Source organism: Mugil cephalus, chromosome 1, assembly GCF_022458985.1.
Source record: "Mugil cephalus isolate CIBA_MC_2020 chromosome 1, CIBA_Mcephalus_1.1, whole genome shotgun sequence".
Lineage (NCBI taxonomy): Eukaryota > Metazoa > Chordata > Actinopteri > Mugiliformes > Mugilidae > Mugil > Mugil cephalus.
The window spans coordinates 42,878,739-43,167,096 of NC_061770.1; the positions used below are offsets into that span (position 1 = coordinate 42,878,739).

The 288,358-nt window shown below is 41.8% G+C and overlaps 2 protein-coding genes across 3 annotated transcripts; both read left to right on the plus strand.

The window, feature by feature from the left end:
* The first annotated feature begins 517 nt into the window (after positions 1–517).
* Positions 518–172,564, plus strand: LOC125012690 (phospholipid-transporting ATPase ABCA1-like). 2 transcript variants are annotated; one of them, XM_047592784.1, is made up of 50 exons: positions 518–2,037; positions 10,179–10,308; positions 14,611–14,704; positions 14,832–14,973; positions 15,106–15,227; positions 17,102–17,226; positions 18,579–18,776; positions 23,854–23,940; positions 24,040–24,235; positions 35,352–35,491; positions 36,163–36,279; positions 39,954–40,151; positions 43,505–43,710; positions 44,853–45,029; positions 53,105–53,327; positions 58,938–59,159; positions 63,046–63,250; positions 63,413–63,529; positions 63,994–64,165; positions 66,233–66,364; positions 66,888–67,027; positions 67,634–67,771; positions 73,834–74,057; positions 75,970–76,045; positions 79,578–79,783; positions 81,294–81,342; positions 83,483–83,587; positions 83,751–83,783; positions 85,316–85,455; positions 89,401–89,528; positions 94,712–94,810; positions 95,213–95,402; positions 103,615–103,709; positions 109,194–109,299; positions 114,286–114,360; positions 118,206–118,375; positions 123,409–123,586; positions 126,050–126,165; positions 127,885–128,029; positions 133,259–133,382; positions 136,271–136,400; positions 136,803–136,926; positions 143,481–143,543; positions 144,918–145,024; positions 148,939–149,080; positions 150,007–150,141; positions 152,068–152,171; positions 153,289–153,381; positions 163,222–163,465; positions 169,959–172,564. In XM_047592784.1, the coding sequence occupies exons 2-50, from the start codon at positions 10,243–10,245 to the stop codon at positions 170,085–170,087; spliced, it is 6,747 nt and encodes a 2,248-aa protein (XP_047448740.1). In that variant the 5' UTR covers positions 518–2,037; positions 10,179–10,242; the 3' UTR covers positions 170,088–172,564. The 2 variants fall into 2 exon arrangements, with proteins under 2 accessions (XP_047448740.1, XP_047448746.1); XM_047592790.1 differs by having other exon boundaries at positions 79,581–79,783.
* A 36,894-nt stretch (positions 172,565–209,458) lies between these two features.
* Positions 209,459–212,656, plus strand: LOC125015473 (caspase activity and apoptosis inhibitor 1). The gene is given in 7 exon segments (XM_047597388.1): positions 209,459–209,686; positions 210,855–210,870; positions 210,916–211,074; positions 211,497–211,581; positions 211,680–211,731; positions 211,824–211,891; positions 211,996–212,656. Coding segments are annotated over 7 exon segments (957 nt in total). The 5' UTR covers positions 209,459–209,576; the 3' UTR covers positions 212,463–212,656.
* The last annotated feature ends 75,702 nt before the right edge of the window (positions 212,657–288,358 follow it).

The following is a 288,358-nucleotide window of genomic DNA, read 5'->3' on the forward strand; positions in this document are numbered from 1 at the left end:
TTCATTAGTCGAAGCAATTACTTTTGGGCAGTCAGTGTTTCACCTGTGTTAGATGAGCGTGAATGCGTGCGACTAATTGGGAGTATGGACCTGCGCCGCATGGACGAGCCACTGCCACCCTTGAGTGATTGGGAGGGATGGAAAAGTTTTCTGTAGTTTGAATGACCTTCGAGGAACAGAGAATTTGATCGCAATTACGAGCGATAACCCACAAGGAATAGTTTTTGACATTTTTGTTGACATATTGTACTGTTGTTTGAAGAAGTTACAATATGTCTGTGAATGGTAATCGGGTTTTGGTGCGAGTTTCCTTGAAGACGTTTCACCTCTGGTCCAAGTGTTCTTCAGTTCTAAATGACTGGTGGGGAGATTAGGGTTTTATTTGGAGCATCTGTGGGTGGTGCCCACCTGAAACTCAAAATTAACATTAATAGACAGAAACTGTGAACAGGGGTGAATGTTTTGGAGGAGGGATGTTAAGACTGTAGGTGATAAGTGGTGTCTCAAACCACTTCCACTGATCAGAGGTGTTGGTTATTACAAGTTTAATTTAGTACATGAAACATGGAATGGAGAGGCCAACCTGCCTCTAAAAGGAGATGTAGTCAACCACAATGTTTTCAAACTCAGTACCACAGCTCTTTATTCTCCTGAAATACACAATTGTGAGGATTCTTTTTCATTGACACTCAAGCATAGGTCTTCAACCGGGGGTGGACCCCTAGGGGGTTTCCGAGGTACTGCAGGGTGGTCGCAAAATCTTTGGTTGATGGTTGAAGAGGAGGAATGTTTGTCTGGAGTTGTTCCGTTGGTACTTGATTGTGGCCGGCAAAGGTTTGCAGACCAACTGAAATCATTCGAATGGGCCTAATATGCTGATGGGTAGTCATCTGAGTGCCGTGGAGTTTAATGTGTTTACGGCAAAATGGCTCCAATCGGTTGCATCCAGTGAAGAGTTTAGTCTGAATCTGTTGAAACACACCTCATAATGAAATACAAATGGTGCGTTACCAGACGGAGAACTCTGGCTACAACAGGCTAGCTGAAATACAGATGGAAGCCATCTAGTGGTTAGTGGTGGTATTACTACCCGACTTGAAAAGCAGAAAATTGTTAACAATAGGCAAATGTTAACGTAGGCAGTTAGAATTTTATGTATTAAAGTTCTTGGTGACATGTTTCCCAACGAACACAGTAATATCACCCAGCGAGAGGCTTCTCTGTTTATTTCTTAGTAAACTCACATCTCATCTGCATAATTATATCCTCCCAGTGCAACGTGGGTATTATTCTTTATCACCTCGAATAATAAACTCTTAGCCCCCTTGTTACCAAATTATATAGTTGCTATAAAACCCTACAGTCAGTGCACTTTGCTGCACCCCCTTGTGTGACACATTCAGTTGATGATCAACAACAGCGTCAACATTTCCAGCTTGGCTCTGTTTCTCAGTAGATAAATGCACTCTCCCCAGGATCCCATCCAGTCTCTAACCTCTTCAACACTTGCCTTACTTTCTTAAAAAAAAACATTAATTTTAGGACTAATTAGATCCTGAATATTTCGTGCTATGTCGACAGGTGAGTAAGGTTCAAAGTTTACCGCGAGACACCCCGCGAGACAAAGCCACACAGTCCACGAATGCAACAACAAGGCCGGAGTAATGTAGAGCAGTGCTCCCGTTCACCCTCCTCGCCTCCTCAGGTGACTCAAACAACACCACCAGAAGCAGACATATGTGCTCTGCTGCAGGGCTCAGCTTCACAGAACATGTTGTGTAACGCACACCACCTGCGTGGTTCCTGTATTACTGTGGCTACAGTCTCTAGGACAGGCTCAGCAGAGGTCATTTGCATATTATATCACTCTAGGTAAAAGGGCATAGCGACGATGACAGAGAGTAACAGAGAGAGCGGAAGAGAGGCAGTAAAAAGCAGTGTTTTTATTTGAGTCATTATTACCAGCAGTTCAAAACTGGTCGGATTCATCTTCAGGACTTGAGATGCGCTGATGGGTGAAAGGCACGAAGCTCCGAGGTAGGTTGTTTTTTGACAGTTCGCTCCCTCTAACAGGACACGTGTTTTGTAGCCAAACCTCTTGTGATGCTGTCTCGTTCGCTCTCCTTCTCGTGTTGTTGTTATTGAAGCGCGATCCCCGCTCCCGAGGCTAGCTCGGCTCTCCGGCCTCGGCGGCTACACACTTGTCTCTGCTTTCCTCCCGCTGTCTCGTCTGTGGCGGATCAAACGGAGCGTCCTGACAGCTGCTTATCTTATTTGAAATCATTTAGCGAGCCGGTCTCCGGGCTGACTGCTGTGCTGAGAAAGAAGGAGAGGTTTACATTTCAACCCTTTTTATTTAAACAGTAACCGAAGAAACTCTACTTTGGTTCTAATTTTGACCAAATATGAGGAAATATTAACATAGTCACACTCGAGCAGTTTATCTGTTGAGTCAACATGGTCAGGCTGTGAACTTTAACCCGCGCCCCGCGATATTCCTCCCATGCTAATGATTTACACTTAAGCTGCTTTAAAGAGGAGCAAAATGTGAGTATGTATCTTCCTACTGTATGTTCAAAACAGCCTGTTCTTGAATGACATGTCTTAATGATTCATTAAGTGCTAACATTTATCCTATCATTTTTTTTTTTATCAGTGCCATTTATTTGTAATGAATGATTAATTAGCGGCTAAAAGTGATTGACAGGTTTCCCCAAGTAGCACCGAGCTTCTCCAAAACAAATTACCTGGAAAAGCTGTCTTGATTTCAGTGACGGCATTTAGAGTATCGCAGCCTCAACTCCCGTTTAAGTGTAAGTACACTTTATCCCCGCAACATCGAGATGGAGCGTCGTGTTCACAAATAATCAAATTGTTGAAGAGGTTGTTCAAAAAAAAGAAAAATTAAAAAAAAAAAAAAAATGCTTTTTGGATGCGAATTACAAAACAGCTGTTTGCCTTCAGCAAGGCCCAGTTATTCCACTCATTAGAATTAAAGAAGTCTGTGTTAAAAAATACATTTAATAAGCAGGTAATTAAACAGTCGCAGCACAATCACTTTTCACCCACACTCTGAGAAAATAAAGATGAATAAAGATTCTGTGCGCTGCAGGTGAGTGACTGGATTCCCCAGACTGAATAATTTACTTGTTACTCTCCAAACTAACGTCGGTGCAACGATTGCCGAGCTCGCTAACACACCAGAGTGCGGCAACAGCACGCTGCCATATTGTCCTCTCAAGTGTGGCATCGCTTGTCAACTCAAATCAGTAATTATGGGTGTCTGCACTTATCTTTCAAGAAAGTACAGTAAAATGGATAACTAATCATTTTCCAATTTTCAGTGTTCATTCAATTACTTGTTGTGGATCTAATAACGGAGGGGATGCGTTTACGTCACTGCCCCCCTGAGTGGAAAAAAACATGGTGACATGTAGCTGTTAATATGGTGGGACCAGGAAAATGTTGATTATCAGCTCGACAATGATCCATATGAACTAGTATGGATTTGGAAAAGTGGAATAGAGGTCATTTCAGTGATGATTATTGTAGCTAAATAAAGAATAGGGAGGACGAGTGATCACAAATATTGCGTTTATTGTTTTATTGTCTTTTTTATTGCTGGAACCGAAATAGTTACTGTCGTCTGGAACTACGCCAAAACAACAACATCCATAAATGTATGACTTCATCAGACAATACAACATAAATTAGTAGTACCTGACACTAACTATGAACCACAACACCAGGTTTCTGTGCATGGATTCCAGCTATTTCTTACTAATGTAGCAATCCATTCACTTCTCTTTTCTTTGGCGGTAGGAGATATCTGTAAAAATATATCTCTGACTGCTTTTCAAATTTGTTGGTACAGTTTGTACAGCAAAACAGCTTTTAGTGCAATAATGTTAAGAAATATACTTTATCATAGGGTTTACGGTATGAGTGCACATGTCTGCGCTTACTTTTTATTGACACATAAAGGTCATTGGATCATTTATACCGTGGAATATTGTCATCAATAGCACTGTCGTCTCCAGCTTGGTTCATACGCGCTTGTTCCGCCGCATTCTCATTGGTTGGACCATCTCTTGTGGTATTTCCATAAAGAGAAAAGTGCTGTGTCACTGCACACCAATTGAACACACCAATTTTGATCGCAGCCAAACAAAATGCAGACTATATGGTCGTTCACTCAGAGTCGGCTTCAAATTGAAACCATGTGGCTTAAACTTTGCAAACAGCAATTTACATCTCACAGCTGAACAGCCAAAAGTCGCCTGAAAATGTGAGACTGGTTGGCTGTGTTTTTACATGTCATTTAAACATCATATTGTTATGTTAAAATGACTTAATATGCAGCTAATTCTCACTCAGGTTTGGCTGATAACTCTACTAGATATTTTACTCTTTATTAATCTACTAACATTCCCATTTCCTTCCCCTGTAAGAAGTTGAATAAGTACAATTTTAGCCAACAAAGATGCTCTTTAGTTGACTTCAGCCCTAGTAAGCCGACTTGCCATTTTCAAAGCTTATATTGGCTCTTGGCAAAGCTGGCACAGAGACAGGCATGAAACTCGCCTGCGGGGAAAGCAAGGTGCTGACAGCTAATACGGTGCAGTAATACAGAGATACAAAGGAGACTCTTGCAGCTACCTCAGACGGATGATTTCGCCGTAGAAACATCGAGCCTCATCTTGTCCGTGGCGTGGGGTGAAGGCCATCAGAAGTCCATTGGTCAAGGCCAGATGTGTCATCATCCTCAAATCTAGATGTTGTTCCCTTTGCACCGACCGAGTGATTGCAGCAGGCAGGGCCGAGATTACGTCTGAAATTGGTGTAAAATATATATAAAGAAAAGTAATAAAGTGTAGTTTTCGTGAAAGCACGTCAATGCGACGAAGCGATATGAGAAAGGAAGGAAAGCAATGTTAATATACGCTTAGTCGTCGGTTTATAGCTCTCACTAAAACTAATGTTGTCTGAAAGAGTTGTTGAGAAGTTAATGCAGCAGCCCTGAAATAATTCCAACCATTGTGAAGGCTGTGAGATTGAAACCGTTTTAGAGAGGCGTTAAGTCAGTGTTTCAAGAGTTTGTTTTTGGTGTTAAACTGTTGTGGTATAAATGGTGTGGAAATAATGCTAAAAACACTTGTCAGAATCACAATAACATTATACTGTTAAACTGCTCGACAATCTACAGTCCTTATCCAAACTCAGAGAACATAGGTCTTCAACAGGGGATCCACCACCCCCAGGAGGTCAACTGAGGTACTGCAGGGGAGGCCACAACATCTTTGGTTGATTTGACATTTCTTATATATATATATATATATACATATTAATTTCCCACCACAAATTTAAATTTCTTTAAATACACATTAACATGAATCCAACATATTTTAGCAAAGGTTGATATGGGCTGTAAAAATTGTAATAGTAACGCATATTTATAAATGGCACTAGGCTGCGATTAACATAGAACACATATAGTAGGTAGGGGGTTAATCTTTCCATCAGTTCAGGGTCCTTGGCCTAAAAAACGTTAAAGATTGTTATAGAAGCTTTATTTAGTTTGTGTTTGCTGCAGGGCTGCATTACACTAATGCACCTAATAAACTGTCAAATGGGTGTTAGATTCACAACCAACAACGTTAGATTCACAACCCAGGGACACCGGCCTCTCGTGCTCCCAACACAACAAATGGAACCTGGGCATTTTGCCACATTTAAGGAAAAATAAAAAAGGTTTCGGAACAAACCGGGGGTATGAATGGACCAAGGAGAAGTGTATTACGGTGTGTTTTGAGAAGTTTCAATGGCCATTTTAATGCTTTCTTTCTTCGTGGAACTGGGTCAGACTTGGAGTTCATTGAAACACCACTGATTCACGCGGTCTCCTGTGAAGGAGAAAGCCGGTAGCTCGACACTCTCAAAGCCCGTTGGTTTGGGGTTGTGATATTTAAAAGGAATGTTTTCAGTGTCATTGTGCTGTTGAGACAGCTTGTGTTCAACAACCTTTCAGTGTGTAAAATCCAAATGATTTTCATCACGATGTAATAGATATACTTGGGTATGGATAATGCTACCACATTTACATGTCTATTATTTTAACGTGTCTCTTTGAACAAGTATGTTTAGAATGAGACGTTTAAATCACCAGCAGAAACAAACCAGTCATTGGTAAATGTAAATATGAGATCTAATGAAGAAAAGTTTATCCTAAAGTAGCGCCTGTGTTCTGTTTCTTTTTGAGTCTTTTTTTTTTTTTTTTGTAAATGCCTTCTAAAAGAATGTGCAAAATATTTTTGGTGTTGTGGTTATTAAAATTAATGTAGAACTAGGCAAGGCCCCCCCCCGCTGTGCTCCCATTGTGTTTTCCAGCCAGTGAGTTTCAGCTACAATCATCTGCAGACATCATCTAAACAAAAAAAGTCAGGTGGAAATAAAAGCCTTCAATTTCAGTCTGTTCAAACTTTCATTTTTCTCTGTAATAATTCTGACTGTCTGAACACAACTCAAAGTAACACCTGCAAAAAGTGACCTGCACCATGCCTGTACTCCATATGGTTCAAGAACATCTACAGTTTACTTTCATATCCCTGTTAACTTTTGTTCAACAGTAATACAAATAATATATACTGTATAATTATCTCCTTGTACATTCTCACAGATATTAATTTCCAGTGTGGGTAGAAGGAATTTGTTCTACTTTCGCAGACTTTTTTGAAATAAAAATTCAAATAATATCTTCATAATTCTTAGTCTAACAGCATAATTGTTATTTTTATTGATATTAAGTGAGTCAAAACCTGATATTGGAAATTATTCTATTAGGCTAACTAAATAAGACCTACGTTTAACTTTTGCACAAATTGTAAATATCTTCTTGAACATTAATTTGTATATAATTTTTTTGTGTTAGTAGCAGCAGTTCTTACAGTGGGGGGTGAAATTCAAAATAATAAGTTTTAAAAGACACCTGCACACCAAACTAAACTAAAACTAAAATATGTTGGATTCATGTTAATGTGTATTTAAAGAAATTTAAATTTGTGGGGGAAAATTGAAAAAAATATACATAAAAATGTCTAACCAACCAAAGGTCCCTGCAGTACCTGCGCTGACCCCCTAGGGGTCGCAGACCCCTTTTTTCAAGACCTATGGTTTAAGTAAGCAAGTTTTCCAAGATTGGTCTGGGGTCCATTTAAAATAATGTAGGTATCCTGATAATTATAATTTCTAACAGATGCTAATTTACAGTAATTCTGACAGTTGGAGACAAAATTCATAGTAATGCCTTTCAAATGAGATCTGCACCCTCACTGTACGTCAAAAGGTTCAAGAGAATTTTACTCTAATTTGGCACGTGTTGCAAGAATGGTTAGGTGTTAATACAAATTCTTCTTCTCTAAACTGTACAGCATGATTTCCTGCTGCAGTAGAGAGCTTCTGATGGAGACAGAGGTAGACAGAGAGAAAAGACAGATTGAATGAAGGAGCGCAGGGACCATTCTCCCCTTCAGAGGGCTGAGGCGACCCCCCTTGTAACTGATGTTGCAGTCATTCTCCACTGTCCTCTGCTCTCATGCGCTAAGACAAATATCTGTTTTCTCTTTCGATCATCCTAGGGGCAGAAATAATGCACTTTGCCGTCCCTACTCCCCAAATGCCAGGCATGCATCAGCACTTATGTCCTCTCCAATAGTCTGCTCTCTCCCTTTTTTTCCTCCACTACATTCTCTTCCTTTCTCCCCCCGCCTCGCTCTCTTCTCTCATGTCTTTCTTTGGAACTAATGACACCGTGAAAAGCTGGTGCCAGCGTCTGATGGCCACAGTCCTGTGAAAAGCTCGTCCACAAAGTGGCAAAAAGACCTCATTTCAATTATTCTCTGTGCTCCTAGTGGTAGATTAAAAATGATGGCGTGGAAAACACTTCACACTGTATGTTTTTTTTTTTTGTTTTTTTTTCTGTGTGTGTTTTTTTTTCCTCAAGAGAACCGCGTTCATTGTGTTTGGAAACGTTGCGGCCACAATGCAAATCACAATCACGGCCCCTCTCTTGTTCCTTGTTATCTCTTCTTTAGATGCCGAATCGGAAAAGAGTCCTTGAGCTCGGGCTTCTCCTCAGTACTCCCCCACACTCTTGCCATCTTTTTCAGACATCTTTTTTTTTTCTCTGATACCAAAACAACTCTCTCACACACAGATTTTTTTTTTTTTTTGACATATGGCTTGAGTATATTCTTGGAGATGTTGTTTACCCTTCATGCTTGACGTGCTTTCAGAGTGGAGGTGGTGCCAAACTGTCCTTCTCTTGTGCATTACACGTTTGAAAAGAACGGGGCTTGAAAGCCGCGCCAGTGAACGCAGCACATACTCAATTATACCAGCATTTGATGGAATAGAGTGTCCATGCATAGACTAAACCTCAGTGTAACTAGTCAGGTCAGTCGCCCCTCGCTGTATTCTACAGAAGGTGTAAAATCAATGCACTGAAGGCTGAGGCAAATAATGAATAGCTCACTACGAGAAAAACTACAGTGGATGAGGAGAATATAGTTGTAGTACACTGAAGACAGCCTCCGGTAAATGTCAGAAGCATGGAATGCATTTGATAGCTTGACAACAGAAAGCAGTAATGACATGATTCAGTGCAACTGCCCTCTCCGGTAACACAATGCATATCCTGTATCACACCATGCTACCGAGCACTCAAACTCATCGTACCATTAGAGCACTTATTTTGGGAAAGCATCAGTTTTTTCCCCGTGACAGTAAATAAAACATCCACGAAGTAGCATTAAATAATGTAAACACGCCGAAAAGAAGATGGGACCTGCGCTCGAAAGAGGAAATGGAGCGTTAAAAGGCAGCGCATTTGTCAGGTCTGCCCCCGGGCTGAAAATCCCATCCCAATTCCCACCTGCCTCACCTAATGTACATACTCTAATCTTAAAAGTCTCCACAGGACATCGGATGAAGCGTTCCGCAGCGCGTTTCGGACGCAGACAAATGGCACCCCTTTGGTGCTGAATATTAATTAATTTCTAGCAATAAAATACATACAGAGCCATCGTGGCGTGTTGTATGTTTTTTATTTATTTATTCTGTTTGCTTTTATGAGCAATGTTCTGAGGATGAGCTTGCAGTGAGAATTTATTCTCCTTGTGTTGCTTTTTTAAGAATGTGTTTTCATTTTGTCGGATAATTATAAGCTTGTTATTTCTTGAACAACAACAACAACAAAAAAAAACTCCATTGTTGTGCTCCCTTGCACTCAGATATATCTTTAAAAAAACTCATTTATTTATTTTAATAAATTATACCCAGAGCGCCAAAGTGTGGGCGTTGCGTGGGCGTGCGATGGATTGGCTCCAACTACTACTATTATACGCGTAACAAAAAAAAAAAAAAAAAATGACACTCCCAATAGCAGCTTTCCCAGTTGTTTGAAAATGTCATTCAGCCAAGTTTGTACCGAACGCATGACATTAACGGAGCGCGCGCGGTTAGTCTTGGAGCGAAAGGATTCCTGTTCCGCCGAATGGAAGCTCGCGCTTAGGCGATATATTCACAGTAGTCAGCGGACTGTCAGTCGGGGAGTTTTTAATAAAGGTCATATTTGATGTAGCGGCGTAAAAAATGGCACGGCAAACCTATTTGTTTATTATCTGTGTAATCATAGTTGAGTAGCTAGTAAAACATGTAATATATATTTTACAGCTGCATTCGGTCTGTGCAGAAAGCCATGCAGTGGACTCCGTTTTTTTTTTTTTTTTTTTTTTTATTATTGTTCTCCGCTACAAGACAGATTAATGGACTGATTTTGTTGGTCAGTGAGACAATGTGTGGAATACATTACCTATTTTTCTTTTTAAAAAAAAGGAAAGAAAGAAGACTGGTTTTGAACTAACAGTTTAAACAATATATAAGAAAAGAATCACATGACCCCTTAACAAAGTTTGTCATACTGTGCATCCAAATTGAGTAATCTCCGCGTGCTGAGACACTGCCCCGTCCTCAGAGTTGCTGAGTGGAGGTGATAATAATTCTTAGAACAGGTGCTGCACCATAAGCCCCAAGGCCTGGGGAAGTGAATGATTAGTGGCACTCCCCCAAGATGCATTGCTCTTCTGTATTAAAAACCAAACTCTGCCTTTTATTCCCTCCAGGGTTTATTAAGTGGGCCAGTTGCCATAGCGACGCTTTGGCAGGATATTGCCGGGATAAGCCGTAATGGGTCTCCTGACGCAGTTCACTCTGCTCCTGTGGAAGAACTTCACTCTCCGGAAGAGACAAAAGGTACACATGCGCTCGCCGACACCCCTTCACAGATCAACACATCTGCTAAAAATTTGTCACTGATGGGTGTAGGGGGGGGGGTGTTTGGTGGATGTGGTCCTAGGGTTACGTTATCAAGGGCAACTAAGTTATTCATGGGAGGCAGAGGTAATAGGGGGGGATTTACTACGAAGATTGTCTCCTATAGAAGTAAGCCGCCTTTAACTCTCCCACTAGAGAACGAGAACAATCTTACCTTAATGCCGACCAATTCAAAGTGTCACCTTCAATTTTTGGTGATCTATCTCTTGCGCATGTTATGCCACAGCTCTGGTATTTTACCTCTAACAAAGCCAGTCATCGGCCTCACCCAGTGCCAGCGGATGGGGAATGTTAAAAGCTTTGTTTGAAGGGCGAATGCCCTTTCTGTCCCTTCTCACGGCCTGAGCTCCTGCACGTTACCCAACAGGACGAGCCTCCTTCCTAAAAGAGTCAAGTCGCTGCTAACATAAGACGTTACCAGACAATTAAAGGTTATTCATTTTTACTTTTACGCTAATATCCCAAATACTACATCTGCTCTGCTGTCGCTTCTTTCTGAAACATCAACTATTTATAGTTCGCTTAAATAATCTGCGGTCCTCCAGCTGAAATGTCAACTGCTTTCAGTGCTTCACTTCAGACGTTAGTTCAACTACGCTAAGTGCTCGCCGAGGAAGAACTCGGGGTATCGGATGCTTTCAGGGATGACACTTTAACTGATTTTTACCTGCTTTTACACCTGCCGCATTTAGTCGGCTTGATTTGAACTGCAGCGCGTTGGAGCGCCGCTTCTCTAGAGGAGGCGTGCACGCGCTAATTGCACTCAGGTCCGCCCACACCAAGGTCCTCGAGGGGAAGTGGCCTCGTCCGGTACCGAAGAAACTCTGAAGAAACGGTTCTTTGACTGTAGGAACATGATCCGACCTTTGTCCAAGCCATATGCACGGTGTACTGCTTATTTTCACTACACTGGCGCCCTTGCTCTGCTCAGACATTGACAGAGTTAACGAGCTCATGTGATTTGTAATAAAGCAGTTTAGTTCGTAGGATTCTTGGAAGGACCAAGGTGTCAGGCCGGAACAAACAACCTGTATGAGCCTAAAAAGACAACATAAACCTCTTTCTAGGTTCAGCTGAAACTGCAACTCCTGGTACAACATTTCTGACCGACCACTTTAAGACATTGTATCTGAATCGTTCCTGTATCACGGAACGTCTTCTGATTCGTGTAGACGAGACAAACTGTTAATTCAAATGGAGAATGAATAAATAAATAAAAAATAACGTTGGCATTGCGTTTACACGAGTGCAGAACTTTGTAGAATTCCCTGAAAACTTTTTTTTTTTTTTCCTACCGCAATAATCCTCCCTTTGTCACAGACTAATTAGCCCACACATGACCAGCCAATAATACAGTATATAATTGCCTGTGAGAGTTCACATGCTGCAGGAAGATAACAGCCAACACCCATGTGTTGCGACGGCGTTCCTCCGGTCCAAAGAAGTTGTCAAGGAATCTAGCGAGCCCTGTGAGTCATTATTGAGGCAGATATTGCTGGTACAGAGAGCTGCACTGTGCTCTTTGATTTATACTCTCACAGTGACGATCGGAGTCACATCCACCCACTTGTTTTGTTGGGGGTTCGAGCGCAGCAGTGCGCCTGTTGCCTGAGCGGAACAAAAGACACCACCCCAAAAAAAAAAAAAAGAAATCAGCTTTTATCGGAGTTCATACTTTCTTGGAATAACTCAAGGCGAAGTCATTTGCAATTTTGCAACTTTAGTATCTGGGAAACATTCCCCCTTGTTAATTTTATCAGCCAGCAGAAAGAACAGGCTGCTATCTTTTTTTTTGTATCTGGGAGAAATATTCAAATGCGGGAGGACAGTGGCGGTTCTGTTCGTGGAATGTAGGATATTTGGCCAATGTCAACATGAAATATTGTTATTAGACAAAACCAGTGGGAGATAGCAAGGACAATGGTGCTTCTGGAGGGCTTGTGGAGGTTAATGACCAATTATATGAATGCCTCACCAAGCATTTTAAGATTTTATAACAGGCATGAAACTGATTTTATGGTCCACTATTTCACATAATTTCATAGGAGGAGATTATCTGTTCACAAAGACTCCGGTGTCCGATGGCAAATGCCTAGGGAGCCAGACATTGAGAAAGTCCCAGCGATCTCTGTGTTCCCTCTCTGCTCCTTTTCTTTGGAATACATTATGATAATTCACCCTCTCAGCAGAACTACATCCTCGCTGGCACATAGACGAGATGGAATTAAAAAAAAAAAGAATTTGAAATTCCATCTCGTTTATTTGAAATGCATGCGATGCGCTCCTCTCGTCGGTGTTCGCCGACAAACTCTACAACTGAAGATTCCACGTGCGCCTTAACAGCAGCTCAGCCGAGCTGCTCAGCTCAGTTCAGCCGAGCTCAACCAGCGCTTTAATTATTAAGGTTTCCATGGTGCTGTGGCATAACAGGCAACGTATATTGTTGTATTCTCTGCAGCTTTGTGCGCAGTCCGGCGCAATTAAGAAGAACCGATGTCTCCTTTTATTATACACTAATGTGCGCCATCAGATACGTTGTCCAGACATATTAGGGGAGCTGGAGCAGCGCTTTAGCTGAGTAGGAGCTTTGCAGCTGATTTCTCTTAGCAGGTCAGTCCACTGGAGATGATAGGCGAGACTCAAAGAGACCAGGTTGTCTGAGGTTACTGCAGAGAACTGAGTGGGTGAGGCAGGGCTGGGGGGGGTGGGAATTGCTGAGAGATGATGTGACAAGGGGCGCATCAAAGCTAAAGGGCAGAGGGCGCTAGTGGCTGACTGGTGTATATCATTTGTAAAACTCTTCTGAAAGCGCCACAGCCTAGGTCCTCAACAGGGGGTTCGCCACCCCTAGGGGGTCCACGGAGGCACTGCAGGGGGGTCGCAAAATCTTTGGTTGATTAGACGGTTTTTGTATTTATTTTTTTTTAATTACTCCCGCAGATTTAAATTTGGTTAAATACACATTAACATGAATCCAAGAGATAAGGGATAGCTTTATTATATATATATATATATATATATATTATATTTTTAAATAGCATTTAATATAGAACACGTACCCCTGCACTACAGGGATGATTTAACCTTTTGAAGGAGTGCATATCACTTACTATGTAAAGAAACGTTTGCCCATGGTTCGGAAACAACCTGTTGAACACATAAAGCCTTTAGCACTTTGTTGATTTCTCTCCTTTGGGTTGAAATATATAAAAACATGGCCGTGCCACACGGGGCCCTGCCTGCTCGGATACACGAAGTGGTTGAATTAAAGCAAGCGAGCGGTCGACACTTTTCATCCAGGAGAGGATGGAGTGCGGCAAGGAGATGATAAGGAGCGTGTGATAGCTTCAGCTTAGGGAGTCATAAGCAGAGACTGCTCTCTCAATCTTGTGCTTAGAGTAATAGCAAGAGCCAAATCAAAACATATGGACTGTGGCATTTGGGCCTACACAGTGTATTTGCCCCATTTGACAGGGATTGAACACATAAACAGCAGATTATGTGATCAGTCGTTATTAGAAATTGTAGTCAGATTGTCATAACTACTTTCAATCGTCATTTCAATTTGTAGATAATTTTGGAGCTTTGTACTTTTAATTACTGCGCATGGGTGTTTGCAAGAAACACTTCCTCCGCCTGCCAATCAATAGAACAGAATGCTTAGTAGCCTGTAAAACTCATTAGCTAGTTAGCTTAGCTCGACACCTGGGGAGGGAGAAACTACGACTCTGACTTTTTCCCGAGGTGATAAAATTCATGTACCATGACCCCTGAAGCTTGCTTATTTACAATTTACCTCATATCTTATTTATTTAATCCATACAAAGCAGAAGTGTAAGAAGAACATTTTGCTGTTTTAAGCAGGGTTATGTGCTGGACTTTTTCTTGGCTGGCATTTCTTGGCATTTGTCAGTTTATGGTCTCGCTAAGCAAAGCTATCTGCCTGCTGGCCCTTATGCTGAACTAACAGATATGAGAGCGACCTCAATCTTCCCATCAAATGGCCGGGAAGTGAATAAGCATATTTCCCAAAATGTCAAATTTATTAAGAGGAAAAAAACACCCTACTCAGTTTCAGTTTACCTTTCTGGCCTCACACTTTCCAACTCCATCGTATCTTTGGACAGATTTGCTTTGACCACATGTGAGAAGCCATATGTTCCAGTGATGTAATTCATAAGCAAATTATTCAAATAAAACGTGTGTTTTCCTTTCGTGCAGGTGCGTCTGGTCATTGAAGTACTGTGGCCCTTGTTTCTCTTCTTCATACTGGTGGGGGTGCGGTCGACCAATCAACCAATTTACAAAGACCAATGTGAGTACAAGCTAAGTCGTAATGGCTCTCGACAGTCCCCAGCTTGCAGCCAATGCAAATCTCAAAAGCGCCGAGGAAAATCTAATAATCGAGGTGGAAGATTAAGTGTTCGTTTCTATTCCTTTAGGTCACTACCCAAATAAAGCCATGCCTTCGGCCGGCATGCTGCCGTGGCTTCAAGGCATGATCTGTAACATCGAAAACCCCTGTTTAGCCCATCCGACACCAGGGGAGGCACCGGGACAAGTCAATAACTTCAACAACTCCATGTATGTGCTGGCACAGTCCATTTTCCTTCTTTCGCATATTACAGTATATTAGCATGTAACGCAATGTTTCTGGATGTGACTTTCAAAAATGTATTGACAAATTGACCGAGCATGACTCTTTCTTTTTGGTAGAATTGCTGGAATATTGATAGAGCTGCAAACCCTCCTCGTGAACAAATCTATTCTCAGCAAGACACGGTTGCTGGCAGATGATATCGACCAGTGGGCTTCTGTCCTGTCACGGTCTGACCCAGGTAACAGTCGTGGTAATTTTATTATAGTAATCTTTTTGCATCGACGGTTAAAACAATGATGCTATATATATAAAACGATCTTATTCTGAGGGTTATTATCTGAAAGCGGAAACTGGTGAAGAGTGGCAAAGTGTACACTCCTTTTTCCCTTTGTGTAAAGATTTAATTGCCACTGAGTATTGTTTCAAAAAATAATTGATATAGTAAATACGCAGCCTCAGCAACAATCACTCTGTTATGTCTTTGTTAAGTACGCTCCATCAAGGAAAGTATCCCCTTCATGCGGATGACAAGTTGGAGGATTTGTTATTCCCCTTTATCCCTCAAAAACAATGGCGTGTGATTATTTATGATGCAATTTGCCATGCAGACTGACAGATCGTTTGTCTTGATAAGTTGCTACTTTGCATTAGGCTCATTTAGCCTGATGATATTCAGATTTTCATACGGCACCTAATTTGCAAAAAGGCAAAGAGTGGGGGCCGCCGTTCAACAAGGAGCTCGCGGGCCATTTGCATTTCGAGGTCGCTGGCTTGTAATATACAAGATTAAATCCATCAAAGATCTAAGCCTGGGCATAATTAATGGGACTGGCTGTCTGGAGCCAGAGCACAAAAGGTCATTAACAAGAATTGAGGATGGAGTACTATCAAAAGACTACCACGGCAAAGGGGATTGTGTTGTCCTATTTTTTTTTTTTTTCTTTTTCTTTTTTTAACCCCGGGCTGATTAAAAAGATTCAGGTGGTCACTTCAATCAGAAAAGCAACAATGTTCAGGAAGGGCTCGGAGCATGTACCACTTCGCTGTAATCTAACCCCGCCGGTCCGCCCTGAATGCCCCCTAGACACGAGGAACATAATAACATTCGGTAACAAGGTATTATATAAGGTGAGAGTAATTAATTACAGCTGCTTTCACCAAACATTTTTCTTAACTGAACCATGAATAGGCCCAGCATAAGTCACTTCCTCCCCTCGTTTACAATGACTGACTTGCTCATATTACACATTTAATTAATGTAAATCTATTGGAGTCCCAAGTAGAAAGCACCTATTGAATGGATATCGTATGGGAATGGATGTGTGACCACGCTGTAGCGAGAGCCATGCTGAGCCTCCGTCGGCATGGAGAATAGTTGGGAAGCTTTTAACATCTGACTATCTGTTGGCAGCTAATCAGGAGAAAATGTCTGGTTAATAGTCTAGTACATGTTTAGCAACAGATTTCCTCCTCTCACACACTCGTGCAACTCGAGTGTTCATCCCCTACTTGCACCACTGAAGGATTTAATTGCAACTATCGTCTAGATTAGAAAGCATCTGTAATTCTACTCGAAAACCACGCGCGTAACATGACCAAATCTGCATTCTTGAATATCCATTTTCTGTGACCTGCGCGCAGCACACAACTTCCATCAGTTAGGATTATATTATCCCCGGCAGCTGCACTGCAGTGATTTTGAAGACGGAGACGTAAGCTTTAACCTTGTCCCTTCAGCAACAGAATAAATCCTCCAGTGCTTTGTTTAGACTGACCTTCCATGGTGGAATGGCTGCTGTCCTATTAGCTCTGGCTCTCCTCCCTGTTAAGGCACTTGGGCAAATGACACAAGTTCCATGCACACTTCTCCATGCGTTCAATCAGAATGCTGGAAAAAACGAACAAAACTAGAATAGATGCTGAGACAAACAGACTGTAGCTGCAGAATGTTCGCGCTGCACGTAATGATCGAGCAGGATCCGTAGCCTAAAGTATGAACATAAAACTAGTTAAAAACAAGACTGTAAATATCATGTTAACATTTAGTTCAGTCCTGCTTAAATGCTGATGTTAAACTTGAAATCGTAATGGTGGTTCGTCTTCATGTTTAAGCTCAACCAGTCATCCTGAGGAATGTTCTAAGGAACAATGAGACTTTATCTACACATCTGGAGGATTTGTCAGTGCCGCCAACAGTCATTCAGAGCCTCATGAATGCAGAGATTCAGCCCAATCAAGTAAGTACCCGTTCACCTTGTTTCAAATGAAAGAATTAAAATGCTAACAAAGTGTTCAAATAACCGACTGCGCCGAGTGCCAACTGCCCCTGGGAGTCTTTGTCTTGACATTCAGAGTCAAAGTGTCCTCACGTATTTGCTTGACAAAAACGTTATTTTAAGCTTTCCACAGTAGGTAACAGAGAATAACATGGATTGTACTTAGACTAACAACAGCCTCTGCTGTAAACTTCAACATGTGCCTAGAAAGTCCCCCTGGTGGAATTCACCAGCTTTTCTCTTTCTCTACACGCTCTTCAAATGAACACAGTACATTGATATGTATACATTCACATGTATGTTTTCCTTACGTCATCATTATTTAAGTGCTGGCTTTAAATGTCTTTGTGAGGCGCAGAAAATGTGTACGGATGGTTTCTACGTGTGAGGTTCCCACCGTAAAGTGTGGAACATGGGATGTGATTGTGTGGTGGGTGCTTTGCTGGTGACGCTATTCAAAATTCAAGGCACGCCTAACCAGCGTGGCTACCACAGCCCCGTACAGGGACATCCGCACGGTTATTTGGCCAAGGAGGAGTGTGAGATGCCTCTACAATCACCTTACCTAAACAAACCTTGAACTGCAATCCTGAAGGAGTCTTGCAGGAGTTCCTCTGTTTCCTCTGGTCTTGAAAGAGTTCCCAGAGGATCTCCTTTGTCTGGGAACTGTTTCAAGACTGTTGGAAAACCATTCCAGGTGATGAAGCTGATTGAGAGAATGCCAGTGGTTTACAAGGCTGTCATCAAAGCAAACAGAGGCTACACTGAAGAATCTAATATCTAAAAAAATATATTCTGGATTTTATTTACTACTACTACTATTTATGTGTCACTGCACAGTTTTCACGTCTTTAGTATTAATGTGGCCTTTTAGCAGATTTTGTATTGTATTTGGGGACGGTTGGAAGTCCCGACTATTTACATATGTAGGCAAATGTATGTAGGTCCAAGCTATGTGAGTAGGTGGGTAGGCCTGCGTGTGAGTCCCCACTATCCATACTGCCGCATAAGTCCTCACTATGTATGTTGGTAAGTTGTGGTGTGTATGTAAGTCCCCACTATGTCACTACTTAAATTAAAGCAAACACTCGTGCACCTTAAACCTACACTCATGATACTACTGGAACTTGATTATGTTCTGGGAAATAGCTAAACTGACACATCTCGCATACATCTGTGTGCATACAATGTGGTTTAGCATGCTGGCCAACAGCACCCCAGAGGCTTCAACACACAATGATTATATAAAACGAGCGCCGATGCAAAGTTCTGTTGTTTGTCAGCTTCTACTAAAGTTGGTGTTTACTTTCCAGATGATGGGCATCCCGGGGCCAGGCAACCTGAGGAGCACCCTGTGCGAAGGGACAGGTCTGGACGAGTACGTCCAATTTAGCAGCCAAGCTGAAAAGGAGGCTTTTCAAAATGTCAGCTGCTCCCTCACACCACAGCAGCTGATTAACACCCAGCAAGTGCTGCTGCAGAACCTGGACGCCAGGAAAGTGCTTTCCGAGGTGAGCTCCCCTCGTCGTCCCCCGAAGTCTAATTTGAGTTTGATGAATCTTGATGAATCTTGAAGGAACTTTTGCATAGACCCAATTAGCATGATTCTGACAAATCTAGGAGAACTGTGTTTACACTGATTGGTCTTGTGGGGACAATGCGGTAATAATAACGTCTGCTTTTAAAACCGCCTAATTCATCCTCGGCAAGGTCACCTACATCCAGCATCGCTACAAACGACACGGTCTGGTCTAATAAAGGTGACATCGAGGATGCAGATCCAAGCGTTTGTAATGTCTCAAACACTGCTGGTACAGTTGAATCATCTTCTTTTAAAATCAAACTAAAATGATTTATTTTACTTTGTGTGAAAATTAATGAAAAAAAAGCCTTTCCCATTTAAAGAGACGGCACACGGGGGGAAACATCGTGTTAATCTTCCTGTCACACAAACTATATTTTTTTCATCTTATAGCTATAGCTGCAGATAGCTCACAATGACTCATTGAAGTTATTGATGCAGCCGACTCCCTAAATGTGTGGCATTGTGTGGAAAACAATGACTTGTGTTTATGTCCACGTCCAATTTTTGTGGTTTCCAATGTTGGGGGTGCAAAAAATTATCCAAAAAAAAATGTGAGAACAATAGTCAAGTAAGATGAACCCTTACGAAAAATAAAACAACCTTAGCATTTGGAGTAATTATTTAATACTTAACCAAACCAATCAGCTGCTCAGAAAAGTAATCGGCTGCTCAGTGTTTCTCAGGAACATTTTCACAGTCTGGTCTATGTCCTCCTCATGCTGCGAGCTAATCTAGCAACGCCACATAATGATAACCTGTAGTAAATGAATGCTGTATTATGAATGATGCATTATAGATGATATAAATGATCTGCTCATTATTAATTCTAATATATGCATTCCCCTGCTTGCCAACCCTTTTTATTTCCCTTAGTCCCCCCCCCCCCGCCCCCCCCCTTCACCCTTCCTATACAGTTTGTAAAGGCACTCCAGAGAAGTAGTCATACATGTTCACATAAAAAAGCTTTACATTATAAATTTATGAGTGTATTATGAGCTGTGAAAATCGCTTGTTGACTGGCGCGGAGAAATGCAAATGTGGAAGCTTCTGACATATCACAGCTCTTCACAGTGTCTCCTATGAATGGCATCTAAATAAAAATGGCCGCCTCAGTCTGTGGTAGATAAATAGTCCGTGATATATCCTTACGCTGTTGGTTTAAGATCAGAGCAACAACATTTTAATCCACTAAACTTATCCCGTCCTCTGAGAGTAGCTGAAACTGGTGGTAATGGTCGAGTTATTGCCTGTAATGCCAAAGTGCTATTTGTGTGGCAAAATATCCAGTTGAGTCTCTTTATTTGACATTTTCTGGATGCTAGTTCAAGACTGCTTCTCCCGAGACAAAAAAAATAAAAAAAATAAAGTAAAAGCGGCCGCACTCTCCGCAAAGTATTCTGAGCACATTGTCTGCCCCAGCTATAATTCTCGCTTGGCTTGCAGTAAATTGAATATAAAGACAATGATATTCTGTGCCAGCCAATTGGTTAACCAATTTAAAAGTTAAATGTTATGCTTGTCTGGCTCGGTCTTTGACTTAGAGGGATGAACAAAACTTAAATCTTATTAATGAGTCTTTCAAGGCCAGGCCTACCAGTGGGTTATTACTGCAACATTATCTTGATGTATTTTTATTTCGCACATTTTGCATCGGGATCATTTTCTGCCCCATATAATCTAAGCTTTCAAAAATTGCCGTTGTGTTCCTCTGCGTCTTCCAGTGATTTTACTCAAACGCAACGCAATCAGGTGGGAATTATTTATTAGAACCCGTGTTTTCTCTGAATTCTTTTAAACCTCCCCCCGTTCCCAACGGAATGATGAAAGCTCGCACTTCTCCCCGACTTTATCTTTGAGAGGAAATATATGGGACGGGAAATCCAATAAATAAGTGATAAAACAGGAAGTTTCGTAGGAAAGAGCATCAGAACAATTTAAGCCTGCAGGCCTTTTCAGACACAGCAAAAAAAAAAAAAAAAAAAAAAAAAAAGCTCAGACAAGATGACAAGATAGGGTGGAAAAGCTCTTCGGTGCCTCAAGCAGATGGGAAGAAAAGAACAGCGAGTCTTCACTGTTAAGTTCAACATGTTCAACATCGCTGAGCGGTTGCGATATCGACACACGACAACATCAGGAAAAGGACAAGGGAGGGAGTTATTACTATATTATGATATATATTATTATCAGTGAAGCAGTGGGCGGCAGAGGGTGATGGAAGATGGTAAACAAACAGCAACTAACCGCTAATCAAAACTGAGTTTTTCTTGTGTCAGAATTATGTTTTTCAAATATGCATATAGTCATGATTTATTTCTGTTTTATTATGTGTTTGGGCGTTAGACAAACCCTAAAAGCCTGTTACATAAGATCAATCATACCGAGCAGACAGATTAAAGCAAAGCCCTAGTGTTTCCTGCTATCGCAAATATCCGTGTAGGTGACGAAAATTAGTATACGGTGCAGTCAGCTGTGAAAGGTGCAGAGAATATGACTGCGTGTGCCCATCCAGGAACAGACACCTGGGGCACAGTTGGCGCCGCGGCCAGAGTTGGAGACCGGGTTTGATTAGGAATACATTACGGCATGACTGTGTCATTGTCTGGCACCGGTCACGGCCAATCCAACCAGCTCTTCTCAATCCATTTGATGATGTTGTTTTGATGGAAAAGAAAGATCAGAGCAGCTTTTCAGAAGTAGGTGAAGAATGAACATGAACACTCATGGTGAGAGTTTGGTGCTTATGCTTATACGTTGAGCTGAATCTCTGATAATGAAGGTAGATAGGGAGTCTACACACTGGTGGGAGTGAATAGGAATAAGGTTGCACAATGGACAGCCTGTGGACAGAGAATGACAATGACTTTAAAACGCATGGACAAGAGGAATAACCAGGAACGAACTGATTTTTACAGCGTGGGAAAAATGGAAGCGATGAAGTAATACGGCGACAGCCCACATTCACCAGAGGGGAACAGATCGCGAGGGAAAAGATCTTATTGAACTTACGCGTAAGCTTCATTATGACTATTTAAAGTGAACAGATGGCGAAGAATCCTTCTCGCTTAGAACAGAAGACGTTATGGTGTTTTTAAACAGTGTTTTTTTTTTTTTTTTTTTTTTTTTTGTCTGTGTAGAAAGGGAATACGAGCATATTGTCAGTATTTGTAATTCCATTTTCCCACCGCCTTTGGGTTTCCCTGAAGCCGGCTAGATTTTTGGTAATAATTTCAGAACACAATGGGGAGATTAAGCAAATCTAAAAACAAAGTTAACTTGACTTGTTGGGTTTTCTTGAACACTTTTTGCTGCTCACCAAGTAGCTAGAAAGGAGTTAGCTAAATAGTTAAAAATATCTTGAAAAACACCCAACCCCAAAGTCTAATTGCCTTTATTTAAGCTTTAATTTTGGATGTACCTTGGTGACTGAGAACCTTTTACAGATGGCCTGTAAATAAATGACGTTTGAATATACGTGCAGCTTAACAGGAGTCGGTCAAATGGCTTGACTGCATCATCTTTTTGTTCTTCAGACCATCAAGTCTTTCATTTGGAATATGTATGATTATGTAATTCTTCTAAAATGAATTTTCCACCCAGCTTAGCTGGCCTTTAAATCCGTTGCTTCCTGGAGTGGTGGAAATTGAGTTTAACAGCTGCTCTTCAGAAAAGCGTCTGGCGCTATGGTTCACTTTATCCATCTCCTAATGTAACATTGCTGAAATCTCTCATTCCATCCATCACTTACTGGTGATTTTCAGCTGTTTTTGTTCAAAATTGTCAGACGGTCCTGCTCTGTATCAGTCCGTATCTTCTCTTTGTCTGGCCTCCGCTGCATAACGCAAGAAATGATTCTAAATGAACACGCTTGAGACTCAATCAGCGGCCAGGCTATTGCTGAAACTTTGCATGATAGGGCTTTTATTTGCGAATTGGGTTTTATCTAAAAATTCTAATGGGGCATTACGCATTCCGCTCCCGTTTATTTATTCAGCCTTCTGATCTTCCCTTGTCTACCCTCTCCAGACCTTTGTCCCGCATATTCTTCTACGCTTTGTAAATTCATACACTGAAAGACAATACGGGGTCTCCGGAAACAGCCTGCACTTGACACTTGATGCATGAAAATGACGGTGGTTGAAAGGGCACGTCATTTAGTTCTTCTAATTGGGCTCATACTGTGTACCTCCAGAATGTCACTGTAACACACGGTAACACTTGTCATTCTAATGCAGCTTTAATTAACCGGCGCTGGAGAATGATGATGTTAGGATGCAATTTACAGGTCAAGATGCGCAAATGAGTGTGTGTGTCGTCGCTATATAGGAGTTTGAATTGAAGGGTTGGTATGGAGCTGGTATTCTTAGCCAAGGTGCGAACACCTCAGGGATGCGGCTGGACGGACTCTTCCTTTCTTTGGTTTCTCACATATAAATCGAGCCATATTATAACATTGATCTCGTTACAATCCAGTGTTCTTCCTGGAGACCTGGCATTTATGTGGATGATGCATACCAAGCGCGCCTTTATGGCAATAGCAAAGGAGTGTTCCTTACATCCTGGTGTATGCAGTATCCAGTTCTGATGCACCCACTAGAGGCAATATTGACCGTGGACCAGGGTCACCATTGGCACCCTGACTAGTCTGCAGTTACTCAACTCCACAGTGTTCTCTGTCACCTTTCTATTAGTCCAGCATTCCCTTTTTTTTTTGCATTAATCTGTTATCACATGTACTGTACTTTGTTGGACCACTTTTGATAGGAGATACCCATTTCTCTAGCCTTGTCAATTTGGGCTGTTCCAAAGTTGCTCAAATCCTTCAACTTAACCATTTTTCAACCCAAAAAACAGAAACCTAACCTATCCCCACGCAGTGACCGGTGCCACGATGCCAGTGACCAATGATAATGACATCATATTAGAACTGATCCATGTGTTTTTAACAAGAGAAGACTTAAAGGATATTTCTAACAGTCCTTTTTACTGTTTGCGTCCTCCTTTAGGTGCCTTCAGCTTTGAACCTGAATGCAGCAGACACAGCAGCACTGATGAGGAAAACCACTGTGGACGCGTTACCAGTCATTCAGGAGGTCAGTGTTAGCATCACACGAGAGGAATCCGTGTTTATTACCCCGCCGAATAATGTGGCCACTTGTTTTACCTTTTTTTTTTTTTTTTTTCGTCTCCAGTTCACCAGGTTGCAGAACTCCATGAGCTTTAAGGCGGCGAGTTCGCTGGATTTCCAACAGGACGTGATTGGCAGTATCAATATGCTATTGTGTGGAAGGCAGGCCGACTTGGATTCTACCAATGTGACCGTCAGTTTTCCCTCTTCAGGACAGATGGCTAACAACAACTCGGCTTCCATTATGGGCAACAGTTCCGGTAAGTGCTGCGAGCGTCCTTATAAAGCGACGCTTTCGCACAGGACATGAATATGTGGCCGTGGTGAACACAAGTCTGAGGAAATTCTGAATCCTGTGGTGCATAATGTGCTGCATGACAGGTGGTGAATATGCCGCCGAAGGCAAAGAGCATGTTGCATTAAAAAAAAAAAGTAAATAAGTAAATGCTGGGAATTGAATTTGACCAATATATGGTCATTAGTTTATGAATAGTCCTTTCCGAGTTTCTTCTTGCCTTTGGTTTTATGGACTGTCAGTGTTTTTCTACCCTACTTACACGGCAGCGCTTTATACCTTGAATAAGTTTTCATTAACTTGAGCCGAACTTGCTGATTTCATCCTGCCTCGCTTCCTCGTGTCCACGTCCTGCGTTTGGATCCTGCCACATCGTAACGAACACGTGCGTGCAGGTGAGGAAAAATAAGAAGAGTGTTGTGTGCTATGCAGCGGGTTGCACGGCGTGTGGTTGCTTTTGCACATTCAAGAATAGCCACTTGCAGCCCAGTTGGCACCTGGGCCTGTGTTGGAAACGAGGAAACTGCGCTTTCACAGATTATGTCGTAGCCAATGAAACCATCTGTAAATTTAAGCAGGCTTTCACTGAACCTTTTTAGATCTGCCAGCCTCCAGTATAGTGATGTATTTGAAAGACTATAGAGTTTAGTGCGTGTGTGTGTTTGTGGGGGGAGTGCGGTAAGTTCACTCGCTAGAGGCAGAAGCATTGTAGTTCCGTCTTTTAATCTCTTTTGTTTTCTGGCTAATCTTCCCAGTCTGACCGTTGTAGGTCAAATTCTGCTACAATTGACTAATTTCCTTCCTCAGTAACTGTGGAAAGAGGTGACCTTACATCCCCAGACAGTGTTATTGGCGAGCATCAGTCACAGTCGATCAAAGCGGCTTCTTTAATTACATCTAAAATTCGTCCCTGACATGATGATATTTGCTTTAAAAGAAGAGTGGAAACTGGAGTTATTGTTTGGGCCATAAGATGCAAATATGCGGTATATCATATGGTAGTGCTGAGTGGTATGTACCAGTTCATACCAAATACCAGTATTGTTTTCATTTTGATATGAATTCTTAATATACCAGCATATGTGTGTATTTGATTACACAGGATTCGCAACGCTGTGCAACGAGAAACCGTTTCAGACCGAACCGTTTTCATGTAGCGCTTCTAAACTGTCCCCGAAAATGTCCCCTATTTTAGCTCTTTTTGAATGAGAAAATAAAATGCTGCACATAAATGTTGTCTCTATGTCATTACAGACATAGCAGTTTAAATAAGTTTAGACTGTTTATACTATCCAGTGTCCAAGTGTGGCATTTCAATAAGTTGCGGCGAAAAATGACAAAAACTTGCCGCACATAGACTTTAAAAGAGAATCTGGGAATAGATTAAGCGAAGGCAGGCTGCTCTTGCTTAATCGTTGACCAATCAGCCAATCAGAAAATAGTATTTGTCGTTGCTAGGCAAAATAGGAGCGCCTTCGTCAAAGAGGAACTGGAAGTGGAAGTGCTTGATCTGGTAATTACTTCATCACTTAATTTATCATTATTATGATTATTAAAAATCTCATTCCAAGTTGAATTCAAAACCTGAGTGCACTGGATTAAATATAAATAAATATGTCCAAATAAATGAAACTGTAGTTGCTCCCGTCTCTCCGAGATGCAAACGTCCCCTGATTTAATTTCAGAACACGTGAACATGTCATTTTGCCAACCATGACTCCCACTGAGGACAGGACACACTGTGGACTTTCTGTATCATTTTCTTTTTGTGCTGACTCTGCCCTTAAAGAAACCTTCCAAGTCCGAGCGGCCAACACATCTAAGTAAAAAAAGTTGCCACGCTCTGCTTTTCTATAACTGCCTGTCCAAAACAATGCAGTTGGTCTATTTTGATTATATAATAAAAGCCAAGAAAAAGTTGAGGTTTCTCTCGGTGAGTTTTCCTGCTGCGGGTCAGCCTCGATAGCCTTCAGTGACGCGGCGTTGGGAGAGAAATTCAAATCCTGCGTCCGGTCTGTCTTGGGATGTCATTGTCTCTCATACTCCCGATAATGTGCAGAGAATAAACATGGTTCTATGGTACATAAGTTCCTCCACAGCCAGAGCCGGGTGCTCTGCTTCGCTGCTTATGAAAGATTTATTCCAAGTAGCCACATTTGAAATAAGGACGGTATATTCACACTGCTTTAAAAAGCAGGGACTCCGGCTCCCACACTGAGTGTGTTACAGCAGGTGGATGAGTGCTCTGATGCCTGTCTTGATTTAAGCAACCAAAGAGGAAGGCTAGATTGTACAAGCACTTGTGGATCAGCCTTTGATCTGACGTAGTACACTTTGCTCTCTTGACATTAAAGTGTGTTTTTGATGCGTAAATCTGTCTAGTGCTTGAGGACTTTATATCACTGGGAGATGGGCGCACTCTGCATGCGGAGGAGACGTTTGCAGTTGAAGTGACTCTCTGGTTATTTGTTGACCTTGCTGCTTATATTATGAACCCGTGGTAACAGTGAATTAAAGTTTAATGCGTGACTGCACGATTTACAGTTTTCCGCAATCCCACAAAAAAATTTATTATTTTTTTTAAAAATGCAACTCCACTCAGATAGGGCTGGGGCGATACTGCAGGGATGTAGACGGATGAGACCAGAAGACTTTATGAGAGATGTGGCGCAATAAGGCCTGGGGCATTAAGGCATATCCAGGCTTGCATAAGGCTTCACAGATGATTAAAGTCCAATTCAGGGTTTCTACTTGAGGGATTATCTGCACAATTTCGTGGTGATGCTGCCCAACACTTTTTTCCATCACTTTTTTTTTCTCTCAGATTTCTCTGGTATTTCACTTCAATCTCCTGGCCCTCAGGTTCTGTCGTTTTTTTTTTTTTTTTTTCCCCCGGAGACTACTAGAATCTACCTAGCCCTCTGTTCCGATTGATCACCTCATCCAAAAGCAAAAGTTGACTGTGTTTGTCTGATGTTGCCCTTGTTGGCAGATCTTCTAAAAATGACAAGCCACACGTGTACAGTTGCAACCCATGCATCGCCGCAGCCTGGCAATCCGCAACACGATTGAAGGCAGAGCTGCCCTCTGCGCTGTCAGACGAGCCACGTGAACGCCGAATGAATCGGGGAGCAAAGCTGTTGTAGAAAGGTCAGGGCAGGGCACAAATACACCTGTAAATGTAAGGAGACTTGGATTGGACACGGTTAGATTTTCATCGGTGTAGTGGCCTTTTGGAGAGTCTATGCAATTGATTCTAGGGTGGAACGTGCGACACGAGCCAACATATCAACGCTCACTCACAGAGGAGACGGAAAACAGTGTAACCTTAAAAAAAAACAAGATGATCATTGCTCCTATTGGCTGTGCTTTCATGGCTTTTCAACGGCTAAATGTTGGCAGTGAGCGCCGCGACCACCTGGACAGGCACTCAGAAAGTTTTTCTCCAACTTGTTGAAACATTTTCAGGTCAGCGAACCGTCTTCAGCCTGGCAAGCGTCCGAGAATCTTATTTGTTGAAGATGTGTTTTTATTTTTCTCCGCGAGTCTTGAAGAACCCACAGGGGGGAAAAGGCTTTATGGATTATTACACACCTGAATGTTTAAAACAAGACCTGACCTGTCTGATCTTGATCTATGTGTGGACCCTCGAAGACTAACAAACTTTTAATCATTTGCACCTACTTAAGTGCACCTGAATCTATTTTTAGCCCTTTTAAAGGATGGTAACGTTTTCCTCACGGGGAGAAAACTGATTTGGGGCTAATTCTGCAAATATAACAATATTTCATAATTTAAAAAGGTGTCTTTCTTCTTTTATTATTTAATTTAATATGAGTTATAAGAAATGCAACAAAGAATTCCCTTTTATACATCACAAAATATACATAATGTATATATTTTTCATGCAGCTTTGAAACTCCCTGCATGTGCCTGTTCCTTTAGAATGAGCTCTTCAGAGCAACTTCTTGCAACCTCGCGCTCATTAAAGACCATGCAGTCCTGCTTTATTAAATGCCTATTCTTTGGAGAAAACCACACAAAATTAGATTTTAATAAGAAGCCGCGTCCTCCCTGGGAATGAAGCTGCAGTGTAAAGTGGAATTGCATGCTGGTGCCAGGGCAAATTAGCAAAAACGCCGCACCCTCGTTTCGCAATAGGCGGCAACATCTCTGTTAGCATGATAATGGGCGTTTTGGATTTGCCTTGGCATTTCGTTGTGTTGCTCTATGTACAGCCTAAACGGATGAGGAATATGCAATGTGTCTGCGTAATGGCCAATTACAACTCCTTTGTAAGTGTACAAGTACACTCCAAGGAACAGTGGGGTAGCAATAATAAAGGCCAGCAGTGAGATTTGCTTCATAATGTTCCTTTCTTGGTAAACTGTTGACAGCAACTTCTGAGTCATTATCCGGAATAGTTGGGGTGTTCCTGTGTACCAGTGGACCGTAATTTTAAGCTCCTTCAGAATCAGCCCATTAGATTAGCTATAATAGGAAGTAAGTGATTATTATACTTATTGTGCATATTGTGGAGAAATTTGCCTTAAGCTCCAAGAACATTATGACTGCCTTCCTAACATGGTGTTGGTCTCCCTTGTGCTGTCCATTTATATGGACAATATTTCTTCAGCCCAACTGAAATCTTTAAGAGTTTACATAGATTCTACATAAATCGATCGGACAGGATGTGGACCAATCAGCCATAACATTATGACCACCTTCTTAATATTGTGTAGGTCTCCCTTGTGCCTTCAAAACAACTGTGACTCATGACAGAATGGACGTGGGTCTTCTGAGGGCGTCCTGTGGTGTCTGGTAACAGGATGTTTTTAGTGGGGGGCCTTTGGGTCCTATGGGTTGAGGGGAAAGGCCTCAGAGGATCATCCCACAGAAACTTGATCAGGCTGCCATCAAGGAGTGTTATTGCTAATGGGTTGGGGTGCCTGGTCTAGTCCAGGTGGGTGCTACATGTTCATCTACATGAATGTCAGATCCAACATTGCGATGTCACAACATGAAAATGTTATGCACTTCTCCTGTCAGCGGTTTTAATGTTGAGGCTGAGGTGTACACATATTGGTGTCTCTAGAAATATTTAGTAACTGGCAGCCTTTATATGTAGTCGTGCGCTCGGCCCTTTCATGCGGGGCGAACGGATAATGCGTCGTGGCAGTCGCGGGGAGCGAGACTGGCTCACCTTGTAGTCGTGAATGTCAAAGAGTCCTCTCTGCGTCTCCTGTGAGGGAGCGACTTCAGTGACATTTATTCGAGCTTATTTGACTTTCCGCCGAAATTCTGCACGACAGCGCTGGATTTGTACTGCTCGTAGGAAATAAGTGCCCCTTGATTGATGCACGGGGCGGTTCGCTCGGACTGGCGTGTCCTGCTCGGTGTACATGTGCGCCTGTCCATCCGGGCGGCCTCACGCTTGTCTGCTTCTGATTGTCCGTCGAATAAAAGCCTGAAATATGAGTAATGCAGAGTAATAACCCTTGCATGTGCGAGACCTGTGCCAGACTGTGTGTGTGTGTGTGTAGCTCCAGCATTTGTAGTCCACGGCGCCGTCTCACTGTAGTGCTGAGCTGAGCCCATCTCCAGGGTGCAACTCACATTGATTAAATTTGCCAGGTAAGTTGAGGGGCTGACTTGAGGCTCCAAGCAATTATTTGACTGTGGCTAAACCCGGTGCAAAGAACGGATTTTCTTGTTCTTTCAGGCCGTCGCGTCGTAATAAAGTTTTTGTTGTCAGAAAGAAGTGCGCCGCTCTGGAGAATGCGCAGCCTCTTGTAATCTGATGCTCCCTTTAGCATACGGAATATCAAAAACAGACGCATCTTTCACACAACACAAAGTTATCCGATATTAGATCTGCATCCGTGCCTCATTGTTGAGTGGAGCTGTCTGTCCTCATAATCACGTTTATAATCGGAACACGTTTATGAAATAAGGAACGGTGCTTTATGCACGGCAGAAGTGTCCAGACATGGATTCAAATAAACACTGATACGCCCTTTAGGCCTGGCACTGGGATGCAGATGTATATGTATTCTGTTTATTTCCTCCTGGTACAAAGAGTGAGCAGGACATTCTGCATCAGGTCACCACACTGAATGCAGTGAGAACTTGTATGGCGATATTTCTTGGCTTTTTGTTTGGCGTTGTGCCCTTTTAGGCTTCATGGGAAGGCTTTCTCGAGCCTGGAGTGGCCTAGTGTCCTGCATTTGAAAAGATTAACCTTAAATTAATAAATACACACTGACATAAATTACATTATTATTATAACATTCTAACATACATTATTGAACCCTACTGTATTTGTAACTACCAGACTGGTAAAATACTGGTTTAAAATACAAATTAAACTGTACTTTTTGACTTCTGCAACATTTGTCCCTAAACATAGTTAATTTTTTGATTTTGTTTTTTTATAATTTACATCATAGGTGCTGCTGGGTGTTCGCAAAATCTTTGGTTGATTAGACATTTTCATATATATTTTTTTAAATTTTTCCCAACAAATTAAAATTTTGTTAAATACACATTAATATAAATCCAACATATTATAGTAAAGGGATAAAAGGAGGCAAAAGACGTTATCGTTCAGTCAGTGCTTCACTCATTCAGCGATACAGGAGCTGTCTCACGGCAGTTGCGCCGCCACCCTGCTGTTACGCATTTGAAATTTGAATAGCTTAATACTGAATGCAAAATGATGATAATAATGTATAATTATAAATACCACTCAGTCGAGCCATACAGTAGGTAGGGGGTCTCTATTTAATCTCTCGACAGTTTGGGGGCATTTAAATCAGACCTATGATGATTTTACGTTGCATTTAAATGCTGCTTTAATTCTACACGTTCTTGCCATTCAGCGAGTGAAAACATAAAGACGTCATGTGTGTTTTATCATAAGGACAGAGGAGACACAGAACAAAAACCCCACGTTAGCTCTCCAGCTAATCTAATCTCCAAACAGAAACACATGTCCTGTTGCGCACTGTTGAGCTGCGTTGCTGATTAGCCGCAACCCGATACATAGCATGCAAATCAACCTGCAGATGTGATTAGGGTCCAGTAAGAGGCTTCTGTGCTTTTAAATATTCAGCCCCGATGACATTTTGTGCCGCTGACATGGAACCATAGCTCAAGTTGAACTGAATTCAAGGCTGAAAACTGCCTTAAGGGCCACTGACACAAAAATTCCCAAAACTGCAGTTCCTCTAAGGACCACTTGAGGCAGACTCTGCAGACTTGGTTGTTAAATTTCCCATTTTCATCCAATCTTTAAACATTTCACCTTTTTAATGAGGCTTAAATGCATTAAATGACGGTGCTGCCTCAGATTGCTAGGTGCCTCAGCTCTCCTCTCACTCTTTACATCTTTTCCCACATGTAAATTAATTAAGAGGAGTGAAGCATTGCCAAGTCGGTGATGGCTGGTGACACCAACACTGAGCATAACAACTGCTCGCCAGGAATCCTTGTCCATCTTTATATACAGTTAATGGGTGTAACAGCGGCACACTGGGAGCCTGCCATCTGCTGAAAGGAGCGTCTACCCCCATATATGGTTTCCTTTATTTCCAAAAAAAAAAAAAAGATTAACTATGCATTTAAAACAGTCATTATTTCATACTAAGTGATGGCTGCATGTGGTGCTATGCGGACTAAGATAATTCTGCCCTCTCCTTCTCAGGGCATCTCGCTCGCTTTATCAGTCCGTGTTATCTGCAGATGCCGGCGCCGTCTCCGTCTTTAAAGAATCCACTACAAGCCCTTTCATCTCACTGATACGGAGCTGCATATTTTCCTTGAACACAGAAAGTCTCCCAATTTGGAGTCACTTTTTTTTTTTTTTTTTTTTCCTAGAGACATCTAACAGTCTGTTGAACAGAGAGCTGCCGAGGTGTGTGTCACACACATTTCCTTCCTTTCAAGTGTTATGATTGCAGGAGGTGGCATCTGTGCGGTCTGTGGAGGGAACAGCTGGCCAGACCCAGACTAAGGGCCGGCCATTAGCTCTCCGCATGCTGACCTCCCAGGAGCACCTGGGAAAGATGGCCAGCAGGCAGAAAGGCTAACATTTAATTGCGCCGAAAATGGCCGCTAAAATCTCCCTGATGTGGGGTGGGGGGGAGTGGGGGGGGGAACGGTTGCCCTGGTGAGATGAGACGAGGGAGGAGGTTTTTGAGGTTCTGTCGCCGTCTTGACTGGGGAAAAAAAAAAATGAAAAGGGGGCTGGGGAAAGCTCTGATGTAATGACAGGTGTCGGAACAAAAGGGACAGTTTGCGACGGATCAAAAAGCCAGGCGGCCGTAATGGACGGCGGACTTCACGCCTAATTGATCAGTCCTTTGATAAAGCACCTCACTACGCGAGTCGCACATTTTCATTCAGAACAAGCTGGACAGAGTCGAGAGCGAGCTTTTTTAACCACTCCAGGTGCCCCACTGCTTGCAGCGCGGGTCCTTATGTAACTTATTCAGCACTCTCGCAACCCAGCAATATTCACATTGGCAGATAAGTTAAATTAATAATGATCCTGCTGCTGCAGAGTGTATTGACTTTAGTCCTCTGTTCATGAAGCCTTTTCTCATGTGCTCAGCTCTGAACTCTTGGTTTGTGTTTTCCTCTGTCTGCGTGCGATTTTAAGTAATAATTGACAACATCCACCTTGAAAGTCTGTAGTTGTTCTAATGAGGAAGCTGTGACTGAATCAATCGGTGTTTTATTAAAGTGTTTCATCTGATAAACGAATAGAAAGATGTTTCGCGATGAAACGAGCCTTGCTGCCGTCTGTGGAAGCACCAGGCACGTAAACTTTTTAGCTTGTGTTTTTAACTGCGAGCTAAATACAGAGATTCATCAATAGGCGCTTTCCTCCAGTGGTGTAATAATGTCCAGTGCGCAAAACTGTTTTTTATCCACTTTTTGTTCAAGCTGCTCTTTTAAATATTGATGGCAAGGAGATCAATGAATGAAGCTGAGTTGACCTCCGACAGATGGAAAGTGTGAGTAAATAGACAAAAAGAACGGGCGCCGCAGTAAAACAAGCTTTACACATTTAGAAAGGCGTTCTTTGAGCGATGTTAAGAAGGTTAAGATGATGCGGTTGTATTCACCTTTGTCCAAAATCCTAAGTCCACATGACTCCTATAAAGCTAGTAATTACATGCCTCCGCCGACAATATCCTCTAATGAATGGTCTGCACTCCCAGCGCTTTTCTAACCTCGGCACTACAAAGCACTTAATAAAGGCCTTTTAACCAGGAGCGGAAGACTTGCAGTACAAGGCGTTGGTCTCTCTTGCGGCATTTGAAATTAGACCAGTGGACAAAATTCAAAGTGTGGCTGAACACTGGGAAGGTGCGCTTTCTGGGGGAAAATAAAAAGCTGCCATTACGGTAACGACGACGCAGCGCTGCTGGTGGCTACAGGTTGAGGAGCCCCAAGAAGAGAGAGTCGTTTGGAGGAATTTGTTGGTAAAAACGACGTTAGTTACACACTTGAGATGTCATGAAAGCACAGCTTCCCAGTGTTCAGCCACACTTTGAATTTCGTCAATAGATCAAACCGCTGTGATTTACAGTAATTCAAGTACTGCGTCCTTTAACGTGTCACCAGCGATGCGTTCAGGCTGTAAAGCAGGGTTATTCAGTTACAAATTGAATTGGAGCAAATATTAAAATCAAAAATTGTAGAGACACGTTAGGTGCTAGTAAGCAGCTGTTAATAGCAAGTCAATAAAGATAAATGATAATAGAAATATGCAATTAAATTAAATTAAGCACTCAGGTTTGGCGACCTAACCATGTTTCGACTGTTCAGTCAAGCTCCTAAGGAGCTTGACTGAACGGTTTTCATTATTAATTCTACATTCCAGAGTTTATAATTACATATTTTTCATTCTGCATTTTTGGCACTACTGTGTGCTTCATTGTGGACAGACTGTTGCTACTGGGGTTTCATTCCTGGTCTGAAACACTGTAGGAATATCTGAAATCTTGTGAAACACGTTGCACTCTGCATCAGTTAGGTTTAGTTCACAGGCGGGGCCACTTGGAGACTGGTTCTGGGCCGAATGTGGCCCACGGGCCGCTAATTGAATAGCCCTGCTGTAAAGGGTTAAGAATTTGCGGAGGGGTGGAAATGCAACCGCAAACCTTTTGGGTAGCAGTTGAACAAGCCCTTCAAAACTTCTGCTCTTTGATATTGTCTTTAAACGGCGGAAGCCGCCGTCAGTGCTTTTGGGTCAAAGTACTTGTGAAAGTGTTCGGAAGTAATCGATACGCAGAAACAACACGGCAACACTTTGTTAAGTCTGCTCCTCATGATTGCTCCCGAGAAATGGACAAACAAGAATCCTTAATCAAGACTCTACAAGAAAGAGTCATTAACAGCGGCAGCTCTGGTCTGAAGTGCGGTGATTGCATCGATACTGTCCCCGTGGTGTAAATCTGTTCACTTGACGTGCTGCTTAGAGTAATGTAACGTCTCTCAGACTCGGTGGCTCAAGTCTTATAATCAGCCCCTTTTTTTGCATATGTTCTTAATATGACTTTGAAAATAGATTTCGCTCTCCTCTGGACATGGTCGGCCATGCACAATTTAAAATGAAAAGCGTTACTCAAAACATTATTGAACATTCTGTATCGGTGATGCAACGCGACGTGTCTACATGTTTCTAAATTATTAACTACCGTAATCCGCGCGCTTCGGTGAGAAACGTGAAGCCGAAAAGGTCAAAAGGTTTTTTTTTTCACAAAACTCGTAGCGTGTTCGTGTTTGCTCGCTTTACGCTGAGAAAAAGCACGGAGGAGGTTGTTGTAGGAGCCACATACGATTTCAAGCTCCTGTGCAATATTTATCATGTTTGCTTCTCGGGCTCCTCTGTGATTTTTATTCATTTATTTATTTATTTTTTTTGGACAGATCAAACACCTTGTTTCTCCTCTTTCCTCCCGACCTGTGAAACAGCGTACATGCAAGCATGCACACTGGAGCGGCCGGTGTTCCTTTGGTCTCTGCGCTGACTTTCCCTGTCGTCTCTCCTCACCTCTCCTCTCCTGTAGATGCTTTTTGTCAGACTCTTGTCGACACCCTGGAGGGCACACCTGGCCTGCGCTACATTTGGAGCACCTTCAAGCCTTTATTGCAGGGGAAAGTCCTCTTCGCACCTGATACACCTGCTGCGCGCCTCCTGGTGAAAGAAGTAGGTTTGGAGGAAAAATGCAACATATTTATGTGGGCGCTGACTTTTCGTGAACTGGAAAAGAAGCTGAACATGTTTGTTTGAACTTTGTACGAATTCAACAGATCAGGCTCATTACAGTGGATTGATGCCACCAATGTGGGGATATAAAATCGGCATGTCACACATTACACCTTAGAGTAGATAATGAAAATAAATCAGAAGGCCTGTTTATAGAACAAATGTCATGACATGACGTTTCTTCAATAGATTTGCATCATTTTGATAACTGCGTAAGCAAAACAAACAACAGACACGCAGCGAGGGTTTTGCATCGCGAATGCATAATGAGCGCAGGCAAAAACCTGCTGACTTCACAGCGAGCGGCCCGGTGTTGGCACAGGAGGCCCTCTTCACACCAGACACATTCAGATTGTTTACAAGTCAGTGTTCAGGGGTAAATAACCCCATTTACATTCATCGCTGTGGGGGGGGTTGGGGGGTGGGGTGGCAGTGTTACAATGTGATGAGTTCCTTAAGGGATTATCCGAATTTGCAGATGTGGAGCACTTTCATGTCTGTTGGCTCAGCACGAATAGAAGGCTCAGTGGGTATGCTTTCAGGCATGGTAAGGTGAGATGAATGTGCTGTTAAATAATGTGTCTCTCTCTTTTTTTTTTTTTTTGTTTCAGGCAAATAGCACGTTCAGAGCCTTAGCTTCGTTGAAAGAGCTCGCTGATTCTTGGGACGAGCTTGGGCCGCGTGTCTGGGATTTCCTACAAAACAGCCCTCAAGTCAATGCACTAAGGGTAAGAGATCTCTAACGGTGTATTAGCACTTTTTTTATTTTATTGTTTTAAAAGAAAGGGTATTAACTAGTCTCTAGGTGCAAACTTTACACTCAGTTTCTGTTTTACATTTACCCGTTCAAACGTGAATCTACACTCTTGTGCAAACAGTCTGCAGTCTCTCATATTTTTCCACTGCTCTCCAAGGAAAAACCATCTCCAATCCACATTTTGTCTTCGCGGCTTTCAGACTTTTAGACTGTGATAATATCTCCAAACACTGAGTTTCCTTTTTATGTGGAGCATCAGAGGCGTTCCTTGATTCTACAGCACATTTCCTGACCATGAGAGAAGATGAACTCGTAGAACCGAGGTTACATTTTGTTACTTGTTTTGCCATACTGCTAATTTCCGTTGTAGTCTTTCTGTTTTGCTCCTCTCTTCAGCTCTGGCAACATAAATAAATAATATATTGCTGGTTGACATGAAACTCATCACTACTAATGGACCAGTGTGGAAATGTCATCAGTCGGACAACAGATTTGTAACTATCGCATACTGAGAAACACGGAGAGATTTATCTGGCAGCGATTAGCTTAATAGTGTTCGGTGAACTCGTTTGGCAGCGGCTCGAATTTAACAGACGTTCATTTATGTGTCCCGCGCTGTTACTTCAATAGAGAAGTCCTCTGTCTTATGCTTCACTTTGTTGTCCAGAGTTAACACAGACAGCACAGCTATCTGTGCTGGACTTAAACACTTTTATGACTATCTTTTACGACGTTCAAATGTAACATAAATGTCATAAATTAGGTATGCCTATATTAAAGAGTGTCGCTCTTAACTATGACTATATAACTGTAACTATCTATAACTACATACATAGTTGTTAAGTCTTAGCACATAAATCTTCAACATAGGTCCTGACCATAAGAGAAGATGAACTCGTAGAACCGTGGTTACATTTATTACTTTGGGGAGGGGGGGGTCACCAAATCCTTGGTTGAGTAGACATTTTTTTTATATATTTTTTAAATTTTTCCCCCAAATTAAATGTCTTTAAATACACATAAACATGAATCCAAAATATTTTAGAGGCAGAAGACGGAGCTGTGTCAACAACTCACTGTTTCACACACACACAGAGCATCACACTAACTGAGACCTGTCAATCTAAGCCTCCTGTACACATTTGGCCCCGCCCCTATCGCGGCTGAACCAGTCACAAGGCCGCATATTATACGCTGACTCTGTTAGGTTTCCCACAACTGGCCGAGAGCCCATTAAGTCCTCAGGTGAAATCCCAGACGCACAATGCTATGTTAGCAGAAGAGAAGCTAACAGTGCAGCTCGCTCCCATCAGCCAACTATTGAGGCTAAAATGTGTTGCTTTGTCACTAGAAGAAAAAAAGTCCACAAACACAGGAGCTCAAAAAACCCTTCAGCTAAGAAAGCACTGGCTAATTTGTAAATATAGATCACATGTCGTAGGTGATCCTACTTGATCTCGCCATCAGTTTGGAGACCCCTGACTTAGCGGATACCTAGCTACAGTATTTGTAGCAACACAAAACTCTTCCATCCCATATATTCTTAAACAAATACAGGAATAAGGAAGCATTTTAGTGGCTGAACTTTACATATGCTGCAGGTGAGAATAAACATGCTGTGTACATCAATTTGTCCCACCCTCAATTAGATACGGAGACTGAGGGAGGAAAGTAATTATGGATAAGTGCAGGATAATTTTCGTCCTGGCAGAAAGGATTATCTGCAGAAGTAAAGGACATGGACTCTTTGCCCACCGCGCCTCCATCGCCCTCCTCCTCCTCCTCCTCCTCTCTCTCGTCGCCTCTCGCCGTATTTCCTTGACACTGACATTACTCCAGTGTCACTCCAAATGAGCTTACAGGCAGCTGGAGGGACGCAGGCGTTGGTGGTGGTGGTGGTGGTGGGGGGGCTCCATATAGCTAGGGTATTCATTACCCTAGCCCTAACCTTTACACAAATGGACCGGCAGTCCTCCTTTGTCTTCATTTTCTCCCGGCTCGCCTCTCCTCTCCTTCTCCCCTTCTCCCCACCTCTTTCCGCGAGGCTGGTGGCTTCTGAGGTTTGTCATCTTCGGAGGGCCTCCAAGGTCACGGAGGCGTTTTACGTTGATGGGCCAATTACCATCACCACCACCACCACCACCACCACAACCACAACCATGCTGGAGATGGAAGAGCGTTGAGACGAACAGAAGGACATACAGTGCTGCGGCGCGCTCTCTGAAATGGCTGGGGATTGAAAGTGACTGAGAGTAGGTTCGATTTTTTAAAATCCTTAAGATGTCAGCGGCGGTTCATTGTGCAGCACCTGTGGTTACTGTGGCAACAAGTTAACGCCGCGTGTGCGAATGGCTCCTTTATCGGGAGTGCGACAGGAGAGCAGCTGATTTCATGAGATTCTTAAAGACTATAGCTTTAATTTCCATAAACAGTGCACCTGCTCTTTGAGGAAAACACCGTCATCATTTCATTTAACAAATAAGCAACAACTGCACCACTGTTTACTTCAAATGCCACTGAACATTAAGCGGTTGGAAGTCGCCGGATGAGGATTTGAACCACTGAGACGCTTTAACGGTTGTGGTCGATTCACCAGCGTGACTGCGCTGACATCTTCAATGACCTGCTTTTTTTTCTTTTTTAAACGTACACATCTTCAGTGGGTCACGTCCTGAACGTAGCACCCGCTGAAGACAGATGCACTGATTTTTTAAAAAGGTCGCGCGCGGCGCGGAGATTACTTAATGTGACACTTTGTCCTCAGGTTAAGCAGAATACCGTCGGAAGCCCCGACACCAAAATGCCACTGAGCACGCCGGCCGGAACGCGTCTGAATCTCAACTCGGGAGTTGGACGCCGCCGAGGCCCAGGGCTCATTTGCCAAAAAGTCCACTCCAGACAGTTTAAATGATTCAGTTGGTTCATTTGCACCTTTCCACTGCGTACGTGATGGGCAAATTATAAGTGTTCTGTTTAATTCTGCGATTACAGGAACCGTGTCGTGTTATTACTTGGGCGTTAGTTTCAAAGCAAAAAGGAAACTAATTAGAAATAGACGGTTGGAAGGAGGGGACAGTAAATAAAGGGGGACATATTTAAACCAACAGGTGGGTTTTGCATGAGGAGATCGTTTTCATATATCAATAAAAAGAGACGCACACGTGCATGTGTTGTGCACATTCCCGCAGAGGGAGGGTGAAGTAGTATCTGTTTTATTAACTGAGGAAAAGGTTACGGTAAACGCCGTTTGATCCATGACCCGAGATGACAGGAAGAGAGTAGACATGTGTTTCTTATCAGGAGACGTGGACCTTTGTCTCTGTTCTGTGCATGTGCATGGGTATGTCGCAAGTGTGTTCTTATTTGTGTGTTAGTTTATAGGAGGCATATTCATTTTCTCTTTGTGTCACACACAGACACACTGAATGATGTAATGTGCATCCTAGAGCCAACACTGCCATCTATCTTAACACTCTTAATACATTCTCCACAAAAAAACAGGCAAAGCTGGCGTGCTTTTTCTCCTGAAGTAACACACGGTGGTTTTAAAATGGTTCTCACTGATACACATTTGCAGCCGCACCAGATTAATTTTAAAGTTCTCGTTTGTGACCATGAATCCATCTTCCTTCCCTTCACAATCAGGCCCTGCTGGCAAACCCCGTGTTTGCCGCTCTCCTCGACCAGCGCCTCGAGGGCACGGGACTGTCGGCCGAGCTCCTGGCCAACTTCCTGTACAACGGCCCCCCCGAAGACCGTCCGGCCGGCATGCCACCCTACGACTGGAGGAACGTTTACAACGCCACCACCCAAATGCTGAAACTCCTGTCCAACTTCCTCGGCGTATGTAATCCGTTTGCTTTTACTAAACCTGGCTCATACCTCATTCTTGCACAAGAGGATTGTGTGACCTCTGTAAAGTGGTGAATATATATATATATATATATATATATATATATATATATATATTTTATATTTTATATTTATATATATATTTATATTTATATATAATATATATATATATATATATATATATATATATATATATATATTTATATATTTATATATATATATATATATATATTTATATATAAAAAGTTCTGGCATTTGATTTTTTTTTTTAAGTATAATCCTGATTCTCACTGCTATTGAGAAATTGGCAAACACACATTTTTTTTTTGCCCTTGCACCTCTCCTCTTTTTCCGCCTGTCCCTCCGTGTTATTCGTTCAGTTTACCTGATATTACCCATGTGATTTCTGTGGTTGGAGCTGCCATTAAAAACAAGTGCTGCGTGACCTTTAAAGTGCTCAAACAAAACTGTCTGTTGGTAAAAATGAACTGGCTTTCTTTTCTGGGTTGCCGCACCTCACACGTTAAATATAGATGGCCCGTTTATCATGTTGCGTCAGTTGTAATTTCCAATCCAAGATAAGTATTAAATGACCTTATATTTTTTTACTGACAAGACTTTGGGAAGAGTTTTTGGCGTTTTACTTAATTCCTGTGTTACTTTAACGTCCTCCTCTGAACATCGGGGAGGTGTACGGCACGTACGCGGTTGTGCTTTCCATCGAAGGCACAGTGTGTCCACGTTTGGCGCGGCGCTTTTTTGGCTCTTTTGTTGCGGTGCCTGTGCTCCGCTATTGTTCAAATCAAAAATCAAAAGGCTGCAGTTTTTTTTTTCTTTTTTTATCTTGCTCACTCAGCTTTTGTGCTTTTGGAAGAAACGGGGAGAAGTGGCTTTGGTGTTTTGCTCATTAAACTTTAATATTCTCAACGTAACAAGCTGTCAAATACACAGGAAGATCTTTAACTACATGATGACAACCCCCCCTCCCTCCCCCTCAAAAAAAAGTTTGGATTGATTGTGGTGCAGTTTTCTGCAAAACCTTTTTGTTGTGCGCTCAAACCCATTGCCTCACATTATGTCACAGGCAGGTAGGAGGGCAGGTTAGGCCCTTGGGATTATCTAGTACACAGCCAATAAAATTCTAACATAACACATTCAGTTATTTCCTCTAATCAGAATAGGTATCGGGGCGGGTGTGAACCTTTGCTCTGTTATTCTCTTCATTGTGTTTATACGTGTTGAGGGAAACGGCTTCTTTCAGTCCAGCACTGAGCAATCCGCGCTTTGACAAAAGCAAACCAAAATGCCTCAGCCATAAGGTTAATAATCCAGTATAGTCATTCAAATTACATCCGCAGCGAGCAGAAATAGAAAATTAATCTTAAAGACAAAGACCTACTTCATCTGAGGAATAACATAATTAGTTTGATTTAATTACTTTTTGTTGTTTTGCACAGTCCCCTCTGCCTGGTGAATAACCAACAGCGGTCCCTTGTTAGAGCCACAGCTGATCGCTGCAGCACGCGTGGAGGAAAAACGGTGTCAAACGTGCAGCTATTCAGGGCGGCCACGGAAGGGGGGGGGGACACACATCGCAAATGAGTCATGTGCCTCCTTGAAATAATAATCAGCGAGAGCAAATTATTAACCAAAGATCAAAGTCCAACAATTTGTAGGCATTTTATAATTGCCGTGGCCTCTCTCCGCGGTGCCACCGCCGGCATACACATTTAGAGAGTCTGTAGGGGCCGTGTCTTTTTAACAGCACAAACACTAATAAGGAGCTGCATTCCAGTCATAAACTGTCCCATAATTTAGCCGGTTAATTGATTACGTGAAAAAGATGGCACGCGTGTGAGTCGTGTGAAAGGTGTTCGTGTGAACGTCAATGCACGTTCTGCATTATTCTGGGAATAAAACAGGTCTGGTGCTCATGGGGGATGCAATATGTCTCTACTGGAATGTTTTTTTTTCCAGCGTTAGGCATCCTCCAGGGTGCTTATAGATGAGCTTCAATAACTTGTCAAGACTCATCCAATGCCATTAAGTTCATTTGTATGTGATATCTTCAACCGAAGCGATAAGTAGCACCTGTGTGGCCACTTGACTTCCACATAGGCGTCATTACTAGCCGTACTCTGCGTTTATGAAGCCCATGGGGGGGGTGTTAATGCTATCACTTACTGTGCGGCATATCATTCAGCAGCACAAGCTCGGCCGCTGCAAGCATGACGCAACCGCGACTGCAGAACTGCATGTCTTGTCTCAGTGAATTAGGCCAAGATGGGATTGGCAAGCTATCAGCGGGGCTGCTCTCTCAGTGGAGAGCTCGAGTCAGATTGTTGATACGAGACAGACGAAATCCAAAATGCATAAATGCCACGTTCCTGTCTCTGCTTGGAGCGTATTGGCTGGTTAGTGTTGTCGTGACGAGGAGTGGCGCTGACGTTCGAAGATGGTTCACCAAGCGGATTAAACACATTAGAAAGACTTCAAAGCAGCTTCAACAGGGGGTTTGCCACCCCTAGGGGGTCGCGGAGGTACTGCAGGGAGGGTTGTAAAATATTTGGTTGACTAGACATTTTTGTATATATTTTTTAATTTTCCCCACAAATTCTTTCAATGTACATTAACATTAATCCAACTTATTTTAGTAAAGGGATAAGGGACAATGCATATTTATAAATAGCACTAGGCTCGGTTCAGTTAATTGAATATCTGTGTTTAATTCTAACCAGATAAAGGAGTGGTTAGGACACAGCCTCTGTATCTGTACTACTAAGAGCATTTTCCTCCCCATCTTTCACTTCCAAACATAGGGCTCATGTAACTCTCTGCCACTCTTCACTAGTATGCACTGAACAAATGGAGTTTCTGTGATATTTGTTTCCCACCATAGTTTGATATAGAATACAGACTCCTGGGGGAGGAATGATAAAACTATTGCAGCACGGAGATGTGTGGACAGCTGTCAGGTGTGCCTGCCTCCCAGGATGGCTTGCTCATTATCGTCTCATGAAACAGGGGGACAAGGCTACAGAACAGGGGAGTGCAAGCAAGGCTGTATCTCATTTGCTTGTCTCTGCCGAAGCCCAAAACATTCCCCACCCCCTGGCAGCTCCAGATAATTTGGAACTGCACTCTGCGTGGTTTAGTCAATAGCTGGGTGATACTTTTTTTTCTTTTTTTTTTTCTGCAAAATATCCATCTGCCAGTGTGTTCATGCCTCTCCCAGCTTCATTCCATTATTTGTAGATAGTAAAGGTTTTTGTAAAATAAAAAAAGGGATGATATACTGTAAGACTATTATGCTTATATAACAGCTTGTCTCTGTTTGTCGACAGTGTTTAGACCTGAATAAGTTTGAGGCGGCACCAACAGAAGGCCATCTGGTGAGCAGGGCCTTGGAACTTCTGAGAAATGAAACGTTTTGGGCAGGTGTTGTCTTTGAAAACCTCCAGCCGGAGTCCAGCGATCCTCCTCCTTATGTAAAGTACAAAATCCGCATGGACATCGATGAGGTGGAGCGCACCAACAAAATAAAAGAAAGGTACGTAAGACAACTCAGCCTGTTGAATACTTACGGCATTAAGGAGTGTTAAACGTGAAGCATGTAACAATTCTAACCTCAGCTTTTTTGTAATCTTAAGCTTTTATTCTGATACTAATCAAGAAATAATTTCACATTTTGGGAAATATGTTTATTTGTTTTCTTTCCGAGAGCTAGGATTAGGAAGATTAATTACATATCTGCACAATAGATATACAGATAATCCAGGAGATAGTTTTAAAAATGAAAAATAAAAAGGGGGGTAGATAATCTGGTCCTACCCAGCCTTTAAACTTTTTGATACATCTGGGCTATTTGTTCCCCCTGCCCTACCCTAGCCTGAACAATAACCCTAACCCTAGCCTGAACAATAACCCTAGCCTGGACACTAACCCTAACTTCATATATAACTTGATGACTACAAGAAAAATTAAAATCCCCTCTAAATTTTGTTCATTTATTCTCTGTACCAACCTTTGTTTTTGGACGTAGTTCCCCAGTTTAAAGTCATTATACTAAGCTAAGCTGATTGCTTACTGATTTTAGCTCAAAGCCACTATTTCGTTTTCCTCCTGTCTCCACTTGCGGATGACGTAGGCCAGCAGTCTACTCTCTCAGTGCTCTACAATGAGTATAAGCCGTATTCATCCTTGATGTAAATCCCTTCTTTTTCAGACTGTAATCCTTCCTCCAAACGCAGACATTTGTTTTTGTCTGGACCAACAGAAAGTTTTTCTGGACATTTCCTTGATTTAATTCATTCCTCCTGACTGCCAGAAATGGTTTCACTTGTCGCTCTCCACCCTCTTCAGCTCTGGCAGTCATCACTGGTTGACACAAAATGCATCGCTAGCAGAGTACAAGGAACACGTTTGTTCATTTACATGTGACAGTCCAACACCGTAGCTTTTCTAACCTTAAACTTCTGCCAGAATTATTCCTGTAAGCCTAGATCATAAAGAAAATGCTGCTTTGTAATATTCTTTCTGTTTACATAAGGATCGTGTACTTTTTAGTCTTTAAACATTTACTGTCAGTCTATACAACCTCTAAAATACACCCTGGCAGTATTTCTGACCATTCCCGTTGTAGTTTACTTGCCCTTTACTAAGACACATCATGGTGTGTCTTCTTTTAATAAGGTCATGGTCTCCCGGAGCCAGAGACAACTCCTTTAACGACCTGCGCTATATATGGGGAGGCTTCGCCTACCTGCAGGATATGATGGACCATGGCATTATACGAGTGCAGACATCAAAGACCCAACCACTCGGTGTTTTTGCCCAGCAAATGCCATATCCTTGCTTCGTGGATGACGCGTGAGTACAAAACATTTTTTCTGATTAGAGGAAGAGGAAGGAGGTATTACAGCAATACATTTCATCTCACTCTAGGGAGTTGCCACTCACTGCCACCACATGGTTGAGTTATGAGTCTAATCAGTCACCCAGGCCCTGCAGAGAGATGCTTCCTCTTGTTTGTCGAACTTGAAGTTTCTTTCATATCTGTGTTGTACTTCTGCTAGCGCCCTGTTCTCTCTGATTTTTGACGAACCAAGGTACGGAACTCCCTTAATAATGTATATTTTAAAAATAAATAATCTTAAATCATTTAGAGCTCTTTATCGGCAAGAGGGAAGACATGGCTGAAGGCATTGAGGGGGAAAGAGTAGGCTAAAACTATTGATTTTAGTCAAACCACAGGAAATTCCTGAATACTTGGTGGATTTTGAATTATTCAGGCAACCACTTTGAATCCCTTCCCTCCTTGTATTTCAATCTCAACAAACACACGGAAGCAGTATCACGCACAAAGACTGATAGCCCTCCATCTGTGTTTCAATTGTGTCTATTGATGGCACCGGCTTCCATCATGTTAGATCCTTCACCTAGGGACAAAAATGATGCGACATCACACTGAATCTTCCACGGCCAAGATTTCCTCAGAGTCTGGGAAATTACTCCCATCCACACACCATTATGATCTCCATTAATAAAGGAAAAGCCCAGTGATGCCATCAAGAGAAAAGATAATTACCTGGGAGATTTAGGTCCAACAACACAATACCCTCTCTTTTCAGCAGACGCGAAATACCCACAACCTGTGGGAAAACGTAGTTCCAGAGATTAGCAATCTAATTTTAAAATATTCTTTGCTTTGGATCGCACTGCATTCACAGTGAGTCACCGTTCAGGGGGGAGTTTAGAGAAATACGACTCGAAGCGTTTGGGCTATAAACATCAACAAGCGTGCTCCTGTTGAAATGCCGGTTTTGAACAATAAGGCCTTGTATTCTGTTTTTGTATTAGAGAGATAAGACAAAAAAAAAATGCAGCTGTGTTGTGAAAAATATAAACAGATGTAGATGATTTAGTGTCCGAAGCTTAAAGGCGTGAACACACCAAACCAGTATCGAAAGAACTACCTTCATGGAACGCTGACTGTGATGTCGCCCATGTCTTCGACCAAAAAGTTGCACTTAAACACACCGCAGAGGCCGGTGTCCAACTGGCAGGTACATTCTGCATGACGGGGGATAAGTCTTCATGCTTGCAGGTGGAAGTAGTCGTTGTTTTTTATTATACAAGAGTAAACCAGTAGAAGAGAGAACCTTCGTACAGATCTGGGCTTTCCTGAATCATGTTGATTAGATGGTCTAGAGTTCTGAAAGGCTAAACCAATCAGCCAATCAGAGTGATGTCTCTCACCTGGACCCTCTGTTGCACATTCAACATGCAAACTGCTGACAGGCAGTCAAAGCCTAGGGTCTGAGGTTTGGCTTTGCAGATGGTGGACGGGCAGCCTGGTGTGTTATGGCCTTAAAACACATACATTACTGTTGTTTTAACTGCACGACTGGGTGCACTTGATTTAACATGCAAGAGCACAGGGTAGTTTTTTAAAGTGCTGCTAGGAGGATGGCTGATCCAGATACTGCGCCCAGTCGAGATATTCATCTCAGAGAAGTATTGCTACTTCAAACTAAAACACAAAGTCATCCATTGTATACATGTCAAAATACACTCTCTGCAGATGGACCAGATTCCTCCATGTGCTAGTGAGGCACGGTTTCGTGGGCCCAATTTCATTTTTATTGTCACTTTACGACTCATTGTTGGGATAATGATCTGGAATTCGCGGTACGGCTTATTTGCTCCAACCTCATCGCCTCGGTGCCCATCTTTCTAAAACAAAGGATTAATAATTACAGAAGATAAATAGGAGCCATAAAGCACTGCAGTAACCCCCAATCCTACCACCATTTACTCTTTTGCCTGGAGAGACATTTGGGCAGATCTATAAATTATTAACACTTGAAAAATGCTTTTCCATTCATAAATAATTGAGGGTGAAATCACACAATGTAAGATGCTCTAAAACGCAGAGAGCCACGACGGGGTGGTGATTATTTTCACCTGGAGCGCTTTGTTACCAGGCAAAATGAAGGGCACGGTCCGTTCATGTTTGTCTTCTCTGCTTTCAGAAATAATAGAAGAAAATACAGCTTGAGAGTATAATGACTAATTAACACAACGGAAAGTATTTTGACAGAAGCCAAGGAAATACAACCATCAGACACTTCCTTTTATCTTAAATCCAGCCTTCTGAATCTCGCATAAACAATATTCCTGCTTCACTGATAGACTTCACTATTATCTGCGCCGACCCCAACTCTCATCATCAGACCTGCCTGAGAAATAATTTCCTTTTCGTGTCCTTGATTTCCTCCTCAAAGCTTTCGGCAGCCACGCACCCGATGAACTGCCAGCAATCTGGGCTACTTCAACCACGGCTGACCCCGTTGGCATTTTGAACCTGAGATAACCAAACTGTATTAGCCCCCACTGTCTTTGTATTCACACTGTGCACAGTCCCGCGATGACAGTGCGAGATAAAGCCAGAACCCTGCAGGGCCTGATAGCACATAAACTAGTCCTTTATCAGCGGCCCCGGCGCCAACGCACGGCCCTGAATCAGAAGCATGTCTTGTTTGGACCCTCAGGCTGTGCTCCCCCATCAACGCGTCTTTCACGTTGGCTTGCATGTTAGATAATACGAGCCCGTCCATCTTTTTGTCCATCTACAGACAGTATCTAATTAACTTGATGCGTTCACTGTCAATGGCAAATAAAATAAAAAAAAACACTCATAACGAGCAAAACTCAACAGTTGAGGATTTATTTTAAGTTTATAGCGTTTGGCGCAATAATAAGCATCTGAAAATAGTCCCTCTACACTGCGAGAACCACTTATAGCCACAACAACAAATGAGCTTTGATACTATAAACTGTTATCCCGTCTTTCTAAAAACAAATTGTAACTCCCTGCTTACAGAATTAAAAAGTGGACCAAAGACGCATATATTTATTCAGTCTACTTAGTACCACGCTATTTATTCTCCTGCAATGGGTCATTATTATCATTCCCCAATTGTAAGAATGCAGAGCCACGGCGTGTAGCCAACGTCGTGCTGATTAATGATGGATCTGAGTCTGCAATAAGAGATGTGCTTAATAGGTTTGTTTATACGTTCTGCCCTGTGTGACACTTTTTAAAGACCTGGCATTTTTAACCATCAGATGGAGGCTCATTGGCAAATGCAGGACCGTTCTGACTATCTGAGCAGCTAAAGTGCGCTTTTTTTGGACGTTTCTGTGCAACTGTGTGAGATAAAGCTGCTACTGTGTTGGCTTCAAGTGAAGCACATGCAGAATGTGGATAGTCACGTGTCACCAGTGTTAAGGGAGAACGTGTTTATAGGATGCGACAGGGAGCGGGCTCTCCATTGGGCTCATCTGCAAAAACAGAAACAGGATGCATGAACAACAACAAAAGTCCATGTGAGTCGAGCTAAACTCGTGCAGTTTAAAACCTAAATTAAAGTGACGAATGCCTCTGCAAAAATATTTCGAAAATCTGGCGAACCATCTTTTCTTTAGATCTCTTTTATTAAAAGCATTCTTCTAAACTTGAACAGCGCGAAAAGGTTTAGCTTTAATAATGTTTGTAGAAAACGCAATTACTTCGAACAACCTCTGAAATATGAGATTCAGTCTCAGGCTCATATGAAAAACATAATTCAGACATATTTGTGAAATGCCAAAAAATTACAAATAGAGTTGATTCATAAAGTATTCGAACACCAAATTTAAGACAAATACTTAAAAATATTTCCAAATTTATAGAAAAATAAGGGCTTTCAAACCTACATATTAGAGGAAAAAAACCAAGCCATGATGCCTGAGGAGTTCTTTGTACAGTAGCCCTGACTGATTAAACTGTGTTGAGGGATGGATCACGAAACAAATAAAACCAGTTCTAATCCTTTCAGTGTTCCCATGCCTCCTCCTCGAGTTAACCGTATGGCCGTGGTGAGTGATCATGCAAGACGAGCCTTGGTCAATAATGGTCACTCTAATAGAGCTTCAGAAGTCCTCTGCAGAGATGGGAGGCCTGTGGGAATCACTAACAGCTAGATGGAAGCCGCTCATGAGTTACGGACGTACGACAGTTTGCCAACATTTAAAGGACTCTGAGAGCAGAGTCCTTTAAATGAGGATAAAGATCTCTGGTCTGATGAGACCACAATTGAACTCTTGGGGGCAGAAATCTCCGTCTGGAAGTTCTCGTTGCCTAACTAATAGTATATGCTGCACTGTGGTGGTGGAAGTGCCACTTTGTGTCTGTGGTTCCCAGTGGACACTTGTCAGGACACAGTGACGCATGTAGAAAACCTGACAGTGTGGTAGTATACTTCAAATTAAAAGTGCCAAAACAGGACGAGGGCAGTGTGTAACTCCCTGAATACTCACGGTCTGACCTCTAGCTCTACATGCCAGGTACCTTAGCCCTTTAAAACCGAATGGGTCACCGGCGATCCGTTGAAGCTCAGGGTTCTTGAATTACCGTAACTCACAGCGGTTTGCGCTATTGACAAAATTGACAAGAGTGTGGCTGAACACTGGGAACTTGTGCCTCTCTCTGGAAGACCTTCGTGACATCTCAAAGGTATAATTAACTTTATTTTTGCTAACAAATTCATGGGTCTCCCCGTTTTTTGCATTGCCCCCAAACCTGCGGCCAACAGCAGCGGTGCGTCATAATTACCGTAATGGCAGAAAGCACAACTTCCCAGTGTTCAGCCACAGCTTTTTTAGGTCTTAAATGGTTAATATTACTTCAGGAACAATTGGAGGTCTACCTGATCAAGACTTTAATTATTTCATTTATTTTTCTTACCCTAAATGTGATGAATTTAAAACTTAATAGCATTAAAAAAAATCTATAAACTTTATGAAACACTCAGTATTGTGCATAAAATATACAGGTAAGTGGAGTCTAAAGAGCCTTTTTTGCCAGAACCGAACTAAAATTTCTCCTTGATTTAAAAAAAGAAAAAAAATGTTGTACTAGCAATAAAATAATCCAAATTTGAAAAGTGGAGCCTGCTCCCTTCAATGAATTGCTCATTTCTTAACAGCCTAAGAGCTCATTGGTATATTTGCTCAAAATGAGAGAGGAAGCTTCTTTCTTCCCTTTTTTTTTTTTTTTTTTTTCCACAGTATGCCAACCTCTAGGGAGGCTGCGCTCTACTATCTCTTGATTTACTGAGAAATCAGTCTTCCAGCCTTCCTAAATTTAGGTCAGCCTGCCAATGTAACTGGAGCCCGGTAACACAGACCAGCCTGGAGTTCTATTACTTAAGCATCTTTGATCGATCAGCGAATGTATAATTCAAGAGCATCTGGTGGCAAGGTTGTCAGTGTCAGACACGGTGTGCATGACTGATCTCTTCCCCTCCGGTGCTCCAAGTCACAGAAGGAGTTAACTCACACAGGCTGTCAGCTGTTGTAGAGAACGAGGAGCTCATCATAACACAATTGGTATTCAACTCGCGTAGCTCCCCAGAAAAAGGTGCTAATGTATCAATTAGCTTTTATTTGACGAGTATTGATTCCCGTTTTAGTTTGAATTTCCGGGTTCAAAGAGCTGCTTTTATTTGTGTAATCTTGCGAGGGATTTTGGTTTTAGTTCCTCTGGGGCTGAACTTTTAGAAACTCGGTGTCAGGCGATCCTCCCCTGCGGCTCTCAAGACCTCGTTTGAAAAGTGATCTGTCCCGCGAGGGCAGCGCGAGTGTCCTCGAAAACCGGTGGTGTCTCTGCCTCATTCAAGTTCTCGTGTAACTTAACTTCCTCTGTGGTGCAAACTAATACCGGGCTCAGGCTGCAGAAGTTTGAGAAATCCTGCCTGAGTCTGAAACCAGGTTGAATCACACACTTAAAGAGAAACTTCCCAGATATTCTTATTCCTGATCCCCAACTTACCCACACTACAAGATCTGGAACAGACTCTACAGGATACTATTTCGATTATGAGGGAGCACTAATGTACCACTTCACATAATCTCACAGCTAAATATATATGTCAACAAAATAATCTGGGAAGGTTCTCAGTCATCCAGGTCATTGTAATCTTTACCTCAAGAAGCTGCTCTGATCAAGGAAACTCTACAAGTCCATTTGCCTTTTCGGGTTAACAAAATAGAGTTGTGAAACTTTCTTTTTAGTCAATTTATTTATTCCTTTCATGATAGTGAACAACAGAAAAGTACATAACTGCCCACTACATTTTGAAATCAACACCTACATGATTGGAGAGGAGCAGCAGGAAGAAAATGTTCCTTATATTTGTTTCTGCCCCTTACTTGAACAATTAAAAAAAAAAGAAAAGAAAAGATGCTAGCACAAATTTACAAGCTCCAAACAATTAGTCATTAACATCCAGTGTAAGTTTCGCATATTGACAATTTTTTTGCATTTACACATTTTTTTGCAACCTTTTAAATCCTGTAGTTGGGAACTCAATATTCTTACACCAAACACATGCACATTTGTTTTAAAGTAGTCCGAGCAACGTGGTGCTTGAAATCAAATCTTCTTCTATGATTTTCATCTTCTGAAGTAAACATAATTATCTCTGTAAGTTTCTATAACGCAGATGTAATAAATAAAGTATTGGTACGTTCTTTAAATTGACAATTCGGATTGCTCCATTCTGCAGTAAGAACAAAGGCATTATATTGCACACTTCTACACAATAACTCAAGTGAGGCAATATAAGAGCAATACATCATTCTCTTTGTTTCGCAATCTAATCACACTTGACTTTGTTCAAATTAAAAATATTCTTTTACAGCTTTTTTAAACATATGGTGCGTGTGACTTTCATGTCATTTAACTATTAACATCAATGGGTAATGAAACTTCTTCTTTACTTCTTTTAGCAAAAACCATAAACTTATTATTTATTATTATTATTATTTTTTATCATATTTAACCACATTTTAAGTTTCACCATTTCACTTTCAATGTTTGCAGATAATGTTTTGTTTGAAGACTATTGTGCCATCTTCAAACAAAACAAACTGTGGCAAGTCTGTTTCTGATCATTTGCAGCCATCAGTGGGGGGAGGACTCCACATTGACCAAGTCTCCTCTGTTTATACGTCATATATAAACAGTAGCTAACGTTAGCCTGGAGGTCTCGAGTATTTACTGTTGCTTGACAACACCTTCACCTGCAGACTCGTCTCTATTAGATAGATAGATAGATAGATAGATAGATAGATAGATAGATAGATAGATAGATAGATAGATAGATGGATGTTGATAAAGTAATTGATGCAAAAACATCCAGTAAATAAAACACTAACACTACATTATCTAGTTATTAAGGAAAGTAGATGTTTGCGTGAACAGTTTCCTTGTGGGAGCGATTCATAGAGGCTTTACAAGAATAAGTCACTAGAAAATTCCCTGCAGGTGTACTGGAGGTTAACTTTGATCCATCGCTGATGTGAGATTTCTTGAAAGAAGAGCCGCAGTCTACCAATTACCCCGCGTTCACTTCACCTATTCATTTGTGCTGATGAGCACTTTGCTTGCATTATAAGCCCACTATTTATGGAATGCAAGCGTAAGTGATGCATGGAATCCATACTTTGTCAAAATGTATTTGATATCCCCGCTTCGCCGCCTAGTAAAGCACAGGAAGCACTTTATTATATTGGCAACGGACGAGATATTGACATGGCATTTTGGTGGCATTATGAAGCCGGTTTAATATCGCCTTATTGTGTTGTAACAGCATCAAATCATACATCATCGCTGGCATGAGGGGAAGCACTAAATGCTCGATTGAGCTGATGCACCGAGTTTACAAAGGTTAGCTCGGCGTTTAAAAAAAAAAAAAAAAAAAAAACATCTCCCAGGAGTCTATGAAGTTTTTCTTTTCTTAAGTTTCAACAAATGTCAGAATATTTCCAAGAGAGCTCCATCATCTATTTTGTGACCATGCTGATGCTTTTTTTGGATTGCTTTCCACTATAACCAGCTTCGTACAGAGCATTGGAAGCATCCTCCCCATGTTCCTGGTACTGGCCTTCATGTACACCGTGTGCATGACCATCAAAAGCCTGGTGCTGGAGAAGGAACTCCGGCTCAAGGAAGTGCTGCGTGCTGTTGGCGTTCAGAACTCTGCCCTTTGGTGGGCGACGTTCACAGAGAACATTGTTCTGCTCATGGTTCCCTGTGTGCTCTTAAGTGTCATTGTTAAGGTCAGTGGACGAGGACAACGAGTCGCTCAGTGAAAAGAACCAAAACACAACGCAGAGAGTCTGAGGCTGGAGCATACAGTCCTTTTTTGTTTTTTTTTTTGAACCACAGTATTTAAATGTTGAGATATTCAATTAATTTCACTATTTGGACTTTTATTTTTGCATTCTGTTATATGCAAAATTATTGTTGTGTTACTGTATTATACATTTAAATGCTTATTTATGCTGATTTGATGCTTAAATCGAGTTCTGATTTCACCTAAAAACAAATTTGAAATTCAGAGCTAAAGTTATTAAAATGCAGCAGGAACAAGAAAACAAACCGAAATGCATCCAGCTCTCAGCTCTCACGGGTCCTCCAGGTCGGAGAAATGTTTTTGCTTTGCGTTTTGGTATTTTTGCCGGTGTTAATCATCATAACCTATCACTGAGCGCAGGATCAAATCATTCTCCTCCAATCAGATTTTTTTTTTTTTTTGGGCTAATTAATTGAGCGTGGGACCAAAGCTGCTGCAAAATCACAGCAGCTGCATTTTCTGCGATTTCCTTTAATTGCGGCGTGTAATTGTCATCAATTACAGTTTGTAATTGTGTGAATATCACCTATGTGCATAATGCATGTGTGCATATTTGCTTGTACTCTCATTTTTTACCTGCTTAGTTTCCTCCCCACGTATGTAGATTCAGACAAAGGCTGCAAGCTCCCTCCAAAAGGGCTGAAAATTTGGATGTGTGTGTGTGCATGTGTAACTAGCTATTTTTAAATGGACACTAGCATTACAACAACTGGAATAATAGCCAGAAAAGGCCTCACGTAACCACGGCAACTGGAACATACGAGCCCGATGTTGAGGAACTTGGAGAGGCGGCGGTGTAAAACTTTGATGCAAGGTTTTAAAGGAAGTCTTGATTTAATCGTTTGTCTCTGAGTGCGATGTTCTTTCTGCCCGGGGATAAAACACGGTAGTGGCAAAAGGAGTTGTTTTAAATCTATATGGGCGGTACGGGGGAAACTTTCCCGGTCGTCTCTCTCGATATCGATGCAAAACTAGTGAATAGTCATTATTTTTCGCTTTATGTTTAGCACAGGCGATAAATCTCTTACAGACAAACAGCACAGTTAAAAACTACGATAAAAACTATGTATTTTTTTTTCTTCGCTTTATTTTTTAGGCACAGAACCCCAAACTGATGAGAGTAGGGACCCTCCACCTACTATATTAACCTTGACCTAGTGCTATATATAAATATATACATTATTACAATTATTATTTTGTATTCAGTATTAAGTTTTTCAAACAATACAGAACTTCAAGTATTCCATCTTTGTAATTTCAAACGTGCCACATTAGGGTGGCTGCGCAACTTCCGGAAACCTAAACATATCTGACAGAGTCAATGTGTAATATGTGGCCTCCTGATTGGCTTCCCAGTGATAGGGGCGGGGCCTACTGTGTAGGAATCTTGGATAAAAAACACTATTTACTAAAATATGTTGATATATGTTAATGTGTATTTAGAGTAATTTAAAATTGTGGAATATACAATAGAATTTATAAAGAATATAACACACACACACACACACCTATGCTTTAGGCCTCTGTTTTCCCTGGACCAAATTGTACCGCTGAAAATATTGTTTTCTAGTTAAATTATTTAACAGTATGCATTTTGCTCCATCTAATATTTCACCAGCTGTCAAACACATTAGAAAAACAATTTTATTATGGGTCTAACACATTTAATCATTGGAGTACGTTTTAAAAACGGTGCTGTTCGCTGAATTGAGGTCATATAAATTCTAACAGCTGTTACGGTCACATTGTGCATCATCATTTCTCTTGTTCAGCACATGTGGAAATATAAGCCGTTGTTTCTGTATCGATCTCTCGCTGGGATATGGTGACCTTGCATATCTGTTTGATTGATCCTCTGCCGAAAAATCGATTAGGGAATAAACAAAAGCCACTGTTGTCATAAAGACCTTTGGTGACACACAACAATGCGGCGGCATCTTTCATGGTCTCCTTCAACAACTCCTGGTTTTGTAGTTGCAGTTAATGAAATAAAAAAAAAGGGATGGTTGTTTCAGATCGGCCTAATCAATTTTTGCGGTATAATTGGAAAACGGGGCTGCTAAATAAAAACTGATATTTGAACAGCTGGGTGAAATGTAATTTCCCATCAGCCTAATGTGTTTGCAAGCCATCAACAATTTGCAAACATTAATAACAATAAATTGAGTTAGTCGAGTGCCTTGGAGGAGCAACTGGGAGCGGGATGTGTATTCAGATCACAGGCCCATTCTAAATGATAATTTCACAGCCATTTTTCAGCACATTAATAATAATAGCAAATCAAATGGTAATTATCATAAGGCTGTATCTGGATTAGGTGTGACAACAACCAGTTTTGTCACCTGCACCTGAGCCCTCTGTCATTTTACACTTGTTTCCTCTTCCATTACGGAGGAGGTAATGCATTTACTGTTTGGCGTCCAGACTGATGTATTTACACTGTTCCCTCTTCCTGGCTCACGGCTCCAGTCAGCTGGAGAAAAGCGTTTGTTTGACAAGGTTTTCTTCTACAAAAAACTAACACTGATCGGCGACGATCAATAAACCCGAGCCGAAACAGCACGGCCTTGTTTTGACAACGTGAAACCGGCTTCCAAATGTTTGCGTGTGGTCATTAAAATTTGATTAACTGAGGGGAAGGAAAAAAAAAAAAAAAACAGAATGACAAAAGTCCACCTTCACAGTTGGAAGAAAAAGACACTGGCATCTATTAATCACTCAACCACACAGGATGAAAAATAATAAGACATAGATGACAGAATATTATCTGTACTGAAGCACTTTATAACAGCACGGAAGTATTCGTGTATGCGAATACCTACATTTTATGTTGTATTACAATTACGAAACATATGTAATTGTAGTTGGAACCAGAATTGGCAAATAACAAAGTAAAATAACAATAAAATACCAAAAAAGGTGTTTTTACAGATGAATACACATTTAAATCACATATCATTCTGTCTGCAAAATATACTTTAAATACCTTAAGTCATAGGTCTTCAAAAGGGGGTCCACAGAGCCACTGCAAAATATTTGGTTGATAAGACATTTTTATACGCTTTTTTTTTCCCCACACAAATTTAAATTTCTTGAAATACACATTAATACAACATATTTTAATAAAGGAATAGGGATAGCTTAATACTGAATGCAAAAAGATAATAATGTATATTCATAAATAGCACTAGGCAGAATTTAATATAGAATACATATAATACAAAGACTTAATCTCTTCAGTTTGGGGGTGCTTGGCCTAAAAAACACTGAAGATCTTAAATCAATACAGTACCCCAACTTGAAAGTAACAGTAGTAAATATCAAATTGCAGGTAATTTTAAATGTACAGGATGTACAGTAGGAGCACTTAACCATTAACATGGTTTGAGAGGAAACAAAACATTTTTATTGACACCAGATTCCTTCCATAGAAGAACACGACCAGAACGGACTGAGGTCCCCGCATCAACTCTGCCTTTGTTCTTCTTTTCAAACACTTGTTTGAAGAACTTGTTGTTCTGCTGCCTCCGCCCTTTATCGCACGTGGTGCAAACGCTCAGAAGGAACACATTTAATCCAACCAGAGAGATCAAATCAAGCGATTACATGGACATTAGGCACTGATTTTCTTACTGAAGACATTATCAAAGGTTTAGCTCAGACTATTTAAATTATTAACGTAACACTAGTGTCCGGTTAAAAGTAGCCAGTGAAGGAACATAAAAAAAGAAATGTTGTGTTTTAGCATCTTGGAGCTCATAGCTCATAGTTTTTCTCAGTGCTGTCATACCACCATCTCTAGGTTAACCCTAACCCTAACTCTAACCCAAACCCTAACCCTAACCCTAACTCTAACCCAAACCTACCCAGTACCAAACACCAGACAGAACATTTTAGCAAGCAGCAAGTGAACATGATGTGTTGAGTAACTATTAGATTGTAGCCAAAAAAAATCTATTTTAAATGATTGCACTGTAAGCTACTGTTTGCCACCGAGATTTGCCATTTTAAGTTAAAAGTTCTTTTCAGCTCGTTCCCAATGAATAACTGATAAGTTCAAGAAAAAGAAGGCACCCTACAAGCTGAAAAGTCATCCAATTTTCCCTCTCCTCCGTGGTCAGTCAGGTCCGACAAAAAGCCTCACATGACCCCTTCGCCGGCGGAGGGAAATGACAAGAGCCTCCAATCTTCAAAACACTTTTATTACATGCAGCCTGGGAGCCGGTACAGTCAAAGCAAAGCTTCAAAGAATAAACGCGTGAAAGGGAACTTACATGCTTGTGTGACATTTGTTGGACGGACCGTGGCGTGACCTCCGCAAACACACACACACACACACACAGGCACACGCATCTCACAACTTATCAGTCTCCAGCACTGACCTTTCAATACCAGTCACTTTTTTAGAATTTGGGTCCCATGGTGACAAGATGGACTTTCCTTTTTCCTAGAAATAGACTTAACAAATGAAGGGCAAAGCAGATGTTGCTCCTGCGGGATAACATGATACGTTCTGTCAATTATAGTGTAGAAGGTCAAACCGATAGCTGACGATTAAATTGATTGCTTCAATTACACCCATGGTTGTTTGATAAGCTTCTATTGACAGATGATTATGAGCCCCCACATGCTTTACTATACCAGCCCAAGTAAAGAGATAATCATCCAGATACAGGTTCCATGTTAAGACCCGGCGTAAATGGGTCTCGTCTGGTTTGACTCCTTCGATTTTCAGGTTCCTCCGCTCGCTAGCACGCTCCATCCCCTTATACATGACTTTAGCCTGGATCTACTCGGTGGCCATGATCGTTAAGAGTATCGTGGCGGAGAAGGAGGCGAGGCTTAAGGAGACAGTGAGGATCATGGGCCTGAGGGGGTCCATCTATTGGCTGAGCTGGGCGGTGTCCAGCGTGCTGCCGCTGGCTGTCAGCGCCGTCCTCCTTAGCCTTATACTCAAGGTGATTTCAGAATGATTGAACAGCGACTCGAGGAGGACCCGACGCTAGTTTCGGAGGGCTTTACCCCAGTCGAGGCTCATCAAATCGAAGGCTTTAAATTTGGCCTTAAAATAATCAAATGAGCGATTTGCTTTATGCTAACACAGTTGTACTTGAGAGTTCAAAATTTCTATAATGAACGTTCATACGTCTCCATCTAACGGTGTCCTCTATAATCATAATTGCATCCATTACGGTGGCGCCATTACCCTAACAGTCCAAGTGCCTCTTTGAATTAAACTCTGGGAAGACGTCAGCATCAGGCCGATGCACGGCATGTAGCTCTCTGAAATTACCAAAGGGTCCTCCTTCAAACTAGCAGATTAAAGAGTGGCATATCTGCTTCATACTTTAAGACTGAACATCAGTCAACTGGAAAATTGTCCAGCTGTTTCAGACACCCTTTACTCTGCCTGGTTTGCTTAAAAAAAAAAAAAATCAACCATCATAATCACATTTTCTGAATCTTCCTTTTTGCTTGATAACGCCTCTCAATGAACTTTCTCACATTAAACTCCTTCTTTGTTTTGAGACAGTACGGCAAAGTCCTCCAGTACAGCGACCCCACGGTCATCTTCGTCTTCCTGCTGGTGTTCTGCCTGGCCACCATCACCCAGTGCTTCTTCATTAGCGTCTTCTTCTCTAAGGCCAACTTAGCAGCGGCGTGCGGTGGCCTCATCTTCTTCGTCCTCTACCTGCCGCACGTTCTCTGCCAGGCCTGGGGCGACGTCATGGGTTTCGGGGCCAAGGTCGCCGTGGTACGTCCTTTCTTCAACTCTTCTGGTTTTTAATGTCCCTGCTGTTACCGTGCACGACCAGCACTGAGTTATGTTCCTAGGACATGTGTTTTGACGCTGTAATGACCTAACCTTGCCAGTCACAGCTGCTTGTTCCTCGTCCATTTCCTATTCCTTTTAAATGCAGTCTCATTTCATTTCTGCTGCTTTTTTTTTCTGAAAGGAAGCCAATTCACTTCCACTGGCAATAATATCTGTCTTAGATTTGTTGAAATCGTTTGCTCAAGTATCCTGCTGCTGAAAAAAAAAAAAAAAAGGGAAAGTAAAGGAAAGGACAAGACCTGAGCCTTCAAGATGAATTAAGAGGTCCACTGACATTAAAATTACAACACAGTTGCTCACAGGAACTGTTTTAAACATTTATGCTGTCACCGAGAGTCGACATTCATTTGTTCTGTCATATTTTGCCACAAACCCAAAGTCTTCTGCTAAAACTGGACATGCTCAAGTGAAACAACCGTATAACATTTGCATAAAAGAAGAGGCTAGACGGGCGCACGCACACACACCAAGCGAGGGAGTCAGGGGGGATTTTTTTCTTCCATCCTCTTAAGGGATAAAGATAAATTGCGCACCATTGCTCAACTTTCAGCGTAGCCTTTCCGCGTGACCTTTATTGCCGCGCCGCTATCATTCGTCCTCAAGCTGTCTTTGTCGAGCTGCAGACAAAAGACACGCGAAATCTGGAATCTTCGTTTTCCCCGTGTTTGCAAATGCATCTTCACGGAATTTTAATCAGGGCGTGTGTTTTTATTTATTTTTTTTTCTTCCTACGTCAACATTGTGGCATCCGATGTCGGTGGCCGGAGTAAACAGCCTCGTGTTTGTCAGTTAGTCAGTATGAAATTTTACTTCACTTCTGCCTTCTGCTGTCATCTTCAGACACCCTTTGTTGACTTTGTTTTCGCCGGCAAGCAGCGCCGACATGTCCTTTAAGTAGGCCCTTCAAACCGATGCATATCCTTTCTAAAGAAGTCCTTTTTCAGACTGCATGCTGGCCATGTGTGCGTGTGTCACATAAAGCACAGAAAACCTTATTTAATCTCAACACAAAGTGCTGTTGCGAGGTCCTCCCCTGGTGCTGAGGTTTTTTTTTTTCCCCTCTCCCTTTTTCCATCTAGATGGATAGCCCTCCAGCTCTCTAATTAGCATGAGCAATGTTCCTCTGACCAAACCACTATCCAGTTCATCCCCGCACTTTATCAGATGTGTGCCTATGTGCAGTTTCGTCTTTCTCCCGGCTCAGATGAAACTGCACCGTGCCGAGGCATACAAATTCTCCCCCCGCGCTGCCCTTGATAATGAAGCCTTTAATCGGAATAGAAATTCGGAAGATCACCTGAATTTATACGAACAAATTTTGAGTGCAGCTGTGTGTGCCGGAGGAGGGGTACAGACCATACTTCAACAAAACTGGAAAACTACCTACTGTACTTTGACCATTTTCTTTTTTTCTCTTAGTTCCAGTTTTAATGATGTAGATACGAGAGAGGGCCTTCTTTTGTGCCGTGGAAAACCAGAGATATTTTCAATTAATCATTCATTCCCAGAAAAATCTTGAAAAATGTAATTTCCTGAAAAAATCATTCAAAGCATGTCAAGTTTTCCTTTAGTTAAATCAGGTGGTTGATTCATGCTTTTACAATGTCTGGCATTTTTTAGAGTAATGTGACTAATCTGACATTCATCTTAATGTACAGTATGGTGTATGGCCTCCTCCAGCTGCAAGGAAAGGTTATTTTTATAATTAATTAAGTGAGGCAGTGGGTTATTTTTACATTTACTCAGAAGCAGACGGTATAGAGGCAGAAAAGGAGAGGAATGAGGAATCTGCCTTAAACATTCACTTATAACAAATCGTTCAAATATCCCGTTCTATGCCAACAATTGCCAAACTCTTTAATTTAAGCTGCTAATCTTCGAATTTGAAGAAACAAGGCTTACACAACTGCTCCGTTATCAAAATACTTGCCATTTTCTTTAAGCTCACGAATGGATTAGTTAGTGCACTTCTAGCCTCTTAGTTTTTTCAAATCTCAGTCCGTTCTGAGAAGCGCTTCACAGACACGGAGGCGCTGTCATTTCCATGTAAAGCTCGAAATTGTTGGCGATTGCAGCTTTTCAAAGTAACTTCACCGGATTGAATCATCCTCGTCTCCGCTGTGATCTTTATCTGTCGTTCCAGCTGCACTTGCCAAAAAAAAAAAACGTCCCGGACAAAGGCTTCTTTTTAAAGGCCGTGAACCTTGATTACTCTGCTACTTAACAATGCTCTTTGTCTGCAGCCGGCTGAAGGGTGGTTGAATCTGCAGTTTGACGCTGCGCTCAACAGTGGCTGCTTGTTTCGTCTGCCTCCCAACTCATGCCCTTTGCTCAAAAGCCAAAGGAGTGGCTCCTGTCATTTTGTTAGCTGTTCATACAGAGGTCAAGGATGGGTGCCCACTAGCCCCGCTGTCAACCCTCATCTACTGACTGATGGGCAGATGGGCAGTGAAGGACAGGGCACGGAGTTGCCAGCAGCGTTATCAGCCAGGCTCTAGGTTTTGGCATCACTGCAGAGCTTTTCAGATTCTCTGACTGGTAGTGGAACGTCGGGGCCGACTGTATCGACGATGATTCGTCTTTAAAGCTTCAGCAAACACTTCTGCCGCAGAATAAACGCTACGAGCAAATGAGGCGTGATAAAACAGCTGGCAGGCAACATGGCAGTGCCGAGCGAGAGGCCGTGGCAGATGATGTCTTACGGGCAAAGCATCATTTGCGGTTTCCCACTGTATGAAAGATTCAACAAATCTTTGTTTGCAGCAGACACATTCGGTGTCCCCCGTGCCTCAATTTGAAGTCCCTACTGTCTGTTAGACACTTCATAATTTATAGGTAGCCTGAGTTATCGCCCAAAGTTAGTCACCCAAGCCTACTAATGTTTGCCAGTTTGCTGAAAGTGTAATGAAATAATCTCTGAGGCTATCAATTTTAAACAACATGTTGGGAAAAAAACACATATTCACGTTTCTACTGAAAGTGGCTGTGGCTTCCATTTACCTCAGAGTGGCAGTGGGGTTTGTTCACTGGTCTGATAAGCCATTGTTAACAAAACTATTACACAGTATTCTGAGCATGCAAACACTGCAGCGAGTACCGCAGGACTGATAAAAAAAAGTATACTGTTACTGCTGTTGAAGCGTGAAAAAGCTTTTTTGGGATTTTGAAGGTAAGGGTTTGGGGCCCGTGAAGTCTTTAAACTTTAAACTTTCCAACTTGGAATTGTTGCAATTTAAAGTCCTTTTCTGGGAAAATCTGACCTTCCAGTTCAAATGGAAAGCGGCATTAGACCTAAACATTCATACTAGTCTCATGTCAGCATGTGAAATGTGTAGCGGGTTAGTATAAAGGCTAGGAAATCGAGGAAGCAGCTGTTTTGAATCTCTCCAAAAGTACAAAACTTGCTTAACTTAACTCATAATAAAGACATTATACCTTATTAATACACTCTTCATGTTACAAAGCTGGTGCTAGCAACAAATTGGTAGCTAGCTATTTAGCATACAGTCATGAAAGTAAAAATCAGGGGAAACCATTCGATTGGCTCTGTCCAAAGCTAATTACACTTGTCCAATAGCTATTTCCAAAGAACCAATAAAGACTTAAGACCAAAGTCCAGCTTTTTATCCAAATTCCTGTCCTTATTGTTAGCAAAGCTGCTAACTCCATAGTTAGCAGCTTTGCTAAACTAGTGAGACGTCCAAACCAGTTTGGTTTGGACGTCTCATCTGACCTTGAGCATGAACAGTTCTAATATTGCAACCAAACCACTGAACGGTTTCACATGCTCGTCTTTCATTCCCAGAGTTTGTTGTCATGTGTGGCCTTTGGGTACGGCTGTGAGAACTTTTCCAAGTACGAGGAGCAAGGCATCGGCATCCAGTGGCACAACATTGCCGAGAGTCCGGTGGAGGGGGAGCGCTACACGTTCATCGTATCCATCCTCATGATGCTGTTTGATGCTGCATTTTACTGGTTGCTCACCTGGTACATTGAGAACGTCTTTCCAGGTATGCGTGTTAAAACAAATCTCCCCGAAGCTAATCTCATTGACTTTAATTAAAGGGATTTGTGTCAGGCTGTCTGGAGGAAACCTACTTTGTTAAGTAGTTCTATTCCCTCAAGCCAAACAATATTGAAATGTGAATAATGTTCTTCTCGATTGATCCAAGGCCAATATGGGATCCCTAAGCCATGGTACTTCCCATTCACTGCTTCTTATTGGTGTGGGACGGCCTCAGCTGCTGAAGATAACCCCGAGTTGCTAAAAGACTCCAATGCACACAACGGTAAACTGCTTCAAAATCTTCTTTTCTCACTTCTGGCTTGTAACTGTGGTGCAGTCCAATCAGTTATTATGCATTGTCAGATTCACAACAGCTTGTTCGTGGACTAGAGGGAACATATCTCTGATAAGAAGCTAATTGGGATGGGTCGCAAACATGCATTAGCACCTTATTTGTCACATGGTGGTGATAATAGAGTTTGGAGCTCTGAGATCTGGGGGGAAAAAAGATTCTCAAGTCAGGAACTTTCTAAAAAGAACAATTACTAATCAGTGCGGTGAGCTTGGATATTTTTGTCTTTTATTTTCATTGCATTAATTTTCATCTCGAGAAGACGTGTACAAATAGTAAAGATGTAAACCTTACTTCTGCAGCGTCTGTCAATACTACTTTTTGAAAGTGTTATAATATAATCATCACAAGTTGGTTCTCACTTCTTTTTTTTTTTTTTTTTTTTTTTTTTGCAGAATATCTGGAGAAACCACCACCCAATATAAAAGCAGGGGTCTCGGTACGCAATCTCGTCAAAATCTACAAGACCGGAAAGAAGCTTGCCGTGGATGGGCTGAGTGTGGACTTCTACGAGAATCAGATCACATCTTTCCTTGGCCACAACGGAGCTGGAAAAACAACCACGATGTGAGCTGCATTATCTTTTTCTCTCATGTTTGGCCACTTGGCTCAGTGTTGGAGTAATTTACCACGGTGCAACTAATCTAAATTGTACACTATGCTGACTGTACTGTAGCTACATTAATTCAGCGGCGCTGCTTTCACAGAGTGACATCTTCTGAGAGGACATTTATCACATAGAGTCAGCTGTTGTGTTGATAGTGGGAGTTATCTAATTGCTGTTTTTAGAAAAAAACAAAACTAGTGGGAAGGTTGGAATGGGTTTAGGATGACAGGAAATAAATGAAACCCAGTGGCCAGGAAAGTATGAGCGGCAGAGGGAGAGAGTGATGCTCGACTAAAGGCTGGAGGGAACACGTCCGCACTGACAACTGGAACGAAGCGTAAGCACAATGAGAAAAAGGACAAAAGGACACACACTGAAGCTCACAGATATATTTATCTGTGACGTGATCTGTTAGTATTGAGCTGAATCTGCTTTCTGGGATCTGCACAGAAATTATATTTCAAAGATCTAATTATATGTCGTGTTCTTTGGTAATTCTGCCACCGTGGTGGAAAAATAACATAATGACAAACAAAACAAATGTACAGAGAAAATACTCGTCTTATGTCAGCATGTGAAATGTGTGACTTTGGCCAGCTTAGCTTAGCTTCAATAAATTCTAGGAAACTGAGGAAACAGCTGGTTTGGTTTTCTCCAAAAAATTAAACTTGCTTAACTTAACCTAAAATAAACATATACCTTATTAATGCATACTATTTTGTCACAGACTTCGTGTCATATAGCTGGTGCTAGCAACAAATCAGTAGCTAGCTATTTAACATACAGCCATGAATGTAGTAAAAATTGGGCGAAAAAGCTCGATTAGCTCTGTCCAAGGCTAATTACACTTGCTCCTATAAAAGTCATATAAAACTCATCAACACTTTATATGTTACTATGGCAATGCCAGTTAGAGATCAAAACACAGTAATTATAAGTATTTCCTGGCTAAAACCAATTTGCCAAGCAACCATTAAAGACTAAAGCCAGTCCATCTGTTTATCCAAATTCCTGTCCTTATTGTTAGCAAAGCTTCTGACTGTTGCAACTGAGTCGGTGGTTTGAATCTGCTCTCTGGGTCGTGCACAGAAATTATATTTTAAAGATCTAGTAATGTGCCGAGTTTGGTAGTTCTGCCATTACGGTGGAAAAATCTTGTGAGCCAGTCTATGTGGAAACAGTTTTAAATGACTGAACTTGCCGAAATGAACTCCTCAGAACCAATTTAATTTCATCACGGGATGAAATACCAATGAGACTTTCAGCTAAATGCTAAAAGCCACATAAAACCCATCTGATTGACGGATCGGTTTGGCAGATTTTTTCCAGGTGTATAATCAGTTCCCAGTGGAGTGATTCCAACTTCACCCCACTGTCATGTTGCGGGCAGCTCAAGTTCAGTCTTGCTTCCAGGCTAATAGTTAGACTTATGACAGAATTTCTCTCAACATCTCAGCTGTCTCAAACTATTTTTCTGTATCTCAAATAAATGGCGACGATTATTGATTCTTCTATCGATGAATGAAATAAAAAATAAAAACAAGCAAACAAAACATAGTATGTTAAATGAATGACCTGAAAATAATGAGAAAAGGGCATGCTTAATTTAAAATAAGAATTTAGTATTTCAAAATAATGAGCGTCTCTCTCATAATATTGACTTTGTATCTCAAATTAACCACTTAGTATTTCTAATTTAGTATTTTGTAGTTTCCAAAATGTGTAAAGTAATGAGTTACCATCTTCGAATTTGAAATGAGGCACTCTCTTGAAACGATCCCGTTCGTGCCCATCGCTTCAAGGACAACTTCTCTGCCGGAGTCTTGTTATTTTGAGATGCTTTGTGATTATTCGGAGGAGGACTCTCCTTGTTATTCCTTGTGTTGTGCAAACGAAATAGGCCATAATACGAAACAGTGGAAGAGGGAAGAAGTTGAAGCACCGTTCAAATCGCTTCCTCTGAGTCACAGCTGTTTGTTGTGTAGTTTTCTGAGTCGTTGTTTCCTTCGTTTTTTTTTTTTCTGTAGGTCAATTCTCACCGGACTGTTCCCGCCCACATCGGGAACGGCCCTCATCAACGGATATGACATCCGCACTGACATGGACGACATCCGCAAGTACCTGGGAATGTGTCCCCAACACAACGTCTTATTCAATGAGTGAGTGAATTAAATCGATCGTTTTCCATTCATGTTCGCAGCTGGCCTTTGGTGTGACCATGTTTCTCTTCAGCTGAATTGAAATTAAATATCACTCCGTGGTTTTAATCACGTGTATCACGAGGGCTCGGCTTTGGTTTTTGTTTCCCCATCAACACGCCATTATCTCTTCTGTTATTTCAAAACTGAACCGAACCCGTTCAGTCCCTCACATCCTTCCCAGCCATTAGTCCGTCTTTTGTTGCACCCTTTATTCCTCTGTCTCCACAAACTGATTACCGGGAACCCGGCGAGAGTCTTACATCATAATTATGTTCGAGCACCTGCAAATTACTTCCATTAATATTAATTCCAGACAGTGAAAGCATCTATATTAAGTAGGGTTCAAATATTAATGCAAATACTGACGCTGGCATTACGACGTACCATGATCTCATCTGTGAAGCACATTCAATTTATATTAGTTCACAAAAGTTTCATCAGGATCACAACAGGTGTTTTAATATTATTTTCACCTTTCCAGCCTGACGGTGGAGGAGCACATTTACTTCTACGGCCGGCTGAAAGGACTCAGTCGCAGTGAGGTTAAAATTGAGATGGACCAGATGATTAAGGATGTTGGCTTACCACACAAGCGGAAGGATCTGGCCAAGAACCTGTCAGGTGCGTCTGTATGTATGTCGACATTGTTTTCTGATGATTTTTGATCTCCCCCATGAAGGAGCATCATCTGCAGATCATCCTTTTTATTCAGGATGTGGCGCTCCTCTGCCAGCGCTCGCGCATGCAGCTGCCTCGACGCACACATGTGCTGTACCCGTGTGTCACAGGTTGTAATTCATTGTCTGGGCGCATGAGCAAGTCCTACTTGATGAATTGTCCCCGGTCTTGGATTGCTTGTGAGCAAAATATCTGAAATATGACTTTCAGGGTTGATCTATGCTGACATTTCCAGTACATTAGCAATACATTGGATGCGTTTTGAAGTGCTTGCTTAGAGAGTGAAGACTTGAATTATCCTAGGAAGGTGTGTCCACCTGGCGCCATCAATCATTGCATGGCTTCCCGGAGACAATAAAACATGAAAAGGCACATCTTGACATATTTATTTCGTAATCGCTTCTCGATAGTGGGCCTTGTGTAATTTTTCCACAGATTACAACTGTTTATTATCCAAGACTTACATTGTGGTTTGCACATTGTCCAAATGTCTCTGCCGTGATGTGCTGCTAAGATATTGCCGCTGATGTGGACTGTTGTGTCTTTCAGGTGGCATGCAGAGAAAGCTGTCTGTGGCCATAGCGTTTGTCGGCGGTTCAAAAATCGTCATCTTGGACGAGCCGACGGCAGGAGTGGACCCCTACGCCCGAAGGGGTATCTGGGAACTGCTGTTAAAGTATAAACAAGGTATGGGGTCAGTCATAAGAACCGATGCTCCTCTGAAGGCTTTGAAGCCCCTTATGTTTGCGGAGTCCACTGGAATGCACAGAGCGCATGTTTGATCTCTTTCAAACCCCAGGAACTGTCTCAAACTTAAGCTCAAGGTAAACTTTAGACTGACAAGACTCAAACGTATACGGCATGAGAGCTGTGAAGGTAATGAACCAACTAGAAGAGTGACCTGCAGAGTCATTTTTTTAGCTTTGCTGTCTTTGTCTAGTGAAATAGATTGTAATGGGAGTGAAGACAAGTGAATCCAAGAAGCTTTAACTGACATCGCTATTTAACAGGGTCTGTAATTGTCTGCCAGAGTCGGTCAGCTTGTCACTCTCCGGCCTTATATACTTTGGGCTCGCTCGTGGCTGTAAGCAGGACATGGACATTACGGTGACATATTCTCTGAGCAGATGTCTAAATGTTTAATGTGCATTGAATGACGTTCCGCCCTCGCTGTGTCATTAGCCTCTCTCTCTAATCAAGCCCTTTCACTCCAATTGGGAGCCTGAGATAACTCTGTTATAATGAGAACCCCCACATTCTGGCTGCTTGAATGAGTCATGTTTTGTGCCTCTGCGGTGTTATTTGCACCACAGTGTTACTGAGGTTTGTCATTAAGCACAAAAAAGATCTACAGGGAGCCTTATTTGTATGAAAAAGCTTAAGGCTGAAATTGGACTTAATGCGGTGCTTCTTCGTAGCTAATTAAGTGTGCCGGTCTTTCACGCCGACAGGTTGACCACACGGCCCCGAGTGGATGTTGCGTTGATTAAATTCAGAAGGGGCTTATTTGGTTGGTGCCACTTCGAACTCTGTCTTAAAACTGCTCACGATAAAAAAGGGAGCGTAGTGCCCATGCATTTCTTGCTTAAATATGACCTTCAGTGCTTGTTTAATATTTGATCTCTCTTCTAATTAGCAGGTGATGCTAATGGTGAAATTATTTTTTGAAAAAATATATCAGTGTTGATATTGGTATTTTTATTTATTTTTTTTTTTTCATTTAATGTAGGTGTTAATGCCCCGTATTTCATCAGGAAATTACTGTGGGAGGTGAAAATTTACAGTTAAAATTTGCAAATTATAAATTTTTGATTGTTATCCATTACAGGAAGTTGATTACTATTAAATTACCCCACTCGTTATGGTATAAAATGGGCCTTGAGGATGATATTAATATAATGGTTTTTAACATTTAGCCTTGTGTGAGTTTTGCTTTGCTTTGTACCTTTGATTTATTGATTAGAACTGTTTTTATCACCAGTTTGAACCCTGAAAGGCTTGGTCCTCTGTTCCCTTTTACCTTAAATGGCTCCTTACTTCTACAGGTTATTATATATACATATCCCCATCCGCATAAGTAATGACATATTGTTACACGCAATGATTTCTATTCTTGAGTTACAAAGTTGTTAATTTTAACAGCTCGCATCAGATGTCATGTAGTTGTTCAAAATGAAAACATTAACAGCTTTCAAGTCAATTTTTAAGATTTAATTACTTGTTGAAGTTTATTGAACGTCTTCCCTCCCAAACTGCCGTAAACAGTATGTGATAAAGCTGGGGTATAATATAATAAAATCAGATCACACCTTGAATTTTGACACCACGAATGCCTTGAAGATCCAATCTGTCACTTGAAGACAGGTGATTTGGTTTGCGCGAAAAGGGATGGCATAAATATGCGAGATTATTTTTAGAGGTAATATTTAATCACTTATGAAAGACATGAAAGTAACAGTCGTGCTGATTTTAGTAGGAGTGTAATTGTAATAAAGGAATTGGCAGAATGATCTCTCCTCCGGTACTTAAGGGTTGTGCATACCAAGAGACCAGCAGTGATGACAGCTTAAAGCAGTAGCGTTGAGGAGACTACCAATTAGAGTGACGGTTGCTGTGCAGCTTATTAGCATATGAGTTGCCCAAACCATCCACGGCTTTGGTTCCTACCTCCAAATTCACCATCTTCCAATGGAGCGGGCGCATTGTTGATGACGTTTTCTTCTCAAATTGAGCATGATGATGGCACATTAAGCTGCCGTTGTCCATTGCGGTATTTTAATCTGTGGCTGGTTTCCTTTGGAGCCATTTGAAGTGGTACTGCTACAAGAAGGTTACCAAGGCAACCAGAGCTTGGAACGTCCACTAGTGATTGGTGAGGAGTTAATGGCTTTATATGTGGATGGGGACAACCTTGAATACAAATTTTTTTTAAAATCTGGTTGGATGTTTGGAACAATCCCATTCATCATAGAGTCTAAGTGCAGAAGTGTGCTATGCATAATGCATTTTTTTTCTTTTTTTCCTCGGAATACAATTTAATATGGGGTTGAAGCCAATGTTGCAGTACAAATGGCATGAGGATGTTTCACCATTTGTTGTTGTTGTTTTATAAAAAAGCAAAAAACAACAAAAAAAAATGAAAACAGCTTTCTTTTAATGCTAATGTGTTCAAAAGTATAAGGAAGACACGACAACAACTTTGACCACCACAACAAAGATTCTCCTTTCAACTCTACCAATAGACAGACTACATTTAAGTGTGATCAAACAAACCCAGGACCATCTGTTGTTATAATTTAATGGACGGGCTATAATGTAACTTTAAAACTTATTCATTTGAATTGATTGTCACAAGCAGCAGTTTTTACCCAGCTTTGCCCAGTCATTCATTTTACTGCTGATGTACATAATATCTGTCCGGCCTTTCTCAACCACTGTGAAATCCATTTCTATCAACTTGATTTAGAGGAAAGGAAGCCAAATAACATGAACCAGATTTCCAGCTCCACTCTGCTGCGCGCAGTGCGAGTTCTAGCAATTTACCTGAGCACACCCAACTCTATTTGATATATCACTTTGCGCTGTAATGCATCGCATCACACTATAAATCAGAATACCTTTGTGGGCTATCTGCAATCCAAACACATTTATTTTTCTCCCAACTCACAGATGATGTAGTGAGTTTTGATTTTTTTTCCCCTGTTGTAAACCAACACAAATCCCCAAGAAAATTGTCCATAAGTTTGAGAATCCCATGCAAAATGAGCTGGCGCAGTCAGACTAAACCTCCAGCAATCTCGTCAGCCATCCCCCTTCTAAGCATCGCGTTTTCCCGCATATGTTAAATTGACTGGGTTGTGGGCATTCATTCAGCTTGGGCATTTTGTTGGAGTTTGTACAAAGAGGGATCCAGACTTGCTTGGCATAGCAAGGGCTGCAATACTTAACCGAGAAGGGATGGATTTAGCAGCTCGGCTGGTGGCAGGACGCAGAAAGTGGAGGGAGGGGGTGGATGTGGGTGATGGGAGGAGGAGGAGGAGGAGGAGGAGGAGGAGGAGGAGGAGGAGGAGATACAGCAGAAATAGTTGGCCAAGCAAAACAGCTACACTGGGCTGCAGTTAATGACCTCTGAGTGTGTCCTTGTCCTGGGGATAATGTGACCTGCGAGGATACAGATTTTACCGAGCTCGGTGCAAAAACAGCCACACTCAGCAACTGACCCTTTTGTAATAAACACCTGCAAATTCAATGAAGGGAAGGTGGAAACGCAAAATCTATGTACAAAATTTATCACATTGCTCTCTACCATAGTAGATTTTGAGTTAGGTTTCTGGATGCAGTGAATACTGGAGGTGCTTCAAGAAAGGTCTGGAGACCACTAGGTTTCATCCTGGGACCACAGAGGACGTCAAAACGTACAGCAGTTTATTTAGTGTGGTGGAAATATGTAAAAGACCACTGAGTAGGATTCCATGGTATCTAGCAGTGAGGTTGTAAATCGCAGCCAGAACCTGAATAGTACGACTGTGAAGGGATACCTGTGGTCCTTCTGAATTCAACCTGTAGCTATAAATACCAGATTTGCTCTGGTGCCATCCAAATCCATGGACCCAGGACCCACCCAAACTAAACATATGACAAATTGGAACGTAACTTGACATAACCCACAGCCTATCCGCTACCATTTGGACAGTACATGTTTATGCGCAGATCTGTGGGAAATGATAAATGGTCCGTACTTCAGTGGTTTCCATTGACACCAATGGTGACAGATGGTGCCGTGCAAGGTGCTCGTCCGACATTGGAGGCACTTTGGGTTCATGGTCTGGCTCAAGGACACTTCAGCATGTGGAGGGGCTTTGATGGAACTGCCAACCCTGTGATTAGTGGACAACCCGCTCTACCACCTGGGCTGCGTTCGCCCACGGTGCCGTGGGTCATTGCCTGAACATGGTGAGCTTCATGGACGAGGGCCCAGTCCCTACGTAGGGATGAAGCGGCTCATTCTAAGCTAACGAAGATTTGTAGTTACAGTATGTGTGTGATTGCACACTCAGGAAAACACAATAATGGATACTATATTATGTTTGTACTGACCTGAGCCCCCTAAATCCTACACACTGCACCTTTAACTCTGACTATGGTTTGGATTGACCCCCCAACAACAGAGAAGACTAGAAATCTGTTATAAGCGTTAATTGACTCTTTTGTCCTTTTTTATTTCAAACTAAATAATAAAGCACAGTTCTTTCAAAGTGACTCTAGATTATTTATTATTTCACAATAGTAAGTCAGGTTAAACGTTTCCTGCTTTAGAACATGACTGGATCAAAAGTTTCCCAGTACTCTGTGATAGCGCTTTCATGCAGACTGCAGAGACATGGCCATGCTGTGACTTCATTACAGATCTCGTCATTTCTCTGATTTCTGGGGTATGTGATAATTAATATGTGTTATCTGATACAGCGTGATATGAAAGGATTAGAACACCTGTGAATAATCTTGCGACGCATGCTGTAGTTGTCATTGCAATTGTGTTCAGTTTGATGCCTCTTGAATCAAAGGACTCGCCGAACAAAAGGGAGCGAGCTGGAATAAAAAGGTGGTCTCGTAGAAACGCTGGAAAGTAGGCTCGGGGTGGCCTTTATCGTCATTTTAATTTTGTCCCAGATAAACGCCCACGCTCTCTTCTGGAGTTCACTTTGTTGCCATGCGGATACGCACGAGTAAGAAACACAGTGGAGTCGGCAATAAGGAGATAAGTGACTAGGCAGCAGAGGCAGATCGTGGTGTTGGCTTGATTTGAGCTGTTTTGAACTGTGCCATCTTTTCTTGTGCAGCTTCCGTTTAACAATGACAACTTTTTTTATTTATTTTTTTTGCATAAACTGCATGACAGCTGTGTGCTGCAGTCCTCTGACCTCACCCTACCCTTCCTCTACCCTACATTAAGGGTCACAGGCTCATGGTGCTTCCTGAAATAGAGGCCCTTCTCGCTGTTCATAATCCCTTGGTACGGCTCTGGGGGGCCTGGTCCTCCGTGGTTGGGCCGGCGGTCTGGTCGGGCAGATACCTGGGTTCACTCATAGCTGGGCTTTGCCTCCTGGCGCTGCATGGTGATGGGTCTGTGGCGGCTCCCTACCTCTGTTGGTGGGTTCCCTCTTCCCGTGGTATCCCTAGCCCGGGTGCATCAGGGGCATAGGCCTGTCAATCCTTAGGCATTTCGCTGGTGGCCATCTGCAGGGGCGTTGCTGGGCTCCCGGGTGGGTCTCCTTGGTCGGTGGGGTGTCTCCGGCCTGCCCGGAAGTCGGAGAACAGGGTTCGGTGTGTTGGATCTCATGGCGTGGGGGGGTTGACGATATGTTGGGGCTTGCTGGCCTGCTCCGGTTTGCTCTCGGACGGTCTGGTGGTGCTCGTCACCCATCATGTGCGCCAGGTCTGTAGTGTGTCCTATGGCTGTGGTGGTTCTCTGGGCTTGGTACCCATGTGCTCCTGCACTGAGGTGGTGGTTATTGAGGGCTGGATTTCTTGGCCCTGGGGATGGTCTCACTCATATTTAGGGAATGCCCACATACAGTAAAATATTCAGCTGCAAATGTATAACTGCATCAGTGTCGTAGAGCATTGACAACCTGTGGTGTTTAGCTATGCAGACAAATGCAGACGTATTTGTAATCCAGTCAATCTCATCTGTACATGAGGCACACTGTTTATGACATTGATCCACCCCTCCTTCTGTCTCTCTTCAGGTCGCACCATCATTCTGTCCACACACCACATGGACGAGGCAGACATCTTGGGCGATCGCATTGCCATCATCTCCCAAGGCAAGATGCGCTGCTGTGGCTCTTCCCTCTTCCTCAAGAAGCGTTTTGGCAGCGGCTACTACCTCACTCTGGTCAGAGACGGGGCTGAGAAGATGACAGCTCAGCGTAATGGCATGATACGGGGCCAGGCCAAAGAGGAAACAGCAGTAAGTGGTTAGCAATTGATTGCGTGTGGATGCTTTTTCATATTCGAGTCTTTGAGCAATGAGCAGCGTAGAAGCATTTGCTTGCATTTGCATATATCGCAATTAAACCAAGAATTTTCTTAAGAGGCTTTATTACTACACTGGCCTTGGGGAGCCAGCAACTTTAGTTTCAGATGAAACACATATAAACTCATTCAGATTGAGTTTTTAAAGCTGCACTTATCAACAAGAACTGATTTCAAAACATAGGTTAAATATTAATGGATTTTTTTTCTTTGAAGGTTCCCTTGAGCTATAAAGAACATTTTAGCTTCTTTCAGCTGCTTGTTTTGGTTTTAGGATCCACAACCTCTTATTGTTCTCATCATAATGTTACCTTTTTCCAAACATTACTTCTTTTTTTAATGAAGTTGTGACATATCAAATGTCAGTGTTCTGTTCTGTAGCCTCCTTGTTCCAAGTGACAAAAACACAGCACTAGTTACACTATAAAGATTAGCCACTATTGTCTACTTTCACCACAGTTCACTGCATGAGACGCTTCAACTTTAATTCAAGAGACGCATCTTTTGTTTTGTTTGAGAATGAAAAGAGTCTAAATATGCTTTGGTTTCATAGATTTTTAAATAATGTTGAAAAGCTCTTTAGCACTTTTAATTGTGTAAGATTGAGGTCAGTCTGTGTGGAAGTTAGTTACTAAATTATGAAACTAATAAAACTGCAGTTGGCCGTTGGTGGCCTGTTGAGATTTGTAGTTTTCTTTTCCAAATTCGAACTGAGATATTTAGATATTTGAAGTTATAGTTTTTCTCATAGTGGACTATTATTTCAAAGGTAACAGCAAAGACGTGCGATACAGGTGAGTGATGTTAGTGTCTTATTATATGTTTTCCAACATTCAGGGGGAAAAAGGAGTCTTCAGTATCAATATCTAAATATATTCCATGAATAAGGATTAAACCTTTCAATATTTGTGATCTCAAGTCTAATCTGGCAACTAGAAATATGCAGTATGTATGTATGCAGTCAAACACAATGTTGTATCGGTAGTAAAATGACTTCACATTCATCTGCTGCGGTTTGAAGAGAGTAATTCTTTTTGACTTCGCATATCAAAAAAGAATCTCCAGCCGAAACCCCTTTGACGTGACAGGACCCTCCTTTCAGTCTGCTATTGAACACTGCTCCCGTCCGACTTTCCAGAGGAGACTCTTTCTCTCCTGCTGCCCTCCCCCTGTAATGATCTGTGTTTAGTCTCTCCCAGCATGAGAATTGGCAAACGCCTACGTGCTGGATGAAACTAATTGTCACCTGGGAGAGGGGTGATTCTCGCTTTCGCTCGCCAATGGTGCCTTGCACACTTAGTTTTAATCAATTGGAGCAAATGAACAAGATGCACTGATGCCAGCAGGGCTGGAGCAATTATCATTTGTCTGCAGGCAGTTTGAGGTGAGCGCAGTCATTTGTTAGAAATAAATAAATAAACATGCAAACACCTTTTTATGTGCGAGGTAGAGTAGTAACCCGCCTTTCCCGCCTGACACTTTTGTGATTAATTGGAACACAGCCAGCGTAGCTGGGAAACAGACCTGGACCGCGTACGATTACGCTGATCTTCTTTCATTGCGATTAAAATCCTTTTAATAAATGACATAAAGTTCTTTAATTATTCAAACTTTGCCGAAATTAAAACGTGATCTTCGCTGTCTTAGACTGAAAGATTGGGGCTTTGTATTCCATTACGGCTCGACAGCATTACCTGTTGACGCAGCTTTATTTAGAGCACCGATATAGAAACTGGTGGATGCCCATTATATGATTAATGTAAGACAGGAGTTGTCAAGGAGGCTCTGTTCATCACTCTAAGTGGTACAGCATGATAAAGCCTTTCTAATCCAATTCTGATTAACAGGAGACGGGCTGCCCTTCGAGAACGAGCCCAGATGAAGGCATCGATAGCCAGAGCTGGAGCAACTCCGATCCTTCAGGTACCAACTTTTGTCTCACTTGCTGCCACTCGTGTTTCACAGATACTAGCATTTAAGGCAGCTCCCGACGCGTGGATTCAAACGACAAGCTGGCGCTGCTGCAGTCGGGTTGGTAATACACCGTACCACGCTCCGTGTCATCCTTCCTCAAAACAAGACGGCGAACGGTTCCAGAACAGACAAACACTAACTAAATAATTCTCGAAATAGCAAACGGCCTGAAAGCCCATTAACTCTTTTCTTTTTCATCTTTTCATTACCACAACAGCAAACAACATTAGCACTGCTGCTTTAATATGCTTTTGAAAATGCTGTAACTGCTGGTGGAGTGCACTTTAATGTTCAAAATAAGTGGTAAATACAGTAAAAGTAGTTTTTTTTAGCAATACAAGAATTTTCTTCTTCTTTTTTTATTTTTTATTACAATATCTTGGAAATGATGACACTTACCTGGCAAATGAACTCCGATCTCAATCCCGGCAGAAAGTTATAGTGGAGTGGGTTATTCCATCCTGTTAGTCGAAGAAGGTCATCAGCTGTTTTGATGACTGTTATCCGCTCCTTCAGACTGCAGGAGCTCAGGGCCCGAGCATTCAATCTCACATTAAAGCAGAGAGGCTCATTTCTGCAATTAATAAATGTAACAATCTCCAGACGCTGGATGTGAAATGATAAAATTATCCTGCAGCTGTAATCAGTGTTTTAATGAAACTGCGGGATCAGATGCAACATTGCAAAATATCGTAAAGAGCTCGCCCTCATTCTAAAACCAGAAGAGAATTATCACCTGAATCAACAGTTCCTCTCAGCCTCATAAGACGTATGAGGGATTAATACCACGCTCCACAAACCGAGTGAAGCCTGTCCCCTTTCTCTCACCCATAAATTCCTGTCTCCCTCTGCTAAAGCTATCAGATTACAACGCAAAAGACCAAAAACTAAACTGTGAAATACCAACAAATGCATATTTATAGACATGACGCCCACGATACAGAATTTTAAAAACCCTGACATTATATTTACTGTTATACAATATGATGCTTGGAAGTGGGCCGTCTGTTTCACTAAAATAATAATGTCCCAACACTGAAAACAAAGGCACAGCTGTTCAACAAGCTAAAGGCTATAATAGCAAACTAAAGCACCAGGAGATGTTGCTGCTTCAGCCTGTAAATGGGAATTAATTAACATGCTTACCATGCCATCATCACAAGCGCTATCGGCTGGAAAGATGACGCATGAGGGGAGATGCATGATAGGAGATATACACCGGTCAGACATGACATTGAAACCACTGACGTTAGAAGTGAATAACATCGACCGTCTTGTGACTGTTTAATGTTCTGCTGGTAAACTTTTGGACCTGGCATTCATTCACATGGATGTTACTACTAGACATATACCACCCACCTAGACCAGACCAGGAACCAACACCCCATAGCCATGACACTCCATGATGGCAGCAGCCATCCCCAGCAGGATACATTTACATGGCGCCGTGTTAGTGCTGCCTGCTGATGTGGAAATATTTACAGCTCGAAGGTTAAAAAACAAAAAAGAAGAAGAAATTGGGACATTTATGGTTTAATTCATTTTGATATATTTAAACATATTTAAACTGTCTGTAAAGTCAATAGCAGCGTGACCAGCTACTGTAATAATTTTAGTCTGCATGCAACATTTTTTTTCTCATTATAAAAAGCTAAATTTGGGGACACTTTCAGGGACAGCTATAGACAGAGGACAGGTCATCCAAAACAAGTCCTCTCATTCTGGCACTTCATTTTTCAGACCTTTCCATCTTCACCACTCCTCACGGTGACACAGTCTCACCATGCGTGTTTAGAAATGGTCTGGTCTGAAACAGTGTCATGCAGGGCATCGTTGTGAACGGTGTGTAATCAAATACACCGTAATGCTGTTATATTAAAAATTCAAATTGTAACGAAAAACAATACCAGTATTCAGTTTGAACCAGTATACCGCCCAGAACTAATGCCAAGTAAACAAACTTCTGACTTGCGTAATTCAGACTACATCAGTTTGACTCTGGAGTATAGATGAGACGATCCAGTCATAGTCATTGTGTAATTGGAACAACAGCGTACTTGATGTCACCCCTGAAACGCACTCTATTGTGCTCCAGTATGCGTTACTGTCTTTACTTTTCCTGCAATGAACTTCAAAGTATGCATCGACAGTCCAAAAGCCTGGATGTGTCTTTGCCCCACCTGTTGCATCAAGAAGACACTGGGATGTAGTTTGAGCGGACGTTGGATGGCCAGGTATCCCAGAATGCATTTGGTCCAGGGTTTGTCACCAAGTATGCTGCTGTTTTAATTACACAAGAACATCACTGTATCCTCCTGTCCTCCAGAGGAATAACCTATGACATGACCGATGGTACAGAATACAGAGAGAAAAAACAAAACAAAATCCTAATTATCGCACATCTGTAAACGCTTTGTTGTGACCAGTTTCCATTCTATATTTGAAAGTCTTGCCAGACAGTTTCATGGTTTTAATTTAGTTATTGCAGGTTTAAGGTGCGATTTAATCACAGCTTGGAATACTTTTTCTCACGTGCTGTAATATTCTTTTCCCCAATTAACAGTCCTTTGTGCATTCAGTGTGTACATTCACATTAAAAATACATCGCTTAAAGGTCAATTAATCCACTTCTCCACTTTTATACACTTTATTATCACCTCGTCATATTTGATGCGCTCTCATTTATTTCATTCTTTGACTGCTGAGGAGGTTGCACACCTCTCAAAAATGCGCTCGTGCCCAAGTCATAACCCGAATAATCTGACTTTTTGTTTAGTTAAATACAGTGAAGCAGCGCAAATGGTGCAGACATTGCCCAACTAAATGATATGCTGTTTTTTTTTTTTGTTTGTTTTGATCATTCTTAGCTTGAATCACGTAAACAGATGTAATCATGCACGACGCGATCAGAAGGAAACTCTCAGGTACGCTTCGGGCTGTTATGCATGGAAAAATCTGAATTCTGAGTTCAAAGCCATTATGCATGCGCTGGTTAACTATGAGGCAGAAAGTGCCGTAAAAAGTAATCATATTTCCACAGGTGACAGCACATTTCTCTTTATTAATACACGCCGGCGAGCACGCCGAAGCGCGCGCAAACACCTCGGCCCCGATGTGTGCAGCAGATCCATTTACCTCTTCATAAAGCACCGAGCCGCGGTGGCTGTTAAGATGCAGTAATTATGTATGAGAGGTTCTGGATCAATAATGGATGCGGTGCGTTCTGCAACACTGTCTGGATTGATTCTCGCTAAGACCCGGCTTCAGAATGGATGAGGCCTGGGATTGAGCCCACTGATCTGTTACAGTGTTTTGAAATGTCACCTCATCAGGTACGTTAGGATCACTGCATGTCACCGAGTGGTTTTTAACTCATTTCTCTGGATTCTGTGCTATCAGATCAGATTATATCAGTTTTAGGTGCTTTTCGTTCTTTGTTTGTTTTTTGTTTTTTGTGGGTAATTCTGTGGCTCCCTTCCAGCAGATTTGACAGCCGTGGGTCAGCTCGTGCGGTGCCACGTCCCTGAGGCCGTCTTCTTGGAGAGCATCGGTCAGGAGATCACCTACGTCCTGCCTTACGGGGGGGCGAGAGACGGGACCTTTGCCAATCTCTTCCGAGAGCTCGACCTAGCCATGGCTAACCTCGGCCTGACCAGCTATGGCATCTCTGACACCACGCTGGAGGAGGTAAACTGACCGTGGGATCGTCTGTCCTGCTGGAGATAAAATCATGAAGGCATAAAGAGGCATAAAATCTGCTCAGTAACATAAACTTCCATCTCTATGTGAACTCTTAGTGTAAGTTTCATTTGTTTTGCTACCGCCATAAACCCCCCTTTCACAAACCGTTGCTTGTTTTTCAGAATCCCCTATCTAGTCTTGCTTAAACAAATACGTTTTCTCTTAAAGTCCTCGACCTTCTGCTTCTCGAGGGCTGTGAGAAAATGAGAAATCAAACTTCTTTGTCTCTCCCACGCCACGTCGACGGGCTCCAAAAACACCTTCGTAATTTCGTCAATAACTTTTAACCGCGGGGTCTTGAATCCGCAATTTTTCCTCAGATTCAGGCATCGACCCTCACTTCTGCCACGCTCATGATCAAAGCCGCTCCTGGCTCCAGAGCAAACTCGTGATTTAGCGGCGAATGAATTTTGAATGACCGCTTGTGGTCGGGTTTCAGTGCAGCCGCCCCGACTTTCGCAGCGAATGCGTTGCGTGTACAAATTCTTTCCACGAAAGCGCCTTTAATCTCCACCAGGTTTTGCACAATGCAGATTTCGGCCGCTTGCATCATGTTTATGTCTCAGATATTTTTTTAATCTGCCGCGATGCGGCGGCATGATGACACATTTTTATCAAGGCGTTGGTCAAGGGCCATTTGACTCAGATTCCTGTTCATACGTAACCCTTAAATTTAAATTTCCTCCAAAAGCAATGACCAATTTGTGTGTTAGTAATTGAAAAGAATAAGCAGACATACAGTTCATACTGTATTCCTCCCTAAAGAAATGACTCATGCTTAATAGTTGCTATTACAGTCTTGGATCATAAAGCCTAGTGAGTGTTGGCTAATGCGCTTCTTGTATCTCAGACATGCATCAGACACTCGAGGCCTTCGGGCAGTGTAAATAATTCCTTTTGAGTCTCTAAAATTTAGCCACAACATGGTTATTTCATCAATTCCTGTTGTCTTTTGAAGTCCAGATACTTTCCAGTTGAAGGATGCAGCGATCCTGTGGCATTCAGATCTAATAAACAGGAGCTGATAGACTGGAAGTTACTCTTTCCTCAATATCTGTATTTTGAGCGCAGTGTTTTCTAATGCCAAATATTTTATCATGAGCTGTTCTGAATTGGGATTGAACTCGTAGTGGTGGAGATTCACTGAGGCCGGATGTGAAAACTGAGCGAAGTAGGGGGTAGTCGCAAGAAAAATGTTCACAAATAGGCAGATTTATTAATTTTGACATATGGCCTGAATTAATCAATGAAGTCAAGGAGGGCGCGTCTCTTAGAGGAGCCACTTGGCAGGTGTTCAAGTGAAGGTTAGGAGCTCCAGATGAACAAACCTGATCTGACTCTGAACACAAACACAATCTGCAACCAGGTTTAGTTTACTCTGAGTTAGGCTTTGTTAACACTTACTGGCTAATGTTGTTGTACATAAATGCTTATCATGTCTAATTTCATTTTACAGATATTTCTTAAAGTGGCTGAAGATACTGGAGTGGATGCAGAAATACCAAGTAAGATGGCAACATGTATGCATGATAATTCATACAGGGCTCAGAGTCTGGGTCCGTCAAGGCATTTCTGATATCATCATTTTGGATGGAATACATTACATTTGAAGAACATTAAAGAACAAGACTGAAAGTATCTGCTTTGTGGAGGTACTCCACAGGAGGGAAAAGAGATTTAGTATTTTATAAGATATTTCTTTAGTCATCCCACAATGGGGGAAATTCTTGTTGTTAACAGCAGCAAGACATTCAGCATCACAAACAGTGTACACAGTGCACATATGGGTGGACTGAAGAATAAAATATAAGAATATCAAAATATATATTTTTTAATAATAATTTAATAATTTAATAATAATAATAATAATTTTATATACATATTATATTACATATTTTTTAATTATCTTATCTTATCTCATTAGTTGTGATTCTTCAAGCTAAGCTCTAGGATACTATTTATGAAGATATTTAAATTATTTTGCACAGTTTTGCAGTACACACATGATCTAGTACATAAGTCTTCAACAGGGGGTCCGCAACCCCTAGGGGGTCTACGGAGGCTTTGCAGGGGGGTCGCAAAATCTTTGGTTGATTAGACTTTTAATTTAAAAGTTTTCCCCCACAAATTTAAAATTCTTTAAATACACATTAATATTAATCCAACTTATTTTACTAAAGGGGTAATGGAAAACTTAATATAGAATGCACAAATTTTAAAATTTATAAATAGCACTAGTTTAATAGATAACACATGTAGTAGGTAGGAGGTTCCTACTTAATCTCTCCATCGCTTTAGGGGTCATTGACCTGAAAAACATTGAAGACCCCTGATATAGTAGAACAAAAAGAATATAGTCATTTATGAGTCACCAGGCTGGATTTTATAAATTCAGAAAAAATACAAAGAAATAATAACTAAAAATATATATAAATAAATCAGCCAGGAGTCAATATTGCATCAAGAGCTCTTGATCAGGACTTGGTCTTATTCACGTTCGTGAAATAAATGGCGCACTGTTTGCCACCCAGCCTTTTAAAACCGTCTTGACGGAGAAAAAAGTCATCGCTCCCAGCTATTGACACACACCATAGACCAAAATAAAAGAGTAGCCTTTCTCAGCCTCACTAATGCCGCTGAGATTTCTTTGAAGCCAGGATCTGGCTGCCACATTAGCCACTTCTGAATTGCCAACAGCTAAAGGTTTTCAGCATTTACCGCTGACACTGATTACTCACGCTGCATTTGGTTGACTAAGTGGAGCCACTCGGTAGCTGTAAATAAGTGTGTGTCAGAGACCGGCTCCCGAAAGGCCGTTGGATTTGTGAATTGTTCAACATTTTGTAAGCTGCCCGTCCAAGGTACGGCACACTCAAAGTAAAACTGAAAGACGTGGTCTCTTCTGAAACATGAATAACAGATGGTTGAACACGGTGAAATTGAAGTTTTTTTTTTTATCATTATTATAAACAGACACCTGCAGAAGATTGTAGCCGGGACTTATCAGCTGGAAAACACAACGGGAGCACAGCATGGAGCCTTATCGAGTCCCAGTTCAAATTTGATAACAATGCTTTTTTTACATGTGCTTTCTGAAGATACGTGACGGCATTTCCCAAAAGGAACCCTTGGTGACTCTGGTCACTCTTGATTGCTGCTTTGTGCAGCCACATTCTTAACTTAATTTAAAGCCAACACAAGCTGCATTATTGAGGAGCGCACACTGAAACGAATCCGTTGATGTGTGACTGGTACATGAGACAATACGAGTTTAGTTTGCACCAGTGACTTAAAGGTAGAAGTCATATTCCTTCTGTTTGTGTTTGCCTGCCTCTATCGAGCCAGAGTGCGTACTCTATATATATTCATGCGAAGTGACACTTATACCTGTCATTGATTGACCTCGGCGGATAAACCTTCCCATTCCCATATTCCCACAGTTTATTTCCACCCGGCGCGAAACAACATCACTTTTCAGTTTAATCTCGAAATCGGATTTGTTCACGCTGCCGAAACACCTGGGCTTGTGCTTTTACAGGGAATAATACGGCGTCACGCGGGGCAGGTAGCTGTTCTTATTGTTATTTATAACCCTAAATTGGGTCAGGCCTAAAACAACATATCTTATTTGTATTCCCACTGCAGCAAAGGAGCCATTGGTGAGAGACTGCAAGAGGAGCTCCCGCGAATTCAAGAGGAACAGCGTCGCCAGCCTCCACGCGAAACCAGAGCAGGTCTCAGGAATGACTGGCAAGTTCCTGCACATTTATCAGCGTTATTTTTTAATGAAGGGAGCTCGGTTAAATATTTGCGAATGTAATTAATGCAGAACATACACCGATCGCTGATGGGCCGTGTTTTAAAAGTCAAATGAACTTGAATTCCTGCTTGTTCGTTTCTGTCTCTCCTGCAGAATTCAAGGAAAAGTTCACAAATAAAGTTGAAGGTAGGTTCTTTTTTTTTCAGTCAAACCAGTAGATGTAACTTTTTTGTTCTTCAGTTTTTTCTCTTTTTGTTTCACCTCAGCGCCCTTTTTGAAAAGGAGGGCTCTGCTCTCAGAATAACTGAATTACGGTCCAATACGTGCATTATCTCAACCGTCTTTTCACCTTTTCAATTTAGCCCTTATGAGAAAAGAAGAATCACTTCTGTACGTCTCATCATGAAAATGGTTTTCAGGCTTCATTATCATAATGACTACTCTGAGAAAAAAACGGCTGCTTCTCTTCTTTGTTGTTTGCCAGTAACAGCATTCATTACATACAAAGTGCTTTGTTTATCACTCTTTTCTTCCTTAATCACATCCAAGTACCCATTCATGAGATGTTAAAAGAATATGTAGTTGCCACTAGGGTTGCCAGGAATTTGGAAACTTTCCATGGGAGCAGGAATTTAACAGGAAATAACGGGAATAAACTGGGAATTATCAAAGTTGAAGGCTAGGAGCTTAAATATAGTTGGTAGAAAAACATACTGGAGCATAATCTTGGCTAAATCACTCAGATCTGATATGAGTACATTTGAGTTTAATATGTTATTCCTCCTCCGTGGCAGCAGGGACATAGCACGCTACTTCCTGCAGAGCTATTGAGGCCACGCCCCTTACATGCATTACGCATTCCTCCATCACATGCACAATGATTTCTATAAACTACTAAAACAACTTTTCTGAGCCAAAGGACTGCATACAGTCAAGAGGGTTTCAATAATGATATGAGGGAGATGATATTTGATCTATGATGTTAAAGTTGAATCTGTTGCTAGCTTACTGGTGAACCAGATATGCTAAATGTAAGCTAGCACCATTTCATTAAAGAGGTTAGCTTATCATGGTGCTAGCTACCGCAAAATGTGATGCTGTTTCTTCTGCTAGATGGTTTTCTGTAACCGCACAAGATTTCATACATCACTTTTAAATGCTTTGACCTTTCTATATTAGTTCAGCTTACTATCTACATATTTGCTTATTTTTGTCACCTTATTTAACAGAAAAATGCCACATGCTCCATCCAGCGCGTGGAGGCATTTCACACCAGCTAAAGATGATGGAAAGTCTTTTTTTTATGTGCAAATAATGTGTGAAGACATGTGAAGTTCTACACTTAGATATACTTTTTCATGTCAACATGTCTGCTTATGGCAAAATGAAATGTTTATATTTATGTTGGTATATGACTCATATATGTTTCTCTAAATTATCCCAAATTTCCAGTTAATTCCATTAGGCTTTAAATTCACAAAAAAACCCTAAATTCCCTCACTGAAGTTTCCATGGAAAGTTTACATAAATTTTCCGGAAATCTTCCGCCCCTTTGCAACCCTAGTTGCTAGTCTGAGCTATGAGCTGGTGCCGCTGACAGGTTCTACGCTTAAGTCATATGTGATCAGGCGATCAGCGGCGCCGAGGAGCTGGCTCAGCGGCTGTTTTACATATGCACAGATGATAAATAGCGCCACGTGTTAATGTCCACTCTCCAGACCTCAGGAAAAACGCCTGTGTCAGTGGGAGGGGGTCCATGGTCATCACCGGATGGAAGCTGATCAGAAGGCAGTTCCTGGCGCTCTTTATCAAGCGCTTCCACCACGCCCGGAGGAGCCGCAAGGGACTCATTGCCCAGGTAATGGCCTCGGTCTGTCATATTGATGAATTGACGGGTTACACTAGTCGGGTTGCTCGGGAGGATCAAGGTAGGATCGGGAGAAATACATGTTGGCTTTCAAAATCAGTTAATGACATAGGTGATAGAGTGGGCTAATTTAAAACCTGGAGGGAGAAGTCATCCGTCTTGGTGGAGTCAATAGAATTTAAGTTGTTGAAAACGAAATCTACACTGAAGGCAGTGTGCAAGTGTTCAGGATGATGTAGCATCGTGTCAGTAAACTGCATGTGCAATAATCATCTTTATCCCCCCGAAGCACGCGCGATACCAGCAGACACCCACGAGGCAGGAGTCGGGGTTTGTTGTTGTTGCTGTTTTCTCGCGAGGCTGTGCACCGATGAAAAGCGTTAGGGCCATCAGTTTCTCTTGAACGCTCTTGATTGTAACCGGAAAGTCAAAGTGACACCCATGATTTGTTTTTCCTTCATTTTGCTGTGTGCTAATCATGTGTTTTCATTAGCCGGGTATTAAATGTGATCGCGGAACAATTACAGAGCTGACAGACTGCTATTAGCTTATTAAGTGTATGTCTATATTATTTTGTCCCTCGTAAACATAATCCGAGAAGTCAAAACCAATAAACAAATGTAATGTAAACGAGTCAAAATCAATTCTGTTTAGCAGCAGTTTAGAACTTTAATGACTTTTTTTCCCCCAGGTTATGAATGTGCACTTACGCCACCGGACCACCTCACACCGACACTCTCGGCGTCCATGTGAATATCGTGTAATGGTATCAGTCATGACAGGGGCCATTAAGCTGAAATAATCATAACTGAATACGAACAGTAAAGCACACCCATCCCTGTGGGGCTTAGTGAGAGCTACAGAGAGAACAGCGTTTCACCTTTGTGAGGTGTATGAGTTCCTCTTGTAATTTGCTGCAGTACCAGTCTCCCATTAGTCACTGTCAATCTTGGACGTCCCTCTTTAGTGGGGGACGCAGAGCAGGATAGAGGGATAAGTGTGTGATTGTGTATGTACAAGGGTGCACATTGTCTGCAAGGGCACACCTCCTACCTCTTCCTCTTTATTCATTTGGCTAAAGGTTTTTTTTTTCTTTCTTTCTTTTTTTTTTTTTTTCCCCGTCATGTCAACAGCTCCCATTGTCAGCAGATATGATTGTGTAGTGAGGTAATCTCCTCGAATACAAGCGGTTATGGGAATATAAAAGAGATGATGGCATGGAACACAAAAGGAGTGATTTATGGGGCTGGAAGTTGGGGACAGGCGAGCCTTGGCACTGTCAGAACCAGGGAGAAGGAGTTATTGGTTATGTTAGGGTGGGATGAGGCTGAAGGGTTCTGGGCTTTGGAGCTCACGCTGAACTGACTGCGCCGGCCCATTCAAGATGTGCATTAGGGGAGCAGAAAGAATGAATACAGCGTAGTATTATGATAATTCACATTTGAATTGAACTTTTTTTTTGTAATAGATAAAAAATGTATTGAATTTCCAGTCTACGTGGAGCTTTTGAGTTCTTTTCTCATGAAGTCAGCGCGTGCTAGGAAGTTAGTAAAGTTAAGGTGAAGGCGTTGAATAAAGAAATCAGAAAAGTCCCGTTTATTGTTTAATCAGATACATGGACTTATCTTGGACGTGGATGTAGCACATGGGGTTGCACACATGAAAAAGCAAATCGCAATATGCTGTATCTTATAATAAAATTTTTTACAGTTGTGATGATGTGATAATATCTGATCATTAATTCAACACTGATATCACTATTGTGATATCATTGTATTATCCCTCCCTTAAGTATCATGATAATACTTTTTTTCAAGCAAGTATCATGGTATCATTGTTATACCCCTTAAGTATCATGATAATACCATTTGTTTGACTTGAGTATCATGATATCATTGTATTATCCCTTAAGTATCACGATAATACTCTTTGTTTGAGTTAAGTATAGTGATATCATTATTTTATCCCTTAAGTATCGTGATAATAGTTTATTTTGACCCAAGTATTGTGATAATCGTTTGTTTTGATGCAAGTATCGTGATATCATTGTATTATCCCTTAAGTATCATGATAATACCCTTTGTTTGAGTTAAGTACCATGATATCATTGTTTTATCCCTTAAGTATCACGATAATAGTTTATTTTGACTCAAGTATCATCATATCATTGTAAGTGAGTATGTCACTTACACTAAGTATTGATAATACTTTATTTTGAATAAAATGCTGTGAGGGCGAGCCTGATGATTCTTTAGTACATTATGTATTAGAGAATATTTTTACACTGATTTTCATGTGTTGTATTTACATCTCTTTATTCTCAGGATAGCAGTAACATTTTGTCTGAAAAGCAAAGACGGAGTTAAGACGTAGTCGCTGCTATTATCCACTTTGACACAAGGCACAGCAACAAAAGCTATTATTCACAAATGAAAGTGGATAGACAGAAATGATCGCTGAGGAAATAACCTCGGCCTAATGAGACTTGTGACTTTGCAGGAAATAAAGCACGTCTTAACGATGCTGTGTGTTTTTACCCATTCTGCATAGTATAATCCTTCCCTCTTCTTTAAATCCCCACTAAACCTGAGAATGTGATAAACTCATGCATTGTTCATGGGAGCGCTTTGGCTTTGTGAGCATAATGACTTCTCCCTGTTTTTTGCCGATTTCTCTCAATGGAAGAAGTACCAGCTGTCGCCTACAATTACTGCTGAGGAAGCGACAGAAAGAGAGAGCAATAAAACAAGGATGCTTCTGTCTCTGCCATTAAGCTTTTTCGTCTCATTGCTGTTCTTTATCCTTCTTTCACGACCATAGCTCCACGCGTTAAATTTGGGAATTCCAGTTGTAGCGTCCTGGCCTGGCCAGACAGACCAAACCATCACGCCCTGCAATTAATCAAGTGTACGCAAACCTCCCCTGTGCTGCAGAGCGCGCCCCAACCTACCAATGATTAAACAGTAAAGATATCTTGCATTTCTCCCCACTGACCTTTTTGTCAGCTCTAACAAAGTAATGAAAGGAGAATTACATGGTGATGAAAAGACAAGTGCGGGGAGAGAAAGAGTGGAGGGGTTTGGGATGCGTGCCAGCATCTGTTTCTGAAAAAAAAATAATAATAAAAAAAAAAAACACAAAAAAGACAAGAGAATGGCGAGAAACTAATTATGTCTGAGTGGCCAGATGATGGTTGCCGGTGTTGGGAGTGTTTAATCAAACTCATAAGATGGCGAGGAGCATATTAATGCTCAGACGTTATTGCGCTGGTCCCACGCCATTGTTGATTGCATCAGTCGCATTGCATTTTGTTGCATGTAATGACAGTGGGGGGGTGGGGGGTTGTGCTGTGCTCAGACAGGGGAGTGATGAAATTGATCTCTCATTGGCTGAATGCTGGAATGCTCACACTCATAAACATGCATCAGTATCAGCTGTGCAGACTGCGTAATGTTGCCTATAGAAGACCAGCTGTGATTTTACCACTCAGAATTATTCCACTGAGTTTTGTTACATTACATTGGTCATAAAATTAATACAGATAGAATTACTATTAATTACTACCTTACTATATATATGCTATCAGTCAAAGCCTTCTCATTGAATTGAATGAGAAGGTGTCATTTGTCATGTATGTATACAGTATTTTTCTACATTTGAGCAGCGTGCAATAACTCCACGACCAAATGAAACTTCAAGGCAGATTATTTGAAAGATTTGCTCCAGAAAACCACTCAAACAGTCATTTCAGGTTTAATACAGTTTAATTTTGATGGGATCCGGCAATTTAGTAATTTGGCGGCAGCTTCTGATGACTTTATTGGAATGTCTTTTTAATTGTTTCAGATGCTGCTGCATAAATGTCTCAAGCGGTGTAGTGACAGTTTAATGACTTTTCTTTTTTTCCTTCTTTTAAATTTCTCCATTTCCTCCTAGGTGGTCTTGCCTGCTGTTTTCGTGTGCCTGTCTTTGATCTTCTCCCTCATCGTCCCGCCGTTCGCTGAGTATCCGAGTCTGGAGCTGCAGCCCTGGATGTATGGTCTGCCTCAAACCACCTTTTACAGGTAGTTACATGACCACGTAGCCTCTGTATCATCGGGGCTGGGCAAAAGCACTAAAAATCTATAAGAATTTTAATAGTTTTTTTTATCTGTCTTTGTAAATTCAAGCTAAAATGTGATTCAAAAGGGTTCCCCTTCTTAAAACTATATGATATAAGTTATATTCAGTATCAACAATCTACAAGAAATATTAGAAAGAGGCAACAATTAAAATCAGCTCAGTCTTCTCTCAGGTTTCGTTGTACCACTTGGGCTTCTAAATATTTGCAGATCGATAACTTAAACGTGCAATTTACCGTGTTTGACATTTTTACAATCCCACGCTTTCCCCACACATTACTCCCATCGAAGTGCGCGCTTCAGTTCGAGGTGCAGCGATGTGTTCGTCTTGCTATTTAAAAAAACCTTTACACAGCGCTGCACTTTGTTCCACGTGTAAATTTGCAAAACTGTTTCTATAGCGCCGAAGCAACGTGACTGCTTTTATTTGGTGTTACTTTGTCATCTTGCCTTTAGATGCCTTTAGATGACTGTAGCTTGTTGTGTACCGTCCAAACTCAGACCTGTCAATGGCTCAAAGGAAACAGAGACGACCTACATCAGTAGAGAGACAGAGGGAGAAATAATCTAGATGTATTCATTGAATAATTCAGAATGTCACCGTCTGTTATCAGTTTTGTTTTAGTAGCTATTGTTGCATTTTAACCAGCAAAGCACAGTTGTTAATTCAAACTGGAGTTCATCTGTGACTTTACTACAGTACTACTAAATTATATTATATACTGGTAGCATGTAGTGGGCTTTTAGTGTCACCAATATAACAAACCTGTAAGAAAACTGCACATCAATGACAGAAATTTAATTATTGGCAAGAACTTTATCATGCTGTAAAAGTTCCATCTGAGTTCTGATATTCATCGGTCCTGATCCTGACACTGCTTCATGACACCAAGCTGTTGTTTCTCATCCACTCTTGCTGCTATTTCATTTCCCCTGCAAGCACTTTGTAGAATTTCACGTCAAAACACAACAAGCACAGCCTTTTGTGATGCAGGTTTATTGAAGAAAGAATCTAAACTCTTGGTCACAATGAGATGCTGTTCACTTTGTTTGTGTATACTTTGTTTTGCTCCAAATATAAAGCCTGCATTCTAGTCATGACTAAGACATCATAGACCTCAGATTCTTTTAAAGTTTGATCATTCTTCAGTGCTACATATTTCAAAGAATTACTTAGTTTTACAACAGAACTGCATATAATATTCAGTATTATTACAAAGGGCAAACCCGTTTACTTTGTTTTACCTTCCTAGGTAGTAACATAGAAGTAGTTAGAGATTGACCGATGTGGATATTTTAGGGCCAATGCCGTCAAAGAATATTTAATGCTCGTATGCAAAAATAAATAAATAAACCTGTAAAAAGAGGAAGAGCACAAGCAGGGGCGATTCTAGGGTCAGAGCTATGTCTGTATCTGCAAACGCACCTGCAAATCAACCAATACCACTAAGAACGCAAATATCGGTCCGATATATTGGTATATTAGTGGTGGTAGTAGCAGTAAGAACATTCTAAGTCTATGACCTAAAGCTTTAGAGTGGCCTTTCAAAAGATCCAGAAATGGAGACCCACCAGAATTTATTGCACTTATTATAAGCTAATATGTGTGTCAAGTATTTAAACGACAGTAGATTTCATCCCAAACCCACACACTTGGGCAAATGTAACGGCATGAACATTATACAATATGAATATAAAAAATGAATATTTATTCAGTCTTTTGTTGCTATGAAGCATTTAAATTCAACTCTGTCCCTCTCCATGGTGCTGAAACACTTTAATATTGTGCTTCCTCACTGAAACAAGCAGAGCATCTGACTGGTGCATGGACGGGACTTGGTCTTCCATTATCTGAAAGGAAAATACCGTAAACAATGCCATTGCTCTGTCTGAGTTTACCAAACTCTCCAAAGCCCCTTGCAGCACGGTCCATTTATTTTGCAGCATGAACTAAAGGAACAGTGTTTGTGGTAAATGTTTTGGGAACTCTCAAAGTTGAGATTAACTCGGCACCAGCATTTTCATTCACTTGAGTCCATGCCTATGTCTGAGTCAACAGCCATCTAGTGACACGCACTGACGTGGTCCGCCACATACCACAACAATAAGATGTTATCCAGAAATCTACACTAGAAGCTGATCAATACACACTGTATAATCCCATTTTCTTATACTACAGCTGACAGTACAGTACATGATACTGTGGACTGTCACAACACCAAAACCAAAAGATTGATTAGCTTGGCTCAACAGCAAGGCATCCGGATTAATTGATGATATTTAAAGTTAGAACTGAAGGGAGTTGATTATGATTATCATGTAGTCGCTGTCAAAGTGTCAAAACCTGAAATCCACGCATAGTTTTCCTGGGGATCTTTACAAAGCCCTAATTTGTCTTGCATTTGAAACCTTAAGTGTCTTATTCTGCGTTTTCCATTCACTTTATTAGCTGGTTAATTTAATCTTTTCTTTTCTGAGATTTTAAACACTCCTCGTTATGACTGTATGATTAAATGTGGTGCTAATAGTCCATAAAAGAAGCTTACACTATGTACCTCAGACTGTAGATGCAAGCGATTGATGTTATAGTTTGCATTGACCTAAGTTACAAGTTCAAGGTTTAAACCCTGCTATTAGTTCATAATGTGTAACTGTGACAGTAACATAGATAAATCAAGCCTCTGCATTTTAGTGCTGCTTAGTTTAATTGACTTTGTCTTCATTCTGAATGAGATGTCACAGTACAGAAGTCACTCTGCGGGATTGTTTTTGTAATATCATGAAGCCTTCTCTTGGCTTTCCTCTTATATTCTCTCAGCCCTCGCTTCTCTGTGATGTTTCATTTACACTGGATGAACTATTCATTAGTTCCACTCTTTCTCTGTATATGCACAAATCTTCATTTTGAAACTGTCCAATAGTTTTATTATCTTGAATAGCACCGTAACCCAACCATTGTTAATTGCAAAACAGATGGCTGCACATAATCCATTTTTACAATCGGACCACTTCAATTGCACACGCTGGTGGCCGAGAAAATGACCGTGTGACCTTCATGACGACGCCTCTAAATGAGACAGTGAACACTGTATTAATCCAAACGGTTGGCTGAGCTGTGGTCACTGCTGGCACCGAGCCATCACCATGGTCTTTATGAAACACTGTGTTTTAACTCCCACACTACCCTTAAGATAAAGGGCAGAGTGTGTGTGGTTAGTAATGAAAAGGAAATTGGAATGGGAAGATTGTTTAACTGAGACTCGGGGCTTAGATATGTACAGGACACTCAGCTGATAATGAAAGGTTGTGAAGAGCCTATACAATACACTGAATCTTGAACAGGCTCCTATCAGTACGTGCTTGTGCATGAATACGCATTAGGACAGAGCTGGACTGTAGCTGTAGAGAACATCTCTGTACAGCCAGTACTGCTTTGGGAATTCACGTGATTTATTAGGAGTGTTCAAAACGTGCTACATCTGACCCTCTGGTGTCTCATTTTCTTTTTAGCCGTTCTTTTGTGTCAAGTTTGGTTTAAGATTAATCATCGTCAACACTCCTGAGCTTTGCCAGTTAGGGAACAGATCAGACGACAGATTCACATATCTTGGATGCTTGATCGCGCTGGTCGTTCAGCTTCTATTCTGGTGGGGGAGCTGGTGGTTAGAGTTCAGCCTTGGGTCACAGGTCCCCCTCCTCCCTTGCCCATAGCCGAGGACGCTTGAGCAACCTAGCCCTCAATGAAGGATCAATAAAGGATTAATTATTCACACGGCTACATGAAACAGCAGCATTAAAGCCCTCATTCAGCTTCCACTGAAGTAATGGAGAGTTGTCTGTTTAAATCCCATCACAGTCACTCTTTGTGACTTGCCTGAGTTGAATGCAGGGTATGAAATCATCCATTGCTGGTTAGGTAGAACTGCTAATCAAAGTGACTGCTATTAACCCATGATTACGATTCTGAATCGCAATATATCACTGACTGAGAACATGCTAATATTCTCATATGGAAAGTATTAACTTTCATGCGTGATACCACCTATAGGCTCAGACTTAGCTTGCAGTAATCACCGTTCACACTTTCTTCCTCGTGAATCTCTGATCTCAGCGTGAGGCCTTAAAGACATCTGATTGAAAATATCTAGCGCAGACCCTTTTGTGCATTGATTCAACTGATGGTGAGAAAATAACACTACTCCACCACCCAGTGGGATTAAAATGGAACGAGGGAGGCCATTCTCTTCTGGTGGACTACCATGAGGTATGGTTGTACTGTATGTACGGTAGTTACTGGCAATGCAGACTGAATACTGAATTAGGTAGGTAGGTATGGATGGATTGTGGATAGATGGATGGTTGCTACGTAGGCAGGGATGGATGGATGGATGGATGGATGGATGGATGGATGGATGGATGGATGGATGGATGGATGGATGGATGGATGGATGGATGGATGGACGGATGCTAGGTAGGTAGGGATGGATGGTTGTATGGATGGATGGATGGTTGGTTGGTAGGTAGGTAGGTAGATAGGTAGGTAGGTGGATAGGTAGGTATGGATGGATGGTGGATAGATGGATGGTTGGTAAGTAGGTAGGGATGGATGGATGGGGATAGATGGATGGTTGCTAGGTAGACAAGTAGGTATAGATGGTTGCTAGGTAGGTAGGTAGGGATGGTGGATAGATGGATGATTGTCCAGAGTCCACATCCACCAGAAGATCTTTTACATCTAGTCTGGTACTGGTCAGGACCATCAGGCTCTGGTAATGTAACTCTTAAAACTAAATCAGGCTGTTTCTTAAATCAGCCACATCATATCTAAAACATTAGTTAGGGCACTGAGCATTTCAGTCAGTAATTTAAGTCAGTGAATTGTTTTTATAATTCAGTTTTTCTGGCGAGGTGGGGAGGGGTAGCTCTGCCAAAAAGTCCGAGCTCTTTCTCTCACTTTTTGTATCTGTTTCTGCACTTCTTGGTCTGTTATATTGACTTTGTTACAAGTCAGCTGAGGCACGTCGATTACAGCTGACATGAGCACCTTCTGTAAGAAACGAAATGTGAAACCTAATTGCATCCTGACATGTTAAAATAAGACATTATTATATCCTCAACATTTACAGCAACGACATGCCGGAAAATGCAGAAGTGTCAAAGGTGGTGGAAACGTTGCTGAATAACCCTGGCTTCGGCACGCGCTGCATGAATGGAGACCCGATACCGTAAGTATTCAACAATTCCTTCAGCAGACGCGGAATAAAACTCAAGTAACCCGGAGCAGCGGGAAGAAGTGCTCTGCATGATTTTGAAAACCAATTTGCCAGAACAAATTTGATCAATAAATAATTAGCTTTTCACACATTCTCTAGATAATCCTGATCAGAATGGGCTGAATAATGAAAACCTTTTGAATCGGAGAAATGAAATGGAAAAAATTACACAGCTAGGAGACCAAATAGTTCAGGCTTTTAGTGGCAAACGCAAACTTTCTTCTTCACATGTATTATCCAGCCGTCTTAAAAATGTATCATTTGGGATGTGGGATGTTTGGGATATTTTGCTGTTGCCTTCATTTGTCTTGAAACACTCATCATTCTGATAAGTCTGTTATTGCTTTCCTGCAGGAATTTACCCTGCTCTCCTAGCGGTTCTGATTGGTTCACTCCTCCCGTGGATCCGGCCGTCACCGACATATTCCTCAACGGGAACTGGAGCATGTCTAACCCCTCCCCGTCCTGTCAGTGCAGCACGCCTCAACGAACCATCATGTTACCCGACTGTCCGCTTGGTGCAGGGGGTCTCCCCCCGCCACAGGTGAGCCTCTTACTTAGTTTATGGCCGTCACCGTAAGACCGATCATCTACAGTGAACGTGTCTGTCTGAGGCCCATTGAGTGAGACGTTTCTGATCCAGAGCCACTGGTCTTTGGTGACATAAGTACACGACGTTCCACAGAAGGATAAACCGCAACGAGAGGGCAGAACTGTCGACGTGTAAAAAGTAAAAAAAATAAATCAGTGACACGGCGCTACAATAAAAATGCTTATCACGGAAGCTTTTGGCTCGCCGTCTGAAAGTCCCAGTCAGCATCATTTTGATTTGGAAATGTAAAGGTACTTACTAACAAGGAATTTGCATCGCATTGCAAAATGTAAATCAGCCTTTTGTGCTGCCTCTCTTTTGTGAAACGGCACGCATGCATGAAAGTGGGACCAAAGCTGCATCCACTGAAAACACGTGGAATTCGCCCGTCGCCCGGTCATTCAGCTAGTTCCTCGCACCCGCTAAAAAAAAATACACAAAATATACACACACGGCGTGTTTTGAACCTTTCTCAGGTAACTTTTAACCTCTGGATGTTCCACTGCGTGCGGTGCCAGCTCAGACCTGCTCTGCTCCCATCGTGAGTCCTGGGAGCTTTGCATGTCTCATCCTCTAGAAGTCAATACCAATCCTTTACAGGCCATTACTTTAACAATATACATGGGTGAATGCAGCTAGGGCGAATGTTGCAGGGTCTGACCTGAAGAGGTTTGATCCCGGGCTGAGATCGATGGGCAAGTTAGAGACCGCACATCACTGCCTGCCATCAGCCACCTGCTGACTGAACCAGTCACATCTCAGAGAGTCTCATTTGGAGCTAAATGGTTTGCACTGCTGTCTGCCAATGATAATGAGAAATCTAAAGCTGGAGAGAGAATAGATGGAGAAGCTGTCACCGTCCCTCCAATGTCATTTTATTAGAGACGGCTTTGTCTGTTTACTCAGGCTTCGTGGCATGTGCCTGCATTTTAAGAGATTTTGAATTTGAATGTCTCACAGCTAACCCCACCTTAATCTGCCAATTCTTTGGTCCTGTTGGAGACTCAACAACGTGGTGATTGAGAATTTGTTTCTACCCGAGATGGAGGGAGGACATGTCTGATTTCCTGAGATTCAACTGCAATAAAAAAATAAATAAATTTTACAAAATACAGTCACTAGGTAACATTTTTACACTTCACATCAAGTGCCGTTTAAGACATCTAGCTGTTGCTTTTATCACTATTCAGTGCCGCGTGTGCCGATTAGCGTCGTCATTCTCAAGCTGTGGGTTGGATAGCTCACCGCTAGCATGCAACAGCATTCCCAAATACCTTATTGTTCTTTATCCTACTAAAGCGGTATTTATCCAGATTTATTTTTCAGAAACCTTTCAGAACCGTTCAGGGAAACGAGGTGATACCTCACACGGACCGCGCAGACCTTGTCACAGTAGGGAAGACTCAGGTGTATTAATTACGGCCTCTTTCCGGTTGGCTGTCACGGCTTACTGCGGGATACTTAATGGAACCGCGCCGTCATTAATACACCGGTGTCCTCCCTGCTGTGACAAGTCAACACGTCTGCCGTGAAGTAGACTAATTGTGGGTCGGCGGGCTGCGTTGCTATAACCGGACACGGCACGTGGGAGGGTGTGGTGGTATATAATGTGTGCAGGTTGGTGTTAAAAAAAAAAAAAAAGTATGGCAATTAGTGTGTGATCAAATCTAGGTTGTGTTTTAGGCAGGTGATTCCTACACACCATTTACAGTCAAACAGTTTAAATAGGAACCCTCTTGCCCCTCACACAAATGTCCATTCAGATACAGAAGTCAGAACGTTTCATATAGAGCGCAAAAACTAAAATACTGCTATAAAACTAGTTACTGTACATACACTAAAACTAGTCACAGCAAATGGACTCTTATGTATTATGGGTCATTATTACATATTTTACAGTTTTTATTAAAAATGACTGCACTGACATTGTTTTAAGAGGATATATGGATGGATATACTGAGAGATTTTTTGTATGGTAGTCAAAACCGCCGTTTTCATCATCTGTGTTTTATTTGGGAATCTGACTGTCTCTCCGTTGCACATCAAGATTGTGTAGCCTTATTAGTGATTTCCATTCCATTACCCCTTACTCGCGCTGCTCAATATATTTATGCCACGGAAAACACTAAAATATAATGACTGGATCGCATTTATTTTGCAGCCCTTATGTATGAGTTGCATCGTGTCGAGTGAAATACTAATAGTGTTTGCATCAGTTTTCACGTGCACTTGAACGCACACTTGCAAAAACTCTCTCCAACACTCCCGTGTTTTAAATTTCAAACAATGAAACCTAATGGTTGCAGCTTTGCAGTAATATTTACCCTTCTATTACTTTATTTACTGTAATGAAACAATGATTTCACATTTAAGCACAGCGATATAACCACGCATATTTTTCTGAATACACTTTTAGAGTGAAGCAATTTACAGTTAAAGAATGAACTATTATAAAAATGCCATTAATTGGTCACACTGGGGGGAAAATGATCTTGTAGGGAGAATCTAATTACACAACAGACAATTATAAAGTTGCTTCTCTGTGGTTTAAAGGGCCTTACAGGTCTTGCACTTGTCAACTCATTTGTGTCTCAGGTATAAGTCACACAGGCGTTGTAAGTTCCATTTAAAAAGCTGTTATAAAGTAACAAGTCTCCTTCCACCCTCTCTTCATTAGGGGAGGGAGATAACTTTAGAAGAAAATACTCATACAATAATGTGAAATTAAAGGATTTGGTCTGATAACTATTATATTTTCCACTCTTTTTGATGTACTTGGAGATTTCATTTGTTAAGGACAAATGAGGAAATTGCCCTTATCTCAGGGTCCCACTATTCACACACACACACACACACACACACACACACACACACACACACACACACACACACACACACACACACACATATATATATATAGTAGCACGGGTACCATATTACACTCTGCATCGATCTGTAACTTTTTGTTGAACTTGTGTGGGTCTTGATGTGTGCTCCCGTCAGTGACAAGGCCATCCAAGGCCATTTAAAAGGAGCAACTGTCCAGGTATGATGTTAAAGGATGATTGTTGAGACAGTCAAACAAGAGAAGTGGCCTTTGTGTAACCTTTTCCGATCCCTGACGTTCAGTCCTGGCTTATGACAGTGCTGTCAAAGATTCCCTCATTTATTGAGGCTCTGCTTGTATCTTTGTATCTTCCTTATACTCTGCTGGGCCATCAGTGTCATTCTCTCTAACCCTATGTAATATTTTGCTCTTTTCCTCCCTCCATATTTCCCTAATTTTTTTTTTTTTTTTCCCCCAAATCTTCGTGTCTGCTTTGCTACTTTACCAGACCTTGTGGCTGCTAGCGTCTTTATCCCTGGTAAAAGAAAGAGCATTCATGATGGACAATTCTTACCTACATCTTGTTACATATACGTGCACCATTGCTCCTTTGTTTACAACTTATTTTGTTGCAATCCAGATCCTGTAAAAAGGTATCAAAAAGCAGCTCTCAAACTGGATGAAAAGCCAAAGAATAAAAATGGGTTTAAAAAGAAATGTAATCATCCCACTATGCTGTGCTCAGATCATTCAGTGATTTGTATGGAAACACTAAAACCTTAAAATATCAATTACTGGGGTCCAGTGCAGGGCCCATGTGTTTTCACATATAGGTTTGTGTTAAATAAGAAGCTGCAGCATACTCAGGGTCCCCACACGTCCTGGAAAACCTGGAAAATAATTGGCCAATTGTGCACATGGAAAATGAGAAGAAAAAAAATGTCCTGGAAAAGCTGGAATTATCCTGGACAATTACTTGTCCTCCCCTTGCTTCTCTCTACCTTGTTAGTAAACGCTAACGGGTTAAAGATTTGCTCATGCATGTCTCAGCTGTCAAAAAGAGTTTGCCTCTAGTCGGCCAACCGTTGCAACGCCCCATGTGATGCTACCAGCCAATCAAATATGCATGTTCCCCCAAACAGTCCCGCTACCTAGTGTTTGCATAACCACTTTGTCGCTAGATTTAGCAACTTTTCAGACCCCACTAAGGACTTACTTTCTCCCAAAGAAGCGCCCAAAACTAGCAACCTTCAGTTCAAGAATGTTGCTATATTGAGAGTGAGGCTTTTTATCTCCTCGCTGCTGTCTGTTCAGTTTCCAGTTTGAAAGCACCGTCCACACATGGAGCCCAGCAGGCACCTCTAGATCAAATATCAACACCTCAGTTTTACTCTAAGAAAGTTTAGACCCATCCAATGTTTGACATCCTTGAAAAAGTCCAACAGTATTTTTTAAAAAGTTAGCATCTTTTAATAGCCGGTAAGCTGGTGCATGATCTGCATAACAATGGGATGAGATGTCGAACTTCTTCAGAATGGGCCCATAGGGGAGCATGTAAGGGAGAATAGAACTGGCCCGAGAATAGTGCCTTGAGGGACTCCCCAATGTATATGCAGTCTAGAGGATGCACTCACCAGGGCAGATGGAGAATGCCAGTGAATGCAAGTTTGTACTGCTGCCATAAACCACAGTCCTCCACTCTTCATTCTCTGACCTTTGTTGCCTCCCTGCTGTTAACTGCAACTCACCAGTTGGTCATAAAGTACAGTTTGAAAAATAGTGTAGTGTATAAGGTCAGGAGATAGAAACATTATATATTGTCATGTATACGGTATGGTTTTACATTTAAACATCGTGACAGATATAAATTGATTATCTGTAGATCATGTCCGTCGTAGGGGGTCATAAATTAATGCAAGTGCAGGCCAGAGACCACCCACAGAAGCCAAGCACACTGAGGGGATGTATTCCCTTTGACCTGAAAGCCTCACTCAGTGAATAAATCATGACAAAGTGTACCAGCTTCAGACCAGTTTTCTTTTTTATCTTTTATCCTCCCGGTCCTCCGAATATGCCCTTGAGAAACTACAGAAAAATGAGCGAGAGAAAAACATGGACACATCTCCGCAGGAGGTGGTGTGAAATCATTGTTTCCATGGTAATGGCAGGCAACACTAAGCCCACTATCAATTCTGAGGTATTGACTCTCATTCACTGCTGATATTTAACCTTCATAGATGAATAGGCCATCATGCGTGCAGAGGAATTGATAAAGCCGCCACGTTCGCCATATTACGATTGATGTCTTTATCATTTGGAGAACGGCCTAACTACAGCTTGGTTGAAAACTATTCTCCTTGGCCTCATCTATCAGGCTATTGAAGTTGGACATTGGTTTACCTTTTGTGCAGAAAAAAGAGACAGTCTGTACAGGAAATAAAATAACCATTTCCTACATTGGCTTGTTAGAGGAAAAAAAAAATACTTCAGTATTTCAGTAAGGGTGATATTATTTCTATTTCACCACTTATTCGTGGTGTTCAATGAACTCTGCAAACCTTACATCTGTGGACAGATTTTGTCTCCACAACAACAGCTTTTGAAAGCGCAAACTTCCGATCAGCCACCTTCCCGCCGGTCCTGGTGAACGCAAGGCACTGGCACATCCTTTCTCTGCCTGGCTTGTAGATTTGTCACTTTGACTCCCAACACGGGCCGATTTGTTTTAAAGTAAAACGACCTGTCCAAAGCAACTCTCTCAACAGAAAGCCAGGGGTGCTCCAAAACAAAGACAGAAAGGTCACTGACTTGTGAGGTGAGGCAAATGGAGGATGAGATAGCAGTGTCCCTTTGTTGTGGCTAAACAAAACAGAACGGGGCCTGGGCGACAATCCGTCATCAGACACGGACTTGTGCAGCTCATTCTCTTTGTCGCAGAGCATGTCTGTAACCCAGAAAGTGCTCAAACACACAATGCCCCTGCTATCATCTAATAGTACTGTTCGCTCGGCTTACAATGATTGTTGGGATGCGATCATATTGGATACAATCACAAAACACAATGACTTGCGCTGAACCGAAGGGCGTCTCTTGTAATACGCCGGGACACACACGCACTAAATTACACAATAGGCCGCTTCCAACACACCATGTTATGACAACTTCACGCAGGCAGAAGCATATCCCTGTGCACAAAAAGACAATTAACCTGTTCATCACTTGCGCCATAACAGGTTTAATCAAAGGAGATTCTGCTTTCCCAACACGGCTCTTCTTTCACTAGATAAAACTTGAATTTTACCTCAGAGGTACAGCACAGTAAAACCGGTGCCAAGACTAATATGAACACAGCACAGTCTCTTATCTCCCCGGTGCTTGAGTATGCCAGCTCATTCAACAGATTTGATTACTCCTTAGTTTACATTTCCCTCACCCCGCTTGCTTCTCCAGCTTGATAGCTGCAGAACTCGTGTCATGCACAGAATGCCAAGCACACCGAATCTGTTTCCAGGTAATGAACAAGAGATGCAGGCCCAGGTAGTACACAATCTCATAATGCTTCCATTTTAGTCTTTTTGATGGGGGATATGGACCAAGGCCAATATAATTAGACCCACACTGACTGTATGCCCAGGTATAAACTCATTGTACACACCGCGTCGTGGAAAGACTCTTATTTTTGGTTTTGTTTGTTTCTCAGTTCCTGTGGCTTTTCGAAGGGGAAGCATGTTTGTTCAGAGATAAGCCAAGGTTGCTGTGCCGTTCCTCCTCCTTATCTCTGATTCATAAGCCAGATGGGTCCTCTCCTTCCTCTGCTTTCTCCGTCTGTTTGTTCTTTGCCTTGCGATTTGAGTTCTCCTCCTCCTTTTCCTTTCTCGCGGTCTCGTCTCTAATTTTGAACTTATGTTTTTAATCCTCCGTACAGTCCCCATTCCTTCGTTTCCTCCCGTTGGTTTTTTTAAAACTTCTTTAGATTCATTTCTAATCTCCCCCTCCTTGTTCCGCCCGCACTGCACTGCCGCCTGCGTACCCCACGGTGCAAGATCGCCATGTAATACAAATGGTAATTTTGGAGGAAAATTGAAAAAGCAAATACTAATACTATGAATATGTAAGGAAGGAGGAATGGCCAACAACACAGATGTAATTGACACACAAACTAATTAAACAAGCTCACACATCAAGCTGTTTGTACACAAGGGCAGATAATGGGTGTAACTGGGGGGTATGTTGGTAAATTACGTTGCAGTCGGGGGCTTCAATCACACTTTATCAAGGATAACTCTGCTAATTAGCATACTGTAACCTCTCTAAATAATCAGGGCTAAAGCAGCTAGGGGTCGTGTGTGAGTGTGTGTGTGCTTGTTGAGTATCACTCTACAAAAGGTGGAGTGTATTCATAGCAGTGTGTCGCACCCTCTCTTAATTGGATGTTTGAATGTACCCATTTATCCACAGAAGGGCATCTAATTAGGGTCCTTTGACACTAGTCACAGCTTCCCCAGCTTCGCCAGGGGTCTAGATTTCAGCCAGGCTTCCCATAGTCGAGCTTAATTGACTATTATGACGAGGGCTGAGAGATTGTGTTCCACAACGGGGGGAACAGACACCACCTGCGAACGAGTCTTGCTCTCGAGCTTTGTTGATTTGGCATCGGGTGGGTGACTTTTTATGGGTGGGTGAGCAGTCGGGCCTGCTTGAGTCAGCCCTTTCGGCTCGGGATGATGTACTGCTCAGAGACTACGGCTGCAATTTTTATATCCTCCTGCAAGTAAATTAAAAAAAAACACTGCTCCTGTTTTACATTAAAGTCCAGCCGCGCCGAGCATTGTCTGCAGTTTGACCTTGTGCAAAACTACATAAACTGTTTTCTGCATCTTCAACCTTAAAGCTACAATTTCTGTATCATCTTCCTGCTACCTCGCTGAGTGTAAGGCTGGAAGCTTCATGTGTACTGACACACCAACACTGATCGAAACTGACAGACACTCATTTCCACGTATTCGGGGGCTTATGGCTTTGGGTTTTACAGTCAGTAGCTTTCATGCATTTGTGTGGTAAATCTCATGTTTTTTAACTGCAGGAAGTGGTTGTTTTCAATTAAAAAAAATCTTGAATACCAACCGAGCTGTCCAGCGTAGACCATTGGTGAAAACCATTAGCTGATTGATAGATCACCTCAAAAGCTAAAACGTAAGCAGAGCTAAAAGAACAGTTACAGAAGTTTAATTCATCACATGACCTGAAACTCCAAATGAGACTATTTGCTAACACATTCCCCATATCACACCATTAGTGTGTACTTATTTAACCAGTGCTATCATTTCTTTTTAACAGAGGATACAGAACACAACGGACACCTTGCTGGACTTGACTGGACGGAACGTGACAGACTTCCTGCTCAAGACTTTTGAGAACTCAGGCAAAACAAGGTAACGTCGGCATTCTTTATTTTTTGTATCCAGACACAAATGCCGCTGTCTAACTGAAAACGGCGCGCTCGACCCGCCTCGGGTTCACGGGTCTTACCTCCCCCTGTGAGAGCTGCGTCGATCCGAATGTTGCCGTTATTGTTTCGTGCATTGCAACTTCATCCCTTTTGCAAATTATACACACTCAGACAGATCTGGCGGTCTTGCCAGTGCGCTGCCATGATTGATAAAAAAAAAGGTGTGTCATATCTCTATACAAGCCGTGTATAAACACAGTCGCAGCAACTATTTACCACTGCCGAAAAAACCCAGGACAACGCAGGATTTTCACGCGGTGTGAAACGGGCTAAAGAGAGCCAGATCACGACCTGTGCTGATGTTGTGATGTTGGTGTATCCCTCTGCAGAAGACCAGCTGTGTGTGCCGTGAATGAAAGGAGAAAGTCTTGCAGACCGAGCTACTGTTTCCATCCCTCCGCATTACGCAGTTGTCATGTCTTGACAAATCCTGCTGTGCCGCTGTTTTGTTCGCTTCCCTTAACCTGTCAGTTCGCTCTATGAAAACATTTAGAGCAAACCCTCACTGAGAGAAATGATTAATTGTTAGCATTCGGTTGATGTGTTTGTTCAGCCCTGCGAATGTTAGGTCATGATCCCAGAACATATGGTACACGTCTATATTTTCCAGGGTACAAAGTAGGATCTGCTCATGCAGTATATTTGTAGGTCATGTGTGTGGGAATAGCAACGCAGGACAGGTTTAAAAAAAAAAAATGTATGTGTGTGTGTGACCGGGATGCCTTGGTGACGGGAATACCTGAGGTAAGTTATAGCTCCAACGTGAAAAGCCCTCTAGAAAAGAATTTAATTTAAACATTGCCTTTTTTCTGTAGGTGAAGCATTTGGTTAAATAAGTAGCTTCAAGTGAAGTTTGAAGCAAGTTCAAAAACTCTAAAAAGAGAGCAAAGAAGACCATCTATCAAGGAGAAAGCCTTCAAACTAAAGTTCTTATAAACACAGCTCACAGTGTTTCAGGATGATTTAATGTTGCTGCATAACATGCTAACCACCTTGTCAATGCCGTAACAGCTTATTGATACACTGCCTGGCCAACTACCACCAACTTCAGTAAGAAGCTTCTGCAGTGTCACAAGATTTATTTCCATTCAGTGTTGCATTCATTTTTCACCACAAGCTTGTATTGATGGTGGGAGAGTCTGACCACTGTGCAAAGCTTTCTCCAGAACATCCCAAAGAGTCTCAGTGGGGTTCAGGTCTGGACTCTGTGCTAAACAACCCATGTGTGGAGATGTCTCATGCTCCCTGAACCACTGTTTCACTATTTGAACCCAATGAATCCGGTCATTGTCATCAGGGAAGAAAAAAATTCAGCTTCCTCCCCTGACGGAATCACGTGTTGTAAAGTCACTTTACCATAGGTCGAGGGAGGAGTCAGCGGCAGTGTTGCCTTTAGGGGAGCTTGAAAAAATCCGGGAAGAAAATGGGATAATTTGTTAGTGACGCTCCTCCTGAAATAAAATGCTTAAGAATCGTTGTGTTTTGAAATGAAATCACGTGTATGTGTGAATCGCGATTGTGACTTTTTTTTTAACGATTTATCGTGCAGCCCTAATTAATATGTCAGCCTGTTAAGCGTTTAAGAAGGGACAACAACATGGAATTTGTATAGCCACAGAGGTCGATCTGTCACTAGAGTTGGTGGAATAACTTCCATCAGTCGTGGTGTGGGAGCTCAGATGAAGTGCTCAGCAGCACAGTGCAGCCCGACTGTCGGAAGCAGAAGTGATTCAAAAGCCAGATGGTTTGGAGACGACCTCTGCCAGAGGCAAGAGGAATTTCAGTCAACAAATGTTAGTGCGACACACACAACTGTCTCAACTCCTGTCTGCTAATCCCATTATCTACAGTAACACATACTGAAGTGAGTAGAGCAACTAATCCTCCATTCTCTAGACAACTTTGTCGTCCTTCTGTGGACATGAAGTGATGATTCTTAGACTGATGATCTGTTATTTTCCAGACAGACTTCCAGACTTTCGATCTTGTGGTTTAGACGAACACACATTGTACACAGGTGTTTATACACTGTTTTTTTCATAATAGCTCCTAATAGTTCCATCAAACTGCTCCAAGCTCCCGTGATGCTTCCAACAGCTGATTAATTAATGTCTCAGCAAAGCACAGAGGAACTGCTCCTCAAAAAGCAAGCAAGCAGAGCTCCCCCTGGTGACTGCCTGCAGTATAGGCCATAAGCTCCGCCTCCTCTGTGTTAGTGGATGGGGTTTGGGCCAAACTAAAACACTATCAAGTGAATTTGTTTCAAGGATAGCTTCAGCCATTTTAGGTAGTTTATTTAATGTTGAAGCATTTCCAAGTGTAAATTTGGATAGGTTTTGTTTTAGTTGACAATTTGATGCTGTAGAAACAGGACGTGACATAGTGGCGACCACCAGTTGTCATGCCAACCTGTAAAGTGCTTCCATGGGGCCGTGAGAGTTGTAAAAACAAACTTTAAAATTTTAAAATGAAGTACAGTGTATAATCCAACATTTTCTTGTAACTGGTGGAGGTCGATCAGAGCGTAGTATTAATTAAAGGAAAACATGAGTGAGTCTATAGGAGGTAGCTCTTTGTGACTCCACCCCCGGACTGTATGGTCAGACTCTGGCTCCAAAGTCTTCTCTGCAACAATACAGCTCTTTGGAGGCATCACACTATCAGCAGATTTTTTTCTGTGTATGGTTCAAAATTGGAGCCCACATTCATAATAGCCAAATGCTAATTTAAAAAAGAACTCAAAACGGATAAACAGACAAATACAAGCTTTGTAGTTGTTAAACTCGGTCAGTCAAATGCCACGTTTATGGTTCCCTGGCTGCAGCCATCGACTCTGTTGACACAAGCTGTGAGTGTTAATGTTTTCCGTGACAGTACATCTAAAGGTCTGACGGGCTGTATACAACATATTTCCATTCTGATGCTTTAACCAGATGATGCCATGGGAAAAGTGGTAAATTTGTGGCTAATGTGTGGAATATGTAGCTAAATATGGCCACGCTCAGGAATGTCGACGTGGTTGTGTTTCAGATGTGCTACGACAGCTGTACAATTTACAAGTGGCACTCAAATTTACAACAGTTTAAACATCGATAGCCAGCTACTGCTCACATTTGTAATGCTAATCTTTGCGTCAGTTTCCCTGCACTGAATGAAGAAAACTTTTTTCATTTTAGCGTTTAGATTATTAAATGGCTGTGGTAGAGTAATATTTAAAGGCGGCATCACTAATTGAGACTGTTGGTATTGGCCAAATAAACCCTCCACTACCTGCAGAAGCTCAGCAGTCTAACTTCACGTAAGCCCATCGTCAAGGCAATGACAACACAACGTGTGATGTGACTAATGATGCCTTAAGGTCAAACTTTGTGGTCACAAAGTACGAGGCATTCAAGATGACATGAACCATCTTGAGTTTTTGCTAGGCAGTTGTTGGTTTACAGAATCTGTTTGTATCTCTGTATTTGTGTTTTATGTCAACAACTTAATAATAAGTATATACAGTACATTCTAGGGCTGCGCAATTCTGGAAAAAATGGGATTTTTTTGCTTGAGATCACGATTCTTTGGCAGGATTTTTTTTACAAAATGTTTAATGCACTGATAAACTTTAACAACACAAAAACATTCAAATGGTCATTCAAGTAATCAAACATTGAGTCAGCGGCAGTGCTGCCTTTACAGGAGCTTGAAAAACTCTGGGAAGAAATGGGAGCATTTCTTATTGATGGCGCTCATGAAATAAAATGCTTATGAATCGTTGTTTCAAAATGAGATCACGTGTATGTGTGAATCGAGATCGCGATTTTTTAACGATTTATCATGCAGACCTACTAGGTACAACCGGTACATCGCTTCATCTGCCTCTCTTCTTACCCTGATGCCCCATCAAATCTGGACTCATCAGACCACATAACTTTCTTCCATTGCTCCAGAGTCCAATCGTTACGCTCTCTTGCAAACTGAAGCCTTTTTTTCTGGTTAGCCTCACTTATTAGTGGTTTTCTTAAGACTACACAGCTGTTCGCTGTTCCCTTTGTATTGTATGTGTGGAAATGCTCTTACTTTCACTATTAATCATAACCTTGAGTTCTGCTGTTGTTTTCCCTCAATTTGATTTCACCAAACGCTTAAGTGACCACCAATCACAAGCAATCAGGATTTTTTCCTTGAACACGATGGTTCCCCACTGTCGTTCCAGTTTTTAATAGTGCGTTGGACAGTTCTTAACCCAGTTTTAGTACTTAATGCAAGAAATGCAGAGCTGGGACGCCTAATGCCGCCAGCTAATTCCTCTGCTTGGTGCATACCAATGATTTGACCCTTCTCAAACAGACTAATATCTTTTCCACGACCACAGGATATGTCCTTCGACATGGTTGTTTAAGAAATGAGAAGCTGCTCATTGTATTAGTTGGGGTCAAATAACTTGTATCCAGCTGAGAGATAATCGCCTGTGCAGAAATTAGCCAAATAAGTCCAGGAATTTTTTATTTTATTTTTTATTTTTTTGGCCAGTCATTGTAAAGGCAGCAGGAGTAGCTAGAGTTTGAGAAATGGCCACAGAAAGTGAATCAGCTGCAGGTCATCTCTCAAATTCTTCTTATGTTACTGAGGGTGTCAGTCAAGCTGACCTCATAAATGTGTCACTTAAAAGTAATTTCAAGCAGTCATTTTCTGGGGCGCCTCGATTTCACTCACAGCAGACCAGACCTTTTTGACTGTCATACTCCTCTGTCCCCACCTTCTCTCTTCACTGCCGCTATCGAGTACATGAAAAAACTATCAAGCATATATGGAGAAGCAATTGTTTCAATCTGTCTGAAAATGACACTGTCTGCCAGGGAGCTCGTAATATGCATTTACTCGTACAACTTCTGCAATTATCGGACGTGTAGGTCTATTATGTGGAGGTATGAGTGCATTTGCATATGTGGAATAAGAAGAAATCCTTTGGAACAAAGAGCAACTTTTATAGCAGCATCTTAATGAGGAGTCCCACGTGTAGTTTGGGACACAAACCAACTTGAGTAGATCTTGATTGTGGCCGAGTAACAGATAAACAAGTAAGTGAACAGTGAAGTTGAAATTCAAAATTAAATTATGTTGGAAAGTGGCGTTTATTAATTGTACAGAACAGCATGAGTGGTGAATATCAGATGAGTCACTTCAAAGTATGGAACTAACAAAATAATCCCGGAGCACTGGAGGTTCCTCAAAGACTTGCTTCAAACTAGTTTCCCATAAAATTCAAGGTGGACAACAGCTGTAAAGACATGAGGGGGTTCACAGAAAGCACACTCGGATGGATGCCGCACTACGTCATCCCTTCTCTGGCATTGCTTGTATACTCACAATCTCCACTTCAACTTTACCTCTTTTTCTGCCTTCTCCTCCACAACTCCAGGTACGGAGGGCTCTCTGTTGGAGAAACCAACTCCCAAGTCCGTCTGACTGACACAGAAATCGAAGCTGCATTCAGGGACCTGAAAGACCTTTTCAGTTCATTTCAGGTATGTACTAAATATTGATATTCACAGGGCCAGACCTGTTGATATCACTGAATTACATGCACCTCTTTCAGGGAGCAGAAAGATTGTAAACTATGGTAGAAGGTCAAGAGTTGTAATCTTGGAGCATAGCACAGGGGTGTTTACAAAGACTCAAGTAGACTTACCATTTGTTTATCTGCAGTACACAGATATGAAACAGTTTGACCTCGACTTTGCTCGGTTATCTTTAAAAAAAAAAGGGTAATTTTGGCTCATAACAATTTCCATACCCTTACTGTATATAGAAATAAGACATGATGATATACTGACCCTAATCGTTGGCTGATATGGATAGGCCAGGAATATCTTGCAGAAATGATTACACAAGGATTTGTGGGCCAAGTTTTCATTTATTTTATTTTGCACAAAGGTGTCTTCTCAAATAATATTGGAGCATGTGTCCTGTGATCCTGTGATGGGTCCAGGCTAGTCTTGTTCTATAAGAAGTGATGTTTGATACCACTGATTTTCTTTCCAATCTGATACTGAGTAAAATTCCTGCTATTATCAGCGATACTTTTTGCAAATACACCCTAATGTGTGTGGTAAACCTAATAAAGCAGTGTATTTCAAATCATTACTTAGAATACAAGACATCAGAGTAACTTATTTATTTTAATCCTGGAGTCGTGGCCTCAGATACTATATAGCCAAGCTAATGCAACAAAAGAAGAAAAAAAAATGCCAAGGACGGAAATGAAAACTTGCTGTGTTGTGGTTTAAGGCTTGTTGTGTTGCCAAAACTCCGTAGTTTATTTACTTTCTCTGTGTTCCTGTTAATGATATGGATCACCTCCAATGACCGAAGTATCAAAAGTATCAATTTCGTTTTGAGGGTCAATTTTAGGGCATAAAGATCTGGTATGGAAGGTATCAATATTTCAGTATGGATCTGCACATCACTATCTGTGAGTGAACCGTTGCTCCGCTCCTGTGTTGCTGAATGTGTGCAATAGATTCATGTTAATGTGTATTTAAAGACATTTTGAATATTGAAAAATTGTCTAATCGCGACCCCCTGCAGTACCTCCACACCCCCCATTGAAGACCTCTGCCTTCAAATGCTTGATGGATTCCCAAAGACATTGATAGTGTCCAGAGAATAAACCCTTAAGACTTGGTTTGGAGCCATTCCATGAAATTACATTCATTTATAATTGACACTTTTTCATAAAGTTGACTTATCATTAGACTTCAAGGCTAATGATATCACCATCAGTCCCAGGCGTAGTTTGCCTTTATTGCCAATTAGATCATTTTAGCATGCCAACTGGAATGATGCATGGTGGCGTTTCACTTTGCTCAAAGCAACTTTGTGGAATTAAAAATAAATATATATTTTTTAAATCTCTTTGTTTAACAAGTTGTTTGGTTAGTTCTGAAATGTTGAAACTACTGGTGAATTCTCGCATTCATGTTGACCAGAGGATAAACCCTGACAACCTTCTATAGTCATTTCAGGGAAACTTATCAAAAACATTGCCCTTTTTTATTCCTATCTTTTATAGGTGGGGTTTGTTAACCTCCTGATACCTAAGCTTTTATTTGGTCTGCTTTTTTAATTTCTCCACAGTATTTGGGATCAGTAGGATCAAAAATATATAAAAACTAAGCATCATCTTTGAACAGGAAGTAGTAGTTTTTGAAAGAAAAACAATGTCCTCATATGTGGACACTGGTATTGTATCATTATTTATATTATAATTTATATTATAAAGAAGTCATCAAAGTGTAAAACACAACATGCACACAACAATGAAGTCCCAACATCCTCAGAGTACTTGCTAATTAGCGACGTTGTAGCTTCTTGCTATTGATAAAATTTGTAAGTCATATTAAATTAGAAAAGTTAATAAGCCTTAAAAAAATAAGTTTTAACCTTTGCAACCACTAGATCAAAGACTAAATCACCAACTAATGAGGACAATGGGTTTAAATGAAGCAGCAGAATAAGCTGCAATAAAACCTAAAACTTTGTGTCCCCATATGAGGACGCAGGGTCTTGGGAGGTTAATGGCCTAATGTTAGCATGCTAACTAGTTAAATTAACTTTAGCTTTTGTCCTTCCGTAATTTTTAAACACATGCCTGTTTATCTATATAAATCTATCTATCTTTGACTCATCAGTACTGTGACTTTTATCAAACATTTTTTTTTTCTCCAGTATAGGCTACACCGTTGAGCTGCACTTGTTCTGAATTGCCTCCGAGTGAGCGGCTCCTAATTGGAGCGTCCGCGTTCTTTGTCCACACAGCTTTGTATCTCGGATACAGAACTTGTTATTTGTAGTGGACTTTTGGACCCCGCTGGATTCTTGAACAATTGAGGGAGAAGTCTGAATTCAAAAGATGGAGGACGTTGAGATTCTTCACATCCATTTTGTCGAGTGGCCATGGCAACAGGCTATGATTCACTGGGCGCTGCTCTGAATAAATCGAGAAATCTGGGACTCCAGAGAGCAAGAGCGCACACGCTCGCGAGCGGCCCTGCGAACCTTTTCATTCTTACTTTTGCTGAACTCCTTGTTATTGCTCAACCACTTCAGTCAATTCGATTCATGAATATATATCCATACGCTATTACTCAAGCACACTGTTTCTGAACTTCCTGCCAACGCGCTACTCGTCAGCCTCCCCGTGTCTCTCTCCATCTCTCTCGCAGCCTTTCTCCTGCAATCACGCAGCCTCTCATTAACATTTCAGAATTTCGGACGTTCAAACTGCTTTGAGATCAGCACATTGCTTTGCCCTCGGGCGAATCCGGTCTCATCTCTGCCCGAGCTCCCTTCTCTGTCTCCCGGATCTCGACGCTAATGTAACTTTAATTCGAGCAGCAGCGATGATGTAACCCTAATGGCCGGGCATTAGCCGGCCTAGCTCTGCATTCCTTGTTATTAAAGTGCTACGCCGTCCTTGGGAAATGTCTGGCTCTGTGCTGCGACTCCTCACCAGGCGTTGTGGTGTGAGACGGTAACTGGAAGTAGTGTGTTTTTCTCCTCCTGAGCCACCTGCGCCGACCGGGAGGTGGGCTTTGATATTTCTCTTTAATCACATTCCTTGCAGGTACAAATAGAGTTCTCTGTGGCAAGAAGTGATGGGAGCGATGAGAAAGGGAAAGCTCATGGGCATCTCAAATGGCACACTGCATAATCTAGATAATATTAATGTCACGCTGATCCTGAAATGGAATAAACCCTTAATTTAATAAAGTATAAAATCCTCTCCCTGGCAGGTTTTTCATACGCGGACACGTATTAACGCACTGTCACACGGACCGTGTGAGCCCTGAACTGTGCGCGGCGCGTCGGAATCCTGGCCAAAAAAAAGTCTCCGCGCACTCGAGTGGTTTTATTGCTGTGTCGTGAGCCGTGCCACCGACAGGTCCGCCGGCCAAACCATCCTTGTCATTGTCCTTGAGCGGGGAGGAGTTTGTCAAGGATTAGACCCGGGCAGCTGCTGGCCCACTTCTCATCTCGTTTCAGCCGCTGCTAATCCTCAGAAAGGCTGCCTATTGGAGCTGCCTGTCACCGCTTGGCACAATTCAAACCACGGTGAAGTTAAAAAAAAAAAAAACACACAAATCACAGTAAATATCCTCTTTTGTTTTTTTTGTTTTTTTTTTATTTTTTGCCAGAGTACGCGTTACATCAGAGAATAGGTGTCCCTGCCCGATGCATGAATAGGTAATGAGTTGGAACAGACGGGGTGTTATTTACCACAAATACTCCTGTCAGCGTAGATGCCGTTGGTGTTTTTTCACCTTCTCTTCCACTCTGATGATACGGAGGGAGATGAAGAGTTCACGCTGCGTTGCTGAAGTGATGTGTAAACATTTTGTTATGCCAAAGCAGCAGCCTGGATCGATGGTAGGGCAAAAAAATAAATAAATAAATAAAATAAATTTGTATACAGTCTTGAAATGTGTCCAAATTTCCTTACAATGTCACATTGTAGTGTGGGTTTGCAAAGGATTGTGGGATAGAAAGATTAAGGTAACTGTCTCAGCGGCGGCTGCAGATATCTCTGTTTTTCTTTTTCCTCTTTCCTCTCTCTCTCTCTCTCTGCAAGTACTTGCACCTGAGCACACTCCTGCATTCTTGGGATGTCTTTCTTGATTTTTCTCCTCTTACCCCCCCCCCCCCGCACACCCGCCTCCCTCCCCAGTTGTCACCCGCACTTTACCTCCGCAGACCTTCTCCTCGCCGCGCAGCCACTCTTCCCCCCACTATTCCACTCGCCTCCTCTGCTGCAGCCCCTCTGATGAAGGCAGAGAGTCCAACGGGAGGTCCATTTGCATTTATATCACACGTGTAATGTGCTCAGTACTCTTACGGCCGGGCCGAACAGCATGGCGTCAACATGACACTTTGGAGATCGCACGCCTGTCATCTGGAGCCCTCATCCCAAGGCTCATTTCACATGAAACATGAGCGGAAGGGGAGCGGATTTTAATGCAACCTGTCCAGTCTAGCGTCTCTCTCCCATTTTCGTCTCCTCACCTCACCCTAAAAACCAGACTGACGCTCCCCGAAAAAAAAAATACTTTCTCTGCTCTTATCTCCCCTTCCCGTCTGCGCGGAAACGCTTCCCGCTCCAGTCACGCCACTTAAGAACATTAAGTAATTAGGCGATTTCTGTTAACTGTGAATCTTTGTCTCGTGCTCCCTCCCGCCTCTCATGATTTTAATTGTTTCACGCTATTTAATAAAACAAAACTGTCACCAAAAATGAAAAAAAAAAAAAAAAGAAGAAGAAAAAAGTAGAGTAAGACGAGGACACATTTTTTTTTTTCCTCAAGTCTGGGGAAAATAAGTGGCGCAGCACACCCAGACGCTCTCCGGTGGTCTTAATTCTCGTCTCCCTCTCTGCCTCTTGTTTTGCATTTCAAAGAGTGGTGGTTTTCCAAGTGTGTCCAATTAAGTCTTCTTGTTTTCTTCCTCTTCATTAGGATAATGTGACTGATCAGATTTTCCAGAGCGCCGAGACGCTGCTGAAGAAGCTGGGAACCATGGACAACGTCAAGGTATTTTAGTAATTTGTCGGCCGAAGATAAGTCTAATGACTTGCACAGGTGAAATGAGCCGGGTGCGGTTTTTTGGTTTTTGGGGAGGAAGTGTGGTGATTAAGAGGAAACGAGTCAAGGGTCAATGCTAAAATCTCAAATTCATCTTTTTTTTTTTACTTTTTTACTCATGATGATGAATTGTGGCTGCAGCCTGGTAATTAATGTTTTTCTAGCGTCAGAAAAGTCAGAAACAGAGAGTAGTAGTGGCACTCTGCATCAAGAGCAGCTTCATTAGTAAGACTCATTCGTGACATGACCTCAGCGTTTTATTCAAAACCCAGAGTTTCAAGCCATTGTGCAACCTTGAGCTTTCCAAGCAGAAATAAATAAATAAATGTTTCCACATTTTTTTTTCCCTTCATAATGAATTAACGGGCTGCCTCAGAATAAGTTAATATACATGTGTGTGTAATGTTGAAGTTGATGTCTTATTGAGATATTTCACACTTCTCAGAGTAGAATGAAGATGTAACTTGCCATTTCTTAACTTCAACTCATTTGCAGTTTATTAGGTACACAAGTAAACAAGGTGCCCTCTTGTGTAACGTGGTGCTGCACTAAATCATCACGAAAGTTATGGCATTCAGGAAAAACAAAACAAAACTGAAAGAGCTGTTTATTGGACTGTTTTCATTTGGGAGGTTGTGGTTTGCAGAGGCACCGCTTGTCAACACGCAAGGCGGGAGACTGCTTTGGGCCCTGGGCTGGGAAACTTTCAACTTCAGTTTCATTGTGTTTAGTATTGAATGACAATATGAGACCTGCCTAAGGGGCAAACACCCGACACAACCCTGCACACTCAAGTCAAATATGACAGTGGTGCCCGATAGAAAAAAAAACAAAAGGGGAAAAAAGAACATGCTAAATGGCTCACTGAATGCTGATAGTTTAATTCAATCCAATTCAATTTTATTTAATTTATGTGGCATCGATAACAATGTAAATTGTCTCAAGACGCTTTACAAAAACTGACCTGAAACCTCCAGAGAGAGCCTAAAAGTGAAAAACTCCCTTTTAACAGAAAGGAAACTTGAGCAGCTCACATGGACAGACTGATCTGACTAACCCTAACCTAACCCTAAGGACAGCCGAGCAGGAGAAACAAGATAAACAACCATCTGTCATAGATACATCGGCCTGAAAGAAACACGTAGAATCTAATAATACGAGATATAGCTGATGATCTTATGTGACAGTTAGAGAGTATAAGAGGAATCATGGGCAGGTTGGAGAATTCTTCATCCAGGTAGGAGTGGACAACTGCAGGGCATCATGAACAACAGATGAAGTTTGGAACTCCACAGGTCTGATACACAGCAGACTCCAGGCTCACGCAATGATAGAGGGGGAGCGGAGGGGAACGAGGGAGAAATTATAAGAGATTAGAGGACAGGATATTGGTGCCAGAGAAGAGAAAGTAGGGTTACAGTAGCAGCCAAGGCCTGTAAGAGCATAACTAAGGGATGGTTTAGTCCAGCCCTAACTATAAGCTTTGTCAAAAAGGAAAGTCTCAAGTCCAACCTTAAAAGTAAAGACGGCGTCCGCCTCCCGAGTCCAAACTGGGAGCTGGTTCCATAGGAGAGAAGCCTGATAACTCAAGGCTCTACCTCCCATTCTACTTTTAGAAACTCTAGTAACCACAAGTAGACCTGCACTTTGAGATCTTAGTGATCTGTTGGGACAATATGGTTCTATGAGGTCTTTCATATATGATGGAGCTAGGCCTTTCAAGGCCTTGTATGTAAGGAGGAGCATTTTAAATTCAATTCTAGATTTTATAGGGAGCCAATGAAGAGAAGCTAATACTGGAGTAATATGATCTCTCTTGCTAATCCCTGTCAGTGCGCTTGCCACAGCGTTTTGAATCAATTGGAGGTTTTTTAAGGAGCTATTTGGAGCCAGACAGTAACGAGTTACAATAATCCAGCCTGGAAGACACAAATGCACAAACTACTTTTTCACCATCACTGACAGGATGTTCCTAATTTTGACAATATAACAGTGTAAACCAAAGCAGTCCTGGCCATCTGCTTTATGTGAGTATTAAAAGACATATCCTGGTCCAATATAAGGTTTTTCACAGTAGCACTGGAGGCCATGGTAATGCCATCCAAAGAAACCAGGTGATTAGATAATGAATCTCTGACATGTTTAGAGCCAAATATAGTGACTTCTGTTTTGTCTGAGTTTAAAAATAGAAAATTACAGGTCATCCAAGCCGTTATGTCTTTAAGGCTTGGAAGGAGTTTAACCAGCTGATTAGTTTCATCTGGTTTCATGGATAAATATAGCTGGGTGCAGTATTCAGCCTCGACCATGGAGGAAAAACAACCGAATGAACAAACTTCCACTAGCATCACGTTCTTTCTTTGACAGTCTTTCAAGTCTTGAGTGGAACAGACTCTAGAAAGGGTTTGTAGTGCTATTGAACTGCATTGTATTGTACTGACAAGTGTTTCTATTATTTTGACAACTCCATCTTAGTCAGCGGGCTCGGATACATAACAGAAGCAGCTCAGTGTTTAGTGACACCGCACCGTTATGTTAGCATGCATTCATTTTCCCTAGTGCACCTAATGAACTGTCTGGTGCCTGTGCTCTTCACCCTCTCCAATACATCAATAGAACGCAACTGCGTTTTGGCTGCAGACTTTTATGGTGACAGAGAACATATATGACGCAGACAATGATACTCATCTCTTTTTCTTGCGAGAACAGAGGAAACGAGGGACGCCGACAGACACAAAGGATCCGTGCGCATCTGTGCGCGCGTGTGCTCAGATTCCCCCACATCCTCCTCTGTGATGCGGCGCTATGTTAGGCTGACACTCAAACACCATCCCCTCTTAATTAGCGCTGCGCCATCAGCAGGGAGTCCTCTCTCTTTCAGCCATTCTTGTTTTTTTTTGTTTTTTTTTTGTGTGCGCCCCGGCAGCCGCAGACTCCGAGAATCGCTTTTGTTAAAAGGGCTTTTTTTTTCTCCCTGCTTCCAGCGCGCTGTGTCACATGGGGATTGGGCAGCCAGTGCAGACCCTTATTTCCCATTAAACCAAAGAGCAATGTTTATCTGCTCAATTGCTTATTTTTATGGAATATCTGTGTTCCCCCAGAAATGTTTTCGAGATAATTTGACCTCTCTCCTCAGAGTGCCTTTTGTTCGGTGGCTGTCTCTCCTCTCAGGGAGAGAAAGTTGCAAAATGCAGAACAGAAAATATGTATGGGAGTGATCAGCTGTATAATATTGGTGCACTGTGCCGTGCATCTCATTGTATCTTTCATATAAGTGCATTACTCATAAGCTTTTCTCCTTTCCCCGTATTGTGCTAAAGAAAAGAGTTTATATCCTACTGATGTGTGCTCTGTCTGCCATATTGGTCATATATATATATATATATATATATATATATACATCTTAAGAGCCCTTGAATACCTGGAATCCTCCCAGCCGCTGAGTCACACCTAGCAGACACACTCACCGATTGTCCTTTCATTCATGTTTGGCTTTCTTTGCTGCTAGCTTGCTAGCAAGACCAAAGACATTGCCTTTTACTGAGAGCATAAAAGAAGCATAAAAGAAGTTGTGACTTGGAACAATTTATTCCTAAAGTTAACAATATTTATGTTTTTTTTTTTTTATTCTATTCATCACCTCCCTGTTAAAATCTAACATTATTCAAAACATAAAAATAAATAAATACTGATTATCAGGTTGCACGGTGTTGTTGCTAGGAGACATCTGGAGCGACCGCAAAGCCTCCACACGCTGTTTCTCAGCGCCGGTGTTTTGTCTCTTCCCGCGGCAGGTGTGGTTCTACAACCAGGCGTGGCACGGCGTGGTGTCCTTCCTCAGCGTGGCAAACAACGGCATCCTGAGGGGAAGTCTGCCGGCGGGACGGGATCCGCGCCAGTACGGCATCGCCACGTCCAGCCACCCCCTCAACCTCACCAAGGAGCAGCTCTCCTACGTGGCTGTGTGAGTCCGCAAGAAAGTTCTGCAGAGTTTGCATGTTTGCTTCCCGCCCCCCGGGTTTTCGGACGCACTCCAACAAATATGCGGTTTGGGTTAAATGGTGGCTCCAGATTGGCCATAGCTGTGAATGTGGCTGGTTGGTTGTTAGCCCTGTGATTAACTGGCCAACTGTCCGGGGTGTCCCCTTGCCCAGTGTCATCTGGCTCCAGCCAATGCAGATGGATAGGATGTAACAGTGTACTGTATTCTGCCAACCTCACCTACGACTCCCTGACCAAGGGCCTGATTTACTAAGATCCCAAATAAGAGGAGCTAAATCACGTGTGCCAGCTTATAGATTGCGCACGTTCTTAGTTTGATCTACTAAAAGGGTGTGCGCCATTGACAACAGGCGCAAAAGCCATGGAATTGGAGTCACAGCAGAGAAATGTTAACCCTTCAATACCTAAACATCTACCCTCGCATTAAAAATAAAAGCTTGCGGCATTTGAATTACCATAACTCACTTTGTAAAAAATTCTAAGTGTGGCTGATAACTGGGAAGTTTCACCTTCTGGGGAAAAGAAGAGCTGCCATTACAGTAATTATGGTGCACCGGTGCTGTCGGTGGTCCTGGAGACCCAGGAAGAGAGAGTTGTTTGGCCAAATTTGTTGGTAAAATCAAATAAAAAGTTAGTTGTAACCATGAGGTATCATGAAGGCCTTCCCAGTGTTTAGCCACACTTTGGATATTGTCAGTGGTGCGAACCACTGTGAGTTACGGTAATTCAAATACCGTGTGCTTTAACAAAGAGTTAATATGGGAGGCTATCTGTGACAAGGTTGTGGGGAAGCCAAGAAGAACACGGGATGAAATTAAGAAAAGACACGAGATAAATAAATAAAAATGAAACAGGTGGCTCCAAAATGGCATTTGCTGGATTAGTTGATACGTCTCACCTATTTTTGCTTCTTTCATTCCAAAAATGTCGACGCGAACAAAAAGATTTGTTCTCTCCGTTGCCTTTCACTGTGTCTTACGCCTCCTCCTACTCACAACAATAACCGCAGCCATTTATGTGTTAAATATAGGCGCAAAAAACAGACACCGGAGTCGGTTTCAGCTCTGTTAAATCACGCTGTGTGCGCTAAATAATCCGTTTGCATCTCCTCCGCCCAACATTTTGCACTTTCTATCTCCTTGACGGACACAACCCCCATACGTTTTTCCACGTTCAAACCTTTAGTAAATCAAGCCCTAAAATTGCACCGTCTGGAGCTGCTGGAAGAAAATTTGACAATGCATCATGGGATGCTGATGGTGACTGGGGAGCCGAGAGAGAGAGAGAGAGAGAGATAAGGCGGAGGGAGACGGACGGAGAAATTAAGCGAGGGGGGAAAGAAAAGCAGCGCGCACAAAAGGGAGAGCAGATGTATACGAGACAATAAAACACAAAGCATAAGACAGATAGATGGATGAGGGATTTGTTTGAGTATGCACAGATTTGGTGGCCCGTGGGAGCTCCTTACAGGGATATACCATTCCTTTTCAGACCTTATCCCCGGGTTAGCGAGAAAGCAGCTCCCCGTGAGAGTCAGAGATTAATGATGTGCTAAATCATAATATATCGGCCCGTGCAGCATGAATCTCATTTCTTTCTGCGAGCTGTTGATTTTGCGCCGATGCGTGTTTCTTACAGTTATTAGTTTTTTTGATATTTTAGATATTTCGCATTTTCACATCCTTCGCCTCAGCACAATTCGGCGGCTGCTCCCGGTCCGTTTTGCTCCATCCCGGCCCACTCCTCAGTCAGACGCGTATTTATGTGGCGATCTGGTGCTGACGACAGCCCCACGGTCAGAGAGGGAGGCTGCGCCGAGGGTCGGGATAATTACGACGTCCCGACGTTCCTTGGGTTCCGAACGAGCCTCTCTAACTCGCTGCCTCTCCTTGCGGAGTGTGACGAGTACAATTTATGGACTATGATATCCAGATTAGCTTGAACACTCCTTTACTGCTGGATAAGTGTGCGGGTTGCAGAAAAGAATGGTAAAACGGCCTGTGTGTCTTGAGTACCTGACTAAGCATTATGTCATAGCTCCATGCATCTTCCTTGTTCTTTTCTTTTCTTCTTTTTTTTGTTTGGTTTGTATCTACACTTTTCCTGACCCTTTTAGTTTGGTTCAAATCACAACATCTACCTCTATTATCAGCCCTAAAAAGCGTAGCAATGTAAACATTCTTAAAAGCCGGCTATATTCTATGTGACCCGCTCTGAAAAGCCGACACACAAAGCCAGCGACAGGCCAGAGGAGACGGCCATACATCAAGCAGCTAAAGATAGACATTTGTCTCCAGAGCTGTGCAAATGGAAGCCGGAGTGAGTAAATATTAGACTTGCGTTCAGGAGGTTGTGGCCACGAGCACAACTCCAAATGGATGCTGATATTACATCCCGTCTGCTATATTCATTATTTCTGGAAGCGGCCAGTGTGTTTGCTATTTGTCAGATGCTGCGTTTTTTCGGCTTCTCCTCCGCCCCCTAAGTGGCCAGAACGTAATAACGAATGCAGCTTTAAGTACTCGCATTTTAGCGCGCATAATAAAGTCATTGTGGTTTGCGGGGTGAAATAACATTTCTCAGCCAACGTGGCGGGATGTCTGCTCCATCTCAGATTGATGAATTCTCAGAAAATAGTTGCATGAACGTTAAACTTGACACATCCTGCAATTTAAAGGAGAACGCGCTCATTATTCGCTTTTAGCCTCCAAGTCAATTTGGCGCGTGTTGCTGTGCGTCTGATTGCGGACGCTGCGTCTGCCCATCAATTACAGAACGCTAACAAACACACAAAAAGCCTAATGCGTCTGCCTACTTTGCCAAAACAATGTGGAAACTCCAGTCCGATAACGAATTGCAATGTCTCATTAACACTTATTTCATATTTTGGGGTGACAATTGCCGAACGTGTTATTTCAGCAGTAATTCCTCCTTAATGACTCGCTCCCTTGCTTGGTTTTGGACACCGGTGTCGCTCTGCACACCGGTCTCATTTGAAGTGACACTCCCCTCTAGTGCTCTTCACTGCCAATTTCAGTGCGGCGTAAGCGGTGTCATAAGCTGAAAATAAAAATTGCGGTGGGGCTGTGCAGGTGGAAAGAAAGTCGATGCTTAGACCCATTAAAACCCCCTCTCCATTCCCTCCAGGTGTCTTTACTTCATCTGCATCGGCGCAAAAGTAGGGCCCTCTAAACGCCTCTGTCATGTGTAGAAATGTCATCTTTGGCAGCATTTCACCATTGAGACATATGCATTGCTTCTTAATTGCTCTGGAATACCAATTTGGACAAATGACTACATGTTTTGAATACGTATTTGCATGTGTTCGGTTTAAAAAATGCAAATGCCACGATGTAAATGATGCTCCGTGAGCCCTTTGCGCAGTTAAAATTTAAGCACCACACCTTCCGAATGAGAAGAAAAAAAAAAAAAAAGAGAAAGTGATACTTACTGTAACACTTAACTCCCATTGCTCATCTTTCTTGCTCTCCCATTATTAGTTAATTAGCAGATTGCTTGTCCGCTTTTCACAGCAATTAAACCACCTTCCAGCGTTCCGAGTGGGATCATTCACAGCTTTGTTCCCTACATTACCTCCCCACACAAACAGATCATCACGCAGCCGCCGAATCCCGTGGAAATGGGTTGACACCCACCGCGGCAAATGATTTCATATTTATGCGTTCTAATTGCGCCTGGTTGGCGATGATAAATACAGCCATGCAGCCGCGCGGGGTTAGTCATTTAATATGCTAATTACGCAGCGGGAAATCTTGTGAGAGATTATCGGGTGGGGGGCAAGGGTGAAGAATGTGGGTGGCGGGTTACCAAGTGTATGCGATGCTAATTGAGCACACAAAAAGTAGGACATCTTCAAGGATGTGGTGGCATAAATTACGATGTACAACAATGAAATGAAGGTCGAGATCTCAGAGGGTGATTTGTTCCTGACCCTAACATTCAAACTAACTCGATCAAGATTTCAAAATGTGCTCCTCTCTTCTTTTTACCTGTTAACCGAGGAGCTCCAGAATGGTTTCATAAGGCTAATGACTTTCCAAATCTTTTTTGTCGCGTTCGAGCGGCATTGCCAGCTCTTTCAATCAATGCGGCGCAATACTAATTCAGCGATTGACACGGGGAAGCACAGCCCTGGCACATTAGTCACGTAGATTATGTCTGCAGGTGTCGCGAAATTAGTTTAAATGCATCCCAACATTTCAAAGTATTAAATGTCTTCATTGCGATACAGCAAATGAGCCAGACGCTTCACAATCATTTAAGCGTCACCTGGCTCATCTCTTGATAACATGAGAACCAACAAACGGGGCTGTTTCAACCTTTCATTCGAGTAGGTGTTCTCACTGCAGCAGAGTGTTGACTCTGTTATCTCCAGCCATTCCCTTTATTCTCTTAGACAGCGGTGCCGTGATGGCCTTTTGAATGTCGGCAGAGGAAATAAATGCGACTGCCGTCGTGTACGGCAATGCCCGGTGCCCACTGAGATGGAAAATCTAGTGAGCCAGTATTCCCTAAGAGATACATTTAAATGCAGTGGATATCACACTAGAACTTTAATCAGTTTCATTGGAAGCATGAAACCATTTAATTTAGATTGCGACTTGAATGAAAGTTCTGCGTTTCATAAAAGCATTTTATATATTATATTACCATTCTCTCATATTGCACTGCATATAGATGATTTTATCCGGAGCATCTTAGCTGTACCCTAGGGCTTATATTTTAGCATTGGAAGCCTAGTGGTAATAGTACGATCATCAACTCGTTTGTCTGTGGTGTGATTAAGTGACTTTCTCCTCTGTGGTAATAACTTATTTACATAATATAGGATATTTGAGAGCTAAATTGCTTGGTCTACATCACCTCAGAAGTAGTAATTTGTGCAGCCTATCCTGGAAGAAGTATCTCTTTCAGTGTCCTGGCTGCTATACACAAATTGCTTGTTATAACTTTCTGTGTTCTCTTCCATCACAGGGCCACAACCTCCACTGACGTAGTGGTGTCCATCTGTGTTATCTTTGCCATGTCCTTCATCCCTGCCAGCTTTGTCCTCTTCCTCATCCAAGAGAGGGTGAGCAAAGCCAAGCATCTGCAATTTGTCAGTGGAGTCAACCCAGCTGTCTACTGGTTAGCCAACTTCGCCTGGGACATGGTGAGTACCAGCTTCATCGGGATGCCGTTTACAGCTCGAGATAATCACTTGATATATGAAAAGCTTTAAAATTAACTCTAATCAGCCACAGCATAAAATCTGTTGACAATTTAAGTTAGTAACATTGATAGTGGGATACATTAGACAGCAGAGACGGCGTGTTGGAAGCAGGTAACTCTGGTAAGTGTGATTGTGAGGTGAGTGGGACGGAGCATCAGGCAAACATTGCTAAGTGTGTACCAGGTATGCGGTGTTTAGTACCAACAAGAAGTGTTCAAGGACAGAAATCTTGTCATGTGCACTCAAGGCTCATTGATGTGAATGAGGAGTCAAGGCTGGCCTGTGTACACTGATCCCACATAAGAGCTGCTGCAGCACACAACTGTTGAAACTATGGTTTGAATATGAATTTCTGAATAAAATAAGTTTACAGACAAATTCAACATTTAAAAAATTCAACATCTCAAAAAGTTCGACCTCAAAAAGAGCCAGTCTCAACCTCCGGGTAACCAGGGAGAAGCAATCGATCCCTGTCCTCAATCCGAGTAAGCCAGCAACTTTACTTCTGGTGCTACTTCCGCTTAGTCATCGGCCTTATGATACAAGGACGTCCCCATGCTGTTTTTTTCACTCGGTTTCGCCAAGATTTGCCTTAAATGACCCTCAAACAACGTTAGTCATATTCTTCAGTCATTCTGTCGTACCTCTAGAAGTAACCAGGAGAAGGGCTCCAAACTCTACATCCATAATTACGACGGTAAGATACAGATATTCAAAATATGGACATGGGGGAACGTGACGGACGTTGAGACCCGCCCACCCAACTCTCCGCTACCTGTTAGCTCAGGCTACCGCCGGTCACTCAAAGCGGGAACGCCCTTCATTTTGAAGAATTTTAAACCTTAACATAAAATAAACAACTGGGACCAAAATCGTTTTTTGTATGAGGCTGTAAACATGTTTGATAATGCTGTAAAGTTGGGCTTTTAGACATGGGGGTCTTCATTGAAAGCGCCTACAATGGGCATGAGCGTCAGTGCTGAATCATTGCGCATTGGAAGTAGAAATGAAGTTGTCTTTTATGTCACTTGGACATTTGGGTGCATTGTTTAAGAGAGAAGAGATGGAAGCACTCTTGGAGACCCTCTGCTGGGAATCCTTAGGTCTAGACCTCCTTGACATGCACCACCTACCGAAGCATTGTGTCAGAATACTTAATGAAAACAGTATTCCTCAACTGCAGTAACCTATTTCTGTAGGTCAGTACGCAGCTACCATTCTGCATTAAAAAATTGAGGAAGGGTCAACGGCGACTCCAAGCCCAACCCACTGACCCTTCCCCACCTCACAAATTTGCAGCTTAAAAGATCTACTACTACGCCTTGATGCCTTATAGCACAGGACACCCTCAGAGGTCTTGTCACGTCCACGCCTCAATGAGTCAGATCACTTTTAGCAGCAGGGTACCCGCACAGTATTATGCTTATGGTTTTAAAGTGGCTACATACCGCGATTCATTCAAGCAAGTTTTCAGTGGCCTCATTTTATCCTTGTTAAATATTCAGAAGTTTCTTCCCCCACCTGAGGCTATTTGTTAAAAAAAAAAAAAAGTATCCATCCACTGTAATTGATAATGTAGCATTGACACCGCTGGCTACTGGGAAAAGCTTCACCTGAGCAACACTTATTGGCTGAGGCGTAATTATCGACAGCAGCTGCCCCCGCTGGTTACGCTCAACAGGCTTACCGGCAGTTTCCCCGAGGCATAGTGGAAGTAAACATTTCATCAACTACCTTTGGTAAAGAAATGGCATCAGGACACTCATCATTATAGTGGATAAACGCTGTCTGAGTGGAAGACAAATGTACCGATGGAGCCAGTCTAATGATTCTAGCCCGGAGCTCTCTGCTTTAACATGCACGCTCTATCAACTATAGGGATATTACAGTCAAGTCCAACACTCACTTAAATTTCTGTGTAACCTTGTTTTGTGAACCGTCGATAAACATGTTTCATTGTGGTTGAATGTATAATAACGCGCTGTAGTTATTTTAGGGGAATACGACACTCGACAAGTAAAAGCTTCTTTTCCATTGTTATTTAACACTGACAGATTGACCGGCTTAAAAAAATAAATGAATATTAGTCTCTTTGATAAAACCTTTACATGAAAACATTGTACACTCATTCATTTCAGAGTGTCATTGAGCGTCCATTTTCTTCAGACAGAACCGAATCACATGGGTCTGTTATTCACAGAATTAATTAGAAGATTGAAGTGGGATATGCTCGAGTGCCAATTAAAAAGTCATCTACAGATTTCATAATTACACATCCTTACAGTTTATCAGATTCATTTTATTATTATTTTTGAGAACGTCGTTTTAATGTAGGCATAAATGCCTTGACTTTTTAATCGTGCTCTCGCTAATTAATTTGTTTACTTGTTTGTGTTTCGACAGTGTAACTACATCATACCCTGCGTGATTGTGATCGTGATCTTCCTCTGCTTCCAACAAAAAGCCTACGTTTCACCTCCCAACCTGCCTGCTTTGATTCTGCTTCTCATTTTTTATGGGTAAGTTAATTAAAACCTTGTACTGTTCACCTCATTTTCTCTCTTTGTATTCAAACCCAGATTATGTAAAAATCCATGAGACAATGGAAACTCTTTAAATTCCCAAGAGTTACTGCTTCCTCACTTCGGTTCCTCTACCAAAAGCACAATTTGGTGACTTCTGTTGTCCCGATGTTGTCTTAATCTCCTAAGGGACAAACTGTGAATTGCATGTAGTGAAGTAGCACTAACTGAAGTTATAGTACTACTAGAGTAAATGTTCTCAGTTACTTAAAACTTCATGCAAAAGTCATGTAATAGGCAGGGGTTGCTGGTCTCTCTGGACCGCCACCGTGACACCACTACACCACTATCTCAGCTCATCTACTGATAATACTGAGTACTGGCTGCCGAGTGTGGGAGGCATTTATTTTGAAGTGCTTTTATGGGACACTTACTGGAAATGCAAATGATCAGAAGAGGCTGCCGGTGCCACAGAACGGATACAGCTGACCTGGTAATCTACATTCATGAACTGAAAATGGCACGAGTTCGGGAACTGTTAGTACGGTGTTTGCCACTACTGTCGACCCTGTTAGGGAGTTTAATGAGCGCGGGACACGGTGGAAAGCACCTTTGTCATTTCTACTTTTATGGTCTTGCTTAAAGTTCCAGTGTGTGGGATTTAAGGGGATCAGTTAGCACGAATGTAGAAGTCAATAGTGTATAATAATGTGTTGCTACATTTCTACTCAACCAAACAAAAACTATAGATTTAAAAATGTCCGTTCTTTAGACTCCTTCATGGTTTGTAAACAGTGTGACTTATTTTGAGGGGCGGGGCTTAAATGGAGGCAACACATCTCAAACACTATAGCCTGTGAACGGCAGTTAGTATACTTCAATGTTTTGGCAGGGATGGATTAGGAAAACGAATATTTTAGAGAATATACTAATACACTCACTCTCCGAGACCATGAGTGTTATTTTATATTTTTGACTGATGGGTCTACATTCACCAACCACTACACTGTCACTCGCTGAATGGATGATGTGACCATAGGAGGACACATACGGGACAAAGCCTGGTCTGTCTTTATCAATTGAAGTCGCTCCAACAAAGATATTACAAGAACTAAGCGGAACTACTGTGGAGGGTAACGTAGTAAATGCAACTCCTGCCTGGACACCCCTGAAACATACAACAAATGTTGTGTTACCTAGCTGTTAGCATTAGCATTAACATGTAACAATAAGCATTAACTTAACGTTATTTCAGTCATGATTTATTCTAACCCATAACGTTGTCCAGGCTGAAACCGATGATGCATTACATATTAATCTTAATGGAAATGAAGTGAGTGTATTTTTGATTGTCTCACTTCAATCCCTTATTGTAATCGACAAAGCCAAACCAAAATTGCCGACGACTGGCAGTGGCTGATATGTGGTAAAACTTCAAGTTAGTGTTTTTGCTTTTTTGGCTTTGGCACCATAAAATACAATTGGGTTGAAAGTGACAGTATTCGCCTCAAGCTTCCCTATGTTTTGCCTCCAGTTAACATTGTGACGTCTCAGTGACGTAGGCCATGAAAGGGTCTACAGCACACTTTGAACAGAAGGCTGCAGTCTGCAAACCCACCACTAGGAGTCATTAAATCCAACCCAAGCGACCTTTAAATCAGACCAGTATGTTGTTGTTGTTGTTTGTCTGTGTGACAGTGTTTTTGCTTTCTTCAGGTTCTCCATCACCCCCATGATGTACCCCGCCTCCTTCATCTTCAGTGTGCCCAGCACTGCTTACGTGGTGCTGACCTGCATCAACCTGTTCATTGGTATAAACGGCAGCGTGGCCACATTTATCATGGAGCTCTTTGATGACGAAGTAAGTGACAGCACCATGTGGAGATATAAAAATAAGAGACACGTGCCTGCTGGTGTACATGTACTATTTCAACAATAAACCAGTGAAATATCACAAACAGAATTTCAGGCACGAATAGAAATGATACCGTAGCTCTGCTGGTTGAGGGTTTAATTGACTTGAATCGCAGATAAACACTGTGTTTTTGAAACAAAGCCTTCTTTCACACATGTGGGTGGTACCCACCTGGTACAACTTTTAATACATTTCCTTTATCGTTTCAAGGATTTTTCAGAGGAACTAGTTTCTGTATTCTGTTTAATGTTTAATCGTTTGGTGAGAATTGGGCCTTCGAAGAACTTTCCCCATCCATCTTTCAGGAAGTGTTCTCTTTAACCACAAGCTGCTTCTGTCTCGCGGGAATCACAGGACAAAGGCACCGAGGCTAAATAAGAAATGGAGTGCTCGACAATGAGAGGGAGGGAAGGGAGCAGATGCTGGCTGTCAGTCACTTTTTATTTTTGATTATAATTTTAATCGAATTCATAAAAATAAAATCTGACTGTAAAGTTAGTGCAACAGTCAGGATCCTCAGGGCAGCACCCCAGTACCTCACGGGTTTGCGATAATGTAGAAAATTAACTTTTCCTGATGTCTTTTTCATCCGCTCCTTGAACTAAATCGGTCTTGTTTTATTTACAGAATTAACTGTCACTTGCGTGATTAGCATACACTTTGTATTTTTATTTTTAGCCCCGTGCTGATCAGTCATTCCTTGTCAAGTGACACAAGAGCGCGTCGCTCCGAATGTCTCCCACAGCTCTGATCAGACACTTCAGACGCAGCGTAATAATGTCAGTCTGTCCCTTCTGACACGTCTGCCTCCGACTTGATGTTTCCTCTGGCGCCGCTCGACGACGGCATGGGATGTATCCTGTCTCCTAAGGACGCCGCCTCATTTGCATTGTGATTTCATTATCACAAGCGTTCATTATCAATTTGTATTTCCCGTCTGGCGCATCCATCCGCCAAAAGAGTTGCCATTTTGTCATCTCCGCGTTTTCTGCATTTATTTATTGATATGGTGTCAGTGGCGTTACTCGTAAAAAGGGCCGCTGTTGATAATTTAATGGACAGCGCGTTGCCCACGGGCGGTGTAAAGGGACGGATTTACTGCGCGCTCTCCTTGTTCGAGGCATTAGAGGTGGCGATAGTGTTTCCCTGAGCCCTGACAGGGACAGGGGTCCGTGATAATTCCGCTAATCTTCCTCGATTTCGCCGCTGATAGCAGAGCCCGATGGGTCGACAGCAGTCCGCAAATGTTTCAACTCTCCAGGCTTTCACGTGCGTCCCCATGTTCGGTGCCAGTATCTCGTTGGAACAGATTCTTCACAAAATTGGCGATGGAGATGCGACAGTGCCCCGACAAGCTCCGGTTCACCAGAGAGGCTAGATCCCGAACATGACAGCTCAATCCCATCTGCCTCTCGTACAGCTTCTGCCGTTTCAAAGCCCTCGTCTCATCATTTGTAGACTCCTCTCGCGGTGGCATTAGTTAAACAGTGTCGCTCAGCAGTGAAGCTACGGGCCTCAGACGGTTATCTGTTTTCAGGCACGGGGTGCGTCTGCATCCCTTTTGGGCATAGCAGCATTTTTCCGAGAGAGAGGGCGAATAGAAAAAGTAGCAGAGTGAGAAAGCAGAGTCGCTGCGTTACAGACTCTGTGCCCTAGTTTTGCGTGGAGACCAATGGGAGCGTTTCCTCCCCTCAGGACCGTCCAGCTCCCCGCGGACTCCATCAATCCCAGTCTTGCCTTGTACGCTGTAAGCAGCATCTGAGTCAATACTTCCACCACGTGCCACTCAGAGATAACCGCAGGCACAGATAGATTTTTCCACGATAAAGATGCAGGTGTGCCGGCGTGGCCGGGTCCTGCCAGGCCTCATGTGGTGTAATCGGAGATCTTTGTGGCAGCATTCACGTCTAAAAAGGCAGAGGAGTCACAAACTTAGCAAAACATTTCACCGAAGCTCCTGAATTATCGGCCTTGATCTCGAGATGCTCAAAAAAAATGTCCATAAATATCCTCAAAAAAAAAAATGTCTTGCTCCTGTTTGGGCCGTATATTGTGTCTGTCTGCTTTGACTGCGATTCCCAGCATTATGAATGAAGCCTTGCTGTGGGAATAAGCACAAGCAGCGATATGGGTCAGATAAGCACAGCACAGACTGTACCACCTTCAGAATCATTTGACGATGATTTATGGGCACATAGCGCGAACGTAAGGGGGGAAATTGTCTCGCATTTCATCATCCCCGACCAAGACCCTCTCAGATCTCCTTGATGAACACCCAGTCGAGAGAATATGTGTTATTTCTCGTATTGATCTCAAATGAGGCCTCACGTTCTTCGCGTCGCTCTGCCAGGCAGAAGGCTGCTCGCAGCCAAGGTCATAGCTGTTGTTTATTTACTTCGACTTTCTTATCTCGGGCTAAGCTAAGCGTTGAACGTAGAGAACACAGGTGCCTCCAGCAGATCCCCAGGTGTGTGTGTGTGTGTGTATTTGAACATTTACATATGTTTGCGAGCAGCCGAGGGATAAAAATATGTCTGACAGCGTTTGCAAACAGTAAGGAAAGAGCATTAATGTCAACTTTAATTTCTGTTACACCGAACTGTTGCTTCAAGTGGAAACATCCTTTTTATATTTAAACCGAAATATGGGCTTATAAGTGTAAAGCAGGGTTGTGACAGACAACTTTTTTTATTTTTTAAAGTTTGTTTGTTTTCATTCGACTGAAATTGATAATTAAGTTACAGGATTTCCCATGCAATGTTAATACTATGGAGGCCCGCCAGGGTCAAACGCACTCCGCCATGGTGTCATGAGGAATATAAACTCGATGATTTATGTTTTAGTTTTTTTCTGACCATAGAGATTCAGAATTATTTTAAGACAGTCGGCCAAAACTTGGAAGAAAAAGCTGAACATGAACTAGCTTCACGTTATAAGAGTTTGCTATTACAGTTAAATTGCCTAATACTGTATTTAACCTCACATACATTTGTCCATAGAAAGACACATTAACAGCAAGTGTTTAATATTCATGTATATATACTGCAAAGGCTGCTGCTAATTGTCGCTAACTCATTAAATTACCATAATGACGCTAACATTGGATTTAGCCTCATTACGGTAGTTTGATTAAAAAAAAAATGATCTCGTTCTACGTGCAGATATTTCATGTACTGTATGAATTCTTTTTAATAGCTGGGATGGTACCATAATAGGATTTTTTTATTAAGACAATATAAGGTGAGCGTAAACATTGCAGCACATCAATGTATTTACGCAATCTACGCCATCATTTCTATCCATGCTTTGTTTCAGTCTGACTTTGTAAAGTCATGCTAAAGTGACCACAGTTAAACTGTTTGGGAAGTCACTGAAATAAAATACACATATTTCCACCTTCAGAACTGACGTTTAAGAATTAAAAAGAAAAGGAAAGACCGTTACGAATGCCCCGTTTCAGCTTCTCGGTCCCTGCTGGCAGGAAGTCGAACACGTCGCGCTGAAAGTAGCGCGCCGTGCGTGCGAGATTGAGTGTGATTTAAGCTCTTTGTACCCTTTAGTCTTCAAGCAAATGAATAAATGGAGATAAAAGGAGTGATGAATTATTGTTGAGCACTTTGCCGGACATCTGAAGGTTTGCTTTGACATCGTGATCAATGAGGCCTTTTCATCATGGTCTCATATCTGCCCGAGGGAAGCTAGGCCAGTGACCATCTACTAATGCAAAAGAAATCATCTCATAAATGCTTGTGCCCACTTTTGATCTTGAGAATTACTGTATGTTCTGCCACAAAGAGAGAAGATTAGGTTAGATTCCTTTCTTCTCTTTGATTTGACGCCCTTGAATGTCATATTGCACTTATATGCCTGATACCTGTTAAGAAAGATTCAAAAGAAGGTTTCTGAATAAATGCTCCTTCAATCTATCAAAGATGACTGAGTATCTCTTCAGCTTGCATTTAAAGTTTTCCGTTGCTATAGTAGCTCTCTGATCGGATTTGCTCACGCCTACTAAGGTCGTGCCGAATGATGAGAAAAGAAAGCAAATATGCGGGTTTGCAGGAGCATTTAGACATTTTGTGAAACAAGCTGCTTCTTACAGAAGTTACACGCTTGTATCTGCAGACAGCTTGAAGTTAGCTAAGACGAGAACTGGCTAACTCTGACTTAGCTGCGCAAGCTAACCTTTCCCCTCTGTTCCTAGCACTTAGGCTACGTGTTACACACACACACACACAAGTGTGTTGACAATATTTCTGTCAGACTCTCCGGCAAACTGCTCCCTTTAAAAATCGGACGGACCGAACACACGTCCATGAATAAATTCACCTGGAATCACCTGGAAACCTTCCGCACGGCTTTAACAAATTGCACCCTCACCCCACGTCCCGCCTCATCTTTACACAGTCGCCCCCCCCCACCCCCCCAAAAAAAAAAAAAAAACAGGAATGATGAATTCCTACGTCTTTCTTCGTGTATTCAAGAGCTTTGAAGACGGCGCTGCAATGAAGCGGCATGCATAATGCATGAGCTCGGATGCGAACGCTGCGCTGCGGCAAACGTAGTAATATTTTGCATTCCGTCTCACCCCCCCCCCCCTTCTTCCTCCCTGACTTACTGTACCTCCTCACTTATTTGAGCTCGTTGGCCAAGTCCTCGGCCGTTCTGTCGTCATTTAATTAATTATTGCTTTTGTGTTTTACCAGGCTGAGTTGAAGCCACAGGGGAGCGGAGAGGGAAAAAAGGGACAGTACAATTTTAGAGAAGAAGACAAGTTACAGCCAGGAAGCGCTCTGTTAAGATAATGCTGGCCTTTTTATGTGTGTGTGTGTACCTTGTGAAACACTAAAATATTAAGGTGTGTAAAAGTGTGTCTTGAGGCATGCTGTGCCCCTTGGGTTTCTGGGTGGATCTTCTACTTGTAGTTATGATCTTAAGGTTGAACATCTGCCTCCTCTCAGATCACACAGTGTGCTTCCTAAGGTTTGCTAAATTCCTGCATCGAGAAGGTAAATGAAGCGCAGTCCGCCGCCCCGCAGACGACGGGGGTGTTTGTTAATTACGTCTTCCCAGACCTCTCGCTTCTTTTGGCCCTGCCGATTCAAGGTTTAAATGTTTTGTAACTAATTTGTCACCTTTGCGTGTGTGCTTGTGTGCTTGTTTTCCCCTCGACAGAGCGTGTCCAGAACCAACGACATCGTGAAGAAGGTGCTGCTGATATTCCCGCATTTCTGTCTGGGCAGAGGGCTGATCGACATGGCCAAGAACCAGGCCATGGCCACGCTCTTCAGCAGCTTCGGTGAGAGGCGACGCTCCAACTCGACCGGCTGAGATCCTCGCCGCACCTCGGGGTCAAAGGCCTTGACGTGTCGCGGCTGTTTCTGACGAACCCGCCCTCCGTTCTCATGTGCGCTTGAAGTATTTATCGCGTGAACGCAAACAGGAAAAGCTCTCTCGCATGTTGCCCTGACACAGAGCGCAACCCCAGCGCTACCATTTAGTAAACAAGAACAAACACGATGCAGCTGCGTGGTGCATGAAAAGGTTCAGGAACCCTCGCTAAATATTCCCCCGAGTGAGCATCCTTGCGATAAAATATTTACATAACTAGTTTCTGCTCTATACCGAGGCGGGGAGAGATCACGTGGCCCGCATGCATACACATTTCATCTTTTGATGTTTACCAAAGACGTACCGAAGCTACTATTATATAATGAAGAATCTGAAGTTGTTTCAGGGCCTCTCTTCGTACTGTCATCGCGTTGATGTTATTCCAGAGCCGACCTGACTTTATTCAAACTTTTTCTTCTATTCTTGTAGCTCATGAGTGCTCTATACCTTGTATTTCTTGCGTGTATTTGCTCATGTGAAGTCTTCCTTTCATGCCAGACTCAGCTAATGATATGCCAACCTCCCGGAGAGTGTTCTTCCCTAGGCTGGATGTTGTGAAGTGCTTCTTATTTGTCATGGATGAAGGATCCTGACATCATCTGCCACTGCTGCCTTCCAGCCTTCCTTTTTAATGTTGCAGAGCTTTTTTTTTTTTTGTCTTCGCACTTTGTACCAAATTATTGATTCGTCCACTCCTCTCGTCATTTTTCTCGTGCTCCTGTTTGGATTCGTTTTGTTTTCACAGCCTGAGGTTGGGCTGTTTCAGTCGTTTTTTTTTTTTTTTTTTTTTTTTTTCCCAAAAGTTTCCAAATGTAACCATGGAAACAACATGGACAACAACTCTAGACCCCTTTACCTGCTCAGTTGACGAACGAATGCACCACATCCGTTCATGAAACGGCTTTTAAGAGATTTGTCCGAGCTGTTTCCATCCGTTTAAAAGAGGGGGCTAAGTTTTAAGGAGCTGGAATTCCTAAACTCGTCCTCCAGATCTATGGATACCATCAAATTAAATCTTAAAGTCTGTACATATTAATTATATGACTGTATGACCATTTGACACAACACCAACACAACGTTTCATTGAAACATTGTTGTACTTAGGGCTGGGCAGTATACTGGTTCATACCGGTATGTTTATATATATATATTTTTTTTTTTTGTTATGATATGATTTTTTAATATACTAGCATACCGATGTATTTCAGTACATAGTGTTTGGAACGCTGCGCTGCGAGACACCGTTTCAGACCGGACCATTTTTAATGAAGTGCTTCTAAAAATGAAGCGGCACAACGCTAGAGGACTTTCAGTTTTTTTTTTTGTTGTTGTTTTGTTTTTTTTTTTTTTTAGGGTGACCAGACGTCCCTGATTTCTGGGAACAAGTCCCCGTTTTGAATGACCTGTCCCATCGGCTATAGCTGTCCCCTAAAATGTCCCCAACTTTAGCTTTTCACGAATGAGAAAAAAAAAAATGTTGCGCACGGACTACAGTTATTACAGTAGCCGGTCATGCTGCTATTGACATCACAGACGTAGCGGTTCAAAATATGTCCTTGTTTCATAATATTTAATTCTTTTTTTTTTTTTGTATCAGAGCTGAACCACATTAGCAGGCAGTGCTAACACGGGGACATGCAAACCTGTTTTACTACTCGTGTGGCATTATTCTACTGTAATAGTCCATCCTTAATCAATCCACTGCATTAATTCCTCTCTCAACCGGTGGAAAATGTTGTGAACACGTGCTAACGCCTGAAAAAAATACAATTTTGGTCGGACCGCCCAGCCCTAGTAGCACTACAGGTTGTCAAACAAATCTTCATAGTAACACTGCTGTACACAAAGCATATCATTCAATATTAACACGACTTCAACAGCGATATATTCTGTGACGACGCTCCCAAACCTCCACAAGAGCTCTACTCTGCACAAGAGGTTCCATTTAGACGAGAGAAAGGGAAAAGAGTGGAACGGTGGTTGTAGAGGTGGAGTCGGGGTTGAGAGAGGGGGGTGGGGGGGTGCCATCAAGAGGCAAAGAGGCACATGAAAGAGGAAGAGGAGTCTTATCTGTGGAGAGATGGAGCAGGAAATAGTGGTTTGAAGGAATAATTTGCGGCGGTAGTGGAGAGCAGGAAGAGAAAAGCAATCACTACTTAAAAGGGCTAGTGTGGAGAGGGGCTATTTACCAGAGAATGAGACTGAAAGAGCTTTCGTTTTTCTTGTCTCCTCACTCTTTTTTCCCCCCTCAGGCTCAAGGGTTGTAGAAGCTGAGACGAGGAGGAGGAGGAGGGGGGAGAGGGAAAAAAAGAGAGCGAGCGCGAGTTTGAGAATGACTAGAGTGGGTGGCTGTCATCGGTTTGCTTATGTGTTCATTAGCCGGGGAAAAAAAAAAAAAAAAAAGGTTTGGCTTGAAAAGTACAAGATGTCAGTGATTTCCTCACATGACATAGGTGACAGCAATTTATTTTATTTTATTTTGAGGCTAAGTGGCATTTTAAACTGCCGGCTCTCGCCCAATGAATGTGTCTCAGAAACACTTCAAAGAGCTGACAGCATCCAGCTTTCCACAAACTTTTGATAACAGATATATTTGGCTGCTGCGCGAAAAGGAAACGCGCGTCTCGTGATGTCTTTTTGTTCTGACAACGTGTCGAATTAAATCTTCCTCTGAGCTCGTCGATAAGGGCCCGGGAATTAGCATAAAGATGACACGTGGTCGTGATGCGTTTAATTGCTCGCCGTCTCCCCTGCGCGTCAACTTTGTTTGTTCTCTTTTTTTCTTTTTGTTATCAGGAGAAGACCGCTTCCAGGATCCGCTGAGCTTTGACATGGTGGGAAAATACCTCTGCGCCATGGCTGTCCAGGGAGTCGTCATGTTTGCCTTTACGCTCCTCATCCAGTATAAGTTCTTCTGCAAACCAAGGTAGAAAGTGGCTGTCAGCAGCTTGTTGACCTTACACCGCTTGTATTTAATGTTGCACCTCATGGCCACGTCCTTAAGGGTGAATCGCCTGTTCTCTGCCGTGTTAGAGTAGAAATAAACTGTGTATTCATTTTATATAAAACATCTGTTGGCAAATTCTACTATTTTTTTTTTTTTTTTTTCGTTTTTGGGGGGAGTGTTTACCTACTCTAAAAGCAAGGTTGCCATAGAAACTAATGCCTGTGGCTCCGTCTATTTGTGAAAATTGCAGAGATTGTTTCACGGAGCTTACACTTTGACCAAGATAATTTGTCACACGAGTTCATGTTAATTTTAATGAAGGGTGTTGTGCCGGCTGGGTTTGACTCTCTCTCTCTCTCTCTCTCTCTCTGCCTGTGTCAGGCTCATTTCGGCGAAGCTGTTGAGTGCGGGGGAGGAGGAGGATGTCGACGTGGCGCGGGAACGCCAGCGGGTGTACGAAGGCAGGGCCCAGAATGACCTCCTCAGGATCTGTGACCTCACCAAGGTGTGTTGTTTTGGTGCATCTTGCAAACTGTGAGTTGAGGGGAGGGGCCTCGTTGGATCGTCTCACAGATACTTTGAGATCAGTTTGGGATCTAGAGAATTTGGAGGAAGAAAAAAAGTTTTAACTTTAAACATAGCTAAAGGTTGGATGAATGGATGAGCTGCACCGTTAGCTTCTCTTCTGCTAATACTGCAGCGCTCGTCCGTGATTTCACAATGGGCCTGAACATGCTGTCGGCCAATTGCTGGGAACCTGACAGAGTCCATGTGTAATATGCGGCCTCGTGATTGGCTCAGCAGCGATAGGGGCGGGGCCTGCTGTGTACAGGAGGCTTAGATTGACAGGTCTCAACTAGTGTAGCGCTCTGCGTGAAAACGCTGTTGAGACAGCTTCCTTATATTGAATAAGTTGGAATCATGTTAATGTGCATTTAAAAATATATTAAAAAAAATGTCCGATCAACCAAAGATTTTGAGACCCCCCTGTAGTACCTCTGCGGACCCTATAGGGGTCGCAGACCCCCTGTTGAATACCTGTGTTGTACACAAAACTGTCAGTTTTATTTACTTTTCCTGACTGTGGTCATAATGTTATGCCTGATCGGTGAATACTCAGTAGTTATGACAAATGCCTGGTGACGCACAAGGGGACTCACATACTGCTTCCATCAAAGCAAATGAAACACAAAGGTGTTGACAAATAGACATGAACTACAGGGAATTACAAAGTAAACCCAAGTTCACCTAAACGCCCCCCATGCCACATCAGCCTGATGACCCTGTGTTGAAGCTCCGCCCTCAGTCACACCTCGTGCACACCAGGAAGCTCAACGCCTCCAAAAAACTACCAAAGGCAAAGATGAATCCATCAAACAAAGGAAGCGAAGTAACTACTTGCCCCGTGTGACCCCCCGTGATGTTAATGTGTGCCTCGCATGTAACACACGGTTAAAAGCAAAAGAAAAGCCTTAATTAAACAAACGTGTACTGTTAAGTGACTACACCTCTGCGAATGAAACTAATGAGGTGAGAGTGTGGGCTGTAGTCATTTTGCCATGTGAGGGCTGTGAGCGTCTCAGTGCATAATACACTTTTAGCACTTAATTAAGATAAGATAAGATAAGATAAGATAATCCTTTATTTATCCCACAGCGGGGAAATTTGCGGGCGCGCAGTTTAAAGGACAGGGCACACGGGAGACGAAAAAAGTAAACGTTAAATAAACACGGAAAAAAAACAAATATAGGAAATTAAAGACAGTAGAAGTTATATGTGTGTGTGGTCTGCTGGGAGCAGCCGGCTGCCCAGCGCTGTGACAGCGCCATGGAGGGGATGGCATCGGTTTTACATCAGGGATGACAGATTTGCTATCGTCCTCCGATCGCCCGCCACCTCCACAGGCCTGAGAGGACGGCCCGGATCAAAGCCAGCCTCCTCCACCGGTCTGCTTCTTTTTGTCTGCCGCTGAGATGCTGCTGCTCCGGTAGGCCGCTCCGCGTTGCTTTGTTTTGTTCTCATCGCCTCCTCCTTATCGCCATAAAATGTGAGATTTAAATAAAAGTGGGGGAGCACAACACAAAGAGACTCGGGGGGGAAAGCTTCCTCCTTCAGGCCATCTGAACTTTGTCCTCTGACCTCTTGGCTTTTCCTTTCTCGCTCGCACATTTGCACTTGACAGCGTTTTATTTCCAGCTGTCAAATATAAATAATACATTTTACGCTTTATCTACAATTAATACTCACATGTACTCCCATTTGAAGTGATACGGATCAAAACTCGCCAGCCTTGGGATCCCTTAACAAGATGATCTCTAGTCATCTGTCTGGTCAGGTTGCTGTTACATCTGTAGCATCTGAACATGTGTGCGTTTTTCTTCCGCGTGCCCCTGCATTACTCCGTCTGCACCGGTTGACGTGGTGCAGCTGTGCGCCTTCGCACGCGTCATAAGCAGGCACCAGGACGCAAAGCGCTTTTAGGGAGCAAAGGTCTGCGTTCCCGCGCGTTCCCCTTCCTCCCCTCCTTCGCGGCAGGTGAAGTCGAGCGCGGCGCGGCGTCGCACGCCTCAACGCCGCAGAGATTAACGTCTCATCCAGCGGCAGATGTTAACCCCCCCCCCCGCGAGCGGCGCGGCGGCAGGAAGCGTCGCCGTGGCAGCTCCAGTGCCGACATCTGGACGAGCCCTTTCGCTTCTCGCCGCCTCCCTCCGCTCCTCCGCTCCCTCGGCCTCCTTTCTCGCGCCGCGCTTAATCTTTCGCTCATTGCTCAAGCGCGCAGTCGTGCGCCGCACTCACTATGGTAATTACTGAGCGAGCGCCGGGTAGCACTCGGATGGGGGATGTATCACGGGCGGAAGGTGAAAAGCTGGGGAGGGATGTACGGATGTTCAGCTAAAACTTTTTAATGCGCTTCCCCAACACAAAGGTCTGCGCCTCCGTAAATGTGAATTGTGCCAGCGACGACGTTAGCTTTGATTGAACTTGTCTGCTGTTGACGAGCGGCCCGGCCATTGCTCATGTGCACCTTCGTGGCTGACAGCGTGTCTCTGAGATGAGGCGCCGCGGCCCGTCAGCTCACAGAAACAGCGGAGAATTGGCAGAAGGCATCCGGATTCCTCCTGCAGTGCCCTCATTGACTCCCACCACAGCTGTGCCCCATCCATTTGGGGGTGTAGATAACAAATTGATCAATGAGCACGCGGCTTCGGTGGCCGTGCACCACAGGCTGGGCCCCGTCATAAATCCAAGCGGGCCTGTGAAGCGATCGACAGGCCATCAGTCATGTGTCAGGTTCCCGCTCCTCCCCTTCCTTTTCCTGCTGCTCTGAACAGGAGCTCCTCTTCGCCCGCTAGCCTCCACTTAGCTGCCGCATTAGCTTCGGTCGCTGTCATCGACGGGGACCGTAATGGAAGTGTGTCCGTCTGCGAGGCCCAGCGCTGTCAGTTTAACCTTCCAGTCACTCACTAAGTCGACAGGGAAAGTTTAAAAGGCGGCCGTGTGACAGCTGTTTGAATTTAGAAGAAGACTAATGGCACCTCCACGTCTGCTAATATAATATATAACATAATAATGTGTGAAGTTGTTCAAATGGGACTCGTCTCTGTGCTGCGCGGCTACCAAAAAGCTACCAAACCATCCGTTGTAAATTATCCCTAAAGTACACTTTATTTTTGGAATTTCTCTGGGAAAAAAAAAGTCTATATTCTAAGTAATTATTTTTTCTTTCTTTTACTTTAAATTTATTTTTTCTCTCAAGTAAAAGTTCTTTGTATTTTTTTCATATAATTGCTACAAATCCCTTTGGGCAGCGATTTACAACGGTGCTGCTGCCATTTACCTTTCAAGTATCCTGAAACACGGCCCACCTACGGTGTTTTATTCGGGTTTCCTTCGTTTTCTGCTATGTCTGTTGAAACTAAAGTTAATTTAAACACGAAAAGGACGAGACGAAGAAGTACGAGCTCTTCTGATCCGAACCATATCTGACACAAAAGTACGGTAACGACTGCCTGATGAGTCAGAGAAAGGACGGGACGGATGTTGGTCTGTTTGAAAGGAAGCGTCTCTCCCCTGAAATATCACATTCGCAGATCAAAGCGTGTGATTTTAAAACCTAAATCTATACTTGGGGTGTCGCACAAGTGCTGCCGCCGCGTTCTCTGAACTGTCTTATCTGATTAGACGTCAGTCCGCTTATCTCGACAGCTGCGGCGTTGCTCCAGTCAGGGGGGAATTATCCTTTAATTGCTTACCTCCGTACGTATATCTGTTGCTTTGATGTAGCTTTAGCGCTGAAAACTACCACTAAAAGGTAGCATGTGTAATCCAGATTGATATGAACCGAGAGCAGCTGCCAGATGGCTCCGAAAGACTGACGGATCTACACCACTTCTGCTTTTATCGTGCGCTTTTGATGTGCCAACTGTGTTATGAATGCAACATCGTTGTTTGTCAGACACTTCTAAATTTACATTAGTTTGGTAGTTTTCTTCAGTCTTCCCAGTGTTGGGTTTAGAGTTTCTATACGGGAAATATATTCCTCATGCCGAGAAACAAGTGCTGTCACTTTTTGTCATGAAGACTGTTCCCTGTTTCGGCGTCTGCCACTCACGCACAGGCACGTAGACACGCAGCGCTCATATAGAACCGTGTTTTCAACTTTTAAAAATCAAAAGCACTGGAAAGGGACACAGTGCTGTCCTTGATTTTTGAATGCTCAGTGTCTTAGCTGTCACACTCGGCAGCGACAACAAAAGCCTCGTCTTGTCTTTCCTCGACAACACTACTTTTGAACCACTCTGAAAACGTATCAAACCCTTACGTGGTCTTTTATGTGGAAAAACGCCTCACGCACATTGTTTAGATTTTAATAAATCCTGTGTCTTTGAAGTACAGACTCTGGAGAGTTTTTTTTTTTAAACGCAGCCTTGAATGAGGCGGGATGAGGCCGGTCAGCGGCAGCAGGAGCTGGTGATGCATGTGTGGAAGGTTTTCAAGTGAGATGTGAAAAGCGTCAACCCGCTCTTTATTTCCAGTGTCGCTGCGTGATCTTAGCAGGATGCTGACTCACAGAGTGCAAAAAGTTTCTTTCCTGCCTTTGAATTTTGTGCGATGACACTGCATCTCATGGTCTTTGTGTTTTAGTTGGCACTGTAGCGATGCCTGTCTGTCTGTAGGTCTGCGAGTCCAACTGACTCAACATTTTTCAAGCCAAGGACCCCCCAAACTGATGGAGAGAGACCCCCTACCTACTCTATGTCCTCTGTGTTAAACTCGGCCCAGTGCTATTTATAAATATACATCATTATTATAATTTTGCATCTCTGATCCGTTTACTAAAATATGTTGGAGTCATGTCAGTGTCTATTTAAAGAAATTTGAATTTGGGGGGAAAATTAAAAAAAAAAAAAAACATAAAAATGTCTAATCAACCAAAGATTTTGCGACCCCCCTGAAGTACCTCCGTGGGCCTTCTAGGGGTTGCAGACCCCCTGTTGAAGACCTATGGTTTAGACATCAGTGGCCTGTTGTAATACGGATAAACAAAATATGCAGTTAATTCTCACATCTAAATATTCCAAGCTGAAATATATTAGATCAGTCACTTTATATAGATTTCAGTTTCAGTGTGCCAACCCACAGTTGACCTTAAAGAGTGTTGGCTTATTTCAATTAATTGTTTTCCCTTGTTTGGTGCTGATTGCTGTTTTATTTCTGTGTTGGCCTTCTCATTGGTCTGCTCACCACCAATCAGAGGGCTCCTACGCTTTGCCAAGTCCTAACCTCCTACGTCACTGATGCTAGTTCAGATAATAGCCATGCAAGAGTTTATTCCCAAAGGGATGTAACAATGGTCCACCTAGAAAATAGCTAACATTAGCAGCCATGCTAATGGGAAAAAATTATCTATATAAGCAATTCCATGTTTTATGTGTGGCCCTTAGCTCCGCCCTACCGATACTTGACTGGACGTTTTTCACGTTTTTGAATTGTTGCATTTTAGTGCTAACTCACTCTACAATCGTTTCTTTAACCAATGGCAGCATCTGAAGTCTGGACTACCATAGAGTGGTGGCACTTCTGGTTGGTGATGAGCACACACATCAGATGGCTATCAAAGGGTTAATTGTTGACACAGTTAGCAAGTCACTGGTAAACACAATGGAGCATTTAATCAGAGATCGTGGCGACCAAAACCAGAGCTAAAAGGTGACGTAAGAATGGACTTAAATCCAGGAACATTCATCAAAATCAGTGCTTACACCGCTCTGTGTTTTGTGGTAAATTCAATAGACATACTCACATTTGTTGCAACCACATACTCTAAGTGCCTTGATGTTTCAAAGTGGATAAATATGTAATGTGTTCACATTCAATCCAGAGTCACGAGCATCCCCTTCTCCTTGAATTATTAGACCTGCCTAAGCTTTCTTCTGTTCGGCTTTCTGATGTGATGAGCCGGGTCCCTGGTGTGACTGTAGGCATTTAGTCTTATTATCTGCGTACACTGTGTTTAATGGACTTTTTAAAGTCATTTTTACAGCGCGCACTGTGCCTTTTCACCAAGGTCACCTCGCCGTATATTGAGATCACTGAATGGGACTTCGCCTCAATGAAGCAGCAGTCTGCTTGTGAATGTGTTGGTGGTTATTGAGGTTTCTAAAGTGGTACTCAAAGTCAAGACAGATCCTCTCATCAATACTGTCACTGCAAATACTAAATTTTATGTCCTCTCCTTCTCCCCTCTGCGCAAGTGTCTAAAATTGTTTTAATAGCTTTTCCCATCTGGCTCGCTTTAATGCCGCAAATGATCCCTCCTTGTAAAAATTTGTTTCCTTCACTTTCTCTGTTTCCCCTACTCCTCCACTTCCTTCATCTCACCTCTTCCCCGCTGCTCCGGTCTATCGCTCCATATTTTCTCATGCCACCCTCTCTGCTATCTTTCTCACCGCCACTTCCCTGCCTCCCACCTTTTCCCCCGCTTCTTTCTTTCTTTTTTTTTTTTTTTATTTTCCTCTGGCTGCCTGGTTGATTCATTTTATTGTCTGCTCCCCGCAGGTATACCCTCGGAAGAGCACCCCCGCTGTGGACAGGCTATGTGTGGGCGTACCTGCTGCAGAGGTGAGCCAGATGCTGCTGAATCACACAAGGACCGTTTCACGCACGTCGACTCTTCTTCTTCTTCTTCTTTCGCCCGCGTCGGAGGACTTTCTCGCATTTGCACTTTTCGAAAATTCCCCCACCGTTGAATTTCTTTTTGAGCGGCTGAAATGGAACAAAAGCTGGAATGTTGCTTGTAGTATTTATAGGAATAGGAACACGTGAGAGCAATGGGTAGAAGGGGGGAGATTATCTGGCCTCCGTTTACAGTCTGTTATTTATTTTTTTTGAGATTTTAATAGAGAGTGTTTGGCTCAGCGTTTCCTAACTGAGGCGAATCAACACATCTTCAGAACGCTGCTTAGACGAGGCATTAGCAGGAACAGTAATCTCCTTATCGGGATTGTTTTTTTTTTTTGTTTTGTTTTTGACACTTTGGTATTGCCAAGCATGAGTGTGTTAAAGTTAGACAAGTAGAACAGCATATGGAGCCGGTGATGTATGGATCGGAATAAACTGGCAGCAGGAAACCAGAAGAAGTGAACTTTTTGGACAAAGAAACAAACGGTCGAAGTAAATCATCCCTAATCATTAAAGAGTGTTAATGTCTCACGTGCCCCTTACGCGCAGCGGCTGCTCCTGGAAGCTCGATTTAAACATAATCTCAAACGCTGACGGGCATTCGTGCTCGCGGGGGCTTTTCCGCCGGTATCCATCCTTCCTGCTCGTGTTTACTCAAAGCCCAGTGTAAATGCCAGCGGAATATTGTGATTCACGGGGCTCCGCTGATCACACACCGCATTTCCATGCATTATTTACATCGAGCTTAGCCCTCTTCTAGGCATTCGCGAGCGCAGGCCACAAACAAGCAGGGATCAATGAATGACAGGAATCAAATATTTATGCCGGAGCCAGAGCACCTAAGGCGGGGGGGTCACGTGACCGGCGGGGCTCCGCGGAGACGACTTCCTGCCGCGCGCCCCTCCGGAGGGAACTAAAACCAGCAGCATCAGGAAGAAAAAGGGCCGGGGCAGGCTGGTGTTTGTTGTAGCAATTTGCAGAGGCAGGAAGAGATGCTTCGGGGACCGTCGAGGTTTTTACACTATTTGTTCCCGTGTGCCTGCTGTGTTGATTTACTGTCTGTTGTTTTGTTGTTGTTGTGCACACAACGTATCAGTTTGCTATTTTGCTCAACATCGAACCAGTCGCGCAATCAAGTGTAGGTTAAATGATATGCGGCGAACAAATGTGTGCTCAGTTGATAGATAAACTTCACTTGCGGAGGTTAATGAATCGCGTTTATGCACGAAGGAAACTTGGTCGAGGATATTTCACACGTCTAATGTCTAGACTACTGTTTTCCTAACGGAGGCCTCCCCCCATTGTCTCCACCAGTGTTTCGGCTTGCTGGGAATCAACGGGGCTGGGAAAACCACCACGTTCAAGATGCTGACAGGAGACATCCCAGTCTCCGGTGGAGAGGCCTTCCTAAATGGATACAGGTGAGGCGCTAAGTCCCACCAGTGCACCGAGTAACTCATCATAATTAGCCACCCAAGATGGCTCTCAGATGGGGATCGAGCTGCAGTGTGTGTCTTTTTTTTTATAGCTCGCACCCGGCTAATACAGCTCTCTATTTTTCCTCCTCCGTCTCTGTGTTTTTTCATGGCTAGGTACTTTCTGTATCTCTTATGCGTTCTGCTGTCTCTGTGTTTTTCAGCTTTGGTTTTGTCTTGTTTCCTCGCCGCGATATTCTCAGAAATGCTCTACTCTCCTTTTTTTTTGTTGTTTGTTACCCCCCCCCCCCTTCACCTACTGCACATCTTGCACATATTTCATTCCTTTTCACATCCTCACCCTGTACCTGGCTCAGATTTTTTGTTTTGGCTTTTTTTTTTTGTCTCAGCCTTACAAAATCAGTCATAAGAAATCTTTGTACATGCCTGGAAAAAAAAAAAAATGCCTTGACACCAGCAATGTGAGACTCAAGCGCGTTTGAGAGAAACGAGGCTTGTTCTTCCTTATTTTTAGGAACAAACAACTGTGTTCCGTTGCCTCGGCGCTCGTCTCCGAGGCGGCTGATCCGAGCAGGGCGAGCTGCGGTTACTTGTCAATCGCAGCGGTTGCTGGTCGCTGTTCATTTACGCATCAGTTGATATGCGTTCTGCGAAAGACGCAGCATAGAGCGGGGCCTCATACACCAGTGTTAACGCTGATTAACGTAGGTGAAACGTATGAAAGAAAAATCTGAAAGACCTTTAGGGAAAACATAAACTGAAAAGCGAGGAAAACAGATGTACGTACACCCACTCTGTTTTCAGCTCATTACGCTTTTGGTGCATCGGAAAGAAGAATGATCGGCAGAAGGGAAAAAGCAGCAGCACTTAAATGGAAATTTCTCCTCTCTCTGTACTTGTCTCTCTTATCTATGATTGCGGGCTCATAAGGAAAAGCTGTTCATACATGCATTTGACACCGTCAGCGCTGCCTGGTGTTCCTATCTGTCAAATGCTAAGAGCGAAGCTATTCCGCTAACAGCAGGTGGTAGCTCGCTGGCTGTCTCTTGTTCATACATATAGATAAATAAAAAAAATGATTACGCGATTAAAAAAAAAAAAAAGAAAAAGCTGTGTAGCTTCTCAGCCACTGCCACAAGCTTCCTCCAGTTCCCAAATAATTATTTTTTAAGAACTTATAATATGTATATTATGTTATTATTTATTATATATTATAACATTTGTATTTTTTATACTTAGGCATTTATAAGAATTAACCTACACTCAGTATATTAGACCAGGAATGTATCATTCGGACTCATCACGCTCATTTACGGAAAAAACAATGTAACGTCCCATGTACAGGTGGAGTCGAACCCAAATACGATATTCAGAAAGTCACAAATAACATGTTTTTCACAAGTACTTATTTCGAACAAATAGTTTTAAAATTATTTGTATTCGACAACAAGACAAACATCCAATCAAAAAGCTGCCTTTCCTCATCTGAATGCAGTAAATATTTGTGCGTCTGCCCGGACTGAGTGACGTTCAGGAGTCAGGGTGACAGAGGAGGATCTGACGAAACACGACTTAACTGTATCACTAGTTTTGTCGAATAGATTTTTATTTTATTTTTTTTACCCTGATTGGGTTGCACAGGCTGCATATAACTTTTGGGAAGCGAAGTCTGACCGGGAGATTATTCCGTTACGTTACAATAGTGTTGAGACGTTTGCAGTCGGGATCTCTCATGTTAGCATTCATCTGTTAGCATTTAATAGCTCCGTAATTCAAACTATCGTCTACTGATAATGGTATGGAAATGGTCTTGCTTTTATATAGCACTTTTCTACCTATTAGTACTCAAAGAACCTTACAATCACAGAGGTTCAGGGTCTTGCTCAAGGACACTTTGGCATGTGGCACATTCCGGGGATCGAACCTCTAACCTCTCTACCTACTGAGCCACAGTCACCCCTATTATCTCCCACAAGCACCAAAGCATCATCACAGTCATGTTCTGCTCCTTCAAGTCAGCCTGAATCACCTCTATTAGCTGCAGCTAATGCAAAACATCAACCAATACTGCTCATACATCCATAATTATTATAATGGCTAATTATGATACATATCTTAAATTAGAAGTGTCACTCAAAAAAAACTGACTTTTACACCTATTTTGAATTTTATTCAAGTACAAATACTTTTTTCCCCTCGACAAATTCAAATACTAGATGGTTTGCACACACCTAGTCCCATGACAGCAACAGTAAAAACCCTTTAAATTAACAACACAGTTGATGTGTAGGCTAATTTCTTTTTGCACCAACTATAAATCTAAAAATAATGTTCTCTCGTGTGCCTTTGGCTTTGGACACAATTGGGAAGGAATTATAATGACAAAAATGCACCAATGTTTGTTGTAATTTTTCTCATTTGCTAGTGTATCATATGTGTTTTTCCTTTACCTTGTATGATTAACTTAAGTTATTGGGGGGCAAAGACATCTAATTTAATATCGACGCTTGAAGTGTAATATCAAAAAAGATTGTAGTTGGACCTGGGCTCTTTACAACCTCCTGTGTTAGTGCTTTGGGCTCATATACATTACACAGCTTCATCAGCACAGTGGTACCACTGGACAGCACACCATTGACCGAACTGTGAAATATTTCACTTTTGATTTGTCTGGAGTGGCCAGAATTCTTTATAATAAAAGGAATAACTTGCAGCCTTCATCAGACCGTGAAGAAGCAACTTCTCTGGTTTCCAATCCAGACATGTCGCTCTAATAAAGTTGTTCCACAGACTCTGGTGTTACTGGAGCTTTGACCACTCCGTGTTTGTTTCTCTCCTCCATGAACCTTTGATGTAGGTGCGAGAAATTTCAACTCCGCTGGTAATATGTTTGCCTCAAGTCTCAGCGAGTTAAAAATAGTTGTCAAGGTGGAACACCTCTAGCTATTGAATGGGATTATTGCACCAGCTTGATGCTGGGAGACTGTAGGGACAGGACAGAAGATAGATGAGCTGAGCGTGTATCTCTGACACGTGCCTCATACAACCCCACCTCAAAAGAAAAGACAACTATCCATTTAATAATCTAAAGCTACAGTGCTAATTAGAAATACTGTGTGCTGGGTGGGGGTGGGGGGGTTGGGGTTGTCCCTGAATCAGCAAAAGACCATTGCGCACAGTTACCAGAAGGAATCATAATATGAGATCAATAGAGCTTCCAGTTCACCGTGGCCTCGTTGTCATCCGGCAGCCTGCAAACTCATCAAATCACATTGAGCTTCCCGGAGGCTCAACATCACTCTGGGAAAATAACATTTAAGAAAAAAGAGGAACTGGCTCCAATATTATCTTTTAAAAACAATGCAGCTGTGAAAGAAAATCAGCTTTGACATTTGTCGCCTGCAGGTGGTGAAAGTATTAATATTGTAGATCTCAAACAGGGCATGGCTGCATCCGGGACTGCTGCTGTCATTATTTGGCTTGCCTCTAGGGGGTGCATGTTGGTTGCCTGGATGAAATAGAAAAGGCAGATTTTTTGTGTGTTTGTTTGTTTCTGAGAGAGAGATTTGGGGACACTTACACGAGACTACAAGCCGAGAATATGAAATTAACCTCCCTGCTGCTCCATATTAGTTTGGAGGAGTTTCAAAGAGAAGAGCGGGCCGACTGACTGGTTCAGTGCAGATTTTCTATTTCTTATCAAGTTATTGTGAATATTTGATGACTCTTTCTGTCTCACTTTTAATCATAGTGCTCAGAAGTAAAACAGACCCATAAATTAAGTGCATGCCTCTTGCCATTCTTACTGTTCCTGCTGTATAGACATCCTACTCTTGATCTTGCGAGGATTTCTTTTAATCATCTCCATTGTTAGATGACTGCTATGTCTCTCTCACCAGCATACGAACAGAAATGAGGGACGTTCACCAGAACCTGGGCTATTGTCCCCAGTTTGACGCCATTAACGACCTGCTGACCGGCCGAGAGCATCTGGAGTTTTACGCCCGGCTACGAGGGGTACCAGAAAAGGAGGTCACCATGGTAACAATTGCATTCTTTCACTTAAAAAATGAATTCATTTTTCTTTTCGTGGCTACTGGTGTGCAGCGCTGCATTATTCTGTATGTCTAACCAATACCCAGTTCAGATCTGCTGTTGCCGCTGCCTTATCAAACGCTCGACTCGTACATCTGTTTGTTTTTACCATCAAACTACCTGCTTCAGCGAGAATGCATGCAGGGTAAACTGAAGTTCACATTGAAGTGATGGGTAACCTCCACGAGAGACGCCATACATAATGAAAAAAGGAAGAAAAAGCAGCAGCAGCAGCTGTGGGTTGTGGCTTTACATTATTCACCATGCCCGGTGGTGTGGCCCGCTCTGGGCAGCCTCCCTGCAGTCCTCTCACACCGCCCGCTTCTGCAACAGTAAGATCAAAAGAGGAAGAAGCTGGCGATGACCATGGGCCCCAGACCCGGTGCCAGCCACGGCTTTGATGTCTCAGCTGTGATGCAGAGGGACCCAGTTCTGTGTTTTTCGTGCTAACTCTTAATTTTGCTCTGGCCCATTGTGTTACGGTGTTTTGGTGGCGAGTCTCCATCCAGACAAAGCGCTCATGTAGTCTTATTTACATAAACAAATAGATGTGAAATGAATATGCTGCAGATTGTACAGCCAGTGTTTGTTGTGACACCTGTGTCCTTCCCGTCGGTGATGCTCCTGCCTGCTTGTGTTCAACGAGATGTCGTTGAGATAGCTGGGAGGAACAGTAAAGTACCTCTGCAGTCTGTGATTAAGGTCTTACGGTGATGCCAGCTGTCACGCCTTGTCCTTGAAAACCACAGAGCTCAGATACACTAGTGATGCAACCCATAATATCATTCATCACGGCATCATAAGTCTAGTCAGGGAGCCTCATGTGAACACTCCTCTTGACACCGTAATCTCTTTGTTTTTCTTACCTGAAGGTGGCTGAGTGGGGGATCCAGAAGTTGGGGCTGGTCAAGTATTCCAGCAAATCAGCGGGGACCTACAGCGGTGGGAACAAACGCAAACTTTCTACAGCCATGGCCCTGATCGGTTGTCCTCCAGTCATTTTTCTGGTGAGATGCAGCTTTATTGATATGTAGTACATACTGAAACCATGATACACCACAGTTTTATTAAGACCTAAGAGTGTAATACTTTGAATCAATATTGATGTTCCGATTACAGGGGATCACTTATTTTCTGTAAACACACAGGTAGGAATTTGGGGTGATGTATGAGAAGCAGATAAAACAAGAAATGGATCAAACTTACGAACCTTCAACTGAATTTACCCAAGGATTAAAAGTACATTACTTGTGGATGAGAAGGTGGTCACTCAGTGGTCCTGTTTTTTTATTTATTTTTTTCCAGGGTGAACCAGATATTAAATTCTGGTTCATCAGAGCCTAAAGCTAAAGAGAGTGATGGACACTGATGGAAAAATTATGAGGTCTTGACTGAGAATACACTAAATCACATGTATAATAATAAGCATAAGATTACTATAATAAGATGTATAGAGGTATAAACATTTGTGATTTCCTGAAGTTGCCTTTTAAAATAGAAACCTGCCTCTTAATATGTGTCTGAAACATACCTAAAATGCAGGCAACTGGACTTCTTGAATATGTTTTATTTAAGTAGCTTCAGTGTTGAGTATCATCTGTGAGGACGCAAAAAGGTTCAACCCAATTGACACCTAGGGCCTTACTTTGTCGTAAGCCTCACACTGGGCGCCACGTCTAATAATCACATCCATTGCACCTTATTAACAAAACATACCACCCTTAACCTTGACCTTAACCTTAGTATATTTTTATTGTAGGTGAGTATTGGGTTGTTAACAGGACCTAGCCATTTAAGTTTGAAGTGGAAAATCACCCAAATAAAATCCAATACTCTCCACCATTCATTTAGAACTGAAGAAGCCACTTTAAGAACTCAACCTAGTCCACTTGTCTTGTTTTAGCTTAGTTTTAGATGACTTTTAGATGACTTCACAGGCATCTTAATAGTTGTGACTCACAAATACCTTGAATCATTAAATATTATTGTCTGCGTCTGGTAAGGGATTCTTTCTCTGATTTGCAGGAGTTTATAGGATTACACTACTAATACTAATTTAAGTGACGTAATGAGTAATCCGTGAGGAATTATACGTAATGACTTAATCATTCTAGTTGTTTCTGGCTCTGTTTGTAAGCTATGAAGCTGCACTATTCTAAACCTGCCACAGCCAGGCTAGCCTTCACTTTGAGGCAGAGGGATAATGTGTTGTCAGCGTCTGTGTCAATTTCAGCTTTGTGTGCTAGCCCGGGGAGCCCAGGCAGCCTTGAGGCAGCGCCACGTCGGGTTTGCACAGGGACACATTGGGCACGGTGACGGAAATAGCCCGTGGGATTTGTAGGATTCTGCTAGTGAGGGAGAACTAGGCCTGGAACGAAACCAGCCAATGGACGGAGTACTGTCACTCTCTAATCGTGCACGGACAGACTAGCCCTTAGGAGACAGGGCTGTGTGTTGTGTGCTGCATCGGAGCATGCTTCTGCTTGTGTCCCTGTTATGTGTACAGGGGTGTAGTCGGGATTTTGCTATGTAGCGTATGTCTGTGTGTTTTTTGCATGTCTCTTATTAATGAGCTGGCTTCAGTGCTTCTTGGCATAATTTGGGCTGAACAAAACAGATGGAACACGAACGCTTTAAAAACATCCCATATTTTGGTGTGTTGATGATGGTGCTGGGAAGATCTGTCTTATACTTAAGTCTAGATATCCACAGTCAAATTGGGTGGAGATGAGGTAATTTATCACAGCCTATTACATTTTCCACTCATTTAATTATTTTCCATCTGACTTTCACTACACATACCAAAATGCACCATTAAATGATCTGTTAAATTCTGTCATTAAATGCTATATATCTCCACTGTACAGTTCATTCTTCAGTTGATTCAGGCTGCGGTGGGACTGAATGTTTTAAAGACATCTGATGTGTTGCAGGATGAGCCGACCACCGGGATGGACCCCAAAGCCCGGCGCTTCCTGTGGGACTGCATCCTGAGTATTATCAAAGAGGGACGCTCAGTTATTCTCACATCACACAGGTGCAGCATCTCTCATCTATTGATTTCTCTCCGACGGATCCACACTTCACCCACGAAGATGAAGTCAAAATATTGTACCTCTCCACCAGGAACAAACACATGTTCCATAAAGAAACATGGGCCATAAATATTGCAATTACAGTACATTGGAGTTACACTTTATTTGAAAAGTACTGTTTCCTGTGTGGCAGGTTAATATATATATTGGTGGGCAAAAATACACTGGCTGCTTTTAAGGTTTCATGAAGTGTTGGGGCATTTTGACTGACTGCTGCTTTTTTTTCTCTCTCTCTGTGAAAAGAGAAACTGTCAATATCAGTGCTGGAGTCTTTTCATTATCCAAGCCTTCCCTGGAACAAAGTCAAGTCCTCCAAGTTTTGCTTCTGTATTGTTGGCCACCAATTTTGGACATGGTTTTGAGCAAGAATAAGAAAAGGATTAAATGCCTCATTTCCGTATGAAACCTGATGGCCCAAGTCAATATGGAACATTTTACATTTAACTGCCTATTTATTTGACCATTTCCCAAACTCCTGGCAGCGCATGTGAATGATCTGCCGCTCCATTTGGAATATATTATCCTCATTACATGTGTTTCCTTCGTGGAGAAATAAAAGCATTTGTTGTTGTCCCAGGCAGTGCGGCTGAGCTGCATCCAATCGTCCATGGCGTGACCAGGTGTCTGTGTTTTGTTAAGTGGCAAATTCGCCAGGTTTTACAAAGCCATAATCCTAATTGCACCATTCTTCAGAAAGGCGTCACAGGTTTTGCCTCGGCTAAAAATGGCTTGCGCTCCGGCTGAACGCTGGAAGAGGAAAAAAATGAGATAATACGAACTACAGATGGTCTAATCTGCGCCCTTTAATTACCAGATTTTTCGTCCATTTATGGTGTCAGATTAGGAATTTAAGAAAGCTCAAACTTTTAAGGAGAAAAGCTATAAAAGAATCAGCCAAGAATTGAAATCAACCTAAATTGATATGCACTTCTACTGTAGCCTTGAATGGTGCATATTTTAGCAGTTGAATGAGCAGGAATAAGATCACTGTCTGCAAAGAAAATACTCAAGCATTATGGTTGTTCATGTCAGACAATCTCCCTTTCTGTCTTTCACTAGTATGGAGGAGTGTGAAGCACTCTGCACCCGCATGGCCATCATGGTAAATGGGCGCTTCAAGTGTCTTGGGAGTATCCAGCATCTAAAGAGCAGGTAAGGGCTTTTCTTTTGCCACTAAGTACCGTGGACCAACGATGGCCAAAAAACAAAAATCAAGATAATCTTTGAGTTGAGATGAAAGAAATTCTCCTTCTCCCACTGAGGCGTTCTCTTATTAATACTGTATCTATAAATAACATAATACTTTGTGTAGTAACAATAAAAGGAATATAGAAGTATTTTTTTTCTTTTATAATTTATTGCCTCGTCTGAGAAGGACTGCATAAGGAATGCACAAAGAAGACCACAGTTTATCAGGAAGTGTGCCATGCAGCTGCTTAGCTTAGCTTTTTTTTTTTAACATTTTGGTTTCCCTTTGACTCTTAGCACACAAATATAACATACAAGAGTTATTTTGATGGTAGTTAAGTACCTGGCAAGTGGATTTTGTTCCTTTTGCCGCTGGTCAGAACCAAGTTTGCTCTTTGTTTTCAAACTTTATTTTTTCTAAGCTAACCAGCAGCGTGCTTTAACCTCATATCTACTGTACAGTTTAAAAGGGAGTATACACAGGAAGACACTGTGACCACTTGGAGAGACTCATACAGTTAATTCACAATCGAAGAGTTTCCATTCCTTTTAATGCAAGGAAACATTGTCCAGCTTGGAGTGTAGGGGGAACCAGGATAGAGCAGTGGCTTTGACATTATTTTCTTAGTTGTTTACCAAAGATTTGGGACAGGAAATGTACAAGTCAGAGCCTAAAATATCTACTATCCAGTTGTCACACCAACAAAGCAATAATGGCACTACTTGCTGGTAGAGATAGATGTTGCAGGATTTTTTTTTTTTTTTTTAAAGTCGATTAAAGTCAAGTGGACCCAGACTAGTCGTTGATGACGTCACTACTAAGCATCAATGGAATCTGCATTCTTGACTTGAACATATATGCTGTATTACATACTGTGTGCTGCAGATATGTATAGCCCGTATAAAAACAGGCTCCAACTCAGCACCATCTTTAGAACTTGCTGTTACTCCATATTTGTTGGAAGATGGGAAGATGGATCTGCATGTACAGAAGCTAAGGGTCTGATAACTTTATGATAATTTTATCTTTATTTTAAATGTTGATCTGCAGCTTCCTTCTCTCTGTCAGTCATTAGCTGACTGCTATTGAGAGAATTTGGACCGGTCCTTTGCTAGCATTAGTGGACGCCTTTTCAGTTGCATTACAGTAGTAGTTTTGTTATATTTTGGGACTTACATATTTTTCATGTCAGAGTAGAATGGGCTTCATCTTTAGTGACCTGAAGTCACCTGACCCGCTGCTGCTTTGCAGCTCGTCTACACAACCCCTAGATTCTGTCTTTCGCCGTGATCCCAGTGCCATATTTTTTCTCTCACCATCCCTGTCTCTATCGGGCAACCTTAACAGCCGTTGTACTTGTCACTTAATGCGTTTTGTTGCATCTCCACCAAAGATACCACCTACTGTTAACTCTCGAGTCCATTCTCTGATATTCATCTGACATTTCCCAAGGCCGGCACTCATGCCCAGAGCCCTGCATGTAAGAGTGAGGCCAATCCATTACCTTAGGTACAGTCTGCTGACATTATTTCCACTCCTTTGTGTGAGCTTGTAAGAGGAAGGACGTTCCACACACACACACACACACACACACACACACACACACAAGACCATGACAAGAATATGTTGTGGCAATCGCTGGGTGGAGAGAGAGATCAATACACCTGGGATGAGGGGTGGAGCAGACCATTTTTCAAGTTGTGCAGGGGATTAGGTGAAATGCCTGGAACGGCAAGGATGGGGCAACAGTGTCAAGGGTATTTCCCATCAAGAGTGTTAATGTCATATCAATGGCTCGACTTTTAGATCGGTGTCAAGAGAGAAAAAAAAAGTGGATTGTAGATGACGCTAAAAAAAGACAGAGAGTTGAGAGGGGAAGGACTAAAACGGGAGAGGGATGTACTAATCAGTCCCTCCCAGATGTTAGGGTAATTGGCAGATCCTCGGTGTCCATTACATCCTGTCGGTGGGGGCATTACAGGGTGGTGTAAATAATTTATGAACCAGACAGAAGGTATAGCGTAGGTAGTGGTGGGGGGGGGGGGTGAAGCAGCAAACAAGGGAGGCGAGCAGAGGGTTAACATATGTCCTACTTCACTCCGCGCGCTATCAGGTAAAAGGGAATCGCTCTTCACAAGACAAGCGGGCGAGAGGAAGCCAGATAAGCTTGATGTCGACACCGATTTTTGCCGCGCTTATTTTAGATCTCACACGGACGATTTACATGCCACTGAAATGCTATCGCTCGGGTTCTCGCCATGCAGTGAATAATTTCTAATTAAGCGTCCCTATCTCCTCGGCGCTCGGTGTAATTAATGTTTCATGAGGTGTGGGACCCCGTTAATGACTGAAAAGGCAATTAAGGAATGTCTGCTCTGTTTTCTTTTCTCGTCACTATCCTGCCGCATGTTTGTGCAATCCTACCCCCCCCCTCCCAACCCCCTTCCCCCCTCCCCACACCGAAGCTCCCCGGCCCCTGAAACATCCCGCATTTTGTCTGTCCATAATGCGAGAATAAAGGGACTGATTTCCACAAATGCACAAGCTGTCGTGCCACTTCACAGATGGAAGGACTTCCATCAGGCAGCGGGGGTTGAAAGAAAGGGGGGGGAGGGGGGGGGGGGGGGGCATTGCAATGGAGAAAGGTGATGCATGCCGTTGTCGCATGGTGTGAGTGGCTGACCTGCAAAGCTGGAGATGCTGCTACACCCCCCCCACAAATTCTCCATTCCTTTTTCATCACAAGCCCCTGAAAGGAGTGCGGAGTCACAGCGGGGGGCAGCTCTCACATTTTGACCCCCTATTGCTCATATGTAATACATGCTCAACCTCCCACTCACGCAGCCCTCGCTCCCCCCCATCACCTCCTCTTTCCTCACAAACCTCTCACCATATTAGGCTTATTTATTCCTCCCTCCCCTCTCCCTGCTCTCAGGTGGCGGGGGCCTCCAGCCCAGCCATCCAAGCCCTTGTTAGTGCTGCCCCCTTTAGTCCTGCACTGACCGCGTCGTTATCACGGAGACGCACTTCTCCCGCCGTAATGACCCCGCCTCTGTGCGTCAATCGAGCCCCAAAGGGCCAAAACAGCCCGTTGTAGAGGAAGATTTGGTTTGGGAGGCAGATTCTGAGCAGTGGGGCGGCCATTTTAAGGTCTCTGTTCATTCCAGTCCGCCACGACTGATAAAAACATCTTTTTTACTGGGATTGAACCCCTCGAATCAATCACGCGTCTAGGAATTTATGAAAGGCGGATGGAGATGGGGAGAAATAAATAAGTAAAAAAAAAAAAAATTGCACAAGAAGGCTGTAAATAGGGCTTTAGTATACCAGTGTGCTGGTATGAAAGCTCCCAGGTGTTAAGTAAACCCAAATGAAGTGGAGGAACCAATAAAAGCAGCTTCAAAGCTCCCCTATAATCTTGTCAGTTAGGAAGGACACCCACTAGCCGTCGCAGGATTTTCCACTGATTGATATCATTCACATCCCCACTTCGCAGAGTACCTGCAATAAGTACACCCAGGCCCGGAGTCTTATTTTCTCCTTGCTTAAAGCACGTCATGATATAAAAGTGGGGTGTAAAGTGCCTTTAATGCATTAAGGTAATGCTTTGGTGGCACTGGAGAGTTTTTTTACAAGAGCGCAGTCTAAAAGTTTGGATCAATCCCCCTGAAGTTGACGCGGAGGAGTCCAATAAACTCCTTCCCACTCGCTCCGCGTCAGCTCTGCAGGTGTGCCATTAACTAAATAGTTTACGGCTTTTAAGTGCGGAGATGGATGACAAAATAATTCTCTTTACGGGCTTTACAATGCATCAACAACGTAGGTGTAATTAAGGCTGCTAGAGCACTGACAGACGCAGATGGTGCACCGTATACGTACCGTACACATCTGAGAGGCGTCCGCGTTCAAAATATACAACATCTTCAGCCTTGATACTGGGAACATAAATTTGACTTATTTCTCGTTGCTTATTTCTGTGCTTTCAAGCAAACGAAGCATCTGCATTAGATCGTTCAAGGTCTGCTGAAATTATTATGTATTTCTCTGTATTTTATTAGGTCCATGTTGAACCTGGCATAGTTGACAGCCCTGTAGTAATACATTTTACAGCCCAAATGATGGCCTTCCTATGAGATTACTTTTAAAACTGAGTGGTGCATGCCAACACACTGTAAATATCCCCTAACATATCTACCGACAGGCACTTATCAATAAAAGGCATCACTGGGATGGATTAAATAAAAAAAACTAAAGTAGAACTAGAAGTTCGATCTGTCCTTACTAAAAGTGCATACAGTCAGTTGTCAATTATAAACTTAAAGGTGCAATTCTTGGCTGACCACATGTAAAAAAATAACTTATAGCTCCTTTTATGTATTCCTTTTGCCAAACGTTCTTAGTTTTGGAAGCACACAACCCACATGAGCCGGTTTTCAGGTCTTATTTTAGATATGAGCGTACGGCAGCGCATCCATCATGTGCTCCATTAGCGCACAAACAAGAATACATATTTGCACATAACACCACGGGTGGCTTCACGCACACTTCTACCAGCGGTTTCACACTAGTACGCTGATTTATTAGCTGCTGGCATGATTCGCCAAGTGTGCAGCAATATGCAAGCGAAAGGCAGGGGAAAATAATGTTAGTAAGCAAATCTACTTGTAAAAATTCACATTTTGGGGTGGAAAAAAAAATGGCTGTATTTTACGAGAAAGCAGTCAACACTGTTGGGTTTTGTTTTGTTAGCGTCGTAGCCAAAAGCCTCGTGTTTTCGGCGGATCCGTCTTGAGAGAATTGGGCACAGATATTCAGCACTGATTCGGGAATTCATATGTGCATCTTTACCATTTTGCAAAAGTAAATGGAGGGAGACGACTTCTCATCCATCCACCAGGCAGTCCTCACATTGCCCTGAGAACTCTGCCTTGGGCTCTTTTAGATCCTCTTCCAGGAACCTAAGGCTTTTTTTTTTATTCTTTTTGATGACTTCCTCCTTGATCAGACCCCCCAAACCACACTGTGACCTCTTGCCCCGCGCCCCCCCCCCTTCTGTGGACACAAACACAAGGTTTGGCAGTGGTGAGGGTGACCTTTCCAGGCTCCCTCAGATAAAGGAAGGCAGCCGAATTATTTTCTGCCTGTCATGCCCTTATCTGTGTCTGGCTGGTTGTTTGTTTTAAATTACATGGAAGAACGACTTTCCACTGGACCAGTACCGAGGAGAGGTTTGAGGCTAAATAATGAAAATGAAGAAGAGAGGAGCGCGCCTCAGACACCACAGAGGCTCGGCCTCGCTGTGCCGAGCCGCTGTATCACATCTGTAATGTGAAATATTCTGAAAGGATTAGTGGCGACAATGTGCTGCAGTCATGGCTGCGAATATAATACACTCGCTGTATTCTCTCTGCATCCTGGCCCAAGTTGCCAAGATCTTGCTATTTAAATTAATTGTTCAAACATGTGGTCCTGTTGTTAGGATCGTGCCCAACAGTTCACACTCCATTTGCTGATACCCAAGCTAACCTTCTCCTGCTCGGTTTATTTGAGGGGAGCTAAGAAGAACAGTGTATCAGAGATGAAAGAAGTTGTTTTCTTGTGAATACAGAAGCAGAGTAAAAAGGAGGAATATGAAGGAAAGATATTTTTCCCAAAGCGCTGTCTGAAGCTCGCGCGTTGCTGCGGAAAGAAAGGAAATAAAAGTAAGGCAGGCAGGGAGTTGGAATGAGGGGAAGCTAATTGATAAGCCCTTTTCCTGTCACTGACAAGCAGCAATTCATTACCTCAAACTTGCCAAACCCGTTCACCGCAGTGCTTCCTCGCCTTATTGGAATTTTTTGTGAAAATGTTTGTGCATCTCAGCTGAGCTTGACAGTCCTTGGACAAAGGATATTTCCTGAGCTGCCAGCTATAATAAACACAGAGATTATGGTCATAGGCATGATTGGATGATGAATTAAGCTTGATGTGTGTGGACAGCTGGGATGTTGACAGGAGTGGGGTCTGATTACAATCTGTGCAGTCTGTAGCATCTTATAAAAATCATCAAATATTATGTGGCTTTATATGGCGGAAGATGTGTTCTGGCTGTAGGAAATATAAAATGATTTTATGTGTGTATTGTATCTTAACGCTTCATGCAGCTTTACACAGATCTCATTTGCCATGTTTCATTGCATCGTAGCTTGGCGCACAGAAATTGACCGTAGCCGGTATAAAATATCAACCACACATCTCCACTTCCTTCCATTGGTAAAACTGAAGCTAGATTTACTGGGATACAGGCGCCCCAACCCAGTGAGTCTGCATTCAGAGTCTGGGCAGTACTGTCTGATTGTGGAGCAGCGAGGAGCTGCGATATCGATGACCTGCCCACACTTCCTCATTCATTTGATTAATACTGCGTTCTCCTCTACCTCTGCCGGTTACACAGTAATGTTAGGTTATACAGTACACTTATTTATTTATTTTTTCTTGGTCCTATGGGACCGTTTCACAGATAGGTTGGCATGGCAACTGGTAGTCATAATGATGTCACATCCTGTTTCTACTAACTAACTAAAATGGCAGAAACCATCCTTGATGGTTTTTAATTTGACTTGTTACTTTAGTGTTTTAGTTTGTCCCAAGTCCCGTCCACTAACATGGAGGAGGTGGAGCTTACGACCTATACTAAAGCCAGACACCAGGGGGAGCTCTACTTGCTTTGGCTTCACTTTTTAAGATCCACAATTTTATGTACAGTCTAGCAAGATGTCAAGAGAACAATGAATGCTAATAATATTTGTCAAATTGTAGCAATGACAGGTAAGAAAACTTTGACAATGCAGTGTTGGAAGTTACCAGTTGAACTAATCTCAACCTTGAGAAAAAGTTACTCGGGCCGTGTCCAACGGGAGAAACTGTTGCAGTTGACTGACATATGAGGAAACACAGAGTTCCCCACAACATTTTTTGAATGGTAACTTTATCCACAATTTTGGTTCCTACCACCAAATTGTCCATGTTGACAGCCGGCTTGGAGCGTTGGATGAACCCAAACAGAGCTCATGGTGTATACGGACTTTTTTCTTTTCAAGTATAGAGTTGCGAGGCCAAAAAAAACTCTATCCCTACACAAGCAGCATGTTAATGTTCAGCTTGTATCATTTAGGCAACCAGAGCCTAGTAACCAACTGTTACAACACACAAGAAAACAAAAACATTTTCAAAAACGCAATTTAGGACTTTTGTCCTATTCACCAACAGTCACTGCTGAGTGAATGTGCCTTTAAATGTCTACAGCGGTTTTATTGATAACACTAATCCTGCAATACCAGTGTTATTATGTTGTGTGTCATGTCTGGCTTTATCACAGTCCACAATAGGAACCTCTAAAGAAGCACAGCGCAATGATCCCACACTGTTTGTATTCATTCTTTGTTTCGCAGTAGAGGCTATAAATAATTTAACCGTTCTGCATCCAGAGGACTCCCGTCACAGCTCAGGATTCCTTTGTACCTTTACAAAGAGCCAATTTGGGATCAAAACATCCAAAGGATGTTTGAGATAGATTCACAGTTACAGCCTGTTGACCTGACCCCTGTAAATGTGCTAATAAATAGTATGAAACGCTCCTTTTTTAAAAAAAACATTTTACATTAAACATAGTCAAATGAAAATGCAGCAACAAAACTGTATTTCGTAGCAGGCTGGAGCAGGGTGGAATCCTGTGTGATTGAAACGGTTGAAGGGTTGTCCATGCTCTAACATGCTGATACTTGTGGGCCACCCATAGCAGTATCCACATGATGTGTGCTACATAATATGTTTTAGAGTTTCATGGGGATGCTTTTGATCCCCCGCGGTGTACATCCCCCGAGGAGATCACAGTGCAGGCGCAGCTCTCAGATCCTCCCTGTTGGATGGAGGCTGATGTTGCGGATGGACAGTATCCTACCTGGTCTATAGCATCACAATATGTGCATTAACCTTGTCCTTGCTCCACACTGTCTACATTCTGTTTGTGCTTTTCCTGTATTTGTGTGTCTTTTATCTTTTTATTCCTGTTGCTGTGGCTTAGGCCAGGCTTCCTTATTTCCTCATTTCAGTTGAAGATACTGTGGCAGAGGGAAGATGCTATAGGGACTGTTTTAGCTGATTGTACTGTACTGTAGCAGATTTACATCAGACTTCAGAACTTGTCCAATCACGATGTAAGAAAATTCCAGTCAAACAGAGTTCAGACCTGCCATCCATTGTGCCCAACACTCATGCATTCTTAATGTAAAAAAATGTATTTCACTATCTGTAACATTACAGTTTGCCTGCACTGTGACTTCAGCTTGAAACAGACATGTTTTAACGAAAGGGACTCTGCTACCCATGGGGACTTCCGTTGTCACTTCCTCCCTCGCTCCCTTTGGGATAACGTAGGCCTGCAGTTTACTCACCATGTCTCTAATTGCCACTAAGGGAGCCTCTGACTCACGTTGCACGTTGCTCAGCGCTAGCCACAATGGACCTTTCCACAAGTAAATCCAACATTAGGGAATTAATTAGGCAGAAAACAATGGGTCATAAGAGTGCTAATGACAGAATAACAAGGCTCAGAGTTTTATTTGGTGCTCACCAGACATAGCACATATTCAAGAACAGGCAGAATGCTAATTAGCTTCCGAGCTAGTGACAATGCTTTGTGTTGAGGATATTGTTCACGTTGTAAAGCTGGACCAGCGGTGCATTTTGACATGTTTTCCAAAGTGGTTACTGATCAATGGAGCCCGCACTTTACTGTACGCTACTTACTCTGCATTACCTCACATATTTCTTTATTTAGTTGTTTGCCTGTGTATGTATTGCCATTTCAAAGAAACAAAATGGGCTAGAACATTAACAACTGGTCAGTTATTGTTAGCATTCGTCACCATTTGCCTCCATTTTGGTCTCCACCACTTTCGAAAACAAATGTCTGTCTTTTTAGCAGTTTAATGCTCGAGTGTGTTCTCCAGCTAGTGGCTAATCCCTTTTGCCTGTCATTTGCAGCTGGAGTACAGTGATACCTAGAGTTCATTAAGTTTATCGTAGTTTATTTGCTGAAAATGCTTCTGAGAGCAGTGAGACTGAACCAAAAAAGTAGTAGTAAAGATAAACCAGCTAGCTAAAACATGCTGAAAATACTAAGAGAACCTGTGCTGGGAATTCCCTTTGATATTGCAAATAACTCACCTTTAAACCTAAACCATCCATGTGTTGTTGCTCTCTGGCAGCATGAGGTTTTTGATATTTCATTGTCCTGTGTGAGCCTTTTCAGCCCAGTGGAGGCTTTTAAAATAATATGCACTCTTGTCTAAAAGCAATTTCTGTCTCGTCTTTTTGGGGCTGTTTTCTAGCTTCACCATAATTGATGCTTTCTTTTTACATTTGATGCAGATGATTGTGTTGATCCCTGCTTTCATTCGGACTACAAGAGTTGATTCATAAACTGGCAATTTATAGTTGTGTTGTTGACGTGGAGCTGCCTCTGCTCTCAGCTGTGTGTGACTCACCTGCTCCTCCAGCTCACCACATCCAGGAAGCTTGAAATGACTGGGGAAATATGAGAGCAATTACATTTTGAATATATTTCTTGATATTTCCACTGTTTCTTGCACTCCTTGTTTTTTTTCCGGTACACCACCCCCATTATGCATCACACCATGATATGACCACAGGAGAAAAAAGGAGTTCATTATTTCCATCACCAGTCGTGAGCAGTTTGACAGTGCGGTGGGCTTGTTTCCAGTTCTTTTTTTCTTGTCATCAATTGCTTCTCTCTCTTTTAGGTTTGGTGATGGCTACACTGTGATTGTGAGGGTTGGTGGTTCTCCTCCTGAACTGAAGCGAGTTGAGGACTTTGTCCAGGAGACCTTTCCAGGCAGCGTTCTCAAGGAGAAGCATCACAACACTCTGCAATATCAACTCCCGTACACGCAGGGAGCTTTGGCCAACATCTTCAGACAGTTCACCAGTCATCAGCAGATGCTGGGCGTGGAGGACTACTCCGTGTCCCAAACTACGCTGGATCAGGTGAGGCCATAAAAACGGGATATATGTTCCAACCTAAACCATATTGGGTCTTAAGGCTCATACGTAGCCAACAGCGGTGTCAGCCATTTACACTTACACTGTTGTCTACAGTTTGGATCGCTCTGTAATAATGGCTCCCAAACACTGGTTGGCGCCGTGTCTTTTTTTGCCAGTTGGGTTCATTTTTGTTTCTACTTCCTGTTTAACTTTCAATAACAGCGACTGAAACTTTCGCCGAAAGTCTGTATCACCAAACCTCCTCAGTTAACCTTAACGATTCCTCATTGATTCAAAACAATCAATTTGAAAATTGCGTAGATGGTGAAGCAGCTGAAAACTCAAGAGCGGAAACAATGTACTACCCAGCGGACCAATCACAGCTCTTGCGCTCTGCGTTGCCATGGCGTGTAGTTACATTTCTGGGGAGGTGCGCGTCGCCGTAGTCTTGTGTCAACTCAACGCAGAAGTATAAAGCGTTTATTACCAAACCTAGGGAAAGCTGTTTGAGTTATACAAGAGCATTGTTTAAAAAGATTATGGCCGAACTAAGCTGAGCTGTTGAGTCTGCCCGTTATCTCCGATAATGACCAGACCAGGGTCTTTATTTGCTTTAAGGTAAAAGAACTTCACTTGCATCAGGTTACAATATAAAGCAAATATAATGATCACAATTTGTAATACTTTACATTTAAATAATTATCCTTACAAAAATGAAAGTTCTTAAGAGAAATGCTGTCTGCTGTTTAGTCCTGGGTCTCAATGTTGTCTTTTCTAAAACAGTGGACAAATTGCAGTTATTTCCATTGAATCGCAGTCTGTATTATTCTATATTACTCTATATCGTTTTTGCACTTTGCAAATTCAAGCCCTAGGCCGCATTAGACCCTGACTTGTGTGTTTGACACGTGTAGACAAGTTCAGATCCTTGTTCTAGCGTTTCAGTGGATGCAAAGCATCATCGCTTAACACTACATTTATTGTGAAACCGTTGCAGGAATACAAACAGCCGCATGAGATTAAAGGATGACAAAGCAGAGGCCTATACTAGTGTAGTTATCCAGAATAATACAGTGTTAATCTTTGAATTATTAAACTGAAGCAGTCGTAACTGACATCATGCTTAACTGATATTTCAGGCAACACAAATTTATCCCTTATTTAATTCAGCCTGTATGTGTTTTTTTTCCTCACCTCGTCTATGACTACGTTTTGATTTGAAGAAATACTCTACGTTCATGATAGTCACCTGTCAACTGTGAAATATGTGAAAGGATGATAGCACACCATATACTCATACAGTCAGGGTACTATATTGTACATTTTTGAGACACAATTACTCCTCCTTGACTGTTTATCAGTTTTGTTTAGCTCAACTCATATGACCCTGAAGACACATGAATTTATTTATTCGTTTATCCATTCATCACCTGCAGGAATGTTGTTTCTTTTGTCTAATTCTACCACCGTACTGTGACTGTGTGGAGTGGCAGCCCAGTTTAATGGATCATTAGGCCATCAGTCAATGCATTCAACAGTTTTCTCATTTAATGCAAGTCTGCTCAGTACAGGCTGAGATTTAAAGATCTATCATTGTCTGCACATTGCTGTCTGCCGTTTAGGCTGTCAGGCTGACCAATGAGGACCATGCTGAGTTTGTACTGCCAAGACAGTTCACCCGCCAGCTCAGCTATCGATCACATATCTACGCTGAAAAATACAAAGCTCCCGCAATACCTGTTGTGTTGTTTCTGTTTTGTTATATTTTATCCCAAATACACTAGCTAGCCCCCCTGAATGGTGAGATAAGCTGAGAACTGCGTGTTGTGCGCTGGCTTCACATTGTGTTGTCCAAGCAGCCCCAGGGATCTGATGCAATCAGGCACTCGGTGGCGAGTACGAGTGTGTCTGCTCTCGCAAACCCATCATTAGCTCAGCAGCAGATGACCAGGTGGGAGGTGAGGATGACCTCCGAGGTCCCCGAAAAGGTCATAACTCGACTCTAGCACGGGGGGATAAAGAGCCTCTTGTTCGATTTAACAAAAAAAAAAAAAAAAAAAAAACGATAATAATAAAAAATAAAACAATAAAAAACGGAAAGAGAAAGTTATGATGTGAGTTGTTTGTGCACCACAAGTAAACAAGTAAACTATGGTATATATAGAATACTATAAGTTGGATAACCAGAAATATTTAAGTTGAATAAACCCTCATGGGAACAATTTAACTTTTTTAACAGAAATCTCTTTGAACTTCACGGATCACTGGTGTTCAGTCTCACCGTAACTTTCAACCTTGTATAATTTCAGCTTTAACTTTCGTGTCATCTTGCCCCACATTCTCCACTGGTCAATATTTACCAGATCAGAGGCAGTAAATAAATCATACTTGGACCGGGAGGTCAGCAGCATTAAAACGCAGAGAGGGGAGTGCGGGAGAACCTGCGTAGACCCAGACAGTCACCTTTCAGCCGGTGATTTATAGACACGAGCCTTGACCTATAGTAGAACACCCAACTGGCACCGCAATTAATATTGATCCGCACAGCCTGCAGCTCAGGGGTTAATTCTGATGGCGCAGGCAGCCCAGAGCAGATTTGAAAGGAAAATGTGACTCTCTAAAGTGTCGGGGTCGTCTAGAGGCGGGTTGTAAAGTCTTTGTTGAGTTGTGTGAGAATTATGATCTAGACCAGGGGTGGGCAAACTTTTTGACTTGTGGGCCACAGAGGGTTCTACTATTTGACAGAAGGGCCGGACCAGGAGCAGATGGATGGAGTGTTTTGGTTATTCACCTCATAAGAGAAAAAATAACATGGGATATGTAGAAAACGTGCTTTAATTACAATAGAAAATTAACAAAAGTTTAAAAAAAAAATTACAACAAAATATCTCTTCCAAGTCCCACAGTATTTCTTACTGAAATGACTCTTAAAACACTGAAAATTCAATCAACAAAATACTTTTTTTTTTTTTTTAATTACTTACAGGTACCATTTTGAAACATTTGAAGTTTTGATATCCTTCAGGACAATATCATCAGACTAGATTCTAGACTGTCACCAACAACTGATGAACCCTTACTGTTTTGACCCACTATTGAGAATCTTGCATGTAGATCAAGTCCATTTCCTGCTGGATTTCCCAACATAATAAAGTGACAGTATGCGTAAAGCTTCATTTGTTCTCTGCAGGTAGCATAGGCTGGTGGATTGGTGTTCTCTAGCGACCATGCTAGTCATCTGTTAAAGTTTCTCTGTGCGCTTCAAACAGCGACTGGAGTCGTTCATATTGGACTTGCAGTTAATAAATGCTGAACAAAAAGAGGGAAGTAGATGGCGTTTAGGAGGCAGAAGGAGGGTGAATTGTCTGTCCACTCAAGAGAAGTGGACGTTTTTCTGCACGATCGCAGCTCTTACAGCCTCTGACGCCACAATGTGTCATTACATTTTTGGGTGCAGCCAAATCTTGCAGGTTTGAATTGTACCTTGTAAAACTTTGATCATAGCTAATAACCCACACATACTGATGCGCATTATTCCCCAGCATTCTTTAATATTTATTAAGAGTGGTTATAAAACTGTGATTTAAGATCTTCAGATTTAAGTCTTGTGCGTGAACGAGTGGATGCACTGTCGGTAAAAAGCCGTTTTACATTCTGCAAGGGCTCCTTTGATACATCGCAGAGGTTAATTGGGTGATATACCTCCTTCCCGTCCTGTGTTCTGCCTCGACGGGCGCCAAATAAACACCCAAACGCACCCTCTGTAATGTAATTAACGTCTGTGTCCATCTGTTATTAAGAAAATGCCACTCAGCAGCGCCGGTGCATGACGCTCGGGGTCATGAATGGATGGCTGGCAAAACGCAGGAAGAGATACAATCGCACAACAAAGCGCGGGACGTATTTACCATGGCTCTCTCGCCATTAAAGCTCTTTTTTTTATTGTCATGCTTGCAGTGTTACAAGAAGTTAAATACAAACAGTGTACAACGCTGCACAGGCTGGACTATGAATATGAAATGGCGTGCATGCCTCAGCACATCGAGCCAGCTTCATCCAGTGGCAGGGTCAGAGGCTGAGGAAGATGGGCGGAGGACGTATTTGTTGCTCCTGTCACTCTTATCCTCTGACTCATCCTCTCTTGATAAGATGCCTTGACAACTTTGACCTTGGTGCACATTGCTGACATCACACACGCACACAGCGGTATGCTCCAGCCTCGGGCGTTCTGCAGGCATAGCTTGCTCTTTGGTTATAAGGTAGTGTGTTGTGTTGCTGTTTCCTCTCCCAGCTAGCCGTCAGCTCCGCGTGTTTACACCGAACGGCGTCCAGCTCTGGACGCGGATTTAATGGTTTGATTAAAAACCTTTGCTTTAGTCTTGGGAAACAAAGGAAATGACGTAAACAGAGTAATTTTGGTAGAGAAAAACTGAGAAATTAATATCTACAATAATGTCATAGGACTTTGAAGTGATTACAACCTTAATCTGAGACCAACAACACTTAGATCTGTGCACTCAATGTGCTGAACATGCTTGAATTAATATAATCTTATTTTGTGTTAAAATATTTGGGACCATAGTTTCTTTAAACTGACCCTAATCCTAAAGTTTACAAGAAATCACCCTCTGGAAATACAAATAACTAAACTTGAACTTCTGTTTGGGTGGAAAAGACACCAATGTATTGTTCAGATGTCAAACTTTTCAAACTTATCCTTTAATTAGCTGCCTTCTGTCCACATTTTCATTAGATACTTTCCATCATGGCAGAGTATTTACACTGTAAATATCCACATGTTTCTTCAGAGCCTATGGGAGTTGACTTCTGGTTTCTGGTTTCTGGTTTCATGTCTCCAGTGTCCCGCTAATGCTCACACAGCTGATCAAAACTAGCCTGGGGAAAAAAGCTAGTTGAACGCCGTGTCATTTATTTTTTTTATTAAAAAAATTATTAGCTCAGGTCCAACTTGTGCCGTGCCACAACAATTCACAGAACCTGAAAAGTTTATCGGAAACCGCTTGTTTTTGGCACCGGTAACCACCAGCAATGCCGACCAAAAGCTAGCGTGGCTCGCGGCTTTAAAACTAAAACATCCTCAGAAGAGAGTGTGCGTTTGCTCCAAATCGCTTGGTTGACAAACATCCCACAGAACTGCACATCAATCCAGAGAATTCACCCTAAAATGATTCACGGTACTGACTCAGACAAGCTTAAATGTAGAAATGACCCAAATGGATGGACATTAATGTCATAAATGGCATTTTTTTTTGTAATTTCTACTTCTGGTCCAATATTGTTCTCTACAATGTCAATGTAGCTGATGTCCGGCCGTAGCTTCAAGCCATCTTACCATGACGAATGAGGCAGTGTCACAGAACTATGCCCACAACTTTTAAAAAATATCCCTATTATCAATCCACCCATGATTCTGGCCATTTCTGTGCTATCCGTAGCTAAAAGCTGGCGTTTACCACAATGTTGACATCTCCTGAAACCATGGAAACGCAGCAAAAACCAGCTTCCGCTGTGAATCACTGGTAACATTCACAATTCAGGAAATAGGTGGATATATAAATATATATCCCCTTTGCTCAGTAATGGACTTTACTAATGCTAATAAAAACCTCATTAACATTAAGTGATAAGGTTTGAGATTCCGTTCTTCGGTTAATTAAAAGCAGAAGCTTCAAAGCCTCACTTGATAGATTTTGTGCTACTTCGTCTTCATCATCTGAGCTTCACCAAAACAAAACAGGATTGTTTTTAAGGCTGATAGAATATTGATGTCTCTTTGTGTGCGTTTACGCCTTGTTGAATGTGTTCATTTGCTGTTTATTTGTTTGAGAAGATTTTAGTTAATGTGGGGCTGTGAGTGGTGTGGGATTGAATTGGTCTGGATGACTTCTTATTCATATATTTTCTACGGGGATTTTAAATGCAGCCTAGTAATTCACATGCCCCCTTTATACTCACATTGGCAATGAAAATCATTTAATGAAAAAGCAATGCTCTTATCAGTTTATATGTACCTCTTTTCCTGTAGGGTAAAAGTTGTGTGTGTGTACCACTAATGCTAAGAGAATGAAAAGCCCGCAGTGATGTTTACTGCACAATGAAATACACACTGCTTTTTATGAATGCCATAGGATTGATTTTGTCTGACATTAAATGGGCATCACAGAGAGAAGAATGATTGTTTTATTCTCTTTCCCAGCTGGTCAAAGATGTCAAACTGACATTCACTGTGTGAGTCGAGACTCTTACTTGATGCCTCATAGCCCTTGTCTGGCAACATATTCACATGCACCCCGTCGCCTGCACTGTTATTTCAGTTCGTTTTAAGGCAGAGGCTGGAGGAGGAGGGCAAAGAAAAATGAGCAGGGAGATGTCCACGGGCCCTTCAGCGCTGTGTGTGTGTGTCTCTCTGTGTGTTAGAAGGTTTTTAATCTCGCCTTTGCCTTCAAGTATCTTCTTCTCCTCATTCATTTTCCAGGTCTTTGTGAATTTTGCAAGGCACCAACAAGGAGAGGAGGACGCCGGGGCCTACGACAACCCAGTGGACACGTCGGATGAACTGCCAGTGGAGTCCATGAAGACTTTTCAAGTAGCAGAAAAGGTGTAATACCTCGAGGAAAAGAATAACACGTTGCACTTTCAGTGGCCCAGCAGTTTTTCTTTAAACAAGTCTGAATGAGATGCGCCGCGGAAACAATGCTTTTTTTCTTTAGCCCTTGCAGTCCACGCTTAACCATCTCAACGTGTAATTTAAATCAGTGAAAATTTCAGAATTGGAGTATAAAGGTTTTAAACACCACAAAGACCCTAAATCCCTGGGATTTCTCAAATTGATTGTTCTGATACAAGAAAGAATAGGACGGGGTCACTGCAGTAGAATCAAGAAGAATTAGCTAAATCAACTAAATCAGTGACAGAAATGATTTGATAGCAGCTGATTTCTGCATTGTGTTTATGAGATGATGTCTTTCACAAAGGATAAAGAAGAGAAACGAGACCAGGGCAGGTTTATTTATGTACTGCTGGCCATAGTATACCTCAGTGAAGCCAAAACTTATCTTTTTTCTTTTGTAATGATGATGATGATGAACTCTGTTTTGTTCCAATACCAATGATTGGTATTGACTTATTGTTGCTAAAGCCGGCTTGATCAGGTCATTAATGTCTCAACAAATATTGAATCTCTAAGGCTGTCATTTATTAACATATCAAAAAACCCCTGGAAGTGCCCATTGTAAGGATCTTTTCTCAAGTCAAATACCAAAAGATGTTAACCAACCGTTTGCACTTACGCTTGCTGACAGACACTCCGTAGGTTGTTACTGAGCAAAAAGTGATTAATAACAACTCTGCCAGATGTGTTGGCTTTGAGCGTCTGAATGTGTTTCCAATTAGCTGTAGATGGTGTTCGGTGACAGACACCGAGGTTAGAGCAGTGGGACGAGGCAGAGTCAACTAGCTGTCAAATATCTTAGAAGAAAAGCCGCACACAAACCACACACGACTGACAAATGCTAAGCTTCCGGTCACTATCCAGAGCCTTTCCGAATGAATGAGTGCAGCCGTATCAGTAACAATACTCTGAGAACTACTAATGAATGTATGAGCTGAAACATATTTATATTTTATGAGATTTTTTAATGCGTTGCCTTTTTTAATTGTATCAGTGACTTTCTTTTCCTGATCTTAGTCATAGGACGTGCTGGTATTAGCCCTGGTGTCCACAGAAAATAGCGCTAAAGTGATTCCATTTTGTCACAATGTGCCTTTCAAATATCCAGTTGTAATCATTGCAACATGCGTAGCTACGTGTTTTGTTTGCACTAGAGAGCTATGTGTTGTTTTACATTTTACTGAAATTGACTGTTTGCTAAACTCCATCCTTCTTACTGTAGCTTCTTTCCTAGCTTATTTTCAACATTGACTTAACATTGACAGCACTGGCAGATTTAGCCCAACCACTGTCTTTTGAAACATGTAATTCTTGATGTCTGGCAGATGTGTTATTCTACGTCTGTCGCTAGCAGATTTGATCAGCTTTAGCTAGCTTGCTTGCTACGCTCATGTTAGCTCCGGGTGTTTGTTGAAAACTTGATGACTTTTGTTTACAACTGATTTGTTTCAAAGCAAAAAAAAAAAAAAGAATATCTAGATTCCCTAAATAGTTGACATTGTGTAGTAGTGGTAATAATAGTCCTAGTGATGTCATTGTCATAACACAAAATAGCCCTTTTTGTTGACTTAGTTTATATGGTTTAAACTACAAGACAATAACTGTAAATGTCTCAGATCCTAAGACGCTTAATGCTCGCATATACTCCAGTGGGGAAATATTAGTTCACATAGTCACTTCACTAATTCTAATCCTACACGCTAATGTAGCATGTTAACGATGTGCTTTTTAGCCTGGGAGGGGACAGCTTTAAACTAGCTAGCCAGGCATGCTAACGTTCTCAGTATACTCTTAAGAGCATAAAAATTTAATCCTTTCAAATATTGAACCAAATGAAAATCCCAGACCTTTACACACGTAAAGCTTGAAGGATCTGTTCCAAAGATGGACAGTTTGGGGGAGGGGTTTAGCAAATGGTCAACTATAGAGCAAACACAGCAACCAAAATGTAGAAATAGGCTTAATATCTATGCGAACGAAATTATGCCAGCTATAAAAAATTGTTTCTATTGATTATTATTTTTGAATTAATGTACAAATCTGGCATCTTCAGGTCTTTGCAGAAAATCGAACTCAGGAGTTTTTAGAGTTTTTACAGTTATTTCAAGCACCATGTCGATTGTTTTGTTCCATTTGCATTCTGTACTGTACAACATTAGATGCACAAGTCATACATTCTTGTACTGTGCTGTTTACATGACTATGCACTTTTTTTTGTTGTTGTTGTTTGAAATATAAATAATTCCCCGATTCACTCCTCACTGGCACTCCTCTGGTTTACTCTCGAGATCATTTGTATGCTGTGCTCATATGACTATCATGCCTGCTGCAAAGAATAATGAATCCTATTTGTACTGAACATTGCTTTATGCCAAGACAAGTGATTAAACATTTGTACAATTGTAATGCTACACTGACTTGGTGTTTGTACGCTGCTGTCCAATGAATCATCGGTGTGAAAGCCTCTTTAGTTCAACTTCCTACGTGTTGTTGTTCTGCGGTCTCGTCCTTCCTTCCGCTGTTTTGTTCACGAAAATTTGTCGAGCCTCTCGTGTGTTCATCTCTTTAAGTGAGTCCGCGGGTTGCCAGGATACCGACTACACCACGATAGGTAAGACCTTGTATTTTACATATCTCTGTGTGGCGAATCAAACAGATATTTCGTCAATCATATGAGAAAGAATTTTCCTCTCCCTGTATGTGTGTGGCTCCTGTTTATTTATTTTACTTTTTTTGAGACAGCTCAAGGCTGGCATCTCTGAAGTAAACCCCCGTTATTTTTCTAAAGTTCACTCCAGTATCTCAGACTCTGTAGCTCTTATTTCGACTATCTGCCAATAATTCATTAAGATATCCCATTTAGTGGAAAACATTTCCTATACCTGTTTCCTTTCTTTCCACTGGATTAGACAAACCCTCGACTAATCCATTTATTTGTCTGCTCTACTTATTCAGTCTTAATCACGCAGATAAATGTATATGGATTTCCTATTTTCTCTCTCAGGTGCAGATGTGTCCGGTCAAAAGGGTTCTGTGTAATTTTGCGCCCTGAACGTTTGTCATGACACGAACAGCTCCTTTCTAAACGGAGGATGAATGTGAGTTAGACGTATAATTACATGTGAAAAGCACGCAGGTTAGCTAATTCTTTTGATTATTCATCTGAATCTTAATCTTTTAAATCTTGTACTTTCTCAGCTACATTACATCACTCACATCCCACTCCTTTTTTCTCACATGCAGGCAGTAATTTGAAGGCAGGCAAACTCTTCCCTGAATATCCTGCGTTAGTGTTTGGACGTCTGCCGAGTATCACACCTCTGTGCTTTCTTTCCTCATTAGAACGCAGAGTTCTGGGGCACGCCGCCAGACACAGTCAGTCAAGTGGGGACTGCACAGAGGCGACGAAACTCGAGTCTTAAGGTAAGATCACTTGTCACATTCGGCCGTTATTCCCTCGCACACTTTGTGCCGCACTGTAGAGGTGACATTAGCCATCAGGAGGGTTTTTCGTGCCTGGCTGAGCAGACTGCTCGAGACACTAAAATATTTTAAATGATTCAGTTGGAGTGATGATTAAAAACAAAGGTTAAAATGATCACGCCGAAAAAGCAGAGCATCAGCTCGGTGGCACAAAGGTGAATACGCCTGTGAACACTGCTACACAAGTCACTTTGTTGGACTGTGAAACAATAGGGATTACACATGTCGTTTCCAATTTAGGTCAACGTGACTTGACATGGTCAGGAATCCCTTGAGGTTAAAGTCGAGAATGTCACTTCATAACTATTTATACAACCTTTCAGTGAAAAACAGGTAAGTGGTAAGTGTGTCCGACTATTCTGTTGAAACCTGTATTTCAGTGGCTATGAGCAATATTTCTCACCTCCAACACTTTGGGTGTTAGGGTTAGAGTTAGGGCTAAGGCCAGAGTCAGGATTAGGGCTAGGGCTAGAGTTAGGGATAGGGGTAGAATTAGGGTTAGGGGTAGAATTAGGGTTAGGGTTAGAGTTAGGGCTAGGGTTAAGTTTTTCCAAACACTTGTTTCAGTTGAACGTGATGTTAAACCTACGGTACAAATATGAGTAGAAATGATGCATTCAGAGTGTTTTTTTTTCCCTTATTAGTTGTTAGTGTCCATAGTTTTTTGTAGGTGTTATTCTGCTGTCTTAAAAAATGTATGATGCTATCCCAACTGTTAATAACTTTTCATACAGTATATAGCACATCCAGTGTATGATGTGTTTTGTATCATTCCAAAATTAGCTGCACTGTTTCTGTTTGCTAATAGCATGTATTGATTCATTCATTAAGAGACCGTGACGGAGCAAATTTGACCCTGCCGGGCCTCCGTAGTGTTAACATTCCTTGGTTTCCACTGGTTCATGTAGTGACACTTTGCCTGCGATGTTAACAGTGCAAAGGAGATTGCTTGAGTCCTCCTCTTCAGTTCAGCCTCTAAATGTTGGTCTAGAAGAAAACAGCTCTCAGCAAAACAGCACGACTTTGCTAAAGATCATGAAAAGTAGCTTTAAGAATTTTGGCAGCACGTTCGTTAACCAAAGCAAATCAGTTTAGCTCAGCTTGGTTTACCGTGGACCTCGCCAGAAACTGGGCTATGTCCAGCCTCACACGTGGACATGGCAGTGTGATGACTGCATTAGTGCAAAATTTGTAGGGGAAATTACATTTCTATGAGGCTCCATGAGTGCACCCAACAGAAAATGCCCACTTGTAGTAATAGTTGAGCATCAGGCGTCATTATTTGACTTGACATGATGAGTGGGAAAGTACACCCAGGAACACCATGTAATACATAAATAATTTACATTTCAAGGGCTCGAATGCTACGGCAGTGTTCTTTTCGTCGTGTCATTGCTTCCCTTCCCAGCGATTCATCATTTGTCTTCAAACGATTCAGTTTGCGTTTTTATTTAAAATTAGCAGATTGATGCGCTTAGTGGAAAAGTTCAGAGACAAAACGCACATTATGTCGATACCTTGTTGTTATCAATCACACTGTACACGAAACACTGTCTGTCTCTTCACTGCGTATTTTGCCAAACTCAGTGTCAAGTACAAGAACACAATAAAAGGCATTGTCAGTCAGAGAGGGAAGATTACAGGAGCTGGAGGCTCGACAGTGGAGCTTTACAGAAAGCTGCTGCCATCCTTTCAGACTGTAATCATCCTCTGTTCTCTGAGTTTGATGTTCTTGCTTCAGGATAACTTTTATAGGCCGCCTTGAGTAGCTAGTAATTGGTATGATGTCTCTGTTCATCACGTCAGGCCACTATGTACACAACGAGACGCTGCACTTTTCCTCTGTCTAGAATGATTTTAAATATTAGCACATTTTTAATATTCTAGATTTTTATCAATGGTTCTGTTTCCAGGAAGTGTTGTGGAGATCAACATTTTGAATATTATGAACCATTCACAGTAACAAACATTGTCACGTATCAGTTTTAGGGTTAGGGTTACTGCTTCATAATTTTTTTTTTTTTCATGCTGCCACTGTCAGACAGAGCAGTCATTGTCATTTTTTTTATTTCTTTTGTTTTTCTCTGCCATGGTAAACAGAGAGTTGTGTAATTGTGTATTTCTTCATATTATCTACTTTTACTTTCTGACAATATAACCCCAAGAGAACCGTAATCAAAGAAATCAAACAGAAATATTATACTTGTGTGTTTGTTTATTCAGGAAAATGTGGCAATATAAAATATATGAATACATATCTATGTGGTGCAAGAATGTGAACCCTTGGACTCCCATGTGCAGCAGTTACTGGTAATGATTCTGATAACCGTTGAACCATCATTGAATTGGATGTATTTTGTACATCTTGTGATATACATCAACCGATCTGGCTTAACATTTTAGAGAGTTTTACTTTCCTGAAAAAAATATTTAAATATGTTGATGGCTGATTCTGCTCTTTCTTGAATTTCTTGAATTTCCCTCATGCCCCGTAGCTATGTTTTTGGCATATACATAAGTATGCAAAATAAATGCCCTTCCTTAGCTCCTTTTGTGGGAACATTAATGCAACGCATTCTGTTAACAAATAAGTTTATACTTTAAGTAAAGATAATTTGCAAACCCTCACACCAATGTATTCTTTTACAAATAGTGTATTAACATTATTTTTGCATTGCTGCACTCTTTTCTCTCCAGGTATATATAGCACATATTTCATATCATCTTCTATAACTGTCGGTCCACTATTTGTGTGTATCTTCACAAATGTATAACAAAACAAAAAAAGAAAAAAAACAACTCCTTACTGCAGAAGAGAGCTCTGCTAAAAGTAGACATATTGGTCAGTATTGACCAACGAAGACCCCATAAAATGTTCTCAGATTGGGATTTAATTTTTTTATAATGCGAAGATCCCAGTGTAAGATGAAGCATCAAAAGAAAATGATACACACTACCATTCAAACATTTGGACACAACTATCGGGGGATGTTAACTGGAGTCAACAATTAATGACGATGGACGTTTTCAGATGGAGAATTAAAAAACACCAACCACCAACCTGAGAACGTTCTCAGTCATCCAGATGGAGAAGCTGTGATCTTTTCTGAACGGATCACTTAAAAATACATAGCAGTATCCCTTTTCCCTTTATTTATTACAGAGATAATTAGAACTTGGCACCTGATCTTCAGATTTTGCAGTTGATTAATGGTCTTACATTTATGGCGCATTTCAGCCTATTGACACATAAAGTGCTTTACAGTCACCATTACACATCTACTCACTTATTCACAAGCGCGCTCTCAAACTCCAAAGCAACCTAGTGTTCAGTGTCTTGTTCAAGAACTCTTTGGTACACGGTCAATGTACCAAGGAATAAAACCATGAACCCTTTGGTTAATGAACTATCTGCTCTACGTACTGAGCCACAGCCGCCCATAAGCTGACCTCATTCACTTTCATTTCTCATTTTGTGAGTGTAAATAACTTCCTGTTCTCCTGTTGTTGTCTTACTTTTTATTTCCTCTCCCTCTTTGTCTTCAGCTGTTGCTCTTGTTCTGTACTGCGTGGAGAAAATGAATAAAGATACAAGATAACATCACTGAAAATGGATTTTTTTTTCTCTTCATGAGTTACTCATTTAATAAGCAGCGCACACGCCGCTGAGTCGCACTTGGAAGTTCAGAAGCATCTGAACGCTGAAGACGGTTGTCACGCAACGCCATGGTAAATAGCTTTTCAGCAAGGGTGCAACAGCCCCATTTATTTTTCTGCCACAGTGGTATACTCAAGTCTGTTTTTCATACTCGACTTTTGGAGACAGACAAAAAAAAATAAGAAAGGAAATAAAAAAAAAAGAAAAGAAACTGTGTTACCTGCCTGCAGTATTGCAAATTCAGCCGACACTCTGGGTCAAACATTCTATCGCTCTGCCATCACTCATTTTCCGTAAACAAAAAGTCCCAAGAAGAGGGAAAAGAAACTGATAAAGTGAGGTACAGAATAGTGAGAAGAGCTTTTGTATTTCGCAGAAATGCCTTTCCAGAGGAGACATTTTGACACGTCAGGGTTGTAAAAGCACAGGTGTGAGTTATAATTCCAATTACCTGCTTCCGCTTCAGAGTCCTGGTGTTGTATATGTAGACTGACTGCCACGCCGTCTTTGCATATGGCAAAGCCGAGGCTCTGTATGCAGAGTGTTTTAATGCAAAGTAAGTTTTTGCAATGGAATGGAATTTCTCAAGGCTTGTTGCAAACAAAAGTAGAGTGGTAGTAGAGAGAAGGATAAGTACTGCATTGGCCTTAGATTCTGCAGTGTGCACTTGATCTTTTTGGCCTCACTAGTTGCTGTGGATTCCTCACACAGTGGACCCCGGTGTGTGACCCTGTCTACAGCTTGTACAAAATATCATTTTTGCTGGTGCTGCCTTGTGGAAAATCTTCTCCTCTGCTCCTCCATTTAATTGCCTTTGTTGGCATCTTCCTGCAAACTCTCCATCTTGTCTGCTTCCTGAGAGAATGAAAATGTTCTCTGGTAGCTCAATATATGGTGGAACAGCTTTTTTTTTCTTTTAATGCCTGTAATTTCAAGATTATTTCTTACCAGGTAGTAGATGCAGAATGTGGTACAGTGACTATTTTGAGCGCGTTAAGAGCTTTTTGTGCGTCTATATGTGAGTGTCAGCTGGTGGTGAGGTCCAGGGGGCCGCGATGACGCATTCAGTGACAGGCTTTAGTTTAAACGAGTCTCTCATCTTTAATAAGGCCGTGTTGCTTCAGAAATAGCTCCATTGTCCAAGTATTGTCGCAGGGCTATTTAAGTTACATGAGATGCTTTCTTTTTTTTTTTTAACAGCCGCACACCTCACACCTCTGGAGCATCCCGCTGGGGATGATATGGGTTGAGCTCACTGTGAGGGCTTCAATTCTCTTTTGATTAGTGTTCATTCAGGATCTCCTGCAGTCATGAACGCTGCAAGCCGGAGACATTTCTCACAGCCTTCCAGTGATTCTTTTCCCGGCCGGCCGGCGTCCTCCACCAAAAGTGCTGCTGGGGATTACGGAAGGTGTTGGGGTGGGGTTCGCATGAGCCGTCTGCTGCGCTGACTGATTATGGCTATTTGAATAATTTACCTTTCTTTAAGTCACCTTTGCAATCAGTGGTGAAATACTTCACTATTCATGTCTCTGCTGGACTTGCGTGACATATACAAATTGCAACTGTCTCTTTCAGGGGAATGAGGTTGATTGGGTTCTGTGATTATATGTATGGAAATGACTCACCCACAGACACCTTTAAGACAAACAATCAAGCCAAGTACATTACCAACGTGCATATTTTGTAACACCCAGCAAATGTAATTCACCTGTTTTTTCCTCTTTGCTTCACCTTTGGTCAACATAAAATACACCATACACACAGTGTAAATGAATGTCAAGATCATTTTCCCCATGCAATTCAAGCTCCCTCGATCCCTTTATTTAGGTTCAAGTGAACGGTGCACACCCAATACACAGCAATCAATACACAAAGTCACCACAAATAATATTCCACAACCAAATAGCCATTTCAGCTCCACAGACAGGTAAACAGCCCCATGTACGTACACATTACGTAAAAGTAAACTACATTATCAATGCCATTTAGACAAAAATAAATTACCTACCAAGCCCCTTTTAGATGAGCTCCCAGTTAACAAATTTTTCCTCTTAAAACACTCCTGGTTGAATGACCTAGTTTTGTCTTGTCCCTCTTGAGAATGATTGACTTGAGATTTGCTTGATGTGGTCCCAAACCTGTTATCTCCAACTTCTGCAAAAGTGGTAACATCCTGAATCACATACTGTCCAGGTAGTGAACTATGTCCATCACGCATCGAATGGATGAAACATGAATTAACTACCAGTATGTTATGATACTACATTAGGCAAACTAGCTAGACCTGTGCAGTCCCCGCCCCTTTCTTCAAATCAGCCAATGAGAAGCACTCTGGGGCCACTGCTAATTTGCTTTAAAATCAAATAAATAAATTAGCTTATTATGGCTAAATTGACTAAATCACACCCCATGTCATTCTATTTGCTACACTTACCCGTAAAGATGTGTCTTAACAGTCTGTCTTTCTCTCTGATCGTCTTACTCCCTGGGTTTCCATCCCCTCGACCCTTTTCTTTCTTTTGTTTTAATTAACTTTTCATTGACATTCAGTAATCAATGCAACATGTACACCTATTTCAGTTATCAGTCATCGTGTTTCTGCTTGAATGCCCTTTTTTCTGGAACATAAAGAACATTTAATACAGGAAACAAGTTGAGAATATTAACATATAGGGAGTGGGACGTTGTTGTCATACACAAACTAAACAAGTCCCTCCTGTAGTTCCCCTCAGCGATCATTCAGTCCATTCTGCAAATGTCCACCGTGACGTCCATCCACATGTTCAAAGTCAGACTCTCCTTTGAGCCATTTTACTCACCACTAACAGAATACCAAATATGTATGTCTCTCTTTGGCCATCCTTCGGGCATGAGTCCAAACAGCAACATTTTACTTTGCAAAGGCCGGTGACTTGCATTATGTATTCCCTTCCCATGCGTTTTAATAACATGACAGTCCCAAAAAAATTTGATAATGATTTGAATTTGTATTCCCACAATTTGTGAAAGTCTGGGATTTCCCATCATAGTGAGATTTTTGGCAAGGTGTAATAAAATATCTTATCAGGCTTTTCCAACTAAACTCCGTCCAGGTCTGTGAGCACTCATATATTGTTGTCTACTCTTCCTCTGTTATATCTATTCCTCCCTCCATTTCCCACTTTTTTAATGTATAGGCTCAATTGTGTTTTCATATTTCTAAGGTATTTCATTATTATTAGCTATTATTATTGTTCCATCCCGTCGTCCTGTCTACCAACAAACTTATTTGTGTCAATTACCATATGGTGAAAATACAGATCAAGTATCTGCTGGACTGACTGGACTGACTGACTTCAAACTTCATCAACCAAACCTCCTGTCCTTACGTCTAAATATAAGAATGTAACCCCATAACTATATTCACCTTTCAGCATGTTTGGAAAAAAGGAATTGAATTATCCTTCCTTGTCTTTTTGTATGGGGTGAGAGAGCAGTTTGTTTTTTTGTTTGCCACAAGCGAGGCAGGGGCTCAGCAGCAAACCTCACATGGACTCATAATTTATTCATTTGCTGGACAGAGTTTGTGCTGCCTGTTGTCCAGAAAGGTTAGAGGGTGGTTTGGCAGTCGGATGAGTCAAAACAAATCTGTCCCCGCCACATCAGAGATGCATGTTGGGTGCTTTTGTGAGTTGTGCTCTGCAACAAATTACTGCTTCCTAAACGCGGGCCAAAGTACACAAATAAAATGCAAAATGTTGGAAAATTTTGTAGATGTGGCACAAAATATCTTTTTAGGTTTTGAGAAAGGAACCTGTGCTTGCAGTAGTGCTTTGACGGCTATATCTGTCCCTTTTCTTCTCCCAGGGTTCCCCTCTGCCGTCTTCTAGGGTTTGTTTTATTGTGTTGTCCATTAAAGGAGGCCTTGAAAGTCTCAACAGCGGTCGTGACTTTGTATGTAACCTTGTCTGGAAAGAGATGCACTCGCTCAAAAAGGCGCCAGTGCTCTCGTTGACAATAGAGGCGAAATAACAAGCAGGCTCTCTCTGCCTCTGCCACTTCAAAACCTCGTGTCTTAATGGGCTGGTGAAGGGGCCCGGTTTTCCGGAGAGGTTGCTGGAGGAGGAGAAGCGGAGTGAAACGGAGGGGCAAGAAAACTGAAGGAGAGTTCACGGCCCAGGCTCTCCCGTGCCCTTCTGTTTCTCTTCTCTCTTCCTAATGCCTCCCAGAGCTTTCCAATCTGTTTCGTAGACGGGAATGTTCCTCCGCTCCGAGTGTTTATCTGACATCGTGGATGGTTTTCGGCTTTCCCCCCGATTCGCTGACAGCTCGGACCCTTCAGTGCGCGCACAAGCCAACTGCAGCAGATGACAAAGTGCTGCTCAGCCCGTCGGCAGAACCACGCGGCTCCCAGCATGCTTTGCCCTCAGCACGTCACCTACCTGGTCTGGCACAGACTCAGCCTGGGAGACCACCTCATTATTCACTCTGACAGAGTTTTATGACCCAGCAGCTACACCCAGACTTGTTCTGAGAGCACGAGCAGATGCTTGAGTCTGCAGCTCTGGCCCTGCTATCAAACTATAACTGACTATGGGAGCATAAACTGCAGTAAATAAACAAGAAGTCAAATAGATTAGAGCTGTGTTTACTGTGTGCGGAATCCTCCTTGGTGGGCTGACGCCACCATTTGAAAACCTAGTTGAAATAAGACCCAGTTCGATCTTAAATAGAATTGTTATTCGATGCGGGTTAGGATTTTAAAAAAAAAAGGAGGAAAGGACCTATTAATGCACCACACACATCTGCCTGCAGGTGCATACTGATCAGCACAGCTTGATTGAGCACAGGATGATTCACCCAGGTCTTTATTTTGATGAAGCGATTCAGGGCCACACTTGAACAGCAACCTTGCCATTTCTCTGCTCTCCAGTCTCCTCCAGAAACAGCCTGTTTCCGAGGTCCGTGGCAACACCCAGCCCTAAATTTTCCACAAGCAATGTCTTTCTCCTTTTTTTTTCCCCCCCTACAAATTCCCTTCCCCCTTAAATCAAATGAGGTTCGACCCTACCATCATTGGAATACAAAGCAGGCGGGACAGACAGAAGGCCTCTGTTTAAAACCAGATCTGAATGGGATGCCACAGCTTGGAAACTAACAGTATCAGCACACCGCTCTCTCCAGCAGATAAGCTCAGTCGGCTAAAAGAGAAACAGATAACTTGTGTTTACCATCGCTGCACTTCGCTGCGTCAGGGAAAAACCGGGTGGAACGTGCAAAATGGCTGACCTTCAAAACGCTGCACCAGCTGGACGAAAATGCTCAGATAATCTCGCTGATACGCTGATATTTAAATAAGAATAGATCAAAATATTGAGATGGAGTTCGTCACACAGGAATGAAACATACACGCTTTTTTTGTGCTCATTCCTTTTCATGACACGGTACACTCTTGCTCTTCTTCACCTTTATCATTCTACATGGAAGTTGAAGGTAACTCTTAGCAGTCCATATGCTGTATGTTTGTGAGACTGGTATAATTGTGATTAATGTGTATTACAGAAGGTGGTTAGCGCACAAACAAAACAACAGGGTTTGTTGTTTATTTCTGGACTCCGGGCTTGTTTATCCTCATTCCAGAGGTTTTGCTCAGATTATCTGGTAACGAGCAGGATTTACAGATCCACTCTTAAACCACCTGATCTACGGGCAGAATCATCTCTAAATAAATATCAAACATATTTTGGACTTAAAATTTGGATTAAAACATAAGGAGAGTCTACAAGGACACGGAACAGCCGACAAAAACATTGCATACCTCTAGGCTAACGTTAGCTAGTTTACTACTGCCACAAAATACTGAAACAGACAGTTAAAATTTTGACTCCAGTTATTACCATAGACCCATTGACAGCTTGTAAACAATGTGATGTATTTTGATTGGTGGGGCTTAGCTGGAGGCAAAACATCTCAAACACTCTAGTTTGTAAACACTGGTTCGCATATTTCAGTGGACTGTTTTGGCAAGAATTGATGAGGAAACCCCACATTTTAGAGAATATATGAATACATTCACTCTCAGAGACTGTGAGTGTTATTGTAATAAGTTCACTATATTCATCGACTCCTACACTCTCAATCACTGGATGAACACTTTCACAGGACAACGTGCAATGGCCAGACATTTACATTTACCTAACTGAGCATCTTCATGAAAGAAAAACCGAAGGCATACAAATCGTTAGATGGAACCACTGTGGAGGGTAACGTAGCAAATGCAACTTGTGCTTGGACACCCCTGAAACATACAAATAACGCTGAGTTAGCTAGCGGTTAGCATTAACATGCACCCATAACGTTCAACGTTCAACCAAAGTATTCTACGAATGCAGTGGCTGGTATACGATAAAACTTCAAGTTAGTGTCTCCCTAACAAGTAAGTGTGACTCATTACAAAGTTACAAGTTCATGTTCTTCTTTTGGTTTCATTGGTAGTTGTCAAACCAGCTTACATGTGCATTACCGCCACCTACTGGACTGGATGAACTGGAGTTGCATCAACTTTATGCATCAACCAGATGGTGGGTTCAGTGCTCCACTGTCTGGCATGATAGCATAAGCAGTATGATTTACTAAGTGTGTTTTGCAGTATTTTAAAATCTTGTGATGTGTGATGTTTTGAGAGTAGCCAAGAGAATATCAGTGAAGATTCTCCTTAAGTGTGTGACACAACTTGATTTCAAAATTGGTTAGCATTTCAAACATCGTAATCTTAGACCATCTTCAGCAGATCTTATCTGTATTTCCTCACATCTGTGCTGGTATTAGAGATCTATATATTTCTGTGACTGCACTATGTTTTGGTGCGTACGCCTGTGCTTCTGTTCATGGTCACACAGGCCAAAGAATGTGTGTGTACAGTGTCGCTAAAAGGCCAGGCAGATCGATCAGCAGGGGCTTAACAGCTTTAGTCAAAGAGCACATTTCGCCTTGCTGGTATATGCTCTGTGGGCTTCCTGTGCCCTGCTCCGTTCTCTCGCTGAATTCAAATGTCCGGACACGCTGCTGAGCCCCGATGGACTGAGATTTTACAAAGCGTTCATCGGGAAGTTTGCAGGGCTGCTCTGTGCGGAACAAAGCCTGATCGAGAGGTCAAGAGCTTGGATTTCTCTCGTCTCTTGGCATTTTCTTTTGAGTGAAAAACTGTCACCGAATTTCAATCAAACGGTAACACTCAGCTGTCAAAGTAAATTAGAGAATAGAACCTTCCCAGACGTAACACCAGAGCAACACCAGATGGATGTTATTGGCTCGCTGCCATTATCAGCATGACTTAAAGACCTTACTCCGGAACTTATTGCAAAGACAAGCCTCTTTATCACCTGACGTCTTCTACGATCATATCAGCGGAGTAGTGAAGTGTGAGAAATCTCACAAGGACAGGCTACAGGTTTGCAGACTCTGCGGAAGTCTGAACTGAGCCCAGACCAAATATTCGCATGAAAGGCTTTGCGGACTAGATGGATTCTGGCAAAGGCCTGGCCTAACCCTTGTAGAGCCTGCAAGTCTGGGCAAGCTTGGATTTTTTGGATCCAGTCGGTCTTCCACATTTCCCCCTCAACTCGTCTCACAGCATCTGAAACCTGCAAGGGAACAAGAGGGCGAAGGCACTCAGCTCGAGGGAGCGACTTCGTGCTTCGTGCCCCAAATCCCAGCATCAGTCGGAGTGACAAGCCGGATGCTTTTTGTTCTTGACACCTTGACTGACTGATTTATTTATAGAGGTTTCATACACGCCTGTAGATAGAAGGAAATTAACTGATGTGTGTTTTGTGCTTTCTAGGAGCTCGGTAAAGGAGCAACGTCTGTAGCGTGAAACAGTAAATGCCACCTGATTGTGACGGATTTTGATGGTATCTGCTTTCATGCTTTTTTGAGTGAAATAACACACTGTCAAAACAATGTCTTCATTTGTCTTTACGTTTTGTACTGTGTTTATAATTCACTTCTTCGTGTTTCTATGCTGCGAAAAATAAATTGTAGGAAGAGGTGGATCTGAACTGAGCATGGTAGTTGATACAAAGACCTTTCATCCTGTCGTGTGGGAGTGGGTTTATTATTACTTTCAACAAAAATACTACTGCTAGGTGCACAAAAACAGAAGAATTAAGGGACAGACGAACATTTGTTTTTGTGAATTATGACAAATACTTGCTTTTCTGAGTGATACATTAGCTGCTGAGCATTGCAACCTGTGCGTGTTCTTATCGTGACCTCTGTAGTTAAGACAGTTAATCAAACCACTTTACTTGTCAAACAGATCACCTGAAACTGTGAGCACAATGGCTTCAAGGGAAGAGAGGTTTGCATTTGTTCGGTCCCAGGCTTGCAGCTGGTTGTTTGTGTTTCCAGCAGCTTTGATTACTGTGCTCCAGCCCACTTGGCATCCCACATCACTAGAACACACTGACAGAAGAGAGAAAGAGGAGGCGGCGGCAGCGGCGGCGGCGGCAGTGCTCCTCTGCTCGCTGTTGTCTCTGAGGACAGGCCCGACCGAAGTGAGGAGTATGTAACGTTCACGCTGCAGTCTAAAAATAAACCCGCCGGTGGCACCGCGAGTCAACAGTAATGGTAACCTAACTTCTCATTAAGCAGTTCAACCAAACCGTGTTTGATGCGACCAAATAAATAGCCGTGAGTAAATATTCAGAATTTAGTTTAATTCGAAAATTAGGGAATCTCTTACTGTGAAAGAATACAAATCAGGAAATTGGACCAGCTCAACCAGCCAACAACAAACAAACCATCAACAGAATATGTCTTTTTAGATTTTGAACATTTTAGTCACAAATTGACAAAATTTTGCACAAATCACCAAGAGAAAGCAGCATTAGATGGAAGTGAGGAAACGAGGCGCAGGCTCGTTAGAAGATCCAAAATAAATAAATAAATAAAGACAGGGCAAAACAAAAGAAGCCTCACCAGTGGAGTCATTATGTCAGGCCACAATGGGCCTGGATCCGGCTGCACAGATTACAACAAGATCAATTTCTTGGACATTTCCTCCTAAAAATCAGGACCAAGAACCACTGTGTTATTCTCTAAAAGTAAAGAAAAAAAAAATGTCTGGGCCAAAAGGAAATAAGACCATGAATGACAGCAGTTGTTACATGACTCTTAGAGATGCAGAATTGATGCTCACCAAATCTTTGGCTGATTAGACCTTTTATATTTTTTTAATTTCCCCCCCACAAATTTAAATTTCTTTACATACACATTTACATGAAACCGTCATATTTTAGTAAAGGGATAAAGGGAGGCAGAAAACGTTATCTTTCAGTCAGCACACAGAAGTCCCCACCCCATTGTGCCAATCACAAGGCCGCATGCTACATACTGATCTTGCAGGTTCCCGGCAATTGGTGGAGATACTATTCAGTCCGCTATGTTTATGTCTTTGTTTAGGTTTACAGCAGTTGGTCACCATACTGTTGCATGTTTGAAATAAAAACATATATATATCGTTAAACCTGTGTATTATTTGAATAGCTTAATAGTGAATGCAAAGCACTAGAACACAATATAGATATAGATTAATATAGAACACATATAATAGGTCCCTACTTGATCTTTCCATCACTTCAGGAACTTTGCCCAAAAAACGTCGAAGACCTCTTCTCTATACAAAAGATTCATCCTCTAATTCTTACGTCAGCAAAGTCTTTGGCAGCATAGTATGTAAACATCAAACATGCAGTTGCATGTGTTTCACAGTCAGAGAAAGAATATCCAGAAAACAGTACAAAATCAACTAAACATAAATGTACAGCCGAGAGGAAACTCTATGAAGAGGCACAAAGAGCCATGTAAAACAGTCCGAAGATTCACCAGATCTGATAGTTTGAGGAAATTGATTGCAGGGAGTCGAAGATAACACTGCCAAGGCTTTGTGAAAAGATAAAAGGTTTGGGATGGTCAAGGAGTGGAATGCAGAACGAGGAGATGGGGAAATTTACCTGAGGGAAAAAAGGCTGTGCTTCGTTTGAAATCAACATTACAGTAATTCATTCTAAATTTTACAGGAAGCCAATGGAAGAGTACAAAAAAGAACTAACTGTGATTGATTGCCTGAGGTTTTGTGTGATTAACTAAAGCAAACTAGACTGGAGGAAAAGTAGCTGTGAACTGACAGTTTGAGACACGTAGAAGATAAGGTTTAACTAAATAAAAACAGGCAAGACACAAGCTCAAAAGTCATGCACAGCCGTGAAGGAAGTACAACTACTTTAGTGTGACATCACTATATAATTGACTTGATATGTCTTCAAACCAGCTGAAAAAATTACCCCAAAGATGCGTGTACAATGAGAAGATGATGGGCCCAAGGATTGACCCCTGAGGGACGCCACACGGCAGGGGAGCTGATGTAGTGAATACCATTCATATTCATTTGACTTATAGTCCTTTTCCTCTGCATTTTTTGTGTTTGACATTTTGATTTCTTTCGAGGTAGATGAGAAAACCAACACAACCCTTTATATGTTGAGTTTAGAGCTTGGGCTGAGAAACAATTAGCACAACACATCATAAAGGCTGTAAGGCGCAGTGACTTCCTCAAGTCTTGTCATCACAGTGGATTCGTAGCCAACCTACAGAGACACTACACACACACTGTGACATCCTGAAAAACCAAAAATGTGAGGCATCCTGTTAATTACTGAGCCTGAGAGGAGACGGATTTTTTAACTGTTGCGTATCGTCGAGCTCTTTCCCATCCGCTTCAAGTTATCCACCCTCTAGCTTCGTATTTATCAGACACCAGAACACAGATAGCCACAATTCTCAAATCATTCAGCTACTCCTGTAATAAGGGTCATGCGGGGACATCTTTGCTTTCTGTTATTCCCAGAAAAACCTCTCATGATTGTAATTTTCAGGAGCGAACCTTCAGGATGATTTGCCATTGTCAAGTAGTTTCTAATTACATGAATAAAGAAAAGATACAGGAGTCTCTATGTTGGTGACCCGTCTCCAAATTAATATTGGCTTTTTAATCCTCTTTGTTGGAGGTTAAACTCTGTGTAATCTTGATATGCTTACCTTTCTGTGGGTTTATTTCCCGATGGCTGGACCTTCATTAAGAGACGGGAGTGGCAGAAATGAGGATGGACACTTTTGATATTTAAAGGGTGAGAAGTTCACGCAGACCTGTACCGTTCGGAAGCTCCCCGGAAAACCCTCTCTGTCCTCACCGGTGGCTCTTTTTCCTGCTCTTGCGGGACAGAAGGGGACATCTGGGATGACATTCTGAAGCAGATGCAACGAGTCCATTACGGTCGCCCCCCCGGCTCCGCGGCCATATTTCCTCTGTCAGCGTAACCACGGCAATGAGATTCTAAGGGAGGTGACCAAGGGCTCGGCCTCATCTCTGATGCAATCTGCTTTCTGGACCGGGCGCAGACACAGTGGCGTAGGCAAACGTCCTCACACACATGCACACAAACACAGCGTCAAGCCATATGGCCACATGACATAATGAGGGTCATTAATGTGTCGGTGAAATGGGTGATTGACGGGCGGCGGGTGAGCTGAAACGGCATCTTTATCCTCAGTCGAAGCGCCGGTGTCACGGCAGGCACAGGCACACCGCTGCACTTTCAATCACGACGTCGCGGTGACAGTGTCAAAGACTCTACCTGGCATGACCGAAGCCATCTCAATGAGGCTGTTTATGAAATTGTTTGGATTTTTTTTTTTTTTTTTTTATGTAGAAGTTTAAGAAGCTTTTCTGCCCTCCCTCCACTGGAATATTATTGATGCCATTTTAGTCTTGTCTGTTCTGCTCGGTTTGAAGTACTGTCATGGCTCAATATGATTATATTAGGCCTTTTCCCAGGCAGAGGAGAGAGCACTCTCTGAAATGTGAAGAATACCTGGAAATGTAGCAGACGTTCAGGGGACTGCAGAACTATTACGACGGAGAGAAGTTACCAAGATGGGATTAACCTCTAACTGAAGTGCAGCTTTTACTAATTGGTGTTTTTTGGCAGAACCCCCAGCTTTATGAAGAACTATTCCCACATTAGTCGACACACATCATATGTATAGTATACAGTATAAACCTCTATTTTTAATAGATTTTTTTGCAGAGAAACATTTATTGATTGTAAAACGGTACCATAACATAAGCCTGTTTATCGAGAAAAGCAGCAATTTCAAGATTTTCTATCACCAAAAACGCGATGGAAGCAGTGCAGTATTTTTATATTTTTATTATGAGGTCTTCCAGAACAAATATATATATATGTGTGTGTGTATATATGTATGTGTATATATATATGTATATATATGTGTGTATATATGTATGTGTATATATATATGTATATATATGTGTGTATATATGTATGTGTATATATATGTGTATATATGTATGTGTATATATATGTGTATATATGTATGTGTATATATGTATATATGTATATGTATGTGTATATATGTATCTATGTGTATATATGTATATATATATGCATATATGTATGTGTATGTATATATATGTATATATATATGTGTGTATATATATGTTTGTGTGTGTGTGTGTTAATGTCATCATTTGGATAGCTGACAGGAGATTGCTGCTACATTGGATTCACATTAAAAACACTAACTTAATAAGAGTTGACTTTCATGATGAAGTAGTCACAGCAAATGCAGTGTGTTTGGCAGGTAGTGGACAATTTCTAGTACAATGTTAATTTTTTTTTTTTTTTGTGGATCACTTTGAAGTATGAAGCAATGGAACAAGAAGGAGCAGCCATAGTGAGCCGTGAGATGAAGAGCTGCAGCTTCTCAAAGGTAACCGAGCTCCTTTCGTTGTGCCTTAGTATTCATGGTCAGAAGCTGTGCGCAACCTGAAAAGAAATCTCAGTTGCTCCCAGAATGATGGCGTGTGGCCAGCTATCGTCTGGCTTCTTTATTAAATATTGGTCTGTGTGACACGGTGCACTGTTGAGACTGTTCCTGTATCGCTGAACGAGTGACGTGCTGACTGAAAGATAACCTCGATTTATCCCTTGATTTTATTTTATTTATTTATCCCACTGAAATATGTAGGATTCATTTTAATCTGCATTTAAACAAGTTTAAATTTAGGGGGGAGATTTAAAAAAAGTATAAGAAAAATGTCTAATCACCTTAAGATTTTGCAAATCGTATTAAATCGTGTTAAAAAGACTAGAATTGCCTCTTCAAAAATGAAATCCGTTCGTTTATGAATACTGTTTGCTACCAATTCAGCTGTTTGTCCTCTGACTTCACTCCAGCAAAGACAGAACACTCAAAAGGTCAAGAGATGTCTAAAATATATTTGCTCAGCTAAAATAAACTAAATTAAAAGGCCTCTTAATTGATAACAAGTAAAACATCAGTCTTTGATTATGGGGGCTCTTAAGCTTGGCCAAAGTACAGTCCTTAGTCAGGGCCTGAAAAACATTTTTATTACTTACAAACCCTCCTCTTGGTTAACCTTCCATTTCTTAAATTTCTGTCTGCTTGTATTTCCGGCTTTCTGCATATCAAGCAGTAATAACTTTTGCACAAACATTTAGTTATTTATTAGGACGGCAAATCAATGCCAGTGTGTGCGCCTGGCTGCTCCACCTGAACTTATTAGGCTGTATCTGCCATGACAAGTGGCAGGCTGATGTTTTGAAATGTTTACAGACGCAGATAAAATGATTGAGCTGTAATAAATATCGTCGCTTTGGGTTGTATATAGGGAAACAAATAGACGGCTCAGTGAATATACGCGGCCAAATGAATGTTCCCCCTTGTCAACTTAGAGGAAAATGGGAACGGCCGTAAAGAAATAAACAGCAGGGAGAAATCGATAACCCAACAAATATTGGTCTGCATTTGGATTCGGATTATTGGACCATTTCAACCTGACGGCCACTTTTCTCAGGTTTTACAACATTTATAAGATTAGTTTATGACAGAGGCAGCTTTAAAGGCACTTTATTTTAAAAGTGCGTATGTGGTTAGAGGGTTTTTTCAGGGCCATTATATATTTTTAATCATATACAAGCAGGTTTCAAATGCAGTAAAGAAAGCAGGAAAGCAAATCTGCTGGAGAGTGCTTACTTTGTTTAAAGGACCCTCTCCCTTAATGTTGTGTATTGCTTGTTGAGCTTCACAAGTGCAAAGTTTGATGCGAGAAGTTTGTTTGCAAGTTTGGCTGCTGAGAGGAGAAAGGATTCTCAGTCCTCGACCCCAAAGGCCTCGTGGCTACGGTTCAACCCTGAGTACATGTACCATTCACTTTAATGTTGTGCTTCCCTGGAGAGCATAGGTCTTCAACGGGGGGGTCCGCGAACCCTAGGTGGTCCATGGTGGTACTGCATAGGGGGGATCGCAAAATCTTTGGTCGATGAGACCAAACTTTGTTTTATTTTCCTTATCTTTTAATTTCATATGTATATGTATTGTGTGAAATAATAATAATAATATTTGAACCTGTATATTATTTGAATAGCTTAATACTGAATGCAAAATTATAATAATGCATATTTATAAATAGCACTAGTTTAATATAGAACACAGATAGTAGGTAGGGGGTCACTACTTAAGCTCTCCATCTGTCTGGGGGTCTTTGACTTGAAAAATATTGAAGAGCCCTGATTTAGAGAAGTAATGATCATGTCATATTTATTCTCATAATTAATGCAATCACACACTTTTACAGAAATACAGCCCAACTGTGACTGTCTTTGTTCCACAGAACTCTCTCATATCATTTTCTGTAGAGAGATGAAGCTAGCAGACAGTTAGCTTAGCTTATCTTAGCTTAGCGTAACGGCTGGAGACATGTGCTGTACAGTACTATGTGTGTGTACAGTGTTGCTTAGCAATTCAACACCAGAAGGAAAAAAAAATAGTGGTGACTATGATGTACATCGACAGTGATTACTACTTGTTGGAAACCTCATGAGCACAATCATCTGAATGTGAATATCTTATTCACATAACGATATGAGAGTCATGTCAGTCAACTAATTTCCTTACATGAGGAACCTTTTCAGTAAGAATCAGCACATGGAAGTCTTAAAAGTCCCAACTTCCTTTGCCTGAGAGGTCACTTCATCAAGGTAGCCAGAATTGAAGATTCTGAAAATTGCTCCGCTTTATTTTAGAAAAGTGTCTGGCCGACTCCTGTTGCCCGCTAGATGAAGAGGCCCGTAGAGGTGTTTTGATTGCAGGGGCATTGCAGGGCCACGTTAAGCAAAGCCGAGGTCACAGCATGGGGGGTTCAAGGGCACATGATTGACATTTCCAAAGACCTCTAGGGCCACAGTCAGAGCCTAAAAGCTGCCGGATTTCCAGCCGTGTGAGCGGCCCCCTCGAATGCCCATCAATGCAGAGGCGGTGTGTGTTCCACCCACATTAGGCGTCCCCCGCTGTCAGGGAGACATTAACAAGGCAGGTTGTGCCCTGTCCTCAAACACCGGGTTTTTCCTGTTGACTGTTCACCACATCCTCTTTGTGAACTTCCCGTGCGGAGGTGACTAACGCTGCCCTGAAATGTCCTTAAACGCGGTCTCACCGCGACGTTTGAAAGTTTAAATAAGAATGTCTCGAAAATTTGGGGTCATTGAGTTGATCGCGGAACTGTTAGCACCACACTCTGATTGGTTCCCACTGGTTACAATTCAGCGGTGACAGTCATTTAGCTGCAGATTAAACACCGAGTCCAAGTGGAGCTCGAGAAGCAGACCTCACCCCCGCAAAGTCAACCTGATGCCCAAAGTCTTTTTTGTTTTTCTCACTTTGTCAGGCGGCCTTTGGGGAAATTAACTGATGAAATCATGCTGGCAACAGGGTTGCTATAGAAACTTCACATATAAGACTTAGGCTGGAGTTTGTCACCAGAGAAAAAACAGGAGAAAGAGAGAGAGAGAGACAGAGAGAGAGAGAGAGAGACAAAGACGTGGCTGTGTTGAACGCTCGCTGGAGAAGCATCAAAGGTGGAGTCATTTGCAGCACAGCATTAATGCCATGGTTTATTTCCTCTCCTCTGCACCGCATCCTCGCCGCAATATCCCCTCCAAATCATCACATCCCGCCGCAGGCCTCACCAAGACACCTGAGAGAAACATTTCCTTTACCTTCAAGGTGATTTTTTTTTTGTTTTGTATTCTAACCAAAATCGAACTATAAAAAATATCCTCATCACCTATCAGCAAATAAATAAATAAATTAAATTAAATAAATAAAGCTGCTTCCTGTCAAGTTGTGTTTGTATGTTTGTGAAAGTCCCTTTGGAAATAGCACGGTGCTGGTCCAGCTGGGAAGGGAGTCAGGGTGCATACTGACACTGCCTTGTCCAAGTGCGGCGTGCATCTTCATCAGATGTTCTGTTACTGGCCCCTAGTGGTTGAGCTCGGAAACAAGACTGCAGCAGACCCACGCGTTTCAGACCCATTTGTTCAGTACAGTAGGCGACTTCTAGTGTGTAGGAATGATCATATGACGTGATTTTATTGTCTTACAATCCTCCTCCCCTTCACTTCACTTTAAATGAAAGTTGTGGCATTGCACTGTTATGCTTGTAGAACTGAAAGTTTTATTCTGCTGGGAGAACTGTGCCGCATTTCTGCTACAGAGCATAATCAATATTAAAGTTTATGTTAAAGTGCTTAATGTAGTTTATATTGCAGATAGTGCTAGTACAGCAAACGCTTTCCGCAAGGTCAGACTGTTACTCTCCCTGCTTCCTCTCCTTTTTCTTTTTTTTTTTTTTTTACAGACATCAGCACTGAAATCTTTCATTACTGTGATTGAAAACAAATGGCTGTCCCCATCACATGTAATTGACTGAGGAGACTCTTCTGTAACAGCCTTCCTTTAAACACATTACTTATGTTCTTCATAAAATCTCTTTTGAGCGTGGGACTGGTTGAGACAAAAATGTACCTGAGATTAAAAGTGATTAAACGGAGAAATTAATACGCTGTGGCCGCGGTTTGCGATGGCTCTGTCCCTGATTTACGACTGCCAGAGCCCATCCTAATTTCAGTCTGCACCAGTCGGGCTTCGGGCTCTGACAGGAGAGCTGCGGCGCCATCTCCCATCTGTCACTCTTCCCTCTCACCACTCTTGATCCTCCTCTTTCAGTGCATCTCCCCTTCTCGGTTCTGTGTGACTTTTAGAGGAGGCGAGCGCTCATTGTCACGCTGAGCTAGGCTTGCACATCTCTATCAAGTATCAGTGCCCCCTGGAAAAGTGTTTTAGTGAAAAGCATTCTGAACATCTTTTCTGCCCATCCTCGTCTCCCGCTGCACAGACCGCCGGTGGGTATAGGCAAATGTTTGCCGGGAATGAGTGCGCGCACGCGAACACGCCGCGACACGTTCAAAGCCAGATGCAGCCGATTTGAGACTCGCACAGGCACACTCTCCCCTGCTCCGTCTTCACGTTTTGAACAAAGTAAACAAACACACAAAACCCTCTCCCCCTCTGCTTCTTGTAGCTATTGCTGGCAGAGCAATGCCTCACCTGGATCCGAGCTTTCTCAGAATAAACCTCACCTGGAGTTTAGCAGAGTAGTTATGGCTGAGCTGGGGGGAGACAGGAAGTTGGAATGTCACCTTCTGCTCCTTGGCATCTCAGCTGTGAGGGCCACGGAGAGTGCAATGGAGCGCAGTGGGGCCCGTCTGAACCTTAGCTCTGGGACAGATGGCAGGATTGGACCCTTGGACCTGCTAATGAGCAGGTCGTGCCAAGTGGTGTAGGACACGGGGCCAGAGGTTAGGTTGCTCCATCAAAGCCATGACCTGGTGTGTTAATGGTCTGAGGCCACGCCTAGCTGATGGTTAAATAGAGTAAGTAGCTAGCAATGGGCTGTTGGCTTTAGGTCTGCGTGTGAGGATTGCAGATTGACTGTCGGAGGCAAACACAGGCTGCCATTGGCCTCACTGTGGTGGTTTAGATAAATGGATATTTTGTCTACACACATACAGACCAACACACACAGTGAAATATGGTTTGTTTAACATTTAGGGAAAGAATCCAACCAAAAAACTAGAACTGCACTCTTATAACGTGAGTTTTTGCAACTCTGAGTTTCAAGTCTGCTAGCAGCAGCTAATGCAGCTTGGCGACACAGAATCAAAGACTAGCAGAGATGGCCTGTAAGCTAATTCCACATCCCCAGATAGAGGTTGGTCATTTTCCAACTTGTGGTTATAACACCTTAACCTGACAATCAGGAAAGTCCTCTTTGTAGCGGATTGGAAAAACGATCTGTCACCGAAACAATACAGCAGTGTAGCTAGCTGTGTAGTTAGCATGCTAGGAGACAAGGAAGTGTAAGGAACATTTTCCATTAAAGGCGCTTTAAGGTTCGACCCAAAGAAAAAAAAAAAACCTATCTAAAGATTGAAGTGGATTGTCATGTGATCCTATGAGAATCCAGGTAAGCTCTCCCAAGACTTCTGGGCAAACCCTCAAGTGTAAAATTTATAGAGTTCCCCTATACAGTTTAACAAGGGGAGTAAAATGTAGCATCTTCTAATTCCAGTTTAAAAGTTGGTTGGGGGACTGCCAAATTTTGTCAAACTGAGAAAGTTTGTTTCTTCGAGCAAATTGAATGTGCTCTAAAAGTAATGCCTTAATTAAGTCATCATCTAGCTTTTTAACGGCCATAAAAGCGTCTGAAGTTCCACTTTGTGAGTTGATGTATGACTCAGATGATGCGTAAAGGATCCGGTTGTTGATTAGCTTTTATGGCTTTTGGACACACTGTCATCTGCTATGCCAAACCAAGAAAGGGTTCATTTTAAAACACATTGGTTTAAGTGTGATTTAGTGAACTGGGAACTGGTTTTACTTTGGAATGGTAGAATCTGTCAGACTCAACGGTATAAAGTTTCTACATCACTGAAGAAAAACTTAAGGCGAGAGTAGGAATAACAGGGAATAGGTAAACCATTGCATCATTCTTTTTTTTTTTTTTACTCCCGACTCCCAGACTCTTTGTGAATATGCACTCCAATTTGGGAATCATCCCCGTTTTTGTGTGTGAATAACAGGACCGTGCGCATAACACTAAACTCCACAGGGTGCCAACCCGCCTGGAAACATTTTCACACCATGTCTACATTTTACACTCAAGTGTCAGTCTGATGGACCCCTGATTTATCCGTGAGTCAAACGACTCCATACAGGCACAGACACTCAAGGTTACTGACAATGGAATCTATCTGGTTTCTTGATAACCTTCGTATTCCCCCTAGTTATCTGAAATCCACATGACTGTCAATATGTTTTTCTCACAGATGGATATGCAAATTTCTGCTCTACAATTCTGATTGGAAAAATATTATGGAAATCATAAATATGGTCTATTTCAGGACCAGCTACATCCAGCTGCCCTTTGGGAAGCCTTGTATTTTAACAGTGAAGCAGATTCATGATCTGCATTTATATCCATCCCAGTTATCGATCTGACCGCTGGGCTCAGATATAGAGCTGTTTTGTCTGAGGTAATGCTTGAAGCATAGTGTAATATAGCTAGTATTGGAGGGATAGACAGACTGTGTCCTGGGAGCTCATTTGTAAAGAGTACAGGTGTAAGGAGAAAGAAAGGAGACAGGTGGGTACTTGTGATGGATGATGAGGGTACACAGTGGACCAGTGACAGGAGAACATCAGTAGTTAAGACATCAATGATGTATTGCATTTTGTAGTTTTGCAGCTCTCATTCGAAGTTGAAAGTAGTTTGGGGGTTGCTGCAGCCCACACCAGACGCTTTGTCATATTTAGTAGGCGTGATGCTTTCTGAAAGGTTATTGTTGTGCATAATCAGTCATCACCCTGCTCACTGGAGGCTGTTTTGTTCCTCCAATCAAAGAGCTGAAGGGCAGCTGATTGACAGTGCATGACAGTGCTAGAAAATGTATTCAATGCAAATTCCCAGGTCTGGCCTATTAGATATTGTCCTATAATGTTTGCGTTTTTTTAACCTTAACATATCCTATTAAGTCCATGCTCAGCATGCATAGTCCTTCGCCAACAATGCCCTAGCTTTACCTTCAAACACATTTGCAGACTTCAACTACCCAGAACAAACAGGACATCCTACTGTTGTTGTCTCCAAAAGTATATGTGGACAAAAAAAAAAAAAAACCTTGCTCAAGGGCACCTTAATATTGGAGGAGGAGGCAGTTCTTGGTTCCTGGCTACCTCATTTGCATTCATAAATTGTTTAGTCATTCCCGGTTTGGCAAACAAAGTCAAATACATCTTTATTCATTTATTTGTGCGCATTAGGTATTGCAGATTGCCATTAATTCTGACTTTCCAGTATAGCACGCATCAATAATATATCCATTTATTGCATTGTTGCATTGTTCAGTTTTTTTTAGTGATTGTTGTCAATAAATGTTAAAGGAACAATTGTGAAGTGAAACATATATATATGTATATATCATAGTGTATCTACCTAAATTTTTCGGATCATCAAACAAATTTAAATATAAGACAAAGACAACACAAGTAAACACAGAATGCAGTTAAATGGGTTTGATTATTAAGGGGAAAAAATCCAAACCTATATGGCCCTGTGTGGAAAAACTGTTTGCCTTGCCTATTAAAATATAACTTAACCATGGGTTATCACACCTGAGTTCAATTTCTCTAGCCACACCCAGTCCTGATTATTGCCACACCTGTTCTCAATCAAGAAATCACTTAAATAGGACCTGCCTGACAAAGTGAAGTAGACCAAAAGGTCCTCAACAGGTCCTCAATATCATACTGAGATGCCAAGAAATTCAGGAACAAATGAGAAAGAAAGTTAATTGAGATCTATCAGTCTGGAGAAGGTCATAGTAATTTCTAAAGCTTTGGGACTCCAGTGAACCACAGTGAGAGTCATTATCCACAAATGGTGAGAACATAGAACAGTTCTCCCCAGGAGTGGCCGGCTGGGCAGCCAAAATTACCCCAAGACGACTCATCCAAGAGGTCACAAAAGCCCCCACAACAACATCCAAAGAACTGCAGGCCTTGTTTGGCTCAGTTAAGGTCAGTGTTCATGACTCAGTTTTAATGTTCCCCAAGACTTTTGGAAAAATACTCCAAGGACTGATGAGACGTTACATCTGGTGTAAAAGTAACACAGCATTTCAGAAATGAACATCATACTAACAGATCAAGTGGTGGAGGTGTGATGGTCTGGGGCTGTTTTTCTGCTTCAGGACCTGGAAGACTCCTGAAGGAGAAAGTCCGGCCATCTGTTGGTGACGTCAAGTTGAAGCAAATTTGGGTTCTGTGGCAGGACAATGATCCAGAACACACCAACAAGTCCAGCTCTGAATGGCTGGAGAAAAACAAAGACTTTGGAGTGGCCGAGTCAAAGTCCTGACCCGAATACTATTGAGATGTTGTGGCATGACCTTAAAAAGACAGTTCATGCTTGAAAACCCTCCAACCTGGCTGAGTTACAACAATTCTTCAAAGATGAGTGTGCCAAAATTCCTCCACAGCACTGTAAAAGACTCAGGTTAAGTTATCACAAATGCTTGATTGCAGTTATTGCCACTAAGGGTGGCCCAACCAGTTATTATATTTAGGGAGCAAACACTTTTTTCACACAGGGCCATGTAAGTTTTGTATTTTGGTTTCCCCTAATAATAGAAACCTTCCTTTAAAAACTGCATTGTGTGTGTACTTGTGTTATCTTTATATAATATATTTGAAAACCTCCAGAGTGCAGATAGTCTTAAAGCACAGAGACTGTAAACATGAATACACAACCACAGTATTATCACGCTGGTGCTTTGTGATGTATTTTAATGCATGCTAACACACTCACAGTGATAATGGTAAATGCTGGTGTTGAACAGGTAACATTGCATATGTTAACACCATTTTCTAATTAGCACTAAAATACAGCTACAGCTTTATCTATGGGGCAGACTCACATACTAGCATTTAAATTTACTAAGTACCGTACAACAGTCTTCCTTCTTACTGCAGAGTTCACACAAATTGCACGCGCTCACAGACGACACATAAAATAAATCAATTACACCATGATTAAAGTTGTTCTACAGCCATCCTGCGCGATCAAAATTAAATTGAGAATGATACGCTGAAGTTAATATTCAGCACAAAGGGGCTTTAATACACACTCGAGACTCACAAAAGACATTTTCGTCCAGACACTTCCCAGACTCATGACTAGTCTCTCGCACTTTATCCCTCCACAGAATCTCGGGGGAGAATAATAATTATTCCCTTGTACTGACAGTGGTTCTGATATGTTCAGAGCAGCTACCCTTCCCTATAAATACAAAGGCAATATCAGTGCAGAGGGATATAAAGAACCACATAGTTTTTCTTAGACGTATTTGTCTACGCATATCCTGGATAATTTCAAATTCCTTTAAACAGCATGAATCTTGGGCGGCTGAATCTCGGGTCGATGCTTGTCACGGCATGACATCACTCTCCCGTTGAACTGAGGTCTACATCATTGTTTCTGGGCAGCAAAGAGCCCCCTCGCTCTCTTCTGCTATGAAACAGTGCCATCTATGGAAACACTGAGCGTCAGGTTTGTGTTAAATGCACACAAACCTTGAAAGGCCTTTTAATGGTTTAGCCTTCCATTGGGGATTTGTATACTGTGCTCGGCCATTTGTTTACAAAAGCTTAAAAACGTCGCTCCTTCAGTTGCTCTCTATATATTTTTGTGTGAACTGATTTAAATTCTTCTCCTACAGTCTTTAAGCGATAGAGTGCCAGAGAGAAACTGCTCCTAAAGTTAGTCATGGACAAATCCGGGGCTTATGTGACTGTAAATATCCTTCTGACAGTTGGAAATGGGACTAATGTGTCAGGCTTGGCTGCTGTCAGTCATACTTAGAGATTGTTGTAAAGGCTTGTCCCTCAAAGCTACCTTGAGCCTCATCTAACTTTTTTCCTCCGTTTTTTTATTTATTTATTTTTTTTCACTGCCACTGAATGCGTAGGGCACATCTTCAAAATGTGTGAAATGTTTTGCGTGATGATCAAGGTTGGAGCTTGTTTGACACGCTATTTCCAAAGGTATGCAGTACAAATGGAGTTTGTTGAGAATTTTGTGCCATTACTAGAGGTTTATACAGAGCTTAAATGAGAGTTGCATTGTTCACGATAATAAGAAGAGATTATTGAACGGTTTGATTGCTCTTTGAAGGAGAGCATAGATCCTCCTCAATCCCTAGGGGTATCTTTCTTTCAGCACCTCACTCATTCTGCGATACAGGAGCTGTCTCAACAACACACCATTTTACACAGATCGCCGCACTAGGGGTCTTTGGTCTGAAAAAGACCCCTAACGTAGAGCATTTATGTTGTTTCTCAGTGTAAAAGAACATCCGTGTAATATTTGATATTCATATCTTATACCAATGATGTTGAAATTTTCCAATTTGAAGATATATATGTTAGATATAAACATGTTAGCATTGTAACTATGTTAGCATTCTGGCATTAGCTGTTAGCAGATGAAATACTGGGACCCGGGGTTGGACTAGGTTTAAAATTTAGCCCAATTTCCACGTGGACCGATAAATAATGAGTTAGCAGTGCAGCCTTTGTTTCAGCGCCATGGACACTGCTGCTGACATGGAGGATTCATGTATAAATCATTATGATGATGATGATGATGATTGTATATTAACTGAAACACAGCCACATAATTGTGATTCGTGATGTACATTACATACCTGGACTATGATCATTTGTAAGCTGCACCACAACAAAGCAGATAATGAAAGCAGACAACTAGAACGTTCAGCTTCTGAAATATTCCCCGGGGGGTGGGACGCCTTAAGGAACATGAAGTTGTTGATTTGTTATGAGCCAGTACATTCCCCTGGTTACAGGAAGCCATTTTGTGTCCATGTAACCCCAAGTCAGGCGTCGCTATTCAGACATTATGTGGCAGGTTGAATTTTTCAACCCACATTGCTGCGTAAGGTGGACTGGACGGCCCATCTAACATTTGCCAGATGGCTGGTCCGTGCCTTCCGGGATGTAAATTTCCAGTGTCTCTATTCTCAAACCAATTTTAGCCTTTTCCTCCAGGAAACATTTCTGCTTTTTTATACAGATAGTTTTCTTCTTGGAAAGTTGCTCTGACTTTGGCTGAAGAAGACAGGTGGTAGGTATAGTCTAGAGACAATCCCCAAGAAAGAGGATAACAGTGAACTCATCTCTCTGTGTTTCTGTTCTCTTTTAAATGAGTAATGTATGGGCCCAGCATAGGCTGAGTGCTCTGGGAATGAACCAGTGGATGACGAGTATAGGGGGCTAGAGGTTGGCCCTCTAGAGCTGAGAGCCTGTCAGTTGCCTTCCCAGTCTTAGCCCTCAATTACTGAATCAAAGGCGAGAGGAGGGGTGGGGGCTAAATCCCATCTTGCGCCTGGTCCTCATCTCACCCAGCTAGACCCGACAGGCTATCTCTGCCTGCTTGTTCACTCACTCTAACTCGAACACACACCGAGCACAGCTCCTGGGAACCTTGCAAGTGAGCTACTGGTTGCGCTCCAAAGAAACTTCAAAGTTCATTGCTCTTTCCTCAGCAGGAGTGCAGATGGGGTGACTACCCGATATCTCCTCGCCACCTTTTCCCACACACTCCCCTCACATGTTGCTTATTTCTAAGCCGCTCCCACATGAATACTTGCAGATGAGACATGTCAGTGTCGTTTTCATCCCACATCACTGCGTTATCTCCCTGCCTGTCCCACGAAGAGATGCACTTTTTATGTTGTTATTTACTGAACAATTTCAAGGCTTATAGCATAAGTAGCGAGCGGCTTATCCCAGTAGAAAAACTGCCGCAGTGACAGCTGGAATTTGAGTATGACTGACATCACTTGACTGTTTATGAGAAATGCACACCGGCTGTGGAGGGGAAAAAAAAAATTGGAAAAAAAAAAGAGCCCTTTTTTTTATTTTCCTTGGGCGCAGCGTAGATTTAAGATGGATATTCTCAAGACGATTTGGATGGAGGAATAAAGTGTAAATGCATTTCAACTCTCAGGGGAGAAAAACTTAATGAAAAGCAGCTTCAGTTAAGGTAGTGTGTTATAGTTTGTGCAAAGACAATTTTTGAGTGTAGATCCAGAACAAGATGGAAAGCCAACTATACAGTATGCAGTTATTATTGTTGATTTGTTTCAATAGATTTACATCACTTAATTATTAAAATAATTAAAAAGGCCATAACCGCATCGCCTTTTGTCATGAACAGAATCACATTAATACAGTTTTAATGTGCCTTGGATTTCCAGTTAACTGAGAAAACAAAGGGGAAAAAAACCTAAAACAACATTGAAGTATTGAGTTTGATGGTTCACGTTTAACCTTGGAAGCAACAGCTGCAACAACTCAAAGCCTGTTTTCTTTTCTTGATGTGATTATTCAAATGATCCTGCCCAGTTCTGCATCCACATCCATCTTAAAAGTCGAGCATGAAAAGTTCGTTACCTTTCAAAGCACATGGATTCTGGCCAGATTTGTTAGATCTCAAGATCACAGGACAGGACATCTCGCCACGTTTTGAAATGCGCCGTGCACTTGTGGCTGCAGCAGAGGGGAACAATCAGCATCCTGTGAGGAGATTTGTAAGTGTGATGATGGTCCACCGGCGTGCTAACTGTGCAACCAGCTACTCTCGTGTCTTGCTAGCTTTCAAAGCTAGCAAGCAGATTGCGGGTTGCTGTGTTTCCTCTTTGCCGCTCTCTGAATGTGTCGCATGGTTCACTGATGCGTCTCATTGGTTGGATCAAATAATCTGATCCAGTCACTGCAGTATTTTTTCAGAGTGGCGGCCATGTTGTTTTCAAGGACGACTTTGCAGATGGTTCTGGGAAACAAACCATCTGGTGAATCAGGTTAGAAAGTTTATTTTTCGTCTTGTATTTTTGATACAATTTCTGACCTGGTGGCTGCTTACTGGTTCTATTACATTTCCTGTCAATCTTCTGTAGGGATCCAGCGCACTAAACTCTTCCTTGAAAAAACAGTGCATAAAGCTAAACTACAGCATCAAAATACATTCTAGTTTTGTTATATTTGTGCGTATGTTCTTTTAGACCCAGCATGGTGCTTAATCCTATGCCTATGTGCTCTGTATGTAAATGTAACTGAAACGCTAACTTTCCAAATGTCCCATCATAGCAGCAGTGTTGTCTGACATGATTTTAATCATTATTACCTCTTGCAAGCTCCTACTTGTTTGTCTACTCACAACCAAGCTGTACACTCGGTGCACTCGGAACATGTCTAATTCAAGCCTCACTGGGCTTGTGAATATTTAAAAGCGGTCTCTGCTGTAGTGTAAACTGACGATTACAAGCCAAAAGGCAACACTGGAAGAGTGTTCCCAGCTTCCTGTTTTGCCTGCAATGCAAATCAGCTTCGCTCTGCAGACGCTGCTGTTCTTGATGAGCTGCACTGCTCCTAGAAGTCAGTGAGAGCCAATGAATAGATTTTTTAATAGACATCTCTGGCTTTCGTTACTCTAGGCAACAACCACTGCGTGCACATTGCCTTGGTTTTTTTTTTTTCTTCTTTTTTTTTGCAGCCCTCTAACAAGCTGCCTCTCTGCACCGTGGAGAAAATCTGCTGCTTAAGTGAGAACAATTGATATTTAAGTTAACAGCGTGCTGAATGTTGGAAGCTGGAGAGCTGTTGTGTTCTGATCCAGAGCCAAAAACAGAGTGATTAGTTTTCCAGCGCCATTATTCACTGCTTCACATGTTGTTATAGGCTGTTGAATGTAAAGATAAGTTCTTGTGTTTTGCGTGAAACTTTGTCTTTTAAAACAAGCTCCTCATCCTCCCTGTAAATGCAAGCAAAAAAAGAAGCCTTAAAGCTGCATATTACATTATAGAACAATGGCAAGTTAGCGGTGCATGAAGATCTGTGGCTTAATAATAACAGAGCCCTCACTAAAGAGGCTGGTTAACATTTTATAACTTCAATTTAAATGGCTTATAAAGCAAACAGCATAGAAAGGGAGCCATTAAAATGAACCACTGCTCGCAAAGAATTTCTTCTCTTATGCTGTGAAGCCACAGTGACTCTTTGGTCATGCTGTATTTCAAGAAGACCGCCCTCCAAGCCCTTCATCGATGCACCATTATGTGTTTAGTCAGATCCTTGGATAGGGACATGATAGCAATGTCAATAGTCTCTCAAGACTCTCAAAGCACTGATCAGAAAGTTCAGATACGGTCTGATTTTTCTTTTGAGGGATGTGTGTCCAGTTCTACTGTGTTACTGGATCGTTATAAGTGGCTCGTGGTTTAAAGTAACAGATCGGGACATTGGCTGGATGAGATATTTTTTTGATTTGTGGTGCATTGCAGTCTATTGATGCCTCTTGTGTTCGCTCTTGAACCACATTTTTAAACAATATCTAAGAATGAAAAGTGGTTGACCAAATATGTGCGGCAACAGAGCAATTATTTGTAATGGGTTTGAGGCGTATTAGGATAGGAACATCTGGGGGTGAAAAATGAAGCCAACATTTATTTATTGAACTTTTACATTTCTCGCCTGTTTAAAAGTTATGCATGGTTAAGTAAGGAAATCAGGGATTTGTCACAGTCTGATCTTCACAACACATGTTTGTAGAAGTGTCTGATGGTCCAAACAAAGGGGCTTTCCAAGGAGCTCAGAAAAAGAGTTGTTGCTGCCCATCAGACTAGAAAAAATTACAAAAACATTTCTAACGATCCTGTGGAATCCACAAATCCTCGGTCAGACAGATGAATGAATTCTGAGTTAAACCGGTGAACTCTGAATGAAAATGGTCCAAGAGAAACTGGGTTATCCAGACAGTGACTAGAAGCACAAGTCCTTGTCCAGAGAATGGTTAGAGAAGAACAGATTAATGTTATGGAATGACCAAGTCAAAGTCTTGACCTTTATCCGAAGCAAGATCTGAGGCAAAATACATTTAGAAGCCCAGTCCAACTGTAAACCAACCAGCAGGCTAGCAACCAACTAGCAACCAATAAGAAAACGCCAGCTAACTAGCCTAGCCAACAGCAGTAGGCAGTGTGCGGCACATCATTGGGGTTTTCAAGTGGTCACCTCCCTTCCCAATCTTTGGCTAAGTTAGGCCCACGACACCTCAAGAAGGCTTAACAGTGAGTTCCAGCATCCTGGAGTCACCCCCCTCAGTGCTGCCACCACACAAGTGCGTGACTTTCAACCACCGAGAGGTTAGCTTAGCCTTTTTTACTGCTATCCACAAACAACTAAAAAACAAAACACACTCGTGGCTCAGACTGAACCACATAGCAACTACTAAAACTACTCAGCTAGCCTTACTTTAGCATGCTCCCCAGCTAGCATGTTTCCTCCTTAGCCACAGCAACTCACTCTGCTGCCAGGGACATGTTGTTTACTGCGACCCTCTGTTTTCTCCCACTCAGAACTGAAGAGCTTCTGTACAGAGGGTATGCATTGACGTCACTGCCGCCCAGGGCCACGCCCCCAGAGTGGCAAAAACGTGGTGGAGAAAAATGTTGATTATCAGATCATTAAGGACAATGGTACTCAACAATGATCCATAAAGATAATTTAAAGATGCAAATGCCAAGAGTTTTACTGATAAGTAACGTTAGCCATACAATACTGTAGCATCAGACCGAATGTTAAAAGGGTGACGAGGAGTGATCGCAAACATTCTGTTTAATGTTTTATTGCCATTTATTGTTGGCACTGAAATAGTTACTGTCAGCTGTAACTACGTCAAAACAACAACATGGAAAAACTTATCTGACAGTCCTCCAGGACACAACTTAAAAAGTAACTTAAGGTGTGACTTCATCAGAAAAATACAGTATAAATTAATATTACCTTACACAACACCAGGTTTCTGTGCGTGGGTTCTAGTTGTTTTGTCGTAATGCAGTGATCCATTTACTTCTCTTTTGTTTGGCAGTCGGAGATATCTCTAAAAATATATCTCTGACTACTTTTCAAATCTGTTGGTTCAGTCAATCGCACAACAGCTCTTCACCTCTTTTTAAGTAATTTTACAATTTAGATGCTGTTCAAGCCTGTGATTCAAACTAATGCTGCCAATCTCCGTGCTCAACTTTTTGCCACTCAGTGGCCGTAACCATGGAGACTTCACTGGCTGTGATGTCACGTGCACATCCTCTACTGAGGTCTGATCAGCAGTTACCAGAAATGTTTAATTGCTGTGTTGTGCACAGCAATTAGATACATCTCTGTATCACTTTATGATTTGTCTTTACATGTTAAATAAAAAGACTCAACTACAATACTTCAGAAAACATTCAGACCTGAGGAGGGTGAACTGAATTGGTATTTATAAAAAACAAAAACAAAGCAAGGCCTCAGTCTCAGCTGTATGTGTCCAATGAGTTGTCAAAGAAAAGAACAGTTTGACTTAATCAATTTCCTCTGGCATGGAAGTTGTTATGCTGCGCTCCCTGTCAATAAGTGTAGATTTGTCGGAGACAGGTGTTAATTGGAAAGTTTTCTGTTCACAACTTATATGGCTTCAAGAAAGGTGTTTGTAAGTACCCAAGGCGATGAAAGGATAAAAAAAAAAAAAAAAGCGGGGGAGGAAGTGTTTAAATAAACCGTCAACAAACAGTGTTGAGCAAAGTTAAATTAACACAGTTTTCTCTGAGAATAAAAACTGTCTTGAAAATGTCATGTTATTTAAGCAATCTATAATAACAATGAACAATTCTGAGTTTATGTAATTATGTAGCGACACCGCTGTTGATTCAGTTATACACAAGTGGCATTATTATGCACATGTAAACATACCCTGATTTGATCCATTACAAGGCAATCAAAGCATATTAGCGCCATTTTACTGTGTATTTTACTAGAAAGTGCAAAAATATGCTGGTGAATAACATTATCAGGCAGATCAGGCGTAACATTATGACCACCTTCCTTATATTTGTGCCTCCGAATTGTGACTCATCAGAGAATGGACACGGGTCTTCTGAGGGTGTCCTGTGGTGTCTTAGTGGGGGTCTTTGGCTCCTGTGGGTGTGTGTCAGGCTGCATCCTGCTGGGGATGTCTACTGCCATCAAGGAGTGTCATTTCTATGGGGTGGGGGTGCCTGGTCTGGTCTAGGTGGGTGGTACATGCACATGAAGATCCGGTGCTAAATTTTCACAACATTATCACAAGTGCTCAATGCTGTTTACTCTTCAGTCAGTGTCCTGATGTATTTACTTATTTCAGTTATATAATAATAAAAATAAATAAATCACGGCCTGATCCCCCCCACGTACAGTCTGTTTTCATTTTGCATCCACTTCTGCTTTTCTGTGTTTTCACTCGGGGGAGACTTGCTAAGCTTCTGTAGCTCTTTAATGTCACTTTGACTCATTGGAACAGCGTCTCTTCATTTCTGTGACTCATCATTTTACATGCAACTTTATTGAATGACAAAAAGGTTCCAACGCACTTCCTCATTAGGCAACAGAGCCTTGGAGAGTGACAATCACATCACTGTGTCTATAGGCACCATCTAATTTTGCAGTAATGTGCTATTGCCGGCAGAATTGCCTCATCGCAACTCGGCAGCGTAATTTTGAGGGGAATCAGCCTGGCAATCAGAATTCAAACACACAGAGTGGTTGTGTTTTCCGATTCCCTTCATGGCCCCAGAATCCAATGTCCTCGTCCGAGGTGCCAGCTCCATCATTGCCCTTTTAATGAGGTGATATCCAGACACACACGGGAGCAGATGTTGCAAGGAAAACACACTGTGACGTGATTGTGATCGATGCGCGCCTCCCACCACATCCACCGCATAATTTGGCGGATGGCATCAGGATAACAACCTGCATTATGTGGAGACAGCTGTCGCCATGGCGCCCGGGCAGCCGTCGCATTGGCTCCCGCCTTATTTCAGGCAGAGGCGGGGAAGCCAATTAGAGTGATTTACTGCCTGCTTGTGTCGTCACCGCCTTGAAACCTGTGTGTCTCAGTCCAGCTAAACAAAACGCATGGCTCACCTGTGTGGTAATAATGCAGGAAGGAGCAGAGAGTTGTTTATTGGTGAAATTTAATCTGATGCTGCTCCAGGTGGAAAGAAAATGTGCACTTGTCCTTTCATTGAAGTTTAATTATTATAAGGAAATCTAGTAAATAAATCATTTTCTGATATGTATATGTAGGCAAAGTCAGCCTGATGTATTTTGCATGTATATCAGGACAAGATTTATTGTTGTGAAGAGCTTCAGAATAACCATTTCACTCTGTACATGCGTAATACATACAGCCACAGACAGCACATCCTCTTTGTTTTGCATTAATGCCTTTTTAAGTTCTGTAAATAAGAATCAGCTGCATGTCAGGATTATGCCAAGTTTCCTCTGAGACAAACACAGCCACATCACAGATGAGGGTGGTGCTGCCTGTTTCAGAATGTGACTGCTTGGATGATGTAAATGAGCAGTGGCAGCAGGTTTGAAGGTTTCGCCGTAATGAATCCGATACGCAGCATTTGATGAAACGGCGAGGCAGATGGAGACTGGTAGACGGCGGGGCCGTGCGGAACGTATAGGAAGAGGACGTGAGATTTACTGTCACTGGTAATTCATGTGTAAAAGCTTTGAAGTGGAAAATGGTTGATGGAATGTGGAGTTTGAATGTGTTTGCGCTGAAGTCGCAGGAAAGGCCGTTTCCCCCTGTGAGATCCAGGTTTAGTCCGAGCACAGACACAGTTTCTGTGACTGGGTGCAGACTTATTTGTTAGAGTGTGGAAACGTATAGTCTAATAATTAGAATGTGTTTAAAGTCCACTGCCTTAATGCTGATAACGCATTTGCTCATTTAATTGGTTTTAAACTGGTCTTAGATCAAATACTGCGTAAAACTACTTTCCAGCAGTGCAACCTAATTATGTTTACTCCAGTGTGTGTTTTATTAAAACCTATGTCTCCACCGGGAGTGCAGTAAACACTTTTCAACCTCAGAAATAAACAGGGAAAGAGAATGTTAATCCATTTTTGTTTCCTACTGCACCTATAGGTGAAAAAATACAACAAAATCTCCAGACCAGCAGGTGGCGACGTCCGTATGTGATGAGTTGATCCATCGACGCCACCACCGGAACAAGACGCGTCGTCGCCAGCTTATGACGTAACTTCCCCGCGACGTTCAAAACTAGCCGGTTGCTAACAGTCAGGCCGTTTTGTTTTTCTCGAGAAGAGCTGCTTTATTTCGCTTTAAAATGCTCAAAAGAAAATCAGGCAGCGCCGAAAAGAAAAGGAAACACTCCCAGTCCGATGAACGACACGACAGCAGTAAAAGGAAAAGTACCGAATCCAACTTAGAGGTGAGGTATTCAAGCTAGTGCCTTGCTAATGTTCACTTTAGAATAAGAACTACAGAAATATTTCGTCCTAAAATTATAACGTTTAAATGTGTCGGATTACCACTTGGGCAGCCGTGATGATAAATTAGCCCTAAAAAAAACTGTTAGATTTACTAATTACTAGTCTATGTTCATTTGCCCTCATTTCAAATAAAACGAGTCTTAAATGTATGCAATATATAGCAAAATATAACTATATTTAAGATAAAATACAAGATACCATGTATATAGAGTCAGAAGAAAGTAAGACTGTAGTCAGTATGTGAATAGATAAGAGACAGTGTGTTGTGCAAGTTATGTAAAATGCTAATATTAGTCATTTGTTTGCCAAGGGCTATGGCTAATTACTGGAGATGATTTTGCGCAATGATGCCTTCACAAAAGCAGATTAACTGATTTAAAATAATTGATGATTTATGTCTAGTCTATATTTAGTTTTCAATTTGTAAGATATATACAGGGATAACATTTTCAAATTTCACCCTAATCAAATCAAGCTTTATACACCTTTCCTACAAAAATGCAACCCAAAGGGCTTCACACAAATAAAACATATAACATTACAGCAAGAAACAAAATCAGGCCCCACACATCCCATATATATACATACACAGACACATACACGCATACTTACAAACATGCATACACACTACACATACACAGGTTCACACTAAAAGTTGTTAACGAGACGTGGCAGGAGGCTTGAGGCTTAATTTTTTGTTTCGCCTTTTTTTTCTTCAATCAAGTTCATTTCCTTATGTGTTTTAGCATTTACATTACATTTGTTGCAAAAGCTTCTAAACTAAGTCTGTCTCTGTTGATAAAACTGAAGGCAAAATAAATATCTGAACATTGTGTGTTTGCTTTATCTCATTCGGAATTAAGATACTGAACAAGATAACGCTGGTTCTGTGAATTTGATGCTCAGTCTTGCAAACAAAACAAATCTCTTATAACCACATCTTGAGCAAAAACTTATTAAATTGGTCCGTTGTATTGAGTGATTAGAATGCACCTGGTAATACTTTACTATTACCCACTGTAAGGTCTCTAGAGTACTTGTGATTGAGCTACGATTGCAAGACAAAGAAACCTACCTCAGCCCACCTTGTAAGCCTTCTACAGCTACATTAGCAAAGAAGAAATGCCTGTGAACATGCTTTCCACACGTTGAGGTAAGGAAGAACTGCAAAAGATGCTGCCGAGAACAGAAGGTGATTAAGAGAGCATGTGTACTTGCCTGCCCTTCCAGCCCATCACAGCTTACATTAGCAACAAGAAGGAAATGCTGGAGCAGTGCTTCCACGTGTTGGGGGAGAAGAAGCTGCAAAAGATGCTGCCCGATGAACTGAAGGTGATTAGAGAGCATGTGTAGTTGAAAACTCTGCTTCTTACCATGAGTGAGCTAAGATTAACTGAACTAATCACCACTGGCTGTTTATCCATCCTTCATATAATCAACTAGGAGTCATTTCACTATAAAAGTTTTACTCATGGGTCAGTCCGTCGCAAACAGTCTTTGGTCAAGTTTTATGGACTTTAATTAGTTTTTGAAAATAATATGAGTATCTCAGTGATACAACCCATTTCTACAATATATGTGCAGCGCTCACTGAGTGGGGGCCCCAAAAACTGTCCACTTGTGTCCAATACGACAAGAATATGACAGAATAAATAACTTTGGGGCGGGGGAAGTTCTCATAAAGGTGAACAACAAAAACCTTGGGAGACTGTTGAAGCATCAAAGATACTCTTTAAACACGTTATCGTTCACAGGATTTAAGTTTAGAGGAAATCAAATCTCTGTGTTGGGAGCAACTGGAATCGATCTCTGAGAAAAATCTTACTCAGATCTTGGCAGGTAAGACCGGTTTGACTATTTTTTATTTCATTACTGCATGTTAAAGTAATTTAATACAAAAAAAAACTTGAACTTGAAACAGTGTTTTTTGTTTCAAGGAGAAGAGCTGACAAGTGGAAATGAAAACTCTGAAAAGACCTTGGAAAGCCAGTGAGTTAACAGCTGAATAATATTCATCCAGAGCTTATTTTCTGAGTGAAAGAAGGTTCTGATCTGTGTTTAATATGTTTATTTCCCTCAAGGCAAGACAGTAATGTAGACTCTACATCATGTCTCAAGGAAACAGCAAAAACTGAAGAACCTAAGCAAGGTAACGAAGGTGTATTACTCCTATCTGAGTCCTAAATAATCATATTAATAAAAAAATTATATGCACATTTTATATCTAAAATAACTCCGTCGTTCTCTTTCCAGAGGGTGGGGGTGTGGGCTCTGGAGAGGAGAGCGATGTCCTAAGCATAAATGCAGACACTTACGATAGTGACATTGAAGGACCCAAAGAGGAGCAGACAGTAAAAGCCGTGGACGTGGCGGTGAAAGCAGGAGACGGGGTTGGACAGTGCTCAGAGCCTCCTGCGAAACCCGTCCTGACAAATCCGGAGCCTAAGAAAGACATTCAAAGCGACATCGACAGGAGCGTCAGTGAAATCCTCGCGCTCTCCTCCTCGTCGAGCAAAGACGAAGCTAAGGAGCAGAGCGGCCCGCCGCAGCCCGCGGACGCCGGCTCACCTGCTCAGACTGCGGCAGGCGGCGCCGCTGCAGTGTGTCAGCCATCAGTTCAGCAGCTGGAGCTCCTGGAGCTGGAAATGAGGGCGAGGGCCATAAAGGCTCTGATGAAAGCAAGTAATGGGAAAACACCTTGTTTGACTAAAAACAATTAGAGAGGTGTATTTTATGTTTAATATAAGGATTTATTTTCTTAAAAACCTGTTTATAGATGTAGACGTCTGTTTGGATTTTGCTTGATGGTAAAACCAACTCATTTATTTTAAATCACCCGATTTCAAACTATTGTTTTTACTCCATATTGGAAAGACTGTACAGTTAATTGTTAAATTAAACATCCTGCACTCGAGCGAACCGCCAGTGAATCATCTTTTTGTTCTCCGGCCACTAGATGGCAGTGTTACTCTTCCGCAGCAGCCGCGTCTAATCTGCACAGAGGACATCAGGGGTGCATTTATTGGCTCACATCGCAGTCATAATGGTCCCTGGCTGCATGACAGTCAGGTTTTCCTAATAAAGATGTCACTTAGCAATTCTGTTCTCCTTGAGAGGGAGGATGTGAGAGCATCAGATAGATGTCTTACTTTGTGTGTAGAACAAGATATGCAAGCCAAAGCGGGATGTGGCGGCGTTCTATTGTCATTCACCCAACACCTGTTTGACGTGTCACTCTGAAACCACACGTCTCCGGCACATTCACATCTTCTAATGGTTCGGTTTAGTTTGCAACACCCTCATTCACTGGGTAAGAAAATCAGAACTGAAATAACCTGACAAGATCAGATCAGGTGGCGTCACATTAAAGTGAAAAAAAATCTTGCAAGTTTCCCCGACAAAGAAACTTCAAATTAAAATTCTTCTTCTTGTACTTGAGATTAATAGCATCCTTTCTTCTGATGTTGTCGTGTTTTCGCTGTAATTTATTCTAAAGCTGCTTTGTTCCAGTAAGCCTACATTTGCTGCGTGTGTGTGCGCGCAGTTACATACAGATGCAGAGCAACAACCGCTCTCTACCCCAGAGGAGACAATGAAATGTGCGATAAGACGCCAGTTGCCTCCTGGGTATTTGCATTTAAAAGGGTTATTTCATGGGAGGGTGAGGGTGGGGAGGGGCAGATGTGTCATTCTCTATGCATTTATTTGCAGGTATCCTCATAGTTTCTCGTGTTAAGAGGAAAATGTCCACTTTAGAGTCTTTGTATCCTTTTTTTTTTTTTTAACTAAAGTGCTTGTGGTCTCGTTTGAATGGTGAGTATTTATCAGTGTCATTTTAGTGCTATTAGAATGCCGATTATGATTTGATACGTGCGAATAAATGGCTCTTTAAGCAGACCTCAGAACGAGTAGGCTGGGAAATGGACTGACTGAGGAGAGACGGTTTCAGCTGCTTTTGTTGAAGGAATACTTTCTGAATTGAAATGAACCTGATGAACCGTGTTATAATATTGAAGTATGATGGTGCTGAATGGTGCTATTATCAAAGTCAAAAGCAAGGTCGTGCAAAAAGTGCTGCGGCTGCTTCTTTCGTCTGTTTAATAGCCACACCTGCGTTATTATTTGTTTGTTTTTTTCATGTTCTGATCGAGCCTCCGGTTGGTGTACTCATTAGAAATTTAAAAATGCACTTATACTCCAAACTCTTTAATTATTTCACAACGGTTCGCCCCCTGAACCGAGCATTTATGATGTGCCGATGTGTCAAAGCTGTAAGAGATTCCAGCTTCTACTTAAAAGAAAGAATGAATGCGGCTTTATCTTAAATACTGAGTGCTGTACAAGTGTTTGCAGCCACGGAAAAGATCACTTCACAATATGATACTTCAGCAGTGTCAAGGAATGCCAGTTGTTGGCAATCACCTTCTCTCTCTGCAATACATCTTCATCAATTTAGCTGCTGCACGGCTAAATTGAGTTTTCTCAGCCTCCCTAAAGTGATAGTTTTCTTTTTTTTTTTTTTTCTTCATCGTGGTGTGTTTACAGTTTTTGTTGCGTATGCACATAGCAAAGAGAAGTGACCATCCCTGGGTCGGCCAAAGCAGGCACGTTAGCGGACACGCAAACATGGTGAGTACTGCTAACTAAAATGGATTCATAGAGCACCAGAGAAACCCCCTCTGAAGCCAAAACGCTGCAAATGTCAAACCACAATAGGAATGTGCGGCGCGGGGGAGGAGGGTTAGAACGGTTTAGATGCCAGTCTCGGAGCCTTTTTGGTCACTGAATGGATTGTTGTTAAAATTTGTACAGACACCCCCGGCCCTCGGAGCTGGAATAATTTGATCCTCGTCCTTTTCGTCTGGTGCTGCCACAAACAGGTAAAAGTTCCACTCATCCATCACTTGAGTTCATGACAAGATGTCCGGCATGACAAATGGATGAGCCTCAACTTCGACTGGTGGAAACTCGCAAGTATTTATATTGCTTTTAAAGTTGGAGGAAGAAGATTCACGCATTTTAAAATATTAATTAAATGCAGTCACCGTGCAGAACGCGTTTTCTATTGTACTGTCTTGACATGTCTCTTCAGCACTAGTTAAATGTAGCTGATTGCGATGGAGCCATTTTGCAATGCTTTTAATTAAGTACGCACACATGGTTCATCCCTAACCAGCACTTTTAATTATATATAGAATAATATTATTAATACTTGTATAAAAAATAGTATTCCACCTGTATCGGTAGGGTAGTAGCATAGATTTCAACTCAAGTGAAATACAGTTATCTAGAGTTGTGCAATTCTTGAGTGAATGTGCTTTGTTGTATCGTTTTGTGCATGAATCGTGACACCTCTGCTAGCATCTAGAAGTCTCCTGGGCCAGAGGTCTTCAGCCTCTGTAGGTTCCCGTCCTAGGAGTCACAGACCTCCCTGTTGAAGACATATGTCCTGGGCTAACGGTTTAGCAAGCACGCTAGTGTCGGAAATGCTAGGCTGTAGCAAAACCTGGCTTAAAGTTTAGCAAGCTACTTACGAAATTACTTAATGCGGAACAGCAAAAATGTAATGGCAAGTCATTATGTCCTCCACTGTCAACTTCTTCATCAGGCATGTTGTAAGAATGTTTCTTATAAATCAAAATTACAATATGCGAATCTACCATCGACATCTGCCACTTCTGAAAACGTCAACACCTGAACTCGTGAGCTCTGAACTCGCTGTCAGTTTTCATCTAGGAGGGTTTTAAATACCACGAGGAGGAAAGTGTCTCCCTGGTTTCTTCTTGTGAGCACAGTCGACATTTGAAGGCGTTAGTACGGCGTGCGTAATGTCGCTGTGTGCGTTTGGCGCTAACTGTAGCATCCCGGGCATGTTAGCTTAAAGCGTGGCTACTGTACACGTACGTGCTGTCAGGATGTTGTCTGAGACCTTGAGCTTCAGGCATGCTGAATTACAACGTGACCTTTTCTTCGGCGACACGTTTTAAACCTGTTTGCTTGTGTGCAACGAACAATACAGCCGCGAATTTCGGGACACTTGTCAAAGATAAAGTAAGGAGTATCTCGTCGCTCCTTTATGTGTATTTTCGAGCGCATCTTTGTTTGTGTTTCAAATAGTTTTTCGAAGTGTTTTCATCCAATTTCTCTGGTTATGTTTCTTAAGTGTTTTAGTGTTTGCTGTATTTGACATGAAGTGCTTTTAGGTTTGATACTCTCCGTATAATTGTGTTTACTGTGTGTCCGTGTAATGTGGTATAAACTGTCCATCTAGCACAAACTCTAGACGTAGCAGGTACATACTGCAGGTGAGGGGGGAAAAAAAAGGCGTTGAAATGTGTTGTCATTTTTAAGAAACACATCCTGTTGGAATAAATAAAGTGATTCAAATTTCCTCCGTAGCGTCTCTTCGTTCTTTTCTGTAGCTGGAAATTAAATTGAACTAACAGCTCATGCTGACAGGCAATAAATAACTTAGCACCTCTGTATGACTAAATGAATTGATTTCCCCGAGCAGTGACTCACCAGACTCATTTCATTTTCTTCAGGTTGCAGACAAAACTGTGTTTTCTTCACAAAGTGAAGGAGATGTTTTATGTTTTGTTTTTTTAATAAATTCTGTGATTAATTCTAATGAATCCTTTTCTTTTCTTAAATATATAGTACATAGCTTCTTCATAGTCTTCTTTTGAATCTCGTGTAATTTCTGGTTGTTTTGTTCTAGGTTTTTGGGTCTCGATGTTGCGTATAATTCACAGGGGGGCTCATTGTAGTGATATTGGCCCTGGAATAATGCATCCGTCTGTTCCCCTTTTGAATCCCGTCACTGAATGGAAGGGAAGTTTGATCACAGGTGTTGCTGCACATCTGTTCTCCATTCACTTCATTTGTGTGCATAAATGCTTGGCTTTTTTCTCAAAGAAGTATAAGCTTTACAGAACCCTTTTTGAAAATAAATAAATAAATGAGGTGGGCAATTGTAAGTTTGATGCTGTCTGATAGCAAAGTGCTGCCTTTTATTATTATTATTATTATTCACACTCCAAATTCTCTGAAAGAGATTCAAACATTTGATATTCCACTCCAGCGTAGCCTCTGCATTTGGAGAAAATTCCTCCCCCTCCACTGACTCCTCTGACATCTGACTTTCAGATTCTACGCATGCTCTCGCCGCATGGGTTTTTTTCTCCCCCACAACTTCGGGGTCTGCATTCAAATGGTGCATTAATACCTTCAAACAACCATTGATATTCTGCCGGGTAGACCCACAAGCCAATAAAGCAAAATGCTTTTGAAGGATATCGAGACACATCAGGAAGGATGGATGACCTCGCACAATCAAATCAGCATAATCAAATGAAGTGTCCCAATATTACATCAAAGCCAGCTCCCACTGCGACAGCAACTGCAACACGATCAACAAGCTCAATCCTGTCGGGGGCGTCCACGCTCTCTCGCAGAAAATATTGTCGTTGATGGACTCATGCGTATATGCTTTGCAGCTAATAGTGGGTTTAGTAGATCTGTAATATTGTGAGTCTCTTAAATGTTTGTGTAACTTGCGGTCGGTGTTCAATCAGTAAACATGAATGATTCTCGCTGAATTGAGTATGCAGACCGCAGCACTAATCTGTAATGCTACACAAAGATTTAGCACTCCTTTGAGAATTAATAGCGCTAGCAGCCAAGATAATTATGTGAGCGTCAGAATATATTTATTTTCTACATCAGTAACGTGGAAAGCTCATTTGAGCACAACAACTCTAGAAAGTGCTTTAATGTCAAATAAAATACGCATTATTCAGAAAATTCGGTGCCCTCACACCCAGCGCAAAATAAATCTCAAAGAACTGAAGTGATAACTTTCAACTTCATTCAACTAGTTTTAAATGACTGTGCAGAACTTTAAAAAACAAACTTTCTCTACCAAACATATATTTAGTGGCTAATAATGGGAAATTATATTATTGATGTGCTATTATATTTCTCTTATTGATCCTTCATACAAGCCTGACATGAGTGATATCAATGTTAACATTATGTTGTGCAAGATCTGAACATAGAACTAGACGACTGTTTTTGGCAATAGCCATGGCTGTCCTGAACAAGTCCAATCTTTCTGACTTTAATCTCTCCAAAAAACACTTGATGTTAGTTTTTCAGGTTTATGCCTGAACCCATCCCCCCTCTGATTAGACGTCTCTGATGGCCTGAGCAGGCCTTGTCCTTATGTGTTTGGGTTAAGCCATGACTGCTACTGAAGAACCGTTTTGCAAAATTAGAACATGCCCCCAAGTGCAAGATGAGTCATCAACATTTTAAAATGATAAACTATGCAATTCCACTAACAATGCCCACAATTTTCTTAAAACGTCAACATTGGGCCTATAATCTATTAATTATAGGTCAAATATAACATTGACAAAACTGATTTAATTGGGACTTGGACTTGTGCCCACAAAGACTCAAAATGATAAAAGTAAACGAAAGCCATTCAATTTTCCGAAGCCGAGCTTTAAACAGCTGCTTGGTTATAGTCCCAGCTGCACTGTGAACAGCAATGGACCACCAAAGTGTCCTCAAGACACATGATAGATCACAGTGCGCAGTCCTGCGACTTGAATGTTTTATGATATGAGGTGAAGACTGCGCCAAATGTGCTGGGGTTGGAAGACGCTGAACTGTCAAATCCTTGTGGGGAGTCATTTATTTATTTTTATTTGGATGATTTATTTCCTGCGGAAGCACAAAGGGACTGAGCCAAGTGAATTAACTTTTGTCAGCGTTGTGATAAAACTGTCAAATTGCTTCCCACCACCAGCTGGCAAGCAATTGTATTACATAAGTAATTGTCAAAAGAAATGTCAAGAGGGGAGTATGGTGCTCGGTGAGGTTCTGTCAGTCTTTGCATCAGGGTTTAAATCACACTCCTTTCTTTACTTTAATAGCCTTGTGGCATGTTTAAACTATATGATAGTACGTGGTTGTCTTGGGTAAGAACTTGGCGTAGATACGAGGCTTAGACAGACTTTAATGATCCAAAGGGGGAAATTGCTAGGCTACAGTAGCTTAGTAGTTACGAACAAGTGAGCTGTTAAACAGCTGGATTCTGTAAGGTATAAAAGACGTTCTGTAGCGTTCACTATGGCAGCAGAGCTGAATCTGCTGGAGAATGAGCTCCTCTGACCCTCTCATGTTTGGTGTAGTGGGTGGGATGCATTGTCCATGGTGGAGAGCAGTTTATCCAGTGTCCTCCTGTCCCCCACTGAGACAAACATCTCCAACTCCCTACGTTTGTTTGTTGAACCTACTGATGTCTTTTTTTGCTGGTACTACTTCTACTACTCTGCACACATTGAAAGACCTGAACTTCCTGAGACAGTAGAGTCCCTTCTTGTACACAGCATCACTGTTGTCCCTCCAGTCCAGTCTGTTGTTCATGTGGACTCCCAGGTACTTGTTCCAGTCCACTACTTCCACCTCCAGGCCCTGGATGGTGATGGGCTCCACTGGTGTCCTCTTCCTCCTGAAGTCAATGACCAGCTCTTTGGTCTTGTCCACGTTCAGTAGGTAGGAGTAGGTGGTTTGCCTGGGACCACTCCACAAAGTCCACAATCAGTGTCCTATACTCCACCACCCGTCCATGTCTAATACATCCTACCACTGCAGAGTCATCAGAGAACTTCTGCAGGTGGCAGGACCCAGAGCTGTATCGAAAATCAGAGGTGTAAAGAGTAGGCAGTCCCCTGTGGTGCCCCCACATTACTGATAATAGTATCGGACAGGGAGCCCCTCCCTCCCCCATGTACAAACTGGGGCCTGTCAGACAAGTAATCAGCAATCCGGGAGACAGCGGAGGAGCTGACATCCTGAACAATATGTCACTCATCAGAAAGGGCCGAATGGTGTTAAAAGCACTGGAAAAATCAACGAAACATGATCCTCACAGTGTCCTTCCCACCATCCAGGTGAGAGTGAGATGACTGCAGCATCCACACCAACATGAGGCTGGTGCGCAAACTGAAGAGGGTGCAAGACAGGAGTCTCAGCTGAGTCAGGTCTCTCCAGGACCTTTATGATGGGTGAGGGGTGAAGTCGTTGAGGCCAGATGTTATGGGCTTCTTCAGCACCGGCACTATGCAAGATGTTTTCTATAGCAAGGTGTCCTTTCCAACTTCAGACTAGGGTTAAACAAGAAGTGCAGGAGGCCAGGCAGCTGTGAAGCACAGGTCTTCCAGACCCAGGGGGGTTTATACATTCTGGGCCTACTGACTTGCCGTGTTTGACTTTCTCCAGCTGTGTTCTCACTTGGCCAGGTGTCACAGTCATAGGGCTGGTTTCCTCAGTAGGGGTGAGAGATTCCTTATAGATCTAAAGTTGGGCCCGGTAATAAGTCAGACATATGATGTTATAGAGCAAATCACTCAAGCTGTGATACGATAGGCATGAGTCATGCAACCAGACTAGAGCTTATCCCCACAACACCCCTTCAAGTTCCAGCTTCTCTCCTCTTCTTCATCTCATCATATGAATGCAGTGCTGTTTCAGCTCAGGTTCTCGACAGCCAATTAATCTGCCAGTGTCTGCTCTGCGCTTCCACAAACTGATTGCTTATCCGTTGCTCTGATTGTTGCGGGGTTACACAGAAACCATACTTTTGCAACACAAATGGGGCTTTGATGCGAAAACAATCGGAAGAAGCAGGTTTAATCACTGTGCATATGAATGGGGAGAAGGTGTTTACAATGAAGTCTGAAAAATAACTGTTTTCTCCAGCAGCTCATGTTGGGAGTTACACTGTTCATTATAATGGGGTGAACTCTAACAACGAAAGCACAGAGTACAGCCAGCAAGAGCTGGATAATGGAGGTTCCTGCTTTAATTCACTGACTGCTGCTAATTCAAGTTGTTCTGCAGTGTTTTGCTTTAATATCACACTTAACAATACAAGACCAAAACAGTAACCAATAACAACAAACACCAGTCTGCTACCAGTCATTTTGATATGGAGGCTAATGGAACAGAAATATGTATTTGGTTAAAGCTTACATGCAGCTGTTGTTAGTTTTAATTAGTTTTTTTATGTCGCGTCAAGCATTCGGGCTGATATGCAGCACTGCTGCATCCAAAGGATATTGCACACTACTGTAATATAAAAATATACACTGATCAGCCAAAACATAACATGTACCACCCACCTAGACCGGACCAGGCCCCCCACAGCATAGCAATGACACTCCTTGATGGTATACCTAGCAGGGTGCAGCCCGACACAGGCAAACAAAAACGGTTCAGGAACAAGTAAAAAAGAAAACATGAAAAATGGCACAAGGTGTTGACCTGGCCTCCAAATTCACTAGATCCCAAACTGATCAAGTTTATCTGTGGGATGATCCACAGAGGCCCACACCCTCAGAAGGAACCATGTCCGTTCTCTGATGATTCACAACTGTTTTGGAGGCACAAGGTCGTCGTTATGTTATTACTGATTGGTGCATATAACAAAGACTGCAAAGCTCACAGAGGGCTAATTCCTCATCTCAAACAAGCTTCTCTTAGATGGCACACGTGGCAAGCGTTAACTGTCAGGTGACTAACTATGTGCAATTTCACCACAGATAGAAAATTCAAAGTACTGTAAATGCATGTAGTTTCATATACTATACACACATGAAGCATGGGCTCAATCACAGGCAATTATGTAAATTTAATTCTACCAGATTGACAATTTAATAGACAAAGCTATGCATGGTTTCTGTCTTGTCTAGAAAATACCATACTGTGAAACTGATATTATTTTATATGATCAGCCATCTACAGAAAGTTAAGAACTGACCTGTTGGTGTTAAGTAGTGAGCGCAAAAATTCCCGGAGAGGGCGGCGTGCCCTTCATTTTGATGGCTTTTCGGCTCGCTTAATTAACGAACCTCTCAAGTTGTGCCTTTGAAAGTGCGGCCCTCATGTCTGTAATGTTAAAGCAAGCGCAGATTCAATCAGGGATTCGGGGACAGATGTTAAAATGTCATTCCTGGTATGTATCTCAGCAGGAACAGGTGTTGCCGAGCCGCCTGGTAAATGGAGTCAACTTGCTGGGAGGAAGACAAGAGGCTGTTTATCTCTGTGTTGCCCCGGAGCTTCTGGACCAGCTCCAGTTCATCAGGATAGGCGCAGTCTGCCTGAAGCGGTAAGTGTGGCTCCACTTCGTCAGTCATTCGATGGCGCGGTCGGGACAAACAATGGAATGACGTAGGGTGCGTGTTTGTTAAGACCAACACGACCGTTTGTTGCAATGTTGATGAGCAGAAATGTCACCGCCGAGTGAATTTGTGATCCCTGTGAGGCTACGAACTTACGGGATGAACTTGGAATTAGTCAAGGTGAGTCTGAAGTGATTCCAACATTAATCAACCTTTGCCAATCTGGTCCAACCCAAACTAATCAGCAGCAGGCGATGCAGCCCCTTAAGACTTCACAATTGAGCTTTTACGCTATTTTTCCGGCAAAGATGAATTGACTACCACTTTGTGCAATTAAAGGTCATATGGAAGTGATGAGTCACTTCAAAAATCAACATCTTAAAACGAGAAGATCCATCATGAGTCATCCTGTATTCACAGCAAAGGTCCGCCTATTATAGTGCTCTTCAATATTGATAGCCTCACCTCTGCCCATTCCTAGGTGACTCATTAGTCACAGAAGTAATGATATGTCATAAAAGAGCAATCAGTGTTCTGGTTGTGAGTGATGACTGTGGCTTTGGACGTGCAAGCTGTGATGCAGTGCGCGTCACATCGCAGTAGGTTTGATATTTGCAGCCGGGGGCCGGAAACATGGCCGCCTGCATCCGCGTCCTTACCCGTTCAGGAGGCAAACAAACAGCATCCTGTCACGGAGAGCTGGACTCGGCATTCACCAAAAGCTTTGTAATAGCCCAGAATTCATAACGGCCATGTTGGACGTTTCATCAAAGCTTTATCATCCTTACACCAGACTCATTACATGGTTGCAGAGATGGCATAATAAAACGTGACTTAATCAAGACCGAGCAGGCCTCCGGAAAATTGGCTCCCCACAGCTGAATATGTGAAACAATCGGGCAGGGGCTACTGTTGTACTTAACCTCATCAAGGTCCTCGTTTAGGTGATGGAGGACACAGGCGCTGAGGCGAAGGGCTGCTAGGGGGCTGTTTGTTATTTTCAATTTATGCTTGATGAAATGAGTCAGCAGTTTAGAGATAATTACAGCAGTACTTTTTATTATGTGCCGTATTCTCATTCTGTATTAAAAGCTGAGCACGGTGTAATTGTTTTTCAATGTTTCCGGATGCCTGGGAGCTTTTTGGACAGCAGCATTTGCTTCCTCTAAAAATCCTTTTCTTTTTTTTCCTTTTTTTTTTTTTTTACCCCCACAACAGTTTCTTGCACTGAAAACTATCCGGACGGCGTTCGGTGCCGCACAGAATGCACAGCTCCAGAATGAGCCTCGCAAGATTCGGGTTTTAAGTTTGAGCTGCAGACATTTTGCGGCGTTTTTGTGCTGGGGTGGAAATCTTCCCCCGAAAGCTTTTCCGAAGTGATGTGTAAGTGTCTGTTTCTGTAATGGGCTATGCCATGGAAGCGTTTCCATGGCAACATGGCAAAGGCGCTAGTACGGCTCAATGCCACTCTCTGGGGAGTATCTGGGGAGCTTCTGCTTACTGGGAAATGATGATAATAGCGCGGAGTGTTGGATAAAACTCAACTGGGGAAGACTAACCCCCTTCATATTGCAGTGAAAAGAGGCGGCGTTCATCTTCTTTTGCAAAGTCTTTTGCCGGCTTTTTCTTCTCAACAGTTTCCCTAAGTACACTAGCATGTTCTACCGCTTGCGTTTTTGCAATTTCATGTATCGCGCACGGACAGACAGCGGTGCGAGGGACTCTTCGAGTGTAAAGAAGACACAGTCTAACAGCTGGTCTAACGGGCCTTTGGAGCATCACCTGCTAAAAAAGTACAGTGAGACACGCTGGCGGTGACAGCATCAGTCTCCGCGGCTGCTTTTAAATTCACACTGACATGCTCAAGAAAATGTTCCGGTGGAAGTAGCTGCATATTTTTGTAGAAAACAGTTGAAAACCCTCATGCAAAATTGAAACATCTATGCATAATTCCTCACGCGGTGGTCTTAGAAAGAAGCAGCTGCAGACTGGAAGTCTATTTGACCCGCTGACTCCTCTCGCTGGGAGAAACCTCAGCTCAAATCAGATACCTGTTTCTGCCCCACCGGCGCTCTGTTGCTCTTTTCCCAGCGATGATGATGTGTTTGTGTGTGTGTGTGTCTGTGTGTGTGTGCGCGCTGTTCAGCTTTAGATGTCAGATTCCAGCAGCTTAGAAAACACAGCTTTGTATTAGATCACAACTGTGCATAAATTACACCCTTAGCGATTATTAGATGTGGAGAAAGACTGAAACTCTTTGGAGTTGAAAATGTCACATTAATTTCAAACACATTACCCCCCGCCGGAAGACTTAATGAAGGAGCCCATTAGAATGTCATACCTGCTTACTTGTGAATTTTGTCGAAAGTTTATTTGATATGTCTGAGTCAATTACCCAAAGTCTTTGTGATGAGAAACTGTTCAGTGGACCTGAACCTCCAGTTCTACTTGGGGAGCACTTGGATATTTTCTACACGGCTGTGCTTTGAATAATTTCCCGGCAGAAATTCTCCTCTGCGAAGGCACTCTATTTTTTTTCCCCCCCTGCCAGATTAAAGGTTTTGTCCTTGACTTTACTTTGCAAAGTGTGTGCAAGTGATATGAAATGAAGTCTTAAAGATGCGTTTTAACGGGAGCCTCGGCTGCAAATGAAGAGACTGACAGGTTTGGGCGAAAATGCAGCCGAGTAATGGTATCATGACTTTTAAATAGAACAAAGAGCGGTTCTCTCTTTTCTTGTGAGCTCCATTTTTCTGTTTTAATGCTGATTTTATTCCGCGGTGAAACAGTGTGGGAATATTCTTCATGGTTTAAAAGGATAATTTAGCATTGCACTTAATTCTGCAAGAGAGAGATTTTTTTTTTTTAAAGGAGAAAATGAAAGCAGCAGAGGCCAAGACATCCAAATTTTTATTACCCGGTAAGGGTTTAACCCTAAAAGCATTATATTTTTACCACACTCGAGTGGGATGGTATACTGGCGTCGTCACGCATCACATCACCCTTCGACCAGATTATCAATCTGGCAGTAAAGGCTGCTTCCCACAGCCAAAGTTTATGTACAAGCTACGTTACCCACAAAGGCAGCCGGTGTTATATACATGTGGCGGCCACACTTAAAGGGTGAACGCTAACACAGCTTACGAAGTGAGGCGGCGCGTACATCAGCAAAGCAAACCGTCGAGAAGAAAGGCTCTGATTTTCTGAAATGAGAATGTTTTTCGACTATGAACCAGGTGGAGAGACTGAGGCGGAAAAATTGGTTCCAAAAAAGTGGGGTACTTCCATGATTTGGAACTTGTTCGGCTATAAATCATCTGACAGCGCGCCGGAGAAATAAATTGCAAAGGAAGCTCTGTGCGCCTGTGGCTTGGAGGAAGCGCATTGCTGTTGTTAAGACAATCCTCAAACCCCATAGCTTAAAATAAGTGCTGGAACTCGCAGGTACTTGGCAATATCACAACGCAGAGATGCAGTGGTACAAGTGAAAAGTCCTACAATTAAAAGCGGTAAAGTACACCAACGTATTATAGATACACTTATCAGCCATAACATTATGACCACTCTCCTTTGTGGTTCCAAAACAGTTGTGACTCATCAGAGAATGGATGTGATGGTGTCCTGTGGTGTCTGGAAATGGGATTTTGTTAGTGGGGGCCTTTGGGTCCTATGGGTTGAGGGGAGGGGCCTCTGTGGATCAGGCTTGTTCCATTGCGTCCCACAGATACTTGAATTTGAGTGAATTTGGAGGCCAGGTCAATACCCTGTGCTGTTCTTCATGCTTTTTGAGTCGTTCCTAAATTGTTTTGTGTGTGTGCGCCTGTGTCAGGCTGCATCCTGCTGGGGAGGGCTGTTGCCATCAAGGAGTGTTCATTGCTATGGGGTGGGGGGGTGACTGGTCTGATCTAGGTGGGTGGTACATGTCTAAGTAACATCCACACAAATGCCAGGTCTAAAGCAGAACAGTGAACCGTCACAAGATGTTATGTTGGTGATTTTAATGTAAACTGTATTTTGTCCTTTTGATGCCTCTGTCTGATAGTAATAGAAATGGTGGGATGAGAGAGAGACGGGATGACATGCAGCAAAGGGAATAAAACCTTCACTACTGCAGTGAGGGACTGTAGCCTCAGTTTATGATGCACCCAGTCGAGCATGTGAGCTCTGAGGGCGTCACACCTTAACCTATAAGAATACATTCAGAGGCTATCGGTTCATCCTTCGCATGAATCTCCCCGAAATAATCTTTACTGCCCAGGTTCCTCATCAAGACAGCATGACTGGAAAGGAATAAAATGCACTTTGGACCAATCGGTGCTGCTGTTGTCTGTCGTTGCGTATTTTGGGAGGTAACAAAAGATAATCAAAATTACATTTACTTATTATTTTCATTTCATTTTTTTCTTTTTAGGCAATACACGTGTGCATTTGTTCTCTTACACTGGAAATAAAGAGAAACAAACAGATCAAATAGCTGTACTAACCCTTACCCCAACATTTTAACGAGCTTCATTCATTTACTGACGCTCCTTACGTGACAAACATGATGGACAACAGTGTATACAGCTGTTTTCTGCTACTAGTGCACACATTGTATAAACTGCGTCATACATTTTTTTTTTTTTTTTGTACATCATTTGTGTTGAGTTATTGTGACAACGGGCCTGGCTGTGTTTAAACTCCATCGCAGTCATTTTTATTTGTCAGCATCCTTCGCCGCGGAGTTTGCCTCTCTGTGGACGTGGAGCGTTTTATGTCCTCCTCAGACACATTGCAGGAGTGCTGGGACAAACACCGGATGAGTGACTAAGAAAACAATTCCCCAGGATATGCCTGTTGTCTCGCTCTTCCTCTCTCTCTCATGCTCTCTCTGTGTCTCTTTGGGGTTGAATCACATTTCTCTTGCTTCCCTCCGATGTGTCTCTGTCATATATAGGCGCATGGGCACACGGGCGCACACAAACACGCATATGCGCAGACATCCGCTCGCTCCTCCTGACACACACACACACACAGTCTGACAAATCCCCCCTTCTGCCAAAAAGTCGATAAATAAATGCATTGTCTCTTCACTTTCTGCTGTTGGCATCAGCCTGTCTAAATTGTCTGAGAAGGCAGTGGAGTGTGAAATTGAGTTCAGAACTGTACGCCGTGTGAGGTGGCACAAGATGAGCGTATGTTTGCTTATTTATTCATATTGCGGCAGCATTCAGTCGCGGGCTTGCAAGAAAGGGTCAGTTAAACACGTCGAGGTGTTGTTGGTGGAAATATGACAAGTTTAAAGGAAGAAGCTTAGGCATGGTTTTTTTTTTTTTTGCCCTTGCGAGGGGAGCAAGAGGTTATTCATCTAAGGGGTAAATGAAGCTTTAAAGTGAAAATGTGCGGTTACAATGAGTCCTGAACCTTCTTCTTCTTCTTCTTCTTTTCCCCTTGAGCCCCTGGGTGCTGTGAACCAGGATGACTTCTTTTTTTTTTTTTTTTTTTGACAGTCGCTATCATTGTTCTAAATGCCACCTACACTCGCGCCCGGTAGTTGCATGCAAAGCAAAAAGGTAATTTTACTTGAATCACTAGGTGGTGATTGAATAACTTCACAGCGATTTGCGCTCTTCTATTTCTGAAAAGATGAATTTCTCTCCCAAAGCCAGAGAGTTCACGTGAGAATAATAGCACCTGCCCACACTAATTTGCCAAGAACAAATGATTTTGCTTGAGAATGTAACTTTTGTGCTGCCTTCCCGGAGATTTAATCAGAGGTATTACGCAAACCCTCCCCTCCTCAGCTCTTTTTCTTGCCATTCTTTGATGAATGTGTTGTTACCGGATGATGTATGTTTATAGATTGCCAGGGATAACTGCTGTTTTGAAGAGTTATAGCTTCCCCTCACATCACAGAAAGTGCCTTTGTGCAAAAATCATTTAGGGATTTCAGGTTTGTCTCTCAATTTCTCTGAGCGCAGCACATGATAAATGTGCATGTGTTTAGAAAGAAACCCCGCATCCCTGAACTTTGTTTCCAGACTTTTTTTTGACAGGGCGGTTTGAATGTCACTACCCACTGCAGATTCTGGCACTCGGAGGGGGAAAAATGATTCACCTTTTCCTGTTTTTTTTTGTTTTTTTTTTTTAAAGATTAGCTGCAGTGGTTGAAGTGTCCTTCGCTGTCAACAGAATCCCCAGTATGGAGGTCACCCTCTTGGACATTTTTATTTTGGAGTGACAGAAATTGGAAAGGCAGCATAAATTCCGTCAAAGTCTTTGCATCCTCAGCAAAGTACCTGTAAGACCTGTCCAGAGGTCACCTCATAGGAGCACATTCATTTTTTTCCCCAGGCTCATACACCTTGTATGTATCTCCCTAACACGAACGCATGTCTCTTAGCATCAAAACAGTTTGCGGTGGTCTCAAAGATTATGTCCATTGCATTTGCGGCGTTCAGATCTGCGTGTCCGTGGAGACATTCCTGCACTAATATCGATACCAGGGCCAGTATTGGTATCGGATCGGTACTTTTGTTACAGTTTCTCTTCTATACGTCCAGTAAATTACTCCTCACAGACTTCATGCAGCTTCTCTCCAAATCTGCAGGAGCTTCTTCATCCCCACCTGTAGTAAAAGGTGGACAGAGCTTGACACTCAACTCCTAGCATCGCAGCAGCATCGCACAGCTGCAACTGATGCTGTTATTGAAATGAGTCGGTATTACACTGGATGCAGACTCACTCCTTTGGTGGAAAATGGAGGTCAACTGTTAAATTGAAAGTTACAAAGTTATTCAATGATCATGACATTTCAAGAAAAAGTACTGATATCGGAGATACTATCCCTGTATTTACTTGGTATCTGATCGATACCAAAATTCCCAGTACCGCCCACCCCTAATGGGCAAAGCTAATACTCAACTGAAGAACAGTGTCACAGAGACATCAGTGGATATATTTACATGGACTCCAGTATTCAGCTACTAATTTGAGTAATAGGCCAGTCAGAATGCGTCATGTTACCACCTCATAGAATGATGTCACTATCATCACCAACTAACCATGTTGACACTTGATCAGATTGTTTCTCTTTGACTGAAATACATTTTCAATTATTTCTGCGCATGTTTTATTGATGTGGTGCAAGCAGAGGGGACAAACACGGGGAGGTAACAAACAGACGAGTTGGTTATTGCCTCTTGATTCAGCGTTCCACAACGGGCAGAACGACCGCGCGCGTCAATCAGGGCCTATTCCAAATTAAGTTATATCGTATCATTTTATTTAACATCCTTGTAAGGAGTTAAATTGGAATCTCCGTTTAAGGTGATTTCAGTCGGCTTGAAGAAACGGCATCTCTGGGAGGAGGTTAAAAAAACACACACACACCTGAAATTACTACTCATCACCATAGGTGCTGCCAGAAATAACAAAATGAACATCTTCGAGATGCATCTCTAAATTGAGTCATTAATCTGTATTCCCTTCCTCATAAAACACTGAGCTTGAATTTGAAATTGTGTGCTCGCCATCTAAATCACTTGGATCCGATGAAACCACACTCCCCATGGCATCTTTAGAAAAACCCCACTTAATGCGACAGCAGGTTTCCATTCCTCTGCTATATTTTATTTCTAATATTATTATTGTAATATTGAATATAGTGTAGTGAATCTCTACGCTGTGCCTTGACAAGCAGTGTGACCATGTCTAAACGAAAAGAAAAAAAAAAATCTCATTTTATGTTAATCGCGCTACCTCAAGGACATACTGGCCTATTATCTACTTATAAGCATCTGCACCCATTAACTGAGTAAATACACCATTACTGTCATACTAATTAACATATCATTTGGACCTGTCTTAAATTTTCAAAGAGCTGCCATCTCCTGTTGCTGCGTTACTATGACATGGAAACTAGCAGGTTCGCATTTCTGCGTTTTGTCCTATAGAAGTCATTTGCCCTTTTCTGAAATGCAAAGCCATTTTAATGTGCTTAATGGCGTAATTAGCTGTTTAAAACGACAACAACAAAAAAAAAAACATTCAGAGCTCCAACGCCTGTTTGATCTCCTCTGTCACATTGAATGTGGATCATATAAATCTTCACTGGCTCCAGGCGAGTTGAGAACACGAAAAAAGTGTTAAGTGCGTAATGAGCACGAGCATTTAAAGCTGTTGTTGGGTGATGCTCTTGAAGCATATGGTTGCATAATGTAGATCATAATTTGATTGATTTCATCTGTTCACCTAACATGGTACGCCGTTGGAAAGTGAAATCAGTTTACCAGCAAAGCCTACGATCTCTAAAACGATCCAGTGTTCGCTTTTGTCGACCCTTTTGTCGTTGGTTAAAACTTGAGTGTGTGCTGGGGGAGAGGAGTGATAAAAAGGTGTCCATAGGTAATTATCTGTGTTTCTTCTCGCCTAACTTTAAAGACATTAAATGTAAAGTCTAGTCGGTATTCTTCCTTACGCCTTTGAGTCTCGGAAAGCCATCAGCAACCAGACACTTTGCCATTATACCAGCGTCAGGCAGCAACTCCCTTGAAGTTTACTTGAATCAATATTTCAGTGCTGAATGGCAAGTTTGTCCTCAAACAAAAATAATTTTCCTTGACAACCTGGACAAGCGTTAAGCCAGTTAGTGGAGGTTTGCCCTCCTCAGAGCCCATTAAAAGTGCTTTAATGAGGGGAGAGTGGAAGGCAGCAGTGGACCCCCTACTGACTCTTGATACAATGCACTGTCACCTCATTAAATCCTGATGATGTTCAGCAGTATTCTGGGACAGTTGTGAAACCCATGTGTTACTCTGCGGACGCCCGGTCGCCATGGGGGCACTGCTGGGGGGGCTGCGGGTACCAGCTGGACTTGGCACCACAGCTTGGCCCTAGACGGTGATAATGGCCTCCCTGCTTCTTGTTCACATCACATTCTTTGTCACTTTAAACTGCTCTGTAATGGCCTTTATGGGCCTGAAGAGAGGCATGTGGCAACCCAAACAGAATAGTAAGCAAGCTGGGACATTTGCTAAAGAGGTCTGCAGAGTTCTGCTGTTCCCCAAAGCTGTGGTCTACAGCAGGGGTCTTCAATGTCTTCCAGGCCAAGGATCCCCCCCCAAAAAAAAAAACAAATATATAAAAATATACATATATATAAAAAATGTCTAATGTCAACCAAAGATTTTGTGACCCCCCTGCAGCACCTCCACGGACTCCCTGTTGAAGACCAATGGTCTACAGTCTTATACTATCATGTGTCCTTCATTTATTTATGTTTTACAAATTTTAAGACTTTTTTTTTGGCTGCCATATTTACTGATGAGCATGACTGCTCAAATATTTTCCGAACTTGTGCTGTACATTAACTAACCTGGTAACGGTACACCTGTGCAGATTCTGAGTCATCCAGGTCAGAGCATATCGAAGGTAATTGGAAATTTCACCTCTCATCTGAAAGGCTACTTCAGATCGAGCTAACGTGTAAAAGCCTGAGACATTTGCATCCAGGGGTTGCCATGAGGTCTCATGTGAGTCATTGACCCACTCAGCTATCATTAATTTTGTACTGTAACATGAGTCGAGGTGTGAATTAATGTTATGCTGTCCAATCTGTTATCCTCTGTGAGTGTGATTAATTTGATGTTCAGTGGCAGTAACTTTCTATTTTGAGCTAACTAGAAATAAAGCTGCTGAAGTATTCACTCCTCTGAACCTTCATGATTTATTGTTTTATAACAGAATTCAAGAAGATTATATGTGTAGTTTTTTAATGAAATAGAAGTTCCTACTTGGTAACTCAGGAAAGATTTTCCCCAAATTAGCTAAAATGTGTTTACATCATCAGCAGTATCTGAAAACAGCTTATCTACTTTTAGCAAGTGTGAGAGTTCATCGGGTACGTTAACTTCGCTTGAAAATAAATCAACATCGTAAAAGTTAATTCTGATGTTAACTTCATTTCATGTGCATTCTGCGTTTGACTTTGGCTTTGTATGATTTTCAACAAATAGCCACATATCATACAAATGCAAAGTTGGAATATGGAAATCTAGAAGCAGCAAAGTTGCTGCGTACAGATGGTGGTTTGAGTAATTTGGAGTTTTGAATATCAAATGCAGCATATCACTCCTCAGTCATCATCACTAGTGCCGCATTGTCTTTTAAGGAATTACATAGTTAATTAGGGATCATCTGCATAGAGTCAAATGTTTTCAGCTGATCAAATACAGTGTATGGAAGACATATTTATAGTTGATATTATGTAGGCGTTGTCAAACACGTACATAATACCAACAAAGTGTGAAAAGGCAGTTGGAAAGCACAGTGTAAAATAACAGTATGAGTAACTGTATGAATAAAAACGCAAGACCAATTTGGTAAAGATGAAGTAGACCTTGACTGAACTTTGTTGTCAAACTGTTTTCTGCAAGGTAAGAATGAACTTTTAATGTCAAGTTTGTAATAGTACTAAGTTCAAATGAAGTTACACAAATAACTATTGTGCTTATATGAATACAATCAGAGATTCTGTAGTTTAACTGATAACACTGAAGGTTATTTCTCAGTGATGGGAAGGTCCTCAGTCACATTTGAGTAGTTAAATAAATATTAGTTCCTCAACATAAAACTACAAGTTAACCTAACTTTAATCTTTTTTTCCCCCAAATGTTAAAAGAATTATCATATAAAATCACACTTTCTCTCGCTTTCTTCTGAAATAAACCCATACAGACAGTGCATATCGTTGTGATGCCAACACATTTAAAGAACGAACATCTGTGGGGTGCCATGACTTGAAGGTAGCATCTTGGAACGTAAATGCTCTAAATGACCCAGTAATGATGAGTAATAAAGAGTCATGACAAGAATGAAACAGGAAAAAAACAAAACAAATCATATTCCTAAAGGAAACTTATTTGTCTCATGGTGAACGTGAAAAAAAAAATTGGCTACAAAAACACTTTCTTCAGTGCCTTTAAAGGAGGTCACAAGAGAGGAGTCTCAATTTTAATACATAATTCGGTTAATTTTGATTTAATTAGGGAAGTTAGGGACCCGGAAGGCAGAAATATTTTTATACGATATTAAATATTTTTTTTTACAATACTTTGCATTTATTTGCCTCCACATAGTGACCAAAATATTACAAGAAATAGTCTTGAATTGGCACAGACCCTAAATACAAGGCACTTTAATTTGTGAAGGAGATTTCAGTGCAGTTTTAAATAGTAAACTGAGGATTTTTTTATTATTATTATTTTTCTTTTTCTTTTTTTTAGAAATACATCCATATAGACATCCTTTTGATAAATGGATGTCTAGAGAAAAGGAAGCAGTTCAGTCTCCCTGCTTTGGCTTGTGGACAAAATAATTTTTTTTTTTTAATTTCAAGTCTGTAAACTGTCCCAGCTCCTCGAATTAAGAGCTTCTGAGCTCTAAGCATTACCATTGCTGCAAACAAGCATGGGCAAATCATGTCACTGTTATGAGCCTACATTGTTCCTCAATTTGAATTAGTGCCTAAATGAAGCATTATGATACATGCGCGCAACCCCTTGGTTCATTATCCCGGGCTTTTCTGCAGTTGGTGTTGTTTTAATCACATTGAAGCATGGTTTAAGCAGAATAAGAAAAACAAACGGGGACGCTAATTTTAACAGCTTTCATATTTCATTTGTCTCAACCAGAAGGTATATTTAAGGGCTGTTTGTATTTTGCCTGCGTGTCGAATACTGCGATGCTGAATGTCTCGAGCCTCTCTGGGCTAAGCAGAGGCACACTACAGACATGATAGAAATGTAATTTGCCTTCAACAGTCACCCTTTATCGTAACAGCTCTGTTCGTCTTCTTACACAGCCCCAGACTGTATACATTAGGATATAATGAGATATTGAAATACAGCAGGTGGATAAAAAGTAATAGAAACACAAGGCAATACGCTGTGTGAATATCATCTACCTAGTAAAGGAATAGGGCTACCTTTCGCCTTCAGAGCAGCTTCATTCTTTCTGGTAATGTCATATGAGTGTTGAACTGTGTGCATGGGGAAGTTGAAGCATCCCTTAGGAAGAAAAAGCTCCAGTTCTTTGAGTGATGAAGGAGGCGGAAATCTGCACTACACTTTGCGCTCCAGAAATTCCCATAAAGGATTATTCCAGAGCGATCGGAGCGTTGGCTTATTTCCTGTCTCCTTGTACTGGTTTACATCACTTTATTTTTATGTTATATTTGCCCCGATTTCGTGATCTTCCCTTTAGAAGGGATTGATTAGAGCTGCTCCCAGCAGCAGAGAAACATAATAAGCTGATGCTAGTCGTGTATAATTTTGTAAAGTGGGTCTGCTTGAGGCCTGCGCAAACTGACAGAAGGCAGGTTTAAATGAAACCTCAGAGTCTTTGGATTTCATTTTGGAGATCAGTTTAAGAGCATCAAACTGAAGTGAATGGAGCTGAGTTGATTGAGAAAATTTGAACTGTTCACACAGTTTATTGTGCTAGTATTACAATTTAGTCTTTCTTAAACACGACCTAAACCAAATCTGGCACTGTTTTGACAAAATACAAAATTAACTTGTCTTATCTTACGCATACACACATTGTGCTCATAATCTAACTTGAGCATTTACTGACTTTTAGAGGGGATCCCATATATTGCTGCTATGGAGACTAGAAAAATAATCTGCACCCATTCCTTCGTCTTAATTACGTGCAGGGGGTTTTGTAAAGTGGGTGGTGGTGGTGGAGAGAAGCCACTTTGTTGTTGGCCTGGCAAAGAAAAAGAGCCAAGATGAGAAAAATGTAGACAGAGGCAATTTGAAGGACATTACTTAAGGTTAAAAAAATAAAATAAAAATGAAAATTGCAAATTCGCCTTTTGGCTAAATTTGACACATTTACAGAATACTGATTTCACCGTGTGATAAACATATGATCAAAGTGAATGTTGAGGCAAAATAAATTATAAACATACAGGAGCAACGAATCTCAAAAATAACTACATGCCCTCAAGGTAGTCTGTTATCGAGAGTGCCCAATTTCATGTTGCGAGAACATGATGAATGAATCTTACGTCACACCGTACTTGTGAACCAGGAATCAATTACTTGGTTGGAAGCTGAAACCTGCTGGATGATTTAACGAACATGTTAGCCTACTTTGGAGTATGGAGCGAGATTAGCATTCCTGTGGAGGTCAATATACGCCCAATGTTGACATTCAGATGGAAAGCACAGACTTGCAATTACCTGACGAAAAGCTGTAAACATCAGCTGCTTGTCCTGAGACCACCACTGTTGAGCAACTGTGTCTAAAAGCTAGCTTGTTGGGGGCAATTACGAAACGTTAACTTAAAATCCACTCAACATTGCACTTCCACGGTATCTTTTGCTCCTGCAAACACACCACATTGAAGAATAGTTCATTCAAATTGACTTTTTTGCCCATTTGAAGGAGCATACATTGTCTCATTTCATATGTTAAGCGAAAATGTGTGTTCACAAGCTAGTTGCTAACTGTAACTCTCTTGTGTTGGGGATGTAAGTTAGCATATACAGCTGACCTGGAAATGGCTAATATGGCTGAATATTCTGAATATTTCTGAACAATATGTTTCTAATCTACACTTGCAGGGCTCTCAAATCTGACGCATTTCAATAAGTTCACATGCTCAAATGAAAAAAAAAAAGAAAAAAAAAACTCGCCACGCATAGACTTTAAACAGTGACCAATCAGCCAACCAGACGATACCTGCGGCCAATCAAAAAATAGTATTGTCGTTGCTAAGTGAAATAGGAGCACCCGAACCCTGTCTTCTACAAAGGCGCGAAAATGTGCACTCGTTCAAGAAGAACCGGAAGTGAAAGTCCGTGATCTGGTCATCACTTAATTTATTATTATTATCATTATTTTTATTATTATTATTATTATTGTTGTTGTTGTTGTGGTTGTTGTATATGTGTGTGTGTCTGTATATATATACATATATATATATATATATTAACAGTAATTGCTTATTACAGGAACCACCACTGAATAAATCTCACTCTAAATTCAAAACTTGAGACCAAACACCTTGTATTTGTGAGCATACCTGACTTAAAATCTAATTCTGATTATACAATCACCTTTTATTTTTCGATAAAAATATCAAATAGAAATACTTGGCTGCATTTTTTGCATTATATACTTTCGTTTTAGGCACTATTCCAATGATTTGTGTCAAAAACTCAAATTAAAATCTTTAAAGCAGACATATGCAGCACACTACATCAACAGTCTTTAGAACCTTGATTAACTAAATTGGATTTTATTTTGGCTTCCGTGCAACCTTAATATTGTTATGACTATTAACTGTTATTCATAGTTTTTTTTTTTTTTTTTTTTTTTAAGGCGTCGTCTGCCTGATTTCCCAGTTTACAGGCGTTAAACTGTCTCAATTTGACAACAGATTTGTCTCTTTGGCATTTGGTGCAGCGATTACAAATGGCTCTCCTTTTTTATTCTCATTGCTTTTCAGTCATCTGGACAAAGACGGAGAAGGAGTCATTTTTCATACCATTCTGCATGCCCACTTGCTCACTGTCACAAGCTCTGTTTGTAATTAGACTACTATTACTGTCTGCCAAATTGGTGGTTGTTTTTCCTTCAGAAGCTCCAAATCTTCATATGCCTACGTTCGCCAGTGAGAAACTCAAACCACTTTGTCCATACTGGGAGAGATGCATAATTGATATTGTGAATTTCACTTGAAATACGGAGCTTGGCTGAGGACCTGTTCCTGGCTGCTGGAGATTTGATAAGCCTCTTGCCCTTTTGTCAAGTTGAACAGACTGTAAAAGCAGAGAGATGCACCCCAGGGACCAATGAACAGCTAAACAGATGACATGAAGCCGAGCAAGAGTTCCAATGAACTTTCCTTGAACTAGAGGCAACCGGTGATCCATGGCCGTGCACGGATCTCTCTTTTCTCACCCTTCCTTCTTTCCTATTCCCCTCCTTGACTATAACTACGCTCTCTGCTCCCCCACCCCACTCCACCCCACCCTATTTCTCTTTTTATTCATTTTCCTCAGCTCTCTCCCTTCTGAGTAGGAGCCAAATGCAGTGGTAGTTCTTAAGCTAAAGTCACTAACAAGGCACCGTCACAGCGCAGTGCCACTTCACTGCCTCCCCATCATGTGGGGTTTTGGTTTGAAAGACGGCAGTTCATTTTCCAACGTGTGGGCTTTCTCTCCCAACATCCCACCGCCTCTCTCCCACTGACCAGGAGTGTTCCCAGGCCATTGGTTTGATTTATCCAGTCTGCTCCGGCGGCAAGCAAGAATATGCCACAAAGAATAAAAAAAAAAAATTCCCCTTTACTTCTCGAGATAGCCTTAGCCCTATTTTTTATTTGACTGGTGAGCTGGTGACTTTATACGTGAGAGTGCCGTTGCTTGTCATGAATAGCCGGCTCAAAGGTGAGGCACTCTGCATACAGACACGGTAAAGGCTTGAATAATGCAAAGGTACAGCATTTACAGCTGTACATGTGGTTTGAATATTCTCCCCATTTTCACATGGCGCGATCCTCGTCCATTCGGCCGTCCATTTTCCATAAGTGCTTCACCCGTTCAAGGTCTTTCTGATATTCTGCTGTTAAAATGTGTCATGCTAAACTGATGGCTTTTATCCATGCACACCTTCATTGTACACGTCTGTGGATCTCCAACAGGGGGCAGTGTAGGAGTTCATAATGATGCCTCTTTTCCATCTTAGCCACACAGCCATAGCCATGTCCTTTCAGGTACACAAAGGAGCTAGGAGGTATTGATTTTACATACATCACTGGTGTCTTTAAAATACTTTCTAACTCCTCATAATCTCCATGTCTACTAAGTTTTTTTTTTTTTAAAGAGGAAAAAAGAAATGCTCTAACGTGATGCTGTGAATATAGACTAACATTGACTAAAATGCGCTATACACCCTTTAATCCATGCTTCTAAAATAGCATTTCTATACTGTAACAGTGAATCCAGTGGATTGTGAAGATTACATTTCTGTTCTTTAACTTGAGGCAGCTTTGATGTTCAGCCGGTAAACCTGCACGTGAGTTGGCGCTCCCCCCTGAACTTATTTCACGTTACATTTTGCTTCTTTTGACTGTTGTATTCTTCGTGCTAAGATTGATGTTGCTAGAAAGTCAATGGAGCACCGGAGAAGGAAATAATTGTACACTGTGGGTAAAGGTGGATGGATAAATAGAGAAATGCCAGGATGGTTTAAAATGCAATACCAATGGACGGTTACTGGGCGTTGGCTCCAACATACCACCAACAGACCCCTGTTTAAATATTGCAAATGTGAAATGCAAACTCAACAAGTCATCATAGTGTCTTCTGTTTAAATTCACACTCATTTTGAAAATATAGTTGTATGTAGGGTGAGGATAAGTCGTTATACGAACATTTTCATTTAAATACATTTGTGTTAAATCACCATTGCTAAAGAGTTGTGATTGTACTATAGTATTCACAACTACAGTTTAGTGACTGGATGGAAAACTTCTGTATTAATTTACTAGTAATGTAATATATATAAATGTAGAATGGTAAACTGTCATCAGAAAATAGCCAACAGGTTGCTGCTAACGAAAACTGAAGCTCCACACTTACCGCCGCTGTTATTCAAAAGCTGCATCCACACAACAAGAAGACAGTTAGCGTTTTAGGGATTTTTCAGCAGTTTGATACGCTGCAGGGAGTAATGGAACTAAAAAGAGCAGCCACAGTGAGACGTTAGATGAAGAGCTGCAGGCAACCTGCTGCTTCTCAGAAAGGTCTGCGACTCCTCCGTCTGGGCCCTGCTGTTTTTAGGCTCATGACGTGTGCAGCGTGATATCACGATCTCACATACTGATGGAAAAATGACTTATTTCTTTGCGGTTTGATTTGCTACGCCCAGAATTCTGTGAAGTACAGAATTAAACCCCATGAGCTGGTGCCAGCATTAATTACTGATTACTGAATTTTATTTTCACCCACAAATTTAAATTACTTTAAATACACATTAGCAACCAACATATTTTAGTAAAGGGATAAGAGATAGCTTAATAATGAATGCAAAATGATGATAATAATAATGTATTTTCATAATTTGCACTAGGCCGAGTTTAATATAGAACACATATAATAGGTGGGGTCCCTGCTTAATCTCGCCATCAGTTTGGGGTCCATTTGGCCTGAAAAACGTTGAAACAACTGAAGAACCAAGCAAGCTAGTGAGAGAAATAATATATGATGGTCTCTAAGGAATGAGATGGAGTTTTTCGTGTTCTTGAACCGTAACTCTGCTGAGGAAAATGTTACCTTTTTTTCCAAACCGAGCTCAATAAACATTAGTTTTGCGTTTGAAAAGGTCATGAGCACTTTTCCTTTTGTCCGTTGACACCTGTCTGATACTCTGTGGTCACTCCTGCGTCAGACTGTGGTCCTCAGTCTTGACACAATCTTGATGCCGGGCCTTGTTTTGATTCGCGACGGCATCATGTAGGAGAACACTTCCTGAGATGATTTGTTGGCATGGGATTTCTACACCTGTCAGTGCTAATATTTAATGTAAGCGGTCCCTCAGGGTTTAAATGTCACACTTGTTTGCAAGTCCCCAAGTGTCTCACAGTTTGCTTGCAATCCAAGGAGCAGACCCCGGAGGAATGTTGAATTGATACAATATTTTCTCATAATACTTCCTCACGGGCGCAAACAGTGTATTAAGAGACATATTGTAATGCTTAATGACGAGTAATGAATAGATGATGAAGTATCACCTTAGTGTCTAGCAACTCATTGAGCCTCGCGTGTGCTGGAAGCTCACTACAATTATTAATCTAACGTAAATCGTAATTATGGACTGAGTGGTGAATGGAGTTTTCAGGGTGCCGCAGCAGGCAGATTATCCACAACCTCCCCATTACAGATTTAATTGATCTTAATTGTTGCCAAGTAACTTTAATCATTTACAAATAAGCGACTGCACACATTAGGCTACAGCACCACCCGAGAGGAGGCTTTTTTTGTTTTAGAGTCACAGTCTGTGAGTTTTAAAGCTTAAATTTAAACACTGTAGAGTTTTCCCATCAAGATGTTTGTATGAGGGTAATGATCTCCTGACGTATCTGGGTCCAAACTGAGTAGTTCAACAGAGCAGAAAACAATATTATGATTCCTTTTTTAATCAGATTTTTTAAAGGTACCTGTATCTTCTTGGCAAGGAACTCTAGATTGAGTTTTTGGTGTTTGTCAGAGTATTGTTTTGGTGCAAAAGGTAAATAGTGTCCACTTATATAAATGCAAACTGCTTTATAACATTTAGCATTCACACGCATACTCACACACCTTGCAAGGTGCTCCACCGCCATTGGGAGCAATTTTTAGCTGAGTGTCTTGCCTAAGGACACGCTGGCATGTGGAGGCAACCACCAACCAAGCGCCCAGTGGAGTGCCCGCTCTGCCACCTGAGCCACGGTTAGCGTGTCCTGTCGGTTGCGAACATCACCCCATGTCCGCTTCACTTTAAATTTAACCAGTTTCCATTTACATTGACTGTGATCTAAAGCGACTTCACAAAGTTGTTTCAATAACTTAAACTTTAACCTTCACATGGCAGAGTGAGAAACTTTAATAACAACTAACTTGGACAATTGTGGAGGGCATATACAGTGGCATAGTTTGAGTAAATGCTGCCTAACTTGATGATACAACTAAAAAAAGTTGTCAGATAATGGGACTGAATATAGTACGACACTGTGGTGTTTTTGATAAACTGCATCTGGCATTTTAAGTTTTGACACTCACTCTTTTTCTGGCATATTAGAGAGTATATTAGTATGGGTATTGGCACGCTGCTAGAGATTTAAGTTGATGAAAGGTTATTGCAGCCTCCTAATGGAACTATGAGGTTACAGCTAGGACATGGGAAGTTCTGCACACAGTATGACTGGAGTTAAAGTGGTAACATCAGCACTAAGTCCTGAGGACGCTACTGCTAGGCTAATAGATTAGCATGCAAATGACAGGGTAACTTAATACAGGAAATGAAAAGGCCTAATAAAAGGATGAGGCTATTGGGCGCATTAACATTTTCAGGCAGACTTTTTGAAAACTGGGTGTTCTTATGAGCCCCTGATGACAGTATCCCCTACTCCCTGTACCTTTGATAGTCATCAGCTGCTGGCAACCAATGCAGAATTGTGTTCAGCCTTGTGTTTGAGCAAAAAGTAACTGAACAGGAGACATCAGTAGATTCTCTAATTTTAGACGCTGAACCCATGCTGCATGTAATTGTTAAAACGTTGCGTTGTGCATGTGTGTAACAGCAGAAATAGTCTAATGTGTCAGAGTATTAAATGTTCCTGGAGATTTAAAGAAAAAATAAAGTATTATCTGCACTGTAAATATATTCCATGTAAATGAATTTGCTGTTGGCATTGAAACAGGTGATATCATTTTTTTTTTTTTTTAAAACACTGACTAAAGTGACGCTTTAAGACACATTAGGAATCATTAATCATCATTGAGCAATTATAAATTCCTAGAACTAGATCTCTCCCTGAATGTTTAGCTTACATGACTTTTTGTCAGGCATTTACTGGCACAATGCATCATGAAAAATTTAGCCACAGTGGATTAATACTACAGGGACGGACATAGTAGTGGGTACTGGTGGACTGGCTCGAGCGCTGCTTCTTTTGACTACCCGAGGCCATGGGAAGCTCCATTTGGGGGATTAAGGTCACACTTCCCCTTATCTGTGCTGCAGAGTCCTCCCTTCAGCCAGCTGGTCCTTACAGATGAGATCTGGAGCGCACTGCCTCCGACAGCTAGATTGGCAGCTTATATCGCCCCGACTCCATACCTCTTATCCTGAGCCGTCTCATAATAGAACAGAAGGCAACAAACTGGACGAGCTGAAGCTAACTAGTGTAAGCCCAGAATCCGCACGTTATCACTGAGACACAGCTAAAAAAAAAAAAAAAAAAAAAAAATCAATCCCTGCAAATACAGGCAAACAAAATCAAGCTCATCCCAATGAGTCCCAATATCACAAGAATACATACATAAAATATGTTCTGGCCTCAAACTGTTAAGTTATATAAGGGAAAATATGTCATTTGAAATCTTTAGTGGGGCAGCAATGCAAGAAACCTCCGTTCTTTTTCCTAAGTGGACATAAGTGGAATATAGGGTAGATATTGAGTTTATAGATCCCTTCACGTTTCGTAAACAGTGTTGAGGGGCGGGACTCAGCTGGAGGCAAAAGAGCTCAAACACTGTAGCTTGTAAACGTTGGTTAGCATATTTCAATGGACTGTTTTGGCAAGAATGGTTGAGGAAAATGCATATTTTAGAGATTTATTACGCGACCATGGGTCTTATTTAAAAAAGCTGACACTGAATGATGGGACTATATATATGAAGCCTCTTCAAGATAGATATTACAAGAAGTAAGTGGAACCATTGTGGAGGGTAACGTAGTAAATGCAACTTCTGCTTAGACACCCCTGAAACATACAACTAATTTTGAGTTAGCTAGCAGTTAGCATTAGCATGTATCAAGAATCCTCCAAATGATGATTAACTTAACATTATTTCAGTCAAAATTTAGTCTAACCCATAACATTATCCAGGCTGAAAATGATACTGTATTAGATATTAATCCTGATATCAAGTGTATGCTGCAAACAGAGAGTTCTTGATGATTGTCTCACTCTCAGTCTTCTCTTTTAATGGCGTCCAACCAAAGTTGTCTACGACTGGTATGTGGCTAGTATGCGATAAAAATTCAAGTTATTATTTTTGATTTTTCGGCTTTGGCCACCAAAAATACAGCAAGACGACATTTTCCCAGTTGACAGCGACAGTGTTCTCCTCAAGCTTCCCTCCGATTTGCATCCAGGTAGCGCCGTGACGCCACAGTGACGTAGGCCATAAAGGGGTCTATAGAATAGAGCAACATCGTAGTTACGCAATATGGACAATCAGGTAAAATAATTAAAAATTACGTTAATGTTATGAACTATGTCCCAGTCCTGTCAAACAAATAGATTCTCAGTAACAATTATCTTAACCAGTGTTGTGACACCATTGACAATGCTTCTCGTGGAAGGATACATGAATGCATTGGTGCTTTTACCAGTGACAATATAATAGCAATCATTTAACAAATAAAAAGTCATTATTACATTTTACACCTCTGTACGTGCTGCATTTCGAAAACAGAGTTACGGGCAATTAAGGCCCTTAATGGATTCTTCAAGCCATTAATGCAAATGCGTGCATTCAGATTAACTCTAAAGCTAAAAAAATATCCCGTTTTAGGGTTTTGGTTTCTTTACACTCGCTGTCACATGACAACGAGGCTTTAATATCCGTGTGTTTACTGGCGTTGCTTTTAAAGTGGTTAATGGGTCGTCCAAGAGTAACGCTACGGGGATTGATCGAGCCCAGGGTATGTGTGATGTTTGAGAGCTGAAAACGTCTCAAACTACTTGTAGGATTATAAAAACAATTCAACGTTTTAACATATTATCTTCATTTCAGCAACTGCTCTACAGCTTTTCTGCAGAGGTGTTACAATATGTTGATTTCAGATTGAACTGTATCTGCAAAAAGAAACTGCAGAGTGATATATCAAAATGAACTGCAGGAATTTAAGGTAAAATTACCTTATTTTGCCTTAATTATGCAGCAGTATGGGAAAAATACGACAAAGCTAAAACATAAAAGGTTGCCCCATTTATATGCAAAACTGGTCCGTCTTTTATGTACAGCTCCTGAGCAAGGCTTGGAATACAGTCTAGATACTGTATAACTCTCTACTTCAGCCTCTATAGCTATTTATGTGTGCTATTTTTAAATCCCTGTCTTAGTCATGAAAAGAATTTATACATTACAGTATCTTCCCCTTTCTGCCGCTCTGCTGGCCTTCTCATCTGCGACGGAATTCAACTTTTGTGACTAAACTTGGGCTGTGATGTCTGTGACTCCCTGTATGAACAGGTGGTGGATGTAGATGGTGTAATTTTCCTGGCACCGTCCAGCACAGGGGCAGTTCCGGGCTTTTCAGCTTCACTGCTGAGCCTCAGATGTCGTATTCATGCTTCGTTTGTATAGACGTACAATATATACAGTGGGGGAAATAAGTATTTGATCCCCTGCTGAATTTGTAAGTTTGCCCACTTCCATAGAAATGATCAGACTCTGGTTTTTATGGTTGTTTACTGGTTATGGGTATAGACAGAATATCAATTGAAAATGCATAAAAAACACACAATCTAAAAGTTATAAATTGTTATGTATTTTATTAAGGGAAATAAGTATTTGATCCCCAACAATTCACTTAGAATTCAGGCTCCTACAGATTGGCTGGTGCGCATGTGGCACACAGCTGTGCTCAGTCAACTAATTACCAATACTCCTGATCTTAACTCGTCATGTATATAAAGCACACCTGCTCTAAGAATCAGTTTCTTACATTCCAACTTCTACAGCACCATGGGCAAGACCAAAGAGCTGTCAAAAGATGTCAGGGACAAGATTGTAGACCTGCACAAGGCTGGTATAGGTTACAAAACCATCAGCAAAAGGCTTGGTGAGAAGGTGACAACTATTGGTGCCATTATTCGCAAGTGGAAGACCCATAAAAGGACCATCAACTGTCCTCGGTCTGGAGCTCCCCGCAAAATCTCGCCTCATGGAGTGAGGATGATGATGAGAAAGGTGAGGGAGCAGCCTAAAACAACACGGCAGGAGCTTGTTAATGATCTGGAAGCAGTTGGGACCTCCGTCACCAAGAAAACAGTTGGCAACACACTGCGCCGTTATGGATTGAACTCTTGCAGTGCCCGCAAGGTCCCCCTGCTGAAGAAGGCACATGTACAGGCCCGCCTTAAGTTTGCCAGTGAACATCTAAATGACTCAGAGAAGGCTTGGGAGAAAGTGCTGTGGTCTGACGAAACCAAAGTTGAGCTATTTGGCATTAACTCGACCCGCCGTGTTTGGAGGATGAAAAAAACGTGAGTATGACCCAAAGAACACCATACCCACGGTTAAGCATGGAGGTGGAAACATCATGTTTTGGGGCTGTTTTTCAGCAAAGGGTACAGGGCAACTTCACCGCATTATGGGGCCAATGAATGCAGCCATGTACTGTAACATCTTGGACAAAAACCTTCTTTCCTCAGCAAGAACACTGAAGATGCCTTGTGGGTGGGTTTTCCAACATGACAATGACCCAAAACATACTGCCAGGACAACAAAGGAGTGGCTCAAGAAGAAGCATATTAAGGTCATGGAGTGGCCTAGTCAGTCTCCAGACCTTAACCCGATCGAAAACCTGTGGAGGGAGCTGAAGCTCCGAGTTTCCAAGAGGCAGCCAAGAAACTTGAAGGATTTAGAGACTGTCTGTAAAGATGAATGGGCCAAAATCCCTCCTGCGCTGTGTGCAAACCTGGTGACCAACTACAAGAAACGTCTCATCGCTGTGCTTGCCAACAAAGGTTTCTCTACAAAGTACTGACTTGTGTTGTGCTTGGGGATCAAATACTTATTTCCCTTAATAAAATACATAACAATTTATAACTTTTAGATTGTGTGTTTTTTATGCATTTTCGACTGATATTCTGTCTATACCCATAACCAGTAAACAACCATAAAAACCAGAGTCTGATCATTTCTATGGAAGTGGGCAAACTTACAAATTCAGCAGGGGATCAAATACTTATTTCCCCCACTATATATAATACTATATCTTTGCCTGATATTTTGCTAGTGCTGATTTTTCCTGGATAATAATTGGAGATTCTTCGATTAGCTACTTCCTGACTTAGATAATGGAGGAAGTGAAAACCACAGAGGTTATTGGTGACCTTTTGCCCAAAAACATGTTTATAAAATGCTACACCATTATTGTGTTGTTTAAAATCCGTATCACTTATTTAGTCGGAGGCTCTGTTATTTGCATGTGTTTTCTTTCCCTAATGCCTCTCATCTAGTGCATCAGTGCTTTGAGAAGTGCATGGACACATCACTCAGGAGTTTCACTAAGTGAATAAAATGGGAATTATCCAACCTCCCTTTTGTGGTTTCTGTATCTAAAGCTGTGTGGACAAGTTCATAAATCACTCACTTACTTAATGTGGATATCCTTTTTGGAGAAAATTACTATGGATTTGGAGGTGATGTGATTGCAGAATAAAAATAAGCACATTTGTCATTGTTATCATTCAGGCTGGTGTTGGTCACTGAAGACGGTATTCAGGAAATAATGAGACCCGGGGACTTAAATAGCCTGAGCTGAGCCGGCTGAGGTAAATAGAAAATGCACTTAAATTCAGCCATTACACGTGTTAGCTCTTCTTTTTCGGCATCTACAGTGCGGCTGGATGAATGGCTATATAATGGAACATGTGAAGAAAAGGTCAGTAAATAATTTTAAGCGCACAGTATCCATAGGTGACAGCAGGAAAGATATCAACAAACCACCCCAAGATTACACATTTCAAAGAGCGTCTGCTTCAGTCGGAGCAGCATCACCGCGCGCGTTGCCGTCTACATCCAAGAAGCTTTCAAGTTTCTCACTTGAAAGAGGCTGGTTGGAGCTAATGTATTTGACAGTCGCGTCGTTTGAAAACTAGAAGGGGTTGGCTTCTTAAAACACATCCACTGTCAGCGATTTTTAAACATTCGCTTCTGTTGCCTGTGGCAAGGAATAAAGTTTACCAGGCATTCTTATTTGTAGTATCAAATTGAACTGGCTCCATTAAACATAAAGATGATACGGAACGAATTTCTGTGTAGTAAGTAAATATTTGAAAGCTGCGTCAACCGCACTATTGTCGGGGAAACATGATCTGACACGTCAACCGTTGGGGTTTTAGATTTGTCATCCTGGTTGAAACAATAACCAGTGTGTTAATGTTACAGCTACATTATTCTATATGAATACGTACAGTAACCCAGTATGAGCAGGAAACAGAAAGCAATCCGTGTTTTAACTTTTGTTGGCCTGTCTATCTGCCCCAACCTCCTCCTCTGCAGACTGTGACAGTGGTAAGGGTTTTTTTTTTCTCCTTTGTCACTTCCATTTTGGTTGGAAGTCTGAGTTTATGAGCAGGTTTTCCACCGCACAGTGTAGTGATCTGATTTTTCTGTTGTTCAGAGGGAAAAGGAAGTAGTTTGAGAGGCTTCTGGGGATCAAGGTAAAGAGTTTAATCCGTGACGTAACAATGTGAACACAGGTGATCATTGTCACTTTCAGTTTTCCTCGTACAACTGTTAACCTGTCTACCTATTTGTCTTCAAGTTATAAAAGCATAATGATAGAGAGTACAATATTTCTCTTTTACCGCACAATGAAAATGACAGGGGATGGCCACTTTCTGTCGGCCTGTATGAAAATAAACTACAATGACTTCCCCCTCTAATGCCGTTCCCACGGGCCACTGGAGAGAGGAGGGGGGAGAAAAAAAAGAAGTTTTGACAAAATCAAATTTGATACAAATTGCATTTGCTCCCAAGGAGGAGACATTGAAACCTTTGCGCAAGAATAAGCTGACAGTGATTTCATTTGTCTAAGCAGATAAATCATACATATTGAACTTGTCTCTCACGGCGTGTCAATGTTCAGACCTGATTTAATTTGCCATTTTCTGGGGGAACAAGAAGCCATGCTTAAACATAGAAGCTCTGAAGGTTACACCATTTCAGCATTTTAATTAGTTGCTCTGTTCCCCTCCTTTTTTCACGAAAAGACCTCAACTGAATGAGTAAGAGGCCATATAAATGTCTTTCTTTGCCCACCTTGATCTCACAAGGTGACATGAATAGTCATGAACTGATATGTCTCCACTCACATGAATTGTCCTTTTATTTTTGTGGCACAGATCATGGCTTTGGAAGTGATGTGTTTGATTAACTTGTGGATTCATCACATATTTGGAAGGCAGTTTATCTTTTGATTTTTATACATGGAAACAATTTTTCAGACACTTGTTCCGCTAGTCCCAACCTTTTTTCCTTGCATCTAAAGCCGGATCTAAAGTGTAGAACGCTGCATACTACTGGTTGGTCAGAAAAATCATCACGATGCAGCGCCAGGTACAAGCAGGATGTTTTGGTTTTGACTAGAGAGATGAGCGTTTTTGACTAATAGTAAGCTGCTCACTTTTAACTTTATGCTCTTGTGTCGGTATATTATAATGACTGGAAAAGCAATGGTGTTCTGGACCTTGTCCTTGTTGGGAAAAGAGAGTACAAAGCGGGAGTTGGACTTGGAACGACGCGTCTGAGATGGCCAAACTTGGCTTTATCAGGACAGTAAAAGAAATGAAGGAGAAGCTTAACAAATTGAAGGCAGATAATCGGGCATTGAAGGGCCACAACAATATGAGTGTTGCTGACCCAAAGGTCCCAAAATGGTATGAGGAGATGGATGTGATATACGGCCACAGACCAGGGAGCACCGGTAGGGAAGCTCACCTTGAATCCATTACACCGCTGCCGCAGTCCTCCGCTAAGTTATTACATTACAAGTTAACTCGGAGGGGGAATGCAGCATCAGCTGCAGCTGAATCTCAACCAAGCTTTCCAAGACCCACCCAACTGCTGATTGACTAGTGATGTTAGTTTGGAGAGGGAAAGCTGTGTTGCTCTCATTCCATTGGTAGATGAACTCAATTGACTGCTCGAACCTGACGATATCCGGCATCAACACCTATTGTTTTTAATCGCGCCGGAGATCCGACACGGTGCGGTAATACTTTAAGACCTGCAGCGTACGTGTAGGGCAGGGGTCAGCAACCCGCGGCTCTGGAGTCGCATGCGGCTCCTTCGTTCCTCTGTTGCGGCTCTCTGTGGCGAGCAGTGCGGAGCAAGGACATTGATCAAAGCTGTTCACTTTTTTACGCTACCTGCATCAGAATAGCGGCAACTAGTCACTCAACAGTGAACGAGCGAGAGCTACACAACAACTGAATGACACTGAATTCCACACCACACTCACGGTTGTAACATCAAACAACCAAAAAACACTGAACTCCCACAGTGCATTGCAGCACATTTACTAGTTGCTGTCAAGTATTTAGTTCAAATGTATTTTTATTTTAGTGCGTTAGTTTTTGAAATATAATTCTAAATTTCAATGGTGGTGATCTTTTAACAATTAAAATAAAATGTATTTATGTCGCTCAAAATATACGTCAGAGCTGCTGACGTAGGACACCCGCCAGCAGGTCCAGCCCGCTATTTATTAAACTTTTCGACCCCAGGTAAGCCAACCACGGATAAATCCCTGTTATGTTACATAAATGCAATTTCGTTTTCTCTGTAGCAGGTATTTCATTTCATAAATGCAACACACTATAGGCCTAGCATAGAGGTAAAAACGATATATGCAGTGTTAAATTCATTTTAGATGTCAAAGGGGTTTTGTGGCTCCCAGTGTTTTCTTTTCTGTGGGAAACGGATCCAAATGGCTCTTTGAGTGTTGAAGGTTGCCAACCCCTGGTGTAGGGAGACACATGCAATACTGGTTAAAAACTGTGAAGACTAGTGAAGCAGGTGAAAAGTGATGGTGAGCTCAGATCAGACAAGTTCTGGCGCACCCCCTGTGATCTCTGGTGCAAACTTAGCATATTCCCGTCAGTGACCTTTTGAACGCTTGGGCATCTGTGATGTCCATGCGCTTCCACTGCTACCTGTGACAGTATTGGGGGTAAAACAAAAAAAAAAAAAAGAAAAGAGAGAATTCCAAGCGCGCCCTAGGAAACGCTGTGTGAATTGGGTGGGGTTGGCTGGTTCAAGTGCACCTGATGGGAGATCAATTGCATTGGAGAGCAGCGGTAACACTTATGATGCTCTCTGCAACAGGGTGGGGGCGGCGGGTGCCATGTCTGACAAGAGGACAGAAGCAGTCACAGGAAAAAACGTTGATGAAAGACAAACCATTTGTGCCCACGACTGATTTCTGAAAGCTATATTTTACGGCTGCTATTCTACCAAATTGCTTTTGTGCGTTGGGGTGGCTTTTTAAATAATGCAATCGGTTAAAAGCTCTCTGTAAATGCTGTGCTTGTATAGCGTGGGAAGCTGGAATGGAATTGAGTGCGTTTTTAGGAAAGAGGGTTATAATTTATGCACCATTGAAATATGGCCACTTTATGTTTTTCTTTGCCATTTTCATTCAATGGGGTTCAGCATGTACACAATATGTTTGAAGATGAGTTCAGGGACCCTTTTGTCCAGTGTCTTTAATAACAGTCATTCAGACGAGTCTGGACTGTGCGACAGTTGAGGATTTTAAGAGTTTTATGATATGATGATGGCAACATGTGGCCTTTGCTTCATTTCGCCTTTTCAGACCAATTATTAAATTTCACACCACTAGTAGAGCACCATTACAGACACGGGCATGCTAACACCGACGCTAAGAGCAGCACACATCTCCCTCACCTCTGCCTCCTCCTTTGTTGTAATTAAAAGCTGTAAGTGGCAGTTGTTAGCATGGTCACGCATTCATTGGGAAGGCATAGCTCGTTGACCCCCCCCCCCCTCGTCCCCGTCCCCGTTCCCCCTTGCTATTGCTGCTTCTCATTGAAAAAACCCACGGCTCACCCTCTGGATAATGGCTGACAAAATGATGGATCAGTTCTTCTATATTGGCTTGTTGATCCACAGTCACCCCTCCCTTTGCCCCCGCCGGCAGAGTGGATATTGGCATTTGCCACTCAAGTGGCTGCGTCCTCGGGTCCCGTAACTGCTGATTAGTCAAATGAGTCCTGGCCCGTGGAATAATTAACATTAGGGTCTTTACTCTGTGGATGATCAAATGGCACAGAGGTGAGCTCGGCGATGCAGGCTGGACAGCAGGGGTCTGGCATCCTGGGAGGAGGGGTGGGAGGGGGGGCTGCAGTGTGATCAATGCTAATGCTATCCCAGGTTAACCTTAGCATGCTTGTAAGTGGCTGCGCAGTGAGGTCGAGGGAGGGATTGGTGTCTGACATTGGACCTATCCTTTAACTGTCTATTAATTTATTTGTTTATTGCTTATTGGATCAAAGGGGTATTTATAGCAATAGGAAGGGAGAGGGGTCCCATGTGTGTCCATGTCATGATGACTCTGAAATGCCACCAAGACTTTTTTTTCATGCTGGATGTTTGTAGTGACTGGTGCATGCTATGAAATACCTGCTAAGCAACATGGCTGAAAGGATCGTAGTAGATGCTGCTGAACCCATTGTTTGGTGGACTGAAGTATCTCACCACAGGATGGATTCCTCTTAAAAGTTTGCACAGATATTCCTACTTCCCCGAAGATAGTTTTGTCGTCCCCTAAATGTTTCTCAGAGCCTTAAATCTTTGGGGTCTTCGGTAGCAATAATCGAAGTGAAAACACCTGGAGATGGTTCATTTGGTACGGAAATCCTCATCAGTCTGAGGATCTGCCGACTTCGCCTACTGAACCCTGGGTCAGTTCACATTTAGCGCCAGCTCGTTAGGCAGTTTGGTGCATTCGAGGTCTTTGAGAAGTTCCCTGAATTTGATGAATGTGGCGCCATGATGAGCGGCTACTCCGAACCTGTTTGATTTCAGTCCATTAGCGCGATAATTGTCATTCTTATTTTTATTTATTTATTTTTTCCCAACAGAAACTCCTCAAAGTGAATATTTACTTGTTTTCTCAGTCAGGCCATTACTAGGAAAAACAAGGTATTTAAAGATGTCACCTTGGTAACACCGAGGCATCGTGTCTGCGGTTTTTCCTGTTGACATTTTACAATAGCAAACAATTAATTGCCTGATGATTATAATCCTTAGCTGCTTCCCTTAAATATATGCAGACTTTTCTTTACCTTATGCCCTCTTTTACTCATCAAAGTAAGCTGATCGCATCCATTTGTGTCATCGCCGGTGATGTACGCGTCTCTATTTCCAGAGGCGTCGAGGAACACAAATAAACACAATGATCTCAACGTGATGAAGAAAGAAAAAAAAAAAAAACGGCAAGGAGAAACTCAACCGTCCTTTATATTGTAAACGCCCCGTCTGAAAGTCGCTCTGAATGACTCGCAGGTATGTTTGAATTGGGCGTAGTATTTTTCATTTTGAAGTAATGAAATATTTAAGGGGCAGACAGAACTCCGCGCTACAAGCTTGACCTTCACGGCAGAAAGGCTGCCCTGTTATTACAGTATTTATATGGCCGTCCCCGTCCGCGTAAGCGCGGATATAAAAATATTTAATTACTCAATTAACCGAGGTGGAATATGACCCTGTAGGAAACAGGTGAGGGAATAGGGCACACGTGAGCAGATTCAACAATAAGGGGACGAACTCAGAAGAAGAACCCCGCAAAGGAGAGCATGACTTCAGTGTTATGTCGTATTACTAAGTTAATTTACGTGGCGGCATTTGAGCTGAAGAAAAATGTTAAATTTCAGTCATCATCCTGACACAGTTCCCCATTGAGATGATAACTCTGAATTACGGCAGGGTAATAGCGGACCCAGTGGTCGGATACCGATGGATTCCTAAATGGATGCTGTGTTGTTTTTCGGTCTGTGCACTGAGAACACTTCCCATCTTTAGCTCTGTCACTGCACTTCACCCGTGATGTTATGGATTTATGGGGGAAGAGAACGTTCATATCCCAGACGGGGGGGCTCTAATGTGGCCAGATTCAGTTCATTATCGATTGTTCTTCTTTTGACCGCGCCGAAAGCGTTCAAAGGAGTGATGAGAAAGGGATTACCGGCAGTGGGTCGGAGTGAAACTTCCACCGGAGCAGTTTGCTGTTCCTTAACGTTTGAAGCTACTTTGAAAGTAAAATTCCGAATTTACATTTCCAGGGTAGAGCCTGTCTGAGAACTCACAGAGAGAGAGGATTTTTATAATGGAATAGTACACCTACTACACTAATGCTTGTCTAGTTATATATATATATGTGTGTGTGTGTGTGTGTGTGTGTGTGTGTGTGTGTAGATATATATATACATACTGAAAAACTATTTGCACCTTACTAGGGGAAATAAATCCAAAAGCACTTAATCGGTTTTGAGTATTTGCAATTAATTCATCATAAAAAACTCTTTTCCGCTCTATATTTTCTGAAATGCGACACGAGACATTGTGTTACTAAGTGCAGTTTATATTGAATTTTACAAAAGTATTTGACAGTATGTGTCACGCAATGACGATAAATACAAAAGCGCAAGAAAATGAAAAAAAAATTAATTGTAATCTGCAATTCTACAGGAAAGCTCATTAGACTCAAAGCTGACAAAAGTCACACTTTTCTCTTAGAAGACGTCGGATTCTTTTTTTTATTTCTTTTCCTGTCTCACTCCGACATTGATTAATCATCTCTTGAGGAGTTTGAAGGTCCATTCATAAAAAGGCGGCTCCATTCCGCAGACTTTATGCGAGAGATTAATCATGTTTTGATTTGTTAAAAGACTGCTGACTTGAAGTTGTCACCGGAGCCCATTTGATCTTTTTTTTTTTCCCCCATCTTCCTAATAAGCGCACTTGTGCTGACTGCAGATAAATTCAGCCACAAAATAAAATCTTTTATTTTGCAACTTTCAATTAAGATAATGGTACGCACAAAAAGAATCAGTCCTGGACCGACATGCTCACTGTGCTTTGTCATACTGGACATAACAGAGAAGATGCTGATATTGGTAGGTTTTGTGAGTAATGCTTAAAATTTGGCCTAGTAGTGGCACTGTTGGAGCAGCTACGTAGTCACTTTAATCAAATGAATTAATACTATTCCAATTACCAGAAACAGTATTGGACACTTTTTGATGCATGTAAAATTTCCTTCTTTGTTGCTCTTTCAAGAAATTCGCCTTGTAACTAAGCATAACAATGAGGATTAGGATGTCTCAGGTTTTTTTTTTTTTTTTTTGTCCCCCAATCCAATCCTGATCTTACTGGGCAATCCAAGTCCCTGTTGTGTCCACCCTTGGAGATTCATAAAGGTTCATTCATAAATTTACTTGTATTCCCCTAGATCACATGTGCACCGTGTAACTATATTAAGTATAATTAATAGGTGATAATGCCTCAACCCAAACCTCTGTTGTTTGTAACGGTAGAGCTCTGATATATTTAGTAGTGTCAAGAGGGTTAGCTCATACCAGAAGCTCTGACAGATGGTAAAAACTTATGTTCTCTACTACAGGAACAGGCTACTCATCCTACGATATCAACTCGGTGACCCTATCTGTGATTTTTTTGTCTTTTGATGCTACATGTTTGGTTTATGGCAACTATAAATAACTGATCTGATCATTTTAAAAATGCCTATTTCCCCATGCAGGGACATCTTCTCTAAAAATCATGATCTGAAAACCAAAAGTAGTCTATGTGCCTAAACTCAATAAACAGCAACTGAAAACAAATGTAATCATCCAAAAAGGAAGTAATAATAAGTGTGTGAACAAGAGGTCAGATTTGTCTCCTGGGTGAAGGTCTGGTGTTGGGTTACTCCTCCTCCTCCTCCTCCTCCTCCTCCTCCTCCTGTGAAAAGACACATTGTCTACTTTTGTTGTTTTTGTTTTCAACCTATTCTGTTTGTGCAAATACGAGGTCGTCTTAGTCTAAATGGGGGTTGATTTCATGAAAACTGATCACCACAGATTAAAAGGACGAAGAAGTCCTTTGCCAGACACAGAGGCTAATCCTCTGGGGATCTTGAGCATCCTGTACTTCAGGGATATAGACCATGTCATGGTCTACATTGCCATGACGTCACAATGTTAGCTGGAGGCAAAACAGAGGGAAGCTTGAGGCGAACACTGTCATTGTGAACCGTGAAAATGTTGTCTCGCTGTGTTTTTGGTGCTAAAACCGAAAAATCAAAAACACTAGCTTGAAGTGTTTTTTATCACATACCAGCCACTGCCAGTCGTAGACAACACTGGCAATTAAAAGAAAGGAGAGAAAGTATATATAAATATCAGATCAGATTAATATGTAATGCATCATCAGTTTCAGCCTGGATAACGTTATGCGTTCGAATAAATTGTGACTGAAATAATGTTAAGTTAATCATTATTTAGGGAGTTCTTGTTATAAGTTAATGCTAATGCTAACCGCTAGGTAATGCAACGTTAGTTGCATGTTTCAGGGGTGTCCAAGCAGAAGTTTTATTTACTACGGTACCCTCCACAGTGGTTCCACTTAGTTCTTGTAATATCTTTGCTGGAGAGGCTTCACTTGATAAAGACAGGTCAGACTTCGTCCCCTCTGTTTCCTCCTTTGGTCAAATTGTCCATCCAGTGACTGAGAGTGTAGGGGTAGGTGAATATAGTCCCATCATTCAGTGTCAACTTATTAAAATAACACTCACTGCCTCAGGGAGTGAATATATTCTCTAAAATATGTGTTTTCCTTGTCCATTCTTGCCAAAACAGTCCATTGAAATATGCTAACCACTGTTTACAGGCTATAGTGTTTGAGATGTGTTGCATCCAGTTAAGCCCCGCCCTTCAAATAATGTCACATTATTTACAAACCTGAAGGGGTCTATTGGGATTAAAGATGATATCTTATCTGTTGGGTAAACTTTCAGATGGGCAAATATTACCAAAGCCCTTCTTCCTGGGGTTGAATTAGCCTGATGGTGGTACAACAGTTGTCATCATGCAAAGGCATCAAATAAGTTTGCGTAGCTGTATGGGGTCATGAATAGCCTTATTCGTCTACACTAGCTTCGATGTAAATTCCCAACAGATCGTACAGTAAGAGCACTGCGGTCTCATTTACGACGGACATGCTATCCCCCTCTGTGTCATGTAACCCAAGGCTTTGTACAGGATGACTGAAATGGCATTTCATGTTCATGCATCAAACTGCAAAGTGTGAAATCCCAAGGAGACCCCGCGAGAGAGGCATGCTCAGGAATAGATTAACGCTGTCAGTCCCCACATCTCAGTAGACCCCAGTACAAACAGTGTGAGACCTGCACTCGTGTTAGGATGTAAAGCCCACATCCTGCATATTGATGGACTTCCTGGAGCGTCCTTTGCACATCCTCACCTTGACGGTCTTGGCCCGGTCAACAAGGATGACATGCGGTCGACACCTTTTCTATAAAGAGCATAAAATATTACACATCTCGCAACTGCAAAATCCACAACAATAATAGGCCGTGTCAAATATTTGCAAGCTAAGGCCTAAACAGTCAAAAGCTATAAGCCAAGCTAAAGGAGATTTTGTGTGCGTTCAGTGTGCATCATACAGTATCTTTGCTGTTACATTTGGAAGGCAGTCTTACCCAAACCAATTTGTTCGGGAGGCCTAATGCCAGACAGCTGCGCAATTACACCTCAGCACAAAGCTAAGCCAATCTACTAAAGACAGTAATGGCTTGCATTGATATGCCTGTATCTGCCTGAACAGTACCCACACACTGAATTGTCAACATAATGTCACACTCACATCTCAGGTTGAGCGGTGAAGCATAGTTTTTTTTTTCCCCCCTCTCTCCAGCGCTTGTTACTTGATAATGAAAGCGAGATGATGGCAGTGAAATGCGCCCATATTAATCTCTCAGCATTTTCTACCATGACAGCACAATTTTCAGTGCCTCCTCGAACGATGAGCCGCCTCAGTGTATATGTCCCTCAGAGCAGATGCAGACTGCGCTCACATTCACCAGATCCAATTTGGATGTAATGTTTAACGTCTGTCATTGTGAAAACGGGAGAGAGATAGAATATCGGTGACATGAAACAAACTTTGGAAAACATTTAACTTTTCAGGGTTTTTCTCTAGTTGCTGCATTTTGTAAGCGAGCTCATTGTTGCAAAGTGCACTGGAAGTGTGCTTTCAGGGCTGCTATATATTCAAAATCTAAGAGGGAAAGAAAGAAAGGAAGAAATTATTCCAGAAATGATTGACATTCTTTGGTTTTTCCTTTTTGCATGAAGTTATTAGTTGGGGATTTCAGCAAAACAAGTAATTTCCATGTCTGTTCTGATTACTTGAGGTTTATTATTTGCTTCCACAAATTGAATGCAGTCCAAAATATAGCTCCACTCCTGATGAAACATTCATCTCTTTCCCTTTTAGAATGCACACTTTGTTCAAATTGGATTCACATTTTCTCTTATGGGCTGTAGTAAACAAAATTATTAAGTCACACTCTTTCTACATAGTGCTGTGTGCACAGAATGCATATGGAAGATGGACGACGTACATAAAGGTGTGACTTTACCTTTAAGTTTCCCGAAAAGCAGTTTTAAAACTCAAGATGAGTGGCTCTGGTCGTCGCCATCTTGAAAGTGCCTACTTCAAAAATAGGAAAAGCGGGTGATATCTTGACAGAGCCCAAGCAATTTGTGACACATTATGCAAATTCTTTAGCTATATGGTTATCATAAAAAAAAACCCCTAATGTTGTCATGATTACATAAATTACAAAAAGAAAAAACATCGTACCTGGTTGAAAATGTGTTTATTTTTGTGCTATTCTATAGTTTAACATGGACGTGTATGGGGATTGATTTGCCTTTGAGCCAAACTTGTTGATCCCTCGGGGATTGCTACTTTTTTTGTGTGGCGCACACATTATTTGCGATGACATGATGAGCTACAATTCTGGTTTGTGGTAGGGAAAATGTTACCCAGCCTATTCATTATTACACAGGATGTTACAGGATGTTGCAATCCCTTGTGCCAAGATCTGAGGCAAAACACATTTAGAAGCCCAGTCCAACTGTAAACCAACCAGCAGGTTAGCAGTCAGCTACCAGCTAGCAAGAAGACACCAGCTAACTAGCCTAGCCAACAGCAGTAGGCAGTATGCAGCACATCATTGGGGTTTTCAAGTGGGCACCTCCCTTCACCATTGACGCCACCGCGCAACCGCAGTGACTTTCAGCCACCGAGAGATTAGCTTAGCCCTTTTTACTGCTATCCACCAAAATACAGTTGTGTTGGTCGGGTGTCCAAGCTACCTCTCACCCCAGGAAGGGAAGGGTGGGATTAGGATACAAACCCTAGTTAAGGGAGGGGGTGATGGAGATTGAGGATACAGGACTGAGCCACGACCCACACACCAAACCCAAAACTGAAACTACTAAGCAGCCTCACTGTTTGCTCCACCATGTAGGTAAAAAAAAAAAAAATGAAGAATCTGCAGCAACAGAATGATGCTACTTGTGTTGTTTGTCCAAGAAATAATGGATGTCAGACATGCTGAATTTCACCATTGCCCTGGGTGATATGTTCCTTCAAATAAGGGTGCTCTTTATTTCCAGGGACCCCACATGTGCCACCTTATTAACTGTCAACGCTCACTAGCAAACCAAATGCACTCTTCACACCAGTCAAAATAGTGTTTACTAAAAATCTACAGAGCCCAGCTGTTTAAGAAAATTACGTAACATTCGATGCATTTCTAAATATGTGCGCAATTTATGCCTTCGGTGTGAGCAGATGGGATCGGGGCTGTTGCTACAGACAGGGTAAGTGCGTCTACAACCATTGATGATTTTAATCATGTCATGGGGGGATTTGTTGATAATAATAAATACAGTTGAACGGGTTCAGGTTGTTCAAAACAAGCTAAAAACCACTGACACATAATGTAGCTATAGGATAGGTGCTACATGATATTAAGGATATGAGTTTGTTTTCAGTGTTTAGGTCTGATAATAGTCACTAACTTCTACTCTTTTGAGGATGATGCCGTTTGCATTGGGCTATTTGCAAATTTCTACCTGGTACTGTCACACAGATCTGCTGGTTCTTACTATAGTGCGACACAAAACATCATTATAGCAGCTGGTGAGATACAGTAAGTGGCTAGCAAGCAAACAAGTAACAAGTTAGTTTCGTGACCTGTGCTGAGGTAGTTTTCTGTTTTGTTTTTTTGTTTTACGTTTGCGGTGGATTCATTTTTCCACCAATAGTCCAATTACTGCCGTAGTGACAAGTGTTGGATTCAGTGAATGCAAGAAAAACTAATTACCGCATGATTCCTCTAGATGAACGCACTGCAAATGCCTAAGAGCTGCTGGTATATTTATGTAACACCTCACATAACCGACGTACATGCAAGGATACTGATACGTTGGTATTCAATCAGAATATACCCTGGTGAAACGACCCAGTGTTTTATTTTTCCTTTTTAAACTTCTTGCCTGGCCTTTTTTTTGTGTGTGTTTCCTTGCAGTCTAACCTGACATTGGATTGCTATAAACTGGAAATGGCTGCACCCTTTCTCAAAGCCAACCTTTGTCTGTGAAGCTGAAAGGACCAGGGTAAGGAGGCACTTTACAGCTTTGTCAGTTTGGAGTGACAGAGATACCTCGTGTAGGGTAATAGTCGGCCACGGCGTCGCCTTGAAAGACAACGTATAAGTAAGACCGGCGCAATCACAATGACCTTCTTCTCTCAAAGTTTTCAGGGAATCAATAAATGTAAGCCATTTTTTTGAACAAACTGCTTCTCAAATAATCTCGCCGCGGTGTGGTGTGATTGGCTTTCTGTCTTGCTCACGGGCTGAATTAAATGAGAAGGGACTGCCGACGCGAAGACAAGTCGGAGGAAGCGGCAACAACAATAAAATCCACACCGTGGTTCTGACTTAAAGTAAAGACCGGGCTGTGATATTTCCCATAAAGGTTGTCTGCCGTCCTCTGTTATCTCCCCTTCCTCTTACTCTGTCTCTTATTCTCACTTTAGCTTTCTGTGCCTCTCCACACCTTATTTCCAGGGACCATTTTCTGACAGGAAACATTACCGCCATTACAGATCACTAGATACTGCTCGCCGGATGTCAAAAGAATCAGATTGATCACATGGCACGACAGATGTGTTGCACTGTGGCAGAGGGGACAGTCAAATGGCAGAAAATAATAGGGTGCTTGCCAGGCCTGACAGATAACTTGGAGGAAGCCGTACAATAGGCGAGCAACGTGGCTGAGCTCCACAATGGAACAAGCAGGAAATGGCTTTGCATTTCAGTCGTCCTCTCATTTCAGCTGACATCTCAGATAGCATATGTCACACTGCAGAAAAATATCTATGCAAGGATACGGTGAATCACAGCTGCAGGCAGCCGGCGAACTCCTATTACAGGCGAACCTGCAAAATGTGCAGATATATGGAAAAAGAACAAACCTCGGTGGTTTATTTTCGGTCGCTTCCAACGCAAGACGACTCCCTGATTTACGCTCAATTAGCTTTTAATTAGAAATCAATCTCATTTGAATAAAAACATCAATCCCCATTCAAAATAAGTAATTTATCTGCAATTACAAAGCCCATTAAAGCATAATTAGAGTTTCACACATACACACACACACACACACAAAAAATCACATCAAGATAAAACAGAGCATTTCTAGGTTTATAATTTCACTGCGCAGTAGTGAAGTGTCATCTTCTGGCAAACAACGCTTAATGTGGACAAGCCATTAGAGCTTAGTCATGTATTGATTAGTACACAGACAGAATATTAATTGGTAACAACGGAGGTTATTAATTGTTTGGATTGTTTTATTTTACCGTCAGTCAGCAGGTCCAGCACATTTTCTCACAGGGAGTAAAACCATTTAAAAGATTTTAACATTCCCTTGAAGATAGATGCCGCTGTTTTTGATAGCACCATTAAAAAAAAAAAGAAAAAGAATGACATCATACATTTTGAATAAAACAGCCTGACAACAAAAAAATCACCACCAATATCTGACAGTATTAATGTTCCTCTTTACCTAGAGTTACGTAAACTACATGATCTAAAGGCACAAAATGAATAATAGGGTGTAATGTGACCTAATGTGTCAAAATGAAGCTGCCCAGTGAAAAATAACAAGAGACCAGCATCACTTACAGCCCCCACGGTAAAACGAAGGTCAGGCTGAATGGTTGTGCTGGTCCAAAGATCTGCAATGGTGGCTGAGCTTTGGGTCGTGACTGAGAGAACGGCATCGCGGACGCAGCACCTGAAATGAGGTTGCTCCGCAGGGTGGCTGGGTTCAGCCTTAGAGATAAAGTCGCTGCTCCTTTGTGTGGAAAGTCGCGGTGGTTGGGCAATCTGGCGAGGATGTCTCGCCGTGTAGGTTTACCTGGGCAGACCCAGAATTCGCTGGAGGGATTACACATCTCACACCCTGAGATCCCCCGAGAGGAACTCGAGTGCGTTGCCAGGAGTGGGACGATGGAATTCCCTGCTCAGCCAGCCGCACTGAGACTCAGTCTCGGATAATCCGCCGAAAATGGATGGGTGGGTGGATGGATTAAGTAACGTCTACTTTTCTTTACCTGAGTTCTGCTGATTGTTGACACCGGCGTCTCAAAGGAAACTGACAGCTTAAGGCTCTACAGCAGAGCTCGTCAGTGTTTTTTTTAGGCCAAGGACCCCCCAAACTGATGGAGAGATTAACTAGGGATACCTACCTACTATATGTGTTCTATATTAAACTCAGCCTAGCGCTGTTCATAAATTTACATTATTATTATTATCATTTTCCATTCAATATTAAGCTATTCAAATAATAGACAGATTCAAATATAATTTTTTTATTTCAAACATGTGCAACAGTAAGTTGGGCGTGTACCTGCTGTAAACATAAACATACCTAACTTGTATGTGTGTGTATATATATTTTAACTTTAAACACAGCCAAATGCAATAGGAACAGTGAATCACCAACCATGTCATGACACACATACTCCCATATTAGTGAGATGTCTGACCCTGAGGAGAAGCACACAACTAATCTAACCTTGGATGAATGGATGTTGATGGGAGCGAGCTGCACTGTTAGCTTCTCTTCTGCTAATATTGTCTGGTATTTCACAAGGGGACTGAAGAGGGTCTCGGCCAATTGCGAGGAACCTGTGATATGCGGCCTTGTGACTGGATTCATGTTAATGTGTATTTAAAGAAATTTAAATTTGTGCGGGAAAATTAAAACAATGTTTAAAAAAATTCTAATCAACCAAAGCAGTACCTCTGTGGAGCCCCTGGGGACTGCCGAACCCGGTTGAAGACCTGCCCTCTACAGAAGAAATGGCCGCCGTTTGGGTAGCAGCAGAATAGTAATGACATAATCAAGATATTGGGATTCAGGCATTTTTCACATCTTTCAAAAGGAAAAACTCAGCTTAATTAAATGCATTCAATATTGCTCGGACTTTTTTTGTCATCTGTACATAAAATATGCTTTAAAGTCATATAAATAGTTTGCAACTTCAGGCACATTTCTTGTCATGTCAAGGCATTTTAATTTTGTTATGTGCCAGTTTACAGAGTAAAGGTGAAGGTTCAGGCCTAAGTACATGGGATGGCTTGAAATAACACACCACAACTAGAAAATGAGTATTGATAGCACACATCGGGATTTGATATCACTAGACTGACATAATGATTAGGACAAAATGAATTCATGACCGCATATCTGCAATTTTGGAAATTTAGTTTCATTTGAGAATGTTTTTTTTTTCAGTCCTTAGCCTTAGATTCCACGATTATATTTTACGCATAAAATGAATATGATCAAATGTGAGCTCAACACTTTCTAAACAGTTGCCAAGCGTGTAAATAAGCAAGAAAGGAATGTTTGTGGCACATTTTATGACCATTGATTTCCATTGAAAGTCTCATGGCGAAAATTAATGAACTGATTGTGAAATGCTTCATGTGGTGAGCACAGTCAATTCTGCGCAGGGCGTGAGATTGATCATTCTCTACACTCTGTCTTCTAAATGCCTCGGTCATCACATCCAGTCTTGCGGAGCTTCTTGTGCAGTTGCAGCAGCAGCAGCAGCAGCAGCAGCATCATGTCCTGCAGTAAAACCCAGCGGCTTCTGCTCCGTGTGGGCGTTGGCGTTTCCCTCCCCTCCTGTCATAAAATAACACTCAGCTTGCGCCATTTAACCTTGAGCTGTTGCTACTCGGGCACATATCACCTTTGCAGCACCCTTGGCCACTGATATCAATCAAATCGTCCGCCGCGCCTTTCCGATGATTCAGCAGTTTTGGGAGATTGATTGAATTTTATCTTGATTTCATAAAACATTTAGACAAACCAATTAAAGAGGTGGCTGACTGCAGCCACCAGCACTTAATCCATCATGCTGTCAAGGGGATAAAATCAGATTGACACTAATGTAGTCGATATGTTGGTGTATTTGCAATCTGGTACAATAAAGTGGAAGTTAATTAGAGTAACCTGAGGAAAGAGTCATGATTGGTTTGAAAGTGGCAGCACGTTCGCTCGTTCCCGAGCATGCGGTGTACATTTTTAACCACGTTTGTTTAGCGCGCCCAACTTCCTTGTCCCCCCTTTGACGCCACTCCTTCAATTTCCAATGCATTCCACCTCTTAATGCAGCAAATCCCTTGCAGGCCAATGGCATTATGCTGCAGTGCGGTCCAAATATTATAATAAGATGGATGCCTGCTGCACGTTTTCCTGGAGCACCTGCTTCCTTGGTCATGGCCTCCAACTGCAGGTGAAATACAGCACGCCCATTAACATGCAGTGGTTCTCCCGGAGTTAACGGCGTACTCCCGCAGAACTCTTTCCCTCTTTGTTTTAAGGCAGGCTTCTTAATTACTAGCTGTCCCATTCAGGTTGTAAATGACCCTTTATTGCCATTCTGTAATCAGAATAAATCCTCAAGCCTATTCACTGGCCTAATGCCCCTCCATTGATTTACAAATGACCTATGTATTATTAATCCAATGTTTTTCACCGTTTTTACCCCAATATAAGGCCTATCTGCGAGTAAAGGGCACCTCACCGCGGCTTATCACGCCGAACCGAGTTCCTCCACAAGTCTCCCTGAGGTTTGTTTCCCCGAAACGATACGGGGTTGTGTTGATAACAAAGAGGAGGCAAAGGCAGCGCCGCGTTATCAATGCAGTTAATACACAGCCTATCGCTTTTATCTGCAGTGCTCCTTTGTCGCGTTTTCTTCTTTGCTTTAACCTTTGTCTTTGTGCAAAGACAAAAGTACACAGCGACGTGGCTTTTAGGCAGGAAATTATAGCCATCTGCGGCGGCAGCGGAGGTTTTTCAGTGAATACAAACAAAACAAGACTTCAGCTGCTTTGATGAATGATATAAGGCTGAAATTTAGTGCCAGCCTCTGGGATATGTTTTATGAGCAGACCTTTCGATAATGGCTTTACATCTTCGTGCGTAACATCCCTCTTAAAGTCACTATCTAATTTTTTTCTTTCTTTTTTTTTTTTTATTATTCGGTGATATGAATTATAACTTCATGTCACGACCTGAAAAGGACACTAAAGGATGCCGGGGACATGGATGAAACGTAAAATCAAAGCAGTGCGGCCCAAAGGGAGCTGTCGTTAAAACCCAAGTAAACATCTCACTGCAGCTAGAGTATCACTGGCTCTTAAATGAAACCCAAGATGGCTATCTTATGGATGCATGTTATCAGCCCCTCAAACCACCGGACCGGCCAAATATGGGGAATGAAATAAGACGTCTTTATTGACCCTTTAGTTTCACATTACGGCCCGAAATGAGATCATAGGAAAGATAGAGGCTCTGATCAATGCTTCAGTCGAGCACTGAAATTAATAAAAGTCATGACTGTATTGACAAAGCCTTTGGCAGATAAAGACTGTCTGGGAGCCGGTCAGGATTTGTTTCTGCACTTTTCCTATCGAGCCTGTGCGAGCTTGCGGCACGTGCACTCGCACTGCGTTTTGACTGATAGTTTGACAGTTTTAACGTGCAGCAAGGAAAGAAGGTAAATGCTGAGATTACAGAGCAGCAGGAGTCGAAGCGCCTCTTAATATCGCAGAGTTAGTTCAACTCTGAAAGCCATCATTAGCTATCTTAGCTCGTTATATAGCAGTAAGGAGGCGGTGTGGGACACTTTATACTGAGGCGGTTCTAAATTAGAAGGCAGTCTTCTGAGCTTCTATAGGAAATTACCATGACAACATCAGACTTTTTTTTTTTTTTTCCCCCACCATGTGACACAGAGCAGAATATGGAAATAGAATGGGATTAAAACAGAGTTTAAGGAAGATGAACTTTCTTTTTTCTTTGGGCTTTCAGCATAAGCCGAGATGCTCGGCAGTTGTTTCATTGCCTGAGTAATGTACAGAAGCTGAATGCAGTCATCAATTCTAATCAACACTCTGCCTCAAGTCAATTGTGCTCACGGTTTCATCTCCTTCAATTACCGCGGCAAATTGGCTCCGAAGCCCGAGAGTCAGCCGAAGCAGTTAATTCTTAATCAGCCTCGTGAAAGTGGGTGTGGCATGCGCCGGTCGCATTAATTCATTTATTATCTTTCATGATATTGCATTTGACGGGCAAACGTGTTTAATATTACCTGCAGCCGGCGCGCCGCTTCGGAGGGTACGCACGGAGGTGTTTGTTAATATTGCATACCGCGGCTTGTTCAGACGATGAATAAACAAAGAGGGCTCAAGGAACTTTTCATACGGAGAGCAAAGAGAGCAAAGAGTCTTTACATATACACAATCTGTCAGAGAAATAAATAAATTACCCCGCTGCTTCTTCAAAAAACAAACAGCTGTCAAAAAGTCACTCCGGGGCGCCTGGCGCACACCTCTCTCCCCCTGGAAATCAAATCCCAGCAAAGAGGATTCTCTTATTGTATTCTGGTTTTCTTTATTGCTCCATTCCTTTGTATGTTTCCATCTTAGAACCAAATCAAGCAAATAACATCCTTGGAGCCGTCTGTGTTTTAATGTGATGTCTGCTGTGCGGCGTCTCACTACAGAGTAATCCTTCTCTAGCCCTAGGATGTGCCTGTGATCTCTGCTTTGAGAGAGCCAAGGAGACTCGGCAATAAAAATGTCATTATTATCATGTAGCACCTTCCGCTAAATGCAAATAACATAAATTAAGGGGGAGGGAGCAGTTTGTAAACAAATAAAACCGTCAAAGATGTGAGCAGGACAAAAAAAACAGGTCTCCTCTCTTGTTTTCTGCGTTTGCGGAGTGGGATCGATCTGCATGTCCTCTGCTTCTGACTGTGTGTCTGAAGGAGGGGGAGTTGTTGGTTGTGGATTATTATATTCTATATTTTAACAATTATAATATATTACGCTCTATGTATAGAATTCATCAACAGTTTTATGAAGGTAAAGCATTCATTCGGTGTATTTACTACATTCTACATTACAGAGAATTACCGTGTCATACTTAATATCTTAACTTTCTTGATGCTCTTTTACATGATGTTTATACCGATCAGCCACAACATTAAAACCACAGATAGTAAAAATGACATAACATTGACCATCTTGTGACAATACAGTGTTCTGTTGGGAAACTTTTGGACCTGGCTGTGAATGTTACTGTCATGTACCACCCACCTAGACCAGACACCCCCACCCCACAGCAATGACACTCCTTGCCTCATCAGCCATCCCCAGCAGGATGCAGGAACAACTCAAAAAACATGAAAAACAGCACAAAGTGTTGACCTGGCCTCCAAATTCACTAGATCCCAAACTGATCAAGTATCTGTGGGATGATCCACAGAGGCCCCTCCCCTCCACCCACAGGACCCAAAGGCCCCACTACCAACATGGTGTCGCCAGACACCACTGGACACCCCCAGAAGACCCATGTACACTTTTTTGTGAGTTTTTAGCTCTATGAATAAAGCCAGCTACATGAAACAAGGAAGACAGGATAGGTATTGGTCCTGAGTAATCCTAACCGAATCTCCTCTTCTCCACGGATGCAGACCAGCTTGCGGATCTTGCGGCCTTGCAAGTGTGCTGCCATGATCAACCTAAGAGTTTTGCCATATCACTACACAAACTGCAACACATCCACACGTGCAGTTCACATCAAGATTCCCAGATCTCCCAGACATGACGTATGGCTAATTCACCTATGCGCTTCCATTAACACATTTGATTTGTTTGATTGAAAAATGGACAAAAATCTCTGCCCTTCAGAGTTGGGTCTTTCATGTCTCTTATAAAACTTTGCTCTGTTTTGGGGCTGCTCGCAGCACACATATTGTGTTCGAGAGAATATACCTTATAATACCTATTTTTTAGTGTTCAAGTTTATGTTTAAACTTGGTATTCCGAATAGCCTCATCCTTTCATGATGCCTTAGCATTTCCTACATGAAATAACCAAGTTGCTAGCTAGCTAAACTGTTTCTGCCTCTAGACGCAATCAATTGCCTAGGAGCGGTGTCCTCATGATTTGCCGTTGAGGTTGCCACTTGAACGCCATTTTTGCATTTTGTGTGCACGACTTCCTGTTTTGTACATTTGAAGGCTGTTTTTTTTTTTTTTGTACACAGAGCTTGAGGGAGGGGGTACGAATGACTGCAAAAATAAAGAAACAATTTTATACTGGGAGGGAAATTAAGAAGGGATTAAGTGTAAGGGTCTATAGTTCCGAAACAATTCTTTCTGTTTTCGGTTTCCCATTAACAGAAGCGTTTCCTCTTGAGAACTGGTAATTTTCAAGTGACTCAGAACAACATGTACACGCAAACTAATTCTCTAAAATAGAAAAAGAGAGTATCTCTTCTTTTGTATTGACAAGGTTACACAATCGTGCCCAATTATGCATCTCCGTATTGAATATGTGCTCACTCTGACATCATTTTGTCTATTTTGTGTGCATGTCTAAAAGGTCACAGAGGCAACTGATGGCACACTGGGGCCTTCACTACATTATGCCGTCTTGCACTTAGGTGCTCTGCAAATACACTTCAATCCAGTCTGATACCATCATTTTCATGTGACATTAACATGACTGCTGGCTCTCAGCGCTTCACACCTCCACGTAATGAAGTCACCTATCCATGGAAATCTAGGTTGCGTGGAGTCCTTTTCTGAACATTGTGCATGGAAAACAGAAAATAATTGCGAAACACTGGGCTGAATAAGGAAAAAGGTCAAGCGGCTACTGAAATCTCGTAAACCCGGCGCTGTCTCGAAAGATTCATTCATGACTTTATTCATTCAGGTACAGCAAGGGACAAATTTAGATAAGGCCCTGAGAAGAGGAGAACGTCATACTATAAAAAATTACATTTGGACGTAATTCAGTTTGGAGCTTTTCCTGCAGGGAGTGGGGTTGTTTCTGGATAGAGAGGAGCAAATTAAAGGGATAAGTCACTGATTTAAAAGAATCCGGGAGTGCTTCTCGCCCCCTTGAGGTTAAATAAAAGTGACAGAATACAGATAACAGTGTTTAAGCCCTGGGCAGATACAGTAGAATGCACTGTACTCTGCTGTCAACCAATGTACCTATTAGTGAGAGCAGGAAAACCTGAGGGGGTTAGAACATTCGCTGATGCTTCCTGTCCTGGGTTTTTAATGGTAAATCACCAGCGTATATAAGCAAGTGTTCTCCATCAGCCGTTGATGGCAATACAAAAGCTTTGACATACAATTGGGGTGTGGTGGAACATGCTGCCTACACAGCAGGGTAGCAGCAGTCCTTAGCCTGGTTTAATATAGTGTAGACACTTTTTTTTTTAATAACCATTTGGTAGAGAGCAACAAGGCGAACACTGTTTTAACCAATTATTTTTAGCAGTAGAGGCACACAACACAAATAACACAGGTCAGTGTTTAATTCATATTAAGACCCTGACATAGAGTTATATCTAATTAAAAAAGAAAGTTATTTCTAGGTGTTGGTAATTGAAAAGTTAGGGTCTAACCCTGTTGATGAATCACTCTCAATGCCAAAAAGTATTACATCAGTAACTGAGAGGGAGTTTATTTACTTAAAATTTAACCTTTTTTTTTTCTTTTACATCGTAAAGCTGACTGACCTTACAAGTCGAATAAAGACTCAGTTAGAATAGAATGAGCTCTTTTGAATCTTGTATATTTTGTGTCAATTTTAGCTGATATACCTTTTGAAATTAGAAATCTTATCTTCAACCTTTATACAGAAGAAGAAGAAGAAGAAGCCAGCTTCCATCTTCGCCGTGAGATGCAGCCCAGCGTGCAATGCGAGGCAATTCTCAAGTGTCACTCAGTCGTGCTGCTTTTCCTCGCTGTGACCTCCGAACGGACTCAGAGACAGACACTTATTCAGTGGACCTTTGCAGTGGTGTGCCCAGAAATCTGGGCACAGGTGGGCTCGGACGTGGAGAGAGGAAGGCATCTTGCATTATGGATTTCCACTTATGTGTGCCTATTTCATGAGTTTAGGGACCTGGTACTGAAAGAAAAGTTTGAATTTCATTTTATGACAGTGGCGGGAGGTTAGCACCTAAGTTGGCGAGCCTTCTTTCGGGGGGTTGCGCATCCTTTCAGTCTTGTACAGCCACCCCTGCAGAGCAAGACTGATTACCAAATCACCAATGAGGCTTGAATGAACGCATCAGCCCAACCGTGTTATTCCAAAAGAATGTAATGCTTTTAATCCATTAAAGCATAAACTGTGGTCGTGAGGCGGAGATAGAACACAGATACAGACAGAATATGCTGTATACCTTGCAAAATCATGATTTCACTATCATAAAAGTGAAGATAAAGATTGGTTTGGTTTAACAAATATGTAATTGTTTAGGGATTCAAGAAGGCTTAGTTATTAGTTTTTATGTGATAAAATCATTGACTGTGTACACTATGGACAAACCCATCGTGACGTCACCCATTGGATCTCGAACCTCGAAAATGAAGTGGGAGGAGCCTGCGGTTTCCATATTGAATGAGCTTTACTCCACCCACACGCAGATATCCCAAATATGGACATGGGGATGTTGAGACCCGCCCACCCAACCCTCTGCTACCTGTTAGCTCAGGCTACTGCTGGTCACTCAAAGCAGGAAATCCCTTAATTATGCAGAATTTTAAACCTTAATAAAAAATAAACAAATGAGTTAGAAAAAAATCCCCCCCCCCATCCCCCCACATGGGCTTCATTGCTCAGACCCAGAGGTTGCTGCTTGGATAAAACCTGTAGCGCAGAATTTAGATCGATTGTCCTTCAGCGTGCCCGCTATTGGTGGTGCCCACTTTGAGGAATCTAAAACATAAAACATTTAGAGTTATTTAACTAACTAACTTTATTTTTTGTTCTTTGCCACATAACTCCATATATCTTGCTTCATACATTTGATGAATATATAAGATACAAGACAAAATCCCAAACCAGATTTGTTATGAAAACATTCATTCTTTAGGCATAGTTTATACTCCCACAACGCAGGTCCAATCCCACAGGGGGCTACACCTACGAAATCATTTATACCCGTGCACCGGTGTGTCAGAATTGTTCTGTAATTATTCTGCTGAAACACCAGTTGGTGACTAGTCAGCTGTGTGGATCCTTGCAAGACAGAAAAGAGAGAAGACATTAGAGCAGATGACGTCTGGGAGGGAGAACGAAGAAATTTCCTGTGCGTATCCAGATGTAACTCCACGCCACAGCGATGCAAACCGCAAGAGCCGGGGTTAGCGCGCTCGGTAGGGGTGTGTTTAGCGTTTCTGGCTGGATGTTGTGCTGTAAGAATCACAATTCATAGGAAGGTGGATGCTGAAGGAATGTAGTATACATCCATTGAATATGTATTTCAACTATGCTAATAAAAGTGGTTCAGCCACGCGTATTACTTCCTCCATCTGTTTATCTGTAACCAGTTATGCGTGTGTCGGTTTGTCGTAATTTATTATGGAGAAGTGGGGTTTCAATGTTAACAGTGAATGTCAGTATGTACACACTGTTGTGGTGCTTGGTGTCATGAATGTTTGCTTTGCGCTATTTTATCCTCTGTAAGTTTTCACTTAAAGAAATGTGCTGCGGCCTCTGAACTTGCCTCTGGGAATATACTAATAAATACTTGTTACATGCAGAAATACAGTAATTAGCCTCACTGCTGACATGTTGATCTCCTTTACTAGTAATATTTATGCCAATTATGGCATTAGAGTCTGCGCTTGTAGGCATGACATATGATATTTCTGAAACAATGCAATGAGTCTGCGTTACAAATGGTCATGAGCAAAAATTTAATTTCCAGTCTTGCACAATGGATGGTGGAGAGGAATCAATGGAGAAAATGTGAGAAAAAAAGCGAAAGTGCAGGGAAGGAAAATTCAAATAAAGTGAAAAAGTTCTGGCACATCAATCCTCGCCGCCAGCTGTCGGAGGTGACATTTCATTAGTACACTTTGTCAATAGAGGAATCGTCTGCAGTGGAAGCGGTTGGGTGTGAGTAACAAGGAAGAACAGAGACGTACAGGGAAAGAGAAAGCCTGTGGAGATGGGGAAAAGAGCACAGTCTGTTTTCATTAGACCCTTCCTGATTCCAGCTATCGGAAATTACGGGTGCTGTGGCTAAAGGCGTGATGAGAGAGAAGCTGGGCGTCCCTGTCCATTTTAAGTCTCCATCAATCATCCACCCTTTGCTTTTTACCCCCTGCCAATGTGGCATCTCCGGCCCACGTGTCTCTCTGTGCCTGTTCGGGGTCCAAGAAAGTTGTCGTTCATCCTTCCCTCCGCCAGCCAAAGTGGCAGATACGTTTGAGGGAAAATCACCGCCATAACGACTCCTGCCATTTCCCGTAACGTCCTCATCCATCAATTAAGAGGTTTCTAGTAAGTGCGAGATGGATATGGCAGAATAAGGGCAGACTTTTTGATGACTCCAGCACAGTGGGAATTACGGGCCCAGCCGTTACCCTCTATAATCCCACCGGTGGCTGCAGGCAGGTTGAGACCAGAAGAGTACTATTGATCATGCGACTTTTACATATTGCACACAGCAATGGCTCGTTATCGCTAAATGATTTTGAGGCCACAGAGCAATTATCGGTAGATTTTTCTGTCAAATATCAAATGTTGAAAGAGTCCAGGTGACATTGAAGCTCCAAACATGAATCAATTTTTTAACTTTCTCGCAACTTTTCCATTGACTTTCTCCGTCTAAACAACACATAATATAGTTTGTTATTGACGTCGGTTTTCTTATTCTTTTTTCTTATACTTTTAAATAACTATCATTTCAATTCACAGGTGACTGTATTTAATTTCCACATCGTGTCTGCCTGCTAAAGCCAGGCTTGATGAGACAGTGAACTAAAAGAGTTCTTATAAGTGACCAAATTTATCGTACAAATAGTCATCCAAACATATAAGTAGAGTAATTAGCTTTAATTTATTTTAAATGCAACTATTTTTGGAAAAAGACTATATAGAATTCCAGCAGTTGAAGTGTAGCTATGACAGCATTCATAAGACACAATGTTTATGTCTTATTTATTTATTTATTCATGAATGCTGATTGAATTTAAGTCATTTATCAAGCAGAAATACTGTTGCTCTAGCTCTTTAGTTTCATTCCTTACTTTTAACCTTGTAGATTTAATCTCTAGCTCAAGATGTCAATTAGCATCTGTTATGATGAATCTGTTTACAACGCCTTGTTTCCACGTAGCTCTGTGGACGTACAGATGACTCAAAGGGAAGGTCATTCCAAAGTAAATGCGTTCGCGACCCTTTATTTAGTTATTTATTTGTTGTTTTTGGTCCGGTCTATAATTTACCCCTGGTACACTGAGAAATCCAAACTTTTGCAGTAGATTTTGCAGGGATTTAAAAACTAGCTAAGAGGCTAACATGTGAGTCGCTATGTTGACTGCTCGCTTACTACTGAAAGCTCGTAGTAAACACATCTTTCACACAACATAGTAGTTATCAATTCACATTCACAAAAGGCTTTTTGAAATTGGGATGTAGCTGGTACCCTTTTCAATCTAGCAAACCAGACAAACAAACAATTTGGCAATTTTAGATATAACCTACCTTGTGTTGAAGACAAGAGGGCATAACACAGCTATTAAGTGTAAATGAACTGATGAAAATACTAGCATGAGTGTGTTTTTACTATTGGAACTTGAATGTTGAATCATATCATTGAGTATATTAGCCGGTCGTTAGCTGTTTCAGTTTGTAACGCATTCTTAGTCTGGTTGGACAGCAGGTGTTAGAAACTAGCTCTAAGAGACATTACCAATTGTGTAGCGTAATATAATTGACTCCAATAGTATATATGACTCCATCTCTCTCACATTTAGAACTATCCACGTATTTAAATGGCAGCGCTAAGCCGCTAAATTCTACTTCCAAGTGTCCCAATCATTTTACAGCCTACTTAGCTCATATTCCCCAGCACTCCAGAACTGCCTTTGCTGTTAATAGTTCAACAGCGATCCCCGTTGACTTCTCCTAAACTGCCTCCGTTCAGAAGCTCGCGAGACGCACTTCATAGGCAGCAAAAGGGGGAGAAGTCGTCAGTTTTCAGTCTTTTCAAGTGCAGAGCGGAATACCTTGAGGCTCTCACCGGGTGAGACGCCATTTCCAGATCGAGAATTTCCTCCTCCCCTCCTTGCCTTTCATGTCGGTCCAAGATGTTTTTCTCTTATTTGCCCACCATGCTCCATGGGGTCTGCATCATGCTGGGGCACACAACATAGGAAAAGAAAAAAAAATAAATAAATTAAACGAAATAATTATTAGTATTTTTTTTTTTTTTTTTAAATGGCTGTGTCAAAAGCCTTAGTTTAAATGTTTAGGGCCTGGGGAAGGAGCTGAGTACAGACACTGCAGATAATTAGATCTTCTGGGGTGAACAAACCAAGCAAAGTACTGTTATGGAACAACTGTTGCTGTCTAATATGTTAATTTGAATCACTTTACGTTATAAATAATAATTAAGTGGCTATAATCAGGATCAGTGTAGGAGATTTGTATTGTGCCTGAAGGACCCTTGCTTCTGAATATCTGTGTCCATCGTTTAATGCCCTTTAGTGCCGTGTTTTTGTCGCCTCTCACTGACTGGTTGCTTCATTTGAAGAGGTAAAGAAATAAAGCGTGAAGCAACAACAGCAGGTAGGCGTAGCATTGTGAGCTGTCACCATTTTCCTATATAATTAATACAGCAACACAGTATGTAGCATTGTTTTCCAGCTATTCATTTGAATGCTGACGGGGAAAGAGATAAAAGCAAGTTGTCGGATTGCAGAAGTCTCAACAAACTATTTAACAGCAGCATTAAATTAGAAATATCTGTCAGTTCTTTTCATTGCTCTGTGTACATTTACAATGAAGGTATACATCTCTTTCAAAAGCTGAAGGTGTTGTGCTCTTTTCATATTGATGAAATTTCTAAGGATGTGGCTCAGTTTTTGTGACACATGTTGCGGTACAGGTTGAGGATCCCTTACTTAACGTATGGAGTCTGGTGCTCTGCCAATCAGCATGTCTATTAGGGTTTGCCATTATTTGTTTCCTTTGTTATTGATGGAGCCTTGATGGCCAGGTAATCTCTGTAAATCCTCAGATGTTGATTACTTTCATCACAGACCAGAGAACGACTGGGCAATGTGGTGTTTTAGCTGTAAAGATAGTACTTTTCTTTGTGCCAGTCATAATGATTAATAAAAGATTTTAATCAGCTGCATTTATGATATGAGTTAGACCACATACAGTTTTGTCAATCACACTAGTTTCCATTATCTAGCCAGTAATTAATAATTTTTTCTCTAACAGTGATTTAGTCCAAAGAGTCTTCAGTTAGGCTGAATAGGCTTCTTGGCCAATTGTGGGGCGTGTCATATGCAGCCTCATGATTGGCTCAGCAGCAATAGGGGCGGGGCCTACTGTCTACAGGAAGCTCTGTATGAAACGGTGGTTGTTGAGGCAGCTCCTGTATCACTGAATGAGTGAAGTGCTGACTGAAAGATAACGTCTTCTGCCTCCATTTATCCCTTTACTAAAAATATGTTGGAATCATGTTAATGTGTAATTAAAGAAATTTAGTCCATTTTGGGGCCAAGGCAGGTGGAAGAGACAGCTTGTGTAGAGCCTACGATGCTGTAGCATTTATATTTGTGAGTGTGTGTGTGTCGGCCTTGTTCCACAGTTGGATTTTTCTTTGTATATCTTTGTGTACTTCAAACAATGCCAGACTGCTTTTCCTGAAATCGCTCGACTGCAGAAAGAGTGAAAACTGCAGAGTTGAGTTGAGGAGCAGATGACATATTAAGGAAAGACTGCTTTCCTAAAACAGTACTGTGGGCATCACTTTTGTTTTAGGGTGTCAGTGAAGTAGAAAGATGAATTTGGGTAGCTACTTTTTGAAACTCGGGGAAGCCCAAGTAAGCCTGCGCTTTGAGATCTCGGTGATCTGCCGGGATGACATGGTGCTATGAAGTATGAAAGAAAGAGCAGAATATTTCCAGACTATGGAGGTCAGTGAGAGAGTCCAAAGTGACTGTATCCCTAGTGCGTAAGAGAGTAGAGTGATTTAGTAGTTCATACTGAGGTGGTGAAGAGCTGAGTAGGATGTCCATTAAGAGTTCAGCAGTCTGATGACCTGAGAGAAGAAGCTGTTGCAGAACCTGGTGGTGAATGCAGCGAATGCTTTATAAGGACCAAAGTAACTGCTTGCCATCAGAAAACTAAGACAGTATGTATATATTATTAGTATTATCATCAACTTTTCTCATCCTCTTTAAAAGCAGCAACAGGGGAAACCTAGTGGGAGAGTCTGAAGTCCTCATCCCAAAACACATCCTTAGAGTGTTGCCTATTATGCCCACTGTTGCTTTATGGACGACTAGCAGGGAAAAATGTCTTAACTGCATTGTTTGTTTTCCCTTTTTAGGTAATTTATTTTAACAGTTTACCTGTACATTGATGTCAGGCATTATCTTAAAGTGATTTCCTGTAGTGTTTGTTCAAGCTCGTCCTCACAGTTCGCATTAGCATTCCGCTAGCTAGCTCTGTGCTAAACACGTTGTTGTTTATTGTGTCACAAGATTATTCAGAGTGTCCAATAAACTGGACTGCTGGCGCATCAGTTGTCTCTGCCCCCTCATTTTGACCGCGGAGACACACATGTCACGGCCCATTACGGTGATTTAGCAAATTCCAGATGATGCATGTATGATTACAGCCAATCAGCGGCCCTGTGAAGTCGTTTATATCACAACCCTGACACGATGAACACATTCAGATTAACCTTCCCTTCAGAGCTGACTCCATTTGCGCCGCAGGCCCTCTGCAGAAAGCTTCAGTCTCCTAAATGAATAGACTGTGTCTTTGAAACAAATGTGTGACCGGATAATGGAGGAACTGTGAAAAATGTTTCTCGGGTTTGCACGTTGTGTTAAGCCACCATTTAAAGTCCTGTCAATACCTGCAGCAAAGTATTGATCTCCCGAGTCTTCTTGAAGGCCCAAAGCTTTACAGCTTATTGATAGATTATGTAGATTCACTTTGTGGTGTTTGGATGAGCTGTCCTGGCTATGATATAAGACCGCGACAACGTTCCCATCTATTTATTTGATCGGAGCTGGTGTTATGAATTTAAAAACAGGCATGTTTGCTGCCATAGGCAAACTCCAAATACATAGTGATTCTGAACAAATGGATTGATGTAAAAGACGATATATACAGTCTGTCTGATTATATGGACTAAAACGTACACTGCAGTGGCGCAGTAACTCAGAAGGGATTCAGAGTTTCCTTCGCGTAATGCAGGTGTTGGAGCGTCTACGAGGGGCAAAACAGGATTAAGGAGTAAAGTAAATTGCTCTGTCACTTTGTGATGGGTGCTGAGGCCGTATATCCATGTGACGTGCCTGCTACACTGACTGACTTAAAAACAGATGACAAGGTGTTGCTATGGAGACCTTAGCGAGGGAACCCGAGGCAGCCTATCCGTGGACAGTTTATGCAAACACTGGAATATCTATAGCACTGTTTAGAGGAAAACATCAGAGAAGGCCATGTTAAACAGACTCTTAGCAACGTTAAAATAAAGAAGCAGTGTAACGGTACCTCGTCGCACAGGTGACCAGAACAGTAAAGCGCACATGACAAATGCTATACACCAATCGGCCACAACATTAAAACCACTGACAGCAGAAGTGACAATTCAGTGTTGTACTGAGAATCTTTTGGACCTGGCATTCATGTGGATGTTACTTAGACATGTACCACCCACCTAGACCAGACGACAGCATTGACTCTCCCTGATTGGCAGCAGCCATCTCCAGCAGGATGCAGCCTGACACAGACACACGCATACAAGCAGTTTAGAAACAACTCAAAAGAACATGAAAACAGCACAACACCTGACCTCCAAATCAAATTCACTAGATCCAAAACTGATCGAGTATCCTCCCTCCAACCCATGGGACCAAAAGACCCCCACTAACAAAGGAACAAGGGAGAAGCTACACAATATTAGGAATGTGATGTCATAATGTTATGCCTGATCAGTGTATCTTCACTAATAAGTGACTTAACAACATAAATAAGTCATAGAGGGGTATGGAATGGAAATGTCACAGGTCTCTGCAGTCATCATGTCTAATATGTATGTAAAATCTTGAGGAAAATAATGTGAGCTATTAAAAATGAAACGTCCTGTTTTATATTTAAATTTCAGTTGTAACTAGACCTTGATCAATCGACTGATCTTCCAATACTGCTGTCATATACTAGGTTAGCACCGATACATGGCAGAGATGTAATGAATCTTCCAGACTGTGGCACGGCTCCACGGATATGAACATTAGTTGATCATTTGATCCACCACTTTTGTCCTGACTGAAATATCTCAGGTCTCCTCCAAATGTGTTTTTTTTTGTGTGTGTGCGTTTTGGTCTTTTGTTCAGATGCAAACCCGGTGGTGGTATTGTAAAATCTTTTCTGTTTGTATTTAATGTGCTGCAGAACCTTTTAGGTAAAAGATTGGTAAAACTGAACTACTGTTTTGAACTCTTGAGTTTGCTCTTTAGTTGTCACTGTCATGGTGTATTTTTGAGCCAGCAATAACCACAGTGGATAAGAAGGAGATACTGGCGGGGAGCAACATGGAGATAAGACATTGACTTGTATTTCATGAGAGTAGTGGGAGTCGATTGGATCATACTGGCGTCACGTTTCAGACCTGGCAGATACAGGAACAGTATAGCCATTTTCTTTACTGCCTGTTATGTGCAGTGTTTTTTTTCCTCTATAAAGAGCAGCAAATGCTTCAGAAAACATCCCTCATGTAGTTCACCCCTACATGATCCAACATCCAGCATTCCTGGTAGCCTACTGGTTATGTTGAAATAGGTCCGTCCATCAAGTTTCCAACAGACTGCTCCATACTGCTTACTGCGTAGCTGTGTACGCGGGGTTGGATTGTGAAGAAAACTGTCAATGGTTTCATGATTTGTCATCATCAGCAAGTGATCACCACTTCTTCAAAATTTAGATTTGTCCAGAACTAGGTGCCAAAATGTGAGCATCCCCATTTTATGGCAGTAACCAGAGGGCAAGTATGGAGGACCAACTCTGCCATAATTCAAAATAAATATATAAATTGCATGTATTTATTTATTAAATTATTTATGACATATATATTGAGGTATTAACCGTGTTGCCACAGTTAACTTGATAAAGTAATTACGGATTACTCCTTTAAAAGGTTCTTAGTCACTTTATGATTACTTGGTATTAGAATCAGAATTACTTTATTGATCCCGGGGGAAATTACTTTTCGTTACAGCAGCTCCAACCCAAAGTGTACCAGTGTTAAGAACAAACAGTTTTATCTTAAAAACTATTTCCTGACAAAATAAACAAATAAATTATAAAAGCAGCATTTCCTCTACAACATAGGCCCGACCAACTTCTTCAACTCTCCCCCCACTTGCTGGCTTTGCACCGAAGTCCAGCTTTTGCTGTTTGGGTGGCGGGGGACCTCCCGTATTAGGTGCAGCTCCCTGCGTTGCACAAACTGGTGTGAGATTGTCTGCACCATGCTGTGACTCCAAGCGTTTATTTAAATTCTGTGTTGTGTTTTTGAAACTAGGCAGGACTTTGTCATCCACACAGAGTGTACAGTGAACCTGAATATTGTTTTCGTTAGCTCACAAAAACTCCAAATAGTGGCGGTATTTCCAGTAAGAAAACGTGCATCTCTTTCGTATCGCTGTGTGGCGTTACACGTGAGTTGTAATCTTGCTGAAAACGTGACTTGTTGCATACGTGAGGTCACTCCCTGAGACGTAAGAAGAAATCAAAAATATATCTTTTCACTCAGGAAAATGGGAAAAATAGTAACGCACAGTGACTTGGATAAATAACTTTAATCTTATTACAGGTTTGGGCGCATTAGATGACTCGTTACTGTAAAAAAAAGTGGTAGATTAGAGTAACATTACCGACATCACTGGATATTAAGTGATTTGTTTATTATTAGTGATATTTTTATTAATAATAGTTATTATAATTTCTTATTAATTAATGTATTTATTTATTTTAAATTATGGCGGAGTTGGTCCTCCATAGACACGGTCTAAGTTCTGGAGATACGCCGCAGATGTGAAGCAGAACCATAAATCTGGCTTTAGCTTGCGTCTACAAAACAGTTGACTGCATTACAAGACAAGAATTACTTGCCATGTTCTGAACAAAAAAAATATTATTCATAAGTCAGTAAAGCTCATTTAAAAGCTCCACCAGAAGGACATTTTGTCGGATGGAAAAAGATCAGGTTAACGTGGACACTTTCCTCATGTTATCTCGTAGCCTGCGGAGGTTAAGGATTCTGCCCAACCTGTAGATTGAGCTTTTCACCGCAAGCATGCCCTTGAATAGATAACTAATGTTTTATCTTTCCCCCACAAAATCTGAATTTTAATGTGTGGCTCTGTGAGAGAAGTCACAGCAGTGCATCTGTCAGCCATTAAACATCAAGCAACAGACGGTCTTTTCGTAGAGAAGGCATCATTTTAAGAAATTCTTCGCAGCTTCAGGTGTACTTGCAGCAAGTGGAGGTTTGCAACACATAATCATGACCCACATATAAACACAGCTTCTCTCTTCATTTCTCTTTGTTGGCAAAATGACCTAAAAATTGAATAATTCTGGAAACTATGCAAATACGCAAAGCAAATGACCATTATGATTATGCATCGCTGAAATTCAGATGAAAAAGATGAAGCCCCTATTTTGTAACATCCATCAATATGGTAATTTTAACATTTACTCCCCCTGTTCTCCATTTCTTGGTTCTACACTCTGAGACTTGAAAGCACTGCAGCTGCTTGAAAGCGCACAGGCGTGAACCACATAGTACACACACAAACTCACACTGCAGCAGCAACAGAATGATGCTATTTAGGTAAAGTGTCCTTTTTTTTTCCTCCTTACCTACTTATTCTGGTATTAACATTCCAAAATATTAATCACTGAATTATCTTTGGCGCAAAGTTTCATTTAATTTGCTCCCGGCGTTCTGGTCTCTAGATAATCCCTGATGCTCAACCAAAGTATGCAAATAGCGGAGGAGTCTTTGTAATAATTAAAGTGGGGGAAAAAAAGAAAAGAAACATAGTTTATCCTTTCACACGGCGTCCTTTTAAAACCGTATCGTTGCCTGATTTGAACCGAGGAGTCTCAACAGTGACACCGTGAAAGACAAACTGATTTCTTGCCATTCTTTGGGACGTTTTGCCGAAGTGGATATCGGTTTTAATAGATTATTATCAGTCCGAAGATGAATGTGTCCACAGTGGAGAAGTCTGAACAAATATCAGGTTATCTGATGTTTATTCAGCAGGGAAATGGGTGTGACAAAGACGAACACATCCATTATTTATGAGGTAAATATGTTAAGCAGATGAATTTATTCGTGGTCTTTTTTGCACTGTTGATTGATGGTTGGATAATATTATGTTGTCAAAGCATCTGTACGATAATGTTAATTTATTCAGCAGGACACCAGGAAATCACAGAGTTGATGGGAGTCAAAACTCCAGGAAATTTAAAAGCTTTTAAAGGAGAAATGGAAATCACGTGGTTTGGTTTCACCGTGTCACTGGGTCCTATCAAGCAGTCTGCGGTTATAGGTCTAAAAAGGGAGTCCGGGACCCCTAGGGGGTCTGTGACCCCTAGGGGGTCTGTGGAGGTACTGCAGAAGGGTCGCAAAATCTTTGGTTGATTAGACATTTGTTATATACATTTTTTAATTTCCCCTTACAAATTTAAATTTCTTTCAGTACACATTAAGATGAATCCAACACATTTCAGTAAAGGGATAAGGGATAGCTTAATATTGAATGCAAATTAATAATAACAATGTATATTTATAAATAGCACTAGGCTGAGTTTAGGCTGCTGCCAATGATGCGTCGTTAGCGCACTCCATCTCAATCCTTACCACTCTGTAAGTGTCTCTAGCCTGGATCTCCATGTTTCTGATCTGTGGAGCCGCATGTTTCTCAATTATGATCCGACTCGAATGTTGTTGAGAATTTTCCCACCAGCTTATGATACCATATATATTTGCGCGTTATGCCAGCCAATTGACCTGTAATATAACTACTGTTGTCAGTGACATCGTTTCAAACTTTTGTGCTCTTGTTTATTCATGTAAAAATAACTCGCTGAGCACACTGTATACACACTGTAAGCGTTTCTGCAATGTATAATTGAATGCAGACTCAGTCTTTTCATTTTATCCTTCAACAATCTACCATATATCATGCATCAACTAGTAATATATATATATAAATATATATAAGCTCTAAGTGGAGGTTATACAGCTTTATCAGAAGGCTGTATATCTGCTCGGTTCTGCTGCGGTCTTTATCCTCTGGCATATCTCTCCCTTCTGTGTCTGTCTCTACGTAGTCGGCCTCATGCACGTAAATCTGTTAAAGAGGTTTTCTTTTTTGTTGTTGCCACCGTTGCCTCAGTGCTGGCTCCAGGTTCTGTCTGGCATCTGAAGACAATGTGGGCTGTTAATGATGCTATACAAATTAAATTTAATTAAAACAAATCCAAAAAAAATAAAAAATAAAAAATAATCAACTGGAGTCTCTTGAAGATGCCTAAATGGCTGACTGGCAGGAAGTTTGGATATTTATTTTGGAACATCTGTGACTGCAACTCAACTGGGTCAATTAACAATTAGTGCTTTTTATTTTTATTTTTAGGGAGGGATGCCATTTAGCAGTGATGAGTAAATATTGTAGAATAATCCCACACTAGTTGTAAAACAGGTTTGTATAGATCCATGATCCTGATGCGTAAATCCGGGGACATTTGTAGTTTGGAGACTTAATAAATAAATAAATACATACATACATAAATAAAAGAATTTAAAGTTATCAAGATGAAATGAAGAAATGGGGACAATTACCGTTTCATTTAGTTTTACATATTTATTAATATTTAATCATATTTAAACTGCCTTGCTTGTAATGTCAATAGCCGCATGACCATCTACCATACTAATTATGGTAATAATTGTAGTCCGTGCTCAACATTTTCAGGGATTCGGGACGTCTGTTCACCCAAAAAAAGAAACAAAACAAAGCAAAAACAAACAACAGGCACCTTTTTTTGACACAAGTCTTCTCGTTCTGCTGCTTAATTTTTTGGACCTTTCCATCTTCACCACACCTTGCAGTGACACCAGTAAGCACCATGTTAAGAAGTGCTACATTAAAAATAGTCCGGTCTGAAGCAGTGTATCGCAATGCAACGTTTTGAATGCTGTGTAATGAAATACACCAATATGCCGGTATGTTAAAAATTCATATCACAACAGAAAAGGTATACTGCCGAGCCCTATCGAGAACCGCAACAGGCAGGTTATAGTATGTTTTACTAACTGGTGCACTAGTGCTTAGGCTTATTCATTCTAAGTATTTAACCAAAACTGATGCTAACCTTGCCGTTGAGCATTCCTGCTTCTGTGCCAACTTGGATAATGTGCTAGATTCCACTTTACTATATACTAACCAACCTCTGTAGGTTATGTTGTAACTATGTTTCTTCATGATCCTGTAGTTATCAGGATTCACCAGATCTCTATGCGTTTTACCTGCTGTGAAATGCCCAAATAACACTATAATTTTTAGCAGAAAGTTCAGCAGAATATACTATATTTCTACTCTAGGTCTCAGTTTTAGGCATAACATTATGACCACCTTCCTAATATTGTGTAGGTCTCCGTTATAGCTCCAAAACAGTTGACTCATCAGAGAATGGACATGGGTCTTGGTAACATATTGTTAGTGGAGGTCTTTGGGTCCTATGGGTTGAGGGGAGGAACCTCTGAGGAACATCCCACAGATACTTGATCAGTTTGGGATCTATTGAATTTTGAGGCCAGGTCAACACCTTATCAAGGAGTGTCATTGCTATGGGGTGGGTGTTCCTGGTCTGGTCTAAGTGGGTGGTACATGTCTAAGTAACATCCCCATGAATGCCAGGTAACCCTAACCCTAACCCTAACCCTAACCCAAACACCAGCAGAACATTGAATTGTCACAAGATGATCAATGTTATTTACTTCTCCTGTCTGTTGCATTAAAGCAATCAACAAAAAGAGCACTTAACAAAAAGAAGAACTATGAACTGAATTTAATTTCTTTATAATGGCATCAAGTAAAGAGGACACTTTACTATAGGTTTTATCCACAATTGCTACATTAACTTGTTCCCTTTCACAATAACAATATGAATATGACTAAAGGGCACAATGTCGCAGGACATAAATGCCAAAATTAATTGAATCATTTTTTTTTTCATCCAGCAGTGCTCCATAGAAACCAAATTAGTTGTGCAGTATTATAATTAGGCATTCTTATGAATAACAACTAACATGGTGAAAAGACCCAAATTAACAATGTATGAGTTAGTCCCCAAATCGCCCATTTGTTCCAGCTGAAGACAAAATATGGAGTCTCCTTTCAAAAAAAAAAAAGAAAAAAACCCGGGTTGTGTAGATTTTAATAAATGTTACTCATGCAGGAATGAAGAGTGTTTTTGTCAGGGCTGAATTATACATATTTGGTTCAGTAGTGATTAATGCAGTGAGTGAAGGAACATGAACATCCAGCCCCACAGTTTATGGACACTAATGGAGGTCTCTGGCAACATATTCTTTCTTTTCTCCTTTTTATTTTTTTTTTTACTCTAATCAGTTCATTGTTAGTTGTCATGGAAACGGTTTACACTACAAGAAAACAGGGCCAACATTTCCCTTCAACAACGTCAAAAACATAAAAACACTGAAAAACAAATCTCTAATTTACCAGCCAAGGAAAGTAATATTGTTTCGGAAAACGACGACTTGGCTCAGCAGGACTGTAAACAGTTTAAACCCTTATCATGTATTATAGATATTTATATTATTCTGTGTGTTTCACGAGCGCATCCATGCACTGGCATTCAGGCCGGGGTGGAGTCGGTTGCAGTCGTAAAGAGAGCTCGAGTTTACGCTTCAAGGGACAGAACCAGCATTCTCTCTCGCCGTTCATCAAAATAAAAGCGGCGATAAGGTTGAGTCCTGCTGGGAAAATTGTTGCAGGGCTCTCTGCGTCAACAACACGTGCTTAGTTTTCTCCTCTTCGGCTTGACTAAAAATAAAGCTGAATTGCAGCCAGGGAAGGTCAGTATGGATTATGGAGCACCGCGCTCCCCGTGGAAAAGAGTTGTTTGTTGTCCGTCCCAATGTCAGATCGAGAATCAGGAGGGGAAAGTGCCTCTCTCAGCAGGTCCAGACTTCCTGTCAATGATAATCCGATGGAATGGCTGATCCGGGCCGTGTGGACCGAGGCCAGAATGGAGGAGATGAGCCGGAGAGCCGGGATAAAGCTTGTATAGTGCTCAGAAACTGTCCAGGCTGATAAAACAAGTACAAAAAAATTGATTGTTTACATAGATTGTATGCTGCTTTTATTTCTTCTGTTTTTTAGTATTTCAAGATAACGCTGTTAAGCGACGGAACATTCATTAGTCGATGTGTTCACTGGTTTTAATTAGGACTTAAATCTTTAACCTAAGTGATGTTAGGGTTTCTCTGCTTAGGAGGAGAAAGTATCTTGTGTCCCTTCAGCTCAGCTCAGGAAAGTAACACTTACTTACTATAGGAGCACATCATATCTCCACCGACCGTGCAGCAACTGTGGGGGTTCAGTACTAAAACCATTCATACATTCTCTCCAGTCGATTCAAAGATAGCCAACCAGAGTTGGATTTGAGTTATATTAAGGAACTAATGGACATGAAATGACACCAGTAGGAGTTTGTCCGAGATGGAGGTCACAGATGCAGGTATGAGTTTGGGAATGCATACGAATCTTTAACCACTGTGTGTTTTGCATGTTAGACTGACGCGGTGGAAGCTGCATTAATGCAGGAGGTTTGAGGCCCACATGAGGTGCAGAGCAAACAACAAAGGTGAAGTGTTTATTCACAGAAAAAGGAAAAAGACCATCGCAAAACTTATGAGACAAATAAAAAATAACTCAGTGTGTAGACCATCGGTGGAATAAGATCTGAGCTGCTGCAGCAGCACTACCACTACCACCATCATCATCATCAATCATACCCCGAGTGTGCACTGACTCCATTTTATAGGCTGCTACTATTTATCCCATAAGCCCTACCAATCCACAGCAGGACTCCTTTACTATATTCATAATACTCCTTGAAGTAAATTACAAATACACAGACTTATTAGTATTATCACATACATTAATTACTTTATTTAAAACAATTACATACATATCACAGACCTTCCTATCAATTTCTATTTAGCATCTGAACATGTGCTGTCCCCCTCTTCAACCAAACACTTGGTTTCTCCCGTAAATGTTAAAGGGTCTTTCAGTCCAGCACCTGAGAATGGAAACCGGGCAGTGCTAAGAATCTCAAGATACTGTTCTAAGAGGCATAGGTCTTCAGCACGGGGTCAGCGAAGGTACTGCAGGGGGGGTTGCAAAATCTTTGGTTGATTAGACATTTTTATATATATTTTTTAAAATATGCCCCACAAATTAAAATTTCTTTAAATACATGTTAACACGAATTGGCCTAAAATTAAAAAAAAAAGAATATTTGAACCTGTGTATTATTTGAATAGCTTAATATTGAATGCAACATGATAATAATAATGTATATTTATAAACAGCACTAGGCCGAATTTAATATAGAACACATATAGTAGGTAGGAGAAGGGGGGTCCCTACTTAATCTCAGTTTGGGGTTCCTTGGCCTGGTCTAAGGCTCTCTTCTCCAGATCGTTCCACCCTGTATCTACAAAATCTTTAAGCTATCAGGTCACTGGAAAAAAATCTTCTCAAAGACTCAACCAACTATAACCATCCTTCTAGATGACTTTCAACTCACACAGTTCAGTGAAGCTAATAGGTGGATTTGGTTATAGTTATTTTACTCTATTAAATGCCCAACTAGATGTTTTCACTTGTCTTGGTTTATCTAAAAAATGGTCCAAATCCCAAACTTGCTCCACTTATAAAGATTTAAAACTGGACCCAGTGAATATTTGGCACCTTGGCATGTTTAAAGCAATGTAGGGCGGAGTTGTGCTTTAAAGCCCTGAAGTTGGTCGCTGCAGGATTGAAAGTGGCCCTTCTGCAGCCCGCGGCTCATGCCGCTGATGATGATGTGCTCGGGGATTTAATCTTGAGCTCGAATGGCAAAGCGACTGATGACGAGCAGCCGATCTCATAGCCACAAAGCCGGCGTAGATGTAGCACCTGTTATGGAAAGAGCTTTCAGCTTGTGCTTTCACTACCCCTCCTTCAGGAAGCCGGGTTTCTATTCCCAGACTTTCACAAAATGAGGCACAGAAAATTCACTGCCGAGAAAGGAGGCTCATGTAATTGTGCAAGTGAGTCATTGAATAAATCACAGGATGTGCCGAACACCCATCGCTCAGCCGCAAGAACACAAACACACTTATTAAACGCATTCTGAAGATCATTGCTTGTATTCGTCTTTGCATTGAATTATTTGACTTTCCCCTTATGACACAGCGTAAAGGTTCCAAAGTGAGCAAAGCAAAGGTGACCCCACCCATTTGTGTTCACCTCCGTGTGGTTCGGCCACTTAAGCAGCTGCAGCCTATTTCCTTGCAGCGGGAATGAGAGCGCGTGTGAGTGCGTCCTTGACTAATGCAAATGCATGCTCGAGTGATTAAGCAGAAATCAATAAGTAAGCCTGTTCAAAATGAGACCGAATGATGTGCCTTATGGTGTCTCTTACTGTATAATAATCAGCAGCGTAGCCACTCGTATTGTTGATGTTTGTGAGCAGAATTGTAAGAGGTTTACCGCAGTCATTATACGGCATAATAAAGCAGCAGAAATGGTTGGTTACCTAATGTCCAGTGCCAATTTCCCACTCTGTGTATGTGCTTCATCTTCCCTGCGCCGCATAAACAGCTTCAGCAATGTGATTCACTCTCGTGTACGAGTGTGCTCCACCATGTCAGATGAGACATGAGCTGTGTCCAAATTTGTTAATTCTCTCAATTCCCAATCCTCTTAGATGCCGTGGTGCTGTAGATTCTGTTGTCATACAATTGTGTGAATCGATTTACCGTCTTAATTCCTGTATCTGCATTGTATTTGCTTTGAATCGCTGCTTGTTTTTTTTTACTGTCAAGTTTTAAGTGAATTGAAGGTTAATTTAATCTGAATAGGAAAATGCCTTATATAATGATATAGTAATCCAATGGTGAACATAGTCTACAATGGTGGACCATCGTAGTCGCAGGTCAGAGAAGACCTGTCTTCTCCCAGATTTAGGTTTAACCTCCCAAGACCTAAGCTTTTATTTGGTCTGCATTTTTCATTTCTCGACAGTATTTGGGATCAGTAGGATCAAAAATGTATAAAAACTAAGCATCATCTTTGAACAGGAAGTAGTATTTTTTGAAAAAACTGCGTCCTCATATGTGGACACTGGGATTATTTCATTATTTAAATTATAAAGAAGTTAACAAAGTGTGACAAAATAGTAAACTGTTTATTTTAATACCTGAACACGGCTGAGCAAAGACACAACAATGAAGTCCCCACGTCCTCAAACGAGTATTTGCTAATTAGCGACGTTGTAGCTCGCTGGTATTGATAAAACAGAACTTAAGTTTGTGAGTCATATCAAACTAGTTTTAACCTTTGCTACCACTATATCAAAGACTAAATCATCTATTAATGAGGACAATGGGTTTAAATGAAGCAGCAGAATAAGCTGCAATAAAACCTAAAACTTCATGTCCCTATATGAAGATGCAGGGTCTCAGGAGGTTAAACTAAGGGGCATAATGTCCATTCAAGTCTTTACTGAATGAGCTATTCAGTACCAGGTAAATCTATCTGTGTATGTGTATATATATAATTCTCAGAGTTTTAAATATGGAGTCTAAACAACTAAACTTTTTTTTCAGACTGCTGTCGGTGATACCAATCCGATATCGATATTAAGTAAATAATGTGTAATAGGTAAACCTAAAAAACTAGTATATTTCAAATCATTGCTTCATAAAGAATACAATACATCAGAGTAATTTATTTATTTATTGTGAATTTAAAAGAAGAGGT

Excerpts from the sequence above, each read along its gene's own strand:
- LOC125012690 (XM_047592784.1), top strand. The coding sequence starts at position 10,243 with ATGGGTCTCCTGACGCAGTTCACTCTGCTCCTGTGGAAGAACTTCACT. Across the intron at positions 136,401-136,802 it reads AAGTTCTTCTGCAAACCAAG|GCTCATTTCGGCGAAGCTGT; the intron begins GTAGAAAGTGGC and ends TGCCTGTGTCAG. Across the intron at positions 153,382-163,221 it reads ATCCAGCATCTAAAGAGCAG|GTTTGGTGATGGCTACACTG; the intron begins GTAAGGGCTTTT and ends TCTCTCTTTTAG.